Genomic DNA, 288,358 nt, shown 5'->3' with positions numbered 1-288,358 from the left:
TGGGGGATTTACGGAAGCACGGCCTTCGGTAGCAGCAAGCCAGGTAGATCTTCTGTAATGATTCTAACGGAAGCCAAGGTTGAGAATCACTGCTGCAAATGGCTGAGAAGGAGGGGCTGGAGGTTAGCTATAGATACCTATCTGAAGAAGGCGTAATGGAATTGGGCTGAAAGGCAAGAGTTGGTGCTCTCTGAGTTACCAGTTTCCTTTGGAGGGAATCAAGTTTGCTCCTGAAAGCCTTAAGGAGACATTTAAAGTTATCAGGAGGGCTCATTCCTCTGACAGCTAGAGCTGGGGGACTCCTTTGAGGGTGTCTGGAGTCTGGTTGGGGAGGGAACCAGCAGATGAGGTTAGTGGCTTCCGTGTGGGAGGAGAAACCACAACACACATGTTCTGAGACTTGCTCTGGATAGTCAGCAGGTAGACATTAGGCAACAGCAGGTCTCCCCACACCTGTGTCTAGTAACAGGTGACTCTGGTAGTGCAGCAGAATCACCCTACATGCTTGGGGATTGAATTGTTTTCTCATAAAGTACACTGATTGCTAAGAACTCTTATATGTGACTCGTATAGGGATTACTAGCTTTGCAAACTTTAAAAGTCATCTGAAGATAATTTCATTCTTCCTTAATGATTCAGAAGGAACTGTGGCACCTTACAGTGCCTTAAAGCATCTCTCTCAGCCTGTAAAGAAACCACACTCATTGGGATCACTTAGTGTGCTTGTTAAAAATGTATATTTTGGGGCCCTACTCCAGATGATTGAATTCAAATTCCTGCATCAGAGACAAGGAATTTGGATTTTAAAACAAACTCCCATATTTTAAAATGTAGCCTTAAGTGCACTAGTTGAGAACCACTATGATTCATCCCTGTGAACAATTATAGAAGAACTATTATGAGCTTTTAACTTATAATTTGCACATTTACCTGTAAAATAGGGGGTATAAATTTCAATTATATACTGTCCTAACAAGTGCATTGGTGTCCACCTGAAAATGTATTCATATATTTGTTCCAAAAAGGTACTAACATTGTTTTTCCCAAATGATTTTGTATCTTCACCTTGTTTCCTGGTTTTTTTTTTTTTTTTTTTTTTTTGAGAGTAATTTGTTCTTGTGAAATCTCAAACATCTCTAATAACAGTAATGGATGTCATTCCATCCTCTCTGCATTTTATTTTTCTGCACCTCCATGGTGGGCAACTCATTTTCTGCCAGCTGGTGCTCTCTTGCCAATGCACTTGGCCAAATTGAAATTAAGTGTTACCCATCAGAAAAAAAATATAGCACTATCAGTTGCACTTGTTTATTTTTCTGAGGATTTTTTTTTAATCCTCAGAAATGACTACTAAGTTGGAAATAAACTGGACTTTTCAGATTGTTTTTAAAAAGTCATTTATTTTTAAAATTTCTTTATATTTATTTATTTATTTTTTCGAGACAGAGTCTCGCTCTGTCGCCCAGGCTGGAGTGCAGTGGCACAATCTCAGCTCACTGCAATCTCCACCTCCCAGGTTCAAGCAATTCTCCTGCCCCAGCCTCCTGAGTAGCTGGGATTACAAGTGCCCACCACCATGCTTGGCTAATTTTTGTATTTTTAGTAGAGACAGGGTTTTGTCATGTTGGCCAGGATGGTCTCAAACTCCTGGCTTCAGGTGATCTGCCCACCTCTGCCTCCCAAAGTGCTGGGATTATAGATGTGGGCCACTGCACCTGGCCAAAACCATTTAATTTAGATGTAATCCTTGTGCTATCATAATTTGAGGGAGATCTAGAACAAAACTGGAACAGTGTGGCAAGACCACAGAGGTGAGGGTGAGCTAGAGCGGAAGGTGCCCCATTTCCTCAGGTATAGCTTATAGGTCAGCAGGAGCACCTGCCCAGCTCTAGAGGCCATTCCACCAAACATAGACACGGAGGTTAAGATGCCGGGTTCCAGATGCTTGGCATGCTCTGGCTTGATTCTGCTAAGAACCAAAAACTCAGATATCTAATCCAGAGGGTGGTGTATGGCAGCTGGAGGTTTCAGACAGCAGGCAACACCATGCCATTGGCTAGAGCTGTGCCATGATTCTGGAATACACATACATTCATGACTGTATCCCATCCAAGGCTGGTGATGGCAGGAAATAGGCAGTGAGCTTTGGCACCTGGGGGAATGATGGGGGCTGACAAAGGCATTGGGAACATGGCCAAGCAGGCGATGTTCAGCGCAGGACACAGACCTTGAGGGTGAATGGGGTGAAAGTCACAGGAAATGGGAATTAAGTCCAAAGCCCAAGCAAATGGGCCAAGCAGACATCATGTTCCGGGACTGTGGTGAGTCATAGCATCTACTGTCATACTTTGCTGGACTGGAACTCCTACCAAAAACCCTGGAGATTCATTGCATTCAATGGATGGGTAGACTTCTTGTAAGTAGTATTCATCCATGCTTCAGAGATTTGAAAAGAAAAGAGTATCAACCAATCAAGGCTTCACGATATTTCTTTTTTTTTCTTCTTTTTTAATTCTAAAAAAATATGGGATACACAGTATTTCAAAGCACCACACTGAATTGTGCCTGAACCAACTGCGGCTTCAAGAGAGGGAGATTTGTAATGTGTAAGAGAGCACCTTGGTCTCTTTTGATGTGTATTCTCCATTTCTTTCTCTTCTCCCATCATTTCTCTCTTCCTTTCCTCTTCCTCTTCCTCCATCTTTTCTTCTTCTCCATCATCTCCTCCTCTTTTCTTTCCTTTTCCTTCTCACCTTTCTCTTTCCCTTCTCCTCTGTGTCCTCTCCTCTTTTTCAGTTAAAATTGCTGGGATAACTCTCTAGTCAGATTCCTCTTTTAGGATGCTGTGATTCCCCTCATTACTCACCCCTCTAGGACAATGAACACTCACAGGGAGCGTTTTCTTCTCATGGATATTCCTACTTCTCTTTTTGTTTGTTTGTTTGTTTTTGAGACAGGGTGTATTAGTCCGTTTTCATGCTGCTGATAAAGACATATCTGAGAGTGGGTAATTTATAATGAAAAAGAGGTTTAATGGACTCACGGTTCCACGTAGCTGGGGAGGCCTCACAATCACGGTGAAAGGCGTGTCTTACATGGCAGCAGACAAGAGAGAATGAGAGCCTAGTGAAAGGGGTTTCCCCTTATAAAACCATCAGACTGGCCGGGCACCGTGGCTCATGCCTGTAATCCCAGCACTTTGGGAGGCTGAGGTGGGCGGATCACAATGTCAAGAGAGCAAGACCATCCTGGCCAACATGATGAAACCCTGTCTCAACTAAAATACAAAAATTAGCTGGGTGTGGTGGCAGGCACCTGTAGTCCCAGCTAGTTGGGAGGCTGAGGCAGGAGAATTGCTTGAACCCGGAGGTGGAGGTTGCAGTGAGCTGAGATCGCACCACTGCATTCCAGCCTGGTGACAGAGCAAGACTCCATCCCAAAAAACCATCAGATCTTGTGACACTGATTCACCACCATGAGAATAATATGGGGGAAACTGCCCCCATGATTCAATTATTCCCCACTGGGTCCCTCCCACGAGACATGGGAATTGCGGGAGCTACAATTCAAGACGAGATTTGGTGGACGCACAGCCAAACCATATCACAGGGTCTCACTCTGTCCCCGAGGCTGGAGTGCCATAGTATGATCATAGTTCACTGCAGCCTCAAACTCCTCGGCTCAAGCAATCCTCCCACCTAAGACTTCTGAATAGCTGAAACTACAGCTTTACACCCCACACCCAGCTAATTTTTAAAAATTTTTATTTTTAGTAGGGACAGGGTCTTGCTAGGTTGACCAGGCTGGTCTTGAACTCCTCCTCAAGTGATCTTCCCATCTTGGCCTCTCAAAGTGCTGGGATTACTGGTGTGAACCACCTCACCTGGCCTACTTCCCTTTTACTCTTGTGCCTCCTTCTGGAATGACATTTTCCTTCTCTTGAGGATTATGCTTGAGTCCATTATTTGTGTGTTTACCCAAATGATGAGTGGTGTCATTTTTTTCTTCCTCATTTCCCTAGTCTCTCTCTTTCCCAGCACCTGGCTATTAGACTGACTGATGGTTTCCCCTCTTAGGTCTGGGCCTAACTCAAGAATTATATTCACAACTTCATCCCTAACATCCAATTCACTCTATGGAGAACAAGCCCAGGGTGTTACCCGTGCTGCATTTCACAGAACTCCTTTCTTCTAGTGTTGACCCAATTCACACTGTTGGGATCCTGTATTCGTTCATTTTTCATGGTTTTTTCAATTTCTCTATCTACTGCTTCAAGCTCCCTGAAGATGCTAGTTTATTCTAGAAGCAAAAGATACTTCGTAATTGTCCTGTGTAGTTCTTGCGAGTTTCTTGCTCTAAGGTAGGTGGGATTAAAAAAAGGCTGGATCCGCTGCTCTTCTTAGAGTCCTGGTCACTTGCTAGTCACCTGGAGCTTCTTGACTAATCCCAAGAATGGCCACACTGCTCTGCCTGTGTCTCCAGTATTCCCCAAGGCTCTTGTGCCCATGTCCCACCCTCCTAATATTAATGTTTTTCGTAATCACAGCTGAGCTTGCCATGGTTTCTTTGGACCTTCCTGCCACATTATCTGGTCATGTTTCATTTCTGCTTCCATATATGTAATTTAACTCAGTCCAGGTAAAATGCCCCAGCTATCCAGTTGTGCCTTTCTATGTTGCTGGTGTTTATAGTGGTCCCAATATTTTATAAGTAAAAAGAGCTGATGCTGGGGTGTATAATATTTCAATGAGTAACAGGTTAGCAAATAGGGTTTCTAGATGTCAGAAAGAGGCAGGCCAATGTCCTACTGCAGAATGGCCATCTGTTTGGGCAAGTCATCTCTCAGAAAGGGAACCTTCTAATCTGGCACTTGCCCTTGCCATTGCCTTGGCTAGGTAGTTGCAAATGACCATGCAGTTCTAGCACTGTGCACCTCCAGGGAGCAGTGTCTCTACAGACTTCAGTGGGAATCTCATCTTCTAAAGGTGAGCAGTGCACAACCTGCAAATGTCCTTGGAGATCCTGAGCCTCAATCACCTGGTGATGCCTCTTTCTAACTGTCCATTACACTGTTCAAAAGCTCTGGCACCTCCTGGGAAGCAGAAAGAGATCAGAGTTGGGGGTTTCAGGATGGGGCTTAAGGGCCAGAGCTCTGTTTCTCCACACCCCTTCTCCTGGTTGGGACCCAGGACATTGCTGCTTGTCTTCTGAGGTCCTCTCAAACATGAGGCTGACCTCCCTTTATCTCAGAAGGTAGAGCATGACTGTCTCAAGAGATGGGGTCTGCACCTTCAATGCACCAAGGGTCAGCCCTGCTTACCAGCCTGCTTCTCCCTGTGGGCCCTTAATCACAAAAGACCACATTTCATTCTCCCACTGTACCACGGGCATTCCCATCAGCTTCTTTCTAGAACAGAAACTAAACAACACAAAATTAATCTTCAGCAGGTGTTCTGTCTGCTTAGGTCAAAGAACTGGTGAACTCTGAGTATCACAAAAATTACTGTAATTAAAACAAACAGGTCTTTCAACCTCAGGCTGATGGCTACTAGTCTCTTCCCTTCCCCATCTTCTACCTTCCCTCTACATAGGATATACTCTTGGCTATATATACTCTCTTGGATATATATCTTACATATCTGAAAATTTTTTTTCTTTTTCTTTTTTGATATAGAGTCTCGCTCTGTCATCAGGCTGGAGTGCAGTGGCACAATCTCAACTCACTGCAACCTCTGCCTCCTGGGTTCAAGCAATTCTGCCTCAGCCTCCCGAGTAGCTGGGGCTATAGGTGCACGCCAACATGCCCAGCTAATAGGCATGAGCCACCGTGCCCGGCCCTATAGCTGGCTTTTTTTCACTCAGTGTAATGTATTTGAGATGTATCTATATCATCAAGTATATCACTTATATATATTTTTTCCTGAATAGTAATTCACTGTATTAATATGCCACAATTTTTTATCCTTTTCTTTATTGATAGATACTTGGATAGTCTACATTTGGAGGATACTATGATTAAAGCTGCTATATTCTTTTATAAATCTTTAAATGGACATATGTTTTCATTTCTCTTGAGTAAATACCTAGTAGTGGAATTGTTCTATCATAGAGTAAATGTGTTTCATTTTATAAGAAACTGCCAGTGGGGCGTGGTGGCTCACGTCTGCCAGCACTGTGGGAGGCTGAGGAGGGCGGATCACCTGAGGTCAGGAGTTCAAGAGCAGCCTGGCCAACATGGTGAAATCCCGTCTCTACTGAAAAATACAAAAATTAGCCGGGCATGGTGGTGGGTGCCTGTAGTCTCAGTTACTCAGGAGGCTGAGGCAGGAGAATCGCTTAAACCTGGGAGGCAGAGGTTGCAATGAGCAAGATGGCGCCATTGCACTCCAGCCTGGGCGACAGAGTGAGACTCCATTTCAAAAAAAAAAAAAAAAAAAAAAGAGAGAAAAAGAAAAAGAAACTGCCAGACTTTTTCAAAGTGGTTTTCCATTTTCTACTCCCACCAAAATTGTACGGGAGTTCAAGATGCATCGCATCACTGCCAGTTGGTGCTGTCAGTTTTTCCAGTTAGAGTCATTATAGTGGGTATAACATGTATATCATTATAATTTTTAAAAATCAACTTTATTAAGGTATAGTTAACAGAAATAAAATTTACCTATTTATATTTTAATGAGTTTTGACAAATTTAAACACCTATAGAGCCACTACCACAATCAAGATCTAGAAAATTTTCATCACCCAAAAACTCCCCTTATGCTCTTTCCAGTCGATCCCCCAGTCCTGTTTCCAGGAAAAGGCTAATCTGATTTATATCATTACATCACAGATTTGCCTTTTTAGAGTTTCATATTAATAGCATCATATAGCACGTATTGTCTTGTGTCTGGCTTCTTTAACTCATAAATATTGTTGTGTGTATCATTCATTCCTTTTCACTGGTAAATAGTACTACATTGTAGAGATATATTACATTTTTTATTCGTTCACCAGTTGATGCAAATTTGGATCGCTCCCCCCCCCTTTTTTTGCCTATTATGAATGAATCTGCTGTGAACATTTGTGTACAACTCTGTGTGTACATATGTTTTCATTTCTCTTGGGAAAATACCTAAGAGTAGAATTGCTGGCTTGTGTGTAAATTGTGCATTTACTTTTACAAGAAACTACCAGGCTGGGCTCATGCCTGTAATCCCAGCATTTTGGGAGGCCGAGATGGGTGGATCATCTGAGGTCAGGAGTTCGAGACCAGCCTGGTCAACATGGCAAAACCCCATCTCTACTAAAAATACAAAAATTAGCTGGGTTTGGTGGCGGGCATCTGTAATCCCAGCTACTTGGGAGGCTGAGGCACGAGAGTTGTTTGAACCCAGGAGGCAGAGCTTGCAGTGAGCTGAGATGGCACCATTGCACTCCAGCTTGGGCCACAGGAGTGAAGCTCTGTCCAAAAAAAAAAAAAAAAAAAAAGCAAAATACCAAACAAACAAAACAAAAAAACCCCAAAACAACAAAAAAAGAAACTACCAAGCTGTTTTCCACAGTATTTGACCCTTTTACATTTCTACCACTGATACATAGCAATTCCACTTGTATCACATCCTTGCAAACACTTGGAATTGTCAGACTTTTGGTTTTAATCATTCTAATTTTGTGTAACGGGAGCTCACTATGATTTAATGATGTTGAGCATCTTTCATGTGCATATTCATCTTTATACTTTGTCTTTTGTTAAGTGCCTGTTAAAATCTTTTGTCCTTTAAAAAAATGAGTTTTTTTATTGAGCTGTTAGAGTATATTCTGAACATAAAATTAAAAAAAAATTATAAATATCTCTCAGTTTGTGGCTTGTCTTTACGCTTTCTTAATAGTTCCCTTCAAAGAATAAGACATTCAATTTGAAAAAATCTGATTCAATCAGTTTTTTCCTTTTAAAGTATGTAAGTTCTTATGAGAAGGGGTTTCCCCGTGTTGGTCAGGCTGGTCACAAACTCCTGACCTCAACTGATCCGCCTGCGTCGGTCTCCCAAAGTGCCGGAATTACAGGCGTGAACCACTGCGCGCGGCCTGAATTTTTGTTTCACAATAATTTGTATTCATTCCTTTATTTATTTTCCAACCCACTTATTCCAGCTCAGGGTCGTAGGTGGCTGGAGTCTATCCCGGCAGCTCAGGGTGGACAGACAGGATAGCATTCCATCGCAGGGTGCACTCACACACTCCCACCCACCCTCCTACACTCACTGTCACTCACTTGGACTGGGACAATCTAGGCACAGCAGTGAACCCGAGTGCACTTCTCTGGGATGTGGGAGAAAACCAGCGTTTCCAGAGAAAACCCACACAGACAGGGGAAGAATGTGCAAACTCCACATAGGCAGTGGCCTTGGCCAGGAATGAGGTTTTTTTTTTTTTTTTTTTTTTTTTTTTCTCATCAATGTTATAACAAAGTGATGTTGAATGAAACAACATTATCTGAGGACTTGCTGTGTGGATTTCTTGTGTCCTGTGTAAAATCTTTGCCAACTACCAGATCATGTTTTCTTCTAAAAGATTTATAGTTTTAGTTTTTGTGTTTAGCGCTATGTTCCAGCTCAGGTTTTGTACATGAGGTAAAGCATCGGTCAAGATTCTTTTATTTTTCTCATACGGCTGTTTAGATGTTCCAGCACAATTGGTTTCAAAGACTATTTCTCCTGCATTGAATTATCTTGAGACACCTGTAGAAAATCAATTGACTATATGTGTGTAGGTCTATTTCTGTTCTCTTAGTCTGTCCATTGGTCTTTATGTCTATTCTTTGTTTTTTTTTTTTTTTAAGTCAGGGTCTTGCTCTGTTGCCCAGGCTGGAGTACAGTGGTACGATCTCAGCTCACTGCAACCTCTGCCTCCTGGGTTCAAGCAATTCTTGTGCCTCAGCTACCTGAGTAGCTGGGACAACAGGCATGTGCCACCATGCCTGGCTAATTTTTGTATTTTTATTAGAGACAGGGTTTTGCCATGTTGGCCAGGTTGGTCTCGAACTCCTGACCTCAAGTGATCCACCCTCCTTGGCCTCCCAAAGTGCTGGGATTACAGGCGTGAGCCACCGTGCCCAGCCTCTGTGTCTATCCTTATGCTCATAGCACATTGTCTTGATTACCGAAGCTTATGGCAATATATAAAGTCAGGTATTGTAAACCTTCAAATTTTATTCTTGTTTTTCAAAATAGTTTTGGCTAGTCTAGTCTTTTCCATTTCCACATAAACTTTGGAATCAACTTGTCAATTTTTACAAAAAAGTCTGCTGACATTTTTATTGGATTTGCATTACATCATGTAGATTATCTTGGGGATAATTTACATCGTAGCAATATTTAGTTTTAAAGTTTATGATATGACATAACCCTCCAATTATTAGGTCCTTAATTTATCTCAGCAATGTTTTAAGATTTTCATTTTGTAGGTTTTATACATATTTTGTACTATTTATCTTCAAGTATTTCATGGTTTTTGAAGTGTACAATTTAGTGGCATTAAATATATTCACAATGTTGTGTAACCATCACCACTATCTATACCTCAAACTTTTATCTATGAATTTGCTATTCTAGATTCCTATTCCAAGTGGAGTAATACAGTATTTGTCCTTTTATGTTTGGCTTAATTCAGTAAGCAGAGTTTTCGAGGTCCAATCCGTCCATGTTATAGCATATATTAAAATTTTGTCTTTTTATAGTTAAATATATGCCACTGTATAAAACATACTGTAATGAATACTGTATTTTGTTTATCCATTCATCTGTTGATGGATACTTAACACTGTTTCCACCTTTTGTCTATTGTGATTAATGCTGCTGTGAACATTGCTGTGTAAATATCTGTTCAGGCCAGATGCAGTGGCTAATGCCTGTAATCCCAGCACTTTGGGAGGCTAAGGCAGGAGGATCACTTGAGGTTAGGAGTTCGAGACCAGCCTGGCCTACACAATGAAACCCCATCTCTACTAAAAATACAAAAAGTAGCCGGGCATGATTGCAGGCACCTGTAATCCCAGTTACTCAGGAAGCTGATGTGGGAGAATCACTTGAAGCAGGGAGATGGAGGTTGTAGTGAGCCAAGATTGCACCACTGCACTCCAGCCTGGGCAACAGAACAAGACTTCATCTCAAAAAGAATCCTATATGTATATCATTTCTATCTCTATCTGTATCTCATCTATCTATATATCTATATCTATATATCTGTTCAGGTCTCTGCTTTCAATTCTTTGGATATATACCTAGGAGTAGAATTCCTGGGTCATATGATAGTTTCATGTTTAACCTTTTGAGAAACTGCCCAGCTGTTTTCCACAGTGGCTGCACCATTTTTCAGTCCTACCAGAAACATGTGAGGTTTCCAATATTATCTACACCTTCACCAACACTTACTATTTTCTGTTTTTTTCTTAAAATTTAAAAATTATAGCCACTCTAGTAGCTGTGAAATGTTATCTCATTGAGGTTTTGATTTGCATTTCTCTAATGCCCAATGATGTTGAGTATCAGTTCATGTGCTTATTGGTCATTTGCATATCTTCTTTGGAGAAATGTCTATATGAGTCCTTTGCCCATTTTTGAATTGGGTTATTGTGATTTTTGTTGAGTTGTTTATATAGTCTGGAAATTAATACTATATCTGATAAAACATTTCCTCCCATTCAGTAGATTGTCTTTTTTGCTTTCTTGATAGTATCTTTTGATGCACAAAACTTTTTAACTTAAGTGAAGTCCAGTTTATCTATTTTTTCTTTTGTTGCCTGTGCTTTTGGTGTCATATCTAAGAATCTACTGCGAAATTCAAGGTCATGATGATTTACTCTGTGTTTTCTTCTAAGAGTCTTATAGTTTTAACTCTTAACTTTAGGTCTGTGATTCATTCTGGATTGTTTTTTATGTGTGGTGTCAAGTAAGAATCCAATTTCCTTATTTTGCATATGGATATCTAGTTTTCCCAACACCCCTTGTTCAAAAGACTGTCCTACCCCATTAAATGGTTTGGATGTCCTTGTTGAACATCAATGAACATATATGTGAGGGCTTATTTCTGGGCTGTTTTGTTCTGTTGGTCCATATGTCTGTCCTTATGCCACTGTTATGTAGTTTTAATTACTGTAGCTTTGTAATAATTTTTGAACAGAATGTGTGAGCTTTCCAACTCTATCTTCTTTTTTAGGATTGTTTTGGCTATTTGAGACTTCTTGTAAATTGACTCTTTTAAATCATTAAACCAACCTTGCATTCATGAAATAAATGTTATTTACTCATAACATATTCTTGTAATATATTGCTGGCCTTGTTTTCTTGGATTTTTTTTTTGCATATTTTATTGATGATTTTGCATCTAAGTTAATGAGGGATAAGCTGTAGTTTCCTAGTGTTATGAAATCTTTGTCAGATTTTGGTATATGGTGATACTATCCTTATTGAATGATTAGGATATATCTGCTTCTCTTCTATTGCCTAGAAAAGCCTATGAAAGATTGGCATTATTTCTTCTGTAAATGTTTAACATAATTCACCAAGGAAGCTATGCAAGCCTGAAGTTTTCTTTGTAATTTTAAAATTTTGAATTCAATTTCTTTTATATATAGTGCTATACAGATACTCTATTTCCATTTGAAAGAGTTTTGATAATTTTTGTCTTTTAAGAAATTTGTTCCATTTTTCTAAGTTGAATTTATTGTTATTATCCTTTCTATACTTTTAATTTTTGTATGTGATTTATCAACTTTATTGAGCTTATAAAAGAGAATCAGTTTTGCTTTTATTGATTTTTTTCTGTATTATTCTTCTGTTTCTATTTCATTGATTTCTGCTTTTTTATATTCTATTCCTTATACTTATTTTGGGTTGAATTTGTTCTTCTTTTTCTAGCTTTTTAAGATGGAAGCTTAGACCATTGATCATACTACTTTTTTTGCCTTCTAAATTAGCATTTAAAGTTTCAAAACTCCCTTGGAGCACTGCTTTAGATGCATCCCACAAGTTTTGTGTCTTGTGATTTCATTTTCATTTAGTTTATTTACTGTGCATTTGAAATTTAGAAGGTATCTTCCTGTTACTAATTTTCATTTTCTTTTCTGTCATGGTTAGAAGATGTATTCAGTATGGTTTTAATCTTTAAAATTTGTCGAGACTTATATTATAGCCCACATATGTTCTATCTTGGTGAATGCTTCAGGTGCACTTAAACAAAAATGTATGTTCTTTTGTGGTTGGGTGAAATGTTGTATAAAGGTAGATTGATGAAATTGCTTCATAGTGTTGTTCAAGTCTTTTATTTCCTCACTAATTTTTCCATGAAGTTGCTCTATTAATGACTGAAGAAGAAATAATCAACTCTTTTTCTCTAATTGTGGATTTCTTCTTTCAATCTTTTTTTTTTTTTTTGCTTCATTTATTTTGAAACATCTCTTTAGTGTAAACACATTTAAGTTTTTTTTTTACAACTGATTGATAAATAGTTCTCTTTATTTAATATGAATTTTCTCTTTTTCCTTCTAGTAATAGTCCTTGTTCTGAAATCTACCATTATTTTACTGTAGCCATTCCAAGTTTCTTTTGTTTCATGTTTGTATGATATCTCCTTTATCCTTATGTGGAGGAGTATATTAATTTTCGAATGTTAAACTTCTTTATGTTCCTGGGATAAACCCTACTTGGTCATGAGGTATTATCCTTTTCTTATATTTCTGTCTTCTATTTGCTAGTGTCTAAAAAATCCTGGTCTGTAATTTTATTTTCTTGGAATGTATGTTGGATATTAGCCTATGGTTTTCTTTGCTTTCAATGACGTTTTTTTAGGTTTTAGTATCAGTGCTATGCTGGTTTCACCAAATGTATTGTGAAGTGTTCCCTCTGGCTGGAAAAGATATTAAAACTAGTATTAATTGCTTGAGTTTACCAAATTATCTGGGCCTAGAGTTTTCTTTGTAGAAATAATTTTCATCACAATTTCAATTTCAGTGATACCAGGCCATTCTTTCTATATCTTCTTGTGTCTGTTTTGGCGAGTCATATTTTTCAAGGAATTTGTCCATTTTATATAACTTGTCAAATTTGTTGTCATTTAGCCATTAATAATATTTTCTTATTATCACTTTATTATCTCTGAAATCTTATAGTGTCCTCTCTTTTTTCATTGCTGGTAGTAACTTGTGTTTTTTTTCTGATTTTCTTAATCAATCTTGATAGAGATTTATTAATCTTATTGATGTTTCAAATAGCCAAATTTTGGCTTCCTTTTTTTCATTTCATTAATTTCTGCTCTTTATTATTTCCGGATTTATACTTGTTGTATTCGTCTGTTCTCATGCTGCTAATAAAGACATACCTGAGACTGACTGGTTTATAAGGAAAAAGAGGTTCAATAGATTCACAGTTCCACATGTTTAGGGAGGCCTCACAATCATGGTGGAAGGCAAAGGAGGAGCAAAGTCACGTCTCACATGGTGGCAGGCAAATGAGTGTGTGCAAGCAAACTGAACTTTATAAAACCATTAAATCTCATGAGACTTATTTAGTTTGAGAACAGCATAGGAAAGACCCACCCTGATGATTCAGTTACCTCCCATCAGGTCCCTACCACACATCGGGATTATGGGAGCTACAATTCAAGATGAGATTTGGATGGGAACACAGCCAAACCATATCACTTGTTTTGCATTTAATTTGCTCTTCTAGCTTCTGAGGATGGAAACATAGCTCATTAATTTTAACTTTTCTTGTTTTCTAATATAAGTATTTAAATTTCCCAGGAATCAGTGCTTTAGCTATATCTCACAAGTTTTTATATGTTGTATTTTCATTATCATTTAGTTAAAAGTTTTTAAAACTTATTTCATTATCTTATTTGGTCATTGAGACTATGCTGTTTAATTTCCAACACTTAGGAATTTTCTAGATATCTCATTGTTATTTATTCCTAATTTTAATTTCATTGTGGTCATAGAACATGTTCTGTATTTCAATCTTTTGAAACTATTGACACTTATTTTATGGCCCAGTAAGTGTTGTACCTTAACATTCCACATGCACTTGACAAATATATATATATACATCAAGTGGTTATAAGGTATACGCTTCTATAAATGTCAGTTAAGTCCAATTGGTTGATAGTGCTGTTCAAATCTAAATCCTTACTAACCTTTTGTCTGCTGCTTCTGTCTGTTACTAAGAGATTGGTATTAAAATCTCCAACTATGGGCCGGGTGCGGTGGCTCAAGCCTGTAATCCCAGCACTTTGGGAGGCCGAGACGGGCGGATGACGAGGTTAGGAAATCGATACCATCCTGGCTAACACGGTGAAACCCCGTCTCTACTAAAAAATACAAAAAACTAGCCGGGCGTGGTGGCGGCGCCTGTAGTCCCAGCTACTCCCGAGGCTGAGGCAGGAGAATGGCGTAAACCCCGGAGGCGGAGCTTGCAGTGAGCTGAGATCCGGCCACTGCACTCCAGCCCAGGTGACAGAGCAAGACTCCATCTCAAAAAAAAAAAAAAAACAGCAAAAAACAAAACTCCAACTATGATTATAGATTTGTCTGTTTCTTCCTTTGGTTCTGTTAGATGTAGCTTATTTTAATTTTAAGATCTGATATAGATACATACATATTTAGGATTGTTTGTGGTCTTGATGAACAGAACCTTTCATCATTACGAAATGACCTCCCTATCCCTGACAATATTCCTTGTCTTAAAGCCTACTTTATTTTGTAACAATATAGCCTCATCATCTTTTGCTTTCTGGGTACATGTTCCTTTTTCTCTATCTTTTTACTTTTAATTTGCTGTATAGTGACCTCACGGAGGGCAGGATTAACTTCGCCCCTCAAAATAGGTTTGGATGTCAAGACTGATGCTGCCATTCATAACAAGAGGGCATGAAAAAATTTATTACTCGCATAATGGGACTTTTTCAGGAGAGCAGGGTAGGTACAAGGGGGTCAAGAATGGCTTGAGCCAAGAGGGTGAATGGGACAAGCGAATTTGGTTTATGTTGTGGCTGGGGATGGGCCAGTGTAGAAGACTTGTGTGGTTTGAACTTTCAGTATCAAGGGGACAGAGGAAAGCCTGTGGGCTTTCTTACTGGTTTGCCTGTATGTGGGACAAAAGGGGCAAGGGTGGGGCTTGTAAGCTGTCGGGCAGTTAAACATCAAGAATGCAGTCAAGGCTGAGTGTGGTGGCTCACACCTGTAACCCCAGCACTTTGAGAGGCTGAGATTGGCAGATAAGTTGAGCCAAGGATTTTGAGACCAGTCTGGGCAACATGGCGAAACTCCATCTCTAGAAAAAAATACAAAAATTAGCCAGGCATGGTGGTGTGCGCCTGTAGTCCCAGCTACTCAGGAGGCTGAGGTGGGAGGATTGATTGAGCCCAGGAGGTCGAGGCTGCAGTGAGACGTATGTGACCATGCCACTGCACTCTAGCCTGGGTGAGAGAGTGAGACCATGTCTCCAAACACACACACACACACGGAGTAAAGACAGTTTATTGCAGGATCTAAGCGTTATATTTAAAACTTGTCTCTTGTAAAGAGTTTATAGTTGAGTTTTGATTTAAAAAAAATTTGTCTGGCAATCTCTGCCTTTTAATTACATTGTTTGTTTACAGTTAATAGAATTATTGATATGGTTGGATTGAAGTTTACCAACTTGCTATTTCTTTTTTTTTTTTTTTTCAATCTATTATTGCTTCTTTTATTCTTCCCTTTCTGTCTGCTTTAGGTGAATCAAATTTTGTTTAGCATTCCATTTTACTTACTTGAATAGGTTTTGTTGTATTTCTTTGTATTTTTTTTAGTGTTTACTCTGAGGATTAAACCATGCATCATTATTTATTGCAGTCTACTTAGAGCTACTATAATTCTCTTTAAAACTCTGTGGGCTTGCTATGAATTTACTAGGGATCACACTGTTATACGAAAGTGATAATCCCAAATTTCCTCAAGATAAGATCCCCCTCCTCTCTTTTGTAGAGAGGGATCTTGCTATATTTCCCAGGCTAGTTTCAAACTCCTGGCTTCGAGTGATCTTCTTACCTTGGCCCCGCAAGGTGCTGGGATTATAGTTGTGAGCCGCTGTGCTGAGCCAAGATAAGCCCTTCTCTATCATGAGATTTTTGGAAGGTCAAAAATGCTACATTGAGGGTCAAAACCCTTACAATTCTTAGAACCTCTGTTGTCAGAGAAGAGGCTGTCTGTGACATGCTAAAATCCTTAAAGAGCTTTTGGTCCAACTGAACAGTTCTTGGAGGTGCCTGTTAAAATCTTTCTGAGGTCTAAACAGACCTCAGAAATGGCCGTATAATCCCACAGTAGATTTGGTCTTTGCTCTGAGGGCATTTTTAGATTTGAGAAATTTGGAAAGATTGGGAATAAGAAACAGATATTTTTAACCCAAGAATTTCCAGCTACTTGATATTTTCTATAAACTTTTAAATGGAATAATTTATTTTTTGGCTCATGTTTCTTCTTTTCCACTTTGCTATCGGGAGCTAGAGAATCCAGGCAGTACCTTCAAAACTCGTATCTGGAATTCTTAGATAAATCAGCCAGATCACTAGGTACAATTTATAATTTTACACATTATCACAGACAACATTTTGCAAAATATTCTACCAATATGTAACAAAGCTTCCTTTCTTCAATTTTCAATAATATTTCCTTCACTTTTCCTTAAGCTCATACTGACAATTCCTCAAGTAATTTGGCTTGTGCTAACAGTTGTTTTAAGGCCTTTCACACCTTCATTGTTAACACTTTTTTTGAGACAGGGTCTCGCTGTGTTGCCCAGTCTAGAGTGCAGTGGCATGTCCATAGCTCACGGCAACCTCCAACCCCTGGGCTCAAGCAATCTTCCAACCTTAACCTCCCAAGCACCTAGGACTACAAGCATGCACCACCACACCCAGTTAATTTTTTTGTTTTAATTTTTTATAGACATGGTGTCTCACTGTTTTGCCTGGGCTGGTCTCAAACTCTTGGCCTCAAGCGATCTTCCCAACTTGGCCTCCCAAAGTAGTGGGATTAACACTCTTTAAAAGGTTATTCCAACTTCTCTACCCACTTCCTGGTTTCAAAGTCATTCCCACATGTTTTAGGTTTTTTGTTGTTGTTGTTGTTGTTTTTGCTTTTGTTGTCACAAAGAACCCCACTCTCTGTTCCAGCCTGTATGGTTGCATACATAACAAATTAACCCAACATTTAGTAGCCTAAGCAACCATTCATTATGCTCCTAAATTCTGTGGGTCAGGAACTTGGACAGAACACAGTAGAGATAGCTTGTTCTTGCTTTTGGTATTAGGGACTCAGCTGAAAGACTTCAAACCTGGGGCCTGGAAACATCCAAAAGATTGTTCATTCAAATGTCTTGCAGTACATGCTGGCTTTTGGCTAAAATGTTAACTGAGGCTGTTAGCTGGAGTCTTTACATGTGTGCTCTCCAAGTGGCCTGGCTTTCTTTACAGCATGGTTTCAAGGGCTTAAGAATAAGCATCCTGAAGAGACAGCAAGAGAGAACCAGGTGAAATTTCTATTGCACTTTATGATCTAGCTTTGACTGGTTTGCAGCAAGTCTTTTTGCCACATTTTACTCATTGAGGAAATCATAAAGGGCAAATCACAAGGATTTCATCATAATTGGACTCCAACTTTTGAAGGAAGTACAATCTGTTATACCTATCCTTTTTGCTATTGTTGTTGAGTATTTTACATCTACATATATTATAAACCTCACACAGTACTATGCTATTATTTTTGCTTTAAAGAGTCAATTATCAGAAGTCTAGCTAGAGCAACCAGACAAGAGGAAGAAATAAAGAGCATCCAAATTGGAAAGGAAGAAGTCAAATTATCCTTGTTTGCAGATGATATAACCTTATATTTGGAAAAACCTAAAGACTCCAACAAAATACTATTGGAACTGATAAACAAATGCAGTAAAGAATACAACATCAACATATAAAAATCAGTAGCATTTCTGTGTGCCAACAGCAAACAATTTGAAAAAAAAATCAGACTCTTACTAGGTGTTTGGGGATCTAAATTAGGATCTTCTTTTTTGGAGAAGACCATTTAAAAATCCTTTTGATGGCAATGAAACAGAAGGTACTAGACACTGGAGACTTGCCTTTTATTCCTGTTGTATACTGTGCCAGATACGAGCTACATTTCTTCTGGTTCTTTGTTTGTGAGTAGTAGTCTACCCTCATTCAAATAGTTTCTGAGCCCTACAACAGGTAGGAAACATTGATTTTGTGATTGGGAAAGCGGGTGAAGGGTTTTATCCCAAATCTTGACCTTTATATGTATGACAGGTGACTGTTCTGAGATCAGGAGAGAGCTTGAAATTTTTTTTCATTTCACTTATGGCAAAAATTAAGGGCCTATTTATTAACCTAATTATGATCTCCTTTAATCTTATTTGAAATGCTGATAAAAACTTTTCTTCCAATCTCTCATATATAACTATATGTATATACCCAGTAATGTTTTATTCATTCTATCACACTTCCTTCCTTCTTTCCTTCCTTCCTTCCTTTCTTCCTTCTTTTCCTTCTTTCTTTTTTCTCTTTTCTTTTCTGTTTCCTTCCTTCCTTCCCTCCCTCTCTCCTTCCTTCCTTCGTTCCCTCCTTCTTTCCCTCCTTCTTTCCTTCTCTCCTTCCTTCCTTCTTTTCCTTTCTCTCTTTCTCTTTCTTTCCTTTCTCTTTCTCTCTTTCTGCTTTCTTGCCTTCCTTCCTTCCTTCTGTCTCTTTCTTTCTCTCTCTTTCTCTTTCTTTTCTTTCTCTTTTTCTCTCTCTCTCTCTTTCTTTCCTTCTATCTATCTATCTATCTATCTATCTATCTATCTATCTATCTGGAAAGGGCCCAAGGCCATCTTGGCTTTCTGGTTTAAGAATGAGCGTAATAACTTAGTGACTGATTGCCTTATCTTCCTTCCTTCTCCCCCAAGAATTTGGGTTTCAAGATCTCAGTCCAAATGCCCCGGAGAACATGGACCTGGCTTTCTTATTATTTCCCACTTCGCATCACATCACCATAAATATATTTCTGCATCACTGTTAACAAAGTGAGTTGGTTTCTTGAAAACAATTATGCTCCTTTAAATAAAGAATGTGAAACAATAAATAGAGATATGGTGAACAAAAGACAACATTCAAAGTCTTATATCAATTTTGTTTGATTCTCATGAGAAGAAAAGATGCTTCTGTTTTGGAGTTGAGGTTGGGGGAAGATCATACTCTACATGGAGGTAATTTTCCTGAGGGCCTCCCCAATTCCAGGTTATCAAAATCCTTTCTTAAACATTATTTGAAGTGACCATATAGAATATCTATAGATGCACTAGAATTTACTTAATTCATCCATTAATAATGAACATTTAAGTAGTTTGCTTTTGTTTGCTTATTTTGGATTTATATATATTGCTTAGATGAACACCCTCTGCCAAGGGAGTCAGGAAAATGTAGTTTCCAACATTCTAATCTCTGGTCTACAGGAGGCACAGTGGGAGGTGGGAGACCATGCTGGGCAGTTAAACCTCAGTGTTTCCACCCCTGTACATCTCCTTTGCCTGATTATCTGTTCTAGGCATGGAAGGCTTTGATCCTTTGATTATGGTCATTCTACCTTTGTCGTAATTGTTGTAAATATATTTCCCAGTTTGCAACTCGCCTTTTAGAGTTTTGAAAAGTCAAATGATGAATTTTTTTTTCGCCATTTGACAAAATGAAATTGGGATTTCTTTTTACTTGCTTTTATGCTTAGAAAGTTCTTCCTCATTCAGAAATAAGATATTCTCTGTCTGTCTCTTTCCATATATATATATGTCTATCTCTCTCTGTCTCTCTTTAGTTTTTAGAGGATTTTTAGGTTCATAGCAAAATTAAGTGGAGGGTACAGACGTTTTTCATATACTCCTCTACCCCCACATGGGTACAGCCTCCCCTACTGTCAATATCTCCCACCAGAGTAATACATTTGTTATAATGAATGAACAATTAATTGACACATCATTGTTACCCAAAGTCCATAGCTTACATTAGGGTTCACTCTTGGTGTTGTACATTCTATAGATTGAGGAAAATGTATAATGACTTACATTCACCATTATAGCAGCATACAGAGTAATTTCAGTGCCCTTAAATTCCTCTGTGCTCTACCTGTTCATCCCTCCCTTCCCTGTAACCCCTGGCAACTGCTAATCTTTTTACTGTCTCCTTAATTTTGCCTTTTTCAGAACGTCATATAGTTGGGATCATACAGCGTGTAGCCTTTTCACATTGGCTTCTGCTGCTTAGTGATATGCATTTAAGTTTCCTCCATGTTTTTCCATTTACCTACTGAAGGACATCTTGGTTGCTTATAGGATCTGCAATTACAAATAAACATACATGTGTGAGGTTTTATGTGAACATATGGTTTCAAGTAATTTTGGTAAAAGTCAAGGTGCGCAATTGCTGGATCATATGGTAAGAGTATGTCTAGTTTTTTAAGAAACTGCCAAACTGTTTTCCAAAGTGGCTGTAGCATTTTGCATTCTCACTAGCAATAGATGAGAGTTCTGGTTGCTCTACATCCTTGTCAGCATTTGGTGGTGTCAGTGTTTGGGATTTTGGTCATTGTAGTGGTGTAGGTGTAGGTGTGTAGTGGTGACTCACTATTGTTTTAATTTGCATTTTCTAATGACACATGTAAAAGGAAAATAAATCTTGGGGCCCCCAAATCGCTTAGCTCAAGGGAAAAGTCAAGCTGGGAACTGCTTAGAGCAAACCTGCCTCCCATTCTATTCAGTCATCCCTCTGCTCACTGAGATAAATGCATTTCTGATTGCCTCCTTTGGAGAGGCTAATCAGAAACTCAAAAGAATGCAACTGTTTATCTCTTATTTATCTATGACCTGGAAGCCCTCTCCCTGCTTCAAGTTGTCCCATCTTTACTCTGAGTTGTCCTGCTTTTCTGGACCAAACCAGTGTTCATCTTACAAGTGTTGACTGATGTGTCATGTCTCCCCGAAATGTATAAAATCAAACTGTGGAGCAGCAGCAACGCGGAGGAAACGGGAGTGAACAGAGAGCTTAGTGACCATCATGAGCCTCCTCAACAAGCCCAAGGGTGAGATGATCCCAGAGGAGCTGCAGAAGCGAGAGGAGGAGGAATTTAACACGAGTCCACTCTCTGTGCTCACGCAGTCAGTCAAGAACAACACTCAAGTGCTCATCAACTGTCGCAACAATAAGAAACTCCTGGGCCGCGTGAAGGCCTTCGATAGGCACTGCAACATGGTGCTGGAGAACGTGAAGGAGATGTGGACTGAGGTCCCTAAGAGCGGCAAGGGCAAGAAGAAATCCAAGCCAGTCAACAAAGACCGCTACATCTCCAAGATGTTCCTGCGCGGGGACTCGGTCATCGTGGTCCTGCGGAACCCGCTCATCGCCGGCAAGTAGGGGCTGCCTATCCATCAACAGAACTCACTCTCCTGTCCTATGAAGACCGTTGCCTTTGGTGTTGAGAATAATAAAGCTCTGTGTTTTTTTCTAAAAAAAAAAAAAAAAAAAAAAAAAAAAAAATCAAACTGTGCTCTGACCACCTTGGGCACAAGTCGTCAGGACCTCCTGATGTTGTGTCACGGGTATGCATCCTCAACCTTGGCAAAATAGACCTTCAAAGTTAACTGAGACCTGTCTCAGATATTTGGGGTTCACACACATAGTGTTGCACATCTTTGTATATGCTTACTTGCCTCTGTATATCTTCTTTGATGAGGTGTCTGTTCAAGTCATTTGCTCATTTTTAAATCAGGTTATTTATTTTCTTATTTTTGGGTCTTGAGAGTTCTTTGTACATTTTGGGTAAGTCCTTGATCAGATGTGTCTTTTGTAAATATTTCTCTCAGTCTGTGGCTTGTCTTCTCATTCTCTACACATTGTTTTTCATAGAGCAGATGTTTTTAATTTTAATGAAGTCCAGCTTCTCAATTTTTTTCTTTCATAAATGATGCCTTTAGTATTGTATCTAAAAAGTCATTGCCATACTTTTTGGAGTTGAGGTTGGGGGAAGGTCATCTAGGTTTTCTCCTATGTTATTTGCTAGGAGTCTTATAGTTTTGCATTTTACATTTAGGTCTACGATCCACTTTGAGTTATTTTTTGTGAGGGGTGTAAGGTATGTGTCTAGATTAACTTTTTGCATGTGTGTGTGTATGTGTGTCTATTGATGTCTAGTCATTCTAGCCCTGTTTGTTGAAGACACTATCTTTGCTCCGTTACGTTGCCTTTGCTGCTTTGTCAAAAATCAGTTGACTACTATTTATGTGGGTCTATTTCTGAGCTTTCTCTTCTGTTCCTTAGACCTGTTTGTCTGTTTTCTCACCAATACCACACTATCTTGGTTACCATAGCTTTATACTAAGTCTTGAAGTTGGGTAGTGTTTGTCAGTTGTCTGACTTTGTTTTCTCCTTCAATATTGTGTTGGCTGTTCTGGGATTTTTGCCTCTCCATATAAACCTTACAATCAGTTTGTTGATAGCCACAAAATAACTTACTTGGTTTTAGATTGGGAATACATTGAATCTATAGATCAAGTTGGGAAGAACTGATACCTTGACAATATTGAGTCTTCCTATTCATATACATGGAATATCTGGATTTATTTATTTATTTATTGAGACGGAGTCTTCAGCTCACTTTCTTTCTCTCTTTCTTTCTCTTTCCTTCCAAAACATTTAACTCTTTAATCTTTCCAGAATTGATTCTGGTTTATGCTATAAGAGAAAGGGTTATATGAGTTTTTATTTTTGTTAACCAAACAATATCTTAGCAACTTTTATTGAATAACTAAAATCCTTAAAAGATGAACTTTTTTCAAAGAGCAGATTCTGAGTTTCTGGTTCATGGCTCTTGACAACTGGTATTCTCAGGTTAAACAGAGTGTTCAAAGATTAGTTTCAATTTTTCAAAAGACCTATCAGAAAACAGTGCATCCATTAAAAAAGTTTATTCATGATAAAACTCAAAGGAATAGCTACCTTTTTTTGCTTTTGATTAGAATTCGATCCACGCAATTCCATGTAATCAAATATTTATTGAACACCTGCTATGTAACATGTTCTATGCAAAATCCTGGATTCTTCATGGCAGTAACATTGGTTAGCTCTTGAAAAATAGAGAATAAGCAACAATTGAAGTTTTATGAGTAACTTCTTTCAAGACACAAGGTCTATGGAGGAAAAGTAATAAAATGAGAGAACATTATGAGGTTTCTTGAAATCATGGACTATTGAAGCAGTGTAGGGTCAATGAAGCAGTCTCCTTGTCTGAGGTGTTAACTGAGCTCTTTGTCTCATGACCAAGAAAATTAAGGAGCATGGACACCAAGAGTGAGGTTGGAGTGAAATTTTAATAAACAAAAAAGGAAAGATCTCTGCAGTGGACAGGGGGCCTGAGAGGGTTGTCAGCTATGAGGCTGAGTCTGGGATTTTTATGGACTGGAAGGGAAGGAGTGTGCTGACTGGTCTGCAGGCCATCTTGGAGAAAGCACCACTCAGAAAGAGGTATGATAGTGTGAAGAACCAAATGGAGGCAGAGGTGAAGTCTTGGCCCAGGACCTTGGCCCAGGACCAATCGGGCTGAAGTGATGATTCACCCTATGTAAATGAAAACTTAGCCCCAGACAGTTACAAAAAGGTAGGCATATGTAAAATAGGTGAAAAGTAAGAGAACAGTAGGTGAAAAGTAAGAGACTAAGATGTGCCGAGGAGAGAGAAATGTGTCCAAAAAGGGATGGAATTTGTTCATCTGGGTTCACAGAGTAAGCATTTCCATTCAAGGATGGATGTGGGCTCTTTCTTTCTTTTTTTTTGAGATGGAGTTTTGCTCTTGTTGCCCCGGCTAGAGTGCAATGGCACGATGTTGACTCACTGTAACTTCCACCTCCCAGGTTTAAGCCATTCTCCTGCCTCAGCCCCCTGAGTAGCTAGGATTACAGGCACCTACCACCACACCTAGCTAATTTTTGTATTTTTAGTAAAGATGGGGTTCCACCATGTTGGTCAGGCTGGTCTTGAACTCCTGACCTCAGGTGATCCACCCGCCTCAGCCTCCCAAAGTGCTGGGATTGCAGGTGTGAGCCACTGTACCTGGCCAGCGGGCCCTTTCTTATCTGGGGCCTGCAGTTTGATTGTCAGGTTCTTCTTTGTTGAAGGAATTTTGTCAAGGACCCACCTTAGTTGCCTGCCTGACTGGTTTCTTACTTTCTTCTCTCTCATTATGTCTATTTATTTTTGCGCACTCAGCACCTAACTCAGTGCCTGGCACCTGGCAAGCATTCCAGTGATTTAAGGAATAAAATTGAATTGAAAAGAAATTCTGCATGATGAAAAGGCTATGACCCTCAGCATTACCTACACCCTTTCTCCAGTGATAGAGTTTTTAAGCTTTTTGGGGGAGACAGTGAACCAAAATGTTGTATATTTGAGCATATTTTTCTAGAGAGAAGATCCATATTTTGTATCAGACTCTCAGAAGATTCTCAAACCTGCACTCTTCCTAATGAAGAAACACTGCCTTTACTCAAATGTACTCCTGTGAATAGGATTTTGCAAAAAAAAAAACCCCGCATTTTATTCACTGAATTACTCCTGAAGACATAGATTCAGGAAGGCAAGAGGGTATATTTTTCAGAGAAATATCACCTGGTTCTTTTCAGAAGTTCACAAAAGTGCTTACTCCCTTCCCAAGTGCTTCAGAGGTTATTGGTGTGAAAAGTACCCCAGATGGAGAATCTGTGCTAATAAAATTCACCACATTGATTAACCAGCCAGAAGTATCGCCTATTCCCCAGTGTTCTGAATGTTCACACTGTAATTCACAGTACACTGTATTCGCTGCCATCGTAGTCTAGAAACGTCTGGAAACTTCTCTCTGAGGTGACATACCTCTGTGAAAACAGTCCCTGGCAGTGCCACAACCACTGCAGGGGATACATGAGCCTCTGGAAAGATCCGACTAGGACCATGTCAGCACTGGCTTGAGAAAATGAAACACATCCCAGCATCCCAGCCCCCACGCTCGGGTGGGACAGCCGCCATCCTGGGTGGGCTGTCTTAGGGTGGTCCGGTTTGCACGAGCTGCTCTGGGTGCCGTAGCCTCCTGGTCACGCTGCCATCTGTGCACATGCACACCCGGAGCTGCTTGGCAACTGCTGTACTAGGAACAATGGGCACTTCTTGCAAAAAAACACATAAAAACTCAGGAGTTAGAGCTCATAACTGAAGTTTTAAGGACAGCAAGTCCAAACGGTCTAGGTTATGCAGCTACATCTTCAAAGTTATGAAAAGAAATACTAGAATGGGCTTTCCTATGAAAATCAGTTTTTACCGCAAAAGCACCTCCTGGAAAAACAGAGACTGAGCAGGCCATCTTGCGTTCAGGGTCGGGCTGGGCTCTGCGGCGCGACCGAGGATGTGGAAATGGCCACTAGATGGCGCCCCAATCCAGGCAAATTATCTCCAATCTTGGCAAAGGGACAGATTTTGGTATTAATGCCAATATCCCGGAGGCAAATTAACACAAGGCCTATTGATTCTTCACCTAGATATTTCAGTTTCTACAAGAATAATTCCCGTCTCTCTGACACCCTCTACTTAGCTTTTCCCCCCCTTCAAACGGGCAGCGAAAAAGAAACACCTACATTCCCTCATTTATTTCACGTTTAACTGTGTTCCTAAAAAGATGTGTATAAAGTCATTTAAATTAATTACAGCACATTTAGGGAAATTATTTTTACATTATTTTAAAAATTATTGGCAGTGATTCCTAGCATGTTAGCTGTGGAGTAGAAACAGCCCTGAGTTAGGGTTCAGAAAAGCTGTTTGGGGACTTGGTTCTTCCCATACTCTGACATTAGCCAGGTCTTGGGAAGGTTCAGGGAAGGTGGTCTCCGTTTCTTCACTGAAGTTAATAGTAACAGTACCTCAATAGCTTTAAAAAAAAAATCATGCAAACAAAGAACTGTCATTAGCTCGTGACATAGGCTGAAATAATGACTAGTGAAACAAGATGTGGAATTTATGATTTAAAATTCCAGGAAAAAAAGGAGATGGAAGAAAAATTAGCAAAGTTTTGAAGATGAGTAAAGGTTTATTATCTTATGGAGACTACTTTTGTGTATGTTTAAAAGAGTCTGTAATAAAAAGTTAAATACTTCTACTGTAAGCTTGTTGTTTTAAGTATTAAACAAGTATAAGTTACTGTTCATCTTCTCTGACTTCAGTAGTCTGCAAAATGAGGGGTTTGGACTAAGTGAACTGTACTACCCTTTGGCCGTGTAATTCTTGTGAATTTCTACTCTCAGCCTGTCTTGTAAGGGATGCACCAGCCAATACAGATCCTCCGGGTCAGGCCTCAGCTGTTCTTGGAGAGGGCTCGTTTGACCACCCTGTCTAAACCCTTGTCCCATGACCTCACTGTTGATCTTGTATTTATTTTATCATAATGTTTATCACTATCAGCGTTATGGACCGAACTGTGTCATGCACTTTCCCCCTCCAACCTCACGTCATATGTTGAAGCCCTAACCCTCAATGTGACTTGCATTGGAAGTAGGGTTTTTTTTTTTTTTTTTTTTTTTTTTTTTTTTTTTTTTAGGTGGAGTCTTGCTCTGCTGTCTGGGCTGGTGGAGTACAGTGGCGCCATCTCAGCTCACTGCAACCTCTGCCTCCCAGGTTCAAGCAATTCTCCTGCCTCAGCCTCCAGAGTAGCTGTGATTACAGGTGTGCACCACCATGCCTGGCTACTTTTTGTATTTTTAGTAGAGATGGGGTTTCATTGCATTGGCCAGGCTGGGAACTCCTGACCTCAAGTGATCTGCCTGCCTCAGCCTCCCAAAGTGCTGGGATTACAGGCATGAGCTACCATGCCTGTCCAGAAATAGCGTCTTTAAGGAAGTAATTAAGGGTACATGAGATTGTAATGGTATGGCCCTAATCTTGTAAGACCAGCACTGTTCTAAAAAGAGGGAGAAATACCAGGGATACACACACAGAGGGAGGACCATGGGAGGACACAGCAAGAAGGTGACCATCTGCTAGCCAAGGAAAGATGCCTTGAAAGAAGCCAACCCTGCTGACATCTTGGTCTTGGACTTCAGCCTCCAGACTGTGAGAAAATAAATTTGTGTGGTTGAAGCTGCGTAGTCTGTGGTATGTTGTTCTGGTGGCCCTAGCAGACTAATATAACCAGAAATTATCTTCCTTGTTTATTTCTTTTAAATCCATCTCCCCAACCAGAATGTAGAGGCTGTGTGTCAATGCCTGGCACATGGTAGAGTGCCAATGCACATATGCTAAATGCATACATGAATGACCTTTCGAATGCATTACAAGCACTCATTCTACACGTATTTATTTTGCAAAGAAAAGTCCTTTTGCCAGTTCGAATGATCCTCCTTGAACAGTGAATTTTATAAATGCTAAGTAGAGAGTCTTAGGTCAGAAGGCATATATGCGGGAGGGGACAGTGCCACTACAGACAGTCCCCAACCATCCTACTTATCGGCCTCTCCTCACGAGAGGCACCTTGAGTCATTTAAACAGCTCAGCTCTGCTTTAGAAACCAGGATAGGCCGGGCGCGGAGGCTCACGCCTGTAATCCCAGCACTTTGGGAGGCCGAGACGGGCGGATCACGAGGTCAGGAGATCGAGACCATCCTGGCTAACACGGTGAAACCCCGTCTCTACTAAAAAGAAGTACAAAAAACTAGCCAGGCGAGGTGACAGGCGCCTGTAGTCCCAGCTACTCGGGAGGCTGAGGCGGGAGAACGGCGTAAACCCGGGAGGCGGAGCTTGCAGTGAGCCGAGATCCGGCCACTGCACTCCAGCCTGGGCGACAGAGCGAGACTCCGTCTCAAAAAAAAAAAAAAAAAAAAAAAGAAACCAGGATATTCTTCTCAGGGGACGATGCCAGGCTGCAAATACACACTCTAGCAAGGCTGAGCTCTGTCCTGTTTGTTATAACCTACTAGATACTTTCATCAAGAATTTACATTATCTGAAGCTAAAAGTGAAACCATTCAAAACCAGGACAATGCTGTTCACAGTGCTGTCAGGGTGTTAGAGGAGAGTTCCCTAGGACCCCAGAATGGCGTCCTCTGGAAACAAAACAAAACAAAACAAAAACATTAATTACAGTTGCCATTTTCAGAATTAAAAACCAAAACAAAACTGCTTACCATCACATTTTGTTTATGTTTTCTTCTACATCTCGGTTTTTATTTTTATTTCGGGGGTTTCGCCATGTTGGCTAGGTTGATCTCGAACTCCTGACCTCAGGTGATCCACCTGCCTTGGCTTCCCAAATTGCTGGGATTACAGGTGTGAGTCACCGCGCCTGGCCTATTTTATATATTTTTTGAGATAAGATTTTGCTCCATCGCCTAGGCTGGAGTGCAATGACATGATCTCAGCTCACTGCAACCTCTGCCTCCTAGGCTCAAGCAATTCTCCTGCCTCAGCCTCCCAAGTAGCTGGGACTACAGGTGCACAGCACTGCACCCAGCGAATTTTCTTTTTGTAGAGATGGGGTTTCAACATGTTGGCCAGGCTGAATTCAGGTGATCCGCCCACCTTGGCCTCCCAAAGTGCTGGGATTACAGACATGAGCCATCATGCCTGGTCTATTTTTATTTTTTTGAAAATAGGATCTCACTGTGTTTCCCAGGCTAGTCTTGAACTCCTGATCTCAAGCCATCCTCCCGCCTCAGCCTCCTGAGTAGCTGGGATTACAAGAGTGAACCACCATGTCCAGTTATCTTGTTTTTTTTTTAAATAAAGTTTTTGTGTTGGATTAACCCAAGATTTACAGAAAAGCTACAATGACAGCAGAGAGTTCCCACGTACCCTTTGCCCATTTTCACTAATGTTATCATCTTACGTGGCCATGATACCTTTGCCAAAACTAAGAAACCAACATTGATGCATTACCATTAACTGAACTTCAGACTTTGGACTTCACCAGTTTTTCCATTTGTGTCCTCTTTCTGTTCCATGATCCAGTCCAGGAGACCATCTTGCATTTATTCATTACGTCTCCTTGGTCTCCGTTGGGATGTGACAGCTTCTCAATCTTTCCTTGTTTTTCTTGACCTTGATGTTCTTGAGGCGTACTGGTCAGGCGTTTTGTAGAATGTTCCTGTATCTGCGTTGTTGGAGGCTTTTGTCATTATTCACCTGGGGTTATGAGATTTTGGAAAGGATACTGCTGAGGTGAAGCACCGTTCTCAGAGTATATCGGGGGTGTGTGATGGCCACACGACATCACAGGTGATGCTAATAGGATCATTTGATTAAAGTCACATTTGCGAGCTTCTCTCCCATCATGTTACTCTTTCCTCCTTTTCTTCAGAAGTTAGTCACTAATTCCAGCCCATCCTCAAAATCATGGAGAGTTAAGCTCTACTTCCTAGAGGTGGTGGCATCCACGTGTGTTATTTGGAATTCTTCTGTAAGGAGAATTTTTTCTTTCTTATGTACTTCTTTATTGAATCATTTATTTATATCAGTACAAGCTTATGTAAAAAAGAACTATTTTAAACCATTGGCACGATCCTATCCACATGTAAACAGATGCCGATTTACTAAGTGGTTAAGAACTAAGCATTAGCTGAAATGCTTCTTAAGGTGAGAGCAGGACCAGTCTGGCTGTCCCAGTGGGTTCTAGGCCTCAGCAGGGCCGTCCTCTGCACTCTGCTCCTGGGGTCTTGGGGCTGAGCTCTCAGTGGCCCCCTTTGCTACACATCCTGGCCCAGCTGATCTTATATCCTGTGATGTGATTTAATGCTACCCTGCCCTCACTGGGGGTCCCCAATCTGCCCTCCTTTCTGATTCTCTTAAGTTAAATTTTGTAGGGGGTTAATTTTAGATTTATGGAAAAGTTGCAAAGAAAGTAGTGAGTTCCATTGTATTCCTCCCGTGATGCCAGTGTCTCCCATTGCTGTCATCTTACATTATTCTGCATATTTGTGAAAACTAAGAAGCAAGAGATACAGACACCCAAAGGATGGGCCCTACGTGAGTACCCCAACAAGTTTCATGTTCAGACAGGAGCTGGTCCCAAGAGACACCCATAACACGGGGCTAATGATTGTGCCCCAGATACTCTTTAGGTTTAAGGAAGTGCTTCCTACTGTAATACTTTTTTCAATGAGGAAAAACTGATTTTAAGAATTTAGATGCTTCAAAACATCGACCCTCTTAATAGATATCTGCATTCTTGGATAACATTTATCTTTAATCCAGGACAGATTTCCATTCTCTAAGATCCTGACACTGCTTCCTTTTCTAATTTTTAATATTTTAATGAATATATTATATATATATATATATACACACACACACACACACATATTTTTTGGATGGAGTCTCACTGTGTCATCCAGGCTGGAGTGCAGTGGCGTGATCTCAGCTCACTGCAAGCTCCGATTCCCGGGTTCATACCATTCTCCTGCCTCAACCTCCTGAGTAACTGGGACTACAGGCACTTACCACCACGCCCAGCTAATTTTTTGTATTTTTAGTAGAGATGAGGTTTTGCCGTGTTGGCCAGGATGGTCTGGATCTCCTGACCTTGTGATCCACCTGCCTTGGCCTCCTAAAGTCTGGGATTACAGTTGTGAGCCACTGCACATGGCCACAAATATGTTCCTTTAAGTTGTTGTTGCCCTTTTTGGCTTTATAGTCTATAATCATACAGTTATTAGCTTTCATTTTTCAGAATACAGTGATTAAAAATATTTTATTTCCCAAATTCAGTACTACTAACATTTATTAATTACTGTATCTGCTGTACCCGCCACATTAGGTCAAACATTATAGGGGCTTAAAAAAAGGCATAGACCCATGTACAAGCAAGTTAAAACCAAATAGGAGGGATGTTTCAAGAATGATAAACTGACCCTGCCACTTTTCAGTAAAGTCCTTTAGTGACTTCCAATTACTGTCAAGATTAAAATAACGTCCTTAGCATGCTTTCCAAAGTCCTTCAAGCTCTGAGTTTTCTTATTGTGGTTTCGTCTTTCTTCTTTCTTCTTTCTTCTTTCTTCTTTCGTCTTTCTTCTTTCTTCTTTCTTCTTTCTTCTTTCTTCTTCTTCTTCTTCTTCTTCTCTTCTTCTTCTTCTCCTCCTCCTCCCCTCCTCCTCCTCCTCCCCTCCTCCTCCTCCCCCCCTCCTCCTCCTCCCCTCCTCCTCCTCCCCCCCTCCTCCTCCTCCCCCCTCCTCCTCCTCCCCCCTCCTCCTCCTCCCCCCCTCCTCCTCCTCCCCCCCCCTCCTCCTCCCCCCCTCTCCTCCTCCTCCTCCTTCGTTTTTTCTTCGTTTTTTCTTTTTGGAGGCAGAGTCTCACTCTGTCACCCAGCCTGGAGTGCAGTGGCATGATCTCAGCTCACTGCAACCTCTGCCTCCTCTGAGTTCAAGCAATTCTCCTGCCTCAGCCTCCCGAGTAGCTGGGATTACAGGTGTGCGCCACCACGACTGGATATTTTTTTGTATTTTTAATAGAGACGGGGTTTCACCGTGTTGGCCAGGCTGGTCTCGAACTCCTGACCTCAGGTGATCCACCCACTTCGGCCTCCCAAAGTGCTAGGATTATAGGTGTTAGCCACTGAGTCCAGCCTGGTCCCTCTCATCTATTGTGTACCAGCCGTGGAGAACCTTCTTCAGACCCTTGAACGACGACCCGCCTTATCACGTGTCATCTGGGTCTCAGGGTAGTGACGCTTCTTCAGGGAGCTGCTCCTGGACCTGGGCCAGGTTAGACCCCTCCTGCACATCCTCTCAGAGCTTCCTGGAGTTCTCCTTTGCTAACTCTCAACCCATTTTTATGGTGCCCGGCATTGAGTGCCTACACTCCCTGGGTGTCTCCAAGCTCCCTCCTCCTGGCAGGGGCTCCATGCCTTGTTCTCTGTGGCGTCTCTGGTGCCCAGTGGGGACCCTGGGCCAGTGTGTGCCTTCAAGAAATATTGTGGACTGACTGACCGAATGAATGAGTGAGTGAATGAATGGGTAAATAGACCGAGGGATAGGTGGATAAGGAGTATAAACGAAGTGGTTCTTGGAGGTTTCAAAAGAGAAGGAAGGGCATTTAGTTGGAGAGAATGGGAAAATCCCAGGTGGAGTTGGTGTCTGCACTGTCTGGAGGGAAGAAAAGGCTGAGTTGAGCATCCAAGATACTGCTGATGAGAATCAGCACGAGTGTGAGTGCGGAAGCAGGGGGAGGAGGGACGGTTTCAGGCAACAGTGAGGAACCATTGAGGCTGAAGTCCAGGAAAGATGTGAAGGAGAAGAGGAAAACCAGACCACATTACGCCAAGGGAGCCTGGTTTACAGGACCGATGGGAGATGAACGTAATAACCAGTTAATAACTATGTTAATTTAAAAAATAATTTAAAATTTTTTAATAGAGATGAGGTCTCACTATGTTGCCCAGGGTGGTCTCAAGCTCCTGAGCTCAAGTGATCCTCCCACCTCAGCCTCCCAAGGTGCTGGAATTACAGGCGTGAGCCACCAGACTCGGCCCAATTAATAGCTATTTTAAAATGGAACACAACGCCTCATGAAACAGTGAGCTTCCCATCAGCACAGACATGTAAGCAAAGACTTGATGACAAGCTGTCCAAAAATATTGTGATGGGCATTGCTACATTGGATCAGAGTTTCAACAAGATAAGAATCCTAAAGTCTCCTTCCAACTTCAGGTTCCCAGACTCCGCAATCCCATTCTGTTCTGTGGGTCGACAGGAGGAGCTGCAGGTCACTGAGCACGAGGGGAAGGTGATGAAACTCAGCTGCAGGGAGGCACCAGTGCGGTGGCTTTGGGAAGGAAGGTGCTAGGCTCCATATTTGGGGCCGGGGATGGAGGTCAGACCGGAGGTATGAGCAGGGCACCATCTTCCTAGGGAGAAGAGGGTGGAACCTGTGGATTCCATGGAGAGGGGAAGAGGGTTGAGGGTGGGAAGAGGAGGTGCTTCCCTGAAGACACCTGCGGAGGAAAGAGAGGAGCAGGCTGGGAGAACGGAGGCATGTTCGGGGGGGCGCAGAGAACCGTGGCCACACGGGCAGCAGGGAGAGCTGCTCACCAAGGGATGTCATCCCCAGGGGTCAGGTCCTGGGGAACAGGCAGGTGGGTTGCAATGAGACGACGTGCCTTTCTGAAAGCAGTCTCAGGAGAGCTATAGGTGAGAGGCCAGATTGAAGGCAATAAGGAAGGGAGGGGGCAGGGAGGGTGATTCATTTCTAGAAGCCGAATGGGAAAGAGCAGAAGCTGGAAGAAGCACAGGAAAGGAAAGAGGAAGTCTGCTCCTGTGTAGATACGCAGTGAAGCAGGTGGAATCAGGCGAGGGGAGGCACAGGAGGCGGGGCAGAGAGTTAACAGCTCGCGACGTCCCAGAGGAGGGGAAGTGCTGGATGAGGGTTGGTTTTGGCAAAGGGGATACTGGCATCTTGGCCACCTCTGCAAGGCTAGAAGAGGATGCAGGAATTGGAGGGTAAAGATTCGGGGACTGGAGGGAAGAGGGAGGAAGGCAAGACTCATCTATCTCAATGAAATAGAAGAGGAAATTATTCCTAAGGGTGAGGCCAGTTGCCTCTGGAGGAGGGGACAGGGTCTGGAAGAGTTTAATAGTCAGCAAGAAGTGAATGAAAGAACTACCGAGCATCACTGAGAGCTTGGCTGAAGTGAGCATGGCCTGGGAGTGGACGCGGCAGCAGGGTTTTGTGGCATTTCCTTGACAGTGAGAGGCAGCCAGGGAAGGAGATGAAATAAGTCTCCGGAGGCTTTCCCTGGGTTGGGAGTCATCAAAAAGGAAGGGTGAGGTAGAGACATGAGTGAGTTCAGGAGACAAGTGAGTTCAGGAGGGATTGGAATCTGCAAGGAGGAAGACAGTACACTCACAGGGTGGAAAGCAGGAAAGGGCATGGCCGTGGAGTGGCACCTGCAGCACCGAGTCTGGGGCGATGCAGCCACACAGGCCAGCGCTCTCCATCCCAGCCTGGGGACTCCCCAGCACGCTCAGCAGTGGATGGACACTAGGACTTGGGTGGTGACAGGGAAGATGGTAGATGCCAAGAGGATGGTCTGCAGGGTACAGGTAAGGCACATTTTGAGGGGATCTCTGAACTATTTGGGGAAGGTGGTATCTGGGATTCACAGTGAGGTTGAAGTCAGGGATGACAATCTTCTAAGAGTTTAATTGTGACTATTTTTATTGCCTCGCTGGTGTGGCCTGGAGGATATAGAAAACAATGACCTTGCCGAGGAACTGCCATGACAGTTAATATGAGAACATGGGTAAAGCATTCACCCGGTGTCGGACTCATGGTGGATGCTCTGTAGATATCAGTTTTCTTTCTACCATGTGGTCAGCATCACAATAGATCTCATAGAGAAACAAAAGAAAGAATACAGCTGGTGCAGTGGCTCACACCTGTAGTCCCAGCACTTTGGGAAGCCAAGGCAGGAGGATTGCTTGAGGTGGGGTTGGAGACCAGCTTGGGCAAGATAGCAAGACTTGGTCTCTACAAAACATTTTGAAAACAGCTGGGCCTACTAGTGCACATCTGTGGTCTTAGCTGCTTGGGAGGCTGAGGTGGGAGGATCACTTGAGCCCAGGAGTTTGAGGCTGCAGTGAGCTATGATGGCACCACTGCAGCCAGCCAACAGAGTGAAACTCTGTCTCTAAAGAAAAGTAATCAATTGGTTTTTAAAAATAAAGGAACAAGTGGGCTCTGCTTTCATCAGATGCTCACATTCTAGCTGGGAAGAGAAAGCCCATGTGGAACACGCAGGACGATCCCAGGAGGCAGAGAAGGCTGTGCTGTGTCCAGCTCTACATCCGTGAGCAACAGCCCCAGTCAGCGTGGTTATATCACAGTTATATGCCACACCAGGTAACACTAGGACACAGGGGAGGACGAGAGTTCAGCAGAGAGAGGTTGGCGAGGGCACAGTAATTCTCAAGGGCTTCTGGGGTGGTTTGATCTGAGGTGGGCCCTGTAAGAGGAAGGTGGAACTTAGCTAAAGCAAATGATGGTGTGTGTGCACAGCCAGAGGATTGGAACTGGTCAACATGCAGTTTGTTTTGATGCATCAATGTGTATTTAACAGCAATAATCATAATAATACTGAAGACAATGATGATGGGCAGGTACCCAGTGCTTCCCACGTATCAGATACTGTGCTAAGTGCTCTGCGTGTGCAATTGTACCTCCCGGCAATCCTGGGACATGAATCACTGGGGTTCTTTGGTTGCAAGTAACAGAAACCTCACTCAAGTCAGTTGGAAAATAAAGCTTTATTCCGGCTTGCAGGGCAAAGACTTGCTGAAGAGTGGGATCCTCGGGCAGAAAAACCAGGAGGATGAGGAAGGGCGGAAGGAAGACACCAACGCCACCCCCATAGATGGCTCTCCCATTGAATCCTTTATGTGAACATCCATAAGCCTATGAATCTAGGGCCTGTCTATTCCTGGGAACCTCCAGAACTGGCAGGGGCCAGCTGCATTTGGCAAAGGCACGTGCCTCTGGCAGCAGAAAATCACAAGCTCAGTGGCGCTGACCCAGGGCCGGGCTTCCTCCCAGGATGCCCCGTTACCGGCACACGCTCGCAGCCTTGCCAGTTGTCAGTCTCCCCAGGAGAACCAGGCATAAACACAGGCTTTGGCTGAGGGGACCTGCTTTCTGAGCTGAGGTTTGTGGCCTTTGGTTTTTGTGTTTTCCCAGTTTGCATGTCTGTAGTCTTAGCCTGGCCTTCTTCTTTCATTTCCTTTCCACAAGTAAGTACAAGCCTCTCCTGCGTGTCCAGCCACATGCAAAGTGCTGGGAACTGGCAGAGAGGAGCCTCGAGTGGGCAGTGCAGCATCCCTCACCCCTCCCTCTCCGGGCAAGCGATTCCGCTGGGGAGACTTGTCTGTTCTGGTGTCGGCTGGAAGAAAATCAAGATACAAATAATCCAGTTTCTTACTGTACTGTCTTTGGACTCTGGCTGATGGTTCCAGAAGCTCTTATAGCGACTGAACCAGTTTTTTTTTTTTTAATTTAAATTTTATTTTTGGAGTTATGTTCTTGCTCTGTTGCCCAGGCTGGAGTGTAGTGGCATCATCATGATTCACTGCAGCCTCAAACTTGAGCTCCAGCAATCCTCCTGTTTCAGCCTCCTGAGTAGCTGGGACTACAGGTGTGGGCCATTACACCTGGCTAATTTTTAAATTTTTTTGTAGAGACAGGCTCTCACTATGTTGCCTAGGCTGGTCTCAAACTCCTGGCCTCAAGTGATCCTCCTACCCAGGCCTCCCAAAGTGCTGAAAGTACATGCACGAGCCACCAGTCCTGGCCAAACTACTGAAGTTTTTGTTAAGCCACAACCTAGCTACTTTTGAACAGTTGATCTACTACCCTCACTCCAAAGTAGCTCTATTTGTCTTTTGTAGTTTTGCATTGTTGCATTGAGACATTCTCCAGAGCAAAAGGAAAATGGGGGCTGGTGGCAGGAGGCGGGACAGAGCAGGGGGCAGGGTGTCACACAGCAGTGAGGATAGTGGGGGCTGTCGCAGAGCAGGGGGCAGCGTGTCACACAGCAGCAAAGGTGCTGGATGCCGCCCCCATGCCCATCTCTGGTTTCCTGAAGTCCAAGTTCCAGGACTGTTAAGAGTGGCCTCCCTAGACCCCTGCATCACACACCCTGCTTGTCCCTTGGCTCAACAGACAGGCTGGGGCTAATTACCTCTGCCCCACACATGCTGCATGACCTTGAGGGAAGCATTTGACCTCTCTGGGGCTCTTCCTCTCTCTGTAAAATGGGGTTAATAGCATTGACCCATCTCAGAGAGTTAGCACAGGAGGCATCACTAATAAAACTTGTCATAAAAGCCTTTGTTCCCCCAAGGCTCAGCAGTTCGAGAAGGAGCCTGGAGGCTTGAACAGCAGCCCAGGGGAGAGGGGGCTGCTTGGAGAGCAGAGGTTCACTCTGTGAGCCACAGAGCAGGGAATCAAGTCCTCCACCGCCACACAGCCTGCACCAAGCGCTCCTCCCTTAGGGCTGCACAGAGAGGGACAGGGTGGCTCTGGCCTCTGACAGTGGCCGGTGCCAATGACCCACACTTGGTACCTCTGTAGCACTCACAGGGGAGGTGATATGAGCTTCTCACACTTGCTGTCTGTCAAGTCCAAGAGTCTGTCCAACAACATTCAGCTGGAAGTTACGTGCATGAAAGAAAGGCCAAACTTGGCCGGGAGTTTGTTTTTGTACAGAGAACAATGGTCAGAGAATGCTGAGCTCTGCAGTGAGCGACTGAGCTGACCACAGCTCCCTACAGAAGGCTGACCTGCATCAGAATTGTGTGTGTGTGCATGTGTGCGAGTGTGTACATACATATGCATGTGCATGTATGTGTGTAGGTGTTTTGTGTACATGTTGTCTGCATGTGGTTTGTATGTATGTGTGTATGTATGTGTGTGCATGTCTGTGTGTGTGCATGTGTATGCATGTATATCTACATGTGTGTGTGTGCACGGGGATGGCTATAGGGAGCATAAATGTCTGTATACCTTATCTCAGGCCTTCTCAGGGTTGTGTCGAAGTCAGTAAAAGCTCCCACGACTCTTCCCCAGCAAACATTGCTGACTCTGAGATGCGGGCAGTGGGTACAGGGGTGTGTGTGTTGGGATGGTGTGGAGAGAGGTTGTCACTCGTGAGTCAGAGCCCTGCGGTCCCTTCCCTGGAGGGGGAAGGACAAGCCATTCCATGCTCATAAGCCAAAAGTTGCCCATGCTGGTCACCTTTTGATGCTTAAGATTTTAGACATGCCACAAATGTTCCAGAACACATCTTAGTGTTTTATATTTATGAAAACTAGGAAAATCTTTCGAGTTGCATCTTATCAAGATAGTTTTTCAAAATACATATTTCAGAGTAGCCTTTTGAATCTTTTCTCACATTTCCAGCTAATAGACATGTTGTCTTCCTTGCTACTTTTTCTAGTATTATTAATTGAAATTCAGTGGATGAAGCCCAGGACTAAAAGTTGGCGGGCTTCGGAATGCGGTCCCTGAGCCAGACAGCTGTGTTTGAATCTAACAGGGTGCGTGCGTATCTGCATGCCTTATCTCAGCCCTTCGCAGGGTAGTGTCCAAGTCAGTAAAAGCTCCCACGACGCGTGCCCAGCAAACGTTGCTGACTCTGTTTGGCCGTGGGGAGGTTACTTGGCCGTTCTAAGTCTTCATTTTCTCATCTGTAGAATGGGGGTGCCTCATAGGATTGTCATGAGGATTAAATGAGTTGTTGCAGAGCTTCCCAGCCTATGTGCTGATGTGCAGTTTACTGTGAAATATGCACCCCCTCCAAGGGGACAGGGTCTGCTACAAGGCCCCAGCTACCAGTTTTAGGTGGTGAGCAGTGCTGGGAGGGCTGGCTACATAACCTATGGGGCCAAGTGTGAAAAGTAAATGCAGGGTCTCTTGTTAAAAAATCGTTAGGAATTTCAAGTCAGTGACAACAGAGCATTAAATAACTGCAAGGCCCTTCTGAGCACATGGCCCTCTGCGGTCACATCGGTTGCAAGCCCACGAAGCCAGCCCCGCCTGCAGGTACTGAGCGTGACGAGTGACGCAGGCACTGGCTTCGCTGCAATGTGCTGAGGGTAGTCCTGCAGGCTGAAGTCCTGAAATCAATGACAACAGCTGGTGCTGAATGCTCCTCTGCCCCTCCTAGCCAAGGGGCCCAGGGGCCACATGGTGTTTGTGCTCTAGGTGCCCAAGGTACAGGTAGGGGACGCAGGTGTCCTGCAGGTAGCCTGGCAGGGGACACAGGTATCCCTGGTATGCCCAGTTCTAGGTGAGAGTCATAAATTTCTGCCTTGGCTGGGCAATGATGACATACATTTGTAGTCCCAGCTTCTCAGAAGGCTGAGGCAGGCAGTTTGCTTGAGCCCAGGAGCTGGACGCTGTAGCGAGCTATGATTGCTCCACTGTACTCCAGCCTGGGTGACACAGCGAGACCTTGACTGCAAAAACAAAACAAAACAAACAAACAAAACCTCTGCCTTTGCAAATCAGATGCTTGTCTGTCTGTGGTCTTTGTGCCCTTTTAAAATGTCATCTAAGCAAGCTGCAGGGTAACCACCCCGCAAATGCACATACATTCTACAAATTAGAGTTTCATCATGAAGTTTTTCTTTGAGAAAAGTTTGATGGAGTTCTGCTGCTCATAAGCCAAAAATCACCAATGCTGGTCGCCTTTTCATGCTTTATATTTTATAGATGCCACGAATGTGCCAGAACATGTTTTAGTTTGTACCTTATATTTATGAAAACTAGGAAAGTCTTTTGAGTTTCATCTTACCAAGATAGGTTTTTCAAAATATGTATTTCAGAGTAGCTCGTTGAATCTTTTCTTACATTTCCAGCTGATAAATATGTTGCGTGTATAGACCTGTCATTTGTATATGGTTTGTTCGGCCTCACCAAGTCTCATGTGGAAATTTGATCCCCAGTGTTGGAAGTGGAGTCAACGGGGAGGTGTTTGGGTCATGAGGGCAGATCCCTCATGAACTGCTCAATGCCATTCTCATAAGTTCTCATCATTTAGCTCCCACTTATAAGTGAGAACATGTGGTATTTGGTTTTCTGTTCCTGCATTAATTTGCTTAGGATAATGGCCCCCAGCTCCATTCATGTTCCTGCAAGGACATGATCTCATTCTTTTTTATGACTGTTTAGTATTCCATGGTGTATACGTACATATTTCGTTTATCCAATCTACCATTGATAGGCATTTATGTTGATTCCATGTCTTTGCTATTGTGAATAGTGCTATGGCATAGGTCAGGGAATGAGTGAGTTCTCACTCTTCATTGTTGAAAGGAGCCTGGCATCTCCCCCTGACTCTTTGCCTCCTCTCTTGCCATGTGGTCTGCACACACTACCTCCCTTCACTTTCTGCCATGAGTGGAAGCAGCCTGAGGTCCTCACTAGGAGCAGATGCAGGCACTGTGCTTCTTGTACAGCTTGCAGAACTGTGAGCCAAATAAAACTCTTTTCTCTGTAAATCACCCAGCCTTGGGTATTCCTTTATAGCAACGCAAACGAACACAGCCAACATTATTACAAAAATTCCAGTGTTAAGGCCAGGCGCGGTGGCTCACGCCTGTAATCCCAGCACTTTGGGAGGCCGAGGTGGGTGGATCACAAGGTCAGAAGATCGAGATCATCCTGGTTAACACGGTGAAACCCCGTCTCTACTAAAAAATACAAAAAGTCCCCGCTACTCGGGAGGCTGAGACAGGAGAATGGCATGAACCTGGGAGGTGGAGCTTGCAGTGAGGCGAGATCACATCACTGCACTCCAGCCTGGGCAACAGAGTAAGATGCCGTCTCAAAAAAAAAAAAAAAAAAAAAAAAAAAAAAAAAATCCAGTGTTATATTTGTCAGTTAAAGACTTTATGGATTCTTTAGCTATACTTTATTTAGATTATTATTTCAACGTGTACATTTCTGAATGGTTGTAAAAATGGCATAAAACTTGTTACCTATTTGAGTGAACAAAATTTCTCCCCAAAGGTGAACATAAAGAATTCAAGTGATCATCCTTAAAGAACAATTGGGTCAGGGATTGTGCATAGCCAATTCTTTTTTCTTTCTTTTTCTTTTTCTTTTTTTTGAGACAGAGCCTCTGTCTGTCACCTAGACTGGAGTGCAGTGGCACGATCTCAGCTTACTGCAACCTCCGCCTCCCAGGTTCGAGTGATTCTTATGCCTCACCCTCCTGTGTAGCTGGGATTACAGGCACCTGCCACTACGCCTGGCCAATTTTTGTATTTTTAGTAGAGATGAGGTTTCAACATGTTGGCCAGGCTGGTCTCAAACTTCTGACCTCAAGTGATCCACCTACCTTGGCCTCCCAAACTGCTGGGATTACAGGCGTGAGCCACCGTGCCTGGCCGTGCATAGCCATTTCCAGCGTAAAATGTAAAATTAAAAAGATACGGTCAAAGAAGCAAGCTCCAGTTTGAAACATTTGGAAGTTTTATACAACGTCAACATTGAATATCTACCTGTTACTCTGCATTTTATTTTTGTCTTAATTATAAAATGTAAATTGAGTGTAATGGATTGTTTCAGATGGCACACTGGAGGGGAATAGTTTACCCCAGCTTACCCTGGTGTGCTGTATCTCTGGTTTCATTTTCTTTGAGTGCCACAATGTGGAAACGGCTGGGAAGCACAGAACTACAGATGTAACGAGCTTCCTCCTGTATAGCAAGCAGTCCATAATATTAATTATGCCGTTAATGCATTATTGTCATCATTATTATACAGATAGCATGGATAAAGCTCTGAGCGGGTTGTCAGAAATTGTGAGTTGGAGGCATGCTTTTCTCATAAACTACCTAATGACTATAAATGAGTCCGTTTATCTTCTTTATGTCTGCTTAAAATGCAGATAATATTGCCTGCTCATCCTGCCCAACTTGTGATGTTATGAGACTCAAATGAGAAACTCTACATCAAAAATCTCTGAGAAATATGAACTGTTTTGCTGGTTCTGTTATTTCTCTTTTTCAAACTCAGTGCTATCCCATCACAGATGTCTATTTAAATTTAAATTGATGAAAATGAAATAAGACTGAAATTCAGTTTCTCAGTTGTGTGAGCCACATGCCAAATGCTCAAAGCCACATGTAGCTGATGGCTACTATGTTGGACAATGTGGCTTAACTACTCATTGCCCCTTAATGCACAGTGGTCACCCCTATGTTTCTACTTCCTGCCCATCTTGTGAATCAGATAGGAAAGATTTAAGTTCTTATATAGTCTCAACCTACAATAGGTATAAAGTATTAAAGATCCTGACCTCTGTCACAGCACATGTCATGCACAGTCATGCAATCGTCTATTCACAATTGCATAGACATGGAATCAACCTAAATGCCTATCAACTGTAGACTGCATAAAGGAAATGTGGTACATATACACCATGGAATACTAAACAGCCATAAAAAAGGATGAGATCCTATCTTTTGCAGGAACATGGGTGGAGCTGGAGGCCATTATCCTAAGCAAATTAATGGAGGAACAGAAACCCAAACACTGCATGTTCTCACTTATAAGTGGGAGTTACGTGATGAGAACCCATGAACACAAAGAAGAGAACAACAGACACTGGGGTCTACTTGAGAGTGGAGGATTAGGAGGAGGGGGAGGACTGAAAAACTAACTATAGGCTGGACATGGTGGCTTACACTTGTAATCCCAGCACTTTGGGAGGTCGAGGTGGGCAGATCGCTTGAGCTCAGGAGTTTAAGACCCACCTGGCCAACATGGTGAAAACCCATCTCTACAAAAACATACAAAAATTAGCTAGGTATGATGGCATGCACCTGTAGTCCCAGCTCCTTGGGAGGCTGCAGTGGGAGGATCTCTTGAGCCTAGGAGGTGGAGGTTGCAGTGAGCCTAGATCACGCCACTGTACTCCAGCCTGGGTGACAGAGTCAGACCCTGTCTCAAAAAAAAAAAGAAAAGAAAAGAAAAGAAAAACAACAACAACAACAACAAAACCGAAAACAAAAATAACTATGCTTATTACCTGGGTGATGGAGTAATCTGTACAGCAAACTCTCAAGACACACAATTTACCTGTGTAACAAATCAGCACATGTACCTAAAAGTTAAAAAATTCTAATCTCTGCTTCCTGTGGTATGGGAAGATGCCATTGCTAGCAGGATGTGCACCTTGATGGGTTTGTTTTGAATTCCCTGGCACCTCTTACCCAGATACTTGGCATTTTCAGGTGGCAGAAGGGCTGGACAGTTATCAGCAATATTTGTGGAAAAGACAAAGGTACAGCGAGGGTTAAATCCAGGACTGTGGCCTCCTTGCTTGTGATGTTTTAACCATCCTGACTGCCATCTGATCTTTCCCATGACTAAATGTCACCGTCAAACTTTTTATTTAAATAACTCTCAAGGACTCTGATTTTTTTCACACTGGTTAAATACATACCAAATGATGGTAGTTCAAAATGATTACCATCCATCCCCCTACCCACACCTAGAATTGGGCATCTGTTACCCAAACTATGTATGAGAACTACTTTGCTGAAGTTTTGGAACATAATGTGGCTAACCCATCGATTTTTGGAGTCTGCTAGAGTCATGACTGTTGCTACAAGGACCCAGTGGAGAAGAAATATGGGACAAACACTGTGTAGTGCCTTCAACTGTGGGTAAAATATATTTGTGTCACTTCCCTATTTCCTCTAGGACATATCATTGTGGGCCAGGGTGTATTTGCATGACTGTCTTGAGGGGAATCTTTTCCCTGATCCATTCTGGAAGAAAATTGTGTTTCTTTTGGCTGTCAGCTATTAGTCAGTCAAATCTGCTGGGGCAGTTTGAAGAAATGCTGACTTTCCTCATTACCTTTGGAAAAGCCTCAAAATAGAATCATAGACTCCATGAACTCCCAATGACCACATTTTCTTTTACATACAGACAGCAGTTGCAAAGACAGAAGTGACACACTGCAGGTAACTACATAACCGAAAGTTCTCTTGCTGCTTTTTAAAAATCATGGGTTAGCAATATTTGCTACAGACAAAAATTTGACACATAAGCTTTTTTAAAGTTTAGTAATGTTTAGAAATAAAAGCTGACTTGGATAGTATTGTTTAAACATCAAACATACCTTTTGGTATACCTTTTGCCACAGACAAAAATTTGACACATAAGCCTTTTAAAAGCCTGGTCAGGCCGGGCGCGGTGGCTCAAGCCTGTAATCCCAGCACTTTGGGAGGCCGAGACGGGCAGATCACGAGGTCAGGAGATTGAGACCATCCTGGCTAACACGGTGAAACCCCGTCTCTACTAAAAAATACAAAAAACTAGCCGGGCGAGGTGGCGGGCGCCTGTAGTCCCAGCTACTCGGGAGGCTGAGGCAGGAGAATGGCGTGAACCCCAGAGGCGGAGCTTGCAGTGAGCTGAGATCTGGTCACTGCACTCCAGCCTGGGCGACAGAGCAAGACTCCGTCTCAAAAAAAAAAAAAAAAAAAACCTGGTCAGTATGGTGAAACCCCATCTCTACTGAAAATACAAAATTACCTGGGCATGGTGGTGCATGCCTATAATTCCAGCTACTTGGGAGGCTGAGGCAGGAGAATCGCTTGAACCCAGGAGGCCGAGGTTGCAGTGAGCGGAGATCTTGCCACTGCACTCCAGCCTGGGTGGCAAGAGTGAAACTCTGTCTCAAAAAAAAAAAAAAAAAAGCTCAGTAACTTTTAGAAATAAAAACTGGCTTGGATATATGTTTTAGGAAATCATAGATTTAGGAAAACTAGCAATTCTCTTCTTACCTTTCTAACTGACATCTATTACGTTGACAGAAAGCACAAACTTTTTGTTTGTTTGTTTGTTTGTTTTGTTTTTGAGACGGAGTATTGCTCTGTTGCCCAGGCTGGAGTGCAGTGGTGTGATCTCGGCTCACTGAAACCTCTGCCTCCTAGGTTCAAGCGATTCTCCTGGTCTCAACCTCCTGGGTAGCTGGGACTACAGGTGCGCACCACCACGCCGAGCTAATTTTTTGTATTTTTAGTAGAGACAGAATTTCACTGTGTTAGCCAGGATGGTCTTGATCTCCTGAGCTCATGATCCGTCTGCCTCGGCCTCCCAAGCTGCTGGGATTACAGGCGTGAGCCACCACGCCCGGCCCAGAAAGCACAAACATTTTAACATGAATCCCGGATGCCATTATTTCATAATACAATGTGTTGTGACCCATTGTTGGGGTGTAGAATTGCTGGTCTAAAAGACAGTTCAACTCTTTCAGCGTACTTCTGCTAGTTGTTTAGGTTTGACATACCCTTTTAATTTCTTTACGATCCAGTGTTTCATTTGCTAAATGGAAATCATTCTTCCTTCTGTAAGCTTTGTGGCTATTGTGAAGTCAAGATGGGATAATAGATGAAAAAGTGAAGTGCTCTGCCAACATTACAACCCGCAACCCACATACAGCTGAAGTTTGTTCTCAATTTTCTGTGCTTTGCAATATCACCCATTCTTCTTGGTTACTTGATAAATAGGGATCTAAGAAGTGGTTCTTTCTGTCACTGGAATGTGGCTTTGTGTTTTACTTGGAGAAGCTGGAGAGGGTGGAAAGGACAGTAGCTGAGGTGATGCCAGTGCCTTCTCATTCCCACAGTGAAGAGCTCGTGCTGGTTCTCGACTTCATAGAACCCCTGCCCCCAATGCCACCCACTTAATGGTAGAGAGAGTTGAGGAACTTGGTGGGCAGACAAACTCCGCACTTATTGCTGTCTGAGGACTCAGTTCTCCAAGGTAGTAACATGCTGGCAACAGATGTCTTGATAAGAGGGAGTTGTGTGCAATGGCCCATGCCTGTAATCCAAGCACTTTGGGAGGCTGAGGCAGGAGGATCACTTGAGCCCAGGAATTCAAGACCAGCCTGGGCCACATAGTGAGATCTTGTCTTTACTTAAAAAAAAAAAAAATGGCTGGGTGAGGTGGCTCGTGCCTGTAATCCCAGCACTTTGGGAGGCTAAGGCGGGTGGATCACTTGATGTCAGGAGTTCAAGACCAGCCTGGCCAATGTAGTGAAACCTCATCTCTACTAAAAATACAAAAATTAGCCGGGTGTGGTGGCATGGACCTGTAATCCCAGCTACTCAGGAGGCTGAGGCAGGAGACTTGCTTGAACCTGGGAGGTGGAGGTTGCAGTGAGCCGAGATTGCATCACTGCACTCTAGCCTGGGCAACAGTGCAAGACTCCTCCTCAAAAAAATAAGAGAGAGAGAGAGAGAGAGTTGGATGAGTGTGAAGGCCCTGCCCTGCCCTTCCTTCTCTCTCTTTTGCATAAATCTTTGCATTCTTGAGGGTCCCACAGCTCACACAGCACTAAGGAGCATGAGAATATCCCAGAGTGATGCCCCACAGGCTCACTCGGGAGCCTACTCTATCAAACACACCCTGGGCACAGTTACCTATTACTCTGCATTTCAAACCAGACAAATACAATTGAGGACATTGCGCTTCTTCCTCTGGTTTTGATAGAGCCACTCACTGGGGGAACATCCCAATCTGTTCCCCTCCTCACTCTCTACATTAACTTTATTTCCTTGCTGCAATCTTGCTGTACTCATTTCCTGTGGGTGCCGTAAAAAAAAGTACCACGTTGCTGGCTCATACAGCAGAAATGTACTGTCTAGAATGTATTGGCTGGAAGTCTAAGATCGAGGAATCGGCAGGGCTGGTTCCTTCTGAGGTCTGGGGAGAATCTGTTCAGTGCCTCCCGCCTGGCTTCTGGCAGTTGCTGGCAGTCCTTGGTGTTTCTTGGCTTGCAGAAGCACCACTCTGCTCTTGCCCTCATCTTCACATGGCGTTCTCCCTGTGTTTGTGTGCATCTCGGTGTCTACATTTCTTTATTTGTAAGGACATCAGCCATATTGGATTGGGGCCTACCCCAGTGATCTTACTTTAATTACATCTGCAAAGGCCTTATTTTGAAATAAGGCCACATTCTGAGATACTAGGGATTTAGACATTCACCATGTTGTGGAGTGGGGCAGGGGAGTCAAATGCAACCCATAACACTTGTCTTTAACCAAATAATGTTTATTAGGAGCAAGGGTGTGAGAGGGTTAAAAAAAAAAAAGGGAAGAGATGAGGAATAAGGCTGAGGAATATGTGGAAGAGAAGTGGTATAGCCAAAGGAAATTGGAAGAAAGAGATACAAACAGGATAACTACCCAAGGGCAGGGTTAGGGCTCTTTTTTTTTTTTTTCCCCAGATAGGGCCTTGCCCTGTCACCCAGGCTAAAGTCCAGTGGCTCATAGCTCACTGCAGTCTAGAACCCCTGGGCTCAAGAGATCCTCTAGCCCAGGGGTGTGCAATCTTTTAGCTTCCCTGGGCCACATTGGAAGAATTGTCTTGGGCCACACATAACATACACTAACACCAATGATAGCTAATAAGCTAAAAAAAAATTGCAAAAAAGAAAAAAATCATAATGTTTTAAGAAAGTTTACGAATTTGTGTTGGGCTGCATTCAAACCCATCCTGGGCTGCATGTGGCCTATGGGCCACTGGTTACACAAGCTTGCTCTAGCCTTCACCTCTCTAGTAGCTGGGACTACAGGCATGCACCACCGTACCTTGGCTAATTTTAAAGTATTTTTGTAGAGATGTGGTCCGGCTATGTTGCCCAGGCTCATCTTGAACGCCTGACCGCAAGCAATCTTCCTGCCTGGGCCTCCCAAAGTGCTGCTATTATAGGATTATAGGTGTGATATATGATTACAGGTGTCCCTGCCATCCCCCTGACTGGCAGAAATGTTTTTATCTCTTTTTTTTTTTTTTTTTTTGAGATGGAGTTTTGTTCTTGTTGCCCAGGCTAGAATGCAATGGTGCGATCTCAGCTCATTGCAATCTCCGCCTCCCAGATCCAAGTGATTCTCCTGCCTCAGTCTCCCAAGAAGCTGGGATTACAGGCATGTGCCACCATGTCTGGCTAATTTTGTATTTTTAGTAGAAATGGGATTTCATTCACCATGGTCAGGCTAGTCTCGAACTCCTGACCTCAACTGATACACCCACCTTGGCCTCCCAAAGTACTGGGATTAGAAATGTTATTTGAGGGTGGAGGGAGCATAGAATGGAGGGAGATGATGTGTGTCAGTTGTTGCCTTGAGACCAGCCGTAGCAGCAGACCTATCGTTTGACTCATTCCTCTTCTTTCTGTGTTTCCCTTGAAAAGGAGACCATTCCAAATCCCAGAATGGGGGGGATCTTGCTCCATGAGAGAGGTAATCGAACGGCACAAGGAGTGGACTGTAGTGGACACTTTAGTAGGCCCTCCCAATGCTCCTCTGGGACCCGAGCACTCATTGTTCCAGGTGCTGGGTGTGTTGGCTGTTGAAGGTCTGCAGCTGCCTCCCTATGAGGGAACTGACCTCCGTGGAGGGAGGCTGCCTCACCCAGGGTTAAGCTGCCTTCTCTTGGTCAGCTCACATCCTGTGACCGGTTGATGCAGGAGTACAAAGGTCTAGGCTTTTTGCCTTGATTTGGAATTTCATTGCAGAGCCATCCCCATTTCAGTTTTCTTTGGCCCATCACAGTTAACTTCTCCCTGTGCCCAACCTGACTTCTCTCACTCTCTCTTATTTACTGTTGACAAGAGCAGTCCACAGTAAACTTCCTGCATGCCAGTCTCTGGCTCTGAGTTGGTTTCCCAGGGAATCCAGGCATAGTATTATTATTATTATTATTTTGAGACAGAGTCTTGCTCTGTTGTCCAGGCTGGGGTGCAGTAGCATGATCTTGGATCACTGCAACCTCCGCCTCCCAGGGTCATGCAATTCTCCTGCCTCAGCCTCCCAAGTAGCTGGGATTACAGGTGCACGCCACCACACCCAGCTAATTTTTGTATTTTTAGTAGAGACAGGGTTTCACTATATGGGCCAGGATGGTCTCGAACTCCTGACCTCAAGTTATCCACCCACCTCGGCCTCCCAAAATGCTGGGGTTACAGACGTGAGCCACTGCACCTGGCTGAGGCATATTTTTTCTCTATCATTCTTTCGCCCTATCATTTCTCTTTCTTCTCCATTTCCCTATGCATAGGGTGATCATATATCCCGGTTTTCTGGACTGTCCTGTTTTACTCCTGTTAATCTGTTGACCCACCTGGCCAGTAGCCCCTTTCATTCTCAAAAGGGTCCTGATTTTGACTATAAATTATGTGACCATCCTACTAATTCATCTCTTCATCACAGATGTTTTCTTTATACTTACTACATTTTATTAGGTGCTGGGAATACAGAGTTGAATATGAGATTCCAATCCTCTGAGCCCATGCTCGAAATTCCTGTTGAAATTGCCAAAAGAATGTAATTTTTAAAAGCTATTATTGCTGGAAACTAGAGAAAGGTGCCATTCTCAAATCATAAACTTCAAGCAATTTCTCCAAGACATATTATAGTCATGAATGAATGAAGGAGAGGGTCTGCCTAGACAGGTGTTTCCTTTGCTTCATTTCACGCATTTTCTACAGATGAGAAGCTACCCAGGGACCAGTGGGAGTCACTCCACCAGCATGCCCTAACTCAGAGCAGACGGACCTGGAGATGGCATGGGGAGCTGAGTTCTACCTGTGCCTCCCAGCTGTGCACTGGGCACAGGGAGAAGCTCAGGGTGAGGGCCTACCCTGACATGCATAATATTCATCTGTTTGGGGATGTATCCTAAACACGGTATGGGCGTTACAGAGATTGGCCCTAAGGAGGGCAGAGGAACCCTAAATAAAACATCACTGTTCCAGTTAACATTAGGTTGCCCTAAGAAACATAAAGATAAAACTCTCAGACATGGGCTGGGCATGGTGGCTCATGCCTGTAATCCCAGCATTTTGGGACGCTGAGGCAGGTGGATCACCTGAAGTCTAGAGTCCTAGACCAGCCTGGCTAACATGGTGAAACCCCGTCTCTACTAAAAATATAAAAATTAGTCTGGCATGGTGGTGCACACCTGTAGTCCCAGTTACTTGGGAGGCTAAGGCATGAGAATCACTTGAACCTGGGAGGCGGAGGTTGCAGTGAGTAGAGATTGAGCCACTGCACTCCACTCTGGGTGACAGAGTGAGACTCCATCTCAAAACAAACAAACAAACAACAACAACAAAAAAACCCCCAAAACCCTCAGACATGAAGATGCAGCTCCTTGGTACGGCTGCTTGTAGTTGTAGCTGCCTTCCAGTTCTCCATAGGCCATTGGAGCTTAAATCTAGAAAAGTAAAATGCATAATAACCTAAAGCTTCCTTTTCTTTTTTCATTAAAGCCTGGAAGATCTGAATAAAAATCCATCCGGGACTCAATCTCAACTCCCGTTACCTGAAAAACAATAAAAAAATTGCTAAAATATATCATCATCATGTTTTATAGATGAAAACAGTGAAGCATGCAGATGTTAAGTAGCTCACCCCTAATATTCAAATTCACTGCCCTCTGTAGGAAGAGCACTGAATATGCAAAGTCCTTAGATGTAGAAAGAGAATTGGCAGTTTAAAGAAAGAGATCAATTTTACGAACCATTGTAGAACTACTGGAAAATAACACTTTAAACAACTTAAATTGTCTTTTCAATGAGAGCAAAAATACTGGTAATTAACACTTAAAGATTCTAGACAATTCTTGGGAATTTTTACCAAACAGAACTATAATGGAGGCAGTGATACTGTTGTAAAAAATGATAATATCCACATGTCATTTCCAAGAAACTTCTCAAATACTGAGAAATATAATTTTTAAAAGCGCATTATTGCTGGAAACTAGACAGAGGTGCTATTCTCATATAATAAACTTCAAGGAATTTCTCTAAGACGTATTACAGACATGAGTGGATGGAGGGGAGGGTTCATCCATACAGTCTTCAGTTCTATCTAGAAGAAGAGCTGAAGACTATGTAGGCTGTTGTTAAAGCACCCTTTCTGAAAAAATTATCACAAGCTCATGTCAAAGCTTTATTTCAGATTTGCCCTGGGGAAAGAAGGTCCTGAGCCATCCATTGCAGATTTTTTTCTTGGAAGAGGAGTTTGTAGAAAAATACAAGGCAGTGCCAGTTAATATTATCAGACCCTTCTCAAGACTGACAGTTTCGCAGAATATGCTCTTGAGTTCAATAGTCTACCAAAAAATCACACAAGAATGCTAATTATTTCCCAGAAGGAATTATAAATTATATCCCATACATAAAGAAAATTCTGTCCCAGACCATATTTGAGACAATTTTCTTTCCTGCCATGCTGTAAAGCATTTGGTGGTATAATAGTTCAATTATAGCTCATTTAATGGAAAAAACAGAATCTGGACCACTATTTTAGACACTGTTGCAAGTTAATCTCATGTGCATGAAATTAAACATGTGGATGTAAAAGATGAAATTAAAAGTGTAGGATTTTTTTGTGTAATTTTGAGGTGTAGAAAAACTTCTTAAGATTCCAAAGCACAACAGTGGACGGAATTGACCAGATAAAAATAAAGCATTGCTAATCAGCAGAGAACAACACTGACCAAGTTACAGACAAATAACAGATTGAGAGATAATATCTGTAACATCTAAAACTGACAATTAACATCTAAACATATAAAATCCTTCTGCCAATCATCAACATCAACAGCAGCAGAAGCAGCAGCAACAACCATCTCCAAGGCTGAAAATCCAGTGGAAAAATGCTATCAATAAGTGGTTAATTGGAGGGAGTGCAAAATGGTTAAAAAGTGTCTGAAGAGATGCTCAACTTCACCAGCAATCAAAGAAGTGCATATTAAAAGAACAGCAAGATATATCTTTATTCCCATCAGATTTGCCAAAATTAGAAAGTCAGATAATACCAAAGTTTCTGGTGCACTGTTGATAGGAGTATAAATTAGATAAGTCTGGAGGAATAAAAATAAAACAGGACATTTAAGTTGGTTCCAAGTCCATTGGGGGGTGGAGGGCTAGGGGAGGGATAACATTAGGAGAAATACCTAATGTAGGTGACAGGTTGATGGGTGCAGCAAACCACCATGGCACATGTATACCTATGTAACAAAACTGCACATTCTGCACATATAACCCAGAACTTAAAGTATTAAAAATAAATAAATAAAACAGGATGCAAAATGAAAATATTCAACTCTGGCAATGGGAGAAATTGTTTCAGATACAGAAAATTAAAATTACAGCAGAATACAAGGTACAGCTCTAGGTAATGCATTTAAAAATATTAATGATATAGATTGTTTTATATAAGAATAAAAATTATCTAAATATACGGCCGGGCGCGGTGGCTCAAGCCTGTAATCCCAGCACTTTGGGAGGCCGAGGCGGGCGGATCACAAGGTCAGGAGATCGAGACCACAGTGAAACCCCGTCTCTACTAAAAATACAAAAAATTAGCCGGGCGCGGTGGTGGGCGCCTGTAGTCCCAGCTACTCAGGAGGCTGAGGCAGGAGAATGGCGGGAACCCGGGAGGCGGAGCTTGCAGTGAGCCGAGATCGCGCCACTGCACTCCAGCCTGGGCAACAGCATGAGACTCCGTCTCAAAAAAAAAAAAAAAAAAAAAAATTATCTAAATATACTCAGTAAGCGATAGAAAGCCTGAATAAATCATTAACCATCAAATAAATTAGATAATTTATCAAAGGCTCTATGGGAAAGTTCTGTTAATTTTTTTTTTTTTAATAGAGACTGGGGGTGATCTTTCTATGTTGACCAGGCTGGTCTTGAACTCTTGGTCTCAAGCTATCCTCCTATCTCGGCTTCCCAAAGTGCTAGGATTACAGGTGTGAGCCACTGTGCCTGGCCAAGTTCTGTTAATTTAAAGAAAATATAGATCCTATGCTATTTAAACTAAACTTGTATATTAAAAAAATCATAGAAATTATTTTTACAGAGCTTGTATAACCCCGATACCTAAATCTGATGCGCTAGTTCGAGTTTGGCATAAGAAGTAGAAACTCTTCCAAACATCGTAGAAGAAGAGATTTTAAAAAGGGGGTCTGGAGTTTGTAAAATTGTTGGAAGAGTTGGAGAGGCAAGCTTCAAGCAGGGCCTTCGCAAATGATCCACAGAGCACCAAAGAAGTAAATCTCCAGGACAGAAAGGCACAGAAGAGGAGATAAGAATAAATGACGGATGTCAGGTGAGTAAATACACAACACACCTGCAAAGACAGAATTAACATGAGAAAACTGCAGATCAATCATCATTTTTCCCTGGAATATAAATTTCTCAGGGGTGTGGACTTGGTGTTGTTTACCACGGTGTCCCTGGTAAGGTGAGTGTCTGATAAATTTGTAATGAATGCATAAATGGTTAAATGACCATGTTGGGCTTATTATAGAAATTCAAAAATATGTCAATATTAAGTATATTAATATCGTTAATAACAATAATAGAAAGATGAGGAAAAGTCTATAATCACCCTAATAAGTGCTAAGAATATATTTGATACAATTCAACATCTATTTGTAATCAAAGTTCTCAGTAACCTGAGATAAATCTGTACTTTATAATATCAGACACCAATCATCAACTTAACAACACATTATAAAAATATCCACAATATGCAGACACAAAATAAAGTGTATCTCTGATACTTCTACTCTTCGCCATTGTATTAGAGATCCTAGCCAATGAAACTAAACAGGTAAAATAAATCAGGTTTACTTTACTAGAAACAAAAAGACCAAACTATCATTAAGTAGGTGATATAATTGTCTACTTGGAAAGTCTAACTGAATCAATTAAGAAACTAGGACAACTAATAAGAGCTAAGAAAAATGTCTCTGTGTGTAATAAATGAACAAATTCTCCATATTTCAGCAATAATCAGGAACTATAATAGAAAAAAATACTCACAAACTACCTAAGAATAACTCAAACAAAATTTGTGGTGGACCTATATGAATAAACTACAGGGTTTATTTATTATTTTTATTTTTTATGTGAGACATGCTTTCACGATGTTGTCCTGGCTGGTTTTGAACTCCTGGGCTCAAGCAATCCTCTTGCATTTGGCCTCCCAAAGTGCTAGGATTACAGACATCAGCCACCAAGACTAGCCAATACTTCAAGTTTTACTGCAGGACATAAAATAAAATGTATAAACTAAAAAGCATGTGGTTTTTCTAGTTTCTAACTGAGTCATAAATTTCCTGTTCTAATTTAAAAATCTCTCTCTCTCTCTATATATATATATACACACACACATGTGTGTATGTGTGTGTGTATATATATATACACACACATATATATATACATATAGAGAGAGAAATTAAGGATTATTTAATAAATGCTATTGGTACAACTAAGAGTTTAGTGACAGAAGTTTGATTTCCACCTCTTAATGTAAATGGAAATAAATTTCAGATGAACTATAGTTGATAAACAAACATAAAATATTTTGAATAAAAAGGGACTGGGGGTGGTGGCTCATGTCTGTAATCCCAGCACTTTGGGAGGCAAGCGGATCACTTGAGGCCAGGAGTTCAAGACCAGCCTGGCCAACATGGTGAAACCCAGTGTTTCTACTAAAAATAAAAAATTTAACTGGGTGGTGGCGCATGCCTGTAATCCCAGCCATTCAGGAGGCTGAAGCATGAGAATCACTTAAACCTAGGAGGTGGAGGCCGCAGTGAGCCAAGATTGGCAACAGAACAAGAATCTGTCTCAAAAAAAAAAAATAAATAAAAATAAAATAAAAGATTTTGATTTTTCAGTATCTACAGCTAATCTATTTAAATTAGCCTTCTAAAACTTAGTCTTTATTGTTGAAAAGGGAACCAACCAAGACCGTAATGAACAAATCTATTTACTTAGGGCAAAAATTTTAATGAAAATAGAGAAATAAGAAAATATACATCAATATTTAATTTATCTTGGAATGGGGAAGGATTACCTGTGAACAACACAAAAGGAACACATTATGCTTTAAAATTTTTTATTTTTAATTATGGGTACATAACAGGTGCTAAATTTATTTTTACACACAAAAGATATTATAAAGAAAAACATGGGTGGAGTTGACTACATACAAGTTAAAGACCTACTGCAGGACATAAAATGGGCTTGTCTAAGGCAGGCACGGTGACTCATGCCTGTAATTCCAGTACTTTGGGAGGCTGAGGCGAGCGGATCACTTGAGGTCAGGAGTTCGAGACCAGCCTGGCCAACATGGTGAAACCTCATCTCTACTAAAAAAAAATGCAAAAATTAGCCAGGCATGGTGGCACACGACTATAATCCCAGCTACTCAGGAGGCTGAGGCAGGAGAATCGCTTGAACCCCGGAGGTGGAGGTTGCAGTGAGCTGAGATGGCACCACTGCACTCCAGTCTGGGTGACAGAGCAAGATTCTGTCAAAAAAAAAAAAAAAAAAAAATTGGGGGGTGGGGAGCTTGTCTGTTTGCCTAATCCAACTGCCATTCTCAATCCACCCTGAAGTGCCTCACAAAGGAGGCACTTGCTTTCCCAGATAAACGTCTGACTATGGATGGCCACATGACTCAGTTATGGCAAAGGAGGCATAAGGACTGCTTCTGGAAAAGCTTCTACTTTGCAATCCACTGGGACAAACCTGCTGGTGGCTCTGTTCCTCTTGCTTCCTGCCTTGAATGTGCCCCACTATTGCTGCTGTATCCTCCGCTAGGAGGCAGTGACGGTGAGATTGAAATTCAACATGCAAAGCAAATGAACCAGGTTTGTTTGTGGCAACCTAACTTGGGGCCATCTACCTCCAGGCTTCTTGGTATGTGAGACAATTAAATGATTTTATTGCTTAAATTGCTGTTAGTCGCTTATTTTGGTACTTGCGGACGAAAACATTGTAACTAAAGTACATCTATATTTCTGCCACCAAAAAATTATAAATAAAATTACCAACAAGCAAAGATGGAAAAAAATATTTTCAACATACATGATAAATTAAAATTCAACGTCCTTAATAAAATAATGTTTAACTCCCCAAAGATGGGCCGGGCGCGGTGGCTCAAGCCTGTAATCCCAGCACTTTGGGAGGCCGAGACGGGCGGATCACGAGGTCACAAGATCAAGACCATCCTAGCTAACATGGTGAAACCCCGTCTCTACTAAAAAAATACAAAAAACTAGCCGGGCGAGGTGGCGGGCGCCTGTAGTCCCAGCTACTCCGCAGGCTGAGGCAGGAGAATGGCGTGAACCCGGGAGGCGGAGCTTGCAGTGAGCTGAGATCCGGCCACTGCACTCCAGCCTGGGTGCCAGAGCGAGACTCCGTCTCAAAAACAAACAAACAAACAAACAAACAAACAAAAAAACTCCCCAAAGATGTACACTGGCCAAAAAGTGTACGAAAAACAATTTCCCCTTACTGGAAATTCACTAAATATAAACAAAATACAAATACCAAAGGACATTTCCAATCTATCAAACTGGGAAATTTTTAAAATAAGACTATAACTTCAAAGATTCAGGAAGGTTGAGGGGTGAAGGCAGAAGGGGTAACCTCAGGTATCGCTGGCAAAAGTGTACATTTAGTCTTTCAAGAGGCCAAATTGTCAACCTGTATCAAGGTGTAAAAACATGCAAAGTGTTTGATTTTGCAATTTTACTTCTAGGACTTTATCTGAAGGAAAGAATCATAGTTATTGAAAAACTAAGCTACAAGGATGTTCATCATAGTGTTGTTTATAACAGTGAAGAATTAGGAGCAACTTAAATGTCGAATCCAATAGACTGGTCAAACAATTTGTGGTATGGATAGTGAAATACTATGCAAATATTAAATGTTACTGTAGAAAAATATTTAATGGCATAGGGAAATATGCTATATTAAGTGAGCCAACAGGTTACAAATCACCATATAGTCTATGCTCCCGTTTAGAGAACTGTATATAGAAATCTGTTTAAAAGAAAGGCTGGGAGAAAACCCATCCAAATATTAGCAATAGTTGTTTATGTTGATGCCATTGGAGTCGGTTATGAATTTCTTTTGTTTTTATTTGTATATATTTTTCTGCAATAAACATGCATTGCCTTTGCATAAAAGATGGTGCAAGTTTTAAAGGGGGTTCTAGTTCTGCGGAATGGAAAAGTTTGGAACCCACCCCTTAACACCATCCCCCCTCTGCCGCGCACCGCAGCCTCCAGTCAGCCACCTCCTCGCTGACAGTGTCTCGGTTCTTCCGCCCGTCAGCTTTCCTCCCTCCCAGCTTCGTTTAATGCGGGCTCAGGAAAGCGCCGCTCAGGGAGCTCGGCTCTCGGGAGACAGAGACCGGTAGTGTCAGGCGAGCCGTGTCTCTTCCTAAGGAGGGCGCAGGGCGGGGAGGGGCTCCCCGAGCTCTCTGTGAACTACTCATCGACGGGGGTTTGTCGTAGAAACAGAAGACCCATTCCAGAGCTCCTCGCGATCTTCTTCAATTATCTAGTGAGTTCCGCGATCCATCCCAGCATGCGGCCGCGCAGCGAACCGCACTTGTGTTCGGGGTGCACCCTACCCAGTGCCACGCGCAGCGCGGAGCCCCCAGGGCAGCCTCCTACGAATGAAGTCGCATTCCCTCCCTGGATAAGACCCTGCTCGGTGACCTACGGTGCCTTCTGACGCCTGTGTGCACCAAACAGCTTCCAAAGCAAAAAAAAAAAAAAAAAAAAAAAAAAAAAAAAAGCTGAGCACCCACTGTGCGATCCAGTCCCTGTGGCAGGCAAAGGAGCTGCAAAGACAAGCGAGTCAGAATCCCTGCCTCAGAAGCGCATAGGTCGTGGGAGAGGAAACTCATCCCCATAGGAGACTCAGGACCCAGTGAATTCCATAAGCAGATGTGATCATCCTCATCTTACACCTGCAGATGCTGAAGGAAAGCAAGCGTTTATTGAACACTTACTGCGTGCCAGATACTTTCGCCTAAGCTGTCTTATCCGTAAGGCAAGCAAAGCTCTGGGGAATAAATATCCCCATTTTACCAGTAAGGGAGCTGAAATTCAGAGGAATAACATTCCCATTTAACTGGCTAGGAAACTGAGGTTCAGAGGAGTAAGATCAAATGCCAGAGACCTTATCAGTAAATACCAGCCTCTAACCTGGGTCTGCGGAAAAGTGGACCTCACGGGTTGTGAGGGTTTCTGGGCGTTTAGTCCAGCGACCCCTACGCAGCGAGGCCAGCATTGCCCTATAAGCGTTGCTCTAAGCACTTCCCGCGCGGAGGGACTGTCTGAACCCGGTGACCCGTCTGCTCTCCTTTCGGAGAAAAGAGTAAGTGCAAGTTGTGTTGCCCCTTCGAGGGCGGTACGGAGCTGCCTGGCCAGGAGAGTGATCTCTGTTTTTCCCAGCTGGCTCTGAGGGTTTCCGCGGGTGCCATGTCTCGTGCGCCCTGGACCCACTCGCCCAGAGATGATTGCCCGGCTCCCGGCAGGTGAGGGGGTGGGGATGGAGGGTTCCGTGAGTCAGAAATGGAATTTCTAGGCCTTGGGCTGTGTTTGGGGAGATCCCATGATTAGAAGTCCAGTTTGCACCCTCAAAGACGTCTTGAAACCCGTGCACTCTATGCAAATGACTTTCCTGGATTTTCTCTCTTGCCACCTGAGTGAGGTGTGCCAGTGTGGGTGGAGGTGATCGTGGTGGTGTGCGAGTACGTGTGTGTTGGAGGAGGAGGTTGCCTAGTGCTAAATGGAATGAAATTCTAGATGGTGCCGTATTTGCAGCTGGCTCCCGCCCCCAAAGTCTCCCCCCTCCTCAGATTCAGGAGGCGGGAGTCGCGGAGACTAGTATATTATGGAGAAGAAAGTTGGATCTGAAAGCCAAGGATGTGTTTGTGGGGGCTTGGAGGAAAAGGCAGCCGCGTTGGCGGGGACGGCAGTGAGTGGGAGCCTTTTGTCACCCCTCCCTTATCTGAGGAGGGCCCCTGGCACGCGGGGCGCTGCGTGTGTGCGGGCCGGGTGAGCGCTTGTGCATGTGGGTACGTCAGTGTACGTGTGAAATGTGGCGGCGCCGGCCGCAGCAGAGTGTGCGCTTGGTAAAAATATGAATAATCAACACATCGCTCACACCTCCGCGGCGAGTCGAGCCGGGAAGGAGCTGGGAGGTCCCTCGGGCTTTCCCCTGCCGGCTGGCGGGCACCGCCAGGAAAAGGGGTGCATTTCAGAGTAGCTCTTCGGTTATCACTGAGCTAAGAAACCGGGGGCGGGGGGGGGGGGAAGAAAACCAGTCACATTTAACTTTTTCTTTCTGAAGGCCTTCTGTTGCACCCTATTGTTATTAGAAATGGAAGATGGGGAGGATCCTTGTTCCCCATTCAGCAGTTGGGATGCCACTTGTCATCTCCCACCCTCATTTTGCTCATCTGTAACATGTTAGGGGCAAACAAATCAATAACTTCCACTTGAAGTGTTGCTGTGAAGTTTAAGGTCGTTCAGAAAGGGCTTGGGCAAGTCCTGCCTCTGATCGTTAGTACCTTCCTCTCGGTCTTCGCGTTCACGGAGACCAGCGTGATCAGGCCTTTTAATGCGGGTCAACTTGCCCCCATCACTGCACCTTAAGTAGTGATGACAGATGCCACCGCCTTCGTGCACAGTTCCTTGAAAGGGGCTGCAACCGGCCGATTTACCCCAGCACGGCCCCCAGCAGGGGTTTCACGTGAAAATCACCCCTCCCACCTGGGAAATCGGGTCCCCAGATTCCCATGGAAGCTATCAATCACTTCTCTCTCCAGACAGCCTGCACCGCAGCACACACACCTCCCAGGCCTCTATTTACGCGTGGACACCAGCGCTCCCCAAGCTGCCGCTGCGAGAATTTGTTCTCTTGACCTTTCCGCTTTGCTTCCTCGCTCCTTCTGCACGCGGAATAAGGGGATGGGAAAGAGGGATATTTCCGAAGGAGAATACTAGGGGGAGGAGGAGCAGAGGAGAGGAAGAGGAGGAGGAAGACTTTCTGGAGTTGCCAAGTGTTAGGGTAGAGTTGAATCTGGTTCCTCCAGTCTATTTTGGGTAAACTCACTGCAGTGCCCCGGCTGGCCTCGATACAACGATACAACCGACATCAAGTGTCTCTAAAACGTTCCTCCACGACTCAGTACGACTCAGTACGACTCAGCATTTCTGCAGCTGTTCCCGCCCGAATCTCCTTCACTATGTGAAAACAAAAGAAGCGAATCCACTTCTTACGCAAATTGTCCTATAAGGGAGCTGTTTGGTATTGACGGCGGAGTCCCCCTGAGATATTTGTCGTGCATTTATGAATAGTTTCTTTTCTCCCACCCTCTCTAGGGAATTCACATTTATAGAACATACAAATCTAGTTACCGGAAGAAAATGCCAAAGTTGCAATTTGGTGTGAGAGTTAATGAAGTTAGATATTTTTTAAAAAATCATTTCATAAAGAATTGTGAGTTAAATGTTCGGCAGGTCTCTGATATGTCAAGTAAAGCTATTTCTTTGTAGTCGGACAAAGAGTAAAGGTTCCAGTTTAAAAAATAAAAAACCCAAAATTGTAAAATTCACGTTCGAAGAGAGGCCACGGGGACAGCCACTTTTTCCATTTATAAAACCCAGACTGGCTCTCCCTGTGAATCGAATTCCCCCGGCTACTGGTCTGGCTCTGTGCTTCGGCGCAGGGGGTGTGTGTCTGGAAGTGGGGGTGAAGGTCGTATTTAGGGGTGTGTTCTGACATCTCTGAATTCACCCCTGCGTCCCGCCAGACAGGAACACAGCCAGGAGAGCAGTTGCTAAGTAAAATTTCCGAACCTCTGATCGGGAGGAGAGACTTGGCGCCCAGATGACTGGACAGGATGAGACTGGGCAAAGGGGTTTAAAACCAATTACGAGGAAATCGAACATATCACACTGGGTTACAGACAGGTTGAAACAGGAACATGAAAAGAAAAAACGGGGGTGGGGGTCATTTGGGAAGGGTAAATGAAGAAGAGGACAGGGTAAAAGACACCCCCAGTTTTGTATAAATAGATTGTGAATAATTTTAATCATAGTGTTCTTTTTGGATTTTTCTTGACCAGGGCTAGAGGCAGAACCGAGCTCTTTGGTCGGAGCCTGAGAAGCGCGTGGGCTCCGCAGCCCCGCGGGACTGCGCTTCCCGGGGCCGCAGCTGCGCCTGCCGGGCCCCCGCGCGGCTCGGGGCGGGTTTTGTGTTGCACGATCGAAAAGGAGGTTTGTTTGCCTGTAGCTGGGGGCGAGAGAGATGGGAGCGACCCTCCAGGCGCAGCCGCCGCTGCTCACTTCCCGAACCAACGCATGTTTCGCGCGAGTGACGGGCTCTGCGCCGATTCCTCCCCAAAACCTACACAGACACAATTAAGCCCAACTGGACTGGCCAAAATGCTACCACGCTGGGCCCAAGGCAATCCTTGTCCCCTCACGCTGGCGCAGGAACTCCAGCCTCGCCAACAATGAACTTCAACTCCTTCAGAGAGCCACACAGGGAGCCATCCCTGGAGCTCCCATCAACATTGTCGCGGGGGGCGCCCTGAGCGCAGCCGGCGAGTAGTGGGGAGGTCCCACTCTGTCAAAGTTCGGGACCACGGCTCCCCCAGATTGCCTCCCAGGGGAGGAGCACCGTGGCCCCTGAATGTCTGGGAGGAGCGGTTGGCTGGGAGGAGGGGCGACCGCCAAGCGCGGCCCGTCTGTTTTGGAGCGGGCAGCAGGGAGCTGGGAGAAAGGAACAATTCATTCGCTTCCTGAGGGGGCATAATTTGGGTGGCAGCTGTTACCGCCGAGAAAAGCTGGCGCCCTCGACCCTGACTTTGCCCTTTAACCCCAGCCAACCTGAGCCTGAGGGGTAAACTGTTGGGGCTCGGCCCAGTCCCACTGCTGACCAGAGGCCTCTCTGGGTGCCCTGCGCACCTTTCCGGGGCAACGTGAAGGTGCAGACCATCCAAGGCCCCTTGAAAAAAAAAAATCACCGGGCTCACTGGCGTGTCTTGAAGGGCTCACGGCTGTTCCACACTCTCTGCCAAGGAACTCAAGGCTTTGACCCCGCTGGGCGCAGACCCCAGACGAAGGAGGCGGGGAGTTGCTTGAGGTTCGAAGAGATTTATAAAGAGAGACGGTGGAAGACTCCGGGTGGTCAGTTTTTGCTGGGACCGAAATTCTCCTTAAAACCTGCATGTAACAGAGAATTGCCGAGTTGAAACAGGGCAGTGAATCTCATCCCTACAAATTTTCCTCCCCGCCCCTTTCTTCCTTTGGACACTCCTGTCTTACTTGGCTTTTTACGAGCCACCCGATCCATTTCCCAATAGCCCTGTATGGCTCTCCCGCCCCTTCTAGTCCAACAGGGAGGACAGAGCCAGAGCTCTGAGGTCCAGGTACCATAGTCAACACAACCCAGAGGCGGGGGTTTTATCTTCTCTACCTTCCCCCAAATCAATGACCCCAGCCCCTGGATCCCGGGGCCTATGCGGAGACGGTCCGTGCACCCGCCCCCCAAACTCCCTAACCCCCTATCGGGTTTCAAGCGAATCTCCGCAGTTCGGACCAGCGCTTCCTAGTCTCAAACCCGGAGGTGGAGGCGCGCACCAGTCCCTTTCTCAAGAGAGCCGAGTTTTCTTGAAGTGCAAGCTTCCAGTCAGCCCAGGCAAACCAGTTGCATGGTGCTGTGTCCTCTAGCGGCAAACTCTAGCAGTTCATTTGCGAGCGCTCACCTACACCTAAGGGATCTGGTCTCTCAAATCTGAGACCTAAGAGGGGAGAAAGTGCCCTGAACGTAGCCCAGGCGCTCGCAAATGCCCTCCCCGTAATGAGGCCGGGAGACTCGGGCGCAATCGCTCGAACTACGAACAGCTGATTGTCTCCTCCACAGCAGATGGTCTTTGAGCACAGATTTGCATTCATTGTCTTCAAATCTGTTTTCGCGCTGGTGTTCTAGATTTCAGCAGCAGATCTATGCACAGATCAGAATACAAAAGGAGAAGCAAGAAAATGACACCCAGCCAGGAGGATGTTTAATAGGCACCTCGAGCAGCCCCGCGCAGCTAAAAAGCCGTCTAGGGTTTCAGCTGTTCGGTGAGGCTGCTGCCACCGCCTCCCGGCCACCAGCCCGCGGCCAGCACCGTAGCGACCGCGCGCGGTGGGCGAAGTTTCCGCGAGTCCCCCGTCCCTCCTCACCCACTCCCGGTAGCTTCGGGAACGGAGAGATGGGGAGGGAACTGGAGGACCCGCAGGACTACGCCCGGCCGCTTGCGCACTCAGCCCGCCTCGATCTGTCAGCAACCTCTCCTCCACACGGGTGCGACTGCTGCTCGCGCCCGATCGCCCGCGGGTGTTTTCCCCCGCATTGTATTTGAGCAGCACTTGCGCCTCGCTTGTCCACCCCGCTCCACCTCCCGCCTTCATTCATATGTTCTCCACTCTCAGCAACGTGCAAGCCGCACACAACATCTGATATCACCATGGAACTCCAGGAGACCTGCGGGAGCCGTTCAGGGAGCTGGGTGTTCTGGGGGACGTTTGCACAAAACATAAGCATATGTGGCCACGCTCAAAAGCTTGCACACAGATCCGAACCCCGGGAACGAACGTGTCTCCTGGCAGGCTACAAAAACCTACATATAGAGGCAAGATTCAGGGAGGCTTCCCTCAGCCAGGCCGAACCCCTGCGTCCCCAGCCCGCACAGCCCCGCTACCCTAAGTCAGTGCAGGGTGTGGGGGACCCCCAATCCTGCGCACGCACACGGGGTTCGTGCAAGGACGCGACGCCCGCAGCTTTCTGTCCCCTTTCACCTCCCGGAGTCCCGGCAACGCAGAGCGTGGCGCGCGCCGCCTGAGGACGTCGGCCCGGCTTGCCCGGCGCCGGCCAATCCCGCTCGTCCATGCAAATGAGGCTCCTTATCGGGCCCCGGCTCCGCCTCCAGCGGCCAGGGCCGTAGTAACCCATTCATGGGGCCCGCGCGCGGCTGCAGCCGGGCTCCGTGGCGCTCGCAGCCACCGCCTCCTCTCGGCTCCGGGTCTTCCCCTTCCTTTTACAACTGATCCTGTTGGGGATTTTTTTTTTTTTTTTTTCCAAATTGGAACGGTGGGGAGGAGCAAGGAGGGGGGATCTGGAGGAAGGGCAGAGATTAGGCAGCCATCAATTTCTTCCAGTTTCTCCCAGAACAGGTGATGCTTCTAAATTGTGATCACTTTCAGGAGGCAGCGCTGCAGCTGGAAGGATGCGAGCGACCTAGGGTGGAGGGGCTGAGGTGGCAGATCTGAACTTACGGAGGATAAGAACCCGAACTTTGGCTACATCAGTCCGCACCTCTCCAGTGAAGCAAAGGACGGGTTATCTTTTTTTTTTTTTTTTTTTTTTCCCCCTAAGACTCAAACTTGGGCACTTGATCCCTTTTCTTGGATTGCTTTGGAGGAGACGATTTGCTGGCAACGTTGGGAACAGTCAGGACTGTGTTGCTGTAACTCTTACTTTTAAAGCGACAGTAGAGGATCAGACTTTTTAAATGTTTGGGATTCAAGATACTTTAGGAAGAGGACCAGCTCTGAAAGAGAAATCGCTGGGCGCCGAGATGGATTCGGTCAGGTCCTGGGTCCGGAATGTCGGAGTGGTGGACGCTAATGTCGCAGCGCAGAGGTAACCACACGGCCGCGCAATTATTATGCTCTCAGTCTCTCGCTCTTACGGTCTGTCTCTCCCTGTGCACCCCCACCCCTGCTCCCCGTGCCTTTCTCTCTCCCTGTCTCCCCATCTGTCGCCCAGGCCCTGCGCTCTGGGGCTCGCCCTCGGGCAAGCAGATCGCTGCAGTCAGGGGAACGCTCACCCGGCAGCCAGCACTCGAGTTTCCGAACTGCCTGGGTCGTAGGCGTTTCTCTCCTACTCCTTTACCGCAGTCCACTCTTTGCAAGGAAAAATAACAAAGTAGTACCCAACATCTCCCAGTTCAACCGCTAGTCTTGCAAGCGGAGCCGGCCTGGCCCCGAGCAGACCGTGAATACCGGAGCTGGCAGTGGCGGCGCGGGAGAAAAGCTGGCTTCCTGGCCGCTCCCGGCTTCGCCACGCCGCCTGCAAGCGCCTGCCTCCCGCATCTTGCTGGGCGATTCCTGGAGGCCGGCGGCCAGAGGGTGGCGGCGGGGAGAGGAGCGGGAGAAGCCGGAGCGGGAGAAGCCGGAGCGGCTGCCGGGGAAGGCGAGGCGGCCGGGAGCTCTGGGAGGGGGGACAGGCTGGAGGGTCCCGGCTCAAAGATAAAACAGTGAGCCAGACGAACGGAGCTGGGGAGCTGGAGAAAAGAAGAGATTTAAAAGAAGAGAAAAGACGGAGTCACAGTAGAAAGAGTTGCGGAAGAAGAAAGAGGCGAGAAAAGGCGATCGGCAGCCAGACAGGCTCAGGGATCGCCAGCCTCTGGTTTTGCGGATCCCTGAAGGTGACTTTGTGTCTAGGCGTCTGCGTGCTGGGATAGTAAATACCATGTCCGGGGTGCCACCCTACGAAGACATTACGGTCCCATTCTCTCATTACCACTACTGAGTTGGAATTTGTGGCCTCCAGGTCCTTGTCTGCGAGAAGGCAGCCCTTCTACCCCAAAGAGCCCATGAACTTCTTCCAGGACCCTCGCTTCCCCGGCTGCCCTCCTGGCCACCCACCTTTAAGTGCCAACATCACACGGAGAAATGAGCCCTTTCCCAAACTGGCCAGGTGTCCCGGGTAGAGCGAACCGGCCTCCATCCTTGGAGGAGAGGAAGCAGAAGTCTCATCGCTCCGGGACTTGGGCCGGCGGCCGCTCCCTCCCTCCCGTGGCCCGAGGCGCGCGGATTTCCCTCTGGCAGACCGCACAGCGCGGCGGTGGCCGCAGCTTTGCGCGGCGGTGGCCGCAGCTTTCCGCAGCGCTCCGGGACTGGCCCGCCCGCGAGCTGAGGGAAATAAGGCAGCACCGCAGAGTCCGCTGCGCCGCGCATTTCCTTGGGCTGACTCCTTAAAGAAGCCTCCCTCGCTTTCCTTCCTTCCCGGCATCGAAAAGTTTGCTGAAGCTGAAACAGGCAGAGTGGGGGAGATCTTAGCTAAAACATCACCCCTTTCAAAAGAGTGAATGAAGGCGCTTGCGCACCGGCGTTCAACGCTGGGAGACCCCAGCGCCGTAGGGCAGCTCCCGCAATCTGTGTGCTCGCCTGAGCCCCAAGTCTTCGGTGAAATGGGATCTGATGGCCAAGTCGGCTGTGACTGCGACCGGTTGGCTGGAAAGTGTGTGCACACACTTGACACACTCGAGGGCGCCTTCCGGGCCCCCCAACTTGGGTTTCACAGTCACTGGGTTCGACTGGCGCCGCCGGAAAACGCAGCTTGAGTGGGGATCGCGTTGGCCCCAGGAAAGGAGGTTCTCGCCCTTTAACGGTTTGGTTTTTCCCCACCTAGCACCTCTGGGAGCGAGGGTCCCCTATGTTGGTCATCTCATTTGCGGTGGCCAGCGATCCCCGGGGCTGGTCACGAGGATTCCGCCCTGTCTCTGTCCCAGGCACAACTTTTCGGAAGAGCGAGGCAAGCAGCCCAAGGACCCAGACTTGGACTCTGTGTTGCTCTCCCTCCTGCCCCTTGGGGTTCTTACCCACTACTTTTCCCAGTTAGCATTTGGGCGTTGTGGGCAGTGGGTCCAGGACGGGTAACTCGAATTAATACGAAATAAAAGGGTCGCTTCTTCCAAAGCAAAGGAAGCACTTATTCCCCTAACCCTGGGCCCCAGCTCTGCATCCTTATATACCCAGCAGTACCACCTGAGGGAATGGATGGAGACAGCCCCACGGTATAGGACGCGAGCCACCTCCTTAGGGGACCACTCTGGGCCTCTGTCGGCAGCCCGGGTCTTTCAGTTTCCACTAAAGACGGGATGGTGAGTGGCCCAGCGGTGGGATGCCGGACCACTGGGTGGTGTCAGAGACCCCAGGCACCAACCCTGCCACCCAACCCCCGTGGCCACGGTGACTCCTTTAAGGAGTCTCCTCTTCCTTATCCGAATTGGAAAAAAGGCCCGAAGGGTTCAGAACTCTGGACCTGGTAAGTGGACGCCTTACCCCTCTGCATGTTGTGGGCGGTTAGTAACATTGCCTTTTTGTCCTTCCCCGTGTCTTGTGTCCCCCGTTTGTCTCCCTGTGCAGCGGGGTCGCCCTGTCCCGGGCCCACTTTGAGAAGCAGCCTCCCTCCAACTTGAGGAAATCCAACTTCTTTCACTTCGTCCTGGCGCTCTATGACAGGCAGGGCCAGCCGGTGGAGATCGAGCGGACTGCTTTCGTGGACTTTGTGGAGAATGACAAAGTAAGCGGAACGTACCCCCCAAACCCCGCGGTCTAATAACTCCCTCTTTGCGAAGCACTAAAGATTCCATCTGTCACTCTCGCGACACTTTTTCACTCGCATCATCAGGGATGATAAATCGAGGCTTCTCACCCCCAGCCTCTAAATCAGTCGATTTCCCGAACCTCCTCCCATCCCCACTCCCCCCACCCGGTGCTGGAGGAGCGCTCCCGGCTCTGCGCACCGAGCCCGGCGCCCTTAGTAGCGCCTGGCTGTGGACTGAGGGAGGAGCAAACGCCCTTCGAACTAGTTAAAAAGTACACCCAAGGGCGCCGCTCCCCTTCTCTGGGTTAATTTGAATTATTTTGCACCTGCGAGAGCCAGGTGGGCTGAGTTGCAGTACTAAGCGGAAACCGGGAGCCCAGCCTTGGCCCGCATTCCGGCTGTGCCTTCTCTCCGTTTCTGTTCTCCAAGGCAGCGCCTCCTCCAAACTCAAGCCTGGAACTGGGGCTGGATTCGATCTCAAATGAAGGACAGTTCGCTGAAACTCATGTGTGACCAAAGGAAAATCCCTTGCCCTTTCCGGGTCTCCGTGTCCCCAGCTGTACAATGTGAGCTTTAGAGCAGGCCTTCCCAAAGTCCCTCCTGAACCTGGAACTCAGTCCCTGAGCTCGTGGCCCTGCGGGCGCAGTCCTTGCGGGATAGGCCCGAATGCTGCCTTTCCAAATGACAGGTCCCTTCCCTTTTCTGCCAAAGGAAGCCCTGGGGCTTCCTAAGGACAGACAGAGCCTGAAGGGTTGGGTGGTGCCTGTTTACAGGCAGCTTTGGCGAGTTGTCCTGTTGTCGCAGGCTCAAGGGTCACACTTCTGAGGACATCTTTAAGGGAGACATAGGGCTGGAAAGGGTCAAGTGGCTTCGAGTCTTGGCAAGTTTCCAAGGGCGGCCAAAGACAGGCAGATGCTCGTGCCCTTTGACCTAGGGCTGAATAGGGGTTGTTCGAAGCTGCCTTTTGATGGGGAGAAGGGATGTGGGGTGGGGATTCACTGTCTCCTCTTTCCCTTATTTTGGGGGACTGGAAGGCAAGGGAATCGAACGCTGCCTGTCTTTTCAGGAACAAGGCAACGAGAAGACCAACAATGGCACTCACTACAAGTTACAGCTCCTCTACAGCAACGGTGAGCTCCTCTACAGCAACGGTGAGCCGGCGCCTAGCAGCCGGCTTCTGGGCCGCACGCGTTGATCTTGCCATGATCACTCTCAGGAATCGCATGGAGCCCAGGGCGGCGGGAGGCTTGCCTGGGACAGGGGATTGGGAGGTCACCGTCTCCAGGGCGGCTCAGCCTGGAGAGGCTGCTTGGGCCTCAGACTCATAGCAGAGACGGGTTTGGGGTGTCCGGAAGGGGCTCCACGACCCTTGACTGGTGCCTGTCCTGTCCTCGCAGGTGTCCGCACGGAACAGGACCTCTATGTCAGGCTCATCGACTCGGTCACCAAGCAGGTGAGCCCAAGGCCTCTTGGCTTCTCTTCACCTGTCTCTGACCCGTCCCCCCAATCCCCCCAGTTTGTTTCTGACCTGCCCCTCCTCCACTATTTCCTGGGTCAGACTCCACAGCCCCCCTCCACGTCCCCCTCCCAGCACCTTGTCCACTCGGGAAATTTTTTTTTTTTCTGTCTCACCAAGTGACCTGTTCAGTCTGACTCAGGGAAACCCTGGGGGCAGTAAGAGGCGAAGAAAAAGGATGGAAAGGAAACAAGTATTGGGAGATTCAGTTCCCCCAAACATTCCATTTTGCTAAGAATGATGTTCTCACTGGGGCAAACTTCTGTATGCTTTCAGTCGAGTCCAAACTCGGCAACCGCTCAGGTTGTGCCGCGGGCGGGAATTCCTAATGCAGTGGAAGGCAGTGGGAGGGAAAGCGATGTTGTGCTTGTTCTGAAGTCCCTTCTTTCCTTGCCCCCAACCCCTTTCCACATCTTCCTTTCCTGCTACTACCTCCTTCACAGCCCATCGCGTACGAGGGACAGAATAAGAATCCGGAAATGTGCCGAGTTCTCCTGACGCACGAAGTGATGTGTAGGTAAGAGCCGCCTTTTCCCAGGCCTTCCTGGAGAGCCCGCAGGTGCTCCAGCCCGGCCTTGGTGCGCCGCGTTCCCGGGACCAACTTTCAGGAGTGAGGGCTCCCAGCTGAGAGGCCTCGCGGGCAGACGGGCGCAGAGTGTAGATCCACGGAAACCCTTTCATGCAAGTGTCTTGAAGCATAGCCGTTAGGACTCAGAACGACTCGGGACTCCACCTCTCTGATGTCGCAGGAGTTTCCTTCGGCCACGTGGAAGGTCTCCACTGTGCCCTGGTCAGTGGTAGTGGTGGAAGCGGGCTGGGCAACCCCGGGCCCGGTTTGGGATCAGCTGGAGTTCCCGCCCGGCCTCTAGTGGTAGATTTCCAGGAGGGTCACTTGTGGAGTTAATGAGTCAAAGCCCTGGAACGACTCCTCGTCTGGGCGAGGGACCACCAGAGGGTCCAGCGGCTCATTTCTGGGGTGCTTCCTGGCACCCTGGCACCTGCGGTGATGCGGGGGCGTTTCTTCCTCCGGGGAGGTTGCTCTCTTCGGAGTTCACGTGTTAGGGGAGTTTCTCAGGTCAGAAGGAACTACCGGGAAGAAAAATCTGTCCAGTTCCCACCAGTGCCTTAGGAGGGGCAGGGAGAGGACCCGCTGAGAGGTCTGGAGTGTGGAGCAACAGCTGGATTCTGATGTTCACGTCGTGAAAGATTCAGTCTACTGGCCTTCCTGCACCTTTCCCATCTTCCTTTCAGAGACCAATCCATTCCACCTTGAGTCCTGTGCATTACTCCCTTTTCTTTTCTGACTGCCTGGAAGAAAATTTAAAAAATCAGAAGAATTGCATCCACCCTTATTATTTCAACAAATGTTTATTGAGTGCCTAGTATGTACCCGGTATCGGCTGGGTGCTGGGGATCCCACCGCAAACAAGATATAAATAGGAAACTCTGGAAAGAGTGTGGCTATTTTATTCTGAAAATTTAAATGTCTATTCCATACATGCTTTTCTTCCTCCAAAAATCTCTGCTTGGAGGGAAAGCCTCAATTCTTCCTTACTTGGCTATTGCTTTAGTGAATGTCTCCCAACTCCAGACTTAATAGTTTTGGGTAATTGCAGGTTATCTGATTTAGTGTGTACTGTTTTATGGGCAGCTCCCTGAAGCCCTGTCTCCCTCCCCAACCTAGTCAGGAAGAAACCATAACAATCAGACATGTTTGTTTTGGTTTTGACCAAGTATTAAAAAAACAAGCTTTCCAAATGCCAGTGGCTTCAGCTGAAAGCAATGGAGGCTTCCTTGCTGAAGTAGCTGGGGGAAGACATTGGGAGGAGTAAGAAGATAGATACTCTACTATCTCAGGGACCTTTGATAGATTTGTTCAGAAAGAAAACACAGTTCTGAGATGTACTTTATATAATACCTAGATTTAAATAGAACGCTTTGATTAGGTTGGTTAGTTGAAGGGAGGTTTTTCTTTTTATGCCTTTGGAGAGATTACTTTCTGAAAAGGAAAGAAAACAAAACCAAAAACTGATCCATTGTCTAATGAATTATACCTATCATTTTAAATAACACATGCATGCCCCATCCAGCTGTAGTTAAGACTGACATTTTTATTTTTAAGCCCAATCAAATCCTCCTCATTTTATGCTGTTTAAGTAGCAGCATCAATTTTTAAAGCCTCTAGTTTAGTCTGCATTAGTAACACAATATAAAAATTTAATGTACTGTAACTTCTCTGCGTTGGAGACCTGGGAAGATGCTCTGCTGTTTTCTTCCCAAACTAGAATTTAAAATAAATATTAATTATGTGTAAATAAATGATCCATGAATGGATACTGTCTGCAGCATATGCGTGTGTGTGTACACGTGTGCAGACGAGATGGGTGATGGCAAATATTAGATGCATCCAAAAGGGAAGTTCTCATTCCATCTGTCAGTTAGAGCTGGTTGATACTTCAGGAAGGGTGAAAAGTTCCTTCTCTTACATTTTAAGAGCCAGTTGTAGCAGTCAATGATTGAGAGATGAATCAGGTGCCCTGTTTCTTGAGGGTTACTGCATATACTTAGTTTCATTTGCATAGTGTTATTTGGCATACCTGGGCACTTCCCCGGATGGTTTTATGTTCCGTAATCTTTAGTAAAAGGCTCATAAATCGGTGTTTAGCTTTGAATGGGGAACAAAGCAGAGACAAAATAAATCTCTTTAGGAATAACTTTTTCTCCCTTCCCCAATGGTCTCTGCTCCTCTCTTCCCTGCTTTGGTTCATTTTACCAATTATTAGCAAGGAGAAATCTAGTTGTTATGGCACTGCCTGCCACCCCCGAGCCCTCAATGCTCAGAGGGTTAAAAGATATTATAATTTGAACAGAAGTCGTCTCAAGGCCTACAGCTGGCTAATAACAGAGTTGTATTGAGCTCGAGCAAACCCCACAGCTGTGACTTTTCGCCACAAGGCGCAGGCTAGACAGGGCCCTAATCAGATGGGCCAGCCGGGCAGTGGGGCCAGTGTCTTTATTGGCCAGATGGTGTGAATTTAGACACTTTTGTTATGCAATCGCAGGGAGGAGTTGGGGAGAAGAAAACAAAACAAAAGCCACCATGCTGTGCGCTTATTTGAGTTTGAAATTAGAGACAGATTTTTGAAAGTTGAAGGTTGAATTTTAAAAACTATTTTGGAGGGGATAAGAGACACACTCACTTGCCGTGAGCTGGAGTTTGGCTGAGTGGACACCCTCCGTCCAACGCTGGGGCTTTTTCCCCTTCCTCAGCCATCTTTTCTCTTTCCCTTTCTGAAAAATGCAGGTATGATTCAGGATTGTGATAAGAGTTCTCATGTTTCCCCACCTCCCACTTCTAACTTGTTTTATTTTTTTCTCTCTCCTTCAAAGACTCCGGGTGGAGATGGGGAGAATAAATTGAGTGTTTCAAGTAAAACGTTTTCCAAATAAGTACTAGAATAAAATAAACCAAACCACGCCAGAGAGAAACAGTGGAACAGCTTCCATTTTCATTCATTAAGAAAAAAGAGCAGCTCTGAGTCTCTCTGGGGTTGTTATGAACACAATCTTAACCTATTGCCAAGCTCAGTTTCCTCTTCTCTTTGTTTTATTATTTTTTATCTTAGAGTCAGTTTTAGAAAACACTTATTGAGAACGTCAGACTTGCTTGTTGGAGAATAATCCTAGCCTTTTAACTAAAGTAGATGAACCTAAAGTTGGTCACTCAGGCTTTGTCTACACAGCAAAGGGAAGGCAGAATTAAATTTATCTGAGTAATTCAGGGACCTGGTTTGTTAGCTGTTCCACCCTGTTTGGGGAGTGTAGGTTCACAAACATCTCAGGTTCTCCACTTCCCATTGCTTGTGCTAATATTGCTGGCGGGAGGACTGAACGCCGTTAAAAACAAAGAATGACTAGAACATATTAATGAGAACTTTTCTCTAAAAAAAAAATATAATAATTTGCTTTGGCCAACTCACAGACCTAGAAAAATGTTAAGATGCGCTCAAATGGGGCTAACTCAACCAAGTTCTATTATTAATTGAACTTTACTATTATAGTTCAATGGCCAAGTGAGTGTCTTCTATGTATGTTTTGTGCTGAATATCAACATTAGAGATGATATTTAAATATGTTGCTGTTGGAAAATGGAGGATTGGATCCTAAAGTTTATCTGCATTTTTCTTTGAATATCATTTCCTCCCAAGTTCATTCTCTACGTTATACTACACTGGCACCAGGCTTACATTTTTATCTGTTTTTCTTTTCCTCCAGAGGAAATCCCCACGGAAGGCAGCTGAATTGAGCTGAACAATTTTGCAAACTTACTCAGCCCCCTCAGAATCATTCCTACCCAAACTAAACAGATTGGCACATTCTGACAGTGTGTGCTCTTGTAATTAAATTGTACCCGGCATTGCACACATATTTGGGGTTAGGTTGACATGCTGGTGATGTCAAAGGGGAGAGTCTTGCTTGAAGGTCTGTAGGTAGCTAGCATGTATGGGTCTTTTGAAACTGTGTTGCTAAGAAAAATGGTTTGCCTTAACTGCAAAGGTATTATGTTGACATAAGCAATATTCTAGAAACAGGAAAGGTGGGAGAAATGGGTGGAGGCATAGGGATTTGGAAAGAGAGACAAGGGCTTTAGGAGGTGGGAGAGCAGCTGGCCTGCATTTTTATTGGTGTTAATCTTGGGATGGATTGAAATTTTAAAAGTTAAGACCTAATATAATTTCAAAGGCCAAATATTATTTCAGAAAGTCCCAGTGGCAAACTCTAGTATTTAAGAAAGTTGAGACCATTTTTCTTTTCCTTCCTACTAATTTGATTAAATTTCTTAAAACCTCATTGTGCCCATTTGCTGCAAATGTTTAAGCATCTCTCAAGTATATTTCACTTCTGAGGATGGTAGACTTATTCACTGGCGAATCCACACCCATGAAAGAGATGGGTTTAAAAAGTTTTAAGATATTTATGTTTAGTTCTTGGAGAACCAGAGAGGGCAAATGAGCTGCAGAGAGCCACAGAGCTAGGACTGGGGCTGGGCATGGTGGCATACGCCTATAATCCTAGCACTTTGGGGGGCCGAGGTGAGCAGATAGCTTGATCCCAGGAGCTCAAGACCAGCCTGGGCAACACAGCAAGACCCTGTCCCTACCAAAATAAAAAATCAAAAATTAGCCGAGTGTGGTGGTGTGCACCTGTGGTCTCAGCTACATATGGGAGTCTGAGAAAGGAGGATCATTTAAGCCTGGGAGGTTGAGACTGCAGTGAGTCATGATTATGTCACTGCATTCCAGCCAGAGTAACAAAGGGAAACCCTGTTAAAAAAAAAAAAAAAAATCTAAGACTGGGTTGGTGTTAGGCCTTTGGGTTCCTGCTGTCACATGACTTCCCTTTTTTCCTTATGTTATCACCACTTTCAAAGGGTGCTCATGGAATCCCCTGGCGTCATGAACTTAAACCTAGAAGAGACTCTAGAGAGAATCAAATCCAACACTTTCACTTTATTCATAAGAAAGAAAAAGCCCAGAGGGGTTAAAGACATATGACTAAATTTGTGAAGCTGGTTGGTGACAGCTTGGATATCAGAACACTGATTCTGAGTTCAGCAGTCTTCCTAAGGTATCGTGTCAAACTTAGGCTACAGAAAAACTACCATGGAAAGGGCAATGCTCACATATAGTTTGGTTATTGTTAGCGTGCTTACTTCTTAGGCCTATGCTCCAACCAGTATGGATGATAAGGATTTTTTTAAAAAGCCATGTCAAGGCTACATCCTTAGCCAACTATAGTTGATAGTGGACCATGTGCCTGAGATGAGCTGAGAGGTATTCAGAAGTCTGTACCTCTGATAAGCAGCAGATGGGCTACCTGGTTGTAAGGAAGTGAATTCCCAGTGCTTCTTACCAGCAAGCTTTCTTTGCCCTTCTCACATTGGTCTAGGTATTTTCGAATAGATAGATACCTTTGGATTGCAGTGGTTTGCTCCCCTCTCAGGTCCTAGGAGGTACTTTCTGTTTGTTGTCATTGCCCCAGGGGATCTTCTTTATCTCCCTCTCAGCTAATCCTATCAGCATTTATTGAGGTCTTTCTACCAGGTACTCAGCACAAAGGGGGACATCTTGGGAAGTGGAGTTTTCAGAACTGGGACTTACAAACAGTGGGATACCATTTCTGTTTCCGACTTGGTGAAAATTATTGGAGCTATCATCCTACAGCTCCTTGCCTCATTTTCCTCCTATTTTAAAATGTATACCATAGTTCTGGTCTTCCTCTTTAATCTTTGAAAAATGATGGAAATAAGTGAATGAATAAATGTTTATAAAGTATACCAAGATCTCTGGAGAAAGAAGTTATGTAAATAAGGTTTACAGTAATCCAGGCAGCTATTTACAGTCTATTTTATATATTTTCCTTCTTCTCCTTTCTTCAAATATTTATTGAGCCACAAAGACCTAAAATAATCATAAAATCATTGAATAGCAATCTGGAAGTGACCTTATTGACCTTTAAATCCAACCTTCTGTGGTTCTGATTACAAATATGGGTCATAGGAAAGTTGAGAATTAGCTTCTAAGTCATAGAGTGAGAATTTGAGTATATTTTGGCTTCGGGTTCAGTGTTTTTAATTTTTTATCTTATAAAACATGGTCACAAATCCTGCCCTCAAGCAGCTTATAGTTGGGAAGCTACCTTAGATTCATTTTGTTTTTCCTTCAACTTTTACTTTAAGTTCAGGGGCCCATGTGCAGGATGTACAGGTTTGTTACATAGGTAAACGTGTGCCATGGTGGTTTGCTGCACAGATCAACCCATCACCCAGGTATTAAGCCCAGCATCCATTAGCTATTCTTCCTGAGGCTCTCCCTCCTGGCACCACCCCTCTGACAGGCCCCAGTGTGTGTTGCTTCCCCCCAAGACAGATTTATCTTTGTGAATGTTCTTGTGGCCAGGTGCTACAGCTTATGCCAGTAATCCCTGCACTTTGGGAGGCCGAGGTGGGCAGATCACCTGAGGACAGGAGTTCGAGACCAGCCTGACCAACATGCTAAAAACCCATCTCTACTAAAAATAAAAAAAGTTAGCCAGGCGCGGTGGTGCACACCTGTAGTCCCAGTTAGTCAGGAGGCTGAGGCAGGAGAATCACTTGAACCCAGGAGGCGGAGGTTGCAGGGAGTCAAGACAGAGCCATCAAGCCACTGCACTCCAGCCTGGTGACAGAGCCAGACACTGTCTGGAAAACAACAACAACAACAACAACAAAAATCCAGAATGTTCTTGTCATGTGCTCATTGCATTTTCTTGATTTAATAAATTTTCATTCTTTTGGTTCCTTCCCAATCTACAGTCGATGCTGCGAAAAGAAAAGCTGTGGAAACCGAAATGAGACTCCGTCGGACCCGGTCATAATTGACAGGTAGGGGGAAAAAGTGATTTTTCAATCATTTGCGGTTCCTTTTCTTCATGAACCGTTTGAGTACTGATCCACGGAGCTTTGCTGTCAGGTTGGTTTCATGTTATTTCAAGACACTAAACTCGTCCAACAAGGGCCTCCTCATGCTGGCCTTTCTTGCAAGAAGCTAGAATCTTCCTTTGGAACACGTTTCTGTAAATCTGTGGCGGAGTCTTTTCCAGGTGCACCAGCTTCAGCCTCAGAAGTAGTATGTGTGGTGCAGGATATAAGCAATGGCGCCTCTCCTCTCGGGCAGCGTATGGTCTCAATCAGTTTTCTAGAAGAGGCAGTGTGCCCCAAGTTAAGTGGCACCCGCTTCATTATTCTCCATGATTGCTGTTTGGCTGGAAGATTATCAATTTAGATTATGGTTTAGGGGATATGATAAGCTCTCTGTTGCGTTGAGGGAGATTCCTTTCTACTACGGAGGATTGCATTCTGGGTTCTATGTTATATTCAGAATGGGAAAGATTCTTTGGGACAAGACACTAATTCACTGAAATGTGATTTAGGCATCCTCAGCTGTCTGTTTTTGTGATTGGAAACAGAACTTACAAACCAACGAAGAAATACCAAATTAACTTCCAGCAATCATGTAATTTTTAAGAAACCTCATATTCCCACCCCTAATTTTTTTCTCTTTCGTTAAAAAACGGAATAATTCCCTATTGCTTCTTTCTTTGGGTTTTCACATTTCTAGCCAGGTCCTGAAATGGATTGGAGAGACCACAGTCTCCAAAGTTGTTATTCCAATATTCCAACGAATTCTCAGTTGGGAGAATGGAACCTCTGGCATTCTTCCCAGAAAGCCTGCTTGCTTTCTTAGTGGAAAGTATAGCATAGCCTAGGAACTGAGGAGGCTGGAACTCTGATCTTGTCCTAGCTTCTGACCTTGGACAAAGCACTCAGCATCTCTGTTCTTCAATAATGTAATGATGGGTTAGGGAGTGCTGTCACTGCTGTAGGCTTCAAGAGGCTACTGAAATATCAATGGCAGTTTTGCAGTGTTCTCTGACATGCTTGAAGAGGATGATAGGCAGATATAAAATGTTTGTTGGATATGTATAGTGTCTTTGCCATTTTAGAAGTTTCCAATGAGCTGCATTTTAGGGAGCTATTGGGGTCGCTCTGGTCTTTTTGAAAGTACAGAGAGGCTTAAATATAGAGAGTCGCAAGGACTATTTGGAGTCAGTCATCTTCCTCATCTTATAGATGAAAAGTCTGAACCCTGAGTGGTGGCATGACTTGCCCGTGGTTGCGCAGCTGGTTGGGCAGAACTGGCATTAGAACACAGCTGTCCTTACTTCCAGGCTGGGTGCCATGGCTCATGCCTGTAATCCCAGCACTTTGGGAGACCGAGGTGGGCAGATCACTTGAGGTTGGAGGCTTGCGACAAGCCTGGTCAACACAATGGAACCCTGTCTTTACTAAAAATACAAAAATTAGCCAGGCATGGTGGCACATGCCTGTAATCCCAGTTATTTGGGAGGCTGAGGCAGGAGAATCGCTTGGACCCAGGAGGCAGAGATTGCAGTGAGCCAAGATCATACCACTGCACTCCAGGCTGGGTGACAGAGAGAGACAGTGAGACTCTGTCTCAAAAAAAAAAAAAAAAAAAAAAAAAAAAAAGAACACAGCTAAGCTGTCTTTACTTCCAGACTGTGCTCTCTCCATGGCCACAACCTCGTTCTCCCAGCAGTTTTTCTGTCCTGATGAGTTGGATCTGTTCATTTCTGTTTCCCAGGGATTCTCTGGGAGACTGGAGGCATATGAGAGCAGCCTAGACCCTGTCCTTTCCGGCCTGTCGACTGAGCTCACTAATCTTCATCTAGTCTTTTCTGCTATCTTTAGCTTCTCTTTTAAGAAAGTACTCTAATCTCATGACTGTTACATCCTTTTTCACAATAAACACCCTATAAACCAGCTTTAGAAATGTTTGCAAACCTGTAAATACTCATCTGAACCTTGCTTCTCGTAAGTACACACCTTAATGGCTCTGCACTAAGCAGGAGCTCCTACTTTAAAGAACTACATCTAACTGCATTCACCGATAAAGTTGAATATGCTCATGTTTTCTTCCTATGTAACACACACACCACATGAACAAAAGAAAGTATCTTTGCATCAATAGAAAGAAAAGATTTTCGTATTAGGCGCCTTCATAGTTTGTGCTAGCGTGCTTTAAATTCTTCTGAGAAAGTAGAAATTGTATCTTGGCTGCAGATTACGAGTTTTATGTGACTGTGGCCTTTATTTTTACTATCCTATGCACAACAAAATAGCCCAGTGATGTCTCCGCATCACTCGATATATGCGTTACTTCCTAAATGTTGCATGTCTACACATGGAAACATACATACCAAAGGGTACTATAAATTGTCCAGTATCAGGTTTTAAGGAAGCCCACTTTACTACAAACAGATGCATTTGTTTAGCTTGCTTATGGTAGGGCTTTTGTTTGAAGATAACTGTTCTCTCACTGAAACCTTGTCTTATCGCTCCTGAATGTCTTTTGGGTTTACCTTAGCCTTCTTGCCTTCATTTTCAGAAGTAAAATGGCATGAAGCAACCTGAGCACCATAGTGGGATCCCATCTTTACAGAAACTAAAAAGGTTAGCTAGGTGTGGTAGTGCACACCTGTGGCCCTAGCTACTCGGGAGGCTGAGGTAGGAGGATCACTGAGGCCCAGGAGGTGGAGGCTGCAGAGAACTGTGATCATGCCACTGCACTCCAGCCTGGATGACAGAGCGAGACCTGTCTCAATAAATAAATAAATAAATAAATTAAAAAAAAGAGGTAAATGGCATGAAGTCAGGTTTCCATTTGTTGAAGGTGGGAATGGTGCTCATAGTATCCACTGGTTTGGATCAGCCTTGCATCTGGTCTCTGCGTCCATCTGCCAACTCAGTGAGTTCCCTCACAAGCCCCAAATGGGTGCAAAGTAGTCTATTTTGGATTTCCTCTGTGTAAATATAGAATTCTGTTCTTTGCCCTTGTTCCTATAATGCCAACTAATTATCTCCTCCCCCTTCTCACCTAACCTCACCAGATGCAGTTAATTTACACTGTCTGTCTTTGCATTTTCTCACACAACAGGCACGCTCCACTCTGGCTCAGAAGAAGTCTGTTTATTCCCTTGAAATGTGCATGTTCCGGGGAGAGGGAGAGGATGGTTCCCCAACTTTTCACCACCAAGGACCCCTTAAGCTTCCTCCTTGGTGAACACAGGGTTTTGCAGGACTTTGCCTTCCAAACTACTATGGACAAGTAATAATGCAGCTATAATTCCATTTTTATTAGTCAAAAACATATAACAAAATGGGAAGGAAAAACATCTCCTCTCAGAAATGCCCTTGATACCGTCAGTGGCCAATTAAGGGTTTTTGATTGGGGTGAGATAACTAGTGTAACCACACTGACTTGGGAGGCTTCCAGCTCAAACACAAAACAACTTGACTTTCTGGTGAGGCCATGTGACCATATTCCGGCAGATCTTCTGTTTCCAATAGGCTGTTTGAAATATGAAAAATCACTTTGACTACTTTGTGGCCCTTTAATTGAAAACCATTGGAGTTTACAATAGGAGATCCCCCATTAAGGACTTAGTTCTCCATTTCTCAAGACTTAGCCCCAGACTTGGAGTTTTTTCCCCAATACTAAATTTATTTCCTGCCTTAATCTCTCTCTAGAAACATCAATTTATTTTCTATTTTCAGTTTTTTTTTTTCAGTATGCTTGTGAGAATTCTTGGGCAACTATGCCCCTCTCCAAAAGGCCGGGCCAAAACACAGTGCAGCAGGACTTGCTGCTGAATCAAGGGTCTCCTGATTAATTTTTAGTGTAGAAATAAATCCCCAAAACAGAACAGAACAAAACAGAAACAATAATGAAACATCATCCTTACTGTGGCCTTCAGCTGAGCTCTTGTCTGTAAAGGCCTGTGTGGTAAATAAAAATAAAAGGCTTAAATGGATTTACATTTGTGTTTTGGAGGGAAGCTCTAATTCATACTTGGTTGTTATGGACTGTGTTCTCTTCAGACTCTCTTCTCTATCTGGAAGGTTCTCTGATGATCCGGTGAGCCTCTGGGGGGCTCAGGATAATCTGGTGATCTGTGAGAAGAGGGCTTTAGGGATACTCTGACTAATGTGGGAGAAGGAAGATGAGTCCCTATTGTTCCTGTCCTTGTCAACCCCATAAAAAGTCAGATGGATAGAGAGGGCAAGAATTTATTTTGAATCTTTGTAGGCTACCCATGTGTGTACTGGTAGGATATTTTCTAGTAAATAAATAAAAAGGAGGTCCAACCTATTTCTCACACACTAAATATCCCAGTCTTTTGTCCCTGGACATTGGTCTCATATATTTCTGAGCTCTGTTCCCAGGAGGACCATTTTAAGCGTTGATGTGTTTTTGTTTATTTTCTTTCTTGAGAAATCAACCAAACAACAGAATGACCTTCATTCAAAAGGTTTACTCAAAAAGATCTGAATAAACTGAGGGTTAGCTGCCCATGAAGGGATTTCCTGACACCATTTTCTTTTTCTTTTGAATTAATTATGGTAAAATACATATAAAATTTACCATCAGTCATTTTAAGTGTATAGTTCAGTGGCATTAAATACATTCACATTGTTGTGCAACTATCATCACCATTCATTTATATAATTCTTTTCATCTTGCAACACTGAAACTCTGTACCCACTGAGCAATTCCCCACTACCCCTCTGCTAATCCGCCCAAAAGCACATGGAAACCACCATTGTATTTAATGTCTCTGTGAAGTTGACTACTCTAGACACCTCATGTAAATGGAACCAGGTAGTGTTTATCTTTTGGTTTCTGGCTTATTTCACTTAGCATCACCTCAAGGGCTCTCCATGTTGTAGCATGTGTCAGAATATCCTTCCTTTTAAAGGCTGAATGATAGTCCATTGTATGGATGAACCACATTTTGTCTATTCATCTGGCAATGGGTTGCTTTGACCTTTTGGCTACTGGAAATAATGTTGCTGTGGACATGAGTATCTGTTTGAGTCTCTGCTTTCAATTCTTTGGAGAATATATGCAGAAGTGGAATTGCTGGACTATGGTAATTACATTTTCATTTTCAAAAAGAACTTCCATATTGTTTTCTACAGCAGCTGTACTATTTTACGTTGCCACCGGTGTAAAATACCACTGCTATTTTACATTGCTGCCAATGTAAAATAGTACAGCTGCTGTAGAAAACAATATGGAAGTTCCTTATTGTTCTTCCATATTGTGCATAAGCACAAGCAAGGCTTCCAAATTCTCCACATCCTTACCAATACTTGCTTTTTAAAAAATTAAAAAAAAAAATTTTTGAGAGTAGTCATCCTGACGGGTATGACTCTTGTTTTTAATGATGTTTTCCTCTTCCACCATCTTGGTGTGGGCATTGTCATCTGCTGGTCTCATCTTTGCTCCAGGCTTGTCACTGGCCCTTCTCCTGCTGTCTAACACAGTCTCTTCCTGCCTCTCTCTGCTTCACGGAGTACCTTGTTCTACTGAAGCATACGCTTGGATCTACTTTCCCCTGGGGCGTACTTGTTCTTCCTCTCTCTCAAATGAAGTGCGATTTGTGGGATGGAAACTTTTAGAGAATCACTGCAGAGATGGAATTTTGGTAGTAGTTGGAGGTGAGCTGCAGGTGAGATTTATATCTACAAGGTGACCTACGTCTGCAAGGTGACCATTACCTCCCTTTCCTCCGAAATGGGCAAACCAGATATATCAGTAGTGTTATCTCCTGAGTGAAGACTTCTGGCTCTGAGAAGGATAGATAAAACCAATAATAACATTGATCTAACAGTTAATTGGCACTTATTTTATGTTGGGCATTGTGCTATGACATTTGTGCTAGTAAAATAATCTGAATTCTCAAGGTTGATGAAAGTCTCTCCTTTGAAGGAAAGATCAGCCTTAAGGAGTTATGTCACTCAGCCAAGGTCACATAGTCAGTTTGCCTGTGAAAGTGGAATTTATTCAATAGGTAGAAATTACAGAGAGAAAGATTTTGGTATAATAGGAAGAAAAACTGCAGAGTTAAGAGCAATGAAGATGGTAGGGCCTGGTGGGTGTGATCTGGAAGAACTGATAGGAACACTGGAGGGAGAATCTGTTATTGTAGAAGGAGTGGGCCCTGTTGGCCCCTGAAGTAGCATTTAACTTGAGATTGTGTGAGTCACATTCAATGATGTGACAGATTTGACAGAATGTCAGTTCTCGGCGTGACTGAGGAGTGGGTAGTGCAGTGCAGCAAAAAGGGCCTTGGATTAGGACCAGGAGACCTGTGTTGGGCCCCAGAACATTCACTAGTTAGCTGTCTAATGTTACAGAGGTCAAGAGTTGCCACTCTGTGCCTCAGTTTCCCTATTTGTAAAATGAAGTGCCTTGGGTTCATGGGCGACTAATATATTACCTTCCAGTTCTACTTTCTCTGATTCTTGCTGAAGCCTCAAGTTTGGGGGTCAGGTGCGCTAATTCATCCCTGCTCCTCAGTAATTTACTGGAGTTATTAATGTATATGTCTTCTCTGTCCAGACTCTTCATCTCCAGTACGGGAGAACCCAGTACTGTGAAGAGCCCACAGAAACCTGGCCCCAGGCTATTAAAAAAATTTTTTTTTGAGACAGGGTTTTGCTCTGTTGCCCAGGCTGGAATGCAGTGGTGCAATCATAGCTCACTTCAATCTCAAACTCCTGGGCTTATGTAATCCTCCCGCCTCATCCTCCCAAGTAGCTGGGACTACAGATGTGCCACGATGCCTGGCTATCTTTTAAATTTTATTTTTTTTTATGGAGATAGGGTCTTACTCTGTGCCCAATCTGGTCTCAGGAATTCCTGGCCTCAAATGATCCTACTACCTCAGCCTTCCAAAGTGTTGGGATTACTGGTGTGGGCCACTGCACGCAATGTATTTTTTTTTTTTTAAGTGAAAATTTCATTCTCTCAGGGAGGGTTTAGATTTTCTCAATAAAAACCACAGATTATTTATCCAATATGAATGCATCATTCTTCCATGATCTCATTCCGTTGTTTCCTAGCAAAACCATCGTTAGTTTCTTGGCCATTTCAGGGAATTACAGGTAAGGTAAAGGACTCTGTAGCTGGGAAAGAGTGTCCCTATGGATTGAAGCTCTTCACTGGAGGACACTGCAGCCAAGTGGTAAAAAAGAAACAAAATTTTGTTCGAGAAAATGACTCTCCTCCTCATGATTGCAGAGGTGGTGCTGCAAAGTTCACTCAAGTAATTGGGTTAGTGTTTAAGAATTACACTTATTCTGCTTGCCTGGCCAGCATCCTGATACTGGAGCTTTAGGATTTGATGCAAACTAGCTTAGTCGTGTATAAATGGGCTCGTTGCCTCATTTATTCACTTGCTAAGTCCTTGTGTTGTTCAGTCATCAGGCAAAAAATATTTGTGAATGGCAGTGAGAGATCAGGGAATACAAGAGGCATGGTTCCCGCTCTTACGGAGCATACAGCATAATAAGCACCCAAATAAATACATGGAGCATACAGCGTAAATAAGCACCCAATAAATACACATTCACAAAATACAAAAAGTGCTCCGAAGACCAGGTCAATGGAAGGTAGTTGGGTCCCAACATTCTTTCTCTGTGAATCCCCCTGTCCAGAACACAGATCTTGAATTTTTCCTCTTTTCTCCCATTGTATACACTATCTCCACCTGGAATACCCACCCCAAGCACTCTGCCAATATAAATCCTATCCCTTTTTCAAGACCTAGTTCAGATTCTACTTCTTCAAAGATATTAATTCTTGTAGTGAAAATCTTTTTCCTTGACCTTTATCACAAATACTTACTCTTGTTCAGGGGTATGGGCATTATTTATTTATTTTACCTATTTTGTGCTTGCTTTACATTTCCAATTGTATTATAAGTCTTAGATATCAGACATCACATGCCATTTAAATCTTGACACCAATATTTATTAGCTTTGTGATGGTGTTAATAATACCTCTCTCCTTGAGGAGTTGTGCTACATACATTAATGTAAGGTGCCCACATAGTGCATGATACAACAGATGCTTTAAAAAAAAGTCAGTGCAATTATCCTGTATCTCACGTGGCATCTTTGCAGTGGCTTGGATGCTACAGACACTCCATAGATATTAATTCACAGATTAATCTCTGACTGCCAAGCATTGAAGAGTTTGGGTGATTGAGTCTACTGCCAGTTCATATAGGACCATTCCTGTGACTTCCTGCATTCTACAACCTCTTAGTGGTCTTATGTCCAGTGGCAGATAGGTATATAACAGGCCCAAGAACAGGTATCTAGGGTTGTGAAGCAGAGTGAAATTCTTACTTACATTTAGTAAATATTTATTAAAGGCCTATTGTGTCATGGACCTTGCAGGAGGTCTTAGGGATAATAAGATTGAGTAAACAGAAACCTTTCCCATTAAGAGCTTGGGGTTTATATGGAAAAACAAAGGAGGTGCAGATATGAATATGATGCTATGCAAAATGCAAAAAGTACCATAAAAGAGATAAAAGGATAAGCACTCTGGAAGATCTGAAGTGCGGAGATAATTTCCATCGTGGCAGAGATAGGTGGGGTGATGGCTATACCTTAAATATTTACAAATTGGGGCAGAATGGCCTTCTACGAAGAAAGTGTGTTGGAAAAGACACCTGGAAAGGAAAGAATTTCCTAAACCTGCACATAGTTTTAGAGGTACATGGGTACATGTGAAGGGAGATAGTAAGAGAATTTGGAGAGAGTATTTGGGCCCAGATTTTGGAGGACTTTATATGCCCATATAAAAGTATTTTGACATTACTTTGTTGGTGATGGAAGATGCAGAAGGATTTTGAGTTGTGCCATTTCATGATCAGGCTGGTATTTTGGAGACAGAGAACTCTGAAGATGGATTGGAAAATGGAGAATGAAGTAGGGGAACCTGCTAGAAAGTTTTTTCCCTGCCAGATACTCTGGTATCAGTCACTGGAGGGAAAAGGTCCTTTTTCTCACCTCTTTACACCCTGCTTCCCACCCCCCCGCGTACACTCACCACTCCAAAGCTTTTGCTGATGTTGCCACTTGTCCCCATGAGTACGCGTCTTCTTTGTTCACTGGGAAGCTCAGATTCGTTGCAGGGAACTGCTGTTATACCATCTGGCAATCTGTGAATTTTTTAGTAGCCTGGATGTTTGTGAGAAAGCAGAAACTCAGGCCAGAATCCAAACCATTTATAAGTAATTCTTTAGAAAAGAGGCAGAAAGATGAAAACCAACTCACCATGACTGGCATTCTCTCATTCAAAGCGCTTGCCCAAGACCTCTGGATCAATTCCCAGTGAAAATCCGAGGACCAATTGGATGTACATCATTATTAGAACAGATGATGCCATGCTTCAACTTCCAGCTTCTTCCTTATAAAATTGTGTGTTGTGATTAAATAGCAGATTTGCTAGGAAGTGGATGAGTCAAGGAGCAGAAGAACAGTACTCTAAAATTGTGCTATGCTGGAAATAAGAAGTAGGTATTTCTTTTTAGAAAAGGCATCTCTTTGCAAACTTATCCAGTTGGCTTTAGGAGGAACAAAGGTCCTGGAGCCTGGGAAAGATTAAGATAAGACTATATATTTACCCAAAGAGGACTTCCCAAAACTGCTGGTTATTATCTTTCTTCTTCTATTGGAGTGAACAGGGCTGGATAAGTTCTTTGGGTCTATTTTTGACCCAGCTAAGAGACTGGCATGTCAAATGGTTGGGAAATGAGACCTGTATACCAAGGAGAGAAGGAAGTTATCCACAGATGATTCACAGATTTAGGATTCTACCCACTAGGGATTGACTAGATGATTTGTTTGCAAATTAGAATCTTGTCAGAATTGTTCTTTGTTGCTGTCTTCTACACATTGACCTAGAGTTGCAATCGGAGGGGACATTTGATCAGAAAGAGAAGTAGCTGAGTGATGAGAGGCTCCAAGCTTGTCAGCCAACCTAGACCAAAGCTTATAAGGAGTCAGCATTTCACCATTCTGGACTGGGTCACTGATGAAATCGTTGTCCTCCAAGAAGTTTTGTTCTAAACTCAAAATTTCCACTGACGGCAAACTTTCCTGGTCCTCTCGAGACCACCAAGGAGCAGGACCTGGTGAGAAATGCAGCCGCTGCCCCCTTTTAACAAGAGCCTTTGAGAGGGAAATAAGGGGAGAAATTCCTAACTCCACTGATGTGATGACAGAAATGGAGGAATTTGCAGAGATGGAACCAACACTTTGGGACTAGTATCTTAAAAAGCCGCTAAGTAGCCAGGACTTTTAAAACAGAGAACTCTCAAGATGGCAATGAGATGAGGGCTGGGGCTATTTGTCTCTGAATGCTGCTACTTCTATGTAGCCCCTCCAAAAAAGCCCCACAGTGGGTCTCTATGGAGATAAATGGTGAGCTGTTTTGGTGCTTTATGCACAATTGTACAGGACGATCTTCTAATTAATTGAAAGCGATGTGCACAATTCATTTTAGCTAGAGACTGGAAATGCCATCCCACATTACATAGTAGAAAACCCAATTGAAGATCAACAATTTCAGGATCTGTGTAGCTGGTCAAAGACTCAGCTAGGATAAGAGACAAGGTCTCCAGCTCCCAGAACAAAACTGGGGTGGTCTCTGCAAGGAAAGGGACAAGAGAAACAGCGGGTTTCACATAGAATAGATTGTGGCTGAATTACAAGGCTTCTAACTGGACTGAAGGCTTGGAGGATTTACTGAAGGTTTGAGGATTCATTACCTTTCAAGCACATGGCTTGGGGCAAACTGATGGCATTTCACTTTACTACAATCAGTGATTTTGTGTGGATCCCATTTCTTACATGCAAAAAGTATTTTCTCACTTCAGAAGATACACACAGGAAATAGATTTCTTACATGTGAGCTGAGGACTCAAAGTGGCTGTTGTTCTCATAGTAGATAATAACCACAGTAAAATTTGACTTCAGCACTGGTTTGCTTACTCCTCTGTCATTCATTCATTCATTCATTCATTCATTCATTTCTTCCCTTTCATTGAATCTAGAGTTGCCATATTTAGCAAGTAAAAACTAGGATGATATTTAAATATAAATATCAGATAAACATGAATGATTTTTTGGTATGTATATCCAAGTTAAATTTGCATTTCAGATAAACAATGAATCATTTTTCAGCATAAGTCTGTCCCATGTAATATTTGGGATATACTAATACAAAAAATAATTCGTTGTTTATTTGAAATTTAAAATGAACTGAGCATCTTGTATTTTATCTGGCAGACCTATCTGAATCCTAGTTTCTTATGTGAGGAGTTGGAAAGTAATGGTCCTTTCTCAATGTGTGGAAGGGGAGAGGTGTTGTGTGGCCATAACTGACCTCGGCCAATCAGCATATGCTATGGTTCCTTTATTTTAGTGATTTTTAAATCTTTATCTGGGGCTCATAACCTTTGCCTTCTGATCTATGCAGAAGCTGATTCACACATAGGAGATTCATTTAAAAGGCAGACAGGTGAGCAGAAAGCATTATTGGGATCCATCAGCATTTCCCTCTCTTTGTCAGTTTCTCCTCACAGACTCACTCCTCATGTTCAGTCTCTTCCCTCCTTTTTTGTCACCTCTCAATGCCTTGGTCTCATGGCCTGTCTAGACCCTGCTTTATGGACTTGTCACCTCCCCTGGATTGCTTTTGCTTAGTGTCCACTGTCCAGCCCCTGTGCACTTTAATTCTGACTTCCCTAAAAGCCTTTGTTTAGCATTCCCCAAGTCTCCTTCTCCAGCGCTTTAAACATGTGGGATTGTTTAGGCTCGAGTGATAAATTGCACAGAGTTAAAGGTGAAGGAGAAGCTCCACTCTCCCTTCTTGGTTGTGGCTGACGCTTGAACAAGAGCCAGACTTTACTTCGATTTAACGCTAACAGTCTGCTTGATGCTTGCCCAAGCAAATATAGAGTGGCTAATGCATTTTATCCTCCAGCTGGCAAGGCACAGGATGAAGAGTAACCACCCTTTAGACCTGTTTCTGGATAATGTAGTGAACTGAAGAAAAAAAAATCTGACTTTGAAAATATGATGTCATGTAGATTCAACCTATGTAGAAAAGGATGGCACAGTTAACCCTACCTCTGCTTCCTTTACTTGCCTTTAATCCACCACCCTTGTCTCCATCCCCTTTTTTTTCTTTTGTTTACCTTTCCTCTTCCTGCCTTCAGTTTTTGGGCCTCCCTTGCTTTCTATCCATTGCCTTGCATTTCTAGTGGTGTCTGACCTTGATTCCTACTCAGGCAATCAGAAACATTTACCTTAGTGACTTGCACCCCAATGCCTTTCTCCTAAAGACCTCCCTTTCTTCTTTCCACTCCCTGATGAAGAATAAAATGCTAGTTTCACTGTAGGTGTCCCGTTTATAACTCTGGGCTGGCGGTTTTCACTTCAAGTGGCGTCCATTGAGCTTGTAAATTGTATTGGATCAGTGAACCCATAATGAGACCTCCAAACCCAAACACTGAAAGTCTGCTGGGATTTTATTGTTCATAAAGCTTCTTCCCTGGGGAGGGATAGAGTCATTAGGTGTGCACTGTGTTTAATATTTGGTCATGACAGGAAGCAGTAATTTTCTATTTTTATGGTAGCTTCTGAGTTTTTAAAGCAATTGTCTAATTCCCATCACTGAGACGAGAAGCAAATTAGACAGTGAGGAAAGCCTGAGTGACGGTGGTTTGGGTTGGGGCACATCTTTCTTATCTTTCTCCATCCTGTGCCTGACCTGCTCCACCCCGATGGCCGGCACCTGCCTACACATGGGCCCACCTTATCTTTCGAGCCCCCTGAACTCTTCCTGTCAGGTAGAAACATTCCTTCTCTGCAGAGAAGGTGGAGCTGTGCCTCCCCACTTCTTAACCCCTGGGAAAGTAGGCAGTTTTGAACGTGATGTCCATTCTGAAGATTTTCAACTTAATCCAGCTTAAAGGTAGCTCCAAGTTGCAGTGTAAGGTCTCCCTGCCTCTTGGGGTGGGAGATGGCTTTGGCTTAGAAACTTCTGAAACAGAGACAGATCAGTTGCTCTCAGAAACCAAGCACCCAGAGACGAGGAGAGAAAGAGCTGTTGGTGAGTTTGCGTGGTCACCATCAGTTGACCAGGCTGACCCTGATGCCAGAACAAGAGGTGGGAATTTCTGAAGGCATGGGCTCAGCTGCTGTCTACCCACATCTGTACAGGGCCATAACCAGCAGATGACCCTATAGGTCCTAGGGCCAATGATCTATTGGATTCTGGCTGCTGGCCTACCCTGACTGTGGGATTTGTAGTGCCATGGAACCAAGATTCTATGATGTAATTCCAAGGACAAGGAGGAAGAAGCAGAAGCCCAGTTGCTTGGATTGAGATCTATTCTGTCTGTAGAATATCTTGGTCTCTTCAGAGCGTTTTTCCTAGTAGAAAACTAACATTGAGGCTTCAGAGACCTGCTTCTTTGGGACGCCACAGCCAACCTTTTTTTTTTTTTTTTTTTTTTTTGAGTTTTACAGGCTCAGTGGGAACCAGCTGAGCAAAATTATCATGCTGGATCTGGCCCTTAAAGCTGTGGAACTAACTCTTAGCTGTTAATCAAATGGGATGACCCTGAGAAATACTTCCTAAAAGCTTCTTGGCATTTGATGCCTAAACTTGTTGCACATTAGAGAATTCCAGGGAAAGTTAAGAAACCTTGGCCTGAAGGCAGAAAGCCTGACCCAGGGAGTAAATGAAAGCCTCTCCTTTCCAAACTGAAAATCATGCATACTTATCCTCTGAAGTATGTTGTCTGCAAAGTGAGAGGATGCCTAATACCTTCCCAGTGTTTGGAGGTTCTTTGCCTTTTTTTTTTTTTTAATTGCCATGGATCCCATTGATGGTCCAGTGACTCCTATGGACCCATAATACTAATGTGGCTTGTCTACATTTAAAATGGAAGGAAACGGTAAATGTTGGTTGGGGGTCAGTGAAGATAAGATGTAATGTTTAACCAAGTACATGGACCTCTTCACACTCCAAATGCCTGGGAAGTGCTACCAACCATACATCAGCACACGGTGCTCTTTTCCTTCCTATTCCATTCCCAGCCCTTCGTTTCTCTCTCACTTCTTTACAGTCTCTCTACTCCCTTCCACTTACAGGCTTTTCTCTCCTTCCTTTCCTCTCATTTTATGTCTGTCTTTTTTTCTGTCTCTCCTCCCTCTGGCTCCCATCTTCCCCTCCCTAAGTTATCCAGAGCTTCTAGGGGAGCCAACTGACAGCGTGTTTGTCAGTAACTTAGCCTTGGCTGTTCTGTGGCTCTCAATGGGCCATTTGTTTGCTCCCGCGAAGGGGGGTTTAAAAAAAAAAAAAAAAAAAACTTTTCCAACCTATGAGGTCTGTTGTCTCCCTAGGGATCCTTGTTTGAATCTTTGCTGTAAGATTTTCTTTTTTCCTTCTACGAAGTACCAAAGAAATAATTGCCTTATCGTTAACAAACAGAACCTGGCTCTTATCACCCCATACCCCAGAGCCTTGGTGCGAAAGTTGGGCCGTGCCAAGTGCATGCATTAACGTGATACGCGAAACCCCCTTTCAAAGCCAGTCCTTGGAGGATGCTCATTGAGGGCGTTTTTGTCGAGAGGTGGCACAGTGAAACCACTTATAGCTCTAGGTGCCAAAAGAGATTGGCTGGCGTTTACACCCCTGTTACAACAAAAAAGAGTGTATTTTTCTGGGAGGAACATTTTCGGATTGTTCTAATTGTCACTGGCAGTGAGCAATACTTGGAACTTGAGTCTTGCAGTGGCCTTGCTGGAGTTTCCAAGCATCCTTTGGCACAGGAGATTTTTTGGTTGTAAGGGTATGCTGTGTCTGGTAAAAGCAAGCAGATTATAAAAAGGATGAGGCCTCGCTGCCCACGTGGCCGTGTGAGAGGACAGAACATGCCCTGGAACTCAGACCCAACTGTCAGCACGGTTCTGCATTTGTTTTGGGATCCCAGAGATGTCCTATGAGAGCTCATTTGCATCTAGGAACAGCCCCTTTGCTCTGACTTGTTCATAGTCTATTTTATCAAAAACAGGGATGTTCCTCTGGAAACGTTAGATTGTGGCATCTCACTTAAATCAATGGTATCATTTTCAGGCAAACCGACTGTCAGGCTGCTTTCTTTCTCTTGCCATCTAGTCACAGAGCAACACAACTCCTGGGGTCTTTTGGGTGTTTAGACAGGGTGGGCACACGAGGGACCTGGAACATCTTCACTTTCAGGTCAACATGAATTGTGATCCTTTAAAAAAAGTTTTCCCTATTGGGTCTCTTTTATTAAAATAAATAAGCGAACTGCATGGCAAAACACACGTGTAAAAGATGTACAATGTTGTATAGGCATTAGATACTGACAATGAGTCTGGAAAGATCCTAGGGGAAGGTTATGTTTGGGGTGGCGGGAGAAATCCTTCTCTTCAGCATTTCCCAGCATTCCTTCTAGACATCTGGTTCTCTCATTTTCTGACTTCTGCCTTTTAAAAAATATAACTCCACTATTGTCATTATTTTTTATTATTTTTAACCATTTAACTAAACGTGCTGAATAGTGATTCCACATGACATCTTGTCTAAAACTCATTTGACCTTCAAAAGTGATGACCTTAACCAATTTTTACTGGCAAGTGTCTTGACTTTATTACTCAGGAGACAGTTTATTTTTGTTCCTTAAAGAGAGAGTGAGCAAGAGAAAGTGAGCTTTTCTTGAGATCAAAAGGAGGGAAAGAGTGAGGAGGTTCTACCCACCCATCTCTCTACTGGAGCAACATTTTTCTCTTTCCCATCCTGTTTTATTATTATTCTCAGTGTCCTTATAAAAGCATAAATAAACAAGGTGAAATCTCACCCATGCCTCCTGTAGCCACATTTCCCTCTTAAAGCATTCAGGCCCTCCTCTGCACTTTGAAATTGGATTGCTGAGTTGGAGTATTGTCTAATGTAACCATTGTATTATTTTCTTTGGCCCAATAAGTAGAGGCCAAATTGGTTAGATTTTGAAAAACGAATGAATGTGCAAATGAATGAATGCAACTGGGTTGAGTAGTTCTGCAATCCAATTTTAGTAGACATAGGTGTGAGTTAGAGGAATTAACTTTGCTGATATCTGCCTCCTGCTGGTCTATATCACTAAAAGCAAATATGATGAGGCACAGTGGTGTGCAATTGGTAGACTCTGGGTAAAGAGGCCCCAAGTGGAATGAGCACAATGAATGAATCGCTGTTCTATGCTCAGATGGGGTGGAGTGAGAAAAATCAGTAGAATAGAGTAAGACTGTGTTACCCCCTTCTCCCTGTACTAAAGAGCTGGTTTAGGTTTCTGGCATCATAAATCTCAAAGACCTGTGAACTATTGGGAGACAAGAACACTTAAGCTTTAACATCCTACCTGGGAATGAAATAATTTTAACCTTTCTAGGTTATTTGAGGTGATGTGTTGGGAAAAACATTAGGGTCTTGATCTGGAGCATTTTTTTTTTTTTTTGAGTGGGGCTTCTTTAGGTGGCAGCGGGGGTGAGGGCATTGTGATGTTGGGGAGGGACCACATCAGGTCAGGGCTAAGGAGCTGCTGCAGCTATCTGCTTAAAGCTGCTGCCCTCAGGGTCTCTTCTCTCTTGGGAATGTAGGCTTCATTGGCCTAGGCTTTGCCACGTGTCAGGAAATGCAGTGATGGTTGGACAAAGGATTGACCAAGTCACCAGGAGTTTGTGCAGAAGCAGCCTTCATTATAGACCAGGCTAAAAAAGAAATCTCCTTCACATATGTAGATTAAAGTCTGGATTGCTAGAGCATTAATAAATACCATTTATACCATTTGCAACAAGAGTGACTGGCTTATAGCTTGGAGCCTCAGCTTTAATCTCCATGTCGCCCTATCCCAATGTTCTTACTCTCATATCCTCCCAAGATATTGAAGGCAAACAAGGCTGTTGATTCAGTTAATCAATCAACTACTTGGTCAACCCACAAATGCATAGCGAGCACCTAGTTGCACTCAGCACTGTGGTAGTAATGTGGGGGTGGTGAGAGGATGTGAAAACTGCCGGTTAAAGATGAAAGGGCATGCCCTTGTGGCAGGGAAGAGGTGAGGATTTATGCATTCTTGATTCTATCCAGGTTTATTTGTGTGCCTATGAACTCTTAAGACACATTGCATGTCTCTGGGGCTCAAACTTAGCAGTCAGTTCTGGAAGTCATGTTGATAATGTTGCTGGATTGTTTTTTCTTCTGTGGTCACTATTATTTTCTTGGCTTACCCATCACAAAACAGAGGTCACAGCACCATGACCTTTTCCTGGTGGAATGGACTGCTTTAGAAGTCACATGGCCAAGTTTGTATCGGGGGTCCACATTTGTTTCCTCCACTCTTTTAATCAGAATGCTCATTTAATTCTATTCCAGCACCTGTTCAGCAATTAACACCCTACGATTTGCATCTTACCCTGACATTTGCTATCTTTCCAATTAGTTTTTATATCAGTATAATTAGGTAGGGTTATTACAGTGCATCAAGCAGGGTCATGGTTATTCCCAAGCCTTTAAGCGCTTTCCCAGATTTGTTTAGGGAAGCCACTAAGGGCAAATGGTTGATTAGGATCACTGTTTTTCTTCTTCATTCAGATGAGGAGAAAACTGTTTCCCCATGTGGCTCATGAAAGATCAGGGAAATATGTCAACCTATAAGAATTAGTATTATGTAGTTCATGACTTTTGGGCGAATTTACAGAGGATTATAAATAAGGTGTACAAGGTGAATGTACTGCAGGCGTTTTCTATGCTGGGGCCATGACAAGGTCCTCTCATTGCTTGCTTTGGGCGATCAGTGGCAAGGACAAAGAGAAAATGTTAAGGGAAATCGAAACCCTCAAAGTCAACTTTTCAGTATTCTTGTGTTTCTGAGAGAAAGAAATGCTTTCTAATAGTGCAAAGGAAGAAAGGAAAGGCAAATTCACATTCAGCCAGTATTTGTATTTAAACTTAACTTTGATTTTGTAATTTTTACCCACCTAGGGAGTACCTGAAGAAACAAAACCAAAAAGTCTCCACAAAAATAATACTAATAAGTATAAAGTCAGAGGGCAGAAGCTTTGCGAGATCCATTGGTATATCTCCTTATCATATCTCGGAACTTGGAACAATGCCTATATTTATAATATAAGCAGGAGGGAATTGTTACCTGTTATTAAATGGAGTGTCCAGAAGTGAATCTTTGATAAGTTAAGATTTAAAATATATGCCATTCATGAATATTATATATTATAATGTGTATCTATTATTTCTCCACATATGCCTTATCAAATTTATAGAGTTTTCTCATGTAGGTATAGGTTATTCATAAAAGTAGAAGTCAAATTTCATTTCACCTAATACGAAAGTCCTGGAATTTTGAGAGTTGATAATTGTTGGAAGCAGACGAGGGCTTTGAACTCTTTTGGAAAAGCTTAGGTTTTGGTGGGCCCAGTATTGTCTGTAGTGGTGTGTGACTTTCCATGGTTTGAAGGAAAGCGCTTGATGGTTTGGGAAGGTGTTATAGCAATATCCGGATGCTGCCTCTGATACAGTTGTTGGAGAAACAATGCCATGATTGATGGGGGATGTAATAATGCCAGATTCCTCGGGGAGAGAATTTTACACTGTCTGATTTCATATCGACAAGGTTTTCTTTTACCTGTGATACAAGATTGCATGGAGTCATCTTGTTGTGTCTTGCCTTGATTTTTTTTTTTTAATAGTGGGTGAAAATGTGATTTTAGGGTAGTGTGAATCAGAAAGCCAGGGAATCCACATTTTTATAACTGGAGTACCTCGATTTGCTATTTGAGGGTGCCTGAAATGAAAAATTCCAAGTACAGAATTGGGATGCTCTGAATGTTTCTGCCTTAATTAAGGAGAGGAGAGAGAGGTGCAGGATGGAGGGAAAAGACAGATGATTAGAACCGCCTGATATAGCAGAAGCGCTTCCACACTGCCTTGATATTCCTTCTTCAATGCACTCCACTTAGAGCAGGCACCCAGCAAATACTATTTAAAGGAATGAGAGAGCCACTGGGAAGACCACAGGAACTCGTGAGGGCAGGGTCAGTGGGAGAAGCAGCAGGAAACAGTGTGGCAAGGTGTGATCTGGTCTCTTGAAGAAATATGGGAAGAAATAGAGCTGTTTTGCCCCTGGCTGTGATGGAAGTGACAAAAACTAATGGGGAAGTCATTGTCATCAGTTAATTCACATCTATTAACTGGGACTATATATTTCAGTGTGAAGTTTGGGGTCAGATGTCCTTTGTATCTTAATGTCCCTTTAGTGAGACACTCCTCCCAAAACCAGCACTTCTTAACCCCCTTCCTGACTTAATTTTCCTCCTAACACTCTTCGTCAACTAGAATGCCATATATTTGACTCATTTACTTGTTAATTGTCTATATTTCCAACTCCCCCCACCAACTCCCACTACTCTGCTACAGGCAGGCAGGGATTTTTGTCTTTGTTTATCCTTGGCATCTAGAATAATGCCTAACACCGAGTAGGTATCGATGAGTATTTGTTTAATGAATGGATAACAGACGGCCTGCACCGTGGAAGACTTTGTTTGATGCTTCACAGAAAAGGTCAGCGGTACGGGGCCACTGAGTGTACATGGCACATGCTGTGAGCGAGGAGACAGGGACAGCATTTTCTTCATCTGTGTGCCTCGCTAGGATCACCTGTTTGAAATCTGGCAAACACCGCAAATACGGAAAATGTCTCAGAGGCAGAGCATGCATACATGCATAAAATGGTAACTCTGTCCATTAGCGGAAAAGCTAAGAACCTTATCTGCCCATCTCTGCTCACACTTCATCTTTGTCTTCATAGATTTCGTCTTGGAATGCAAATGCTTAATGCTCTTGTTATAAATGCAAGGGCCTGTTTGATATAGGAGATACTCACTGTAAGAAGAAGGCAAGAATAAGAATGAGAGAAATAAACTTAGTATGCGTCAGGAATTACTGAAATGATTTTTAATTTAGGGTTAAGGCATATTTCTCCAGCTATTTCAAGTTAGTTATTTTTGATTGCATTTTTCCTTGTGTAATATTCCTATAAATCCCTGTTTTCATATAAAGTACACTTATTTCGATGTTCCCTATACTAGTAAGTATAATATGAACCTTAATATGCATATTTATATACACTAAGCAAAGGCAACCTTCCACAGAAAATCTCTCTCCTATGTTTTACCTGTGGCTTTCTCTCCCCCAACCCACCTTTGGACTTTAAGGACAAAAATAAAATCTCATTCCTTTAACCAAAATCTGTGACACAAGAACTCTAGGGAAATGATATGCTTGCAAAGAAGTGAAAAAATAAACAGGGCATGAATTTTTCTTTGCTGTCTTAGAATAGGAACGAATGGATTGGCTTCCTAAGGTGATGAAGTTTCTCTCCCCGCTTCAGTTTTCTCAGACTTCGGGGTCTTTCAAGGCCCTCTTTGTTAAGTTACTGCAGTGAGGTGGGAAAAGGTTAACCCACTCAGGAGGAGGCATTCCAGGAGGGGACGCTTGCCCGGGCATCCATTTATGATTGATGTCACCATGCTCCTGGCTGTGCATGTGTCCCAGAAATATGATAATGTGATGCTTTTTAAAAAAAAAAAAAAAAGTCCAAATAGATGCTATTCTCCCTTAAGACTGCTGACAGTTGGAGAATCATACCAGGGAGGGGTACCACAGAGCAGTAGCAGTGAATGAGGACTTGATTCTGCAAAGACACATTTCCAGGTCTTGCTCAGGGTCCTTTTAGTCAATGGTACCATCCCATGTTTACTTATGTGTCAGTTTACTAAAGACCTCCTGGGAAGCAGATCCGCATGTTAGCTGATGTCTCTGGCTTTGAGATTGTGGCATGGTCCTGGTTACAGCATCAGACCGAAGGAATACCTGGTCATTAGTATTTATTATTGGCAAACTTGAAAAGTTGAGGCAGGGAGAAAAAAAAAAAGAAAGCCACCTGAAGAGAAATGTTTATTGAGAATCCAATAGGTGAGGAGAGCATTTAAAGCTATTTAAAATGAAATTTAAAACCAGGGAACTAGAGGCATGTTCCCCACACAGAAAATATGAAAGGAAAATGATTCTTGTCTTCCTCGTCCTTCTCCTTCTCTTCCTTGGTCGCTGCTATCGCTTTCTTTTACTAGAACAAGTTAGTTGTTTCATAAACACAACCGAAAAATAAGTAATTGTATCGTGTATGAGTGAGAGCAAGATTAGCAACATAATCAATATAAACAATATTTCCAACTGTATGCAATTTCCTTGGGAACAACCCCAAGTTACCGGGATGCAATTTCAATTGCTTTGATAAATGTGGTTTGCCTTTATCCATAAAATGCTAAGCTGATCAACTGCTGAGCTGTTGCTTAGAGTCCAAAGCAGTGGAGTTATTAACTTTTGCTGCAAATATGAAGGTAAGACTACCTTAGAGATATGGGTGTATGTGTGTGTGTGTGCTGGTGCATGTATAGGCACACACACATACGCACGCATATAAAACAAAAGTTTAAGCACTTACTTTAAATAATAATGTTTATGGACATTTTTTAGGGCAGGCAGGTAAATAGCTACACATCGGTGCCCATGTTTGTCAATATCTTTTAAATATCCATTCATGGAACGCTCCGTGATGAAGGACAGAAAGAGCCGCTCTTTGGGTCTGATGTATCTGCAGGCATCAGGGAATGTTCCCCTCAGCACGGTGCCCTCGTATCGAGGGAAGGCATTCCAAGATGTCATAAATAAATAAATAACATTTGCCGTTGTTTATAAATCAATTAATTTGTAAGTTGAAAGGTCATGCAAAATATTTAGAGCTTTCCGAGGCAGCTCTCAAGCTGCAGCACGGCGGCCCAGCAGCAGCTGTCACGATTGTGTTCCTCTCGGTGCTCAGCTGCGCGTCGCTGGGTATTTTCTGCCGGGAACGGGTGACCGCTTGATTAGCCGCTACTGGGTTTTGTTCAACGGAGAGCTCTGCATGGTTGCATTTTAACACCTTCTCCACTAAGCAGGAGGCCAGCACAGGGTGCTAAATTCCTGTCTGTGGCTGTCTGTGAAATAAATCTGTGTGTTGTGCCGTTCCAAGCTGTCAGCAGTGGTTCGCCCTGATGGGCCCCTGAAAGGAGTTTCCTTTCGGTCTGTGGAGCAGTGAGCAGCCACTAGGGAGCTGTCTTTAGCTCAGATTTCAGAGTTAGCTCATTAGACCAATAACAGCAGACACTCTCTTAAACATATTCACAAAGTTATATTATGAGAAGGGGGAAAAAATGCCACGGCCAGACAATGCTAATATTGGGTTTCCCCTTCCCTTTTGTACCAGCCCAGATAGGAGACAGGAGGACTCCATGACCTCAGGCTCCTTTTCTTTCTGTTCCCCCCGACTTTCCGTTCTGATGTGTGGCCTATCTCCGTGACAAGTTTATTTATAAAAGCAAAGTTTCTTCCCTTCCTGGGTAGGCAGTATCTCTCATCCATTTTCTCCATTCCTTCTTAATAGGAGTTCGAGCCAATGGTATCTGAAGTGGAGGGCGTCCAGTGAAATGATTATTCCATGTCCTGGCTTCTCTCCTTGTTCTTTAAATGCATGTTTTTCCTCTTGGCTTAGGATGTCAGCAGTCTCTTCAGATATTTATGTGAGATTCATGAAATGAAGCCAGTCACTGAATTTCTAACTGGGGTGTTTCCCTGCAAAACAGTTTTGCCTTCTACCCTCTATTTAACTTGTTCAGCTCTTCTACTTTAAACATTCCAGAATTTCTCTGCCCAGCTGTTATTGGCATGCGATCACTATAATGTAGTAGATACCACACAGATGCCGTATGCCAAGAATCTCGGATACTTTTAATTTGCGGGCAGTATTTCTTAGAGAATCATAGCTGGAAGAAGCAAAATAGAGTCACTACCCAAGTTGCCCATGTTTTGCAGTGTTTGCATTTCAGTAAAGGCTATCTACCTTTTGCATAATTATTCAAAATAATTTTAAAAATCAAATTCTTTTTGGCTGATGAGTACTAAGCACATGCTTGCTTTCTTATTCTTGCAGTTATTTGTCATTATGATGTGTGATCTGATTTGTGTCTGGTAATGCTAGTTTTACGGTTACACATAGATCTGCCTTAAGAATTCCCTGGTGCTCACTTGGATAGAACATGCTGAATATGTTTATACTTGGCTTTAGCACAAAGGTGATTCTCTTCTTTCTGGGAAAAAAAAAAAAGGAAAACTCAGGCAAAGTATGTTCAGCCATTGTGAAGTAATTCAAGGAAAAGGAAAGAAAGAGCAAAATAACTTTTTTCCTCTTTTATGACAAACTCAAACACCCACTCCGTGGTGGTTATTTTCTTTTTTTCTTTCTTTTCTTTCTTTTTTTTTTTTTGCTTTTACTCATGGATAACTTAAAAATGGCTCAACTTGAGATTTTCCATGTGTCCACGAAAGCTCCTGGGACTTCTGAGGATATGTAGGCAGGAAACACTTCAGAATATATAAGCAATCAAAATTTTGTTTTCAGTTTGTGAGCACGCTGTATAAAACATCACAAACTTTTTGGCTTAACAACTTTTCCTACAATTTTACACACACATAGTGTGTGTTGTTGTTTTTATTTCTGCTTTATTTTTGTTTTTTTTGAGAGGTTGATAAACAGGGGTAAGAGTAGTTGGGTTATTCTAGGCATGGACAGTTAACTATGTATTTCTATGCAGAGTAACTTTTTTCCTCCTTTCTGTTTAGTTTCTAAGGAAACAAAGGTCTGGGATATAAAAAAGCAAACATGATAAAATGCTGCTAATTTAATATTGGCAGTTAAATTTCAGGCAAAAGGAAAAAAATCAAATGGGAAGCCTTAATTCTCCTAACTGCACTTAGCACTTTGCAATAGAGAATTTTTCTCTGTTAATTACAGTGATCTCAGTGAGTACTTTGTTGGTTAATGTAGTAGGTTGATGGGCTGAATACCTGTCTTGGAGTCCTTGGGTTCCAACACTGTGTGTCTCTGTGGCACCACCAGGCTGACGTTTTGCTCTTAAACAGTCACTTAAACATTTATTTAATGGGCGCGGAACATGACCTTCCCAGGTCCTTCCCAGCTGAGGCTTCTCACGGTGATCAAGGCAGGACGTGTTTTGTAGTATTGTTGGTCAAATGCAGAATAGAACAAATGTGAAGGGAACCGCAGGAAAAGAAGGAGAAAATATGGGAATGCAGGTATGATGCAGATTATGATTTTTCCATAGACTTCTTGAAGACTGGCCTTGTACTTACAGCCGAGGAGAGGTTGTGTGCTGTAAATACTGCTTGGGAAAAATAGACCCATACCCGTGTATCACTGAAGTCCATCTTGTATGCAATTGGTAAAAACTAATATTGACCTGGAAGATCTCCCAGGCCCTGCCGGTCATGATGATTGCATTGGAATTGGGGACAGTGTCTCCCAAGTGGATTCAAATATTAGCCTCTGTGAACAGCCCAAATGTAGGACATTTAAAACTATTTCACTTGGAAACTATGCAGTGATGTCTTCTTTTTTTCCGGGAAAAATGCTGAGATAAAATTATTATTATTTTTTTTAGGGAAACCTGCTGTACTTTTCAAGTTATATTAGGCTAGTTTGTATCTGTAATTGGGAGCTGCTTTCTCTGTAGTGTGTGTGTGTGTATGTGTGTGTGCACACATGTGCAAAAAGTGCAAGTGTATGGGAAAGCGATGGTTCTTTAGGGGTCAAAATCTGTGTCTGATCCGGGAATCCAGGATGATTGCAATATTGCAGCCTGGCTCCCACTCTGTGGTTTGAAGGCTTGGTGTGAGCCTAGGAGCTTCTTGCAGGGGTAATGAGTGTTATTGTCTTTTAGACTTCTCCATATTCTCAGTGAAACCCTTCCCCAGCAGCCTTGACTCGTGCTTTTGTTTTCTAAATGAGACTGTTTTAGTTTCCATCCATTTCTTTAGCTGTTTGTTTGTTTTACAAATGGACCGTGGATTAGATGATTTAAAAAAAAAAAAACTCAAATGAAATAGAGGAGAACAAGCAGTAAATGACAGTATTGGCAGGAAAACATGATGAAGCAAATTGCATCTCTAGTTTCCCAATGGGACTCGATACCAAAGTGATTCACGTTTCGTGAATGAAGAATGTCAGAGGCCACAGGGGGTGTTCAGGGGCTCCCTCAAGGCTGTGGAGTGAGTCAGTGCCCAAGGCAGGACACACGGCCTGGCGTCCTGTCCACTCACCAAGAGGCCAGGCTCTCTCCCTGTTAATCCAATAATTTAAAACATCAGGGTTGGAAATGATCAGATCGCAGAAAAAAACTTCACGGAAGCAACGTGGCTCCAAAGAGCCAGGAGAAGCAACAGTTCTCTTTAAGTCACACTTCATCTCTCAGTGAGAATATTTCTTAAGGATTGTGTGTATTACCTCCATCAATTTATTTGCTTCTGTGGCTGTCTAGAAGGGTCTGCTCCTTCAGTAACCGAACAACTTATTTATCCCTTCTGTTGAGGTAGACTATGCTGTCATCTGACAAAAGTTGAAAATGTAAATATGGCCAGAGGAGTGTTTTTGATAGTAGCTATATTGGATTATTGATCAAAAAGTATGAACCAAGTGGGTCCTGCTGTGTTCAGATTACTCAGTCCCACGGACTTTAAAGGGAAAAGAAATTACTGTGGTTCTGAAGATTCACAACACAGAAGTTAAAATCCTATTTCCAGTCTCTTAAAAAGGAGGGATGGGGACTTGGCAGTGTGTCTTGTCTCACTATAGCCAGCATCAGCCTAGCTAGTGGGCTTCTGATTTTTGCTTTGAAAAAATCCCTGCTGGGCACTGGCAAGGAGACAGTGTGATGGAAATGTAATTAACTGAACAACATAGTTTTCTCATCAGGAAGAATATAGAAGGTTGTTTATTTAAATATAGACTCATAAGGAATAATACAACAGAAAATTGCAACCCCACATCCATGAAGATGTTCATTCCATTGCTTATTATCTAGAATAGCAAAGACCTGAGCAACCTAACTGCTTCATAAGAGAAGAATGACTAAGCAAATGATGGCACAGAGATTTGATGCACTGTTTTACAGAGTCATTGAAAAGAATTATAGAGGCTGTCTAGCAATGTGGAAAAATAAATGTTTGGTGAAAAACTAGAACACATGTTGATCTCTATTGTAGATACGACTCTGTGCAATGTGCCTACATACGTGCCTGCAGGAAGCAAAGAAAATCAGAGTCAGTGGTGAGGGTGGTTTGATGATGGCCCTGGATCTGTTTGTTACTTTCTGTTTTTATTTTCTATCCCTAATGTAATTATAAGCAATATTTCAAAGAAAGATCACCTGGATCAGCTTTTTGAGGACCTGCCTTAGAGTATGTTTTAACTTTTTATTCCCACTCTGCATTTGTCTCTGTCCAAGGATGTTTGGCTCCTTGTGAAAATGAATGTTTGTTCTGCGGGGAGGGAGCAGAGTGCCAATGGAGACATGCTACATGGATGCTTCAAAGCATGCGTCTTTCTTTCTATCATCTTAAATTTTTTTTTTTTTTTTTTTTTTTTTTTGAGACTCGGTCTTGCTGTGTTGCCCACGCTGGAGTGCAGTGGTGCAATCTTGCTGCAAAGCATGAGTCTTTCTTTCTATCATCTTAATTTTTTTTTTTTTTTTTTTTTTTTTTTTTTTTTTTTTGAGACTCGGTCTTGCTCTGTTGCTCACGCTGGAGTGCAGTGGTGCAATCTTGGCTCACTGCAGCCCCCTACCTCCCAGGCTCAAGTGATCCTCCTACCTCAGCTTCCCATACAGCTGGGAGTACATGCACACACCACCATGCCCAGCTTATTTTTAACATTTTGTAGAGATGGAGTCTCACTGTGTTGCCCAGGCTGGTCTTGAACTCCAGGGCTCAAGTGAGCCTCCTGCCTTAGCTCCCAAAATGCTGGAATTACAGATGTGAGTCAAGGTCCCCGACCTGTGGACATCAAGATAGAAAATACCTCTCTCTCTCTCTCTCTCTCTCTCTCTCTATATATATATATATATATATATATATATATATATATCTGATCTATATCTCATATACAGCTATATCATATATATATAGCTCTCACATATAGCTATATCCTGGATATAGATGTAGATATAGATATATCCCAGCTCTTCTTTAATATCTAAGTAACTTCTTAGCAGTGTTCCGTAGGTTTTCCCATGACTGGTAGGAAGCACAATAGACAAGAGAAAATCCTGTACTTTAATTGGATTTTTTTGCCATTGAACTTGTGTTTCTGGGCAAGTGGTTCTTCCCTTTGTGCCTCAATGATCCTCTTTCTATTTCTTGTCCACCTCAAAGGAAGACTAGCCACCATGGGACTGTTGTATATGGATCCCATTGTTCTAGATAAATGAAATTAAAGATAATTCTGTTGTATTCTTTAGGAATAGACTCTATTTTATGGAATGAGGTGGGGCTCAGTTTGAGCTATGGCACCCATCTGTCAGCCCTGGTTACGAAGTTACTACTTGGAAGTTGAAGGGTTTAGGTGCCTTTTAGGGGACTGTTATATTTTTTTAAATGATGTGATTAATTTTGGTCATGGAATTGATTTTATAGACAGCATTATAAAAGGGACCACTTTGATTTTAGCCTTGTGTGTTTTTTTTTTTTTTTTTTTGAGACAGTCTTGCTGTGTCACCCAGGCTGGAGTGCAGTGGGGCGATCTTAGCTCACTGCAACCTCTGCCTGCCTGGTTCCAGCAATTCACGTGCTTCAGCCTCTCAAGAAACGGGGACTACAGGCGTACGCCACCACGCCCAGCTAATTTTTGTATTTTTAGTAGAGACGGGGTTTTACCATATTGGCCAGGCTGGTCTTGAACTCCTGACCTCATGTAATCCACCTGCCTTGGCCTCCCAAAATGTTGGAATTACAGGCATGAACTGCTGTGCCAGACTTATTTTAGCCCTATCTTAATAGTCAAAGTAAATTATACTTCCAGTACAAGTTGGAAGTTGGGCATCAATGTAAACCATGATACATTGTACTCTGCTCATCTTTCTTGCAACAATTTTACCAAATGTAGCCGGTTTAGAGACAGATCATTCACTGGGCTTGAAATTATGGTACAAAAAAGTCAGGAAACAACAGGTGCTGGAGAGGATGTGGAGAAATAGGAACACTTTTACACTGTTGGTGGGACTGTAAACTAGTTCAACCGTTATGGAAAACAGTACGGCGATTCCTGAAGGATCTAGAAACTAGATGTACCATATGACCCGGCCATCCCATTACTGGGTATATACCCAAAGGGTTATAAATCATGCTGCTATAAAGATACATGCACACGTATGTTTATTGCGGCACTATTCACAATAGCAAAGACTTGGAATCAACCCAAATGTCCATCAGTGACAGACTGGATTAAGAAAATGTGGCACATATACACCATGGAATACTATGCAGCCATAAAAAAGGATGAGTTTGTGTCCTTTGTAGGGACATGGATGCAGCTGGAAACCATCATTCTTAGCAAACTATCACAAGAACAGAAAACCAAACACCGCATGTTCTCACTCATAGGTGGGAACTGAACAATGAGATCACTTGGACTCGGGAAGGGGAACATCACATACCGGGGCCTATCATGGGGAGGGGGGAGGGGGGAGGGATTGCATTGGGAGTTATACCTGATGTAAATGACGAGTTGATGGGTGCTGACGAGTTGATGGGTGCAGCACATCAACATGGCACAAGTATACATATGTAACAAACCTGCACATTGTGCACATGTACCCTAGAACCTAAAGTATAATAATAAATAAATAAATAAATAAATGAAAAAAAAAAAAAAGAAAGGCCATTGTTTAAAAGATTTATAATATTGGAACCAATGGTAACAAACTCCACATATAGATCTTATTTTGAGTAGTTTTAATCCTTTTTTTTTTTTTTTTTCATGTCAGTCTTGTCCTAAGGTCTTTGGACATGGGGAATATACAAATTCAATAATCAAACGACACCTAGAAGTTAAAGTCCTCCACAGAGTGGAAGGAAAACGCCTCTCCTAATGAGACAGAAAACAAAGATGAGAGAGTTTCAGAGACAAAGAGCTTTGCTACAAACTACCCCTGGTCCCCCAGGAGCCCAAACTCTTGCTGGCAGGAGAGAGCACTTTGGTTAATCCCTAATTGTCCTCCTGGTGCTTTGCCAGAGAGGTGATTTTTCAGGAGAAGGCTATAACGGTTCAGCTCAGAGAATGTATGAATTTGGTGGGGTGGGTCGGGTCAGTAACGATTGCCCTCTGGGTTCTCAGCAATCCTAGCCATCGCCTCTTCCCCGTGGATGAATGATGGCCCAATGTTCTAAGCATAATGACCTCGCAGCTCCTCAGTCAGTTTTCCTGAACACCTTCCAGGTGGAGATTACCTCTTAGGGCGTCAGATTTCAACCTGAGCTTGCCTCAGGCCAGGGAGAGGAGCCCGCCACCCCACCAGTGCTCCCATAGGAACCACAGTGCAAGCTCCATTCTCCTGAAGCGGGATCTGATTCCAGAAGTTCCAGTGCAGGAATCTACTTCCCTGCTGCCTTACCCACGTAAAAGTCATTGTAAACAACTTTCATCTCCTTCTTTTGGGGACAGGGTTGGGAGTAACAAGAAAAGTTGAAGCTGTAAGAAACATTTTGCAAACTGTTTCTCACAGAAAATAATCTAGTAGCAGTGATGGAACACGGATGGGGAAGACACAGCAGCTCTCAGGGCATTCAGCTCCTTTCTAAAAGGGCCTAGAAGTTTTGGCCACTTTTTTTGCAAGTTTTCCCAGAGGCCCAGGGCCCAATACATACTTAGGTATCCATGGAACCCTCCCAGTCCGATGTTACCCAAAGCTCCCAGAGACTCCCAGGGTGGAAGCGGAGGAGCAACTCTGGATTACCTCTCGGAGGACAAGTGACCCATTCTGCTGTCCACATGACCAGTCAGGAACTTCCTGTGTTCCCTGGGATCCTTGTCTGCAAAATGAGGCTGAGGACAGGGATGAGACCTTTCCCAGATGAAAGCTGTCTGGGAGCTGTCCAGGCCACGTGCCTGCCTGCCTGCCTGCCTATCCCGTTGGCTTCAAGATCAAATCTGCAACCACAAGCAGCCACATACAGACTTTAGAAGAGGTTCCACACCCAGGGGGAGAGACGCAGCCGGGAAGAATCGGGCCATTACTACCCTCATTATTTATTTCTCACCCAGCACTCCAAAGCCTGCAAGGAAAAGAAGGCTAATTCCCTCCGCATTTCCATCCTGCAATATTTACTCCAAGCCTGAGCCTCTGCCTGTTAATGTTCTCTCTGAGGAACTCTACTTGCTTTGAGGGAAGGGCCGTAGGGAAATAGAACACAAAGGGAAAAGGAGGCAGAGAAGTGCTCAGCCCCGGGCCCTCGCCGAAGAATTGGCGCTGTCATAATTTACACACCTTGTCTAATGCACAGCACATGTCTGGGCTACAAAAGGCGTTGGGTAGGCTCAGCGCTGGCTGCCTTGCAGTGAGCCTGCTGGGAATGTGTCAGCAATACTCTTAACGATGACAAAGTAGTTCATCAATAATTTTTTTGCCTTACACCCTTATCTAAGAATGGAGCAACAAAATAAAATTCGTCTCCCATCCAGCCCTCCCCTCTGCGTGGTCCTACCCATCCCTCACCCCACCAGCAGATTTCGTGTTGCCTTAGGCAACATGGCCACAAGCTCAGTCCCAGAAGTGGGATCCTGGCCCTGGGCTGGCACCTTTGATTCCACTTTCAGGCAAGCAAGGGGCCTGGGATCCTCATGTTCCTTTGCCTGAACTCTCTGTTCCCTTTGTCTGTGCTAAAGTCAGGTGGTACTGAGGCCTTTCTGGCTATTGTGCCTCAGAAAAGGAAGCTCTCTTAGTTTTCATCACGATCCTAGTGAGTTTAGTGCATTTCAGTTCATTTTTATGTGTCATCCCCATTTTGGGGTTCCTATGTGAGCGGGATTGTTAGGATCCAGAGGCTGTGTGGGAGTGGGCATGGGGGAGGAAACTTAGGTAGAGCAGTTCTTTTTAAAAATGCAGGACTGGGTGTGGTGGCTCACACTTGTAATCCTAGTAGTTTGGGAGGCCGAGGTGGGCAGATCACTTGAGGTCAGGAGTTCCAGACCAGCCTGGCCAACACGGTGAAACCCTGTCTCTACTAAAAATACAAAAATTAGCTGGGCGTGATGGCATGTCCCTGTAATCCCAGATACTCGGGAGGCTGAGGCAGGAGAATCGCTTGAACCTGGAGGTGGAGGTTGCAGTGAGCCAAGATCACACCACTGCACTCTAGCCTATGGGACAAGAGCAGAACTCCATCTCAAAAAAAAAAAAAAAAAAAAAAGCAAATAAACTTATTTTCCTTTATATGTATGCCATGTTTAATGGAGAGATTATTTAGAATTATAGATATTGTAAAAGAAAAGAAAGCACATCTGCTAAGACTAACTGAATAATATTTGGCAAATATGTAGATATCTGTTCAGCTAGATATTGATAGATGTCTTCATAGGTGTCTTCCAAGTATCCATTTAGTTAAATCTCTTTCCATCAACCTCTTTTTCTTCCTCTGTCTCATCCTTCCTCCTCCTTCACCTCTCTTAACTTTTTTCAAAGGTGGGAGCTGGTCTTATAAGACACAGACCATATGTCCCTTCCTTTCCCATTCCAGTGCTGGATAAATGTCTTGGCAGGATGATGCCCTTTGAGGGCCCAGTGAGCTGTTGCCAAGCACAGTGCCTGGCACTTAGCATGCACTTGGTGCTCATTGGGTTACATTTTAGCACATCTTTTTAGGTACCCCAAAGGCCATAAGATTGCTTCCCATGCTAGGAGTCATTTGCTAAAGACTGCATTATATCTCAAGCTTTTGTTAACAGTTATGGCCCCTTGTTGAGGTAGGTTTGATTTTTGCGCCGACCTCTACTTTCTAATTTCAGTTCCTTGCTCACTTCCTGCAGTATGACCATTGGCAGTCTATCCATAATACAAGGATTTTCCTTTATTTATTGGGTTAGCTCCTCGGCTGGCATTTTTACGGTTATGTTGTGCCTGTTGATTGTTGTTGGCTAAAGAACAAACGCCTGGCTAATGTCCACAGGGAAGAACAATTTGCAAATTTATTTTATCCTTTTGTTGATATTTCAGTTCCAAAGGCTCAAGGTTAGTTTGCTTAACTAATGCGTTATCCCTTGATCCCAGGTGTTTCCATATGACAGTGTTGTCTAGGCTTGGCTCCCTTGTGTGACATTCAGGACTTGCGAGGATGCACACATCCTTATGAAATACTAACAATTCCATTTCTTAGGGGTTACAGAACCAACATATAGCCAGCTGATTAAAGCAACAAATGAATAGTGAGTTTATTTATGCGTCAACAGGGGCTAGTTACTGAATTTGTCTTATTTTTCTCATACAATATGGCCTCAGTACTGGTGATCATGGCTGTTGCTGGTGGTTTCAGGGCTGTAAGTGCAGAGACAACAGGGACCATGTCTTCCCCATCTTCCCCAAGACTCACCACTGGACCCAAAATATGTTTGAGCTTCATAAAGGCCACTTAGTGATATTGATGATGATGGTGTAGCTAGCATTTGCATCGCTTTGTAATTGAGCAAGCCAAACTGTGGTGCCCAGTAACAAATATACACATCACTCTGTATCTCCCCTTGACAACACAAAGCCAAACAGAAGGTTGGGCCTCTCCCAATTCCCCTGTGTGAGGAGGATTTGGGAGTAAGGACTCAAATGCCAGATTCTCATTTGACTGTGACTTAGGAAGTTCTAGGACTCCGGAAATACCCTGGGACAATAAAATTGTGATTTCTACAATTTTCATGGCCCACTGTTACGAGTTTCTAGCTGCTCAGGAGTTTTCTGCCGGGGTAGTCAGGTCCCGTGTTTTTGAGTTGCTGGTGCTACTGCCTTGAGTTCTGAGGTCCCGTGGACTGTGGCAAGATCCATTTCAGAGACTTTTGATGTCTTGGTCCAAGTGGAGAAGGGTTTTGAGCCACACAGCTGGTACTAGAGAAATTTAGTGGGAGGTGAGCAGCAAAGAAAACGATGAGGAAATAGAGAACTGCTGAAACATGATGGTAGAAAAACTAACAGAGAAGAGCTGAGTGGACAGACCGAACACGATGATAGAAAGAGAGAATGGAGGGGAGGAACTTTCACAGGAGAGGGTGTGTGTGGATATGGCGGAAGGTTTGGGACGATGGGAGGCAAAGGCAAAAAAAAAAAAAAAAAAGACCGAAAGACAAGATCCAGAGTAAAAATGTGAAAGAAAGCAGAAGACATGTAGGGAAATAGGGAAATGCAGGAGGAAATTAAAAACCCAGATGTAGAGAGACCAAGACTGCAGAGGGAAGAAAAGAAAAGGAATGGAAAATGAGTACAGGAAAAAAAAAATCGCAAGTTCTCTTTGAGGGAGGTAAATAGGGCATTCGTCAGATGAGAGTTTTCATGAGACATGCTGCATTAACAAATGACTCCAGAAAGAGAGGGCTGGAAAATTCAAATACATCTTTATCTGATGAGTTTTTAAAAATAATATTTATTTATATTTTCATTGGCCCCCAACTCCACAGAATGCGAACCAAATCATCATGAATGTGTGTCTTGAGGAGAAGAAAATAGACAAAAATGATGGTGGCAATAGATTGTTTTTCATTTTCCATTTCAGAGACAATTTAATAACAATTTGGCTCTGATGGTTTTATTTATTTTGCTTTCTCTTCTCAAGGGCCTATTGGGTACATGTCTGTTTTTCTCTAAGCTTGTTTATAACTAAGAGGGAACCTAATCTTTTACTTCAGTAACATCAACCTAATTTTCTCTAGGATCCTGAGTTTCTCTCTTTCTTCTCCAGCCCTTCTACAAGAAATTGGCCACATGTCAGTCTTTTCCTTTTCTTGAAAAGTTTTTTCTTTCCCTACTAGTTACTCAGTGGCGCTGGCAAGTGGGACCCGGTATTTGTTTATTCAAAGAGAGACGGTGGTGACGAGTGTATTTCCTGTATTGTGAAATCTGAACTCATCTGTGCTCTTGTAACAAGATATCAATCTTTTGTGTAATGCCAGGTAGTGTGCTTAATTGCCCTCTTGTAATGTGTTATCCCTGAGATGATAATTTGAGTTATTTCTTTGTTAACCTTTACACAGCCAATAACAAATTAAACATCATTATCTGAGTTTAAAATAGGCTGTAAATCTCTAAGCCCTGGTAATACTCAGACACTTACAACCGGGGAGTCATAAAATGACATTAAATGACACTCTGAAACACAACCCAGAAAGTACTACAAATAAATGGGAAGAAAGTAGAACGTCACCACCGGAGTTTACATGGAAGGATCCATCTGAATCACCATGTGGAGATAATTCAAATGACAGCAGTTTCGCCCTAACAAAACCGCCCAAAATGCACTTTCTTCATCTTTCTTCCTACGGCTGGTGTCCCTTTCAGAGTCGGACATTCCTTCTTCTTCTATGGCTTGAAATAGCACGAGAAAGATTGAGTTTGCTTCTCCTGTGCCATCAGTTTCTCTCTTCTCCTGACACTGATATCCTTGTCTGTTTCCTTCACACCTATTGCTTGAACCACCCATCTGGTCACTTCTCTTGTTTTCCCTCCCACTGCCTGACATTGTAAGTCATCTCTCCTTCACGACACTGTGAGCTTGCGAGTAGAATTATGTCTTGCTCTTGTTTTGTAGAGTAAGTGTGCCACGACCCAGGGATGGTGATAGCAGCTAGGAGGGATGGGGAAGAAGGTCTAAGAAGACCTAAAAACACAATTTCATTAATGTTATTCACATCTTCTCCAACTTTATTTTTTAGTCTATTTTGTTTGCCAAAGAGCAAGAGGGATAAAAGTCTCTAGTTATAATTATTTTTCTGCCAATTTATCCTTGGAATTCTATGTATTTTGATGTATATTTTTATTTATGATTACTGTGTATTACTATTAATGTTAGCTCTTTTTATTATAAAATGAGTGTTTTTACCCAGTTTCATGCAGAGGAAACTGCTATTTGAACCAATATTGCTGTTCTTTTTCTCAGATTTGTTTGAAAACTGGTTCTATGGGATTGCAGCATAGTCTAACTGAGCCTTGTATATCCACTAATGGCCAGAGAGAGAAACTGCCTTCTCAAGATAGCATTGAAACTATAGTTAACAGTAGAACAGGTCTAGAACTCTAGCTTCCAGTCCCCTTTTTGAATGTTCTTTCTGTTATACTCCATGTCAAATGGAGATGGTTAGAATGGGTCTGTTTGATTAATTATTATTATTATTATTTTTTTGAGAGAGGATCTGGCTCTGTTGCCCAGAGCCAGAGTGCAGTGGTACAATATTGGCTCACTGCAGTCTCAACCACCTGGGCTCAAGTGATCCTCTCACTTCAGCCTCCTGAGTATCTGGGACTACAGGTGCACACCATCATGCTTGGTTAATTTTTATATTTTTTATAGAGATGGGGTCTCGCTGTGTTGCCCAGGCTTGTCTCAAATTCTTGAGCTCAAACCATCTGTCTGCCTTAGCCTTTCAAAGTGCTAGGATTACAAGTGTGAGCCACAGTGCCTGGCCTCATTTTTTTTCTTAAATATTGCATGAACAATGGTGATAATCTGAGAGAACGTGTCTTTGGGACTTACCAACCTCAGTGGAATGAAACCATAGCATGAAATAGAGTGGATTTTAGCACAGAGTGGTTGGGAGGGAGTGGGTCGCACCATACCATACCACCTGTGAGTTCTGCTCCAGCTGTGCGGTCTCCAGGATTTCGTGGTGACCCATCTCCATGACCTCCTATGCTTTTTGTTTTTTTTCTGTTTGCTTGCAACACAAAATCTTTGCTCAAAGGCTGCCTAATAAAACTTGCAGTTTTATGAAAATTATTGCAACATCTTGAAAGTTTTATTCTGAAATTTAGTATTTTCATAAAAATAGTGGATTTAGTCAACATTTTTATACTTATTAGCACATGATTATATGTAGCATTCTTCACAATTTAAAAACATCTCCCCCTTTAACTATAAATTCTGAATGTTTTTTATTCCTAATGAGGTACTTGCCTTTGTGTTCTCTTTTTATCTCACTCTCTTACCCTCCTTCCTCTTATCCTTGGCAGAAGTTTTTCCAGTTTTTATTTAAATTATTTAATTTTATTGTCAATTCTGCTTAATTATGGTCTACTTTCATCTTTGTTAATTTCATTATTCTGCTTTCTGTGGGTTTATTTCATTTTTAAGTTTCTTTGATTGAATTCTTAGTTTATTTTTTAGTTTTTCTTTTCTTTTCTTTTTTTAAAAAACAAAATACTTTGGGCTATGCATTTTCCTCTGTGTGCAGTTTTGGCAATGATTTTTCATGAGTTTCAGTAATTATTTTTCTGGTTGTCATTTTTTTGTAAGTACTCAATTTGCAGTTCTGATTTTTAAGTGATTGATTTGTTAATTTGTTAAAATTTAAGAGATTACCTTAAATTATTCAGTTTGGTTAGAAAAAGTGATTTGAACAATTTTTGCCTTTTGGGATGCTGGAAAAGAATTTCATTAATGTTTTTCACATCTTCTTCAAACTTCCTCATTTTTTTTTTCTTTTTGTTTTGTTTTTTTTTGAGACAGGGTCTCACTCTGTTGCTCAGGCTTAGAGTGCAGTGGCATGATCTTGGCTCACTGCAACCTTTACCTCCTGGGCTCAAGCCATCCTCCCAGTGCAGCCTTCCCAGTAGCTGGGATGATAGGTGTGGCACCACGCCAGACCAATTTTTTTACTTTTTTGTAGAGATGGTGTTTTGCCATGTTGCCCAGGCTGGTCTCAAACTCCTCAGCTCAAATGATCTGCCAGCCTCAGGCTTTGGCTTCCCAAAGTATTGGGATCACAGGCATGATCCATTGTACCTGGCCCTACCTTGTTTATTTTTTAGTCTATTTTATTTGCCAAAGAGCAAGAACGATACGTTAAAATCTCTAGCTATAATTATTTTTCTGCCAATTTTTCTTTGGAATTCTAATACTTTAAAATTTATATTTTTGATGTATTTATATGATTACTATGTATTATTAATATAAATGTTAGCTCTTTTTATTATTATAAAATTAGCTTTTTTACCCAGTTCATGCATTTTTTTACTTTTAACTTTACTTTGCCTACTATTAGTTTTGTGACCTCTGCCTAATTTTGGTGTTTTTCTCATAATCCCTTATACATCTTTTTGCTTATAATTTTTTATTTGGGTGTTTTTTTAAAAACTGTTTATTGAGGTGTAGTTTACATACCATAAAATCCATCCATTTTCGGCGTGCACTTCAGTGATTTTTCATAAATTCATGGAGTTATGGACATCTGAGTGTTCTTTTAAATAGCATACATATTTTCAATCTAACATGAATATTTTATCCAATTCCCTTTTAATGGGAGAGCTTAACTTATTTACATTTATTGTTATAGCAGATATTTTTGGTCATGGATCTGTCATCTTGTTCCATTTTTTTATTGTTTTTAATTTCTTTTATCTGTTGTATTTTTGTATAAAGATGTTTGCTTTAAATCTTTCAAAATACGTTGGAATGTATGTATCTTCTTTTTTTTTTTTTTTCGAGGCAGAGTTTCGCTCTTGTTGCCCAGGCTCAAGTGCAGTGGCACGATCTCAGCTCACTGCAACCTCCGCCTCCCAGATTCAAGTGATTCTCCTGGCTCAGCCTCCCGAGTAGCTGGGATTACAGGCATGCACCACCATGCCCGGCTAATTTTTGTATTTTTAGTAGAGATGGGGTTTCTCCATGTTGATCAGGCTGGTCTTGAACTCCTGACCTCAGGTAATCCGCCCACCTCAACCTCCCAAAGTGCTGGGATTACAGGCATGAGCCACCACGCCCGGTGTATATATCTTCTTTAAAAAAATTTTTTTTTCAAGGAATTGAAATTTTATTCCAGGTATTTATTTATTTAACTTTTTTTTCCTTCTAACTTTTAAGTTCAGAGGGTACATGTGCACATTCATTAGATGGGTAAATTGCATATTCCTGGGGTTTGGTGTATAAATTATTCTGTCATCTAGGTAGTGAACATAGTATGCATAGGTAGTTTTTTTTCCCTACCCTCCACCCTCAAGTAGTTCCAGTGTCTGTTGTTCCCTTCTTTGTGTCCATGTGTACTCAATGTTTAGCTCCCACTTATAAGTGAGAACATGCAGTATTTGGTTTTCTGCTCCTGTGCTAATTCACTTAGAATAATGGCCTCCAGCTGTATCCACATTGTTGCAAAAGACATGATTTTGTTCTTTTTTCATGGCTGCATAGTATTCCATGGTGTGTAGGTACCACATTTTCCTTATCCAGTTCACCATTTTGGGGCATCTAAATAGTTGGTTTGATGTCTTTACTATTGTGAATAGTGTTGCGATGAACATACATGTCCATGTGTCTTTATGGTAGAACAGAATGTATATCTTCTTTAATATTATTATTAAATTTTCTTCAAAAAGTTTTTTTAGCCTATATTTCTATTAGCATCAGTCATAAGTGGAAGCCCTATTTCTGTTTGACACAATAGTTTTATAAAATTTTGCCTTACATCATTCCTTTACTTTTCTTTGTTCTGTTGCCATTTCTTAGTCTTTTTAAATAATAAATTTAGCTACTATATCCAGACTAATATAATTGTATCAATTTTTCATATATCTTCCATTTTGATCATTATTTTTAATATTTAAGTTTTATAGTCATATTGATTATTAGGCTTACCTCTATTTTGATTGGTTTTAGTGTTCCTCACTAGTCCCCTTTATATTATGATATCTGCATTTTAAGTTTTTAATTTTGCTTTATTTTTCTGGTGTTGGATTGCATTTTTAATAATCTTGTCAAGAAGGGTATATACGTCCTATGTTTTCTGACACTTTGAATACCTTAGAGTCTTTCTCTGAGGTCTTCCTTTACAAAATAGTGGCTATCAAACTCTTAGGCCATACCATTTTCTAACTATTTAGACATTGCTCAGTATATTCTAGCATTTAATGTTGAGATAGGAAAGTTTGGGTACACCTATATTTTCATCGATTATTCCTGGAACATCATAAGCTTCCCCGACCCCCCCAAAATACATAATGGACATATAAAATTTGCATACATTTCTTCAGCTCAGAAAAATGTTCCTGTATTACATTTTTTAATGCTTCTTCTATTATATTCCTTTGTCTCTCACCTCTGTGTTCTAGGGAGAATCTCAAGCTTGCACTCCACACAGTGGTTGCAGTTTCCCCCCGGTTGCTGCGTGAAGAATGGACTGGAAAGTAGCTTGAGACAGAGTGTAGCAGAAATGCAACTGGGAGAGCAGTTACGGTGGCTCTTACACAGACATAAAAAGGAAATGAGCATGGCTCAGACCAGGAGGGTGGCAGTATAGATGGAAAGAAGTGAATGAAATTGAGATGCATTTTAGAAGTAATTTTCAGTGTTGCTATAAACATGTTTCCTTTATGTTGCCTCTCTAGGTCTTGTAGTAAGAGGCAGGGGAGACTGCATAGGGGCTGTTAGCAGAAGGTCATTTTTAACTGGAAGTCTGCTAACTGATGTGACAAATTTATAGGGAAGAGGAATCCTAATAGCTGAGCATTTGCAAAGTGCTTAAAAATTTATACAGTGATGTCTCATTTGCACCTCTTATTCAAAGGTGGTTGACAGTGCAGACAGAGCTAAGAAAACTAAGGTTCTGGGCAGTTCATTGACTTGCTTGAGGCCACTAGTTAGTAGAAAAATAATGACCTCATCTTCTGTTCTTCAGGGGAGTAGATTTTCCACTTTCCCAGTGTATTGAGAGCCTTTGGTGTCCACAGGGACTTTGGAATTATTATGTCATTGAAGGAGGTGGAGGCAGAGAAAGGTGGTGGATCAACTCAGCACACAAAGCTGGGCCCCTTTCCCCCACACATTGACCAGCACAGCTCCGCTTTTGCCTGTGATGTTTTTTAAATTTCCAAATATGATTTTTTTTGAGACAAGGTCTCATTCTTGTCGCCTAGGCCGGAGTGCAGTGGGGCGATAGCTCACTGCAACCTCTGCCCCGTGGGCTCAAGCCATCCTCCCACCTCAGCCTCCTGAGTAGCTGGGACCACAGGCATGTGCCACCAAGCCCTGCTAATTTCTGTATTTTTTTGTAGCGATGAGGTCTCACCATGTTGCCCAGGCTGGTCTTGAACTCCTGAACTCAAGCAATTTGCCTCCCTTGGCCTCCAAAAGTGCTAGGACTACTGGCATGAGCAGCCGTGCCTGGCCTTAAGTATGAAATTTTTGATTTAAAGAAATTCTGTTGCCTTTGGGTTTGATGGGTCTATGGCTTTAATACAAAAAGCACTTGAATGCTCTCCACTCTCTTAATCTAGATTCTGACCAAGCACACCACCAAATGGAAGTGGCATGACAACCATGAGACGCGTTGTGCAGTTCCTAGTTCAGCTCCACTGAGCTGGTGTTTGGAAAAGACTTTCTCCACTCCTGGCTTGCATCTGTCCTTGGCCTATACACTGCCTTTTGCTTTTTTTTTTTTTTTTTTTTTTTTTGAGACAGAGTCTCACTCTGTTGCCCAGGTTGGAGTGCAATGGCGCGATCTTGGCTCATTGTAACCTCTGCCTCCCGGATTCAAGCAATTTTCCTGCTTCAGTTTCAGCTGGGATTACAGGCACCAGCCACCATGCCCAGCTAATTTTCTGTATTTTTAGTAGAGACAGGGTTTCACCTGTCAGGCCGAGGTAGGAGAATCGCTTGAAATCAGAAGGTGGAGGTCGCAGTGAGCCTAAATTGCACCATTGCACTCTAGCCTGAGTGACAGAGTATGACTCTGTCAAAAAAAAAAAAAAAAAAGATTAATCATATTGATACCTGCATCCGCAGTTGTTCCTTTTTCATTGCCAAGTGGTATTCTGTTGAATGACTCTGCCACAGTTTGCTTAGCTAGTCTATTGCTGCTCAGTGTCTGTCATCATGAATTAAGTGGCTGTGAACTCTCCCTTTTGTTTTTGCTGCCCCTTATTTATTTTTTTTGAGACACAGTCTCACTTTGTTGCTCAGATTGGAGTGCAGTTGTGCGATCTCGGCTCACTGCAACCTCGGCCTCCTGGGTTCAAGCGATTCTCCTTCCTCAGCTTCCCAAGTAGCTGAGATTACAGGCGCCCACCAACCATGCATGGCTAATTTTTCTATTTTTAGTAGAGATGGGGTTTCACCATGTTGCCAGGCTGGTCTGGAACTCCTGACCTCAAGTGATCTGCCTGCCTCGGCCTCCCGAAGTGCTGAGGTTACAGGCATGAGCCACTGCACCTGGCAGTCCTCTATTTTCTGCCCCTGTTTCCAGACCCCTCCCCTCTTTGTTTCCAGAATACCTTCAGAATGCACGAGTAAAATGGAGGTGATAATTTCCAACTCACAGGATTGCAGTGGGAAGAAAGTGAGACCATCTATAAAAGTCTTCCAGTTCAGTTCCTGGCACACAATGGGCCTTCAATAGGTGGTGGTTCTGATTAGACAGAATAGACACAAAGGCTTCTCTCTGCGAGGCTTATTGTGATTGGATTTCTGCGATATATTCTTGCTCCCTGGCTTTTGCCAAGTGAACCCCCACCTATGTGCTTTCATTTATTCCCCTAAAATCTCACCCTTTCCTCATGAATTAAATAAGGATAAAAATATAAACTTTCCCAGTATTATTGGAAGAGAATGCTGAGGAAAAATGATGGCAGAAGAGTTTGCAAAAGAAATAGCATTTTTTTTTTTTTTTTAATTCACACTACTTGAGTTTTGCAAGAAATTGCTTCGAGATCCTTGGATGAGAAAACTGTATTCAAAAGCCAAGAGCTACAGTTTGAGGGATATCCTTTTCCCAGACCCATTAGCTGCCATTCAGCTAGGACTTAGCAGTTTCCACTGGAGCATAAAGAAGTTTATTTTACCATTTTAATTTGGTGCTGCTTTATTTACCCTGTTTGTGCTAACCCAAATTTGGCATCCACTCTGTACTCCAAGTGCTAATTTAAGTGACATATTTCCGTTCTGCCTGGGAAGAATACACAGAAGAGCTGAAAGACGTGTGTTTATAATTATAAGGTACCATGTTGGCTCAAACAACATCGCATAGCATATGGGAACTATGTGGGCTAGTTAGCAAAAGTTTATGCTGAAGCCTGATGCTGTTTGGCTGAGTTTTGTAAACTCAGAGTTGTTAAGTTGTATCTAAGAAGACATGGGCTGAGTCAATTTAATATTTCCAGGCTGGTCCGTTGTGGTGGTAAGGACGGCCCCTTTTCTTGGCTTGAAAGCTCAGAGGACTTGGATTCTGTGCTATAGCTAGTAGATTTTGTTGGGATAAGAGAGGCAGGCTGTTTTCTTACAGCACAGTCTTAGAATCTGAACATGAGTGCTTGGCCCCAAGCTGGCTAAATCTGGCTTTTAATTTTTCTTCCCAGATTGACATTGAAGAGGGTTCTTAGAGTATACTGAACATTGCTCATTTTAAGCTTTCTGTTTAAAACAACATTACATATGATCTTGTAAAGTTTTGACTTAACAGACCTTTCTTATTATTATATAATATAACAATCCACATATAAAAGGGTATTTTCAACTCAGAGGAAGGATGTGCTGATATAGAAATGGGTCTATTGATTGTGTGTGTGTGTGTGTGTGTGTATAACCCATAGCTCTGTATTATATACATGCAGGTGTATAAGGACATTTATTTATGTAACATGATTGGCTGTGTAAAGCTGGAGTTTCAGTAAGATGTCATTGTACACCTACTGTGTGCAGGTAAATTAGATCTTGCTTCCTGATCTCAGGTTTCCTTTTCTACCACAACCTTCAAGGCTGGGAAGAGGAGATGACAGGAGAGAGCCACTAGGGACGGAATCCCCAAGCCAATCCTAATGCAGCTTTAGGCTCTAGAAGTTGACCCCTAGGCCAAGTGAACTGGTAGAGAGGAAAGCCATTAGCTCTCAGTGGAAGGCTTCCTGGTGAGGCTGCCTTGCTGCTGCTGTTGCTTCTGATGTTTACTCACTGGTGAGTTTAGGAGCAAGGCCACCCATGGCTCTCTTAGCCAGAAAGCCAAATCCACTTAGCTTACAGAACGGGAACCTCGTGTGCCCATCTTCCCGTTATTTACATGGAATACACAACGTCTTTCTATTGCAGGCATACTGGAAAGAGACAGGCTCAGAAATTTAAACTACTTGTAAATGTGGGAGAGTTGTCTGCAAGCCATTTGCATTGTCATGTATCTGAATCATGTTGATTCCCAAGCGCCTCCGGCATATGAGGCCAAATGGTAAAATGTCTATAGTCGCTGAAACCGCCTGTTTAAGTGGATATTTATTTAAAGAATCAGAGCTTCCTATGCCAAATAACATGCTTTATAAATCATGTCTTTTTTCATCTTTAGAGTGGATTAGATGAGGTCTTGCCCTTTTACAAGTTTGCTACAACACAGATCTTTATAACCCAGATTTGAATGTATTGCAAGCCAAAAGCTTGCCTTGATGTCACATGGGAGATGGTGAAAGCTGCTGTGATGTGGCATTGGCCCATCCTATGAGTTTGTTATCTGTCAACACCCAGCAGAGAAGGGCCTCTTCCTACTACTTCACCACCCATTCCTAATGAGTCACATTTAATTCATCCTTTTCCGTTTCTAAAGCATTCTCACATGCATTTATGCCTGTAATAACCTTCTAGGGAAGCTACCATTAGCCTTATTTTATGGAACACTGAGGCCCAAAGAGGCTAAGACGTTTGTGCGAAGCCAAATATTTTGTCAGCAAGTGACAGAGCCTAGGTTGCCTGACTCTAAGTCCAATGTGCTTTTCTCTACACCACAATCATCCCTTGTATTTGGATATCATATAACTAATTTAGTATAATAGGATGATACAATGTTACTAGTTTCGTTTTCATGTATTAGTCTTGTTTTGCAGAACCAACGTGGTTTTTTGGAAAGAGCTGTGGATTTGGAGTCTAAAGAACTGAGTAGGAGTTCTTGCTCTTCCACTATTTAGTTATGCGACTTGGGGCAAATCAATTCTGAGCCTCGGTTTTCCTCATCTGCAAAATGGGGCTAGTAGCAAATGTCTTGTGAATGCTGCAGGATGGTATCTGATAAAGCATTCGTAAAATAGAAAATATTATGCAAAATGTAAAATGTTGCTCTTATAATTATCTCTCCAACTAGATTCTAGATTCCTGGCTGAATTAGATCACACTGCTTTTCTATTTCTATACTTAGCATAATGGCAGCTACATGGAAGTTATTCAATAAATATGAGCAGATGATTTATTCATTAATCGAAGCTGAGATCATGCCTCCTAGTTGCCTTGTTTCTCATACCCAGCGCATAACGTGGTAACACCCCAGAGATAAGTTTTGGCAGATTAAAATATGTTCCTTAATACATGTATCAACATTCATATTTGTGTACATGGACTTATAAAACTAATTTAAACATGTGCATGTGTGACCACCTAGAATATTTCTGCATGTTCATGGGGAATTCTCCATTAGTAAGGGCCCACTAATGGCTGGACCATAGGGAATAATGGAGCCTTGGGAAGATCAAAGCTTGTCTGCTAGTCTCTGGTCATCGTGGCTCTGTGGGCAGCTCTTTGATGAGCCCAGGGCTCTCAGAACTGTGTTAAGAGCCCCAGGGTGGGAGTGTGTGCTCTCCCCTCTTTATTTCCCTTCTATCTACACTCCCCAACCTGCTATCCAGTGAGTGGCCAAATGGATCCATGGACAAGAAGTGCTAGGCTGGGAGGGACCAGCAATCCTGAGGGATTAGGTCTTTTGAAAAACCGCTGGACACCACTAAGCTGTCCTTGGAATGTACCTATGTTATGAAAAAATTCAGTGAATTATGAGAGTCTCTATAAAAAACCTAGCAAATTAGTAGATCTCCTCAAGGCATGACAATGAAGATGATTATGAGTTTTGTATATTACTGTAGTATATACCTGTGTGGTTGTGTGTCTGCAGACATACAGCTACTACCTGGATCCCACATGAATTCTTGAAGCCCCTGAGGGCAGGGGCTTCTAGGGAACACATTGAAAGCCTTTTGGAGGGCATTGGAATGGGGGTGGGTTCTTACGCAGTTTGTGTTAGAGCAGAGTAGCACGATACAGAAGCATTCAACCTGGAAGTTAGGAGACCTGGGTTCTGGTTTGATTGTATTATTCTTGTTAAAACTTAACCTTTGCGTGCCTCAGTTTCCTCAGCTGAAAAGCCAAGGCAGTAATCTTCACTCATGACTGTTGAAAGGCATGGATATGATACCATTCACAGACGTGCTTAGAAATCTGTAAAGTGTTGAGCACATACAAGGTGATATGATGGTTGTGTTTTGAAGGCGTAAATGACTTGGAGAGCCAGCCATAGAGTGAGGAAGAGAAGGACTCTTGAGACTGCTTGGGGTCATCTCCCATACTACTTACAACTGTGTGACCTTGAGCAAACTACTGAGCCTCTCTCTGTGCTTCAGTTTCCTCATCTGCAAAATGGGGGGAAATAATAGTACCAACCAGTGTTTGAGCACACAGTTAAGGTCTCAATATATAATATTTATATCATATGATACACCAATAATAACAACTTAAAAAAACTGACTTTCAAATAAAACATATTATAAATGTTATTATTGGTGTATCATATGATATAAAACAACATAAAATGTTTAATTTTATTTAATATAAAAACATTTCTATCTGTGATGTTCATATACGTATCATATTATCCATATCATATATAACTAAGATTATTATCCAATAAATATGACTCTTTGGTAAGTCAGATTCTAACATCGTTGCTTTCTCTGTCCTTACCCTCACCTCTGCTTCTTTAGCCTTATCTTCCTCTTCTACTTTTATGAGAAAAATGCAAATTATCATTTTTGTTTTTTTAATTCCAGGGTAAAATCTAGACCAGTGGTTTTGGGATTGTGCTCAGCAGAGCCTCATGGGTTACAGAAAAGTGTCACAGAGCTGGTGGGGGTGGTGTGATGGCCAGGTAGAGGCCTGGGCTCCCCATTTTGCCTTTGGCAGAGCCTTTGTCCACATTGGGCTTCTTTACATGATTTTATTTAACAAGAGAGTTCAGTTGCTTAAAAAACTTGGAATCTGCTGGCTTACGATCAACTCTATTCTTACCAATTCAGCTTTTATCTTAGGAACCGTCTCCACCCAAGTCTATTACAACTGACAGAGTATTGTTAGTGATATTGTTGAACCACAGAGTATTGTGCCATCCCCCTAAAAAGTCAGTTTTTTAAAAAGTTGTTATTGTTGGTGTATCATATGAGGAAAGTAGAATAATCCAATTGAAAAAGATTTATAAAATAAAGGTTGACATAAAAATGAACTCTCAAATGAACAGTAAGCAGCCCACTGAATTTAACCAAGATTTTCACACAGCCAAACATCAAGTAAGGTGTATATATTGAGAAACTGGTGAGTTTGGTGCCATGGTGGACATGACAGAACTGCCCCTGTCTTTGCGAGTTTATAATCTAGGGAGGGTGACAGTTTGGGGGCACTTAACAGCAATTCAAAAGACATGTGATTTCACCTTCAACAATGCTTCTGTAAATACTACAGCCCAGTGAGAGAGAAGTTAGAGTAGACCGCGTTAGTAGTAGAAGAAAGCTTCATGAAGCAGCTGGGAGTTGAATATGGGTAGAATTAAAGTAGGTGAGGGGCATTTTAGGTGAGGGCTATTGCATGAACAAAGGCAAGGAAGGTAGACCCAGCCTGATAAATATAAGCATCCAACAAGAGACTCGATAGAGTCAGAGACAACTGTTATCTGAAACATAAGCTTCAAGAAGGCAAGAACCATGGCATATGCCCAGCATATAGTAGTTGCTCAACAAATATGAGTTGTAGAAATGAATGCATATCTAAGGCTATGTCACATGTAATCATTAAGCTCATGAAACCTTCCCAACACCTCGTGTACTTTTTTTTGTCTTTTTTTTTTTTTTTTTTTTGAGACAGGGTTTCACTCTGTCACCCAGGCTGGAGTGCAGTGGTGTGATCATGGCTTACTGCAGCCTCAGCTTTCTAGGATCAGGTGATCCTCTCACATCAGCCTCCCCAGTAGCTGGGACTACAGGTGCATGCTACCATGCCCAGCTAATTTTTGTATTTTTTGTAGAGATGGGTGTCTCCCTGTGTTGTCAAGGCTGGTCTCAAACTCCTGGGCTCAAGTGATCGGCCTGCCTCAGCCTCCAAAAGTGCTGTGATTACAGGCATAAGCGACCGTGTCTGGCCTCACTTACTTGTTTAAATAGCAAGATTCTCACACTTCTTGTCTGCCTCAATTTCTCCTCTCCTGGCTGAGCCATGAATAATCTTTCAGTGAATGTCAGGGATATGAGAATGACCTTTACTATATATCTGGTCCAACACTTTGTTTTGCGGAGGAGGAAACTGAAACCCAGAGAGGTTAAGTGACTTACCCAAGGCCACACAGCCATTTAGTGGCAGCACTATAGTGGTTTTTTTTTTTTTTTTTTTTTTCTGTTCAGAAGTCTGACTTCTCAAGTATGTGCCTGGCATTGTCATTAGGGCCAGGTTGACTCTGGAAACCTCTCTACTTCCCCAGAACGTTGGTTCTACATTGCTGTCTGGAGGCCTCCCACCTGGGTTTACTGATGGGGAAATTTTATGTGGATATCATATGCAAGTAAACCTGTGGCACTGTATATTTTATATATAGCTACTGGGTATTTCAGAGACGGCTGCAGCTAAATTCCCAGCCAATTCTAAAGGGGACTCTTACACTTGGTGTTGGCAGAGAAGTGAGGAGAGGCTTACATGCATGGAACCCTGGAGGGCTTTGAGACCTTGTTGGAGGCTTGAGTTATCCTGGTTAATTTCCAATTTGGTAAGGTTCTTCCTGGTTGCAGCCCATGCCTTGCTCAGTTCTGTTTTACCACTTTTCAAATATACAGTAATCTCGTCTCCCTTAAGAGCAGAGTTTACGGTCCCTAAGATCTTCTGGAGACAGAAGAAAGATACCTTTTCCTTTGCTTATTGTAGAGCCATGATTTTTTTTTTTTTTTTTCCAGAAGCTAAGTTTTTAAAGAAGTTTCTCAGTTTCAGGAGGTGGGTGGATAAAAATCTTTGAGAACACCCAGGAAGGGTAGCTGCGGATCTGAGCTGTGCAGATCTCACTCTATAAAAATCTCAAGGCCTCCATTGGAAGGAAAAACCTTAGGCTGTTCCCAAAATGTAGATATCAAAGAACACTGGGCAAATTTCATTACCTGGAAGCTGGGGGTTTCTGGGGTGCAATCAGGCAAATGGGTCTTATGGATTTTTTTCAAGCTCTGTGCCTTGTAAATGTTGGAAAACCTGGATTTTGGGGTATGTTTACATATGCTTTTAATTATATAGTTAATGTAACTGTGTGCTAATCTGACATTCTCATTAAGTCAGCCAATATTGTTTCAGTAAAACATGGTTCACAGCGCTCTGTGAAATGCCTGAGTTGTTACAATCTTCCTAAATTTGGGAGACCCAGGCCCTTCTCGGTTTCACATTCCAGAAATAATTTATTTAGATTCTAGCTTACACACAAGTACACATGGAATCACACAAAGGTACACACATTTTGGTTTACTCTTTCCTCTCTTTGACCTTGGTACCCACAACCATGTGCTGTTACAGGAGAAAGCCCCGCATGTGGCAGGGTGGCCAGTGTTGAGGGAATGCCGCTATCCACTACTAAAGAAATGCTTAGTTGTAATTTTTTGGGAAGCAGAAATTGAACAGTTATTTTGGGGTATCTTTTAAATAGCACCCCACTGACATGGAAGGATAAAGTTCGCAAAGCAAAGCTTTTGATTTTTAAATCGACATTGATACCAAGCAGGGAAGTCCTTTGTTATGTCTTCAGCACTCGGGTGTCAGCTGATCCATATGCACCGGTGGGCACACCCAGCGAGTTTTCATAATTCATAAGCAGAGAGGCCCCTGATGAGCAGCGGCTATACACAGCTAGAGCCCGGGGTTGTGCGGAGGAAGCTGGGGCCGGCTGGGGTAAATGCTGGGGATTGGAACTAGGGAGTCCTGGCTTTCCCTGTCATTCCAGCTTCCCCGGTAGTGTTAGGAACCCACAACCTAGTACCAAATTAGTTCCCGGTAGACGGCTGGGGATGAGGGCAGGAGAGTGAATGACACTTTCTCATTGGAGGCAGTGCTGAGCCTGGAGTCGGAGAACTTGTGTTTAAGGTTTTCTTTTAAATTATAAAATGAAATAACAAAACAAAAAAGTCTGGAGCATAGAAGAAGAAAAAGTCGCTGTAACTTTCAGCCCTTTAGCATCATTATTTTCGCTTTTGTGTGTCCCCTTCTGTCTTTTTCACAGGCGCATTTTAACATGTTTGAGTCCGCACGATTTTGTGGTGTTATTTTAACTTTCACACTGAATGATGCACATTTTCCATGCTCTCATAGACTCTTCATCTTTTTAAAATGGGAAATACTATTCCATTGGGTGGGTAGATATGACATAATGTACATGACCATTTCTACACCGTTTTTGATATATGGGAGTTCCGTCTTTGGCTTGTAAAAATGCTGTGATTTGAATGTGCTCGTGCATGCGGAGAGGATGCGTTTGTGATTCCTGGTTCCACTGGAGGTTGGCTAAGTGATTTGTAGAAAGCCATTGGACCACTTTGAATCTTATTTTTTACCAGATAATTGAGATTATTATACCTATTTTATCAACAAATATAAGTCTTATCCATATAAATTTATAAATTTAACATAATTTATAAAAATATGTTGATATATAATTATACATTTGTATATACTATGTTTACATATGTTATAAAATAACAGAGCACAAATTTTTGCATAGGCCACTCTTGTATGTTTCTGTTTAATTACATGGTGGGTTCTATAATCTGAAAACCAAAATAATTTAAATCACCCTGAACTTTAAAAAAAGAATATAACACTTTCCCCCACCACCTCCCAGAGGTAGAGCAGAGAGAAGGTGCTGGGAAAATCGGGCAGCACTGCTGTGTTACCATTCTTAAAAGCTTAGGGGCCACAGAGTAGCTTCAATGGTCTTGGAAGGTGGTATAAACGCAGATCAATGAAATCGGCATACAGTTCTCCAACCTCCTTTTAGATAGAAATTTCCTTCAGTGTCCTGCCCATGGAGTCTTACATTAAAACTCTTCCCCTGGGAATGATCTGATTTTCACCTTTCACTCCCCATGACCACTTTTTGGTGGAGGTTCAAGGGGCAAGGAGTGAGGAGGAGGGTGAAGGGATGAGGGGGCGGGGCCACAGTTCTCTGGCTGGGGCCTGTGCTGTGGACTCCAGCTGACATAGTGTTCAGGCTCAGTCCCACCCAGCCAGCGTTCTGGGAACTGGGAGAATCAGCAGTTCAGTGTGGGTGTTCTAGGCAGTTTTCTCACCACTTCCCATTTAGCAAATGTCTGAAGGAATAGCTCACAGAATTGGCAGTGGAGTTCAGAACATTGGAGTATGGGAAAGAAGAACTTCAACTGTTTTTGAAGCGTAAATGGGAACTGAAGCCCAGGTGTCTTAAAGCAGAGAACTAAAAATGCCCATCCTAATCCAAACTCTAATTGGGTCAACTTTATATATATTATGAGGGACTTAAATCACAGGAAACTTCTCTCCGTGACAAATGCAGTGAGGTACCTTTTGTAAAGTTTAGTTCATGAGCTATGTTAGACTCTACCAGACAGCCTTTGGTTCACATAAAATTTTATCCTATTATCCAGTCATGAAAAACTTAATTTGCATTTAACTGTCAGATTATTTGGAAAATTTACATCTAGATCTTTCCATTTAAGGAAAGGAGAACTGAGCGTCTATTCCATATACTGTTTTGCTGGATGAATAACTGCACAGATTTTTTTTTTTTTTTTTTTTTTTTTTTTTTTAAGATGGAGTCTCACTCTGTCACCCAGGCTGGAGTGTAGTGGTGCCATCTCAGCTCACTGCAACCTCTGCCTCCCAGGTTCAAGTGATTCTCCTGCCTCAGCCTCCCTAGTAGCTGGGATTACAGGCACCTGCTACCACTTCTGGCCCATTTTTGTATTTTTGGTAGAGACGGGGTTTTGCCACTTTGGACCAGGCTGATCTCAAACTCCTGACCTCAGGTGATCCACCTCGGTTTCCCAAAGTGCTGGGATTATAGGCATGAACCACCACATTGGGCCTTGCACAGGTTTTTACACTGGAAAATGCAGATGCATGTTGTCTGACTGCATTGGTTCACGCATTTCCCTCCCACTTCTATTGCCCTATCCATTTCATTTTGGAACCCAGATGCTCCATTTTGCCTTGCAACAATTGACACGAATCACAGAGCATCAACTTCATACTCTTGATACAGTGCTAGATGAGGGAAGATGGGATGGGGGCAGGAATCTGGCCAAGTGGCTAACTTCTAGCCACTCCTGCTGGCTAGAAGTTAGAAGCAAGGAGATGAAAAAAATGCACGTGCAAAGAGAGTGATGCAAGACAGCAGAGCATTGAGACCTCACTGCGTGGTTGGCACAAAGTGGTGGCAGCCAAAGCAGGGACCATCAGGGAGGGTGAGAAAGGAGGCTTCTGGGGCACAGCAGGGAGGAGCAAGGCTTAGAGAGGAACAAACAAGAGATGTTCTTCAAGTTTCAGGAGCTGGGAACCAAAACTGTGTGGTAGTTGAAGTTCTCTGCTCATGGACTTTCTACCACTGAGCTGGTTACACCTTCCCCAGGACAGGTCGCAGTTACTCCAGGGGTGAGGGGGCCACCCCCCACCACAGTGCTGGGGTTGCAGTTTTCTCATGGGTTCCCAATGACACCCCTCCCCAACTGCTTTCCTCCAAGGCATTTAGCATCTTTTTTTTTTTTTTTTTTTTTTTTTTTTTTTTTTTTGTGGTGGTGGCCTCCCAGTGTCATTAGGCAAGTCAAAGGTCATCGGTCTAGAAATTGACACACTTGACCCATTTCCTTTCTGCGCTGGACCTGGAGTCTGGAGCAGCTCCCCCTGGGACCATGTGAAGGGCTTGAAGCCGAGTCTTCAGTGCTTTCTTCCCATGAGGTGTATAATTCGATATTTATTGCCTCTCTCCCCAACAAGGTCTATGATGCCACTGGGATCCATTCGGTAAAGAATGCTGATCCCCTTTATGAATTTTTGATGGTGGAGGAGGAGCATTGGAGGCCACTGGGGAACCTTGTGAAATGGAAATGTTTTTTCTTTTTGATCTTTCTTTTCTTTCCTTCCTTCTTTCCAGCACGCTTACCGTTGTTGCAATGTCTGGACTTCTCTGAATGTCAGTGTGTACTCTCTTTAAAAGAAGGAAGAATCATAGTTCTTTAAAGCAGCAGCCTCAACACCTCCTTACACATTTAACTGTGTTTACAACAACAGTGGAAACTTTATTCAGGAAGAGAGATGTTCAGGTCAAGAAACAAAAATTCAAAATAAAACAGAGCAACAAATAAGGTCCACTCTGGAATGGGAGAGGATAGAGGATGCCCCTCCCACCCCCGCTGTTCCGTTTTTTGGTGGTCTGAGGGGGTAGCACTCAAGGGACTGAGAGAGTCAGGATCTGTATTTCATTGCTGAGAATTTGACAGCTACAGTGCAAAGCAATACAGTCCTGCTTTTTATTAGCCTGTGTGAGTCCAGCACAGAATGAAGCTTTTTTTTTTTTTTTCATTTTTCAGAGGTAGAAGTTTTTGCCAAACTATGAGATGATTTAACCACAATTTCCTTCCTGAATTTTTTTCTAAAAGGGGGGAAGGGATAGTTGGGTGGGTGTTATTGTTTAATACGATTTAAACAGGGTCTCTATTTTGTGGCCGGAACAGCCTTTCATGCCCTTTATCTGTACTGGGATTTCAGCTGGGTTTTTATTTTGGTGACATATGGCCCATCGTATAATAAAAAGAGACGAACCATTCAGATTTAATTTGAGCGGCTAAGGACGTCAGAAGGGCTGCAAGGGGAGGCTGTACCTGAGCTTTCATTTGTTTAAAAAAAAAAAATGTGCAGAGAAGTTGAGAAGGTGACTTTTGGAATTAGTTTGGTTTGGAGGCATTAAGTCCCAGATCAAGAGAGAAGGTCAATTTGTAAGTTTGGGAGATATGCCAGCCCTGCTCGCTCTTTTATTGGAGAATTGCCTGTGGGGCCTTTCAGAGTATCTGCCCTTCAGGGGTCCTGTGTTCCACCTGCTTCCCCCTTAAACAGGGAAATGGGCTTTTAAAAATATTACGCAGCACGCCACAGCCATCTCCTGATCCAAATGCCGTGTGGCATGACACAATGTGACTCGAGGGCCGGGGGCAGGGCGAGGGTTTGCAGCTGCCACGCGGAGCCCGTCCGGTGCAGGGACCATTTCTTAGCCCAGCGTGCAGTTCCCTCGGAGGCCACGGCCCACCTGGCCTCCACATACCCTGGCAGCCTGCCCAAATCATTTTCTCTCCTTTCAAACCCAAACACTGTCGTGGAGGAAATGCTTTTTGCATCTGCGGGACACACAGCAACTTGTGATGGTTTTGTGCGCTTTGGGTGTGACAGTGACAGAGTCAGCAAAAAGATTCGTGCAGTCACACAGGAATCTCACCATCGTTTTCTATGTGGATCCTTCACACGGGTATGTTTTCAGATGAGCTACGGTATTCGGCGAACCCTCCGTGTCACAATATAAGGGTGCTGCGTGGTTTGAGCAGCCCGTTTTCCAGCCTGAAGCCACTGCAAGCTTCAGAATGAACCCTACCCCTCCTCCCCGGCCCGCCAATGTCAGACCCGTTATTTACCTTCCATGTCTTAATGCGCATCTTTGGCATCGTCTTTTACAACCTTTCATTACTGCATGGATTGTGTCCACTGTGCACTGAAGGGCCCCTTTGTGTTGCTTCCGATTAACTGCAACGACAGCGTTTGATACCACTGCATTTGATACGGCACACGGAGGAAGGCGCCTTGGTTATGTTTCCTTGGGCAAAGCACATGCCATGGCGGGGTTGAGTGTGGGGGTCCCATTTCCTGGGTGCGCTCAGACTCTGAACCTGCAGCCACAGGGCTAAGCGCACCTTTCCTCTTTCATTCATGTGGGGCTCAGGAGGGCTGCACCTTGTTTTCTTTAGTTCCCAGAGACAGCTTGGTTTCGACCATTGCTGCGATGCCCCTCATCGCCATCATGGGATAACCAGGATGACCATCTCGGCCGCTCTTCTAGCCAGCTGCCAATAGCATTCCTGGTTTATTTGGAGCAACTTGGAGATCCCTGCTAACAGCCATCTTGATGTGAAACAGCACTATAATTGCTTGGGGAGAAAGGCAGGCATTTAGCAGTCGTAAAAGAAAATCTGCCCACCACCAAACCAAATGCCGCTGCTCTCCTTCCATGTGGTGGCCACCTTACTCCCCACCGGAGGCCCCTGGAGGGGGGCCTGGGGCTTCCCTGGCTTTTTAATCCTCTCCATTTTGAATCTGGGGTTTGCCTTGATTCTTTCTTGTTCCTTTGGGGTTAGACCAAGCACATGGGGAGGGGGCTGCAGTATTCAATGCATGCTTTCTGGGGCTTCCAGTGTGACGAGGGTTCGGTGACAGGAGCTTCTGACGGCCTCTGGGGCTGCCCAGCAGCCTGTGACCACAGTTGATCAGCTGGGGGTTTATGGTGCTCTCTCCCTCTTCAAAGTGACAACGGGATAGGGCCAAGAAAAAAAAATTACAGTAAAGCTCAAATCAAACCAAAAGTCAGGCTAGAGGGGAACATAATGAAATAATAATGATCCCTAACTTTTTCCGCTTCTATGGGCATCACAGAGGTTGCCTTCTTCCCTCAGGTACTCATGTTGTCTTAGTCTCTGTCTACAGTCCCCAACTCACCTTATATTTCTGTAGCTAGGAAAATGTGTCTTTGACACGTGTCACAGAAGAAACTGTCAGCCAATAGTATTTGTACATCTGCACTTCAGGCAAGGAAGTCAAAGCTGACTTGGAATGAACCCTGTTCATGCCAGGGGTCAGATCAGAGAGGACCACCGCTTCCTCGCCCGGGAACAAAGGCATAACTAGCTTGTTTGAAGAAGGTGCTTTCTTCGTGCTCCTGACCTCCTTTCTTTCTCTTCTTCCTCCTCCTCTTGCTCTTCTACTTACCTTCTTCTGTCGTGGTCAGAACACAGCTGGGGGCAAGAGAGAAAATTCAGGGTTTTGTGGCTTGGCAAATCAATGATCACTCCTCATGCATTTATCAAGCACCCCTCTTCATGTGGGGTGCTGTGTAGAAAATGTGCAAAATCACAGGCCTTACCCGCTTTAACTGGGGGAAGGAAGCTCGTGTTTGATAGAGGAATTGGGTTCAGCCGGGCTGAAGTGTCTACTGCTCTGTCCAGGATTAAATGAGATAAACTATGGGGAAGTACCTGATCCACTGGGGGCATGCGATGTGCACGTATTAAGGGGATAGCTCTGAGACCCCGCCCTGCCCTTCGCTGCACCCCCGAGCCACCTCTCCCTTGCACAGAGGTGCCTGATAGTCAGAGATTCATGCCAGGGAATGAGGGCAGGCTCTGGGTTTGGAAATGCCTCTGCTGTATTCCCTAATCAGATCTCAGTCAGATAACAGCTCAGACCTGGGAACATGAGATTTTAATGTGAAATGAATAAGTACCCTGAGACTGAAGCTTGTCACTGCTGCACATCTGGAATCACTTACAGCTGGGTAAATTCACTGGGAGCTGCAACTCAAGAGAACATGGAGTTTAAAAGGAGGTGCACAGCGCGTTCCTTTTAATGTCTAAACAGTCTGATGTTGACAAGCCTTTCACATTAACCCCAAAGTGGCAAAGTTTAAACCCTTTATTATCCGATTCTGTTTGGCAAATCATTTAGAGGCTTAAGAGTCCGTGTTTACCGGGAAAAGGCCAATCTTTATTTTTGTCTTCTTCCAACACAAGCAACCCTAATGTGTACACATTTATGTTTACTTAGAAGGTTTAAAAGACCTTCAGCATTAAGTGAGAATCAGGCTAGAGAAAAAAGTTATTTTTATTTATTTATTTACTTTTAAGAAAGCCCCTCATCTCTTTAGAACACAAAAGGCATGAGCACTGCAAACTCTGGAAACTATATCAGATTAACAAATAAGTAAAGAAGAAATACAGGAAATGGTTTCCAAATATTATTAGTCCTCAGTCGAAATAGATTGTATCTGGCAGCTCACCGCAACTCTGTGTCATTTTCCTAAGGATTTGCCCAGAATGTTATGAGTGACTCTAAAGATGGTGAATGGTAGTTTGGGTTCTATTGGGGACTACAAAATATTATGGAAGTTAGAAAGCTTAACAGTCGAACAGTGCTTAATAACCATCTCTTGGACCTGTTTCCAAATTGGCAAAATTATATAGATCTGCATTACAGCATGTGGAAGAACATGGAAAAAGACTGCAAGTGGTTTCAAGACCTAGATTCAATAATAATTTCATAATTTTAACCACATCATGAAAAGCAATGAAGACGTTTTAATTTATCTTCATAAAAAGGATGATGCAAGAGAGTTGAATTTTTAATTTTCATTGGAGGAGGGTTTTCATAGTAATTGAATTTATTATTATTTCATTTTAAAGAAGACCCCAAACTAAGAACTTGGGTAAATCTGACTCTACAGAAGGGATCTCTGTGAACGTTTCTGGCATTGGTTTGAATCCTATCGAAGAAGTTCATGAAGATTAAGATTGCAGCATAGTTTTGACCACAGCTGTTCATCCTTTAGATGTAGTTTTTAACTTTTCTTTGGCAGCTGCTCAAGTTCAAATCTGAAATCACCAGTTATCAACTTTGCTGAAACAGAATTTTCAGATTCTGGGATAATTTTCTGCATATTAACCCTCCTTGGTAATCGTGTGCACTGTGTCAATTTTTACCACTCGGGATACTGTAGAGTTACTGTAGAAATGAAAATAACACTTTTTAGAATGTTGCTTGGGAACATAAATACTCATTTAACATAATCCTGCAGGTCTGGGTTAGGCAAGCAAAAGATGAAAGACTCTTAGAATCTTGTTTATACAAAAATATTTCCTATAGCACAGTTTTTAAAACTGAAAATGAAGTCAGGCTCTGTACATTTCAAATATTTCATTTAATAAAGCCAGTGCATATGATCGCATATTAAGAACCTGCAAAGCATATTATTCAACTTATAAAGGCTTAGATGTGTACTTAACCCTATCGCACTATTTAACCTGGAAAAATGTGCATCTGAATTTTATCCTAGAGAAGTGATAAGAAAGGAATCTGATACTGCTTTCAGTGTCTGTCTACATTACATTATGTGCCTGTGGTGTGTTTTACTGAGCCCGTTGATTCTGTACAAACTAAACTTCATCGAGAATGAAACCTCCAAGGCCTTTCAGCTTTGCATGATGTAAACTGCTGTAAAATTTGAAACATGTATCGTTTCTTTCATTTTCCCCTGTAGTCCCTGCTCCCCGGGCTGAGCAGAGGATGTGATTTTCAGCGCAGTAGTTCCTGTGTTAACAGGAGCTTCTGAGGCCAGGATGTGAAGTTTCATTTTATTTTTTCTGACTTGGGTGTATGGTGTTTTAGGAGTGGGATTTCGAGCCGAGGCTGCAACGGCTTTAACTTTGTGGTCTCTGATTAATCTCTTTGCTTTGTGTTTCTGGTAGAAACACCACCACCACCGAAGGTAACGCTTATTTGAGAAATTGATGTCAGCTTAGTAACAAGAGGGGCGGGGCAGCCGGTAGCTTGATTGTTCTGGATGAGCTATCAGGGATCTGCTGGGAATACTGGTGTTTTGACCCTGATGGCCCTCAAAGTGCTGAGTGTGGAAAATGGGAAGTCTCCTCGGATCTCAAAATGCACAGGATGTCAGAAAAATGCAGTTCTTGGAAAACTGTATTTTTTTGGCTAGAGTAGGATGGGGGGCAGGGGGAGTTTGGCAGGAAGGAAAGCAGGGACTCATAATTATTTTGCTGTCCAAGTTCCAGTGTCTTTATTGTTACTATATTTGTATATCATCAGAAATATTTTTTAAAATACTAACTAAAATACGTTCTAAATCACTTAATTGAAGAGTCAAATTCTAACTCAGTTGTTTGTTTAGTCCACACCACATTAAAAGTTCAAACTAAGCTTTTCCCAGTCAGGTAAAAGGATAGAAGTTTTCACTTTGATCACTGGGATACTTCTCCAGCAATTGTTTCAGCTATAGTCAGTGTAAGGAGATACAGTGTACTTGGATGAAATCTTTCATTTCCTCTTACTTTCTGGGGATGGTCAGGCCTGCAGGATGAAGCCACTGGTTGCTCACATCAGCAGTGGGATGACCGGAAGTCAGTGGGAGATGCTGGCAAGACCACTAGGTGAGGAGTCTTGGGTCCTGGAGCCTGGTCTGGTTTTGTCCACTCCATCTGTGACCTGTGCCACTTCCCCTTGGTGCTTAGTGAGCTCATTCGTAAAATCAGAGTCAGACAACATGATCTCACCTGCCTCTTCCTACTCTAAAATTTGTGTGTTTGGTAAGAACTGTAAAATCTTTTGCATTGTTTCCATTTGGAATTCTCATAGACAGAGATGTGGTACTCAGATCTCACATTTTCTGGAAATGAGCAGAGAGCCCTATAAGTTTTCTAATAGAAATGAAAAGCTTAGGCTGGATGTGGTGGCTCACACCTGTAATCCCAGCACTTCGAGAGGCTGAGGTGGGTGAATTGCTTGCTCCCAGGAGCTTGAGACCAGCCTGGGCAACATAGTGAGACCCTGTCTTTATAAAAAGTACAAAAATTAGCCATTTGTGGTGGCGCATACCTGTTGTCCCAGCTACTAGGGAGGCTGAGGTGGGAAGATCGCTTGAGCCCAGGAGGTGGAGGCTGCCGTGGGCCGTGATCACATCACTGCATTCCACCTGGGCTACAGAGCGTGACCGTGTCTCAAAAAAATAAAAAGAAAAACAGACTAGCTTCAAGGGGGAAAAACAGTCTAACAAAGCAGACAGATTTGAGGATGGAAATATGATTTGAGAGTTGTTATTTTCTTTTAAGTTAACTTTTATTAGCATGTAGTTTGCATTTTTAAAAAGTTAAATTTGTTCCTTCGCTGACTTTGCCCACCTTTGGAAATTCCACCTCCTCCTAAATTTTCAAAGGGAAGTCCAAAATATTGCTTAACTGTGCATTGAAGCCAGTCCAGTGTGGTAGGAAACAGAAGATCTGCCCTGTAAATATGATCCGGAGTAGAACAGGATCAAAGGCACTGAAACGGCTTCAGTAATATTCTGTTTAGGGGACGGAGGCCGGGCAGGGGAAAGAAAGGTAATTAGCTAAAAGGATGGAATCAGCATTTAAAAATCCCCAAATACATATCTTAATGTTAACTTTTTATTTTTATTTTTTGAAATCTGCCCAAGTTCATATTTACCTGAGAGACCAGTTGGCACCTAAGGACAGCCTGGTTCTCTCAGGTAAATAACAAACACTTTGCAGGCCGCCTAATTGTGTTCCATACCCTGGAGACTGCAAGCCTCCCGGGTAAATGCTGTGCTTTGGAAACTCAATGAAAAAGGAACACACAAATGTGCATCCAACTAGAGCCCAGGACAGAGCCTGCAGAGGAAACCAAAGCTCCCACTCTTGGAGTGGGACAAGGTTGGGTGGGAGTTGGGGAGAGAGGGACTTACTTTGAAATGTAAGGCAAGCTCAAACATGATTTATGAAAAAGGTTATTTTCAAAAAATAAAAAAAGCCAAACTACATTGTATTGCATATTGTACCTGCTTGTTTTCATATGAAATATCATCTCCCCTAGTCTTTGAAATACAGCTTGTATTGCCTGTGATTTTACACATTGTGGCCCACTCGGCCCCCATCGTCCCCACGTATACTTTGAGCATGAGGCACAGTGCCTGGGAACATTGGGCCTGGGTCCCGGCTTCCTCATCTTCCTGTGTGACCCTCAGCAAACCACGTTTCCTCTCTGGCCTCCTTTTTGTTGGTCTGCAAAATGAGGCAGGGGTTTCCATAGTCTCTTAAATCCTTTTTTTGCTCCAACAGTCTATGAAATAATCCAGGGATTTTGCGTCAGGCTTAAAAGTCGTTATGTGTCCATTAGAGGTAATCTCACGCTGCCCACCCAGATTCTAAACTTTACTTCCACTGATGACAGAGGCGGTTCATTCAATCCTCCCAAACCACACCATCCCCATCCAAAATATACCACCCCAAAGCCACCCCCAGAGGAAAGTGCTGTTTGCTGGCGGAAGTCAGAGGCAGCTCTTCCCATCTCAGACCCAAGGCGAGGGACGGTGCCTCCCTCAATCCCTGGTCATAGGTGAACCAAGTTTGTAATTTTCGGCTCCCTCGGGTTCTGCAAAGGAGGGGACCTTGTGATCCGTGATTGCTGTCATCAGGGAGAGCCTGTCTGACGTGAGGCCTGGAAAGCCTCTCTCCTGGTCAGCATGCTCCTCTCTCTTGATTTCTGCAGCCTAGCTCTCCCCTTTGCATTCCGGGGAACAGCCACGCAGTCCCCACTCTCTGTTCAGGATCCTTGTCTGTCAGCTGGAGCCAGCTCTGCCACCCCCTTGCAGAGCACTAACCTTTTGATTTAACTTATTTGCCACAGCAGGACTATCACCGAAAGGGGAACAATGCGCCCTGGCCATCTGGCCTTGGCCGCCCGAGGCACCCAGCCTTGCAGCCCAGGGTTCTTGGAGGGGCCACTGTGAGCTGTAGAGATTCCCACCAGCCTCCCTAGACGGGTGCCCTATTTTTGTTTTTTTGCAAATCAACCTTTTAAAATCCAGATGCAGGCTATAGCCAGTGACTCAGAAAACCATAAATAATACAGCAGCCTTAGCTCAAGGAAAAAAAAAAAAACCACACACACACACACACACACACACACACACACACACACAAAGGTGTATCTATCATTATACTTAGCCAGTAACAAGCCAAAGGTAAAGTTTTGTGGTTTTTTTTTTTTCTTCCCCATGACCCTTAAACAAGTGTGACAGGCATTAACCTATCAATATTAGTGAGTGATTTAAAATACCAACCAACATTTGCCTGCAATAATTTCTGTTGTAAACGACTCCTTCTGGGCCCTCCTACCAGTAATTCAGCGCTCATAAATCAGAACCCAGAACGCGGTGCTTGGCTCTTGCCCTGGGCGATTCTCGAGGTCTTTTTTTGGGGGGTGGGGTCTGGAATCCATTCACATTGTAGTGTTTCCCTCTTGTCTCTGCTGCCACCTTCAAACAGGGCATTGAAGAGAACATGGGTCTGCGAAATGAGACTGAACTCTGTTGCCCAGGATGCCTCCGAACTTTATTCTGGTGACAGGAGGTACTGGCTTCTTTTTTCATCACTCTTTCTGGACACACTGCCAAGGAGCTAAGCTGGCTTTTGTTGGAGGGAATTCCATCTAGATTTTTCCACATTAGCCAGGTGTGTTGGAAGGTCCACTCCAAGATGGGAATTTTTGTTGAGGTGAAACTGCTAAGAGTGGAGGTTGCCGGGTGCGGTGGCTCATGCCTGTAATCCCAGCACTTTAGGAGGCTGAGGCAGGAGGATTGCTTGAGCCCAGGAGTTCAAGACCAGCCTGGGCAACATAGTTAGACTCTTTCCTACAGAAAACATAAAAAATATTAGCCAGGCATGGTGGCATGTGCCTGTAGTCTCAGTTACTCAGGAGGCTGAAATGGGAGGGTTGCTTGAGCCCAGGGGTTCAAAGCTGCAGTGAGCTGTGATCATGTCACTGTACTCTGGCCTGGGTGACAGAGCAAGATGCTGTCTCTAAATAAAAAAATAAGTAAATTAAGTGGAGGTTGCAGATACAAGAACAAGAAGAGACGGAGAAGAACAGCAGCAGTGAGTGACCCAGCATGAGGGAAGCAGGCACAGGGAAGTAAGAGGTGATGGAAAGTTCTGGACAAGGCGTAATGCAAGCACCAACCTGGCCAGAACCAGCAGGCCTCATTTCTGCAGGCTGCATCCTTCTGACCCACATTCTGGCTCGCAGAGGCAACTTGGGTACAGTCATGCAACCAAATAACATACCCACTTCAAGGAAGGTAATTTCTTTAGAGTTAAGAGATTTATTAGGGGAGCCTGAAGAGTGGGGAGGGGGTGTCGGGGAGGGACTGAGACCCATCTGGTTTGTTGTGGGTCTTTTTTTATTAGAAGAGAAAAAAAAATCGCTCTGTGGGTTCATATGTCTAAGGAGAGCTCAATTAAAGTTATTTGCTGGAGCTTAAAATATGCCCGCACCTGCTTCAGCGTCAGGCTCTGAGACCGACACATGCTCCCAGAAGGTGGAGCAGATGAAGGCTCCTGTCGAGGCGAATGGAAGAGCAGGGGACAGACTTTCACTCATGCTTTAGTACCAGCCTAGGATGGGGATGCCAGCAAGCAACCCGGAGGCAGCGTCCTGGTTCATCTGGAAACCAGAGCCTGTGGTCAGCCCTGCCTGGCTGCAGTCCTCTGCAACTGCCTCTCTGGGTCAGGAGGATGCTTCTCTTTCTAAGCAGACCGGAAAGAATAGATCCAGCAGAGGGAACGACATAAAGAGACTGTATTACCTTAACCAAGTCACTTGAATCTCTGGGTGGCCCTTTCCTCTTGATACTAGGAAGGTCATAAAATCTGTTCCAGAGCTTCGTGGTGAGGATAAAAACTAATAATGGCTAACATTCACCATGCATCACACACTGTGCTAAGCCTGCCTTACACATCATCCCGTTGACTTTTCACTGCAACCCCAAGAAACAGGTATTGCTGTCAGGCATGGTGGCATGTGCCTGTAGTCTCAGTTACTCAGGAGGCTGAAGTGGGAGGGTCACTTGATCCCAGGAGTTCAAAGCTGCAGTGAGCTGTGATCGTGCCACTGCCCTCCAGCCTGGGTGATAAGGAAACTGGTGCGAGGAGAGATTTTGCCTGGATCCATCTGACCCCAAACCTGACCTTTGAGCCACCCTGCCTCAAAGGAGACTCATGAGTGAGAAAGAAATTCCAAATAATACAACGATAAAGTTACTTGCCCTAAGATGGGCTCTAGTGAAGCAAACATGCTCTCATTGAATATGCTCTTTGCCCTGTTGCCATCTCAGTTTAGAAAGTGTCCTCCCAGGATGGATGCCCAATGGATGTGGGTACTGCACTTTCTGTCTCCCGGAAGGGAGTCCAGACCTGGAAGAATTCGGAAGGGTCAGCGGGCCTTCACCCCTGCTCTCAAAAGCACAGGGGAACTCTGGAGACAAGAGTCTCCATTATCTTCTATTTTCTGAAACAGGTGATTGATCTCAGAGCCTCGCTTTCTAGCTCTCAGGGCTTGATGAATTCTTTTATTCCGGATTCCTAGGCTTTTCACAAGAAATGGAGCCAGTTTTAGACACCAAGGAAGGAATTCACGAATGGGACAGAGAGGAATTTGCTAGCTCTCATTGATGGAGTTTGTCATTACACAGACCTGAACCTAAATCTTTTTAGACAATTCCTCCTTCGGGGTTTCACTTTGAGATGTCTTTTTTTTTTTTTTTTCAGCCCAGAGGTCTTTTATTTTATTTTTTTTTAACACTCATTATGCCATGAATTCATAGGGAATAGGTTCCAGCAGCTCAGGCTCCTTCCCATTGGTTCTCACAAAGTGTGCTTCTCTGGGTGGAGCAGGCTGGCGCTTCAGTTGAACCCAGGTACCTTTCTCTTTGGCTTCTTTCTTTTTCTGATCATTTTCCTTCACGTGTTTCAGGAAGCTATCTCAGCTCTTAGTGTGCTTAATGTGCTCAATATGTACATTAATTCTCTTGGCAGGAATCTTGCCCTTAACTTCTTTGTTTACAACAATGCCAACAGCATGCTGGGTAACGTTGTAGACTCTCCCAGTTTTGCCATGGTAACACTTGTGGGGCATTCCTTTTTGAACGGTACCCATTCCCTTGATGTCTACGATATCACCTTTCTTATAGATTCGCATATACGTGGCCAAAGGAACAACTCCATGTTTTCTAAAAGGCCTAGAAAACATATATCGGGTGCCTCTCCTCTTTCCCTTTGTGTTCGTCATTTTGGCAAATTACTGGAAGATGGCGGTTCCGGCCGAAAGGAAAAGGTGTCTCCAATCTGGGGGAGAGAATCCAGAGATCAATGACCATTAATCTCCATTTGAAGGGGACTTTTTGGTTGTGTGATTCACTGAGATTCTTTTTTTAAAAAATCAAAACCTTTTGATCATTTTAAGTTTTTTAAAAAATTATTTGTGGTAAAATATACTTACCGCCTTAACCATCTTTAAATGTGCAGTTCAGTAGTGCTAAGTACATTATTGTGCAGCCATCACCATCATCCAGCCTCAGAAATTTCATCTTATAAAACTGACACTCTGCTGGGCGTGGTGGCTTGTGCCTGTCATCCCAGCACTCAGGGAGGCCTATCACTTGAGGTCAGGAGTTCAAGACCAGCCTGGCCAACACAGTGAAACTCCGTCTCTACAAAAAAAATACAAAAATTAGGTGTGGTGGTGCATGCCTGTAATCCCAGCTACTGGGGAGGCTGAGGCAAGAGAATCACTTGAACCCAGAGGGGTGGAGGTTGCGGTGAGCTGAGATCATGCCACAGCACTCCAGCCTGGGCGACAGAGTGAGAATCCGTCTCAAACAAGCAAACAACAAACAAACAAAATCACCTCACAATCTACCCATTAAACAGCAACTCCCATTTTCCCCTCCCCCCAGCCACTGGTAACCACCATTCTGCTTTCTGTGTCTATGAATTTGACTGTTCTATGAACCTCATGTACGTGGGATTATACAATATTTGTTTATAACTAGTTTGTTTCACTTAGCGTAATGTCCTCGAGGCTTATCCATGTTGTCGCGTATGTCAGAATTTCCTTCATTTTTAAGGCTGAAGACTATTCCACTATATGGTTATACCGTATTTTTCTATCCTTTCATCTGTTGATGGACACTTTGGGTTGCTTCCCCCACTTGGCAATGGTGAATCACACTGCTTTGAACATTATACAAATGACTCTTCAAACCCTGCTTCCAGTTCTGGGGAGATAGAGACCCACAAATGGAATTGCTAGATCATGATTCACCGAGATTAAGTAGCTGTGAAGTGTCCTGTCCTTCATTATATAGCCTACCCGTGTGCAGAAAAATATACTGACTACAGCCTATACTTCGGGGACATTTAAAAAGTTTTTATGCTGATTCTTTCAGTTAAGCTGCATACTGTAAGTGCATATTGTATGCATGTACAAACTCTTGAGTATATACTGTGTGTATATATGCTGTGTGCACCAGGCACTGTAGTAAGTGCTTTATCTGGCTACTGGAAACCTCATTTCATCTTCTGAATGACACTCCTATTTGGCAGGTTCTATCCTTACCCTTGTTTTACATGTGAGTTTCCTGAGGCTGAGAGATTAAGAAATTTGCCCCAGTTTTAACTGGAGGAACATAAACTCAAACCTAGGCATTCTGACTTCAGAGCTGCAGTCTGAGTTGCTACTCTTTGCTGCATTCATGGAGACAGAGTAAGGAAACTAGTCCTTCAATGCATCCTCACTCTTGCCCCCCAACACATATAGATTTATGATTTTTTGATTTTACAATGGTGTGAAAGTGATATGCATTCAGTAGAAGCTGTACAAATTCCCATACAACCATGCTGTTTTTCACTTTCAGTACAGTATTCAATAAATGACGTGAGCTAGTCAAATTTTATTATAACATAGGCTTTGTGTTAGATGATTTAGCCCAACTATAGGCTAATGTAAATGTTCTGTACACATTCAAGGTAGTTTAGAGTAATAAGCTATGATGCTTAGTAGGTTGGATGTATTAAATGCATTTTTGATTTGTGATATTTTCAATTTATATTGAACTTATTGGGATATAACTCCATTGTATGTTGAGCATCTGTACATGGATCCAATTCTCTACCCAAAAAAGAGCTCCGTTTTTCTTTGTATCTTCTAAAACTTAGCTACAGATTTTGAAGCTCTTGCCTTAGCCTCTGTTCTTAGCAATGGTTTAATAAACATTCATCTTTTCCTTTCCTGCCTCTCCCAATGTCAGTTCCTCTCTAGCAACATGCCGTGTGCACCATTAGTTGGAGGTTTGATTTCCCAAATACATAGACCCATCTGCATTTCATTGCATCATCTCTGATGATGAATTTGTTCATTAGCCTCCTTCTCTCCATTTATTGTAGCGGCATGCATGGCAGCTTTTCTATGGTTACTTCTATGCATTGTTGACATTGGCTCTAGGATTTATATATGTTCAGGGATGGTGTCTGGGCAGGCCCTCTAGTGACAGTCTATAGAAGAGGATCTCTGGCCAACCATGTGACGGGAAGGGCACCACAGCTTGTTGTGGCTGTAGCTTTGTTGCCTTGGTCTGGAGAATTTCTCCTTGCCTTCTCATACACCCCAGCATGCTAGCTATCTGGATTTGGAGAGAAAGGTATGTGGGCTGCCTGGCTTTACTGACTCTCTTACTACCCAAATGGCAAGAAGGTTTGCAACAGGAGAAGGCAGGAAGATCAGGCTCAGTCTTTTCTGAGGAACTCAGAGAGGAGAGGGGCCAAGGCGCTGTCTCATTAGGATTTTGAGAAAGAACTTGGGCTTGTTCATAAAGACCGTTCAGAAACCTCTGTCCTATGCTTTATGTAATAGAATAAAGCTCCCTCAGAGTTAACAGCAAATCTCTCAGGTTGCATTTACCTTCTTGCATCTATGGTTCCCTTTCTTTCTGCCTAAGTAGATATGCTATTGTTTGCAAGGGTGTGGATGAAGGTAGAGTCCAGGAAGTGATTTCCTCTGAGTCCCAGGAGCTTCTAGGAAAAGGCTTGGGATGGTGTGGGAAGAGTAGGGAAGAAAAGCAGTGCCCTGCAATACGTTGCAACCACACCCCTCCTTCCTTCCGGAGCAGGGTTGAGTGACTTATGCCATGTACACCTGTTCTTAAATTGCCAGGTGATGAATCAAAATCTCCAAAAGCCTAGGCAGCCTCATCCCTGACTTGGAAAACCATGGATTGTCTCTAAGCCTTTAAATGCTTTGTCTCTAAAGCCTCAGGCCTTGAGCAAAAGCCCTCTTGCCCTTTGAGAAGGAGCCAGCCTGGCCCGGAGTTGGGTTGAATGGGTACCTCTGGTTGGATGACTGAACGTTACCTGTCCTTTTTTTCCTTCAACTTCTCCCACCTTGCACTGTTGCAACCCATGCCCCAAATGATCAGTTGGGGAGGTGACAGTCCTCCACATTTAGTCATTCCTGGGTGACAGGCTCCTTGTTCATAGAGTGCAGGGGCCAACTGCAATCAGGATAACTGAGGGCAGGACGCGCTTTGCTGATGCTCTAGCAGAGGAAATTGCAGCTTTGCTGCCCTTGGCCAGGTACGGATTGTTGGGGTTCACTCTGCTCTACTTGATCTGCTGTTTGCCATTCTAGTAAATGCCCTCCCCATCTTTCACCCTGGGAGGGCTATGGTGACTGCCTCAAGAGGTGACTCTAGGGGCCCTACAATGAGTTCATGGGTGAGGCATGTCTCCTTCAGCAAGGGACCCTAATGTCCTCTGGTGGCCCTCATAGCAATGGTCCGCCCTTGTGTCTTTAGTTGGAATGGCAGGGATCAGACTACCCACAGTCAGTTTGAGTTTGTGCCATCTCTGGTGTCTGTCATCCCCTGCTGAAAGTTGACAGATCGGATTTCTCCCTGAGTGCATGCTTACGTTTGTTACATTCACTTTTCACTTCATATATTATTTTTGGCAAGTGAGAAAATATAGAGGACTTTCAATCTCCAAAGTCGTTAGCATTTCCATGCACACTGGATTTAGACTCAGCCTTGCCCTCGTTGGTGAGCTAGAGGAGATCAAAAGCACCCCAAATCTGCATATAAGCAAAGCAGTCTAACCAAGATCTGTCAGCGAGCGCTTTTAATGTTGCTTAACAAAATATGTTACACAAAATCTTTATAGACTGAATAGGTACTTTGAGTTCCAACAAAGTAAAGCAAAGTAAACATTGCTCTTATGGGAAATAAAGTTCTATGTGGTTAGGGGCAGGGCTGTGATTAATTCAGTGGCAATGAAAAGTCCATGAAAATATAGTAAGGTTACTAGCTCTGCTTGAGAAACAATTTAATATCTGCTATGTATTAAATATATATGTGTGTATATATGTTTTAATACCAAATGATGGGTGGTGGGAGAAGAACTGGTATTTCTCATCTTTAATTATAAATTAATGTGCTGATGCTCTAGATATCATAGCTCCATCAATTATTGATGTTGACCTCACTACAGAAATCAGTAAGGAAAACAGAGTGATGAAAGGCAGCATTGAAGAGATGAAGACTAAGTTTCTATGACAGTCCCTCTGTGTGTGCACGCATGCGCCTGTGTGCAAACATCTGCATGTGTATGTACATATAGATAACTCAGTTTACCTTTACAACAATTATCTACTGAACTGCAGATTTCTCAGAGCTCTCGAACTGTAGCCTTGTCCAAAGTGCATGCCTTCATAATGTGCATTTTAACGTTAAATGGTTTTTAATATTCTACATATGGTTTCATGGTTTTAACTCTCCTCTCTGGGAATGAACAGGGCTGTGGTATTATGAATAGTGGACCGTGTCCAGGACACCCACTTACTTCCCTACATATCAAACATGTGGCGCTCCCATTAAACATGGAACTGTCTCTAGAGATTACAGTTGTCCTATCTAATCCAGTCCTGTTTTGTTCCCTCGACCCAGATTGAGAAGGATACATTGTTCTCATACATTCTTTTTTTAATTAAATGCAGTGGACATGTCACGTCCATGAAATACTCCAGGTCTGTTTTCACATCTGTGGTCATTTTCTCCTCCTCTCCTTCCATTTGGCTTTTTGGAAAGAAAACCAACCCTAATGTATACTTGGATTAATTGATTGGTTGTGTGCAATTTGCCAGGACAGTTTAGATATGATCTTAATTTTTTGTTTCTAATCCCAACAGAATGTTCTCTGTTGCTGCTCTTTCAGACACTCACCAAAGCTCTCGTCATTCCTGTCCAATGATTGTTTGAGTATGATATTCTTATTCAAATTGGTTCATCCAAATTCACTTCTCCCTCCCCTTGTACTGGGGTATGCAAGAGAACCTTTAGGTGCGAGGTATGCCTGTGTGTGTTTTAAGTTGTAATTGCTGGGATCATTTGCTAATTGATCCTATTGATACAAAGTACAAAACCTTCTATATAGACAGCACTTCATCAGAAGCAAGGAAACCTGATATCCCATAAAATTCTCCATTCAATTATAATTTTAAAATACTGGAGTAAACTCCTAGCAATTCACAAGAGGCTAAACTAGAGCCCCATTAGAAGGGTACTACAAGTAAACATTATTAATTATAAAAAATTGCCTAAATTAGATTTTTTTCACACCTGCTTCTTGCTTAATTAGCTAGCAATCCACATATTCCATTCAATTGAACTCTTACTATTTATTCAAGCATACTTGACATTAACATACTGTTTGATGTTTGATATCCTCAGTTTTAATTTAACCACATGACAACAAATGGTGTTTATGAAATACCAGTGAGCTGGAAAAATATCCTGTGTTATACTCGCACATGGGAGTGAATAGAGAATTTTTCTTTTGGAAGGGCTTGATGGCAGTAAGAAAATGAGACCCTCATTTTGTTTAATTTTTGAATGTTCTCATTCCTGTTCTCTATCACACCCTGTAAGAGGGCTTTGGAAGGTCCTGCAAGGACAGCATTGGGGCTTTGTTGCAAAAATATCCTTGAGAGCATTAATGATGGAAAAAAGTACTGTGCACCTGCTGGCACTTGGGGAGAATTTTACAGAACTGCCCTCATATTAAAAACACCATGGCCATTATTTAGGGATTAAAGAAGAGGGTGGCAGGTACATGAAGATCTTACAGCTAAATAGGGCTGTCTGGTGTCAGGGAGGAGAAAAATGAAATGCAGAGGCCAAAGGCTAGAAAGAAGTTGGCCATTATCATGAGTCATTTTCCCTATGCCTTGGCTAAGCCAAGGTAACCAAGTAATTCCTGGGGTGGACCTGGCACTAAGGACCTCCTCACTGTGTTGCTTTCATACCTGAGAGTCCAAACTGATGCCCTTGAAACTGATATCAACAGGAATGGGATGCACAAGTTCAATACAAACCTGCCAACAAAGGCCTTGGACTTGTTATTCGGAGACTCCTATGTCTAATTGGATTTATTCCTCAAACTTTTCCCCTGCCCCTCCAGAAGAGCACACGAGGGAGTTAGTGGTTGTGATTCCTGTCAGCCACTTTGTAATGCGAGTACCTTGCAATCTGGTGATGAAACTCAACTTGGAAAATTCCCTGGGCCAAGAGACAAAAGAGAAAATTGTCTCCATAATGTATTGATTCTGACTAATGACATAACTTGTTGTAGGGGATTTGGATTGATAGCCACTGGCTTGTCTCCAGTAAGACACCATGTTACATCTGACTCTGATCAAACTGTCTGTAAATCACTTTTAACTTGGGTCCTGTAGATTTTGTGTTCACACCACACATACTGCTTGGGTTCGACATCATTATTCTTCGCTTGGACTGTCTTTGTTTAACAGCCACTTAAAATTTTTGGCTGCTGGTGAATAGAGAAGCTTGTTAGCTGAGGAAAACATGTTGATGTCACACACTTGCAGGATTTTTTTTTTTTTTTTAAATTTTGGTCAGGCTGTGTGGATCCAAGAAAGTGTGTGGTGTTACCTGTAATAGATGGATGGCTTTAGGTTCAGAGGCTAGATTCAGATATCCCTGGATAATAGTTGGAAGTTGGAAGCCATCTCTTGGGACCTGGCATATTTACATTAGGGCTGATACTTCTTGCTTCTGGAGGGGCTTGTTATTCTGGGATGAACTTGTTATCCGAGATAGCCCTTTTTGCAACTGAGGTCCACAAAAAACCAGGTGTGTCAGAGAGCCACCACTACCAACACCCTGCACTCATATTGCTTACAATCTTCAAGGAAATGGATCTTGGATAGGATTTGGAATCAAGATTTCGACTCCTTTTTTGCTTTTTTATTTTACTCTTCATGCACAGAAACACATGACCTCAAAATACGTGTTTGAATGGAGAAGAAAACAAGCAAGACTTGTACGTGGCATTCAGAATGCATGTTTCTTCCCAGCCCCCTCCTTGTTATTTGTGTTTAAATTAGGCTACTCTAATAAATTTATATTCGTTATGCCCAGGTCAGTTGGGCAATGGGTAGAAGGGCGTTCTACAACTGTGGAAAATATGGCTTGGCTTATATATTTTTAAAGGACAGTTTGGAGAAGCTGTAATCTCCAGAAAGAGAATTTTATAAAATTGAGCTTCTAACTTGATAAGAATAATGGCAAATGAATTTTCCACCTGAAGGGGAATTAGATACCTCCATTTGGTTCATTTCCAACTGTGGGTGCCCCTGGTGTATGAGCCCCTTCCAAAAGTTCTCATCATTCATTTCTGTTAAAGAAAAATTCACAGTTTAGGAAAACCAGCATTATGAGGAGTCATCTCCAAGTTGGTGATTATTTGATTTTTTTCTTAAAACCTCATATTAGGGCTGGGCGCCATGGTTCACACCTGTAATCCTAGCATTTTGGGAGGCCAAGGCAGGTGGATCATGAAGTCAAGAGGTCAAGACCAGCCTGGCCAAGATGGTGAAACCCTGTCTCTACTAAAAATACAAAAATTAGCCAGGCATGGTGGTAGGTGCCTGTAGTCCCAGCTACTCAGGAGGCGGAGGCAGAGAATTGCTTGAACTTGGGAGGTTGCAGTGAGCCAAGATCGTGCCACTGCACTCCAGCCTGGGTGACAGAGTAGGACTCCGTCTCAAAACAAAAAACAAAAAACCTCATATTTGAAGTGAGATTGTTTGAAATATCCCATAAATAGCAAATTATAAAATTTATTTTAATTACACCAGGGAAATGGAATTCCTATCTTTTACATTTAAATTTTAAGCCTTCTGTTATAGAAAATTTTAAGACACATGAAAGTAGGGAGAATAATATAAATGATATGTACCATATAATTCTAGCTCGTTTCACACACTTTTTGGTTTTTACTTGTTATTTTCTGCTATTTTTCTTCTTCATGCATATGTGCAATGCAATATAAGGTACAAGACACAGCTCTTCCCCACCATGTGCCATACATATAATGAAAGCAGAGCCTTGGGGTGTGTTTTTATGTTGATCAGTATAGGTACTTATGAATACACACATACTTAACACTTTTATACACATATGGATAAACACATTTTTATATTTATGTGTGTGCATTTATATCAGTAGCGTTATTCTCACCCACAGGTTTAACAGTCTAACACAGGGGAATTGAAAGAGATGAGGAAGATACCTTTAAGTGGACTTATTTAATTACATATTATAATCTGGTTTTCTAAAGAATTTAGCAGTGATTTGTCACGGTGAGAAATAATTCTGACCACCCCAACAGCTCCATCTCTTGAGACTTTTTGATAATGCTCTAGAGATGAAACAGCATCAAAGACCAAGGGCTCTTGAATATGCAAAACAGTGTTGGTGGGCCATTTCATCTTTCATTAATTCATCTAGTGTGAGGTGCATCTACAGGTGCCCCCAGCAAAGCAGGAAATGTACAGTAACTTGAACGTTTTCACTGGGGCCCATATTGATTGTTGATGTAACCAGTGGCACCTCTACAACTTTAATCCCTCATTCAATATCTTGAGGAGATCTGATAGATATTTATTCTGGCTATTTGTTCATGTGTACATAAAGATTGTTTTCCAAAGCAGTGGTTTTGCTCTGCCTCCCATGGTTGGGATGATGGGCAGTACATGTTTTACAAACTTGCTTTTAGGGGCTCTCCAGTTCTGTGAAGACAGCTGGCCCTTAGGGCATAATTGGTGCTTCAGTAGGAATCCCATTTCTTTAGAAATAGACTGCCCATCTGACAATAGACTTTCCTTCACTCAGGCACTCAAGTAAGGTCATGATGTTGAGGACTCTTGCATCTTTGAGCAAGGGTGGAGTCTGCCTATCCTGACTCAGAGACCCCCAAAGCTGGAGTAACAAAGAGTGGGTGTTCATTTTCTCTGTGTGGCCAGTGAAGTTCTCCCTGCTCCTCCCCTCCTTAGATACATGAAGATCACTGCTTTAGGGAAATAGACGCATTCAAAGGTAGCCCCACCAGAACCCAGGAAAGGTGAATAGGCTGGGAATTGGATTATTTGTGTTTATTCTGCTCTAGATTTACCCTTGGATATGCCCCTGAGCTGTTGGTGTCTCATCCATAGAATGGGACCGTACTACCTAATCCTTTAAACACTTGGGATGATTTTCTTTTCTTGCCCCTGGATGACATTTGCTTCTGAGACCTCCCCATTCCTGACTGTATGCCCTTCCATTTCGGATGCCATGTTTTGGACGAGACTCTGGAGATGTAATTCTAGGCAAGGAAACCCAGACGGAAAGGGTAAGGAACAGAACTTGGGGGCAGACACATCAGGACCTGGGGCAAAGATATTTGTGGCAAAATGGCTATAGTGCTGACACAGCTAGCTGCTGAGCTATGGATTTAGGAAAAAGAAAACCCAGATCAAACCCTCCCCCAAACAACAATGAGAATCAGTCCTACTATGGGAAGAAAAACGGCGGTTACCGTTTCACACCACAATTCATTTGCCTATAAAAAGATACCTTAGGCTGGGCCTTGTGGCTCATGCCTGTAATCCCAGCACTTTGGGAGGCTGAGGCGGGTGGATCGCCTGAGGTCAGGAGTTCAAGACCAACCTGACCAACATGGTGAAATCCTGTCTCTACTAAAAATACAAAAATTAGCCAGGCGTGGTGGCAGGCACCTGTAATCCCAGCTACTTGGGAGGCTGAGGCAGGAGAATCGCTTGATCCTGGGAGGCAGAAGTTACAGTGAGCCGAGATCACGCCACTGCACGCCAGCCTGGGCAACACAGAGAGAGTCCATGTCAAAAAAAACTTTAAGCAAGCATTGTCTCTCCTTAGAAGCCAGAAAAGCAACCTTATATTGCTCCTGGCTTTGTAGAACAACCCAACATATTGAAGAAATTCCTGAGCACCAGAAAAATGGAATAGCCATTCCTCCACCTTTACAAAAAGTCCAGCCTCAGCTCATCCTCCCTTCAGGGTCTGTGTCATTGTCCTTTGGCTCAGCCTAACCTGATGAGGTTCCCAAAGCCCTAGTCCTGACAGCAGCCGTTCAGCTTTGACTGAGGCTGATGGTGGCACTTAGAGCCAGGTAAACAAAGCTTCCAGACTCGATTTTATTTTTCCTGTCAAAAAGAAATGGAAAGAGGCTACTTCAGATTCTACTGAAGTCATAATAAAACTAGACCCACTGGGTCACCATATGTGGGGAAAAGTTCTCCTGGGCCTTAGTGTACACACTCAGGGAGGGAAATAAAGAAAGGGAAAGCCGCCGTTCTACTGGCAACTGTCGTTAGGTAGTATAAACAATGGCCCGTCACTGGCATGGAGTGGAGGCTCAGATTCCAATAGCACTCAACAGGGAGCCTTCCTTAAAAAATTAGAAGAAGCTGGGCTGGAGTTGGTCCATGCTGGGAATGGCAGAAGAAGCAAAAACAAGAGTAAATGAATGGAAATTAAGCAGCAGGAAATGGGGATTTGGCACAAAGCTGGAATTTGAAACTGCAGAGAGGTGTCAGTGATAAGGTTGTATAAAGTTTCTGGCCAAAAAAAGAGAGAGAAGGAATGCAGATGTGTTCATTGAATAAAGTGCAGATGGAGAAAGAGGCAGAAAGAAAAAAAAATGCCGGGGAAATCATAATGAGTGGAGGTGCATTTCTGTTTAGCAAAACTTTAAAAATTATTCTCCCTGCATGTCTGGATGAAATTACAGGTTGGTTCAGATTGTTCCAATCTACTGGAGAGATTAAGGCCACGTTTATTTACTTTTACCTTTTCCTGCTCTGGGCAGACTGGGCTGTTTGTGCTGGGAGGCTCTGGGCAGGCAGAATCCAGGTGTGAGTCTCTGTTTGGAGTCTGCTCAGGAACTGCGGCCATCAGTTCCTCTTTAGATAGAAATAACTGGGATGTCTCTGGAGAGCTTGAATCATTGTGCGGGTTTGTTACCTGTCTGGGAGGCTCATGAGAAGACATGCAGCAAAGAGATCTGACCCCTTGCACACATGCGCCCTTTCCCTTGGCTGTGCAAGGAAGTCTGGTCTTTTGTGTCCTGCCTGCCTTCCTCACTCCCATCTGGCAGGGCTCAGTTACACTTCTCTTTGGCTAAAGATAGTCTGTGCATCACAGGGCAATCCTGTGTTTAAACATCATCTTATTTGGTAACTAACAGGCTGAAATTGGCCTCTCCAGTTGTACTTTGGTCATGAAATCATGGCTCACTACAATCTTGAACTCCTGGACTCAAGTGATCCTTTCATCTCACCTCCCGAGTAGCTGGGACTACAGGCGCGTGCCACCACACCCGGCTAATTTTTATTTTTATTTTTATTTTTGTAGAGATAGGGTCGTGTTATGTTGCTTAGGCTGGTCTTGAACTCCTGGGTTCAAGCAATCCTCTTACCTTGGGCTCCCAGCTTGCTGTGATTACAGGCACGAGCACTATACCTAGCTGGTCCCCTCTATTTCTTGTGCAGCCTTGGATGTAGTTAAATAACTCAAGGGACCCATTCCAAGCACGAGTTGTTCCATAGGCAGTGGGGATGGGAGGCAGTGGAAGTGGTGAAGAGGTGGCCTGTGGCGGAGGGGGAAAGGTCTCTAACCCTGAACTAGCAGATGGGATGCTGATCCAAGTCACTCTACCATCCTTAGATGTCAATTTCTTATTTTCCCAATAAGACTAACGCCTACCCAATGTATTTTAGAGCCTTTGTTTGGTGAAACTCTTGTGAAGACATGTGTATGAAAGTACTTTGTAGAATACTCTGTATTATCTTATGCAAAGCATCATCATCTTCGTTATCTGTGGGAAAGCAAGATTTGCTCTTGGAGGAGAAATGGCAGTTTTAGCAAAGAGGTGAGGTGTCTTGAGACTGGAAGGCAGTCTGGACATACAATTTTCAGAGCCTTCCTTCTTTCAAACCGTAAAAGAGGGTGCTTTTGGATGTACGCTTCTGACCCCTCTGTCCCGGGGTTTTAAAAGCAATGTAAGGCACAGCAATACATGTGGCCCTTGCCAAATATTCTCAATCTGTCAGTGTGGATATTGGTAGATGCACAATGGTGGGTAATGCGTCAATCTGGCTTCCTTCCCTAGATGAGCGGTGTTTCCTTGGGGACAAGCACAAATGTCATGTTTTCTATATCAATGCTGTTGATATAATAGTCTGGATTACCTTCAGTTCTGATTGTGTGTCATCTTGGGAGAGGATACTGTTTAAATGTTAGTGTTGAATAATGAAAATTAGGTGAGGAGTGGAGGGTGAATATTAAAATGTCGCCATCACAGTGGCCCCACCTGCCCTGTAAGGCCCTGTCCCTGTCCGTCTACTTTCTCTGCTGATTCTGGGTCAGAAATACAGCATGTTCTCCCTTATAAATGGGAGCTAAATAACTTGTACACATGGACATAGAGTATATAATAATAGTCGTTGGAGATTTGGGAGGGCGGGAGAGGGTGAGGGATGAGAAATTACCTAATGCATACAATGATACAATGTACACTATTGAGATGATGGCTGCACTAAAAACCCAGACTTCCCACTCTACAATATATCCATGTAACAAGAGTACTTGTACACCTTAAATTTATACTTTATTATTATTATAATTATTATTTTTATTATTTTGAGAAGGAGTTTTGCTCTTGTTGCCCAGGTTGGAGTGCAATGGTGCGATCTCAGCTCACTGCAACCTCTGCCTCCCAGGTTCAAGAGATTCTCTAGAGTAGCTGGGATTAGAGGCATGTGCCACCACACCCAGCTAATACTGTATTTTTAGTAGAGACAAGGTTTCTCCATGTTGGTCAGGCTGGTCTCAAACTCCCAACCTCAGGTGATCTGCCCACCTTAGCCTCCCAAGGTGCTGGGATTACAGGCATAAGCCACTGCACCCAGCCAGCATTTTTTTTTTAAAGGGATAATGCTCTCCCTCCCCATCCCTGTGCAGACCTACACACCTGCCCATTTGGTACCACACCTATTAGGGGGGACAAAATGTACATTCATACTCCAATTCCTTTTTTAAAAAAATTAAGATGGGGTCTTGCTCCATTGCCCAGGCTGGTTTTGAACTCTTGTCCTCAAGCTGGGCTTACAGGTGTGAGCCACTGCACCTGACTAATACCTCAATTCTTGGGAGAGCAGCATTTCCTTGGGGACAAGCTATATTCCCAAACACAGAAGGTAGTCTCATCCAAAATATTAACTTATATTCACCAAACACAGAAGGTAGCACTTAAACGTAAGCAAGAATGAGAGTTTCAAGGGGCAAATCTAGGCACAACTGTAGTTAGGGAGAAGTGCCCCTAAACATGTCTTGTGGCTCAAGCTGTTGGGAGCATAAACAGGTGACTCCCCAAGCTCTCTCCTTTTTCCTTCTTTCAAATCCTTTATTTTTTCTCCTTTTAAAAATATCAATAAGCTATATAAAAGTATAGAAAATGTGTTAAAATAACAATCTTTTAAGACTATCTTTAGAAAAATCCATCTTCTTTTTTTTTTTTTATATATGTGCCTGGACACAGGAATATTTACATTTATATACTGGTAAAATCTCTATTAGGTTATTCATTTTTAGGCCCCTCTAAAATGCTTAGAGTCTCACAAAATACATAATGCTACCCACAAAATACCTCTGGAGCTTCTCCCTCTCCTCTAATTCTCAAGGCCCCCGCCTGAATTTAGGGCCTTCCTCTCACCTTGGTGAATAGAATGACTTCCAAGCTGGTTTCTTGCCTCTAGGCCCTTCTTAACACCCGCAGAATTAACTTCCTAGAGCACAAACTTGACCCTCTGCTTAATGCCTGGCAGCAGCTCTCAGCACCTTTGGAGGGAAGCCCTGTCCCCACGGGTCCTGGTCTGTGGGCCCAGCCAGGCTCCAGGAAGTGTGGTGCTAGCGTGGTATGCTCTTGTCGCTGTGATCAGCTCTGGCTTCTTGTGTCTGCTGTAGTCCACGCTGTTCTGGGGATGCGCTCTGTGCCCTCCTCCAACCCTCTCTGATCCTCCCAGCGCCGACGGCCCCGGGGCGCCTTGTTTACAGCAGCTGCACAACCTGGCGCGCTGCGTTTGAGTCCTTGCAGCACAGACCCCGGGTCCCTAGCCAGCCGCAGTCACTGTGGTGAACAAATTAGGCACGGCTCCTACCTTCGCAGAGGCAGCAATCCATTCGGGGAAGGCAGCCGTGGTATAATTAAAAGTGCAATGAGTATCCATGTCCTCCAGCACTGCGGGGTGCCATGGCAGCAAATAACCAGGGGACCCAGACAGGCTTGCGGAGCCATGAGGGCTTTCTGTGCCAAGGGAGGGATGTGGATGAGCGTCCTGAAGGCTCCCTGGGGGAAGGGGCGGGGGCGGTGCTGGAGGTGAGTGGGGGCACTTTCCTTGAGAAGAACCTTGAACTGTCAGTACGATCCAGATAAGCATGTGGGAAATGGTGGTGAAACACGACGTTTCCTCCGCATTGATTCCCTTCACTGAAGGCCCTCAAAATATGTAAATTTTTTTTCTTAGTGCCTCAGAGCTTAAGGCATTTCTGAAAGCCAAGACCCATTGCCCTTGGCTTCTGTCTTTCTCTTTGGACCTGTGTTCTCTGCATCTGGCAGAGATGTACCCAAAGAAGTAGGAATGGGCTTATCTGCCTGCACGCGAAGCTGGGGGCGCTGAGCGGTGCGGCAAGGTGCCCTGTGGCTCTCCAGACTCAGGTGGTGCATTTAGCAGCAGGAAGCCACAAACGGGCAGCCCTCTGGGATGCTGTGGATGCCAGAATGGAAGCTCCAGGAAAGCAGTTTGGGTTCCCACGTAGCCCGATATCACTCTTCCTCCGCCTGAACTATTTTGAGACATTCCTGCCATCCTTCTCTCTCCCACACATACCCTTAATATGACTAGAATATAGCTAGTTCGAGCTAGCATATGTTCTTATAATTATGTTGCTAGCATGATAGATTATTTATTCTACTCACTTTTTTTTTTTTTTCCTGAGTCCCTGTACTGTGTAACCAAGACTAAGGAGCTTATTTAAATAAAGAGATACTAACACACCTTGACAGCAGCCTATAAAAAAAAAAGGAAAGCCCCAACCTTTAACAGGTCTCAAATCTGCATCCCATCTGTTTAATGTGCAACCTAATGTGCTGCTGGGAGGCTCAGTTTCCTGGCAGCCGAAGGGAGAACCAGAGGCTCTGTCAAGCCGCTGATCTCTGACGGTGGAGAGCCTTTGAGTGTCCAGCTCTGTGGGATGTTGCCCTAACTAGGCACTGTCATTCACCTGGAGGAGTGCTCAGTGAGTGGGCTTTGGATCCAATAGCACTGGAGCCAGGAGGAGCCTCCACAGCCCTTGGGGCAGCCTTCTCTTATTGCTGATGGAGAATCTGAAGCCCCAAGCACAGTGTCTTGCCGATGGTGACACAGAGACTCAGTGAAGGGTCAGATCCCGAATCAGCTCCTTGACTGCATTCAGTGTCTTTTCCCTCTGCGGTGTGGGACTGGAAGATCCATGGAAATGGTTTCCACCACCCAGTCTGGGAGGCAAGCAGAAGCCAGGAATCAACCACTCCATCCATTTCCTGTGACTTCTCTGGGGAGGAGTTTATCTCTTTTCTTTCCTGATTGATGTTTAGAAATGAAATGAAATCCAATAAAAGCCTATATTACCACCTTAAGGAAAACCATGTTTCCATTCATTCCTTTAATCATTCATTCAACTAATACTGACTGAGTGTCTGTTGTGTGCCAGACATTGAGGACATGGTGATCAATCCAAGAGAGCTCCTGTCCTCCAGGGCTTTCCAATATGGTGAATGAATAGCTAAGTAAACAAGGTGTTATGGTCCACTCACCATGGTCAAGAAATGCCACAGCGGTGTGTGCAGAGCTGTGAAGCACACATGGTCTTGTGGAGGCACAGAACAGGGGCCCCTACTCCAGGCTGTGTTAGAGCTATGGGTCTTAGGGAAAGCCCCTTTCTTTTGGAGATAAGCTTCTTGATCTCCAAACTGGACCAAATGGTCTCTGTGAAGTTTGTTTGTTTTTCTGTTCTAACATCTTGAATAAGGTGTGATGGGAAAGAAGAGGATGGGAAAGAAGTACAGGAAATATCTCAGGCTTCCATAAGTTTAAAGCCTAATTAGGAAAAGAACCCAATACTTATAGAATAAGTAGGAAAAAAAAAAACCCAAAGCCTCATTCTGTAGTTCAAAGCTATGTTATTTGATATGTACAATAGATACTAAGAAAATTCAGAAAGTGGGGAAAGTAGAATGAGTTGGAGTTGGCAGAAAGAGCCGTGTGGGAGAGATGGACATTCACTTGGGTTTGAAATAGAACATAAAACTTGCATAGATGAAGGGCTGATGGGGGAGGATATCTAGACATGAAGAGTGAGCAGAGGAGATTAGCAAAGCCTGCGAAAAGGAGTGAGCAGGGCAGGTTGGGCATGAGCCAGAAGGTGAAATGATTTGTAATAGCTCCTAACCTAATGACTACCCGGCCACTTTGCAAAATCCCCATGTAGACAGGGTGAGTACGTGTTCCTGTTCACCCTGGACAGTCCTGGTTCACATTTCTGTTGGCCTACTGTAATTATTTTCTTTATAAACTATTTATTATAATTTAAAATTTATTTAAAATAAATAATTTATAAATGAATAAATAATTTATAAATAGATAAAATAATAAAATAATTACATTAGGCCAACAAAAAATAAATAAAAATGTATAAATAAATAATTACAGTAGGCCAACAGGCATGTGAACATACCAGAGTCTTGCTCTGTTACCCAGAGTGGAGTGCAGTGGCCAATTATGGATCACTCTAGCCTCCAACTTGTGAGCTTAAGCGATCCTCTTGCCTCAGTCTCCTGAGTAGTTGGGGCTGCAGTCACAAGCCACCATGCACGGCTAATTAAATAATTTTTTTTTTTGTAGACACAAGGCCTCACTATGTCACCCAGGCTGGCCTGGAACTCCTGGCCTCAAGCAATCCTCCTGCCTTGGCCTCCCATAGGGTTGGGATTAGAGGCGTGAGCCAGTATACCTGGTCCTTTTTGTAATTTTTAACAGAGTCCCCTTTGAACACTTTTCAACATGTTCATATTTAAAAATGATTAATATGATTGAAAATGATTAATGAAATATGAATCAATACATGATTAATGAAAAATGATTTCTGACGAATTCTGAATGTTCATCTTGACCTTGCCTGTTTCTCTTAGAGTACATTCTTGAAGTCACTGCTTTTCCTTTCTGTGCTTTTCCTTACCTGTCTGTAAAATGGGGGGAATGCTTGGTGCTTTCCCTTCTTCCTGGGAACATATGGAGCCAAAAGACATCTTCAACCTCATTCTTTCCTTGCTAAATTTAACAATCTACCCTTAGCTACAGAGAACTAAAAACTCTCTGATCTTTGCCCTAGCTAAGTGTGTGTATTCTCTCCCTTCCCAAGTGAATTTCCAGGTTCTCAGAGAGTCCTCTTTGTCTAAAAGGGTTGGAGCACTGAGTTGGATGACTTGGAAAGTATTTAAAAATTATTTGGACAGAGCCATCATGAAAATACCAGGTGGCCATTGGGAAGTGAGGGGGTGGATTCTATCCAGTGGTGCCACTATTTATCATGTTCAATTGGGTGGGCCAACTAGCATTCTGGAGCAGAGAATAAAGGACTGCACGTTGTGGGACTTGGTTTTGCTCTCCCAGCTGGTAATCTCAGCTGGGACAGGCCTGGGCTCCAGCTCATGTAATCACTCCTCAGGCTCCTGTCCAGCCAGCAGGGAAGATTCTAGTTGCTGGCACTGTCGATCCAACACCTATTTATGAGTACTAAATTTGCAAAAATAATATATGAAAATGAGGTTGTGTGTCATTTCAGCATGTGTTCTATATAATGAAATAAGATGGTGATATCAAATTACTGGCTAATTTAATTGCCTAGAAAAATTAATTTCTAAAAATGCCAAATAATTTTCAAATCAGAAGGATTAGGGAAGCAGCATCTATTTTTGATTTTCATTTGGGGAGAAAGCTATACAGAGATTTTACTTTTTATCCTTTAAAATCTATAAACATTACTTTGTCCTGGGCCGGGGTATCAGCTCATGAAAAAGGAGGAGAAGAAAACCTTTTATCTTCATTTTATTTTGAACTGTACTTATTTTTAAAATTCTGCTTCCTTTTTTTTTTTAAATCAATTTGTGTTAAAACTGTAGAGGATTTGCCTCATTGGTTAACAGCTTTACTGGCCTGTGAATTATGCATTTATGGTACAATTTGAAGTACCAAGGGATGAAAAGATGGTCCAAAGTTTGCCCAAACCCCAAGATCATGGTTCCATGACTGAGGCAGAACAACTGGGAGAAACCTTGGACCCTCGGTCAGTGGTTTAACAGACTTTAACCCATTCCTCCTTGAAGGAGACCCAATCCTTTTGTTTTTAGTCAGGCTCCAGTAAATCTTACCCCTGTGCAACTACACTTAGGTGCATCAGTGGTTGCCTTTGTCACCTCTTTGATGCAACTAGATGAGATTCTCAAGGCAGTAGCCAATGGCGGCCTGGGTATCTGCCTCAGCAGCCAGGAACTTTCAGGAGCCTGGAAGCATTTAGATTCTGAGGACCTCTGCATTGCAGATGCATTCTTTAAGCAAAGATTCCACTTGTGCTTTCCAGCCTTTTACCGGAATTGAGAGACAAGTCCAATTTCATTGTACATTTCCATTACTTTTTTAAAAAGTGTGTAAATCTAATATGAAGTAGGCATCAGGAATGGCAGCCATCTTGTTTTAGGAAAATACGGAATTTGAGAGCCTGCCGCAAGAGCTTAAAAGAAGAGAGGTCTTGGCAAAAGTAATGTAATCTAGCAAACATTCTGTTATTTATCAGTGAGTGATCAAGGGAGGAAACAGCTCAGTGGGGCACCTCGTTTCAGATGCTCTGATTAAGGGGGCCATGGTTTATCGAAGCTGGTCTTTGGATGATGATCATTAATATGGTTCTAGACTGAGACTGACAATCTCTGCCAGTGTTGTCTTCCTCAAGTAGAATCCCAGATCTTGGCCTCGTGCTTGCTGGTACGGTTTTCATTTCTAAAGGTGATGAGGTTAATATTGCTAGAAATAATGATTTAGCCCTTACCTGATTTAAAACATTTCACCAAAACTGTCATCCTGTGTGGTACTGATGAATGCTCGCAGGTCAGCTCGAGGCAAAACTGTGAAGTAGGCCAAGTTTATTTTCGACTTTCCTGACTGCCTCCCCAAGTGGTCACCTTCCATTCTTTTCAGGCCACCTGTCTCTCCTTCTTTTCCCTCACTCCCATGAGTTCCCTCCCTCAACTTTCAATACTATTTTTCTCACGTCCTTACTTTGTGTTTTTTCCTGATAACGAAGGAATTATTTGGAAACCTCATTCATACTAAGGTACTAGTGTCTTCTTATATTGCCCTTCTTAGGGATACTTGCATTTTAAAAGGACCTCATGGAGAGGACCACGTTCAAACGCATGGAAGGGATTTTTGGTGGGCAACTTTTGAGCATTGGTAGAAAGGATGTTTTGTCAGGGCGCACCTCTTGTAAACTTTTTATCTAGCCCAAGTAGTAGTTAATGAATTGTTAATCTTTGAGTGGTTTGGTTTTTTGCAAACCAAAAGAGGACCTATGTTAAATATAACAAAATTTAAAAAAAATGATCAAACTTCCAATGTGATTATGGGGGTCCTCTTAGCAACCATTCGCTGAAAAGGGGAAGACAGCAGGATGTAGTAGTTACAGAACGTGCTGGAGTCAGATTGCCTGGCTCAAATTGTAGCTCCACTTCTTTCTAGCTGTGTAACCTTGGGCAAGTTACCTGACCTCTCTGCACCTCAGTTTTCTCATCTGTAAAATAGAAACAATAATGGTTATGAACCTCATGGGGTGGTTATGAGGATTAAACAAGTTAATGTGTAGATAGTATTTGAGAAGTGCTTGGCATATGGTAGGCATTTAATAAACGGTATTGATGATGATGGTGGTGATGATGCTGACTGCAAACATTTGAACAGTAGAAGAGTATATCTGTGCAAGACCTGTTATTTTTTCAGCCCATGATTTTTGGCATGTATTTGGATTCCTGGATGACTCACACACAGTAACACACAGCCGCCTAGGGGTCTGCAACCATAGTTAGAGTTTGGATTAAAGCCACACCCTTGCTGGCCTCATTTTGCAGAGATAAGGAAAAGCTGAGGCAGCCAGCATCAGTGTAGGATTAGACTTTGGAGCTCCCAGAGTTCCCCAACCTGGGAGTTCTGAGAGATATATTCATCTCTCAGTTAAGGCTCCATTTATTTCCCTTGTGTTCAGGGGCTCAAGGAGGGAACCACTGTTTCCTTTACTTTATGAGTCATGGTTCTGTTCTGTCATTTTGGGAAGGGCCTCAGGCCCCTCAACAGTGTCACCACTGTGCAATTATCTTGAGTGAAGGCACACAGCAAAGTGCATTTCCTTTTTAATGTAGTTATAAATGTCGCGTCACTTGGAGATTTAGAAATCCGATCAGGAATTCCATTTCCTAGTCAAATAGGGTATAATTAGAGTGGGACTCTGGGTCCATCCCTCACCAGGCACTGTAACTGGGGAAGAGGAAGCAAGGAGCGATTCTGCTTCCTTTGGATCCGAGGGGCATCTGGAAAAGGAGAGGCATCATCTAAGCTCAAAGCCATAGAGCTGGTTTGCTTCCCCAGAGCAATGAGGCCTGCTCTCCAGAGAAATAACAAGTTACAGTTTTCATTCATCCACAGAGCCCTTGCGCTGGGGTGGAGGTATGCGGCAGGAAAGACAGTGCACCTTGTCATTTTTGGTTTCTTCACGACAGGCCAAGGAACAACCAAGTCATTTAGAAACTTGTTCCTTAGGATTAGCCCCTGATGAGATCCTATGTCCAATGTACAGGAGGCCTATAGGGTAACTCTATGAAGGAATGAATGAATGAATGCTTGGCCACCCAAGCCTTTTGGAAGAATCTTCTGGCAATGTGCATGGCCTTAGGACACATTTATTATGCATCTTCCATGTATCAAACCCTGATCCAGGGATAAAGTTGTGTGTCATTGTCTTCTGCTCTGCAGCTGGGGAAACAGACAAGGAACCGAAAATGACAAAAGAGAAGGTCAGTGTTTATCAAGGTCTGCACTGAATTTGTAAGAAGGGCTTCTATTTCTGCCTGGGTAAAAAGTAGAATCCTGGGTAATTTTCCAGAGTGGTTGATGCCAGACTGGATGAAGATGAAAAAGGGTTACCTGGGCAGGGAAGAAGGGAACAGCAGCCCAGGGAAAGGAACATATTCTCCTTGTGCATGTGCAAGAAAGAAGGGGAGTGTGTCATGTTGCAACACTTCCAATAGGGTGCACTCAGGGGTATGCAGAACACTGAGGCTGCAGAGGGTGGCAGGGACCAGACCATCAAGGGACTCCTAGGCCAAGCAAAGGTGTATGGATGCTGGTCTGAATGCAGTTGTGTTGGATGTGAGTGGTCAAGAACTGAAAGTCTGTACATGGAGATGTGATCTGATTGAACTTCCCCATGACTAGGGGTACAGCATGGGTGTATTAGTCTGTTCTCACACTGCTAATAAAGATATGCCCAAGACTGAGTAATTTGTAAAGGAAAAAGGTTTAATTGACTCACCATTGCACATGGCCAGGGAGGCCTCACAATCATGGTGGAAGATGAAGGAGGAGCAAAGTCACATCTTACATGGCAGCAGGCAAGAGAGCATGTGTGTGGGAACTCAACTTTACAAAACCATCAGATATTCACTATCATAAGAACAGCATGGGAAAAACCCACCCCCATGACTGGATTACCTCCTACCAGGTCCCTTCCATGACACATGAGGATTATGGGAGCTACAATTCAAGATGAGATTTGGGTGGAGACACAGCTAAACCATATCAGTGGGTCATGGATTTAGCATGGAGGAGACAGCCTGGAGGCAGGACAAACAAGTAGGGGACCATCGTCAGTAATCCAGGCAAGAAAAGCTGTGTGAGGACTAAAGTGAATCCGATCACATTATTGTATTAGGGATGTTTGTTAAATAAGTAGAATTTAGCTGTGCTAGTCACAAAAAAAGTAACCCTGTGAGATGATAGACTAGCTAATCCTCTCTACTACAGTAAAAATTTTACCATCTCTGTGTGTCCCATAGTATGTTGTAAGCCTCAAATGGATGGGATAACATTTATTGAAAAACAAAAAGAAATGATGGAGACCTGAACAAAGACAGTAGCAGCAGGGGTTGAGACTAGGGAAGGAATTCAAAAGAGATTTTGAAGTTGAATCAGTAGGATTTGACTGGATATGAAAAGGAGGCAGAGGGACTTGTCTGGGCTGCTGTCTAGGTTTCTCCTGTGATGCACAGGTGGTCAAAGAGGGTGTTGTCATTCAGTGAGGATAGTTTAGGAGCAGGAGCTGGTTTGGGTAATGGAGATAAGGTGCATGGAGGGAAGAGAAGGATAAACGTGATGCCATCTCTGCAGAGTCCAGAAGAATACATCTTTACCATTAGTGACAATTGCCTCTCACCTGCCATCCCAGATGACTGCTGGGAAAACTGGGAGGTCTGTGGTACTTTTCCATTTTCTTTTCAGTCACTTCACTCTCAGCAAGCATATCTAGGTCTGGGGTAAGACACCATGCTAGGCATTAGAGATACAGTTATGAAGAAGGTACAGGTCTTGCTCCCATGGTGTTTGCATGGTGGTCTCTTTCCCGTGCACACTCCTTGGCCTGCTCATCTGTGTGCACAGTCCCATGCCCCACTCCCAAAGTGATTTTCTTCTTAGTTATTGCCTCATTCCACATACAGTGATTGATGAGAAAGGCATAGAAGATTTGGCTGTTCTAAGTGAGTTTAGAGCTTTAACAGGAGATTCTAGAAGTTGAAGAACTCATTATCAGAAATGATTACTTCTGACAGTGGCATTTCCCCATCACACCAGGCAGTGAGAGAAGTGGCTGTAGTCTGGGATAACTTCCTGTTGCTCTGACAGGCAGACTGCCTAGGTGGTAGCTACTCTGCCACCTTGGAGAGTCCTTCCAGTTCCAACCCCTTGCTCATTCTGAAACCAGACTTCAGCATTCTCTATTAATAGTAAAAGGCTCTCCCACCTTTAGAATGAAAGAAAGACCATTTCAGTAGGTTTAGGAGTCCTGAGTGCTTCTAAACCTCCCCAAATATAAACTCTCTCTCCCCTGATCAATTTAGCCACCCTCCAGCAGCAGTAAAAATTTAACAGAGCTGGAATCAGAACCACCTTCCCTCCAACTCTGCATTTTCTTTTCATAATTTCAGTGACAGACCTATTATTCAGGCGCCTTCAAAGGATTGCATCATCAGAAACAAATTCCACAGGTTCTCATTGTACCCCCGAAACCAAACAGACCAAGCAGAAGAGACCTACAGATAGAGAGGAAGAAAGAAATAGTTGGTTCTATGTGAATGATGCCATTCCTCCCATGTATTGGTACTTGGGACAAGAGACACCCTCAGTATTGAGTGAACCTAGGGAGGCTCTTTTTACTTCCCTAACCAGGTGATACAAGATGCTTCATTCAGGCCAAGAGCCAGAGAAAAAAAATAGAAAAAATGCAGACGAAGGAGGCATCTTTTCCTGGGTTCCCTTAGCCCAGCTACCCACAGAGTTGCAGAGGGAAGAAATGTTAGAAATGTTCTGGTCTGAACTATAGTACTACATAAATATAGAATGGGGGAGATATAGCTTAATAGAAACTCATGTGAAATAAAATACAGGTATTGAGTTCAGCTTGGGAGATATAGCAGAAGAATACTGAAAAACTGGGGGAGCAGCTGGAATCATGCAGGCTATGAAGTCAGGTGACAGGAACCGTAGCTCTGCTCACAAGGCCTGAAGAAGCTTGGAACATAGGAGTCTGGGGAGGGAAGCGGGGGGAGGAGGGGGGCAACAGAACAATCTTTTCACGCTTGAATAATTGTCCCATGGAATAAGAGCAGGCATCAAACCCTTCGGCTTTAAAATCTACTCCATTGCTTTGTTTTACTTTGGAGAAATCTAAAGCCTAGAGGGTTAAACAACTTTGTCAAGAGCAGGCCTGAACACTGGTGTCCTGTCCTACCAGAGGCCACTTATCAGATACCACTGACTCCATACCTGGGTATACAACTGCATGTAATAATTAAATCACCATATGTGTGACTAAATAATAATTAATAATTATAATAATAATTAAATAAATAATAAATAATAAAAATAAATAAAAATAATTTAAACACCATATATACATATATACTTATATATACAATATAATATACACAATATAATTGTTATTACATACATATAATCATATGTATATATAATTATACATAATATAATTTATAGACTAATATTGTAATATAATATTCAATATATAAATCGTATATATTCTATAATATTATATACTATATAATTTTCAAATATGTATTTATTTGAATGCCTACCATGTAGAAAGCCCTGTGCTAGATGCCATAGGGATTTCAAACCATATACATTGACCTCTGCCTGCAAAAACTTCTAGTCTTATCAGGGGAGTGAAGACTGAGGCCCACGAGGGATGAGCTGCCTCCACCAGGCAAGACAATGGCCGTCTAAAGGGAGATGTAGGTAAGAAATGCTCTTACGAGTGCAGAGATGAGGGAGATCACTTTGGTGGAATGCTAGGTTATAAAGAGATGTTTATAAACTTTAGGATATGAGTTCATTCTAGCTTGCTATCATCTACGTCTTTTCCTTCCGTTAGCTCGTAGCTCCTTCCAGAGCTGGAACCCTGCCCTTTGCTTTTTCTCTTATCTCCATAGAGTACCAAATATGAGCCATACACAAGTGCTTAGCATAACTTAAATAGAAAACTATAAGGAGTTGACTTTTTAAAATAGAGATTTCCTCTTTCATAAAGCTCATCTGTTCAGATAAGAGCCCATTTCCGGGGATGGTTGGAGACCAAGAGTCTGGGACACAACTGGGACCCTGTTCTCACCTAGGTTTTCTCCCTCTGGCTGAAAGCTGACAGACATTTGTGAGGCCTCAAGCTATCAGGGCAGTCTTGGGGATTATCGGGTATCTTATTCGGCTCTATGTATTTCCAGCAAAAAATGGGAGGGAGGAAAAGGATGTTCCAAATCAAAATAAGCCCGTCTGATAGTGTTTTGGTGTTTCAGCTGAGAATTATACTGGAAAGAACTATATTTTTCTGGGGTTGTAAAGGCTCCCCAGCTAATCTCCACAGTTGCTGTTTTAAGGGATGAGGAGTTTTACCTCACCCATGAGGAAGGTCCCTGTAACTGAAGCAGTCACCATGTTTTCTGAGGGTGAACCAGGTACAAGATTCTGTGCTAGCAGGGTGATATAGAGAAAAGGACATAGAACTAGGAGGCAGGAACCCTCAGGTTTTAAACATTTATTTTAAAAAAATTTTTTTGGAGAGACAGGGTCTAGCTCTGTTGTCCAGGCTGAGGTGCAGTGGCATGATCATAACGCACTGCAGCCTCAAACTCCTGGGCTCAAGGGATTCTCCTATCTCAGCCTCTGAAGTAGCTGGAACTACAGGTATGCATCAGCATGCCGGGCTAAATTTCTTGTATTTTTTTTTTTTTGTAGAGACAAGGATCTTGCTATGTTGCCCAGGCTGGTCTTGAACTCTTGGCCTCAAGTGATCCTCCCACCTTGGCCTCCCAAAACACTGAGATTATAAGCATGAGCCATCCCGCCTGGCCTTATTTTAAATAAGATGTTTCAACTAGGTGACCTGTGAAGTTTCTTCTAGTTTAACAATTTTGTTCCATAGGAGAAACAAGTATTTATTCACTCAATTCAGACCCTGCAGAGTTGCGACAATGTGCTCAGCCTTGAAGGGAGAAGAGCCCTGGGAACTTCCTCATTAGGGAAAGCTCTAGTTTTCACGGAGAGAAATCCTGAGCTCCAGGAGGTTACCACTGCACTGAGGTAGACCATGCACCACGTACTCATCAGTGACAGGTCCTATAGTTCATTCCATGCAAAAATCTGCAAAGAGGCCCGCGAACAGCAGAAGAGCGTGGAAAATGCTCATTAAGCTCTATGGTGCCCAGGAGGGAGCAGGCCCTAGGTGGGGAGGTGGGCGAGCCCACAGGAGCGAAGGGTGTTCCGGTTTTCACAGCTGCTCTGCACCTTGGCCACCCCAAACTCCTCACTTTACTGTCAAGAAAAGGAGATACGTGCAGGATCTCCAATTTAGGCTGAAGTCTAGTTAGACAAGCCTTTCAGTTTTCGTTGCCAGAATGACTTTGCCATATATGTCACTCTAAAGCCGCCTGAGGAGGGGGCTGGAGTTAGACTCTGCCCCGGTGACCTAAGATAGCAGTTAATCTCCACGGAGCCTCTCCATAAGGGGGATAGGCCCCACGGGGACGTTGCGTCCATTTACTAATGACTGTAAAAGGCTGTGAAAATCCCAAGTACTGGAGGAATGCTGCTCACAGCAAAGGGAGAAGGAAAACAATGTAGTTCCAGGACATTGCAGCCTGAAGACTTTCTCTTTGCTGGGAGGAGCAATGTGGACACTCTAAGTACCCTAAATACACTGACTTGATCACTGTGCATTATATACATCTGACAGAATTGCACATGTACTCCATACATTTGTACCAATAAAAAAAAAACTTAAAGAATACAGGTTGCTGGAGGTAGATTTAAAATGTCTAGTTTTCCAATGGGAAGGCATGCGAGAACCATTACGTGTTCCCAGATGGGGCTTGTGGTTCCCCCTGCGTGTTTCTGGTGCCCTCTATGCTCACCTCTGTCTAGGGACTCAGTACATCATTCTCTTACAATTTTCCTCCAGTGTTTATCTTCACTGGACAGGGAGTTCCCTGAGGACAGGAACCAGGCTTTCTATTTCCAGCCTCTAGCACAGTGCTTCAGGTAATAGATACTCAAGTAAATGTTTGTTGACTGAAGAAGTGATCCACAGCATGGACTAAAATGGATGAGAACCCTGGGCCATCTTAGGAATGGGAATGGTTCCTTTTGAATATCCACACTGCATTTCCACGTGTTTATCAGGGTGTCATAAATAATGATTTGGTGAGAGCAGGAGGTTTTATAAAGCAGGGGAGGAGGAGGAGGAGAAGCACCTGTCGGGGCAGGTGTGGGTCTGGGCCGGGCTCTCTGACGCAGCCAGTGGTCCAGGACCGCTGAGGAACCCTTCTAGTCAGTCTGCGTGTCTTTCACACTCCTCAGTGGCTTAAGACACAGACTAGGGGCTCAGATGGAGGAGGAGTCATGGTTCCCATTGCCCCTTCTTTTCTGGACTCCTTTGCTACTCTGTGGTACTATCATTCCATTCCCCAAAAAGAGTCGGATGGGAAAGATGAGCAGAAAGGAGGGGAAGCACAGCTGGGCACAGTGGCTCACGCCTGTAATCCCAGCACTTTGGGAGGCTGAGGCGGGAGGATGACTTGAGGCCAGGAGTTTGAGACCAGCCTGGGCAACATGGCAAAACCCTGTCTCTACTAAAAATACAAAAATTAGCCGGGTGTGGTGGCAGGCGCCTGTAATCCCAGCTTCTCAGGAGGCTGAGGCAGGAGAATCACTTGAACCCGGGAGGCAGAGGTTGGAGTGAGTCCAACATTGCTCCACTGCACTACAGCCTGGGCAACAGAGCGAGACCCTGTCTCAAAAAAAAAAAAGAAAAAAAAGGTTGGGGAGCAGCAATTGCTTTGGGGTTTGGGGGTGGGGAGGCCCCAGGGACTGCAGAGGAACGGCTACTACTGCTGCCATTAGTTGCCTTCCACTCTCCACACCCATGAGGTGTGATGTCATACTCCATCAACGAACCTTGGAAATAATGCACGAAAATATGTTTTAGACATAGAGTGCCCTATCAATAAAAAGGATCCTTATAATTGTTATTAAATCTTGCCAGAGTGAAATATTTCCTCTAGGATGAAGTTGTTTGGCACATGGGAAAAATAATCCCTGCCGTCAGCCTTGCAAATAGCTAGCAAACATTTACTAGTCTACCGTGTTTTGCGGGGAGAGGGAGGCACTGGTGGCTGGGGGTCTCTCTCCGTATATACATATTCCACATGCCTTCCCTCAAGAGGCACATGGAAAATGTAATGAATGAAATCATTCTTGCATTCACCTGGTTTAAATCATTACTTGCCAGTTCAAGTGGGCGGGTTGCCTATTTTAAGATCTTTGAGGAATCAAGCAGAAATCAAAGTTTTCATTTCAGATGGCCCACTAAAAAGATGACTGCTCCAAGCCTTGGTTTCCCTTCTTTTTTTTCTTTTTGTAAAATGAGGATGGAAAGAAATAATCACAGAGGTTCCTTTCTATCTCTGGTAATTGATGAACCTCTATGGCTAATAATGTTACATATCTCTGGGATGTGGCAGGAAATAACTAAGACTAAGTGCGAACGATTCAGAGATCCTGAAAGAAAAGCGTCAAAGGAACAAGTCTCCTGCATGGGGTCTGCCCTGAGTTACAGCCTTGACTCTTCCACTTGCTAACTGGGGGGATGTAGGCAAGTCATATAAACTCCCTGTCCTTGGTTTTTGCATCAGTAAAATGTGCAGCTAGTAATTCCTACCTCAGAAGACTACTGTGAGGCTCAGAAAAGGTACATGAAAAACTTCTGTGTAAAATATTCTTCAAACATAAGTCATGGCAACCCTGGTTCTGCCACTAGCTTTAGTAGAATGTAGGGGCTGCCCAGATCTTTTCTCCCCTAAGGTCTCTTCCAGTTCTAATAGTCTATTCTTTCATCATGATATTTCCAAGTGTTTTTGTGAAATACCCTATTGGCTTGCTATACGTTTATAATCAAGAAGTGTATAATATATTGGAAGGGGCTTAGATATCATTTGCTCCAGCCTACTAAGTCATGCAAAAATTATCTTTATGGCATCCTTGACAATGGGTTCTTTATCATGATGGAGAAATCATGCCTAACAAGGCAATCTATTTTGATTTTGAGCAGCATCATACTTTCACAGGTTTTTCTCAAATTGAGCCAGATCTGCTCCCTGGTAAATCCTACCTACTGCCCCTCATTTCTGTTCTCTGGAACTGTGAACACTCTAAGCAATCAGTAGTCAGTTTTATCTCAAACTCCTCTATTTGTTAATTATTCTTTCCCTGATTCACAGATATGGAGAAAGAACCAAAGTTAAGTGATTGGTTTCTGGTCATAGAGAGGGACACAGAGTATGACGGGAACTTGGAGCTCTAGGGGTTTGAGGTTGTTTCTTAACCCTCCTCAGCCACACAGAAACAGTTTTTGAACTTCTGCAGAGAAGCCCCTGTTCCATTTTGCCAATAAACCACAATTCGTTGCTTTGTTTTGGAGTCTTCTGTTTAGCCAAATGTTTTCATTACATTAATTGTAAAAGGTTTTTCGGGCTGACCCAGACTGACTCACTATCACACAAGTGCACACACACACACACACACACACACACACACCCCGACATGTAACCAGAGTGCTGTGTCAGGAAACTCTAGGAAAAGCTGTCATATGTTAAGTTTTTTCCATTAAGCTTCAAACAATATCAGGAAAATAGATTATATGTAAACATAGAAGAAATATCTCTAAGTTTTAAAACAATGTTCTCAACTCAAGTAAATCCAGTGATGTAAAAGAAAGGAACTAAGAAAAGAAGATCACAGAGCGGAAAAGTTTGTAGAATTTGAGATTTGTTTGGATAAGACATGGAATATCATCCTTGGTTGCTGATTTTTTAGTTTTTGATTTTTGTCTTGAGCATGAGGTCACCACATAGAAAAATGCACAGTAGTGAAGTTTGTGTAGGACAACGGGGAAAAGAGAGAGGCTGTCCCATTTCCTAACTGTCCATGGAGGGGTTCCCAGGTCTCTGGGAAGCTCAGCTGTAAGAGGAAGAAGAACAACAGTCCTTGACTCCTTGATGTGAAGGGTGAGCTTTGCGCTTTGGAAGATTCTGTGGCATCCTAGAGAGAGAGCTATGTGGGTGACTTAGGAACCCCTGTCCTTCTCCCAATACCAACCATATTGTCCAAGTAATGAAATTGAGGCCCCCAAAATCACAGGGACTTGTGACCCACCATTCAGCAGCGCCAAGACTAGAATTCAGCCCTGGAGTCTTAGTCCAGGGCTCTTTTTACTGCATCCGTGAGCAGAGTATTTGACTTCCTTCTTACTGCCCGGAAGACGGAAACCCTAAAAACAGTGGTCCCTTCCATTCTTCTGAAAGCATGAAGAATTATGCCTTTCATTCAGGCACAAAGAAAATCATATCATGATTTCTGTCAATGATCATAGCTCAAAGTCACAATTGTTTCAGATCTATTTCTCATATTTAGACTTAGTATCTTACATGGTTAAGGTATTTGTCTTCTATATTTGCTGTAAATGAAGGAAGAATTTTAACAGCTGTCCAACTAGAGCAAGAAAAAAAAAAAAGAAAAAAAAACTAGGCTTTTTTTTCAAAGTAAGAGAGGAAAAATAACATTAACACAAAGGAACATTCTTACTAAGAGTAGGTGGAGAAAGGCATCTGAAAAATAATACCTCAAGATGCATTGAAACATTTTAGGGAATTAGGGAATTCTGATCTCTTGAAAAAAAAAGAAAATTAATATTAAAGACAAGCTGTGAGTTTCCATCTGGCCTTGCTGCTTTCCACTAACGCTTCCATGACGGAATTCATCTGTCCATCAACTGTCAAAAATTCTCCTGTCAGTAAATCCCACGATACCCCAGCAAGCCCACCCCGCTCAAAATATTCCATGCCACAAACTATTCCGAATTCTGAATCCTTTTTTTTCAGATCTCTGTACTATAAGACATAAAAGTTGCTGCTTTTTTTCTTCCCTTTTTCTCTTCCTTTCCCCAACATCTCTTTCACCCCCACACTCTCTAGTATGGGGGTAAAGGGAACTTGGGTTGGAAAATTTGGGGAACCCTCAGCTATTGAAGATTATGTTCCCACCAAGTCTCTTCTAAGCTTTTTCACTGGAGTCTGACAACAGACAGCCCACATCTGTTTTAAAACACTGAGTGCTTGTGAAGTGTGAACTCCCCACTGTTTAATGTAACTACATGACTATTTAATGTACACAGTGGTAGAGCCACTCAGAATGCCAAACTGTTGTGACATGCCTGAAGGACGTATATAAACATAATATACTGTGGTTTATTGTGACAAAGAACATCTATGCCACAAATAGGAAGATCTGTTTGCTTACCAGTGTAGTCCAAATGAGGAAGGAAAAACATGTACAGTACCCTCTCCCCTGCCCCATCACCCATGTCAATAGTGAAATTGATACTGGATTGATGAAACAATACATCCAGAATGGGCATTTTATAATGTCCTACTGTAATACTTTTAAGTCCAGGATTTTGAAATGAGTCATTCATTAAATTAATCTGAATATATAACGCAGAGGGAATAGAGGGGAGGTAGAAAGTCACTAGAGGGAGGGCTGCCGAGAGTTTGGCCTCTTCTAGAAACTTTGTTCCCTTGTATGGGTAGAGGGGACATTTTCGGATGGCAGAGACTTGGGGAACATGTTGGTGCTGCTTTTGGCCATGTTGGAGATTGTAACTTTCTGTACTTTGTTACCCATGGACAAACAGCCATGGCTGCTGCTTGTGTTAATAAACTAAGAGAAAAGATATCATGGCTTTGCAAATGCATTTCATTTTTAATATTTCCCCCAAAGGTGGATGCTTATATCTTCTGACATCTCATTAATCAATTGATCAGAATCTGTTCTCTTACATCTCATTGTTACAATTCTAATTAACCTTTGCTGGTTAAATACTTGCCAAAAATCAGCTCCAATTGTCATCCCGTTTCCTCTAACCCAAGCATTTCAGTAAAAGCTTTTCTTTCTATCGGTCTTCAATAGGAATTAAGTGGAGAAGAACTATACTGTGTGTGGTATCTGTTGCTTTTTAAGGGATTTTGAAATTCTAAAATAAAATCTTTAGGCATGAAACACAGATGAAGATGATACTTTTAGTGAGCCTCCAGAGTGTAGACAAGGGTATTCTTATATATACGTTTAGGAAGGTATTAACCTTTTTAAAATTCAAAGTTACCATTTCTCAGAAAATAATTACTTCCATGGAAGACAAAACATCCCAAAACAAAACAACAACAGCAACAAAACCCTCTTGTAAATGATACTGAGAGAGAGAACAGAGATCTAGTTTTAAAATAAAATTCAAACAGCTATTGTTGTTGACATTTAAGTTATACTGTTTTGGTACAGATTAATATTCAACTTCATCCAATATTTCTAGATTGAAAATACCAGTGCAAAGTCCTGGTCATTAGGAAAACTTAACTCCTGCCTCTGATTATTACAATTTGGGGTTCCTGTGGTTTGGATATTGCTATATCCTGTGGCTCACATAATTTCCCTTAATAACTTAGCAGTCACTAAGGGAACAAATCTGAGAAGGCCTTTATAAAAAGCGGTACCCGCGTTCCTGTTTGCCTTAGAACTGCAGCCCACGTCCTGGAGCATTGGGGGTGCTAAAGACTTTTCTTATAATGGAAAATTTAAAAGGACAGTTTAAGGAAAGCTCAGTAGAGGAGCCAAAGATGGAGAAATTCAGCAACACAGCAGTGAGGAGCAAAACCACTTTTGCAGAGCAGGGAGAGTTTTGGTATAAGGTCTTTTGGGATCAGATTGTTGCTTTAAAAATGTGGTGAATGAGCCAGTTTTGCTTCCACATGATTTCACAGCATACTCTTCTCTACTCCTCTGCTGCCTTTAACCACACTGAACACTGCCATTCCTGAGCAACACTTCACATCGGCTCCTAATGCGGAGAAGTTTCTGGTTACACGGCTGCAGTTACTGTCTAACGTTACCACCCTTCCACAGCCGAGCGGACTTGAACAGGCTTTTATTTTAATTTCCTTTCTCCCGCCGGTCACAACTTTGGAAAGCCACGCAAGCCTCGCCACACAAACAGGGTTAGTGGCTCTTTAAGGAATATTTAAATTGCATTTCCTACTGTCAGTTAAATCTCATCAATCATGTTTTTAATTAAAAAGAAGGACATCTACATCCCACTTTCGACTCAAAGTGCATAATGAAATCGTAGATTGGGGCAGGGCTGGAGAGTTTCAGCTTTGCTGGGTGCATTCAGCAGAGATGCGGGGCAGGTCAGGAACACTGGTGCATATGCAAGTGGCAAACAAATAACACTCCTGATAGGGCCGGGTGACATGTGTCAACCCTTGTCATTGAGAAACAAGAAAGGCAATGTGCCCAGACAAAGGGTAGGGTGGAATCTCTACACACTGGCAGAACCTGACCCACGCGTAAGGGCTTTGTGTAGCAGATGCCGTTTCTCATTGTTCTGTGCCTCCCTCCCCAGTACCCCTGACAACAGCCACTGCCGCTGGCATTCCACCCTGACATCTGTTCAGCTTTATTGATGCGGCCCTGGAGGAATTCCCAGTGTAAACAGGGAATTCTCTAAGGGAACCCCATGTTGTAAAGGGATGAGCTGCATAATGCAAAGATTTAACCACTATTTAAAGGTGTGACACTTGATTGAAAGTGACTTGCTTTTTCCCCCTTTCCAATCCCACCTCCCTCTCCACCCTTAACTGTATTTGGCACCAACTGGCTGCAGCAACACCCCCACAGCCCCCTCCATCGCTTTGTTTTCCTGATGCATAACTGTTAGGAAGAATGAAGGATGGGGGGCCTTGGGTACCACCGTCCAAAAAAGCCACTTAAAAAAAATTTCTGGGTTACAGTCAATTGAGTCTAGTTGTTGCGTTGGGATCCTGCCCGCTGCCCACCCACACTCCTGGAGAGAAACAGCTTGCAAGTCGCTTGGTCCTGTGGCTGAAGCTAATGGGGTGGGCTTTGTGCTCCTTGCTAGAAGCAACTGTGGCAGTTTGCAGTCCCTGAGCAAAGTCTGGTGGTACTAGTTCTGGCAGTGCTAGAACGTAGGGGATTTGCCTTTGGGATTTTGTGTTTTTGGCAGTGATGCCGAAGGATATTAAGAAGGATTTTTTTTTTTTTTTTTTTAAAGCAGACCTGATGGGATACGCGATGCATCCGTCATTGCCCCGGCAAACATACATGTGCTCTAAGGCACCTCTGAAGTGTCACACTCTCACTCTACTTCCTGGCCAATGTTCAAGTACAGGGAGTGTCGTGCGAGCTCCAGCCACGTACATTGTGTCACTTCGGTTGAGCATGCAGAGATCGGTGAATAGGGCCCTGTGCAGCAGGACCACCTCTATTAGCAGTGCACTTGACTTGTGATACGACATGGACAGGGTCTATTTTGTGAGGCCGTGGGCTGAATTTGGATTCGTGTGGTTCCAACTCTCTTCCCTTCCAAATGACTGGTGGAGAGACAAAATTTGAAAGCGGCAATGATGTCCTCCCGCACTGTTTCAGAATAAATGAGGTTGTGGGTTACCATCATAAGGGCAAAATAAAATAGAATTATCGGAGGATGAAGTCAAAAGTCATAAAGGGAAATCCATCTTTCTAAAGGCCTGAAGTATTGCTGACCTATGTTTTCAGAGAACAGATATCAAAAGCAAGATTGGGGTGTGTGTGTGTGTGCGCGCGTGCATGCAGATTAAAGTCAACAATAAGCAGCAGCCTGCTCCTTTACCTGGAGTCCTAAGATTTGCTTTTAGCTGGCCATTCTTTTCCCCTCAAAGGGAGGTGCACTTCCATTGTATAAGGCAGTGAAGCTTTAAGAAGCCAGCACATCGCTCAGGAATGCAGCCTTTCCTTCCCATTGCCACAGATTGAATTTTTACTTAAAACAACCAAAACCCTCTAGAGAGATTTTATCTTTAAAATGAATTTATGTATTTTCTTCTGACCCAAACGATGTATGGTCATTTTTTAAAATATGGACAAATAAAATAAAATGAAAATGGCCCATTAACTTACCGCTCAGAAATAATTGGTAATTATTCCAGGTTTGTCTCTTCTCTCTCTGTCTGTATTTAAACAAAAACGTGATTATCTTATGTTTACTGTTTCGCACTTTTTTTTTTTTACTAGACTATCTCTTGGTATTATTAGATGTTATTCTACAACATAATTTAAATAATTATGTAGTATTTCTTAGTATATCATAGTCAATTATCCATTTTGGGACAAATTTGTTTTCCACCATTGTATTTGTTATAAACAATGCTGCAAGGAACATCTTTTGTAGATAAAGCTTTGGGTATATCCATGGCTCTTTTTTTTTTTTTTTTTTTTTTGACAAATTCTTAAAATAGAATTCCAAGGTCAAAGGCTGTATGCATTTTTAAGACTTTTGATCTATATCACCATATAGCCAGAAAGATTGTACTAATTTATACTCCCACCAGCAGTGGATCAGAGTTCCTCAAATGGAAGTCTTCAGGGCATATTCCTGTGTGTCCCCATAAGGTGGAAGTCTGTGTGGTGAAGCTACAGTCCCTTTCCCATAGATGCATGGCAGCATCTCTAATTAATGTGTCCATTCTTAATGCTTTCCCATCTGTATTTCTCTGCATGCAGTGATTGAAAAATACCATCAACAGCTAAGTGCTGATAGATGGTTCAGAGTCCAGCAATGTCCTACTTTCCTTCCTGTCCACTTTAGAGTGAAAAATAAGTTAACTTTGACATTTTTAGCAGTCGCAGATTTAAAACAAACTGGAAATAGAATGCAGGCCCAGTTCTAAAAAGGACACGCGAACGCTCCAGCGTGCCTACAAGACCTGTTGGAAGGGGGAGAAAACAAAGCAACTCACAACGTTTCCAGTGAATGCACTTCCATCAGAACGTGCTATTGATGGGCTGCCCCTTTAAGCACAGTTTGCCTTCACTGAGTTTGAATATACCTTTTGGGATTCAAAATAATTTTGCAACAGTGGATACAGACCTTCTTTATGTGTTATTGGTCTGGGAACAGCAACAGATTAAAAAAAATATTACCAGGTCAAATAACAGCTGTTATTATTAAGTTCAGCTTTTATTATCAATTTTGCCAGTAGATTCCGGCAGTGAAAAAAAAAGTCTGCTTCTGAGCTTTTTACTAATCAGTACTCTCATTTTGCTAATATTCTAACGACTGTCAATTTACTTCAGTGCCGCCATTTGCAGAATTTTCCAATTAGCAGCAAACCTGTTCCACCTTCTCCTGTAATTACTGAGGACTCAGTTCAGATCAGCTGTGGCCAGACAGCATATGATGTAGTTGCCAAAATCTGTGCAATGTTGTTTTTAACCTTTGCATGTGCTGGCACAGTTTTAACATCTCTGTTTATAGGCAGGAGGCTTCTGCCGTAGTGGCATGTGTCAAAATATCAAAATTATTTTTAATAAACACACAACGACTATGAAAACACAAATAGGAGCATATTTGGGTTTTGGATCAATTTAATGTCTGCTCCAGATTCAGTAGCATCCCCCACTCTGCCCTTTTTTTTTTTTTTTTAATCAAGAGACTTTTGATAAGGAACAATTGAGAATTGCTGAATTGTATCAATTTCAACCCATTTCCTTTCCTAGTTAAAAAAAAATATTACAGAGTCTGACAATTTAGAATGGAGGGGTCCTAATGATCATTTATCATAAACCTCTCATTTTTATAAATGAGGAAACTAAGGCTTAGAATGGAGGAAGGACTTACCTAAGGTCACACAGCTACTTACGTGCAGATCTGGGACTAGAACCCAGGTCTTCTGCCTCCAGTCCAAGGTTTGTTCCACTAAAGCATACATATTCCCCCTTCTCCTGGTGGCTTCTAAATATGGCAGAAGACAGAACAGGGAAGCCTCACCCAGATCCCTTGTTTCATAGAATGCCTTGCTAACAAGATCAAAGCCAATGAAACTCTCTGAAAGCTGCCTAAACAGCTGACATTGCAGTAATAACAATAGTGCAGCAATAACTATTATTGCTACATGAAAAAAATATATTTAATAATAAGCTCATTGATTTTTAACAACATATCTGTGTTGCCTAATTGATGGGAAGTTGTATGTTTGTGTAGCCGATGGGCGTTATGAATTAAATATGGCCGTCTTTCCTTGAGGGGTTCATGTCAATGCACGAAAGACGGAAGATCTACATTTCCCCCAAGCAAAATAGTCCCCTTGTACCAAAGCAGGGAAGGCTGAAATGCGAACAAAAATAAAAACCATCCATCACTGTTTATTAAGTGCTGCTACTTGAAGGTAAAAGGGATATTGAACTGTTTTTAAATTGGAAGGAATGTAGCTGGACAAAATATTGATGGTAATATTAGCTAGGTGACAAATTTTATTCTTTTGTCCACATTCATCAAAGGAGCAATTTGGAGTGAATTATTCTCTCCATGCCCATAAACCGATTTTTCTTCCCTTTTTATTTTTTAAGCACACATGTTTATTAAGGAACATGGCATAGGAAGGATGCTATCTTCTGGTTTAAGTCGTCCAAGCCTTGCTGCATGAGTCAAAGGCTCCACAATTGCTTTAGACAGGCCACGCATTGATCTTCAAGGTGCTTATATTATTATTAAATTTTATATGTGCTTAAAGATTGAGGCAGACTGAGTCTGTTCCCACAATTTAAAAGAAAAGGGGTGGGTCAGATTTGATTTCATTTTTAGCTGTGGTTTTCAAGTGGAAGTTCTGAAGCATTTATTTATTTTTCCAAATTTATAGTGTGCCCCTTCAGTCCAGTGTTCACTGGCTGCTATTCAATGAAAACATCCAAGTTTCTATGGCAAAATGGGCTGAGGCAGGGAAATGAAAATTGAAAATGTCGGCTGACAATGGGGAGAATTTCAATAAAAATTTAGTTTGAAGTTTCGTTCGCTTCAACTCTGTTCGACTTCAAGTCATTTTTGTTTTTGTGAGGCCATATAATCTCTGAGATGTTTCATGAAAATCTTACCAGGCAGTCCATCGTACTCAGTGATAGAGGGGGACTGCTGGATTTAAGACTCAATCCAGTCCTCAGTGTTGTTCTATATGCCTACTGTGTGTCCAGAGCTGGCCGAGAGGTTGGCATCCCTAACTTCTTCATTTGGATTTCTGGAATCAAGCCTCTTTCATCCTCAAATGTGCAGGTAGCCAAAATGACAGTCTCTTTACTTCTGACAGATCTCGTCATCCCAACCAAAGTCAGTCACTGAGCATCAGAAAGAAGTTTGTTTGCAAGAACATTTATAAACCTAAAAATCCCTTGGATGAGGCTGCTGTCAGGCTGAGTGGATTTTCTTGGATGTCATTGACTTCCATAGCTATCTCTTTCTCAACTAAATGAGGACACTTTTAAGGAAGCTGGCTGGAGTTAATTAATCAGTCGATCAATCAACAAGATTTTAATGAGTCCCTGCAAGGCACTAAGCAGTGGTGACATTTATGTAGCACTTTATGGTTGCCAACGCACTTTCCCACGTATGGTCTTATAGATAGATATTCTTATAGGTAGATACGAGTGAGGCTTAAAGAGGTTCAGTGACTTCCCTAAAGTCACACAACTATGAAGTAACGAGGTCTACTTCAGATCTTCCAGAACTGTTTTTTGTACACTACTTGAGACAGTGCAGGTGACCATAAGATGACCAGCCAGCTTCTTTAAAAGTGTCCTCATTTAGTTGTGAAGGAGATAGCTAAGTTCCAAATGAGTAGTACGGTCAAGAAGTATACCTGATCCTGGATGAGCCTTGGAGATGTAACCTGAATAAAACCGGAAGTCCATGTGTCCCTGCCACAACATGATGTCACGCCCAAACATTTCAGCAGCTGAAAGTAATTGAAAGCGGTTCTAGTTTTTCTCTGTATTTTTCATAGAACATTGAAGTAATTATAGAAAATTCACTTCATAGGATATTGCCTCATTATTTTGTTCTCCATTCGGCTCTAGCATTAGCCACCGTAAAGTCTATAACCCTCGTTCTCCATTGTTCTTCCCCAGTTCTCACCCTTACTTTTTCGCTTCTGTTTTTTCCCGTCTCTCGTGTGTAAACCTTAGCCCTTTCTACCACAATTCCACCATTTTCCCACTGATATCCTGATCTGAGCCAGGCCTGCGAGCTCAGTGGTGGGGAAGTGGGTGTGTGGAGAATAAGACTGTGAAGACTCAATCAGGATCAACATTGCCTTCCTCGTGTGTGTTTAGACGTCCCAAGGAGGGAGTCATTGTGGACCAAAGGACCCTGACTTACAAGGCAGATGGCATTTGTGTGTGCTCTGAGAGAGGAATAGAACTTAGAAGACTTTTTAAAGCACACATGCTTATTAAGGAAGATTTCAAAAGTGGAGAAGAAAAAAAAAAAAACTACCCAATAGGAAGAAATGAAGGCACATAGTGAAAAAATCTTGAAATAGAGAAGCTCCTTGCCTTAAAAACAGAAAAAGCCCACAATAAAAAGCCTCGTCGAGTGTCTGCTCTCAATAAACATCGTACTAAGTGCTGTAAGTCACCATAGACCCTGATAAAATATTTTCGGAACGGAAAAATTTGCGCTGATTACTTCTCTCTCTAACAGGAGTTGGATTAGGACAGTGTGTTTTTTTGTTTTTTTGTTTTTGTGTTTTTTTTTTTGAGACGGAGTCTCACTCTGTCGCCCAGGCTAGAGTGCAGTGTCCGGATCTCAGCTCACTGCAAGCTCCGCCTCCCAGGTTCACGCCATTCTCCTGCCTCAGTCTCCCGAGTAGCTGGGACTACAGGCGCCCGCCACCTCGCCCGGCTAGTTTTTTGTATTTTTTTTAGTAGAGACGGGGTTTCACCGTGTTAGCCAGGATGGTCTCAATCTCCTGACCTTGTGATCCACCCGTCTCGGCCTCCCAAAGTGCTGGGATTACAGGCTTGAGCCACCACGCCCGGCCAGGACAGTGTGTTTTAAACAGCAAAATGCAGAGCCAGGATGCCCTGTTCACATCCCATCTCCACCATCTGGTAGCTGCGTGACCTTGTGCAAGTTCCTTAATTTGGGTTTCCTCGTCTGTGTAAAATAGGGACATTGATGTGATAATATCTCACAGGACGGTCGCGAATATTTAAATGAATCAACATGAGCAGATGGCTGCTCAACACTCAAGAAGCATTAGTTGTATTCTTCACTTTTATTAGTTGTAATATTACTTTCCATTGAAATCTGTCTGCGTAGTTCTTTTTGAACTGATTATAATAATATAATACAACTCCTGGCTATTGAGTGTGGAGATAGAGGCACCTCACTATGTCAGCAGTTAATACATGAGATTTTGTTTAATCCTTGAAAGCATTCTGCATGGTAGGGCCCTCCTGCATAGCAAGGAGGGACTCTTTCCTAGTCTGTTTGTAGTTTGGCCAAACCTGGTCCACTTCCTGGTGGAAAGGGATGTCCTCTAGTTCCTTTCTCCTCTCCATCTCCCTGTTTTTTTTTTTTTTCCATTTAAAAATCATTTTATTATTAATATCATTATCCCATGTAGCCTAGTGCCTGTCATGTATAAGGAATGTCGGTAAATACTCCATTTGAAGCTTCTTTGTGCACATTTCCATTGTTAAATAAACTCTGAATTCACATAAAAAGCTGAACTTAATAACTCATATTTCCTTCTCTTGTAACAGGCACGTATTGGTAAAATATAAATATTCTTGGGCTCAGGCTTTGTTCTAAGGTCAGTAATTGATCACATGGTACAGCTCTTGACAATAAAACCAAGAAAGTGTCAGCCGGTGTCCTGGCATGAGCTAGTGCTGAGGTGGGAAGCAGAAAATACACGTTTGGTTTCTGGGCCAAGGTGGGGCAGGAATGGTGGTGGGGAGAAGAGGACAGGGAATGAGTCAGATGGGCTCAGACGAAAGATCTGCATGGGTTCTCTTGCTGTCTCTTGTAGCTAACCCAGATAAGTCTTAAGTTTATGAAGACCAGGTTTCTAAGAGGTTCTGCTCTTCCTGCAGTATGTGGAAATCTAGCATGTGCACCTTAGATGCTAACGGTCTAAAGAGAGTGGGTACATGTCTCAGGAATCCACACTAGCTGTACTTTTAATTTTTTCAGTATGAATTTCGGAAGGAAAAAAATTGCGCTGATTACTTCTCTCTCTAACAGGAGTTGGATTAGGACAGTATGTTTTAAACAGCAAAATGCAGAGCCAGGATGCCCTGTTCCTGAAGAAAACTAAGAAAAACCTAAAGAAAAACTTTTACTCTTGCAAGATTTTAATTTATTCCTTTTCTCTTTTAATTAGGGGAAACCCATTTCTAACAGATTCTGGAACTTTTGGCTACCTTTGTGTGGAGGATAGGATAGGAGACAAGCCTTGTTCCTTATTTGATGGACTTTTTTTTTTTAATATATGTATTTCTATTTTCATCAAGTGGAGTAAATACATTCTGGGCTTTTCCTGAGGCAATGTAGGCCAGCTTTTATTCATGACAGGGCTTTCTTAGTAGAGTTATGTAATCCTTGTAGAAGAGTAGAGGATTTCTCAGAGAAGATTTTTTAAAAAATGCAATACTTGACACACTCTAATTATTTCTGCACTATAATAACAATATCATATAAACACACACTGTTTAGGACTTCAGTTCCAGTTGAGTACATTTTAGCCTGATATGTACAAATAAGAGGCCATAGCCAAGCCAATCACAGGACTCTTCTGCTATCCTCTCCCTTGTTCCCTGCCGCCTTCTAACACTCAGAGAAAAAGTCCTATGAGGTTTAATGTGCACCAGGAACTCCAGCAGGAGTTGCCTACCCTACCAGAAAGGACCACATTATTTGGTGGTTTTAGCTTCTTTTGTGTTTTCAAGTTTCTATAGTGACAGAAGTTCTCTCTAGAGAGGACATTTCCTGTTGGTCCTTGTATGAGCCAGGATTCTCCAGAGAGAAAGGACCAATAGGAAATGTATATACATCATATATATGATATATAGTATACATGATGTATATATAATATATAATATACATATGATAGGTATATAATATATAATATACATATGATAGGTATATATTTATACATATATAAATATATATGATATCTAGATATATATAATACACAATATCTAGATATATATGAGATAAGGAATTGGCTTATTGTGAGGTGGGGTGGGGTGGGAGCTGGCAAGTCTGAAATTCATAAGACAGGCCAGCAGGCTAGAAACCCTGGCAGAAGTCAATGCTCCAGTTTTGAGGCAGAATTTTTTTTTTTTCCCCAGGAAACCTCAGTTTTTGCTCTTGAGGCCTTCAACTGATTGGATGAGACCCACCCACATTATCAAGGGTAATCCCTCTACTTAGAGTCAACCAATTTGTAGATGTACCTTCAGTGTAACACCTAGATTAGTGTTGGACTAAGTAACTGGGTGCTAGAACCCAGCCATGTTGACAAGAACTAACGATCACAATCCTGAAACTCTCTTTCATCTACGGAATCCTTGGACTTCTGAATCTTCTTGCTGGCCCAGAAAAGATCATGTGGACTTCCTCCTTCATTCCAGGGGGATAATCTGATCTGTTGGAGGTCCTTTGCTGAGACCTTCAGGGCAGTTTGGTCATTTAAATTGCCTCAAAGGTGATGAATAGAACTCTCGAATGTACTTTCAAAGTCTTGCTGAGAAATAAATCAACTCCTGTTTGTGTTGAATGGTAGTAAAATCTCTTAGGAAAGAGCCCGGGAATGTGGAGAGGACTCATGCTTCTGGGAGTTTTTATGCCTGGACTTTGACAAAGTGGAACATATGGAGGAATCAATGAGTGTCATAGAGATGGGATCAATATGCAGACTTTCTGACTAAATGGACACCCTCAATACGGCACACTCTGAGTCAGAGAAGGTGAAGCATAGAGACAAAGATACATCCACATTGTGAAAGTGTAAAACCCATGTCCAGCTCACAGAGGCAAGAGTCTTCACCTTTCTGAGCCATTTCCTAAGAGACTGGATCATCATCTCATCTAAGCAATAGTTTATTATTTCTTAGCCAACTTGGGAAGATTATTAGAAAGGTGGGGGTGAGGGAAGACACATCCCAGGCCCGACACAATGTCTCCAAAATACCCTCTTTTCCCAGTGAAAGTCGGGGAGCCAGCCTGCCTTGGATTCAGGGCCAGAGAATACACAGAAACCCTCGACTTCTCATCCAGGCCACCATATGGCGAGAGCAATGAGATCCCCCTCCCATGTTGTATTGTGGTCCACCGGTACCTGGGGACACAGAGCCCTCACGTGGTGGTCTTGCTTCATGGTAGAAGGACTTATAGTTCTCTAGTTCTCTTAAGCCCTTTGAGCTGACCACGTGTTTGAGGCAAGACTGTTTAGAACACCTATTGGGATTGGGGGACTGAGGGATAGCAAAGAAATAGACAAAGGGAACATATCAAGGAATTGGCTGGTACCTGCACATATCAGTTGCACTTCAGCAAGATTTATAACCAGAATCTGTGAATTTCCAAACCCAAATATAGTGATAGTCACATTTGACCTTTAAAAAGCATTCCCCACAGGGGCTATAAGGGTTCTGCAAAAAAATCTTCCTTTCTATCATGAAAACGAAAAGCTGCACGCTTTCTCCTTTGCCCCAGATCGACTGTGAAGGGATTTGAGGCCCCACAGCCCATCGTGACTCACAGGCAGCTGCTCTGACCTGAAGTTTGCACAGACCTCCAAAGAAGACCGTCCAGAGGCTCGGCTGCCCAGTGATTAGGCCCCAAAGAGTGATTCTGTGTTCCTGGCAATTGATGCACACACATGCGCAGGCACACACACATGCGCAGGCACACATGCATGCAAGCACTGCACAAAAGCAGGTGAAGTGCATTCACGAGGCTTGGCTGAAGTGATGTGATGGTGGGTTGGGGGGTGACAGTATACACTCAGGAATTAGAGAAACGAAGGCTGACAAATGATAACTTCCTCGGAGCCCCCTCTGCAAGGTTTCAGGTGCTCTGTTGACATTTTGCCGTATGTCTGCATGATACACTCACTGTAAGGCACCTCAGGTTCTTGGTGGAACCCAAGATTCTTGACCATTGCCCCATTTTTGTCCTCACAAGTCACACTGATGACTCCTCTCAGCTCCTTCTGTGCACCCCAGGTTTTCTGAAGTTCTCAGGACTATTTAGGGATAAAATATATCACAAATATAACTCTTCAAAATTGCAGGAGTTACAAGGGAAAAGATATGTCAGAATTTCCAAAAAAAGGAGAAGAATATTCTCAGGACTGAGGTGAAAATACCACCAGGCCCCTGAGTGTAGTGCCCCGCTCAGTTGTGTAATCCCAACAATAGGAAAATGACTAGGGTCACAGAGCTGCTGGGGGCTGTGAGAACAGGCCTGGCTTTTGAAACCCCTGTCTCCCCAGGGCCAAAGTAGGTGTTTCCAAAGCACCCAAAAACAGGTCTGGGAAAAGGCTCAGTCCTCTGTTAAAGAGTGAATTCCTTATTTTCTGTGCATCTGGTGTGTTTTCGGGCACCAGTGGGTACAATTGTAGCTATATAGGCACTTCCAGGGGCAACTTGCTGCTCTGATATTCAGCATGGGTGTTAAAGGTGCAGAAATAGCTGGACTTGCAATGTCTTGTGCCAAATCATGTATTTGCAAGAATCAAAATTCAGGTTTAGACGTCTGATTATCAAACCACAGAACTTAAGGATTAGTCATGCTAATGAAAGCCATTTGGCCCTGTTTTCTCTGCGAACAAAGCTATCTGTGTTGGTTCATTTAATCTAGCTTATATCTGGCAATTATTGATATTAAATTGATTTAGTGTTTCCAAAGATGTTTTAGACACCCAACACAAAACTCCCAGTTTATTTTACAGCTGAATACAGAACATGAATTCCTTCCTGATGTAATCAGCTTTTCGTTTAACCCCTAAAGTGTAAGCATTGATCCCTCCTTAACTTGGTGGCTTAATTACCAACCATCGCGCCCTCCTTCCGTGTAATTTATTTTCTGGAAATAAACAGAACCCTGTGGGTGGAGGGTCACTTGCCTAAGCTCTGGGGAGGATCACTTTTACTGAGTAGGAAGACAATTGCTAAGTGTGTCGTGGTTACTTACCAGAGGCTGAATCTACGGTAGGAACATTAACGATATCTGCTATTTCGCAAGAAAGTTCTAAAAGGTGTTCTAAGTTGTTTCCCAAAGCACCTAGGTAATTCTCCCATCATCTCTCAGAGGCATTACCCAATTTTACAGGGAAGATATGTGAGGGAACTTGTACGAGGGATGACAGTAGGCAAGTGAGACACAGAGAGGTGAAAATATTGTCAGTAATATAAACTGTAATTGAACATGAGTGCCTGCCTCTTAAGTTTTATCCTCTAGGTCACACTGCCTCCTACATTACATAATCGGTATTAACATAACCATGGGAGATTAATTTTATAGATCACATGAAAAGCAGATGACATTTATCTTCACTTTTCAATGCATCATCTCATTAGGAGAAGCATAAACATTCAGCCCAGGTTAAAAGAGTTAAGAACAAAATTAATCCGCTAACTGCTTTATTATTAAAAAAAAAAATCAAAATCAGTCAGCCTTTATCTACCAAAAAAGGCTTTGTTATTATTGTATTGGGTTAGAAAATTCTCCTAACAGAATAATAAGCTTCCAAATGAGGACAAATTGTGAAAAACCATGAGCTGGCCTTCACTAGGCCTGTTGGTTGAATTATATCAAACTTGAATAAAAAAGTGCTCCTGTGCCCACGACTTTGGTTAACAAAGCAGGGAGATGGGAACAGCTTTTGATCAGTTTAGAACTTGTATTGCAAAACGAAGAACACAAAATAAAACTTGAAGCAGGCTTATCACTAAGAGTGATGAAATCTGCTTTTTACATAGATATATACGTGTGTGTATGTTTACAAATAGAATCGTTGCCTGGTTGTGTGTTCAGCATGATTTTGATGTGATCATCCTGGCAAGCTGAGAGATGGTAAAGAAAACAAAACAACCTGATTTTTCAGGTTCTGTCTTAATTCAAGGCACGGTCTATCAGGAGGAATGGTGGAATTGTAGCTTCAATTTGGGTTGAATGAGAAGCTCATAAATTCTGACTCATGTATGAAACTAGATGATTTCCCTGTCATGGTGTTGGGCCACAGGCCTCTCTGGGCCATTTCTGGGAGTGCTTATCCTGCCTATAGGCTTGCCAGGGAGAGCCTGATGTCAGATCCCTGCACAGACTGGCCTTTCTCCCAGCGCCGCTGGAGTGACTCCACTGTGCGCCTTCCCGAGGGACCTGTGGCTGTCTCTTTCCCATGCTTCCGGACCGCGTCCTGCTGCTCACTTGAGTCCTGGCAACTCCCTGAGAAAGCAGAACAGGCTCTGTGGCCTCTGAGTAAAGGGCTGAGATGTTTTACTTCCAGGTCAGCTGCTGATTCTCCAAGGGATGCATTTTTTTTTTTCCCTTTAGTAGTTGTATTCCATTATTCACTGTGTAGGGAGAAACCACAAACCCAACTCTAAACTCCAGCGTCAGGAAGAATCATGTCAGTAAAATGGTCTCTGGCTTTTGCAGATTATTGGATACTGAGCATGTCAATTGGGCCTTTCCCCACCACTAATGTGAAAACATTTGTCATTTATTTAATTCTCTGCCTCATTCCAAAAAGAGCTTGAGAAAGTTCATTTGGTTTATCAGCACTCCTTTCAAAGGCAGTAGAAGATGAGAGAGCCAATGACACTGAAAGTTCCAACTTTTGGGGACTAGATGCAACTTTTATATTTTTTGTGTTACTCTGCCTTTTATGATATACATGGATGTGAGTGTGTTGACTTAATAATGATATCTGTTCTGGCAGAGGAAATGGGTGGCTGAACTATTTTAAAGTTTAGGATCTATGTAGATATCTAAAAGCCCCACATTCTTTTCCTCAAGAAAGGTTTTCTTATTTGACTCATCCTTATTATGTGATCTTAAGTGAACGTACTGTGTAGAAACACATTTCTACCACACCAGGCTTTGAGAACCAATCTCATTTGATGAAGGGTAGGAATAAGTACCTAAAATAAATGCTAATTTTTAGAAATTATCCAGATTTATAAAACATGGTGTAACATAAAACCAGGTTTTTGTGTTTTGTTTTTAAAGAAAAAAAGCAAAAAACAGCCTCATCAATTTGGAAGTTATTTGGAAGCTAAAGTTTGGGCTGGGCTCAGTCAAGCACTTTTGAAACTTCAATATAAATTCAGGTTCTGGTTTTCAGCGAAGTGGGGCTGATATTTGGGAGTCCCATGAATCTGCCCCATTTACATTGAGCCTTTCTTTGAACCTGAGTGAGAAATCCTCGTGACTCCAAATGGGATGGGAGATTTCATGCCTAGCCTCCATTTTTGAAATAAGATGGCTCAGTTTCACCTTGTTCTAAGAATCCAGCATATTTCTGAGCAACAGTGTAATATGGCATGGAAGGAAAGATGAGAAATTCCAGGTACACAGAAGCAGTGCCCAGGGGCTGCGCCTGTTCTCACTGGGCGCATCCTGGGGTCTGGCGTAGGTTCTGGTTCTCCCATGAGACTTTTCGTTTGAGCAGCAATTTTTTAAAGAGAAAATGAAAGAAGAGATTCTGGACATCTACTTAGGAGCAAAGTGAAAACTAATTAGGTAATGTCCTCTGCAAGATGACCAGAATCAGCACAAAATGCAATGGTATTACAGAGAATAAAGAAATGTGAAACAGATAGCATTCTCTTGTGGTATATTTAAAAAAAAAAAGATTACATTTTTGGTACTAAGATGTGGAAACCTCCAAAAAGTTGATAATTCCCATAGAGTTAATAGAGGCTTTAGGATCAATAAAGTTCGAATCACAAAGAGAACAAATAACTGATTACTGATTCCTGGAACGTTGTATAGATATAGGGGTTGGATAGAGCTTAGACCGATGTGATCATTGTCTACTCTATTGACTATACTCTGCAATATTATTAGCCTTATCTGAATGCCTTTTGTATCAAATTCTTGACCTGATTTTTGTCCCAGTTTCTCTTTTATATCATCTAGGTTTAGTTCTTCTTTAAGGAAAAAAAAAAGTTAAAAAAGTTCTAATGAAAGCCGGCTGACTCTACTATGAGTAATATAAGAAAATCTGTTTTGCTTAGGGAACGACAGAATATTGAAATACCTGGTTTTATATTTTTATGTGGGTTTGGCAAATGTGGTCTGAAAGTGGCTAATATGATACCTGACCCAGTGTTAGTAGCCAATGATAATTCCATATGTACCAACTGCTACCTGTTAGCCTACAGGTGCTTTCTTTTTTCCTTTTTTTGGCACAAAGGTGTATGCACTGTGAATGTGGATCTTCATGGCTGAAGTGGCAGCAAGCCGCCATAGTTTTCAGATAAAATTGAGCCTAGCTGTAATTACTGTCTTAGTTTCTCTATTTCAGTCATCCCTTTTTCCCAACTTACTGCCCCCCCCGCCCTGCCGACCAACTTTTAGGTAGCACATAAAAAGCACAATACATCACTCAGAATTTGCAAACTGGGGAGAGAGCAAAGATAGGCGAGAAAGAAGGAGGCAGAGAGACTGAATCACAAGAATAAACTAGAAGTGAGGTGAATGGAGGAAAATCCTCCTGACAAAATAAAAATTAGGGAAATTTTCCAGAATGTGTATATTAGGTGAAAAAAAAAATCCATTAGCTAAAGTGCAGCTTTGTTAACTAACTGCTTTATACCTTATTGCTTAAATGCCACCAAATTTCTCTTTCTCCCTCACAGCTGATTAGGAATTACTCAAAAGCTGACTAACTCTGCATGGGTCACAATCGCTTTCTCTCCACCTGCTCTCCCTGGTACATAGTTTGAAATTGGGTAGGCAAAGCTGAAGAAAATAGCCAAACGAAACACAACCCCAAACACAAAACCTCTTGTCTGTCAGTAGGTGGGACTTGCTTGAAGGACCTGCCTAGCTCTTTCTGACTCAATTCTGCTCCAGTCTCAGGCCAGTGCTTTATGGAGGAAGTGGCGAAAGTCACCATTTCGCCCTGTGAGTTTAACCATTAAGCACTTTCTTGCTTTATGAAAACAGACGCGCACGTGTTCCTGACTACAGGGAAACCAGGCCTCCTATTATAACCACTCAAAACGGGATATGAGGAATCTGAAAGAAAAGCACAATAGTTTCAAATGACTTTCTTGAAAGGTGAGGGCATTATTAAAGATTTCCATGACCCTTTGTGTATTCTTTTGAGAGAAAATAATTTTGGCCTCTTATTAGTCTTATTATTCCAGCTGTTGTCATGTTCCTTCCGAGAAACTACTAGAAACACAGAAAGCTCTTTTTCGTTGAGGCTTTAAAAAAATTCCTGAACCATTTAATCTCTTTAGATGGGTACTGATGCAAAAGCTATGGTTTGGCTTACAAAAACTCTCCGAAAGTGTTACGTTTCCAAACTACCCAAGTAATAACATTGCTTAACTCTGAAAACCTGTGACAGCCTTTTCCAGGTGCTTTCAAAATATTTTTTGCACTTGAGTTAGTTGTTGCAATAGATAGCCCCAGGAGGTAGCTGTCCTGGGTTCTCCTTCCAGATAAGGAGAAGAGAAGGCAGCTCACACAAACGTCTTTCGGGGAAGAAGCAGAAACAGTGCCCTTGGCATCTGCTCCCAGCTTTGGCCAACAGCCTCCGAGGTGCTGGTGTACTTTTCAACTTTCTTAACTCCCAAGCTAGCTTATCTTGTAGCTTTGTTTATTTTTAAAAAATTCTTTTTTTTTTTTTTTTGGCTGCCTGGTATTGAGAAGGTGTGTTTAGTATGGTAATGAGCCTGGGAAAATGGTTTCCATTCTCCAGAAGTTTCTATTTATAGACTCACTATAAAAAACTGAATTAATAGAAGGCTAGGCACATTTCAAGTGGCTTCATCTTTTTGACTTAACAATCTTTTGGCCACTGATAGCACAGTGATTTAGCTGAGTGGAAGGGCTAGGGAGCTCTCTCTTTGCCCTAAAATTATATTTCTCCTCTCTTTGAAGGTTGACTGACTTCTCCTTGCCAGAACATGCATTTCCCACTTTCTTCCTGGAGTCTTCCTCAACTTGCATGACCACTAAGCTTCCCTTGCCCTTCCAGATTTCCATCCTGCTCTGAATTTTCTAACGAGTCACCTACCCAAGCCTTGGGCTCTCCTGATCCTGGTTTATTTTTGGGAGTCAAAATGAAGCTTGATGCTTGGTTGGAAAACTCTATAGTTTTCACAGTGCACAGATGCATACTTTTCTTTGAGACTCCACTCTCCAGCATTAAAGAGAGACCCTTCATTGTAATAATTACCGAATGGATACAGTCCTAATGGAACTTAATTGTTTCCACTAGATGGATCTCGGGTGTTTTTGGCAGCCAAAATGAAAATGATTCCAAATACCATCAAAGGAGCTTATAAGCACCCAGCATGCACAGAGTGTTTTGATATACAGTGTAGTGTTAATATCATTATCTCTCCTAATACAACATACGGTTACTTTAATCCTTTCCCGCCTCTGTGATCTTGGAAGATCCAACGGATAGAAGGCAAAGAATAAAACATTATATACAAGGAGACAAAGGGAGAATTAGTCCCCATCCTCTGGATATGACTTTTTTTTGATTGTTTGAATGTTGGCTTCAAATATGTACCTTTATCAGTACTGACTTCTGTATCTTCCACGCTAGTTTGAGTTTGTATGTGACATCAAACATACCTTTTCACACATGTTCTTTCCAGATTTTTTTTAACACTTACTTAGCAGTTTATAGAAGGAAGTGAATGATCTCCTCAAGCTGCTTACAAATTAAAAAAAAATCTGTGCTTATTAATTATGCAGGATTAGTCTAATTATAATTCAGCAAATTAATTAGCGACAGAAGGTGTTCTGAAACATTGGAGTACATTTGCATGTTAAATGGAGAGGCTAGTCTGTAATATATGTAAATTTATGCATGGCTTCATAGTTTAATTTAAAAATTTGCAGCTGCATATGGTATGGGAGCAGGTGAAAAGTCAGTTTTAGTTTAATGATGCTAACAAACATTGGATGGTGTCCTGTCTTAGCAAGAGAATGCACTCATATCTGCTAATCTATGAATCTGTCATAAGAATATAACGTTACATAGAGGCACAATCTCAAGGTCATTGGAGAGTGAACCCATAGGTGCAATAGGTATAAAGGTGAAAACTGCAGAGAGAAAATGATGCCAGGAGAAGCCCACACTCTGAACTTTGTCCGCCACTTTCTCCAACATTGCATGTTGCGTCATTCCGCCTTAGTTCAGGGAAAGTAATGCTCCAGCCTGAGTAAATAGGGGTATCTTTTTGTCTCGCTGGTATCTGTTCTGGCAGGTGTGAAATAGTTGTCCAACCTTGATTCCCTTTCCAAATCTCCACATTTGCACTCCATTTCAATTTCCTGGAGTCGTGGGAAAGTTATTACCGAGTTATGAATTAATGGTAGGGTAGAGAGTTTTACACATTGGCCTCAACCATCTGGCAAAACAGTAAAACCAGCGGACCAGGCAGCAGCAAAGGGCTCTGGGTGTAATTGGTGTTCACTGCTCAGCCTAGCATAGATGAGCTCTGCCGGGAGGGCAGAGAATGGGAGGGGGAGGGGAAGGATGGGGAAGGCAGGATGGGGAAGGGGTGCTGAGAAAATGGGACGGTGAGGACCCATTAAGCTGATGGCTGACTAATAACTTCATTTCTCTCCTTCACCCGAGAGTCATGGTACTGGAAAGGGAAATAGATTTGTATTCTGATTCTGAAGTCTCACGGAAAGATTTTTTTTCTCAGTCCGTAGTATGATTCAGTTTTGCTGAGTTCTTTTTTCTTCTCTGGATGAGAAGACAGAGGAAAGGATAAGGGCAAAGAAGAGGACATGGGTTGTTTCTTTTTTAAAAAAGGAAAAGATGGAAACTTGTGCATTGCAAAGAGCCCTCCAAAGACATTTTATGAGAACAATTAGAATTACAAACATGCTCTTAGTGTGTGTTTCATTCCAATTCAAGCCCAAAGAGTTCGATTATTATTTTCATTAATGGTGTCAGATTTTTATCTGAGTACAAAAACAAGGACTTTTCCTTAGAGATTTTTTTCCCTGTGAGCCTCATGGTGTCGAGGAATAGAAATCAGGAGAATGAAGATGCGTCTGAATATAGAAGGGGGAGGAAAAACCAAAACCACAAACACACAAAAACCTCCCAACATCTAACCCCAGGTTCTCAGAAACTGTAGTGTGTTACCAATCAGAAATAAGTGGAGAATCAAAGTGGCCCCTTGTTTTTGCACTTCAGCGGCCTTTTACAGTCAACTGCTTGCCATTTGGGATATGGGAGACGTTCCCTTCAGAGGAAATCGTGAAATTCCTTTGAAATGAAGTCTATCGGTATGGAGTCAGGGAGTCAGATTTACATAGTGGGGGAAGTAGCTCCTTCCTGATATCTAAATGAATGCAGCAGATTCTACTCGGGAGGCAGTGTGTTCAGTAATGAAGGAGCTCTTGCCAAACTGAAACGCTACTTCCAGGGACTTGAGCACGGAATAGAAAGTGACTCGATGGGACCTGTTGCCAGTCAGAAGCCAGCATATTGTGTGGGTAGCTCTGAATTCTTCTGCTGGCCAGAGTTTACTGAAAGCAGGAATGAGGACTCCCATCCACCACTTTTTGTGTTTTTGTGGTTCTTTTTTCCCCTACTATCTGTGAGAGCGGATTAATTACATGTGTGTGTGTTTTTTTTCTTTTACTATCTGTTTCTTAAAAATTAAGGGAAGTTCTTCCAGTGGAGTACATATTAATATTGGAGAGATAAGCAGGGTAGAGAGGACCAGATTTAAATTTGTGGCAACTCCTTCTGGAATAATTTTGTTTGGAAAATTGTCTGTTTTAAAATGTGGTGGGGGAGAAAGGGGCAATACATGGGAAGGGATCATAAGGATGTGTAGAAAAAGATGAAGAAGCAGACTTACTTTGTACCAGGCATTTACCCAAACACTTTGCATGAATAACTAGTCCTCCCTATTGGCCTTGAAAGGTGTTTTTTGTTGTTTTGTTTTGTTTTGTTTTGTTTTGAGATAAGAGTCTCACTCTGTAGCCCAGGCTGGAGTGCAGTGGCACCATTTTGGCTTACTACAAGCTCCGCCTCCCAGGTTCAAGTGATTCTCGTGTCTCAGCCTCCCAAATCACTAGGATTACAAGTGGTGTGCACTACCACACCTGGCTCATTTTTGTATATTTAGTAGAGACTGGGTTTTACCATGTTGGCTAGGCTGGTCTCAAGCTCCTGATCTCAGGTGATCAGCCTGCCTTGGCCCCCAAAGTGCTAGGATTACAGATGTGAGCCACTGCCCCTGGCCATAAGGTCTTTAATTGTTACTGAAAGTCCCTAATTTTTACAGTAAAAATTAAATCATCATCATCACCATTGTAGAAGCCATGAAATCACATGGGCTTTGTATGGACACCCCAATTAGTTGCCGCATATAAGACTGAAATTATCTGCTACCAAAGGCATGTTGGTCTATTTAAAAATCTCCATCATGGAGATCCTGCTCTGTCCCTTGGGTAAGTGCTTCCAAAATTTAGCCTTGGTGACTTGATTCCCAAAAAATGTTTTCCAAGTTTTAATTCAACTTCTTTTGTTCCACGTTCGATTTTCAGCTTTTCCTCTCCCATTGTCTTGATAGACAAATGGCCTGAATCTTCCTCATGCGCTTCAATAATCTTTTTTTTTTTTTTTTTCCTGAAAAGGCTAAAGCTATTTGGGTTATGCCATCTTTGGACAATTTGGGTTCTTGAGAATTTTTGTTTTCTGAATATCTGATAGATTTACTTATCTTTTCCTTTGTGTCTTCCAAAATAGTCACAGAACTTCTAGAGAGTGCACTCCCCAATAGGAATGGTAGATATTTTTATTCGTTTGCTTATTTTGTTTAGCAACATGAAGGGCTGCACTCTCATTCCAGCGGAAAGGGAAGAAAATGACAGGATTCCCCCGTGTGGATCAGTAAGGCAGTTGTCCCGTGAAACAGTGTCATGTGGCAACATGTTCAGCCTTTTTTTTTCCCCCCAAAGCTTGGCCAAGCTTTCACCAGACCAGCATTTTGCTAAGAGTCAGACAGACTGACTTCCACTCTTATTTTTTCTGCTTACTAACTGTTTTGCCTTGGGTAAGTCATTTAACCTTTCTGAATCTTGTTTATCTCCACTGTAAGGTGGGGATGAATTTTCCTACTCCCAAAGTTGAGAAGATTACATGAAATCATGCCTGGCAAATAATATAAGTTCAATGAATATAGGCTATTATTAATTATAATTATTATTTCATCATAGTCTTTTAGGCAAGAGGAATTTGAGAAGTTGAGTGTAGTTGGAAATAAGAAAATTTATTGCTTAAAACGTTTCTGTAAAGTTAAATTTTTCAGATCTGAAATGGCCTTTTATTGAAATAATCTGGGTGAACAAGCATTAATGGTAATAAGTCCCTGCCTTAGGAATGTCTGTGGAGATTAAAGATTCTATACCTCTTCTGTTCATGTGTTTATTTTTACAGTTTTGGGGTTGTTTAACTAAATGGATTCGATAGAACATCAGCTTACAAAAATGAGTTTAAACTTCATTTCGTTTAAGCCTAAAGAAGCCAGTAAGTCAAAACTATTAAGTCATCTTTCCTTTCCATGAATCTTCTTGGGCTTTTGTGCCAGCCACCGGCCATCTTGCCAAGCAGATCTCAAATACTAAGCCAAGTGTTCTCAGATGCGTCATCACCAAGTTACTGTAGGGTGTAACAAGAGCCCACTGGGAGCTTGACCTCCTGGAGTCTTTTCATTCTTGTGGACTTTAGTCAGAGTCTTCACAAGATCTTTAAAGCTTCAGGGCCCTTTGTAGCCTGGGCTGACACCTCAATAACCAATAGATGTATCCAACGTACTTATCTCCAGGCCAAGGCTGGGTCCCACTGCTAACCTTCACCTTCCCTAGGGCTGCCTGGGTGTAGACTCTGCTGGGGGATCTTGAAGGAGGAAAGGATGTTCTCTGTTGTTGGAAGGATCAAAGAAGATATTACAGTGAAGATCTAGATTACAACTAGAACATCATTGTTGAGATTTTCTCTAGTCTCAGATGGAAAGCAATCACTTGCGAGTTTTCCTACCATACAAAGCTGAGTGAGCTACTATGAGGGCTGTTCTTAGAGTGAGAAAATGAACTCATGGGTGTGGATACCCAGTAGGCTTCTCAGTCTGGTGTGAGAGCTTGGATTGCCTAATCCCCCAAAGGATGTAAACTTGTGGAGAGGATCCTAGAAGAAGAGAGGCAACTGCCCATTCCTTTCAAATGTGATTCTATGACCCAGCTATCCCTATATTGCATAGTTCTCAGAAATGGTATGAGAGTGTTTTAAGGGAAATGGGCTGTCTCCTTTTCAGAAACATGCACAAACAGTGAAACTCAATTGTATTTTAACTTATTGGGTTGAAAACAAGGAGGTTTAACAGCTAATCCAGACAGAAAGTGTCTTCTGCAAAATAAATGAACACACATGGTTAAGTCCCTATGTGGTTTGTGAGGCCATATCAACTGTATGTTTGACTCAGTCCTTAGTGACCTAGCCTGCTTATGTGACCATCATGGCAGAGAAAGAGAACTAGATACAGCATCCCCTCTCTTGGTCTTTGGAGAGTCCGGGGTGTTCTCATCTCTGTGGTGTATAAAATGTGGCCATATCATAGCAGAAGTTGTTTCCAGGGTAGGCAGAATTAGATTCTTTTTTAAGGGAGTAATGAACTAAGTTTTCAAAGTGAAAGGCATTTTGCATATTATTTTGTATACAGTGAAACTCTGTATAATGGTAGCTGTTGACTACTAAGTTCACATTCCTTCGATGTGAATTACCTTTTTTTTTTTTTTTTTTTTTTTTTTTTTTTTTTTTCCTGATAGGGTCTCACTTTGTCACCAGGCTGGAGTGCAGTGGCATGATCTTGGCTCACTGCACCCTCCACCTCCTGGGTTCAAGCGATTCTCCTGCCTCAGCTTCCTGAGTAGCTGGGACTACACGTGCCCGCCACCATGCCCAACTGATTTTTGTATTTTTAGTAGAGACGGGGCTTCACCACATTGGTCAGGATGGTCTGGATCTCTTGACCTCGTGATACCCCCACCTCAGCCTCCCAAAGTGCTGGAATTACAGGAGTGAGCCACCGCGCCTGGCCTTATGGACTTTTTTAATATTAAAATTTTTAAGGAGGGACTAGATCTTGTATTCCAATTTGGAGGTAAATTGAATGACTTCTTCCATAAATCCCAGAGAAATATTGTGCTGGGTTTTGTGATAGACCATTGGTAAGAATTCCAAGTCTGTCAAGAATATTAAGTAGTTACCTTTCCTGTGATTTCGAGCCTCCTGTCCCCACCACGGAACCTTAACTCTGCACAGTATTTGTGCATCTACTTTGAGATGGGTGGGATGACAGAAGACGTGTGGAAGCCACCTACACACTTTTACTGTATTCCTGAATAGTACAGGATATTCCAGTATTTTAGAGATTGGAGAGGAGGGTATTCAGTAATAGATTCAGGGGTCTTCAGACTCATTTCAGAATCTGGGGAAACATATTTGAATAGTTTGGTTGGGGGATCCTTGGGGCCAAGGACTTTGTTTGCCACTGTGCCTGAACTTTCTGGCATACAGAGCACAATACATATTGATCAAATGAGTAAGTAAATAAATGCAGCAGAAATTTTCAACATTAAGCATTTAGTTCCATGTTTCCATATGTCTATCTTTGACCTACCGATTTCGACTTGGGACACCGCAGTCTCTTCAAGAAGCCAGGATATTTCACTTTTTTTTTTTCTCCTGATTTATTCTTCCTGTTACGTGTGTGTGTGTGTGTGTGTGTGCCATTTTTAGACCATTTTGAAGTATTTGTTTTTAACAGGTTTATTGAGATATAACTTACATATTACAAAGGGCACCCATTCAAAGGGTGTAACGCGATGGTTTCTAGTGCATTCACCGAGCTGTGCAGCCATCTTCACAGTGTCATTGGTGCAGGAAACATGCAACACCACATGGAACTTGTTGCCACAAAGATCCAGGCTTCAGTCCTTGTGTTCACCACTTACAAGCTTGTCATCTTTGGCAGGTTTCTTAAATTCTTGAGGCCTTCATTTTTCCCAGCTGTAGGATGATCCGTCACTCATGGGGTTGTTGTGAGAATGAAATACGGTATTGTGTATTGGGCAGAGAGTGGCTACTCAGCAGACTGTGTTTCCCTCCACTCTGCGACCCCTGTATCCTTCAGCTGCTGGATCGTGCAGGATGGCTAGAGGGGACGTAGGTGGCTCTGATCTGTGATATTCCTGAAGCACCCTCCCTGCCTCAGAAGCAGAAAGAGTCCTAAAGGGACAGTGCAACTCACCCAACAATCTGCCCATCAGCCTCAGGGCACCGCCCACTCTGGACAAGGCGTCACCCTGGATGTCTATTTGCAACCTGTCAGCTGTCCCCACTTACTTATTTTTCACAGTTTTATCTCGGTGGGTTTGATCTACCTCTCAGAAACCCTCACTCCCACCTCTGCCATACCCACTCAGATTTCAATAAGTCGTGGTCTCTTGTTTTCAGTGGTTTCTTTCCCCACTCTAACCCTTTTTGGAAGGTTCTCAACTCTGTACATTTTTCTTTGCAGTCATAAAATATTACGGTTAGAAAGAACCCTAGAGATCCCGTTCAACTCCTTTGTTAAGAGAGAACGAATGTGAGGTAACTTGGTCCCGGGATCAGTTCGTAGCCACAGGCCAAGGCTAACCCTTGGGGTATTTCCAACGATGTGTGGAGTAAAGGAATGCTCTGGTCCATTCTCCTGCCCCACTGACCTAGGGACCAGATTGCTATCTGAAGGTTTGAGATGATGTGTTGACTCCTCTTTCGATCCTCTTCGTCCCTAACACAAGGATAAACCTGTGGTTGTTAGCGTTCGCTCTTAAGGAATGGATCAGAAGCTTTGTCGTGTGCAGCATGCTCCGTAGTTATGATATTTACGTCGTCAACATTGTTTGGAGAAAGTGGAAATAGACTTCATCCTGATGAGAATTTGCACATTTGGTCTGAATCTCATAATTTATTTGGGTTTCCCGTTTCTTAGTGGAGAGCACTGACATTTTCCAGGCAGCTCTGGCTTCGGAGGGATCTAGACCCAGGGGATTTGGAGAGAATTTGTTCCCTGTAAGTTACCCCGTGGCTAAATGGATGGTATGATTAGTGAAGGTTTTGTATCAAGACGCTGAGCATGGTGGATGGAGAGGGTGGAGGGCAGAGAACCAGAAGACACCAGTTAAAGGAAGAGAAAAAAAAAATGGAGATGCCAGTAAGCCCCAGAATTTCTTTTAATTAATATCTAGATCCATATATTTAAAAATCCAGGCCCTAATTTCTGGTGCAAGCCATTTAGAAGTAGCAATACCTTCTTTTAGAAGATATTATATAATGCAAGAGAACTTTCTGCCTCTTTCTGTCTTCTCTCACTCACCTCCCTCGTCCTCCTTCCACTTAACCTCCCCTTCTCCTTCGTGAACCCAGTGCTAAGTCCTTAGAGTGCACGGGGCCGTGTAGGTTACAAACTCAACCCCCCAGACAAGCAAAAAGTCAAACTAGGTGTTTTCCATCCAAATCACTGTTAAGGGTCCTAATTTAAAATGAATAAAGCCTTTCAGCAGGCTCCACGGTTCCCTAAATCAATTTGATTTTATGTAAACATTTATCTCTTTTGCACTTTTCCACCTACCACACCATTCATATAATAATGCCTTCATGAACATTAATGTTTTCACCAGATACATTTTGGAGCGGGGAGTGGGGGTAGTCTAACACACACAGAACGCATTACAAGGAGCCCAGTTGTGGCAAAACTTTCCAGAAGTCAAGGGCTAAATGAGAAAAAGCACTCCATTTGGGTTTAGTAGGGGAAAAATGTAAATTGTAAATTGCCTCTGGGAGTGGTTGAGGGCCAGTGTGGGGTGCAGTGGGGGCTATTGTTCAGAAACACACACGAGTGGGAAAAGGCAATATTTGCGTGCATTGTGAGTGTCCGTGCCTGGCTCTGAACGAGTGTACAAATGGAGGGGATCTTTACCCTTCAAGAAATAAAATGTTTGAATTCTGATCAATCTTTACTGAGATAAAAGCAGCTCTCCTTTCTAACGCACTCTGGTGACCCGGGCAGAGATGCCACTGCCTTTCAGAAAGCAGCGGCAGGTTGTGAATTTGAGCACTGTGGTCGGACAGCCATGCACAACATTTTCTCTGCCTTATCCTTCCACAGATCTCTTCCATAAAGACCCCAACACCTCTGGGGCACAGGAAGCAAAGCCCAACCTCCCACCCACCCTATAAAAGATTGAAAGAGAGAAGTGAAAAGCAGATGTTATAAAATCAGGAAAAAAATATTTAGCTGTTGCTTCCAAATTCACACTCAACCTTATTCATGGGAGCATGTGGCCAAATATTTCTAGCAAACAGAGTAAAAGAGCCTCAAATACAGAAAATACTCTGAAGAGCCAATTCCCCTTCTCCCCTCCTTTGTCGTTTACTGTTTATCTCCTCATCAGTTTTTTAAAGTGATAAATACATTTAATTGGAGAGTTATCTAATTCTTTTGTGTGATTGTTAAACAAAAAATAAAAATCAGAACGTTGCAATGAGAACACTTCACCAACCATTGCTTTAGAATAGAATTTTTGGAAGCAGTGTTGATTTCTACTTATTTTTGTTTGTAAATCCTGAGGAAAATGTATATCTTTTCCTTTAAAGTTCTAATTCAAGGCATGGATGTGAGAGTTCTGAAGGGACTTTGGGACTGCGGTAAAATTTCGTTGTCATAGTAACAGAAAGGGAAATAGGCCTAGCTCACCTGGGACTTGAACACTGCAAAAGCTGGATTTTTTTTTTTTTTTTTTAAGGAAAAGGACTCTGCAAGTGAAATAAATGAAAAACTTACTGTATTTTGAAACAAATTTTCAAACATTAACTAGGTGAATTGCTGGAAAGGCCACTTCTGCCACTTTTCTTGGTTAACGTAGTTGCCGGATGAAAGATGCCCAATTTTCAAATTGTACAGATACGCCATTTAAGAGAGAATATTGGCTTCAAGAAATATGTCTGACAAATGCTAACCTCAGACCATGATTCTGTGCTTTCGTGTTTCTCTGAATAATCTATACATGATCTGAGAGGGACATTCACACTTCTTATTAATCATAAAAACTCTGGCAGATACCTGCACCGATGGACTTTCTCTTTGGAGGATAACATACCATTTTCTGATTTTGTAAACATTGGGTTGAATATATCAGGCCATCTTCACGTATGAGCACGAAGGTGTCTGGGGCCAGTGGAGAGCCACACAGACGAGACTCTCGCCCTGGGATTCTGGGGTCAGGTCCTGCCATTTTTAACTCTGGAGCAAGACTTTCTGTACAGCAGGGGTCACTGCTGCATTTGAAGCCTTTTAAAAATTTTTTTCCAAAATGAGTGCTCTAGAAACTCCGGGGGCCAGTGTACAAACCAAAGCCCACTTTGTGAGCTGCTTAACAATCCCCCACAGTGATGGGGAAGCGGGTGCTGCGCTTCAGATTGAAAACATCCAAATTTGCAAATTGCAGAGGGTCAGCAATGTTCCTTCACAGGCAGGGCAGGTTGAAATTCCCCAGATCTGAAATATAATCGCTTTCAAATCAAATCTAATGGAATGCAGCTATATTCTCCCTTAAAAAATGTTTACTGAAAAATGTAACACATTGCTTTCTCTTCACAGATTCTTTTTAAAATTTTTCCTCAAGTGCAATCAGAATTGTTTGAAAACAGCAGGAAACCCAAGGGACATGAGACGGTTTCAGGTAAGGGGCCCTGCAGATCTTTCCTGTTAAATAAGTCATCCTGTTTTCTCTCTCCTTCTCACTCTTTTTATTTTCTTTTTCTTTAAAAATTATTATTCACTGCTACTGCTAACAATACAAAAGATAATGGTAAACGATGACCCTCAGCCACTAGCGCCGAGAGTTTCTTCATCTTGTAGTGTTTAAGCTTTCTGCCCCCATTGCCAAAGCCCTACGGGGAGAGGCACCAACCCCGTGCTGGAGACTTGATTTTCAGCCCTCGGGCTGCCCACTGCACACACAGCTGCCCACAGCAGGAACCGTGTTCTTGATATTCAGCCACCTTGGGATTTTTCAAAGCAGCTTCTCTGTATTTTCTGCAAGCAACAGCCCCTGTCTTCCCTTTTCCACCGATTAACTATTCAGTGGTCTCTCTCTGAGCCTTCTGGAAGGCAGCAGCCCAAGCAGCGTGGTCACTTTAAGATCGCAGCGTGACAACAAGACCCACGGGACGGTGACCCAGCTGCCTAGCAGTTAAATCTGCCACCGGTTTCATCACCCTTGCCACTGATGTACTGAAGAGACGAGCTAATAAAAACAGAGCGAGGCAAAGTGTATCAGGCTGGAGACGAAAGCAAGAGCAGCTCCTCTCGGCCCCCTTCCTTGAGCCTTGAAGGACCCGTATTTAATTCACCAAATGGCTTTCCTGCCACTCACACCCCGTGCTAGATATGTGGCACCTCCTCCTCCATAGAAAAATTAAAAACAGGTTAAACGATAGTATACGAGCTTGAGACTTCAAAAAAGAAATCCTCGCAGCAATGAGAGAGATGGGGAACCTTAGCCTCATGTTTCGGGTGAGGCACGTGAGTTTCCGGAAGGTTGAATAACTTGCCCCTAATCACAGTAAGTAGGTGGGAAAGTCCGGAGCCAGGAGCTGGCGGGGGTTTGTTTGATCAAACTCTTTCCAGCACACTATGGGCGTGCGACACGTTGCAGCTGCTAGGTTTATGCTTTGCTGTTGTCTTCTTGAAATTCTGAATTTTATATATATATATATAATATACAAAATATATACATATGATATATGTATATATTATATATACTCAAAATATATGTATATATTTTATATATAAATATATATTATATAACATATAATATATACATTATATATATTTATATATAATATATACATATATAACATATATATTTTGAGACAGGGTCTCACTCTGTCACCCAGGCTGGAGAGCAGTGGTATGGTCTTGGCTCACTGCAAACTCCGCCTCCTGGGCTCAAGGGATTCTCATGCCTCATGCTCCTGAGTAGCTAGGACTACAGGTGTGCACCATCATGCCCTGCTAATTTTTGTACTTTTTGGTAGAGATGGGGTTTTGCCATGTTGCCCAGGTTGGTCTTGAACTCCTGACCTCTCAAAGTGCTGGGGTTACAGGTGTGAGCTACCGCATCCGATCCTGAATAAATTTTGAACAAGGAATGTGACATTCATTTTTTATTGAACCCTACATATGATGTAGCTGGTCCTGCTGGAGAGTTTCTGTGGTTAGGCCACAATCAGACAGATGTTTAGGAGCAGAGCCATTCAAGAGTTAACAGGGAAGATGGCCAAACACAAGGCTACTGAGAGTTACTTTGAAAAACATTCTGGTATTATTATTTTTTAACCCCATCATGGCTATCAATCTTGCTGTGACAGGAGCATTTTTCGTTACAACACTTAACACTACTAGCAGTCTTCCTTTAAAAAGTTGGAGACTTCTTCTCTCTTGGGTAGGCTCTTTCCCTGCCTTTTTTTTTTTTTTTTTTTTGAGATGGAATCTCACTCTGTCACCCAGCCTGGAGTGCAGTGGTGTGATCTTGGCTCACTGCAACCTCCGCCTGCTGGGTTCAAGCAATTCTCCTGCCTCACCCTCCTGAGTAGCTGGGACTACAGGCACATGACACCTTGCCCAGCTAATTTTTGTATGTTTAGTAGAGACAAGGTTTTGCCGCATTGGTCAGGCTGGTCTCAAACTCCAGACCTCAAGTGATCCACCCACCTCAGCCTTCTAAAGTGCTGGGATTATATGTGTGAGTCATCGCTCCTGGCCCTACTTTCTTGTATGAAGACAAACAGAAATAAAATCAGCCTTCTTGGGGGATCAAACAGGAGCCTCGTGCATGGTGGAAGTTCACTATGCTCAGTATTCCAAATAAAAATGTAAATAATTGCAGTCCAAAGAAGAGTGAAATTTAAAAGAATTCCAAAGTGCCTCCCTGACCAAAGCTTAGCTTCATTTCTGGAAGATACAGAGGCAGAGAAAAGAGTTTGACAGTTTGGATATTTGTTCCATCCTATTTTCTACCAGCACTTTCAAAGAGTTTTAAATTTGAGAATGTGAGGATACTCATATAAATGTGAAGAGGCTTCTATTGTAGGAGAATGTCTGCTCATTTTCTTTCTCCCAAAGTTTAGAAATATATTTAGAAAGCAAATGCATGCTAATATTTCCTCTGCTTCCTTAGTTGTTTATTTAAGTGGGGTTTTCATGGTGCCTGAGTTTTTCACTGGCATAGAATAAATATTGTTGATCTCCAAATGATATAGAATTGTCATCCTATGTGAAAGTGTTTGACTTTTGCAAAAACAAGGGCAAAAAGAATTGTTTAGACTTTATGGATTCTGTGATTCTCTTATTTCTAGGATAGAGCTAAAGTCAACTGGTAATTTGTTTTCATTTTTTATTGAGATAAAATTAATATAACATACAATTTGCCATTTTAACCATTTAAAAGTGTAGAGTCCAGTGGTTTTTAGTACATTCACAGTGTTGTGCAACCAGCACCGCTGTCTAATTCCAGAATATTTCTATCACCCCAAGAAGAAAACTCATGTCTCCCAGTTCCTGTTTCTCCCCATTTGCTGACAACCACCAATCCACCTTCTGTCTCTATGGGTTTGTCTATTCTGGAAATTTAATATAAATAGAATCATACAATATGTGGCTTTTTGTGTCTGTTTTTTTTTCTCTTAGCATAATGTTTTCAAAGTTCATCTATGTGATAGCATGTATCAATATTTCATTCCTTTTCACAGCTGAATATTCCATTGTATGGATGTATCACATTTTAAAATTCATTAGTCAGTTAGTGGACATTTGGATTGTCTCTATTTTTTGGCTATTACAGACAATGACACTGTTAATATTTGTGTACAGTTTTGCTGTGTGAACATATGTTTTTAATTCTCTTGGGTACACAACTAAGAACAGAATTTCTGGGTCATATGGTAACTGTTTCTTTAAGTTTTCAAGGAACTGCCAAACTGTTTTCCATAGTGGTTGCACCATTTTACACTTCCACTAGTAATGTGTGAAGGTATCAATTCCTCGCCAACACTTGTGATTTTCTGTTTTAAAAAAATTCTAGTCATCCTATGGGTGTGAAGAGGTATCTCATTGTGGTTTTGATTTGCATTTCCTTAATGGTTAGTGATTTTGAGCACCTTTTCATGTGCTTATTGCTCATTTGTATGTATTCTTTGGAGAAATATCTATTTAAATCTTTTGCCCATTTTTTAGTTGTATTATTTGTCATTTTATTGTTGAGCTGTCAGAGTTCTTTATATATTCAGGGTACTGGCTCCTTCTCAGACATGTATTTGAAAATATTTTCTCCTGTCCCATGAGTTATCATTCACTTTCTTGATAGTAGTGTACTTTGGTGCACAAAAGAATTGGCAATTTTTATAATGTACTTAGATTCTACTAAGAATATAACCTTCAATGAAAGCTCTCTAATATAGAGAAGGTAATTATTAAGAAAGGATTAGCAATATGCTATCATAGTCAAGTAAGAAACTTAGTTCAGGTTCCAAATATGAAACAAAACCAGAGAGAGTGCATACTCATGGTGGTGGAACAGTCATCTGAATGGATGATGACTTTCAGAAATTCCTAGAATATGTATCTCACTCAGAAGGACAAAGATGGTCATTTAAAGCCATATACACATTCCTTCAATTCTCTACTTTTATGATATGGTCAAACATAAATTTAATATGAAGGATTCTTTCTTGAGGATTTGATCTGAATGGAATAGAAATATGAAACATTTCTAATCACATCCTAAACTCAATAAAACTCCCTCCTCCTTCCCTTATCCCCCAAACACTGGTGGAACCTGCATTCTTTTTACAAAAATCATCCAATCAGCCCAAAATTGTTACATCAAGATTATTTTCAAGCTTGAACCAATCCTCTCTTTAATTCCATTCAAGTCCTAAGTATTATAGGACATAAAAAATACTTAGTGAAACACAAAGAGTTTTGACCCTTTTAACCCTTTTTTACCTTTTTATGGGGGGGAGGGCCAGACCCCTTTAAGAATCTGGTAAAAGCTATAGTCTGTATCTCATCAAAATATTACATTTAAAGTTTTAATTAAAATTTCAGGGGTCTCCAGACCACTTGAAACATCTCAAGCTTCCATGGACCTCTAATCTAAAGAGATGTCATTCATTTAAAATCCAATAGGCATCCTTCATGTGAGGTAACCTTTAACAGTGGGGATCTGTCCACTTAGGACTTTTCCTGGTGATCTCTCATCCACTCTCTTGACTTCAAATGCCCTCTGTTCCTGGATGATTTCTGTATCCATATTCTCAGACTTCACCAGAGCTGCAGGCATATAACGCTAGCTGCCTCCTGGGCATCTTCCCTGGATGACTAGCGAGCACGTGTTCAAAACAGAACTCAGTGCTTGTTCCCTGATTCATTCCCTCCTCTTTCATTGTCAAAGTGCCGCTTCCTCCTCCTAAGTATCTACTAAATCCACCTCTTTCCTGAAAAGCTGCCATAGCCCGTCTTTATTCCTCCCCTGTCTAACCTGTCCTCAGCATGAATGCCAGAGTTACCTCTTAAAATATGTCATGATGCTGGGGAAAGTGGCTCATGCTTGTAATCCCAGCTGTTAGGAATGGAGAGGCAGGAAGATAGCTTGAGCCCAGGAGTTTGAGACCTGCTTGAGGAATGTAGTGAGACCCCGTTCTTCACAAAACAAAACAAAACAAAACAAAACAGACAAAATGTCATGAGGATGCCCCATTTACCCTGATGTGATTACTATACATTGTATGCCTGGATCAGAATATCTCATGAACCCCATAAATATATACACCTGCTAAGTATCCATAAAAATTAAATATATACACCTACTAAAATGCGTCATGGATATTGACTGTCCATGGACACAAAGCTTGGATTTAAAAAGGCATGGCTGAGAAGGCTGCTCAGCCTCTGCCTACCTGGAAAACCTGCCATGCCTGTCCCAGAAGTTCTCATCTGCCCACTGCTCACCACATACCCATCTCTGATTTCTGTTCCATCTGGGAAGCTTTCCATATGTTCACCCCTCTGCCTGGGAACCCTTCACCCCTCTCCAACTTGTGACTCCTTTTCATGCTTTAAGGCTACAGCTGAATGTCACCGCCTTAGTGGTACATTTTCTGACTCTTCCAAGTGGAGTTGTTGGTTCCTGGGTCCGTGCCGACGCACCCTTCCCTTCAGGCCCCTACCCTGGCAGTTATCACATCATCTTGCAGTTGTTGTTTGTCTCTCCAATAGACTGTGTGCTGCTTGAGGGCAATCGGTATGTTTTATTTATTTTTGTAGGTATCGCCAATGTCTAGCACAATGGCAGGCATTCTGTAGGGCTCAATAGATTACTATTAAATACATTTTTAAGAGCACAAAAGAGAAAAGGAAAAAAGAGAAAAGAAACAAGATTTCCAGGGCTCTCCAAGTATCTAAATCCATGGGTCATGCATGCGGAAAATCACTTCTGCCCTCCTTGAAATGGAACAATTAGGTGAAACACCCAGATTAACAGCTCAATGAAGGAAAGGAAAAGAAATGTATGTCTAGTTTAAGCTGACAGGCCTGTTACGACATAATGAATCCCATTCTTTATTTCTTTCTGCTTGTGTGGGCGGAGAGCAGGCAGTCTTAAAATCCAAAAGAAAATCAAGCTAGGAAGAGAAAGTCAGGCACACGGTCATTTCCCACATTCAAATCCTAAAAATCACTAGGATTTGACAATAATTTAGAGCTTTTTGTTGCTAATTCACTGTCATAGATGGACTGGCTGGGTCTGTTCCAAGTCATAGTGAAAACATAGAGGTACGCATTCATTTATTCATGGACGCAGCCAATATTACCAATGAAATTCTGTGTGCCAGGCACTATCCTAGGTGCTGGAGATACAGCAGAGAACAAATCATAAAATTCCTGCCCTCGAAGGGCTTGCGTCCTAGTGGAAGGATATAAAAAATAAATGAGTGGTTTGCATAGCTCAAGTCTGCTTCTCTGTGATGTTCAGGTGACTTTCCTGGAAGCAGCGGGCTTCTGCACAGTGCCAGCTGTGTTCTTGGTGCTTGTTGGAACTCAGCGGCTTGGTCAAGTGTAGATGTTTGTGGAGCTAAATGATACCCACCATTATAGTGACAGCAGGTGCTGAGGCTCTTCTGAACAGTTTTCTGAGCCTTCCACCGCATCACCTATTATAGGACACAAATGTCATCAGATCTACTTGAGATTGGGAGGCTTAGAGGCCTGAATGCCCAGTTTCTACCCTCTGCTTCAGAAGGACTTCATTTTAAAAAGACATGATCACTGGATTGTTCTCCATCCTAAGGGCGGCACCAGCTTGTACATTAGGTCATTGTGGACTTAGTAGCATTCTGGAATTGATAACCTTGACACATATCCAACCTTAAAATCATTAATTTTTTTTTTTTTTTTTGAGAGCAGATGTCACTTTTTTGCTCAAGCTGGAGTACAGTGGTGCAATCTTGGCTCACTGCAACCTCTGCCTCTCCAGCTCAAGCCATCTCCCCACCTCAGCCCCTTAAGTAGCTAGGACTACAGGTGTGTGCCATCAGGCCTGGCTAATTTTTGTATTTTTTTATGGAGACAGGGTTTTGCCACATTGCCCAGGCTGGTCTTGAACTCCTGCGATCAAGTTATTCACCCATCTTGGCCTCTCAAAATGCTGAGATTACAAATGTGAGCCACCACACCCAGCCTAAATTGTTTTATTGATACATACTGTTTGTAATCTTTATGGGGTACATGTGATATTTTGTTACATGCATTGAATGTGTAATAATCAAGTCAGGGTAGTTAGGGTGTCCATAGTCATTATCCATCATCATGAGAATTGATCATTTCTCTGTGTTGGGAATATTGCAAGTTCTCTCTTTTAGCTAGTTTGATATGTACAATACATTGTTGTTAACTGTAGTTACCCCACTCTATCAAATATTAGAACTTACATCTTCTAACCGTTTGTACCCATTAACCAACCTCTCTTCATCCTGCCAAATCATTTTTAATGAACTTCACTCTAACTGAGAGCTTACTTGTAATTAAGATAAAGGTGCTTGCTTCCATTTGCTGAACTTCCCTGAGAGACCCTTGGGTGTCTCAAATTTACCCCCTAAATTACTCCCTTTTTAGATTAGGTCCACCAGAATAATAGTTTTTAATTTACAGAGTCATGCTAGGGAGAGGACTGAGATATATGTGCAGGTCGTGCCATCCTTGGCCTCAAGAGATATGTCAGTAGATATGGAAGGACAGACATATTTCTTTTTCTTTCTTTTTTTACAGACAGGGTCTCACTCTGTCACTGAGGCTGGAGTGCGGTGGTGCAATATTGGCTCACTGCAGCCTTGGTCTTTTGGGCACAAGTGCTCCTCCTGCTTCAGTCTCCCAAGTAGCTGGGATTACAGGTGCATGCAACCATACCCAGCGAATTTTTGTGTTTTTTGTTGAGACAGGGTTTTGCTATGTTGCCCAGGCTGGCCTCGAACCCCTGGGCTCAAGTGATTCACCCACCTTGGCTTCCCAAATTGTTGGGATTACAGGTGTGAGCCACCACACCTGACCAGACAGACACATTTCTAATGAAAGAAAAATCATTCCAGGAGTCAGGCTGGGGAAGGCTTCAGTGCTGAGTTGGTTCTGGGTTGCACACAATCCCAGGATGGGCCTGCTGGAAGGGCATCTTGATGGGGATTTGAAGGGTTCGAGGGAAGGGGTTGGAGCTCTGTGAAAACACACCTGGCACATCTTCTGGGCCTGTGAGAAAGCAAGAAGAAGCACACGGTGGGGCAGAGAAGGGAACCAAGGGCAGAAAGATCTGCCGGATGGGAATGGAGAAAGGAAGTGAGGTCCCGTTGGGATTGACTGGCATCCACAGGGTGGTTGGATCATGTGAGAGGCCTCATGCCTGTTGCTGCAACATGCTGGATGCAACGACTGCAGAAGAACGATGGGGGAAATGAATGGCTCTGACAAAGACACCTCGTACACACAGCTGGGCACGAGCCATTAGTCGGGTTTACTAAACGACGCGAGAGCAAAGGGCACGGCTACTCATGTCTTGGAAAAGAGCCAAGCTCCATCCAGCAACCCCTTATGATTTTTAAACCCCCAGCTCTTATATAAAACTTTTTAATGGCACCACCATCTATTTTCCTTAAATAAAAAATGTTGAATGTTTCTCTCACACCCGTTGGAGAGGGAAACGAGAGTTTAAATTAACTCCAAATGGTAAAAATTTAATACAGCTCCAGCTGCCTGCAGGTTTCTTCAGTTCACATCTTTCAGTGTGAGAGCTGCTCCAGCTGCTCTGTGATCTCATCTACCATTTGAAATCTGCAGTGCTACTGAGCAGCAGTTTTAAAGCACATAATGGAAATCACTTGACTTATGGCCTCTCTGATCAGCAGGTGAGTCTATTATCTGATGATAAAACAAACCAGATAGTCTGAGTTAAGAAATCATAATTATCTATTTGGAGTCAGAAAAAAACAAAACAAAACAAAACAAAACAAAAAAAAACCTTGGAGGGTCGGAGGATCTTTCTCTCAGTCCAATGCTGTAAGCTTGGGGAAGGCTCTCTGGAATGACTTCAAGCTTTTCTCTGATGTTAGAACCTTCTGCCGCCTCCACCCCTAAATTTTGATGCCTTGAATGGGAACAAGAATCAGGGTGACAGAAATCTTGACTGACTCACCCAGGAAATGAGTTTTGAGTTCTTTGTAAAAGGGCAAGGTGAGAAATGAAAAGCAGTAGTTGCCTGGGGAACTTTTGGGAGAGGATATGTCAGACTTCAGTGAGCTGGAAACACAGTCTAAATGCTCAAATATTTTAAGGGACTCTAATTTGGACACAACCTGCCCCTGAACCCATTCCAGGGCTATCGAATGCAGAGCTTCCTGGAAAGCAAAGTGTTCTTAGTCCTGCAATAAGAGTGCATAGTTCCTCAGCTGCTTCCAGGGCCTGTGTGCTCCTGATTTTTGATAGGCCACAGGTGATTCAGGCTGTCCCTGGGGCTAGAGCTTCGTAGGCAAGAATGCCCAAGCCAAACAAAGAACTGCATCAACTATGTTATGGCTCCCCTGTGGCTCTCAAAACTTTCGCTAGTAAAATATTGCCCTTGACCATAACCATCCCACTTGGCACAAATTTTAGATGGGAAAAGCAATGGGTTAAATGGAATAAAATGAGGTAGGGAGGGAGTAGCAAGTATCTGTGACCGTTAAAATGAAGGGACATTCAGTATTGCAAAGCAAATGAATGATCTTCACACTCCTCACTGACATGAAAAGGTGATTTTTTTTTTTAATTGCCACTGGAATTCTCAACTGGGTTTTAAAAAGCAAGCTCTAAAAGGTGTTTACTCTAAAGCCAAATTGGCCAAAATACACCAGCAGAGAGCTCTTGGGCATACTACTTCCTTTATGCCAATTAGAATTTTTTTAGGTGCCAGAATAATCATCTTAGTAACCTCGAGTTGTGTAACTCCCCCAATTCTTCAAGGCCTGTTCTTAAATCTCACTTTCTTGATGAAAATGGCTGTGATCGCCTTCAATTCACGCTGATTCTTCCCACCATTGGGCCCCTACAGTACACAGTGGCAACACAGCTCAATCCTCAATGACAGATTACCATGCAATAATATTTTCTGATTATGTCTAGTGTTTGCTATGCTTTGTCCACTGCAGGGTGAGCTCCTTGAGGCTGTGACAATATTTTCTATAAGCTTCCATTGCATGTAGCAGAGCACCTAGGGGTCCCAAAAAGTACCCAATGACTGACAGAAACACAGTGCTGGTTGGTTCCTTAAGAAAGTATCTTCTCTAGTTAAAATGAAAAAAATAAAATCGAACTATCATTCAACCCAGCAATCCCATTGCTGGATGTATACTCAAAGGAAAGGAAATTGTTTTACCCAAAAGACACACACATTTGTATGTTCATTGCTACATTATTCACAACAACAAAGACATGGAATCAACCTAGATGCTCATCAATGGTGGATCAGATAAAGAAAATGTGGTATGTAGACACCATGGAATACTACACAGCCACAAAAAAGAATGAAATCATGTCCTTTGCAGCAACATGGACACAGCTGGAGGCCGTGATCCTGAACAAATTAACATAGGAACAGAAAACCAAATACTGTGTGTTCTCACTTGTAAGAGGATGTCCCTTGGGTACCAATGGACATAAAGATGGGAGTAATAGACACTAGGGATTACCAGCAGGGAGAGAAAGGGATGGAGAGGACTGAAAAACTGCCTATTAGGGATTATTCTCACTAACTGGATGACAGGATCATTTGTATCTCAAACCACAGTGTCACACAACATATTCATGTAATAAACCTGCACAGGTACTCCCTGAATCTAAAATAAAAGTTGAAAATACACACGCACACACACACAAAGTAAAATAGTTAAATTATTTTAAAAACTGAGTACATTGACCAGTGTTTAATTTATATTCTTGCCATCAAGTGTATCAGTTTAAACTTGACAGAATTAAAAATATGTATGTTTTTTAAAAAAGGAAAAGAACACATCTTCTCAGGAGTAATACCATTGATGCCCAGTCCACTTTCTGCTGGAGTAGTCCAGAACCTCTCACATCTGTCTCTATGGCAGTCAACTCTGTGTTCTCCTGTCTGGGACTTGATCCTTCACTGAACAGAAAATTTAGCCTTTGGGAATATGAAACAACAACCATTGCTGAGAATTCTGGGAATTCCTTTTAAAGAAAATGACAAAATCCATGCTTGTGGGGTAGGTGTTTAAAGGTAATTTTGGAGACTCTGGAGTCCCGTAACAAAGAAGAATCTGGGCCTTAAATCTGGCTTGAAAATATGTGTGCCAAGAATAAAGTGGTAGGGCGGAACAAACTGCAGTAGCCCATTTGTTTGTTGTTAGCCTGGATTGAATTAATGGAGGCTTAGACAAAACTGTGTCATTAGATTCACCTTGTCCACGATGAGAATTTGGGATTGTGTAAAAACCCGATGTGTATTTCTCCTTGCAATATGGACTTGCAGCTTGGTTGCCCGCCATAGCCAGAAGTCTGTCTTGATTTTCTCTGTCCCTTTAATGGTTTCTGTGTCCCTTTCCTCCTTCCACAGGTGGAAAATAAAATCCCACATAACAGTTATGCTTTGGGAAAGCTGAAATAACATATATGGCAACTGAACAGTTATAAGGGAAAAGCACATCATGAATTTAATTCCATTTCCAGATGTAAAATGTCATAAAGAATTTTTTTTCCATTCTTGGCAAAATAACAGGAATTTTCGAGACCATTTTATTTAGCTGAGTGTATGCACATTCATAAGTAGGGTATCAGAGTCTTCAACGTGGAGTGTGCTATAAATGCGATGTGTTATAGCTTTACTGAGATTAAACTACCAAAGGCCCCACATTCAGCTAGGAGGTGCATGACCCTCATTGAAAGGGTGGGGAACTGTGTCTGACTAATGGTAGAACTTGGTGTGTTTTCAAAGCAAGGACTCTGGCCCATATGGGGAGGTTTCTAACCAGTGTAATTATTCTCTAGTGACTGCAGACATTGGAATTGTCGTCTGTTTCAAAGAGCAGATCATTTGGTCATTCCACACATTTTTCATTTTGACTTCTCTTTTTCTTTTAGCCTCTTTGTATGAGACTTAGGGTCTTTGTAGAAACACCTGGGTAGGAGCTGAAAAAGCCTAGCTGGGAGTAGGGCCCAACTGGCCATTCCTCAGACTTATGTAATTCAACTAAATCATAAAGTTAGAGCTTTGAGAAGGATAAGTACTTAAAACACACACACACACACAAGCGCGTGCGCGCGCGCGCTTTCTGTTGCAAAAAGCCAAGGACATTTTAGAGAAAGGCTTAAAAATAACCCAAGGGTGGGAATAAGTCAGTTTGGTAAAAGTCTCCATGGCACATGCTATCATTCTGATAACTAAAGAAATAACTCCTCTATTGGAAAATTAGCTGTTCAGGCAGATTAACGGATGTGTCCACCTGAAGGGTGACTCCCACTGTGGCCTTTTATGAGCAGGAAAGGGCTCCTTTACAACTCAGCTCCTGCTTTGTATAAATTATTGGAGTGAGGGACATGGGAGAACTTTTGGGTAATGAGAAGAAAAATAGAATTTGAGAAAGCCGATCAGTTTTCTTGAGTACTGGTAGAAGACTGCTAACGTATTTGTAGATTCCATTCTTAAAACTTTCTTGTATTTTTCAAGGGAAGATACAGACTTTTTATTCATGTTTCTATTTCTGTATAACCAACTAACACTGCCATATAATTAAATGATTTAAAATGGAACCTACCACCGTCACTCTCCAATTGGTCTGTTTATTGAGTTGGTGTTACTAAAAATGAGAGATCACATCAAAACAAAATAGGGAATGGCAGAAAGCGAAAACCACTTTTATTTAGAAAAAAATGCAAGCAATTTCAATTGATCCTGATTTCTCTCTCTTGGAACCTTGGGTTGAAGGTACTTTGTCCTAAATAAATTGGTTGTTGCTTTTGCGTTGAAATGTATCAGTTGAGGAGAGCTATCATTTACCGTGACTTAGTTTTCAGATCTGCAGGCTTTGAGCTGTAATACAGATATATCAACTCTAAGAAATAAATGAAAACTGTCACCAGTGTCAGCAGCAGAAACTGGGGGTCCATCCCACGCAAATTATGGACATCTGTATTCCTAATTGGCATTCTTTAGGGCCATGCCAGCAGAATGGCAGTGCCAATAGAGTCTGACAGCCTTAGAAAAGACGCGTTATCAGGTCTAGGTGACAGGAGACGATGAGGCATAGAAGTTCCTTTGTATGGAATACTCTCCGTATGTTTGCTAATATAATGCTGGTGATTTTCAGTTTCAGGCACCTCCAAATGGCACCTTTTATCCATACACATTTGCTTCTTTTAAATCAGATCAGTTGATCTTAGGTGAATAAGTGGTATTGATGGTTATATGATCAGAAGACCCTTGGCAGAGATGCATACAAATAGTTAACAAGGTAATGGTAAGAAATGTTGACCTTGATTTGTTTAGCTAAGATGTAAAGATTTTTGAAGGTCAAAGGTGTCCTTGTGTAGTGTTTTGGAGTCTAACTGTGCCTGACCCTCTAACATTAAGCTGCTGTGGCCTGCAGTTTTGAAGAGTGAAGCAAACCAGGGGGAAAACGAGAAGGGGGAGAGAACAGGAAATGGAGTGAGGTGTTTCAGGAAGTTGTCAGGGGTTGACTGATTGATTCCAGATGGGAAGGGTCAGCCTTCGTGACCCAGGAAATACTCACTAGGGGAAAGAAGTTGGCTTGTGGAAGGGGAAGGCCTGGGAGTAAGATGATGTTGGAATGCGCATTCCACTTCCTTTGGTCCTAAAACATTCAGAAATCTTAACTTCTCAAAACAGACGAATATCAGCGTTGTCATTGTTCATCAGTAAACAGTGAAGGAATTTAAATTTGAAGTTTTGACTGTACCAAATATATCTTCACCTGTATAATGTAGTTCATTCTTCCAGAAGTAAAGCAAATGTATGTAAAAGTCAGTATTTAAGTGCATGTCTCTATGTATAGAAACAACCACCAAACAGGTCTGGTTTCCTGTTGCGGAGTTTATGAATTAAATCCATCGCATTTTGCAAATTCAGTTGAATTGGCAGGCTCTTCCAGCTACCTCACCATCTAAGATATTTGGAATATTAAAACCTGGAACTTGCCTCACATCTATATGTACAGATGCACACGCACATACATTTGGACATAATTTAAAATCTTGTAATAAATTTTGCAGACACTGACATAATTCAGGTTAATTCCCTAGCTGTCATGAGAGGCCAGCGTGAGCCAGCAAGAGATTAAAATTTATTTCTATTGTTAATAGAAAATAATGAAGTGCATCTGAACCATCAGGGTATGTCATTCGGGAAATGTTCACTTTGGAACTAAGTCTCACTCCACCCAAATGGACAATGATGAAATCAGCTGGCTCGTGAAAGCCCCAAATTTGTGGCAGGAACGCATAGGGAGTATTAATGGATGGTATGACAAGGAGCTTGTGGAGTGAATTAAAGCAACCTCAGAGAGAAGGCTGTTTACCTCCACGCAATCCTCAGAGAGGGCCCAGGTTCCCCTTAGTGTGCCTAGGAAAGCTCATTAAGACTTAATGCCCACGGCTGGGCACGGTGGCTCATGCCTGTAATCCCAGCACTTTGGGAGGCTGAGGCGGGAGGATCACTTGAGGTCAGGAGTTCTAGACCAGCCTGCCCAACATGGCGAAACCCACAAAATACAAAAATTAGCCTAGTGTGGTGGTGGGTGCCTGTAATCTCAGCCACTCAGGAGGCTGAGGCAGGAGAATCGCTTGAACATGGGAGGCAGAGGTTGTGGTGAGCTGAGATCAGGCCATTGCACTGCACTTCAGCCTGGGTGATAGAGCAAGACTCTGTCTCAAAAAAAAAAAAAAAAAAAAAGAGGGAAAAGAAAAAAAGGAAGAATTAAAGCCCAAAGCACCCTCTCCTTGTTTTCTCTCTTTTTTTTTTTTTTTCCAGAGATGACAGTTATATCTTTGTAAATGCATTCACACACACAATTTGTAAGAGTGGTTTGATTCTTCTTTCTTCTCTCTCTTCTCCTATTATTTTCGGATGGTAGGCAATACTATCTTCATGTTCATCTTAACCTCGTGGCCATGAGGCTCTACCTCTCCCTTCGGCTGTGACATGACCTTGTGTTTTGCTGAGATCACTTTGATAAGAACATGAGAACTTGCGGGGAATGATGGATGCCGCCATCTTAATGTTTGCCACTGTGTGGTAGGAACTTTCTGGAAGGAATTTCCCCAGATTGTAACATGTTAACATGGACACAATTGAAAACAGACCCAGCACTAGACAGGATGTACTCCTGAATTGTGAGCAATTATATTGATAATTTTCTGAATGACAACTGAAGTTCCTTTAAGTTTATTCTTTGAATCTCTGGGGCCTGTCACATAGTAGAAGCTCAGTCAATTATCTGTTGGGTTGGATGACTGACACTCACTTATTCATGTAAAATTTTGCATAAGTTACCACCATGTTCAAGGTGTGAGACTATATGAGATGATTTGTGGACTCATGGGTTTTAGGGATTTTCCCAAACCTATTACGCTAAAAATATGTAATAACTTAAAAAGATGTCATTGAAAAACTCTTTAGGGCAAAGAAAAAAATCAGAAAAGTATTGCTTTGCTGGTGATGGAGGTAGGATGGACTGGGAGGGAACACAGGATAACTTTTTGGGGAGATGGAAATAGTCTTACTTCCTGATTTCAGTGTAAATTGGACAGCTAAGATTTGTGCATTTCAATGCATGTAAATTTTACCTACAAAAAAACCCAAACCTGTGATTATTATCATTGTTGAGTAGAGGGTTGGGAGTAGGTGGTGGTAAACAGTAGTCCCCCCGCCCACTTTTGAGGTTTCACTTTCTGTGGTTTCAGTTACCCAAGGTACAGTACAATAAGACATTTGGAGAGAAAAAGAGAGAAACCACCTTTACATACTTTTATTTCAATATCTTTTTACAATTGTTATATTTCAAATATTAGTTATTGTCATTAATGTCTTACTGCGCCTATTTATAAATTATACTTTATCATAGGTATGTATAGGAAAAAGCATATTATAGGGTTTGATATTCTCTGAGGTTTCAGACATCCACTGGGGTCTTAGAGCATAGACCTCTTGGATAAGGGGTCTACTGTAGCTGAGATGAGAATGGCAATATTTTGACAATTCTTGAAGCTGAATGATAAGTACTGGGGATTCATTATGCTATCCTGTTTCTTTTGTTTGCTTGAAATTATTCATAATAAAAGGTTTTTGAAATGCTGCCTCATTCCTTCATATTCAGAGGTAAAGTAGGGCTGGGCACTGTGACTCACTTCTGTAATCCCAGCTCTTTGGGCGGCCGAGGCCGGTGGATCACGTGAGGTCAGGAGTTCAAGACCAGCCTGGCCAATACGGTGAAACCCTGTCTCTACTAAAAATACAAAAAGTAGCTGGGCATGGTTGCAGTCATCTGTAATCCCAGCTACTTGGGAAACTGAGACAGGAGAATTGCTTGAATCCAGGAGGCAGAGGTTGCAGTGAGCTAAGATGGTGCCACTGCACTCCAGCCTGGGCAACAAAGTTAGACTCTATCTCAAAAAAAAAAAAAAAAAAAAGATATGGCAGGATCAAGCCCCCTGCCCTCCATTTAATAAATAAGAAAGGACAAATACATGTAGAATATCAACCGTTTTAATTTGGGAGTAGATAGGAAGAGTCATTTTTAAACACAACTCTTCATTTTGTACCTATTTAGTGCCCTTTCTCAAAAGGTCCATACGTGTGTGAGTATGTATATAACAAGTTATTGTTCTTTTCTCAAAAATAATAATAATAATGGCCAAGCATAACTGATGTGAACTGAGAAGTAGACCCATGTCTAGGGTGGCTCGTGTTCTGGGTCAAGTGATTCAGTGGGAACACCACCCAGGTCTTCTCCCTTCTGCTATGCTTGGTCAGCCTTTGCTGATAGCCACTTCTTTGAGCTTCTCCCCGACCCAGATCTGCAGTACACATGCTGGAACTTGATTCGATATCAATCTTTGTGCTACTTGTTTCCTGTGTTAACTATGATTCTCCAGCCAGAAAATGAACTCTTTGAGGTTAGGGACCATGCCTTGTAACTGTTGGTACCTATTTCCTATCTGCCTCTTTCTAGGACTTCCCCCAGAGGTTAGGCCATGGGATAACCTCTGTGTGTGAGTAATGTCATCTGTCTTATGGTCTGGTCAAGCCCAGCATGGGCAAGGCAGTTAGGACATGAATGCATCCCAGTGTGGCACACACAAAGCACTGTGCTGAAGCCTTTATATGTATTGCAGGTCGAGTATTCCTTATCCAAAATGCTTGGAACTAGAAGTGCTTCTGATTTGGGGTTTTCAAATATTTGCATCCTGTATTTACTGGTTGAGCATCCCTACTCTGGAAAATCCAAAATCCAAAATGCTCCAATGAACATTTCCTTTGAGCATCATGTCAGTGCTCAAAAAGGTTTAGATTTTGGAGAATCTTGGATTTCAGATTCTTGGACTAGGGATGTGTGCCTGTATCTCATTATACCTCATTTGAGCACTGTGAGATACACATTGGTATTTATATCTTACAGATAAGAAAAACTGAGATTAGACAAGATTAAGTAAGTTTTTCATGGTTGCAAGTTAGGCGACAGCAGGCCTGGGATTTGAATTCAGTTCTTCCTGACTCCAAACCCATGTTCTCCCACTGCTCCACACCACCTCTCCCCTCACCCTCATTAGATGCTACACTTCCTGTGTTTTCAACACTGAATTATGGCAACCTTATCTTCTCAGCAAAAGTCGAGGCATCACTGCCACCACTCTCTACTGTGCAGCAACACCACAGACAATCCACCAGCCAGCATCTCAGTGCTGGGCATGATGTCAGGACCCGTCTGAAGTGCAAGAACCCATTCCGGAGCTTGGAGAAGTGACTTTCCAGCTGGTGTGTAGATCTCAGCTTCCACGTGGCACACAACCAGTTTTCTGTGGTGGAGGCTCTACTGGCAGTGGTGGTCCAGGTCTTTTGATAGAGAACCAGGTTTCTGGAAGCAGCAGGCAGATAGCCATTTTCTCCACTTCATTACATGGGTGTGCTTTGAGCAAAGATTCTTGACAATGCATGGATGAAGGGCAGCCACTTTTTCTGTAAAGTTCTGACATAATTACAGAAGGAGAAAACTCTGTTGAGTCCCAAGTTCTGTCCCATCTCCCCTTTGCTATATGGAATTGTGGCAAAAAAGAATTTTGGTGCATTTGCTACTTTATGTGAAACTAATTCCACTGCACCCGCTTTTTCCTTTTTACTTTCAATATGCAGGTTGTGTTGTCAACAACAGTGAACGTGGATGGACACGTCCTAGCTGTTTCTGACAACATGTTTGTTCATAACAACTCCAAACATGGACGGAGAGCAAGAAGACTTGACCCATCAGAAGGTAGGGCTGCCTGCGCTCAGCATAGTAGACACATGAAATTCTCCACGAATTTCCTTGTTCGAACTTCAAATTTATGTCTCGCAGTCAGAGAAGAGAAAGTACACAGGACCATGTGGGATTTTTTCTTAACGAAGTTGTAAACACGGACTCCAGCCTGCTCCACTGTAAGCCCCACACGTCTACCAGCCCGTGCCAAGTCCTCATGCCTCCCACTCTCTTCCATTCTGTTCTGTGTTTTCCTTTTTGCGAGACGGGCATTTCAGGCAAACGTAGACCTATGACATCTTAGTTAAACAGGAACACTGCAGTGCCAGACATGTATGAATAAGTGTCAGATGTGCCCTTAAACAGATTGTAGGCAAAACAAAACAATGTTTGGAAAGAAACTGACGCTAATTGATTTTTGTTTGCTTGGACAAGAAGAAATCACGGTCTGTTCTGGGTAGTTTTCCAAGTGCATTAAAGTAATTAGAAATACTGGTAACTGTTAAACTTCAAGTTGTCCAAAAAATTAAAGTATATCGATGAAGATAACTGACAAATCTAAGTAAATTCCATTTTAGTTATTCCCCTTCCTTCTGCACGCCCCAACTCAGTGGTATAGAAAGACCTTATAAGACAGAATGTATGGTCAAATTAGGCTACTATTCTAGTGTGATGTTTTGTTATATATTACCACCCAACCCCCACCTCCCACGCTAACTCAGCCTGAAAATGTATCTTGTATCATTGTAAACAGGAATTAATGAACTGAAAGAAAATGATTGAATCAGTAAAGAATTTGGAGTGGTGTTAATTCTCCCACAGTGAGCACTGAAAGGGGAGAAGAAAATCCCAGAGTTCAGGACTAGGAACCCATCCAGTTTCTTTTGACTGATTGGATGTGATTGACTGGCTGTTCAAAGGGGGCTCATGTTTTTGGAGTCCTGCCAAAGTTCTCCTCTACCTTTGACCCTGTCAACTTTGGAAATGGAGTGATGGATTGACTTTAGTTATGGCCTGAAAACCATATTGGGTTCCTGTTGGGATATAAAGTCCAGAGGCCTGGAGCATATGGAAGAAGTGGGGAAAATCCTTCCTACAAAGTTAGTAGAGTGATTAGAAATTGTCTCTTGATAGAGCTGAAAAAAGCCTTCAACTATGATAGATTTTGCTTTCTCCTTCTCTCTCTGGCCCATTAACAGGCCTTGTAAATCTTAACATCTTAGGGCAGAGGAGGTGGGGAGAGAAAGGGGATTTACACATTTCCAGTGTGATCAACTTATAAAAATATGGGCAAAAACAACAGGGTTTTTCAAACACCCTTTGCACAATTACCTAAGTGTTTTACTTTTTCATACATAATGGTCAACTCATTAGGCTTTAATGACTCGGTGAAAACCAACAGCCAATTAGGGAATGATGGCAAGTCAACAAATCTCAGCTTGAACTTCTTGGAATGACCAACAGCTTTCAAAAGCAGCCCATCCCCAACACTCTAAGCTTCAACCATATATGGTGTCCAGCCCTTTGAATGCAAGGACTTTTTTGTTTATTTGTGGTTGTCCAATCCTTTGAAGGCAAGGATTCTTTTTCTTATCTGTGGTGGGGGATATCATAAAAATTATACATGAACCTTTTTTGTTTGTTTGCTTTTAGCTCATCAGTTATCGTTAGCATTAGTGTATTTTATATGTGGCCCAAGACAATTATTCTTCTTCCAACGTGGGCCTGGGAAGCCAAAAAGTTGGACACCCATGAAAGAACAAACCTGACTTTTTCTTTCCTGTCTTCTTAGCTACCCCCTGCATCAAAGCCATTAGCCCGAGTGAAGGCTGGACCACAGGAGGAGCCATGGTCATCATCATTGGGGACAACTTCTTTGATGGTCTCCAAGTGGTGTTTGGGACCATGCTTGTATGGAGCGAGGTAGGCAGAGGCATCAGGCTTACTCTGATTTCCTTTCGCCCAAAGATTGTTTTGATCTGGGAAACTAGTCATTCCTAGAGCATCAGCAGCACAAACACCAAGGGTAAAAAAGCATAGAAGTCATAGCAAATCGGGCATGAGTTTCTTAAGAAGATAAGTATCCACTGAAGTATTATTTAAAATGGTGAAAACTTAGAAATCTAGAATTGTAAAGTGATGGAATGTCACTCCACCGTTAAAAAATGTTTTGAAAAACTTCAAATGATACAGGAGAAAGGATATGCTCACACTGTAATACTAAGCAGGAAAAAAAAATAAGGATAACAGTGCCTATGGATGTAAAATCTAGTTATATAGCACACATTTATAGAAGGGTACTGGAAACAAAACAAATGTTGATATTGATCATCTCTATGATGTTAATTTTTTAAAAATATTTTTCTATAATTTCCAAATGTTCTAAATTGGATGTGTTTGACTTTCATCATAATATAAAACATTACAAAAAGATCAGTGACAGTGCTAAGTTGGAGTTGGAACTTTCCAGATCAATATTTGAAGTCATAAGCAGGATAGGAGTTCAGCAGAGGAAAGGATTCCAGGGATGAGGGTGGGGTTGGTAGCAGGAGGTGAGAGGGACTGGGGCTGGGCTTGTAGAAATAAAGGACCTAGATTGGTTGAGTTGAGAGGAAATTCCAAGGTTGTGGGGCAGGGGGTGGGGCGTGGAGAGAGAGAGAGACACACACATAGAGGGACAGACAGAGACACACACACACAGACAGAGACAGGACAGGGATGTGCAGAGTGCATTTGGAGCTAGAAGTACTACAGTTAGAGTAGAGCAGAGAGAAAGAAGCCCCTGGGGAGCAATAGTGGGAGATGCTGTACACCTTATGTCCTTGGTGATGGCTTGTCTAATGGGTATTTTATTTCCCTGCCTATTCATTCCTCAGCTAATAACCCCTCATGCCATCAGAGTACAGACTCCTCCCCGGCACATCCCAGGCGTGGTGGAGGTGACATTATCTTATAAATCTAAACAGTTCTGCAAAGGAGCCCCAGGAAGGTTCATTTACACAGGTAGGTGAGAAAATGATGCCAAGAGAGGCCGGCTTCTGGTTTGCCTTTGTGCTAATTCCCAGTATCTGCACTTTATAATCATCCTGATGTTTCTAGGTCTTTTTACTGGTGTGGAAAGAGTGAGCTGAGTGATAGATGTTGAATGGTGATGTGAAGGTTCACTTCTCAATTAGTATTTTACTTAAGCAACTTCTGCGTGATCTGGGAGATCACAGCAGCTCATTTCAGGAACACACCTCTACAAATTTAACTCTGTTGGAACCATGCTAGAACCATCTTTTATCCACGTGGTCAGATTAAACAATGGACAGTTATTGGCTGTAACTACATTTTCTTGAAAAGATTCAAGAGAGTTGCCCAGTGATGTTGGAGAGCAATTTGAAGTATTTTAAAACTTCAAGAAGGTAAAAATCATATATTAGTCAATATTTGTTGAATTTCTACTTTGTATCAATTGCTTTTTCTAAGAGAAGGGTATGGATGACATGTAAGACATGATCCCTTCCCCATTTGGAAGTTTAGAAACTTTTGAAGGAGACAACGGTATATTGCGAAGAACAGCTGGTGAATTCATAAATTTGAAATGTTTGGTATTTCCAATGAATGGAATATGAGTTTCAGAAAGAGAGAGTCTAGTATGGGCAAGAGTAATGGGGTGAGGTGCCAAGGAAGATATGAAAATTGAAGACCATATTTAAGGACAGGGAGAATTTGGATGGGCAAAGAGAGAAAGGGAGAATGTTCTCACTATGGTAATCACATAGGCAAAGGCCACAGGGTGAGGTGAGCACATTCCTACAGGACCAAAAGCTCGTCTGACAGCTGTGGCAATGCATTTTGTACTTACACTGGAACTTATCCTACATGTGCTGGGCATGTGGAGTCCGTTTTCATGCTGCTGATAAAGACATACCTGAGACTGGGTGATTTGTAAAGAAAAAGAGGTTCAATGGACTCATAGTTCCACATGGCTGGGGAGGCCTCACAATCATGGCAGAAGGCGAAAGGCACATCTTACATGGTGACAGATGAGAGAATGAGAACCAAGTGAAAGGGGAACCCCCCTGTAAAATCATCAGATCTCGTGAGACTTATTCACTACCATGAGAACAGTATGGGGGAAACTGCCCCCATGATTCAACTCTCTCCCACTGGGTACCTCACCCAACACATGGGAATTATGGGAGCTAAAATTCAAGGTGAGATTTCGGGGGAGTCAAACCATATCAGCATGGGAGGGAAACAAAGCATAAAACAGCTTAAAAACCTTATGTAGTACCTAGTGTAGTCAAATTCCTAGAGATGGAAAGTCAAATGGTGGGTACCAAGGGTTAAGGGAGGGGAAATTGCGGATTTGTTTAATGGGTCCAGAGATTCAGTTTTGCAAGACAAAAAGAGTTCTGGATATGGATGGTGATGATGGTTGTACAGCAATGTGAACTACTTAGCCCAATTGAGCTGTACGCTTAAAAATGATTAAGATGGTAAATTCTATGTTATGTGTATTTTACCACATTTTTTTAAAGTTAAAAACAAAAGAAGCCTTGTAAGGGAATTTAGACTTGACTTGCCAGGAAATAAGAAGGCATTGAGGGTTTCTGTGCAAGGAAGAGTAACTCAAAGATATTGTCTTCAAAAAAAGAAATGGTGTTGATATAAAGACTGAGTTAATTGGGGAACAACCAGAGGCAGGAAGATCAATGAGGTATTATACTTTGACAGAGAAAATAAAGAGTATAGAGAAAGAAATACATAAACCAAAAATTATAGCAGGCATATTATAAATTTTTAATAATATTATTTTATAGATAGTATAGTCTCTCATTTGCGCTCTGATTCCTACTCTTGTTAAAATGTCAATGTCTGGCTAGCTACCAATTAGGAGTAGATGGAAAGAGATAATGTTTAGGTCTATTTATTTAAAATTCAGCCTTTGAATTTTCTGTCCTGAGATAAGCACATCTCAGGTGTTATTTTCTGTGGATCTATGGGAGATTCTATTGCAGTCACAATAAAAAAAATTACTGGTCCAGCTCCAAAGGGATGTAGTTCATTCATTCAAACTAGTATTTATGACCTGCCTGCCATGGGCTGGCACAGCTCTAAGCTCTGGGGTATAGAAGGGAGGAAGGTAAAGCCCCCATCTTCATAAAGCTTATATTATAGAGGGGAAGACAGACAAGAAAGAAAATAAGTGACATAATTTCAGATAGTGAGAAGTAAGGGAAGGAGAGTGAGGGAGGGTTGGGCAGGCTGGTTAAGGAGGCCTCTCTGAGGAGGGGACATGGAGCAGAGACCTGAATCCCAGGATGGGGCCAGCTGTGGAAATCCATCCCCCCTTCTCTCCTTCCTCCGTCCTCCTCTCCATCCACATTCCCTCCTCCATTGCAGGAGCTCCCTGGGGCTGGGTTTTCCATTTGGTCCACTGGTATTCACTGGAGAAGTGCCTGGAAGTCCATGAATCTGGGGGAGGGGGTTGTCACAGGTAGAGGGTACAGCAAGATTACAAGTGGGAGGGAGCCTGGTGTTGATGGGGAAGAGCAAGAATGCCCGTGTGGCTGGAGTGGAGTCAGTGGGGAAGAGAGTGATGGGAGATGAGGTTGGAAAGTCAGGCAGGGCAAGGACTTTGGATGGGAAGACATGGAAGGTGTTGAGTAGACGAGCAACCAGCATCTAGACAGGATTTAAAGCCACAGGACCGGATAAGATTACCATGATAGGGTGGAGAAGTCCAAATATGGTGCTTGGGAGCACCAGCATGCAGGATTAAAGATGACAGGAGGAACTTGGGAAGGAGCCTGAGAAAGAGTGGTCAGAGTAGGAGGAAACCAGGAGCGTAGGCTGTCCCTGAAGTCAGTTGGAGAGTGGGTCTTGTTCCAGGACACTTTTTGCATGTAGAGCTTCTGGTATCTCTAGTGTTTCAAAGACACTCGTAGACGTGGGTGATGGAGCTGGCCTATAAGGAGATGGGTAGGTATCATAACAGGCACATTGCAGCCAATCCTCAACTCTCTATTGAAGTAAAGAACAATCTCAATAATAAGTAGGGCCATTGATGTAGACGTTTGGAACCAAGTGTTGTGTACGTGTGTGTGTGCGTGTGTAAAAGAGATCCTCACCCTTGGCCACACTTTAAATGATCAGTGCCTAGGTCAAACCCCAGACCAATTAGATATGAATTTCTGAAGGTAGGACCCAGGTAGAAGTGTCACCCATTTATTTACTCAACAAACACATGCTCTGAACACACAAAATCAATAATATCAGTACACCTCTATCAGCTTACAGTTCTAGAATGGGAGATGACAAAAGGTAAAAAAAAAAAAAAAAAAAAAAAAAAGGGAGATGGCTACTGTTACATTATAATAATTAGATTCAGCCCCTAAAATAAAAACAGGGTTATAGGGGCACTATGCAGGGAGTGACTAGCTTTGGGCAATCAGGGAAGGCTTCCCAGAGGAGGTAATAATAGATGACATTTTTGAAGCAAAGTAGGAATTTGCCAGACAGAATGAGGAGGCTGTGGTCGACAGATCTTGGAAACACAGTACCTAGCAAAAGAGGAGCCCATACACCTGTGAAAATAACAGATGTTATGTTATATGTAAATTCAAATAATTTGAGAGATTAAGGGACTATGAAGATCATCTAGTCAAAGTCCTTCTTTTGCAGAAGAGAAAACTGCTAGTGATTTGCTAGCAATTGCCTGTTGAATTAAAGATGGCGTTAGAACCAAGATTCAGGCCTCTGGCCATCGTGCCTGGTATCTTTCTGATGCTACTTTAGCAAGTCGTATCAGAAAATATCTCTGTTTTTTTCATGTGCTGAGACATGAACAACTTTTGCGTGAAGTGTATATTTATTGAGCAATGCTCGCTGTGCTCAACATTGAGCTCTATGCTGGGGCTATCGGAGAGAAGTCAAACCAGTGTCTCCCACCTTCCTGACATTACAACGCGCTGACGTAAAGGTGAACTGCTCATGCTCTGGAATTCGATACCTGGACTCATAGCGTGGCTTGCCTCCTGAATTGTTCTTGAATCTTGGGGAAGTGACTTAACCTCTTTTTCCCCCGTCTGCAAAATGGGCTACCTACAGAGCTGAGGACTAAAGGATACAGGGCATGGCAACTGTGGTGGGCTGGCAAAGGTTTAACAACGGGCTCTTCAGGAAGAAGGTGATTTTCTTTTTTAAAGCATGGGTTTATACCATTTACTGATTTCCATGGTCAAATACTCTCACCATGGCAGATTGCAAGCTACCACTCAAATAACTCACAACGTTCCTGAAAACTTTACCACCTGCCTTCACAAGCTGGTGCAGCCAGGTCTCTTCATGGAAAGTACCTGGGATAGAGAGTGGATAGAATGGCCCATATCTTATTAGTCAAAAAGTGGTTTACTATTTATATTATTCTTATTATTACTGAAATGGGAAAAGTCCCCTTGTCCCCCTCGCAGGGTGTGTGATGGGGCTGTGGCTCGCTTCTTCAGTGCCCCACTGCTCAAACCTCTAGGGGAGCATGCACACGGGCAGGCTGTGGGGCTCTGACCCCATGGCAGTGTCTGGGGTGAATGTTTACAGCTGAAGCCCCAGTGGAGGTGTGTAACAGGTGTTCTTTTAATTTAGCTTTCCATAGGCAGCTTGTGTTACTCAGCTCAATTAGACCCCTGTCTTATCACAAGGACAGAGGGCTTTCATATTCCAGGGTTCTTGCTTTGGTGTAGCGGAAGAATGGGATCACACCTGGGCTTGGAGAATGAGTGCAAGGTTTTATCGAGGGAAGGAAGCTCTCAGCAGATGGGGGAGCCACAAGGGAGATAGATGGTTTTCGTCTGGCCTCTCGGCAGCCCAGGTTCTCCTCTGACTGCCCCAGCCACATTCTGTGTTGTTCTGCCGGTCGGTGGCCTGCCGGTGCCTGTCGGTGCGTTCCTCTGGATGTCCAGCTGGCCAGGTGTTCCTCCGCTGATGTATGTCTGCCTTCTAAGGTCTTGGGGTATTTATAGGCACAGGATGGGGGCATGGCAGGCCAGGATGGTCTTGGGAAATGCAACATTTGGGCAGGAAAGCAAAAATGCCTGTCCTCACTTAGGTCCATGGGCACAGGCCCAGGGGTGGGGACCTAGCCAGGGACCATGCCTTCCCCTCCCCAGCACTTCCGTTCCCCACTTCCGTATCATTTAAAGGTACCACACCCTTCCTTTGCCAGCACTTCTGTATCATTACCATTAGCCTTATCAGTATGGAGACTGACTTAAACAAGGAATTGCAAACCTGATGAGGACTAAAAGGAGTTGTGTAGGATGCTGGGAACATATGCCAGGGGAATTGAACCTCCTTAAACTGAGTTGATGGGGGGGGATTTAGAATAGACGAGAGGAAACAGTATGTGCAAAGGCCCTGGGGTAGGCAAGAACATTGGATATATTTTGTGAACGGAGCAGAAAGAATAAGTTTAAGAGAGGCTGCATTCAAGCTGCAAGGGAGGGCAGGGGCCAGGTCACATCAAGGCTTGTTTTTTTCAGCTCTTCTTCAAGCGTGGTGGGAAGCTTTGGGAATATTGCCACCATCAGATTTGCCTTTTAAAAGATCATTTTGGCTACAGTGCAGAGGATAGCTTGGAAGCCAGGTTGGACGCAGGGAGGTCACTTGGAGGCCAGTGGGGTGGCCCAGGCCAGAAATGATGGTAGCTTGGAGCAGAGTGCTGGCGGTGGGGACAGGCAGAAGTGGATACAATTTAGGAGGTAGCATTGACACAACTTGATTGATTGGATGGGGTGAAGGTTGGGGAGGGGAGGGAGGGGACGACGCTCAGGTTTCAGAGTTGAAAAATTGGGTGGGTATAGTTTAGAAAGTGATTTTTTTTAAAGGTATAATGTGCTAAGGGAGTTCAGAGGAAGGACAAAATACTTCCAGCTGGTGGAGAGGTGGGAAGATTTAATATTGTAAAGATGTCGATTAATGAATACATTTAACACAGTGCCAATCAAAATACCAACAAAATGTTTGGGGAAACTTTACAAAATTTCACCTGGGAAGGAAAGGTGCTAAAAGAGGATTTTGAAAAATGAGAGGCCCTTGCCCTGCCAGACATTAAAACCTATTTTAAGTTTCAATAATTAAAAGAATATGGGGCTTTGTAGGAACATACAGAAATGTCATGCAACAGAAGAGAACATTTAAAAAATAAACACTTTGCACACATTAAGGGTATAAATACTTAGGTATTAGTAGGTAAGGGAAGCCAGGTCAGGTCAACGCAGAAAAGATGGAATGCTTAACAAATGTGCTGGGCCAACTAGTTAAGCATTAAAAGAGAAAGTTAGATTTTAAATTTCATAGCATATAAACTAAAATGTATTCAAATTAAATATTTTTATTAAAAATGTAGACATTTCAGAATATTACAGATTTAAAGAGTAATTATCATTTTCAGACTTGTGTACATTGAGGCTAAAGACAGGCACCATCAAGCAAAAGATATGATTACATAAAAGGAAAATGTTTGTGTCAATATGCCAGGCATTAAAGGGAAAAGGACAACCTGAGAACATATTTGCTCTATGTGGCCTATTATCTTAATTATAAAAAGATTTTTTCCTTTATTCAGAAAAAAATTTATTTTGTGCCTATAGTTTGTTAACTGCTATGTTATACATTGTGGAAAAAGAGGAGAACGTTAGGTATCTTAGAAATTAAAGAGGAAAAGACAAATACCCAACTAGAAAGCTAGCAATGAACATCAAGAGTTAAATTCAGGAAGGAAGACAAGTAAACAAATAAACCTTTTATAATAAAAAATCCCAACCACATTAATAAATAAATGCAAATTAAGGCAACAAGACCACCTTTTTTTCCCTATCAAGTTGGCAAAGATTTTCTTTTAAACAAATGAAAATAGGTTGACAAAATTCAAAGACAATGGGGACTTTCTAAGATACTACTGCAAGATACTACTGAAGGATACTCTAGACAGGATTTAAAGCCATAGGACCAGATGAGATCGCCATGGAAGAGTAGAGAAGTCCAAATATGGCACCTTGGGAACACCAGCATACAGGATTAAAGATGACAGAAGGAACCTGGGAAGGAGCCTGAAAAGACGTGGTCAGGGTAGGAGGAAACCAGGGCTGTCTCTGAAGTCAGTTGGAGAGTGGGTCTTGTTCCAGGACACTTTCTGCATGTAGCGCTCTGGTATCTCTAGTGTTTCAAAGACACACCTGGACGTGGGTGATAGAGCTCTAAGGAGATGGGTAGGCATCATAACTATCTAAGATACTACTGCAGGAGTGTAAATTTGATAAGAGAACACCTGAAGATGTATGTGCCCTTGACTCAGCAATTCTACTTCTAGAAATGTCTACCTAGGAAATAATTGAGTTTGCTGGAAGACTGTTCATGGGAGTTTATTGTAATGAAAAATTGAAAGTATCCTCAGTGTGAATCTTAAAACCAAACAAGTTGTAGTAGGGAATTTCTGAAATAATCCTGCAACCGAGGAAACACATCTAGACTAATACGGGGAAGTGTACAGTTCTGGCGACTAGGAGGAACAGAGGCGTTGACATGCTGGAGTCAGCTCACACAGGCTCACAAGAACTGGCAAAGTTTCAGCAATTTTGCTGTTAAATTATGTAAGCAAATTGAACATTATGTTAAAAACAAAGGTAATAAATACTCAAGGCTTGTCCTTTCATACTACATTAAAAAAAAAAAAAAAGAAAATATCCTCATTGTACATTAGGGGATTCATTAAACAAATAAGAGAACATCTTCTACACCTTTTTAGAGACATTAAAAATAATGCCATGGATGGATATTTATTTACATGAAAGGCATCTGTGATACGGGTTTTAAAGGAGCTTTAAAATAGTCTGCATGATATGACCCAATGTTTAGATATATGAAAAATGAGTAGTTTTACAAGCAACCCTAGTAGGGTACAGAATTCTGCATGCCGAGGTGTTAACAATGGTGGTTTCTCAGTGTTGTTGTTATTCAAATTTTTTTCATGTTGCTTACTTGTATCTATTTTCTAGAAAAATTAAATAATTAAAAAATTAGAACCAGCCGGGCGTGGTGGCGGGCGCCTGTAGTCCCAGCTACTCGGGAGGCTGAGGCGGGAGAATGGCGTAAACCCGAGAGGCGGAGTTTGCAGTGAGCTGAGATCCGGCCTCTGCACTCCAGCCTGGGCGACAGAGCGAGATTCCGTCTCAAAAAAATAAAATAAAATAAAATAAAAAATTAGAAGAATAAAGTATGGCACAATATAGTGTCACACGTTTAAATACTGAAACAATGAACATTAGTAAACTTGATTTTTCAGGTACAAAGTATTTCTAGCCTGATAGCTGGTGGTACTTCTTCCAGAAACAGCCTTTGAGAAGGAAGGGCCTTCAGGGGCAGTTGGGGTGAGGCGGGGAGGGACTCAGGAGTTTGTTCGTTCACGAATAAAGAAGAAATCAAAACTACAGATGCTATCAGGGATGGCTCAGGAGTCTGGCCACTCTCTCAGAAAACTTCCACCCCGAGGCTACTGAGCGAAGTACCGCCTGGGTTGGCGGAAACAGGAAGCTGATATCATCCATGGAGGGTTCTAGACCCCACAGGAAATGCTTTGGTGGCCTCCCGTCTTTCCCAGTGAACTGGCAGCTACTGACATGAAAAGCCAATTGCGTCTTAATCCACCATCAGTGCTTCCACAGGAACCTGCTGATGGGCTGTTCCACCTCAGAGCTGAGTCTTCACTCTGGTCACCTGGAGAGCCATGGCCTCTTCCCTAGGAGGAGAAGGACAAGGCCCTCCCGTCTTTCCAGCCACCCTGAAGCACTGACCCACGCACCCTGGGCGCCTGGGCCGCTTCACTGCAGGACGGTGCTCCTAGGCTGCCGTAGGCCTAGACGAACCACTCAGCTCCAATGGCAAGGTGGACAAAAAGTCATTCAGGTTCTGGAGGAAAAGGCAAAACTTGAAACCTAGAGGGTTTTAAAATGTGCAGAGTGAGTGCTGTAAGCAGGACAGGATCTGAGAGGAGATGCATTGGACCAGCCGGAAGCGCTGCCTTCAGGGGCTGGCCTTGTGGTCCACTGCTTGTGTCTACTTTCACCCGATCACTGACCTCTCTGAGCCTCATTTCCATTATCTGTAAAGCCCTGGTGCCAATTATGCTGTTACCCAAAGGTGTTTCCCTAATTTGGCCGATCATAAGAATTATGCTTGGCACCATTCCAGACAATACCAAATCATACTCTTCTGACAGTCTGGGAATCTGTATTTTAAACAAAGAAATGAGTTTGAGAAACCTGAGTTCTGCTCCTGAGGCTGTTGGAGAGGCTTTCTGGCCTATAAAGCGCTCCACCCATGGGAGGGTTCTTATAAGACTGGGCCCATTCACCAGGAACACAACGTTAGTGTTTACTCTTATGTAGAACTTTCTAGAGGGAGAGTCCTGCAGGAGACTCCAGAAAACCTTTCCTCCTTCCACCCGTGCCCCACTGCACACACTCTGTGGTCTATAGTCCAACGGTTGACATTTTCTGTATCCAAGGATACACCACCATGACAGAGCCAAGCCCATTATTAGGTGTACCTGGTTAATTAGCCACACCCCCATGGTTGCCACTGCCAACCACAGCACAAACAACCTCAGGGCTCTGAAAAACAACACATTTTCTTTGCACATGTGACTTTGCAGGTCTATTTTCCACTAACCACGGTTTGCTAATGTGCAACTTGCTGCTGCACAATTGAGAGAGCCACATGAGAACAGGGCTCATTAGGGAAAGTCCAGTTGCCTCTTAACTGGTTTGAGACCTGGAGGAAGTATGCCAGGCTAGGCAGAGAGAAGAGGAGAAGAGATCCTCTGTTTTCCTCGCAGACTTTTCCATAGAGAACTGGCAATGCAGAAACATAATCCTAGTAGGGGCACCCAATAGAACCACAGTGACTGGTTGTGCAGAGACCTCTTGGCTGTCTTGACTTCAGGTGGCAGCGAGTATGCAGGGAGAGGATATCAGAGCATGGTATTTGGGGGTGGAAAGGTCATTGTCTCTAACTGTCAAATCTGCACCAACCACAGAATCCAGGGCAAAACACAATGTGTGAGGACATGGGGGTAAACGAGCATAGCTTTTCACTATTGTTCCTGTGGTTCTTTGCAGAACCTGGGCTACACATTAGACAGCTGGTTAAGAAGTCTTTTGTAAGTTCTATCATAAGACAGAATAATAAGCAAAAATGACAGTGGTTCAATAATCACATCTGTCATCTATTAAGTACGTAAGGCAAGGCTCTGTCCTACAGGCTCGAGTATCACCACCTTTGTCTGTGATGACAGTTCAATGAGTATCTCAACTTCATAGTTGAGATCCTGCTACTTAGAGAAATTAAGTCACTTGCCTAATGTCACCAAGCTATGATGAAACCTAGATGTCTTATTCCAAAGTTCTGCTCTTAACACCTAACCTGTACTACTTCTCAATACGGTACAGTTTGTTAGAAAAAATGATACCAAGGCCATCTGTTTGGTCTTGTCTTGTTTTACTTGGCAGATGATGCCTTGGCTCTCGGGCTGTGACTCTGGAGAGGTGCACAGGAAATAGGCTGTGGCTGTTGAGCACGAAGGGGGTCTCAGAAGACGCCTTACCTGGGCCCTGGTTTTCAGATTGCAATATGGGAATATTTTTGCTACTCTCCTGAGAGTGTCTGAGAATCTGTATTTTATTTTATTTTTTATTGTTATATTTTAAGTTTTATTTTACTTTAAGTTCTGGGATACATGTGCAGGATTTGTTACATAGGTATACATGTGCCATGGTGGTTTTCTGCACAGATCGATCCATCACCTAGCTATTAGCTATTATAATGCACCCTGCATGCATTAGCTATTTGTCCTGATGCTGTTCCTCTCCCTGCCCAACCCCACCTGCCAACAGTGCATGCTGTTCCCCTCTCTGTGTCCATGTGTTCTCATTGTTCAGCTCCCACTTATGAGTGAGAACATGCAGTGTTTGGTTTTCTGTTCCTGTGTTAGTTTGCTGAGGATGATGGCTTCCAGCTTCATCCATGTCCCTGCAAATGACATGCTCTCATTCCTTTTTATGGCTGTATAGTATTCCACAGTGTATATATACCACATTTTCGTTATCCAGTCTATCATTGATGGGTATTTGGGTTGGTTCCAAGTCTTTGCTTTTGTGAATAGTGCTTCAACAAACATATGTGTGCATGTTTCTTTATAATAGAATGATTTATATTCCTTTGGGTATATACCTAGTAATGGGATTGCCAAGTCAAATGGCAGTTCTGGTTCTCGATCCTTGAGGATTGAGGACCTGTCTTCCATGGTGGTTGAACTAATTTAGGGAATGTGTATTTTAAAGAAATGAGTTTGTGAGACCTAAGTTCTGCTTATGAGGCTGTTGCAGAGACGTTTTGGCTTATAAGCACTCTGCCCATGGGAACGTTCTTATGAGACTGGGTCCTTTCACCGTAAACACAATAGTAATGCCTGCTCTTAGGTGGAACTTTCTAGAAAACTCAAAAAGCAGGAGTCATGAAGGGGAGGCTCCAGTCAGTATGATGTGCTAGACTCAGAGACTGTGAAGTGCCTTGAATTCTTTAGAAGTCATAGAAATTATTCTCTCTACAAATAACTGAAGTTGCAGGAGGCCAAGAAATATGAACTCCACATTTTTATTAAGCTTGAGAGAACTTGGCGCCGGGGCAGGCTGTTGTATAGAAGAGAGCCGATGACAGAGTGAAGAGGCAGGAATTTGTATTCCAACTTTCAGGAAAAACAACTATTCTTTGTGCCATTTTTCTAACCTAAAAATGGGGATATACTTACCCCATTAGAAAGATAAAATTATATACATATGTAAAGGTATCTATGTATATAAATGTAGAAGCACAAGCACAATTCACTGTTGTAAGCATCTGGTGGGAGGATACATGCAGCTCTGGGAAGCTCTGGGCAGCGTCCTCCCTCATTGTTGTTGCACCAGTGCTGGGCTTCTTTGTGTGTCTTTCAGAAAATGTGGATTCTTCTTGAAAGACCTACCACATCGTGCCTTGAATATCTTGATCTAGATTAGAAATCAGGTTTTTGCAGGAGACAGAGAAGGCCAAGGCAGCCCAAGAACATGGATTTTGCAGGTGAGAGGCAGGGGGTCACAAGGAAGCAGGTATTAAAGGGTGGAAGCCTTTCAATACCTGAAATTCCAGTACTTTGGGAGGCTGAGGCCAGAGGATCACTTGAGGCCAGGAGTTTGAGACAAACCCAGGGAAGATCCCATCTCTAGAAAAAAAAAAAAAAAAAAAAATAGCCAGGCTGGTGGGGTGTGGGGCCTATAGTCCCAGCTCTTGGGAGCCTAAGGTGGGAGAAATGCGTGAGGCCAGGAGATCGAGGCTGCAGTGAGCTATGACTGCATCACTGTACTCCAGCCTGGGCAACAGAGGGAAACCTTGTTTCTTAAATAAATAAATAAATAATTTTTTAAAAAGAACCCAGGAGTTCTTGTAAGAAATAAATAAATAAATAAATAGTAAAAGGTGGACAAAAGGAGCAGAAGAGATTGACCATGCCCCAGCTGGCCCAGGTACATGCAGAGTAGGTGCTTGATAAGAGGTGTGCAGGAGAACTTAGAGGTCTACATAGACGACCTGCTAATTGAAATGCACCAAGAAACCAGAGAATTCATGCTAACTAACCCCCTCTCCCAGAATACTACTTATCTTCTACTTTAGCAAAAAACAATTTTTTTTTCCTGTTCGTTATTTGGGGGAAAGTGTTCAACAGGATTAAGGCAAGAACAGGCAGCAGCTGGGAGGAAAAATGAGAGACCGAGGTTTTTCCACATACCCCCAAATCATACCCCAAACAGCCTCCTCCCGGAGGCTCTGTGCGAATTGTGGTGCCTGCCTTCATAAAGCTGTGCTGCACAGATGTGCAAACTGGATTTCAAATGTTAATAGCTCATCCACTTCGCATTTTTTTTCCCCGTATAGCATTATCCTGGAAAAAAAAATCCCATTGAAGAAATGAATCTGATTTTTAGTTAAAAATACCCAATTCAGACATCAGAAACTGGCCCGAGTACAACTATTCCCTGTTCAAGCTGGAGACAGGTTGAGTCAATAGCCCCCCTGGTAGCCTACACTTTTACTGAAGTTGTCTCCACTCCCACCTCTTGTGAAATTCAGATACATCATTCAGCTGAGTCTGAGGAATGACGTCTCTGTTGTTAGCCCCAGAATAGGGGGCTGTTGTTTCACTAGAGACATCCCAGCCCCTTAATGGACTGGTGCACTCGGCTGTAATATTCTAAATACACATTACAGAGAGCAAGAACGTATTTATAACTGCTCCGTTGTGGCATTTAGATTTACCCTTGAAATTTATCTTTAATTTTTACAGTTGTCTCCTTAACCATGTATATTATTCCCTTCTTCAAATAATCTGTCTTGCTGCTGCAGTTTTTCTGGAAACCAAAGTGTAATTAAATATTAAATTAATATTTCATTTAAAATTAAATATCAGAGGCTTCAGTCTAATCTTTCGCTTGTGCACTGTTGGTTCTCTCCTCGTATTCTTGTTCCTGTGTCCACAAAGGCAGGTACCACCTCTTAATAATGTGTTCCTATATTATCTCTGTTCCTTTTTGTTTTTAAATTGGTGACACTGAACTTTTGCTACATTGAAACAAATGGATGTGGGAAGAGAGTTCAATGTAGCCAAGGTTAAAGACAACTTAATTCAACAACTCTTGACTTCAGCTCTACCCTGCACTCCTCAGAGAAGAAAACTGCTGCTCCAAATCAGTGATAGCCTTAGAATCATAAAATGTAAGAGCTTGAAAGGGGTCTTAGATGCCATTTACCCCAATCGTTTGTCTTCACAGATAAATAAACCAAAGCCTCACCTGGCCAAGTGACCCAATAAAGGTGGCGTCATTTGTTAGTGTCAGGAACTAAGGCAGCTCCCAAGCTAGGATGAGCTTTATCCCATCACATCATCATATGCAATGAAAAACTTAGGAGCATTTAAGTGCAAGTTTAATGTAGCCTTTGCATGAGGAATAGGGCAGAAGGGAGATGATTGGACAAGGAAATTGGAAGAAGGATGAGGGAGAGAGAAGGGAACCCAAATCCTAGCACATGGAAGACAGACTTTATGGGAATGAACATGTGGGAACAAAGTACTATGTAAGGAAAGAGGACAGAGACGTCCTAAAGTGGCATGAGGGCAGGAGCTCGTCTGTGTTTATCTAAATTCCTCCCAAAGCCAGATCATTTCATGCCTTCCTATGCTGTCAACAGAGAGTAACTCTCCTTGGCCAAAGCCACATGGCAGGTATTGTTAAAGCATGTTTTCTCTTCCATTGCCAGTCAATGTCTGTCTTTTGGTCTTGTGTTTATATGGCAGTCACATTATATAGATTTAAGGTTTTTTGTTTTTGGGGTTTTTTTGCTTTGTTTCTTACCGTGCAAAGAAAACCTTTCAGTGGTTTTCCTTATTCTTGAAGAAAGTTGGAATTTAGAGTTAGGACTGTAGGGATTCTCCAGTTCTGTGGGCTGTCACCGTTAGGAGACCATGGGCTCTGTGAACATCTGATGAAATGAAGCTCCCTTTCTGCAGATAATGCACAGATGCAGAAACACATGGCTAGGCTTAGAATTTCTACTTTTATTGGCCTCCTGATGACCATCTGCAGACTCCATGGTAATCCTAGGATCCAAGGGAAGACTCACTGGTGAGTAAAGCTGCAACTGAGGCCAGCGGTGTGATCCGCCAACATCCCTAGAGTGGCAGCCCAGTTGAGAACTCAGATCTTCCCTCACCCATCGTCATCCTCTCTCACATTTTTGCAAAGAAAGGCGACCAGGCCTTGATGTTGCCATCTTTGCGATCAGTACCCTTGCTGGTCAAGAGCATAAATGACCTCCAGCCTGCAGTGTCAAGGCCATAATTGTTAAGGGCTGAACAGGGTTCTAACCAAGGGTCCCCTTCATTTTTGTGAAACAGAAGTAGAAGTATAAGATGGGGTAAGCATTATCTGCTCCCTGTGCCTCCTCTTAAGGAAAGAAAATTAAAACCATGTAGAATTTTATATCTCACTAATCCTTTGGGAAAATTAATATTGAGCACCAGCCAGCCTTTTTTTTTTTTTTTAAAGAGTGGTTCCCAGTAGATATTTTTAGTTAAATACTATTTACTTAAAAAAAAAGAAACCATTCACACATTGCTTCTAGTTTATATCTATTTATTGGGTCCAAGATATATGTAAGTAATCTGATATATTATACCTGCAATCAAAATGAGAAATGGCACATGAGATCCAGGCTCTCAAGAGAAATATTATGAAATCTCAAGGTATTGATGAAAGTTTTTTAAGGCTGATCCAAATGGGATTTAGATTCTGTGGCAGTTGAAATGTGTATTATTAAACTCCTTAAGCAAACCCGAATGACTCCCAGTGGAGGATTAAGACATTCTATGTATAGCAAAGACGAAATTCTCATGTCTGAGTTTTCTCCCTTGAATTCCCTCTTGATTAGCTTCTGTAATATTTAACTTCATGCCATGCCATAATTATTTAATAAAAGGTAAATATAAATTATATTTCAGTGGGGCTATGACCTTTTACCTTAATGTTATATTACCAAAGAAAGACATAGATAAATAGAGCCTATAGATTGAAGCATATTTTTAATTTACTCTGTTTTTGCCTTGCCAGCACTTCTCTGTATCCCTGTCAGCCAAAGGGTTGGCAGAACTTCACAGCATCCCCGCACTCCATGTGGTAGGCGAGGTTGTAAATTTACACTGATGATGGCAGTTAATGGCCTGGTTGGCCCTTGGAGACTGTCTTGGTGCTGGTCTTGGGCACCTCATTAGTTAATTGAGCTTTGCTTGGCTCACACCAGGGCTGAAAAGCCAGAGAACGCCCAGGGAAGTAGCAAGGGGGAGGGAGGAAGTTGGGATTCAAGGTGAAGCTGAACCTAAAAGACGCAAAAGCAACTGGTCAGTTGGGAAAGTCAGTCTGGAACCAAAGAGTTGTCAAACCCGGCCATGTGTTAAAGGCTGAGGTCCCTCTTATGGTTTACTGTTGGCTAAACAGAGCTGGAGTACTTTCAACTTCATGCTTTCTACTTCCAATGTGCACTTGGTTAAATGAAATTCTGTGTGTGTGTATGTGTGAGTGTGATTTTCCCTGTCTGTGTAGACAACTGTGCTTTACTGTCCTCTCTCTCATTTTGATGCACACGAGATGTATCCCATAGCTTGTGCCTATGAAGTCTGGCAGGGACCTGCCAAAAAACAACATAAAAATAGACAATCATGCCTTATCTACTTATTCAGTGTAAAACATGAATTGCCAACCCAGTGTGGTCAAGATACTCTGCCGTGTCTAATTTGGGAGCTGGGGAAGGGAGGGCAGGCAAAAGAAATCAGACATGACCCTGTATCCTGGTGGTCTGCAATCTGGTTGGGAGAACAATGGGTGCAAATGTGTGATAAATTATATTTTTTAAAAAATTCATCTCTGTCCCACCTCTGTGCACTGATTAGAGCCCAGCTCCAGAAAATTCATCTGCGAGCAGTAGGGAGGACCAAGGGATAAGGACGGTGGTGTTGGGGGTCCCTGGCTGGACCCCCACAGTGCTCTTGGGAGAGGCAGGGCACTTGCCAGGGCGGGGGACAGCCACGCAGATGGAAAGGGACACAGACAGAAATGGAGACAGGGAGGGGTTAGATTTTCTGCCTTATGGGGTATCTGTTTAGTTTGCATTCAGCACGTTGTGAGTGTACCCATATCAATAATTTTCCTATTTTCTCTAAGAAAATCTGCACTTTGGCTAGCAAAATGGTGCATATTTCTAAAAAAAAAAAAAAAAAAAAAATAGGCAACAATGAATTTTGAGAATTTCATCATCAAGTCTGTTTGTCCTGCAGCACCGGGCAGCTGTTTGTGTTTGCTGGTCGATACCGCATGGGGTCTCCTTCTGGTCTCAGTGATGAAGTCAGGCAACACAGGCTGGGCTTCATTCATGCTCTTGAATCTGTGGCTCTTGAAGCTGAGGAGGATGCCCAGAGCGGGATGCAAGGATCATCGTCTCTGGTTCTGCAGCAGGAAAAGTTAAGAGCACAGGCTTTGGAGTTAGAGAAGCAAGATACAGATCCCACCTTTACCACTTGGGACTGCATTGAAAATGGGGATAAAACCCACATCATAGGATTGCAATCAGAATCGAATGAGCTGATGTGCCTAAAAGGCTTAGCAGAGTACCCTTAACATAGAAAGGCTTCAGTACATCCCAATGGTGGTAATAATGATTTTCACTATTGCATATTACCACCACTAAAAATCACATTAAAGAAAAAGTCTGCCCAAATTGCTGACATTATAATGCTAAGTGGAAGCAAAACATTTATGGAATGATTCTGCTTAAACATACGACTATTCTTACATGGGTTTCTAGGTAAGATGACCTTGTGAGTGCAAGTGTTTAATCGGTCCCCACTCCCAGAATATATCAGAGATACTTTCAAGAAAACATAAAAATAAAGGAAATCTGGTAATAATGCATGAAGCTAGGCTAAAGTCATTAATATGCCAGAAATTTTGCACTGTTGTGCTGGTATGTGCACACAGGATCGTACTGGTGGACATGTGAACTCCAGCTGGCCTCCTCATTCCCCCTTGGGAAAGGGCAACAGGGCAAGGAAGTGATGGAAGACCCCAACAATCACCCTGAGGCTCTCCTGTCTCCACCTTGAGGAGCGAGAACCAGTAGCATAAGCAGAAAGTTGATCTTGAATGGGAGAGTATACTTAACTATTCTATATCCAGAGCAGCTGCCATTTATGTGTGAAAAAAAAAAAAGATACTCCCTTATTTCAATGGCCCAGACAGCATTTAACTCTTATTCTTATTGATAGCACCTGACTGCAGGAGAATTGAATCAATGAAGAATCAAGATGGGAAAAGTTGTGCTATGGCAGTATTGGTGGTTGGCCGAGAAAGCAGTTAAATATAGAGTGTCTAAAAAATTATTGTTAATATGGTGATGAGACTTAGTGGAAACATGAAAATTAGTTTCTAAAAATATAGATCATAGAAAATCTAAGAATAGTAAATCAGCTTGAAATGATAAACTGCCAACAAAAATGTACAAGTGGAGAGAAAGAGGTGGGAAGATTGAAGGCAAGCAAAACTCCTTATATATGGAGCGACTCAACACCTCAAATAATTAGGAAAAATAAAATATTTTCAGAGAAGTCTAAAGATACTTCTGTAAATTAAAATAGCATGTACAGACCAGGAGCAGTGGCTCACGCCTATAGTCCCAGCAATTTGGGAGGCTAAGGTGGGCAGATTGCTTGAGCTCAGGAGTTCAGGATCAGCCTGGGCAACATGGTGAAAACCCATCTCTACCAAAAATACAAAAATTAGGCATGTGGTGCATGTCTGTAGCCCTAGTTAGTCAGGAGGCTGAGGCAGGAGGATTGCTAGAGCCCAGGAGGTGGAGGTTGCTGTGAGCCATGATCATGCCACTGCACTCCAGCCTGAGTGGCTGGACTTTGTGTCCCTGTCTCAAAAACAACAACAACAACAACAACAACAACAACAACAAAGTGTGTCTATCTCTCAAATCACTAGAAAAGTGTATGTGTGTATATGTGTGTGTGTATATATATAACTATTAGAAATGAGAATGTGGGAAGACAAATTTATAGTAGCAAAAATGGACATGTTAAATAATGTGATCAAAAAGATAGATGAAATAAGACATTAAAGCATTGCCCATGAAATGCAGACAAAACTAATATGTATTAATTCAAAACTCAATAAATTCCAAAAGGCAGAGACTGTGCAGGATACCTTTTTTAATCCAGGGCAGTTGACTACAATAAGCATTTAACAGTTTAGTACTCAATTACCTAGAAATTTTAAGATACTCTTCCTGGAACTAAACGAAGTCAAAATTATAAATGGGACTAATCAGAAAATTACAACAAAATTGTGAAATACAGTAAGTTGTGGCAAAGGTAAGTACCTAATGTTACACAATGAAATAAAATCCAGATAGGTTAAATAATTTAAACGTCTACATATATTTGTATACATTTCAGTGGGCGGAGGGGGAGGGGAACTCTAGATAGGTTAGAAATTTTAAACAAATACAATATAGATTCTATGCTAAAACATTTACAATCTTGATGAAATGGATGATTTTTTTCCAGAAAAAATACAATGATATTGAGAAACAATGAATTCGAGGTTTCTGATTGGCAGTCAGTCATTTGGATGATGGTGCAATTCAGAGAATCTCATGAGCTTGGGTATCTTGGGTGAAAGGAATCTATGGAACATCTGAGTGGAATTTTCTAGCCAACAGCTGGATATTTAAAGCTGCATCTCAGGCCAGGTATCTAGTCTAGAGATCAAGATTTATGACGATTAGCATGTAACTGCATGTGGAAATCATGGGGAACTGATGAAGTTGCCCAGGAGAACGTGCAGCTAAGCTGAAGGCTGCCTGGCAACCATCTTGAGGAGCATCATTTACAAGACAGGCAGAGAAAGAACAGTCCGCAAAGTAGTCTGACATGGCCAAAGAGGTAGGAAGGAAGTTGGGCAGTGTGAGTTCAGGAAGCCAGTGGGTGGGAGGTTTCTAGAAGTAGAGAATATGAGTGATGTCAAATGTTAACTCGAGGTTAAGATAAGAATGGAAAAGTTCCTGTTGGTTTGGCTAAAATGCTATTGGTGACCTTAGTAATGAGCAATGTTACTATGGTTCTTTCAAGTGTTTAGCAAAGAGCTGCTATCCATGCTATGTAAGATTTATAGAGCATAGGATAAAATATAGAAAACTTCTCAATATAGTTTTCAAAACCGGTATAAAATAAAAATCATAAGTTGGACAGAGCCATACACACAATCCTAGTTATTAATATGGACAATAACTGACACCTGCTTGCTCACCAAGTGCCAGGCACTGTTCTTATTAACTTAATTGATTTAATCCTTGTGCCAGTTGTGTTAAGGAAATATTAATCTGGTATTAATGGCTGAATCTGGTATTAATGGTTATATCTGAATTTAGATATATACCAAGAAAATGATACATTACATCCATGAATTAATGTTTAATTTTGAAATATTAGAAAATATAAAATATAGGCCAGGCATGGTAGCTCATGTCTGTAATCCTAGCACTTTGGGAGGCCATGATGGGTGGATCACTTGAGGTCAGGGGTTCGTGACAAGCCTGGCCAATATGGTGAAACCCCATCTCTACTAAAAATACAAAAATTAGCCAGGCATGGTGCTGCGTGCCTGTAATCCTAGCTACTAGAAAGGCTGAGACAGAAGAATAGCTTGAACCTGGGAGGCGGAGGTTGCAGTGAGCTGAGATCATGCCATTGCACTCCAGCCTGGGCAACAGAGCAAGATTTCATCTCAGAAAAATAAAAATTCTATATCTGTATGTCTTATATATATATTATATATGTCATATATATTATATGTCATATATTATATATGTCTTATATATTTTATATATATATCTCTTATATATATATAAACTTGGCCAAAGGAGAAAATTCATGTGATTGTGATTTTCTAAAACTCCAAGAAGTCCTGATAACCCTTATTGAACCATGATAAATAATATCTATCTCAAATAGCCAACACCGCATTTGCTAGTAAAATATGTCACTCCCATTCAGGGAAAAACAAGAATATCCAACTTTATCCTCATTTTGGGGCATTGTTTGGGAAGTTTTAGCCAACACAAGAACAGGATTAAGAGAACTAAATGGGATTAATACATCTATCAAAAGGAGACAAAATGATCACTGTAAGTAGATGATATGAATGTACAGGCCTAAGAGAAGCAATAGAAAAAAAAGTGATATCTGTCAGAGGTTTGGGCTACAAAACAACAGTTACCTTTGGTTAAGATCTTTTATAGGCCAGGCGCAGTGGCTCACGTCTGTAATCCCAGCACTTTGGGAGGCCAAGGCGGACTATTGCTTGAGCCCAGGAGTTCGAGACCAGCCTGGGCAACAGGGTGAAAACCTGTCTCAAAAGAAAAAAAAAAAGATATTTTATATGCCAAGCACCACGCTGGGGACATTATAGAAATGGTTTTGATTTTGACAGCCAACCCATAATATGGATTTTAACCTGCTCACATACATTGTGGAGCTGGAATTCAGATGCTAGATCTACTCAACTCTAAAGCTGATTGTCTTCATCTCTATGCCATGGACTTCCTGCACAAATGTATAAAACATAAAAGTGTTTCTAGACTCTAATAAAACTCTTGGACAGTATGATTAATGAACAGCCATATTCACAGTAAAAACAAAATGGAATACATAGCAAAAAAATTAAAATGGTAAAGAAAAAACTTAGCACCTACACGATGAGCAGTACACAGTTTACTGAGGGATCTAAAGAAGGTGGAGTGTTGCTATTGCAAAGCCATCTGTTTTCTCTCTAGCTGTAGGTTTAATGCAACTGAAATTGTTTTGGAAATTTCCCTAAGGTTAATCTGGAAAGAATAAATGGATAAGAATAATTGAGAAGGCCAGGTGTGGTGGCTCACATCTGCAATCCCAGCATTTTCTGAGGCTGAGGCGGGCGCATCACGAGGTCAGGAGTTCAGGACCAGCCTGATCAACATGGTGAAACCCTGCCTCTACTAAAAATGCAAAAAAAAAAAAAAAAAAAAAAAAAATTAGCTGGGCATGGTGGCACATGCCTGTAATCCCAGCTCTTCAAGAGGCTGAGGCAGGAGAATCGCTTGAACTCAGCAGGCAGAGGTTGCTGTGAGCCGAGATTGCACCATTGCACTCCAGCCTGGGTGACAGAGTGAGACTCTGTCTCAAAACAAACAAACAAAACAGAATAGTTGAGAAAATGTAGTTTTTAAAGACTGTGTATTTGTGGAAGGACACTTACACTATCAAATATTAAATATGTATTACAACCACAATAGTGTGATTTTTTACCCAGAATAGATCAATAAAACAGAATATATGTATAGAAACCGTTCAATAAATTGTGAAATAGTTAAGTTGTGGCAAAGGTAAATTCTTAACATTACATGACAAAGTAAAATCCAGATAAGTTAAACAATTTAAGCATTCATATATGTATACATATGTGTGTACATATACATTTGTGTGTGTGTGTGCGCGTTTGTGTGTACCTACCAGTTCTTGGAGTAGAGGTGGTCTTTCTATACATAAAATACTTAAGGACAAATTGGGATGTGATATTGCAACATGATGCCACAGTATGAAAAATCTCAACATATAAAGTATTTTTACAAGTGAAAGAAGAGTGCAGAAAGTATTAACATGCAGTTTATAAAAGAAGAAATTAACATCAGCAAATATATGAAAAAATTCTTCAGCCTCACTGGTGAGTAAAAAAATGTAAGTTAAAATGAGCACACGCATTGCTGGAGGGAGAATAAACTCATGCACTCTTCTGAGGAGTGATTTGACTGAATGTCTGAAAGGCCTGAAATATAAATCATAATTTTTGGTCCAGTAATTCTAATTCTTGGAATTTTCCAATTGAAATAATGAAAGTTATGCACAAAGGATAATTATTGCTCTGATATTTATAATAGTGAGAAATTAGGATCACATTAATTGCCCAATATTAGGAAGCCATTTAAATAAATTATAGAGCATGTCATAGAAAAATATGCAGGAATTTAAAATAATGTTATAAAAGAATAGTTAATCGTCCCGGGGAAAGTTTACGATATATTGTTAAGTGGATGAAAAGTAGGTTATGTAAGCAAAAAATGTTAATCCAGCTCATCTCTTAAGTGGGTTTACGGTAATTTTTTACTTCTATATTTAATGTTTTAATAGTTTTTTTTAAAAAAAGGCATTGTTTTCATAGAATAATAGCAACATATATATAAAATATATATGAAAAAACAAGATTAAAGAGGAAATACACATTACTGTGTTTATTGATGATAACAGCAATGCAGGTGATTATTATGTTATTCTTTGTATCTTTTTCTTTAATCATGCATTAATTTTAAAACCATGACATTTAAACAAGAAACTTTTTAAAAATAAATGAAAGGGAAGAAGAAGGAGAAAGAATAAAAGCAGCACGTGAAAACTCTAGAGTAGTGGAAATGCTAAAGTATGCCATTCATTAATTCATTCACTCGTTTTATAATTACTGACACTAAGTGCCTACTGTGTGCCAGGCCCTGTCTTAATGGGAACATAGTGGTGAAATAAAATTTGCAGTATTCATGGGGTGGGGTGGGGTGGCGTGGAGTGGCTGACATTTACCAGATGTGGGTGTAATTAAATAGAATTGAAAACTGTGGAAGCATATTATGCATAAAACAGGTTTTATGAGAATAAGCTCATAGAAGGTTTATATATGTATAAATGTAAATAAGAGACTGGTTAAGAAAAATATTTAGAAGAATATTTAGAAGATATTTAGAAGAATAGTCAATACAGTCCTACTTAGGAAAGAGACAAAGGAAAGAAAGGAAAATAATATAAAAGTAGTTTATTATCTTCATAAGAAATTGAGATATGGTTGCTTGTGCCATTTTTAATTTTATAGGGAGCAGAGAAGTTTACGTACACTTAAAGCAGAAATGATAATTGTAATCTGAAATTTTGAAATGTTATTCTAATAGAAAAATATAAAAGTACTATAAATTCCAAATTTACATGTGAATTAACCAATGTTGATAGCAAAAACCCTGATTACATCCATTATGCATCCAGAACCTTCTTATTACCTGTGGAAGAATTAATTAGAAGGTTTGCTTCATGGCCAGGATACAAACTCAGAGAGAGGATTTTTTCTCTTTCAGCATTAAATGAACCCACCATAGACTATGGCTTCCAGAGACTGCAGAAGGTCATCCCTAGGCACCCTGGAGATCCTGAGAGATTAGCTAAGGTAATGTGCTTTGGAAATGGACATGTGAAGCCATTTGTGTAGAATTTCAGCAAACTTAGACAAATGCAGGCATTTACATCCCATTAAAATTAATTAGGCCTTGAAATTTAGCTAAGCTTTAGATACAAGATGCACATAAAATATCTGCTAACTCTGAAATATATTACGGTCGTATTTATCTCTGAGGAAATATGAAATCTGAACATTTGGGCCGATAAAATAGATACACAACAGGAGTATTCAGTTTTAAAAACATTGCCAACTTTCTGAAAATAAATATCTGCATAATTGGTTAAAAATATAAGCTTTGGCAGCCGGGCACGGTGGCTCACGCCTGTAATCCCAGCACTTTGGGAGGCTGAGGCGGGCGGATCACGAGGTCAGGATATCGAGACCATCCTGGCTAACACGGTGAAACCCCATCTCTACTAAAAATACAAAAAAACTAGCCGGGCGTGGTGGCGGGTGCCTGTAGTTCCAGCTACTCGGGAGGCTGAGGCAGAAGAACGGCGTGAACCCGGGAGGCGGAGCTTGCAGTGAGCCGAGATGGCGCCACTGCACTCCAGCCTGGGCGACAGAGTGAGACTCCACCTCATTTAAAAAAAAAAAAAAAAAAAAAGTATTAGCTTCCACTCCTTTGTATTTAAATGTTTCTATTTACCCATAATTTCAGGGACCCATTAATCCCCAATCAGTATTAATCATTGAGGGCCTACTATGTACGTAGGTATCTAATGAGGAGAAAATTGCTTCTGTATAAAATTACTATGAAATACATCACCTTCAAGTGAACTTCCTTATGAAAATTACTTTATGAATTTGGCCCATGTTGTTGGCTTTATTTAAAAAGTACATCAATTTATTAGTTGTCATTTAGCTGATGAGAAACTATTAAATTTTCACATTTATATTTGCACTTTAAACATACAAATTATAAAATGCCGTGTTCTCTTTTCCATACTGTGAATAAAATTTAAGCACCACAGTTGCTTCTACATCACACCTTTATTTTCCTCCTGGAAAAATCCCTAGCCCCACCATTAAATTAGATGATATCTGGAAAGTAGGTTAATAGCAATTTAAAAGGCTGTAAAAAACAGGAGGTGGAAAAGGCAAAATGAGAGGAAAGGGATTTGTGATTACTAATTCTCTCTGGTTAAAATGTACAGGGGGAAATATTATTGAAAGAATTCATCTTTATTAGAATAAAATTTTGCAGAAGGCATTGCCAAGATCATTTCAGTACTCTGGACAACTCCTTGGCAACGAGCTAAACTCAAATCCATCAATCATTTTAAGAATATTTGGTTAATTAGAGACCCAGATTTTTAAAACAGAATGGGCTGAAAGTAGCATTTAGTAGAACTTCCACGACGTTATTAATTTTAATCAACTTCACTCTCAATTGGGTTGGTTTTTGTTTTGGTAACACAATCATTTATAGAGCCATTTTATAGAGGCAAATTTCAGATAGATAGGTATTTATAGAGAGATTTATATGTATAATTGTATTTTACTTGTCAAACCAAATATAGGACCTCTTGACTAATTACTTACATTTTGGGAGGGATGTGTGGATTTCTCATTTTTGCCTATAATTTTCTTTTGTTTGCCATTTTGGATTTTGTCTTTGACAATACCCCACCCTCACTTGTTTTCCAGGAAATGCTGTTGAAAAGAGCTGCAGATCTAGTGGAAGCTCTTTATGGCACACCACACAATAACCAGGTGAGATACTCACATCCTACCTTTTCGTGAGTTTTGCACTTTATGCTGGATAGAATGCTCACATTAACCTGCCGTTTTGTAGGACATCATTTTGAAGCGAGCCGCAGACATTGCTGAAGCCCTCTACAGCGTCCCCAGGAATCCCAGCCAGCTTCCAGCCCTCTCCAGCTCCCCAGCACACAGTGGCATGATGGGAATCAACTCCTATGGCAGCCAGCTTGGGGTCAGCATCTCAGAGTCGACACAAGGAAATAATCAAGGTACCACCTTTCTTATAGTCAAAATCCAAATATGTCTAATTTTAAAAGTTCTACTGGAGTAGATGGAGGTAGAGGTTGAGTCATAATGGTCCAACAGAGTGTGTCCACAGATAGGCAATACAATCATAGATTGCGTTATTTCAAGATTATAGATGGTACATTATTAGAGTTTGAGCTTCTTAGGTACCAGGTAGAATGTCTGGAAATATTTAAGGAGAAGATTGAGTATTACTACCGGGTGTAGTGGCTCACATCTGTAATCCCTGCACTTTGGGAGGCTGAGGCAGGTAGATTGCTCGAGCCCTGGAGTTTGAGACCAGCCTGGGCAACATAATGAAAACCCATCTCTATAAAAAATAGTCAGGTGTGCTGGGCAGATGTAGTCCCAGCTATGTGGGAGGATCACGTGAGCCTGGGAAGTCGAGGCTGCAGTGAGTAGTGGGGTGAGCTGGCACACTGCACATGAGCCGAGGCTGCATGTGAGTACATGTGCAGTGTGACAGTGCACTCCAGCCTGGGCAACAGAGCGAGACCCTGTCTCAAAAAAAAAAAAAAAAAAAGGGATTGAGTATTATCAATTTGGAAAGGTTTGGGCTTATAGAAAATAGGTTTACAGGTATTAATTGAAAAGAAATTTATGCTTCTGTTATTGTGATGATCAGATTGAATACTGGAAAGAAGCTGATTATTGCCATTATCATTTATGATACCCAAATTTCTCTTCCTGGTAGCCAAGAGTGAATGGCTTGGTTTTATTTGGTAACTTCTATTTTGTATGATCTCCTATATATAACAACAAACAAATATAAAGACAACTGTGCTTTTACATGTAAAGCAGACCATGCAAAGATCTTTGCATTGAGATTGATTATTAAAGTGCTAAGTCGGAATCTGTCACAAATCATTTTTAAAAGGAGTAAACGTTCCTAATGAGGTCCTTAACATTGGGAGAGTTTTTTTTTTTCTAATTTTATTTATTGGAAGAGAATTCCTCATTTTTTTGCCCAGGGTGAGTTCTTACAAAAGAGTAGGTGAGCCGGGCGTGGTGGCTCACACTTCTAATCCCAGCAGTTTAGGAGGCTGAGATGGGCAGATTGCTTGAGCTCAGGAGTTTGAGACTAGCCTGGGCAGCATGGTGAAACCCTGTGTCTACAAAAAATACAAAAATTAGGCAGGTGTGGTAGTGCTCACCTGTAGTCCCTGCTATTTGGGAGGCTGAGGTGGGAGGATAGATTGAGTCCAGGAAGTTGAAGCTGTGGTGAGCCATGACTGCCACTGCACTCCACCCAGGGCAACAGAGTGAGAGCCTGTCTCAAAAAAAAAAAAAAAAAAAAAAAAGACAGGGCATATTATTACTTTTGTTTTTGTAGACATGAGGCCCATAGACCAAATGTCAAATTGTTTTTCATTTGGTAACAAATTTGGATTGTTTCCTAAGTAGTTTGAGAGACAGTAATCCAAAGTGGTTTATTCCAGGACACATGAGACGTTTCTGAGCTGTGGTTTCTCACTCCTTCCCCTGTTCCAGGCATAGGCTGGGTCCCCCACACTCACTGCTGATGCCCCAAAGTCCTAGGTCAAAGAATAGCACATTTTAGGGGAACTCATCAACACTTTTTGAATGAAATTGACCCCCACTTGCACCTAGGGCATGGCAACAACTTTGAACTAACATTTCTAAAACTGTGTTCCATACAATACAAGTGGCCCCAGACAGGTTAAGATACCTTTCCCCTCCAGGCCTCACCAAAAGATGCTATGGCATGTTAAATTTGGTAAACACTTAAGCTAGCAAAGTTAAACCAGTTTGTTTATTCTCTAGGCCTTCTGTATATGAATCATCAAGAAATGGCTACAGTGCATAACATCTACCCAGCCTAACTTGACCACAGAATGCTTTTCTCAGTGACACCAATCATATCTCATTGGACTCCAGTGTCATACGAAGTATTATTTTGGGAGAGGGAACTCCACACTGCCATTAGCCATTTGCTCCTTGGTGTGAGCTGGAGGTGCTGAGTGCAGGTTTGAATGAAGGGGAGTAGCAAGGGCATGGCCTTGCATAGATGGGGAAGAGAGAGGAAGGTATAAAAGGCTGAAGATGGGCTGGGCACACTGGCTCACACCTGTAATCCCAGCACTTTGGGAGGCCAAGGCAGGTGGATCATGAGGTCAGGAGTTCAAGAGCAGCTTGGCCAACATGGTGAAACCCTGTCTCTACTAAAAATACAAAAATTAGCTGGGCGCGATGGGAGGTTGCCTGTAATCCCAGCTACTCAGGAGGCTGAGGCAGGAGAATCACTTGAATCTGGGCAGTAGAGGTTGCAGTGAGCTGAGATCGCACTACTGTACTCCAGTCTGGGTGACAGAGTAAGACTCTATCTCAAAAACAAACAAACAAAAAAAACCCCAAACCAACCAAACAAAAACTGAAGATGGACTGCACACTTCCCACAACTGCCCAGGGCACCTGGTGGCATTCTATAGCCTGGGGCCAACGCAGACCTGTGCTAGCCACATGTGGCCTGACCGTGCACGCCTGTTGATTTACCTGGAATTTTTCTTTGTTGCCAAGGGTACATCCGCAACACAAGCAGCATCTCTCCACGGGGATACTCTTCCAGCTCCACGCCTCAACAGTCTAATTACAGTACCTCCAGCAACAGTATGAATGGTTACAGCAACGTCCCCATGGCCAACCTGGGTGTTCCAGGATCACCAGGATTTCTAAATGGCTCACCCACCGGCTCTCCTTATGGAAGTAAGTGACCTCTCTATACCTCCGGCTCTCCATGCTTTTTGGTCTCTGGGTTTTACTATTCAGCCTTTTGGGAGAAAGTTGCATTTGTAAATCTTCCTAAGTCGTCGGGGAGCAGCCTAGTTTCCTGATTAAGCGTCCTTCCTGTCTTTGGTTCTTTTCCCTTAGCTGGACTTTGGCTCACGTGGTTACTCAAGGCCTTTTGGGGAAAGAAAAGGATTGAAACAATTCCCTTTTTATAGAGAAAGAGCATGTGTGGCCTGTGTTAAGTGGGAGCAAGGAATTAAGATTCCATTTCTGTTAACAATATGTGTACTCTTAGGCACTTTCAGATGTAATATTTAATCCCCATAAGAACTTCCTGATAAGAACTTTTATCTTCATGTTATAGACAAGGAAGTTGGCTTTGCTGCAGTTTTCTGACTTAATCAAGATCACATAGCTAGAATAGAGCAGGGTAATAATTTAGGCATAGTCCTGATGACTTTGAGTTATTTTGTATATCGCACCATGCTTCTTTTTGACTTTGCAACCTGGTTTTCCCCTCCCTTCAGTACCTCCAGAGAGGTGGAAGTTGACTGCGTGCAATCATGTGATATATTGAGACAGAACTTCTTCGTCTTAATCTGTGGTCTAGCAGCAAAGTCCCTGCTCTGGGAAGTTGTGAAAACCCCATTTGGGTTGCTTTGGGAGGTATGCCGGGAAGTTACACAATGGTCCCAGGAGCCTGAGGGAGTGCACTTTTCAAACCTACCTAGGGAATACTTTAGGCCAGGGGACAAGATGACATGGAGAGGCTGAAGTGATTGAGTAGAGTGTTCTTGAAATGCTGGGTCTTGTTGCAATTCTCTGCACCTTGCCCTCTTTTTACCCCATGTGGTTCCCTTGTGCCAAGAGCAAGGACATGTCAAGGGCAGCACATAGCCACGTCACATTGACATGTCACAGAAACTGCCTTTCACAGTCTTTGGACTTTTGGTTCCCTGGGGAGACACACCTATGAGCTATTTCTGGATTATCAGTTCGATGCATACACTCTACACTACACGGCAAGACAAAGACATAGTACCAAGCAGCTAACGGTAGTAGAGGTCAGTTCTCCTAGTATGATGAAAATCTTGTTACTGCAAAGACACGAGTTCTATGTTGTGTCTTGTCAGGTGGCCCAAGTTCATTAGATAACAGTTAGTCTGGAGAAATAAATGATTGCTTGATTTGTTTCTACCTTATCTTGGTCCAAAAAGTGTTTGGGGGAATTATTGCAGTCAAATAGGTAGTATGAAAGTATAAAACAGGCTCTAACAAGAAACCGAGCTAAAATAAACAAATATGGTTCAGCAAATTAGAAAATGCCAGGGCCAGCATGAATACCATTTGGTCTGTTTACTTCGTTCTGAGTTTACAAGAGGCTAAAGCAAAGAGAGAAACACTATTTGTTGTAAGATTTTATGTCCACACGTTATTTTTTAAAGTAGCTCAGAAGAAAGGTGGCAATTTCTGTTCCTGAGATGTTGGAGAGGTCTCTCCCTTGCTTTCTCCTGGAGAAGGTGTCTGGTGTGGTAAAGAGATCACATCTTTAACAACCCCTACAAATAATGCAGTGGCAAGCGATCCATTGTGTAAACAATGTTATAACAGTGACAATAATAAGATGAATTAACAATTACATTCCGCTTTACCGCTTAAAAAGCATGTTGACATCTAGAGTCCAGTCAGAGCCTTACAACAACCTTGTGACATGGATACTATCATTTTTATCATTATCCCTTGTAAGAGATGAAGAATTATTAAATGACTTGAAAGTTCATAGTAAGTAGTAAAGAGGGGACTAGAATATATCATCACACTCAGAATACCACATTTTAAAATTAATAATGTAAGAATTATTTAATGTATTTATAGTGTAATATTAGGTTAAACCATATGAAATTCCCTCTATTTGACCATTTTTGATTTATAGAAGTGGCAATTTCACATCATTCAGTCATAATTTATGTAGGTATGAATAAGGTTGACTCATACTTGTTTTTGTACATAAAAAATGATCAGTTTTATAATACAGTATGTAGTGTGGTAGTGAAGAGGATGGAGAAGAAAGAGAAAAAAAAAGAGGAATGAAAATGCACAGTTAGGTGTTAATTGCTTAATATTTTTTCCTAAATAATTCATTTGGTAGAGAGAAACCCTTCCCACTCCCACCAGAACGATTTCCTTCTGTTCTTTCATGATCACCCAAACCCACTGCCACCAGAAAACTAGTAACACCCCAAATCTTCAAAGTACCCATTAAAATGAGATGGTAGACACAGATCAGGGAAAAGAGGAAGGCAACGTGCCCAGCTGGGAGAGAGAAGGAGAGACTGGAGAAGACCTCCTCCCTGCACCTATTGAATCTGGTGTGATGGTTTGCACCTTCACTTTTGGAGGGAGGGTCTGAATGAGTTGCAGGCTAGGAATGAAATTCCAAACAGTGCATTCATTACAATCAAATTCCCCTACTCCACAAAGACTGACTACCCAGTGGAGTTCATTACAATAGCACCTGACCTGTATTTCTAGCCCGCCAAGTCTTTACTTCTCTGGGAAATACAAAAAAAAGAAAAGCCCCGGGGAAAACATTTTGTCAATTCAGTTGCTTGTGTCTGAAAACACAATTCTATGATTTTTTAAAAATGCATCTGATGTGGCTGGGCCATGCCATGGAGCAAATATTTGCCAGAGACTCTAAGATAGAAATAGAGCCAAGCTTCTTGGTCACATTTAACTTGCATGACAGCCAATGCAGAGTATCAGAAACCTGCATCTTTACTGTTTTTGCTCTCACACTACTTCAAAAATGGCCAAACAGATGTTTTTTCAATTTTACATACAAACTTCACTTCCTGGCAGTAGCAGTGTGCCAAGTTCCAGCTCAGTGCAAGTTTTTATGGCTGAATTCTAAACCCCTGACAAAAGGGGGTTATAATGAAATGCTGACAGACCCCTTAGCTCCAAAAAATGCAATGGCTCAATGCAAAGGAGGATATGTGCCCGGTGAGTTCCAGCTGAGACTATGCAAGCCAATCAATCCTTTTACAAAGAAAAGTGGTTTTTCCTTAACTCCCCATGTTCACAGAGATTTCTGGGCCAGACGTACTTGTCTTTACTTTGGCCCCTATCCATAGAGAGATAGATGTCCAGAGAAATTCTCAATTGGAAGTACATGCAATCAACTTTCCTAAAATGGTTCTCTCTGCAGTCCCAAAAGATTGTCTATTTAACAAGCCTGTAACACCCATAGGGACCACTTCTTCCAAAGCAGAATAGCCACCAAGCCTATGCAGAGTTTGGGACAGAATCCATACAGGCAGGAATCCAACCTGTCCTCATAGATTCCTACATTATGTTCAGAGCCTTAGACCATGCTCCGGGGTTCAATTGTTTTATAGTTTCAAAAACAAATATTAAGACATTCTCTATTGTAAAATATTAAATGATTACTACAGAAAATGTAGAACGTATAAAAATAGTTTTTAAAAGAACGCATACTCCCACCATAAGAACAACCTCTTTGAATTCTGATATATTTCTACTTCTTCAGAAAAGAAAAACAAAAGCCTATTAAAATAATAGTATTCTCATTACAGACAACTTGAAAAGCACGTATAGGTAAAAAGGAAGAAAGAAAAATGGCACATTCTGTGTCTACGCGGAGGGAACCATTGTTAATTTTTAAAGGATAGTCTTCCAGTCATGGATAGATACATTTTGAAAATTGCAGTGTCTGCTCTGATGCACAACTAATGAGATTCTGCCATAAGATCAATGAAAGAGAGGGTGGAAGGAAAGCAGTAAAATTACCAAAGTCACAGATATGAAGCTGGGCGCCATAAAATCCTTCAGTGATGCAGACCCAGATCGTAAGAATAGGGAACAGAGATATGAGGAGTGGTGTTTGCTTTTAAAAGTTGACTACAATCATCAGGTGTTTCCCAGGAATGTGAGGATTTATTCATCTCTTGCTTTTTTTTTTTTTTTTAATAGGTGGGGTTGTTATTAGAGTAACAGACAACTTTGTTTATAGGCAGTACAGCCTTAAATGAAAGAGAAAAGTTAAAATTATTTGTAAATGCTAATATGTCTATTGCTAAGGATTGTATTATTTATTTCTTCCCAAAGAAATCGAGATTTTCCCTTTTTAAAATGTAATAACCTTTACTGGTTTCTCCTACCATGTATTAAAAGTAACACAAGTTTGTTGTAGAAAATTTTGACGATATGGACAAGTGAAAGCACTACATTTAAGGATATTCATAATCCCATCAGCCAGAGATACCATTGCTAAAATTTTGGGTGTATATCACGTCCTTCTAGACTGTTGCTGCTATTTGCATTTCTAAAAATTAAAGGGGGCTTAATATGTGTTATGCAATTTGTTTTTTTCATCTGAAGGGGTGTATATTTCCATGGGATTAAATATTCTACAGCACTAGTTTTAATATTGGCATAGCATTCTATTGTATACTAAATACAATGTACCCTACTGCAGGACACTTAAGTTATTTTCCAATTTTTCATTATTATAAAAATGCCCTTGGACCTATTATTTTTGGCACAGTCATGACTATCTCCTTGGGATTAATTTCTAGAGATTAAATTAGTGGGTCAAAGGATGTGCACATTTTAAAATACTTTGATATATATTGCCAAAGACCCTCCAGAGAGGTTAATTCTTCTCTCAGAAAAGAAAGAATATTATATGTTTCCCCGCCCTGTTAATTTTTTCTTTTTCTATTTAGTAAGTGGAAAATAAGATCTTGTTACCGTTTTAATTAGCATTTTATTACGAATCAGTTTGATTGTTTCTATATGAGTCTCTCTTGGTCATTTTTATTCCTGATTTTCTTTTTTTGTGTCCCTTGCTTATTTTTCTCTTGGGGCGTTTTTCTTTTTCCAATTAGGAAAACTTATGAGCTATTGAGGATATAAGCATATCTAAATAAGTATTGCAAATATTTTTCTTAATCCGTCATTTGCCTTTTTGTGTTTGTTGCAGAAGTTTTTCATTATGCGGCAAATCTATCTTGTAAACTTCTAACCATCCTAATAGCTTCACTAGCACTGTTACAATTTTGCTTTTAAAAATAACTCTTTAATCTACTTAGATTTATTTTGGTGTTCAACAGGAGAAAGTACTCTAAACTTAGTGTTCAAATGGTTAGTGTATTTTTCTATGCATTTATTTTCCTACTAATATGAAATGTCACCTTTATTAATTCCCGTCTATACCCAGGTCTGTTTCTGAACTCTGTTTTGCTGTAAAGATTTGTCTGCCTATTTCTGTGCTAGTACAATGCTGATTTCACTGATGAAGATAAGTGCCTCTTACTACTTAAAAAAAATTTTTAAACAAAACTTCCTGTCTTTTACAGCGTTATTGTTTTTTGAAACAGATAAACATAGTAATTGTGTTTGCTGAAATGCACAAATTAAAATTCCTTTCAGTATTTTTATTATAGTTGCACTGAATTTTAAATTCATTTGAATGCATTTTGGCATTTTTACAAAATTGTAAGAACTATTTAAAACGGACATGTGCTTACTCAACTCTGCAACAATTCCTCCACGTCACTTAGTAAAGCTTGAGGTGTTTCCGCTGCCACTGCAAGGGAACCATTTTTGATCTAATGGGCTCTACTTTCCATTGAAATCTGTTATTAGAAAATAATTATCTGTACTAGTGAGTCACTTGCTGAATATAAATGGAATGGGGTATGTGTGAATGCCTAATTCACATTATACAAACCTCTTCAATGATGATGTCTGAGAGGAGGTTCTGCTGCTGTAGACACCATTTGGGGGACCGTGGTAGAATACGGGCCCCCTAAGTCCCAGCTTTTCTTTGGCCCCTAATTCTGTACCTTAGAGAAAATGAAAAGTTGGGGATTTTTTGCTTGTGGACTTTTTTGTCTTTTGTTTTTCTATTTCACTAATGCCAAACCCAAGGCTAGAAGAGATTTTGCTCAGAACCACGAATAAGACCCACTCCTCATGCTTAACCCTGTGTCCTATCTTCTTATGTGAATTAATTAACCCAACAGTGTTTTTATTCATTTACATATTCAAGTATTACATGAGATTCTTCCAGAACTTTGTTCTCCTTTCCAATTTTTTTTTCTTTTAATTCATATTTGAGGAAAGACAGATGTACTCAGATGCATAGCTCCTTAAATCAAGACTACTTTAAGGATAAGAAGTTTTTAGGGAAAGCTCTCCTTTTGAAGTCTTTGGATTTCAGTTCAGCGATAAAAGACATCATATGGGACTTGTGCTATTTAAGTGTTTATACAGGCAATTGGGTGGACTCGGCCCAAAATATATTTTTATAGGGAGGGAGGGGAAATGAGGGTGGAGTCGTCCATGGACATCAGAACATTTGACCTTCAATTCACCTTGTACTTAGTTGTTCAGTCATAAGTCTCGCCCATGTCCTCACTTTCAAATTTACTTTGAAGGACAATTGGTACATTGAAAACACAAAGCAAGAAATAGCACTGCTGGGCTTGGTCATTAGGCTCCAACAATACTTTTATCAAGTCATGTGACTTGGACAGTTCAGAATCTGGGAATTATACTAACACAAGTGCCTAAAACTATCAGGTGCTATATTTAAGAGTTTTGCCCTTGTGTGCTCTAGTTTACCCCTTTCTTAAGTTGAACATAGAAGGTAAAATTATCATCTTGCATGATGTAACTTGGTGGAGTATCTGACATGAAGAGGTGGGGTACTTCATCGTGTAAATTGCTTTTATTTTTCTTAGAAATTACAACACTTGGCTTTAGTCTTCCCTTAAGTCATTTTAATGTTAATACCACTAATAATGGTGTTTTTTCCTAAACATTATGTCAGGGGAGGCCAACTTGCAGCTATATTTCCCAAGAGCACTGAAAGTACGGGAGAGGGAGACAATTTTCTGAATGTTAATAAACTTTTACATTTAATGAGCACGTGGCCCATAGAGATGGCACTCTCAGAGAAGATGTTAACTCTACAGACCAAACCTCTGGAGCCTTAGGAGTTACCGGGGAAGCACATAGCTCCCAAATAGGACTTTTTTTGTAGGGTGTAAAAGTGATTTCCATTGCTGGGTAGATTTGATGATTTTTCAGGCATGTTTGGCCTCAGTCTTCTCTCTTGCCAAGCTGCTGCTTGTGAATGAAGACCTGTTCCAACATCACTTCCTGAAGCTGCCTTCCCGACTCTCCCAAGCATTGGGTACCTTCCTCTAATAGCATCATTACCATATTAGTTGTTTTATGTGTCTGTTCCTCCCACTGGACAGGGTGGCAATGTTGTCACATTCAACTTTTTTTTTTTTTTTCAATCCCTGCAATCTGGAACAATGCCAGGAAACTAACAATTTCTCAATAAAGGTGTGCCAAATATGTGAACTGAAGGAAGATCTTAATTTCTAAACGAGGATTGTGCATTTGCTTTCCAGTCATGTCATCAAGTCCCACCGTCGGGTCTTCCAGCACATCCTCCATCCTCCCATTTTCCTCTTCAGTTTTTCCTGCTGTCAAACAGAAGAGTGCCTTTGCCCCTGTCATCAGGCCCCAAGGCTCCCCTTCACCTGCCTGCTCCAGCGGCAATGGAAATGGATTCAGAGGTAAGCGAGGGTTCTATTTTGGGGTTATACATGACACAATGTACCACAGGGTTGGCAAAGTAAGAGCAAACAGGACATCGTTGTATAGCTCAAGCTGTTTACCTGCAAAGAGATGCTTTGCTGTTCTCATCATGGGATATAAATGGCTTATACAGTCAGGCAAGCGCTCCATCTAAAAGCAAGATGGAGCCAAGCATGGTGGCTCATGCCTGTAATCCCAGCACTTTGGGAGGCTAAAGCAGGCGGATCACTTGGAGGTCAGGAGTTTGAGACCAGCCTGGCCAACATGGTAAAACCCTGTGTCTACTTAAAATACAAAAATTAGCTGGGTGTGGTTGTGGGTGCCTGTAATCCTAGCTACTTGAGAGGCTGAGGCAGGAGAATCACTTGAACCGGGGAGGTGGAGGTTGCAGTGAGCCGAGATCACGCCATTGCACTCCAGCCTGGGCAACAAGAGCAAAACTCACTCCATCTCAAAAAATAATAAAAGTTTTTTAAAAAGCAAGATCGGGGAAAACAGACATCAGCAAACTCTGCAGGCAATGGAATTAACCATGGTAGAGCCATACATACAATTGAGGAGTGTCTGGACTTCCCAGCCCTATGCTGTCCACAGGGCCATTCTGCTACCTCTCAGAAAATGCCCAGTCACCCCATGGGATACCACGTGGTGCTTTCTGCTTACCTAATCCGCTTGCCATCACGGCCTCTTGGCACACATGGACAGGAGCCAGCAGGAGCAACCAACAAGTTCCGAGAATTCTGGTTACATGCAAGTCAAATTGATAGCAGGTGCCTGATTAGGCGGTTGTGGAGAATAGAAAGAAAAGACATACCGTTTCTAAGAACAAAAATTATCCATCCATCAAACCCATTTTTGAGCAATGTTCTAAAATATAATATGGCATGATATAACACAAATGTGATGAATATATGAAAATCAAATCATCTCATCATGGATTGGGGGCAGCCGACAGCAAAAGAACAAATTGGAAACTGCTGAGGACTGGGGCTCACCGGCAACCCACATTATTTTTAGGCTGCTCCTCTCGTGTCTTGGCAAGAAAATATTTACAACAAGTAGGGTTGGGTAAAACGAAAAAGGGAAGAGGTTTCATTAACCCCTCATGGATCAAAGGCTGTGAGGTCAGCAGTGCTTTATGGGGAACTTTGGATGGGCTGCATTGTCCTTGGGATGGCATCTGCCTGGTGGTTTGATGATAGAGTGGAGTGTGGGCTCTTAATTCTTTTGGGACACCTGTGAGAGGTCATTCTCTTGTGGCTGAGCAGAGCTCTGGGAGGTACGTTAGGTTCCTGAGCCATCCAAACACTGGAAATGGTGGTGTCTTCTGGAAGGCAAGTGACTCGACCGAGAAACTGTCAAAACTAGAATGGAAAACCCAGCACTCAGAAACATTGTTGAAAATTATTTTACTTCTAACTAGATGAAACAGCTGGGTCTATATGCCACCCAATGTGTGGGTAGCTGGAAACATCTGGAAATTTCATGGATTTTTTTGGCAGGGATTTTCACCCAGATGTCTAATTCATAGAGAAATAGGCTGAGCCTGTATCTAAGTGTCTCCACCTGCCCCGTCTTTCATCAAAGACCAGTGGTTTCCATCCCATCCTTAGGGGATGTGCCCAGAGTTTCTCCATGATGCCTTCATCTCCAGACAGGGAAATGAAGATGATAGCTGAATATTCACTGTACTTTCCTTCCTCTTCCCCGTGACCTCTTCAGTGTTGATGTTTCTTTTTAAGTTCTCTGGTTTTATTCATTGACCTTAACCCGAGTAGAGGCCCAGCAAGTCTTACTGGCAAAATGCAGATTGAGACAGACTGCATTTTGGGGTGCAGGCTTTCCTCAGCATTGGACGGGAGGAAGACAGGATGGATGCGGCCCTTTCCTCATTCCTGGCCACTTAACACATAGGTTCAGTTTTACTTAAAGGAAAAAAGGATACTTGACTTCCACCTGTCACCCTTTCCCCACCTCCTCTCTCAATGTGGAGCTGGTTGTCTCAGATCTTCTGTTTTACCCGGCTCTCAGCCTACGGTGTTGGCCAGGACAAGTTTCTTACAGACTCCAGGGCCTGTCATTCCCACCCCACCTCTTGCTGCATGCCCACGTCTCCTGTGGTGTTACTGAAGTCAGGTTTGAGTCAGCCCAAAGAGCTGGAAGGAAACCTTGCTTGGTCTTAGTGAGGTTCCCTCTGAGGGCAGCTGCAGCAGAAACAGAAGACCCTCTCCAGGGTCCCCAGCCACACAAACTTCTGGTCACCACCCCTCAGGGTGCTCGGGCTGAGCGGCACGTTCCTGATAGGTTTATAGGAGCAGTGAATTGGTGAGTTGCATGTAGGCACAGGCTCTAGGCTCTAGCTTCATTTCTAGAGTCATTGCAAAGTTCCAAACCTCATTTGAATCCTTCAGTTCCCTCCACATTCCTCTGGTGATTTGAACCTTTAAAAGAAGAAGGGGCCAGGTGTGGTGGCACACACCTATAGTCCCAGGTACTTGGGAGGCTGAGGCAGGAGGATTGCTTGAGCCCAGACTGTGCAACATAGTGAGACCCCATCTCCAAAAGATTTTTTTTAAAAAGTTTTTATAGGTTTTTTTTAAAAAAAGAAATTAATTTTGGGGGTACAGATGGTTTTTGATTACATGGATAAATTCTTTAGTGGTGATTTGAAATTTCGGTGTACCAGTTACCTTAGCAGTATACACCGTAGCCCATATGTAGTCTTTTTAAAATTTTGGAGTAGGCTGGGGAGGAGAAAAATAGAAGCACCTGTCGATTTAGGGCAGTAGCCTAAAAAGGAATTGCAAAAAAAACTATGAAAATATCAAGTGAGGTATGGAGAAATAACAGAATCCTGAGGACAACCTCAAAGAGGATTAGCCACGGGAAGAGCGCCGGCCACAATCTCACCAGTCGTGTGTTGAGTTCTAGTTCAGCTCTTTCCAGGCTGTGTCAATCTGTGCATGCCCTTATCCTCTCAGAGCCTCAGTTTCCCAGTCTGTTAAATAGAAAATCGACAGCTATCCCCAAAGGTTGTTGCGGACTAATTTGTGTAAAGAACTAGGCAAGGTAACAGATATTTCCTACAGCCTGGCTGAGAGGAGGCGAGTGTTCACAAAGGATGCCCTCAGAGACCTTACCTTCTGCTCTTCCTCATTTTAGACCAGGTACGTGGAAGCTCAGTGTCCAGCATTGTGAAGTTCCCTTGAGTAGAGAGAGGGAGGAAATGAAGCTGACATTTAATGCACAGTCACTGAACAACAACAACAAAAATCCTGGGATCTCAGAGGCCTGCTGGGCAGGGAGCTCCATCTCTTTAGAGATACAGTGGGAGGGTGACAATGTGGGCTGAGTGCCTGGGTGATCGCAGGCTGGGGAGGAGCCCTTCTCTAGACTTCATTGCCTGCAAAGGCATGTGCCGCCCTCACTCTCTGAGGCTTGCTAACTATCCTGAGCACTACAGGCAAGGTGCCGAACTGAGTGCTTTAAGAGAATTATGTCTAAGTCATGCCATTATCACCATTCTTAGTTAAGCAGTTTACCCAAGGCCACACAGGAAGAGTCTGATGACTTGAACCCAGACATGTGGACTCCAGAGCTTGTGCTCTGGCAGCCCACTGTGTCTCCAGGGACAATGAGAGTGAAATTCTTATCTTTACCCTATACCCATACCTACTTTCCACCTGGTTCAAAGGGAGATAATTGCTTTCTGTCTGTTGGCTATGGTTTCTACAAGCAAAAAGTCAGAGTCCCCACCTAGCAGACATCAAGCCTACCCAGTCTGGATGTCGGACTAGGAGGAAGGGATATATCTCAAATCTGTTCTTCTCTGTCATTCAGAGCATCTTGTTCTTTGAGCACCTCTGCTGTTCCATGAGCCCCTTTGGTATCTCTCTGAGCACGCAGAAAAGGAAGGGGCTGAGGATTTTTCTTTTTGAGACAGGGTCTCACTCTGTCACACAGGTTGTAGCACAGTGGTGCCATCATGGCTCACTGCAGGCTTGACCTCCTGGGCTCAATAAGAGATTCTCTTACCTCAGCTTCCTGAGTAGCTGAGACTATAGGCATGTACTACCATGCCTGGCTAAGTTTTGTATTTTTTGCAGAGATGGGTTTTCGTCATGTTGCTCAGACTGGTCTTGAACTCCTGGGCTCAAGTGATCCTCCCACCTCAGCCTCCTAAAGAGCTGGGATTACAGGTATCAGCCACCGTGCCGAGTCAGGAGTTTTAAATATAATAGACAAATTGAAGTTCAGAATGTGACTCAGAATTCCATGCCAGAGAGCTCCACATACAGCATGGTTCCACCTACCTCATTTATCAGCTGCTTCCAGTTGATGAGTATAGATTGTCGAGATAATATTACACACTATGTGTCTGATTCCTTTTCCAGCTCCCTCCAGGAAAAAAAAAAAAAAAAAAAAAAAAACCCTCCTACACTCTGGGATAATTACTAGGGTTGCTATATCTCTAAGTCATCAGGGAGTGTCCAGAATTGAACCGCCTTTATTGAAAAGTTACATTGATTCAATATATAGTAATACAGGCAAAAATAATTAAGGCTTTGCTAGCTGTGTAAGACCTTAATCCAGATCTCACAAACATTCAATAAAGGCTGTATGGGCAGGGAAATAGACGGCTGACAATTTTGCCCGAGAGGACTAGCTGATGTGGAAAAAAGGGGCAGAGAAAGAGATGGAAGCATTGAGAAAAGCAGAGAGAATTTCAGCCATTTGCTTGGAAGCTTAGTAAGCAACACTCAGCAAAATGCTTCTATTATATTGACTAATTCCTTAGATGCAATGTAGATAGTAAAATGCAAAGGATCAAATTCTAGATATGATTTTAAAGGTTCTGATGCAAGGAAACTACTCTGCCATTTTCCAAGAATGTGAAAATCCCATGGGCTTATCCTCTGAAAGCCAAGGCTGGCGGAATACATTTTGCTGTGGGATTTTTCCACATTGTGCTGGTGCTGCTTTATTTGCCACATCTAGGGAAACCCTGGGAAGTGATTCCACCCAGAGAGGCATTGTCTGAATCCTCTTGGCCCAATGGAGGGAGAAAGAATTGGATTACTCCATTTATATAGGGTGATGAAGAGTAGGAACTGGGGGCTGAGCATGGTGGCTCATGCCTGTAATCCCAACATTTTGGGAGGCTGAGGTGGGTGAATCACCTGAGGCCAGGAGTTCAAGACCAACCTGGCCAACATGGCAAAACCCCATTCTCTACTAAAAATACAAAAATTCGCCAGGCGTGGTGGCTTGCACCTATAGTCCCAGCTACTCAGGAGGCGGAGGCTGAGGCAGGAGAATCACTTGAACCCGGGAGGTTTCAGTGAGCTGAGATGGCCCCGCTGCACTCCAGCCTGGGTGACAGAACAAGATTTCACCTCAGAAAAGAAGAGTGGGAATTAAGGAACTAAATGAAGTCTTCTATTCCAGTAATCAGCATTCATTTGCAATGAGCATCAGACATGAGCAGTGAGCACCAAAGGAAGATGAGCTAATTTAAAAAAAAAAAAATGCACTCACCAAAGAAGTGAAGGGTAGATAAAAAGCTTGATTTGTAATCAACGATGCCCTGGTAAATCAACAGGCTCAGCACCTGGAAGTTCCTTTCCTGTTCCACCTAAGTGATTTGGAGGAATATAATCTGGAAGTTATTTTAGTCGAATAAAAAAATATATCATGCATATATTACAGTTTAGTTTACATGTTTACATCTGTTGTCTCATTTATACAACCCATTAATATAAAACAAAACCAGGCAAAACTTCATCAAGGTTTCCTTGTACTTCAGTGATTCCATAAGGCTTCAGTGCCTTTAATGGGCTGTCTGCTAGGAGAACGGTCCTCATATCATCTGAGGGCACTGTGTCCTTGAATGGCATCAGACTCTATCATTCCCATCCCCTGCCCCTCACTCTGTGTCATAGCCTTGAACATAAAAAGTCCCCAAGTCTCATTCCTGTGCCACTCTTTCCTTGCAGCCATGACCGGACTTGTTGTACCCCCGATGTAAAGAAGAACTGCTTTCTTATAGCACAAAACTACTTACTCTGATGGACCAATAATGAAGAAAGCGCTATGAGCTCTTACGGGGGTGTAGTGGTGCCCCCACATGAACACGATGGACACCCTTGGGTCTGCAAGGAGCCGGCATCTTACTTGGTCCCACGTCCTCCTATAGCTCTGACGGTGGCTACACAAACTGACCCTCTTGGGGACAAGGACAAAAGGTGTCATTGACGTAGTCAGTGCTAAGAGCAGAAATGCAATTCTTTGTTACGAACATTATGAAAACCACCTTCCTATGTTTGTAAAATATTTAAGAAAAAATTGGCAAACAATTAATGCTTAATATTTTGGATACTATTTGTTTTTCTTTGTAGGAAAAAAAAAGTTGAAAGTTTCTATTTTCTATGAAGCCTTTCAGATACCAATTTAGTTTATGCAGAAAAAAATTGAACGAAACAGGGTACCAGCATGGAAGACTTTCTTAAAACGCAACCTGAATCGAATGACGAAATGTTGTATGTGTGTTTGCTTATAGCTTAATCTCTAAAAAAAAAAATGAACAAAAAAAGGGAAAAATTTTAAAATGTTTTACAATTATTTAAATAAATAAACGTGTAACTTATTGTAAGTAGAGGTAGAAATTAAGACCTTTTTTTTGGAAGAGAGAGGGATTTCTCTTCCTGATGTAAAATGAAAATGATGCAAACATGTAGTAACAAGTTTTAAAGGTGTGTGATTATTACTGCAGTTACTTACTAGACTCTTATCCCTTGTCCTGCACCCCCTCCTTTTCCATCATTTTATTGACCCAAGGGCAAGAACATGTAGAATCCCACAGAACAACCTAATGCAGAAACAGAGACTCTAGCACATGCACACACAAATACTCCAACCCATCAATTCATTCCCAGTTCTGTCTGATTTCTAAATAGTCCACACTCTGTGAATATTTTTAAAAAATTCATATTATTAGTTTTCAACATTCTCTCCTGAGCAATCCAGAGAATTCCTATCTTTCAGTGTGTCTCAGGCTTTCAGCATCCCAAGGAAAGAAGCGTCTCACCTTCTAGCAGAGCCAAAACCACAGACTTTCTTAACCAAGGGACCCTTTGGGAATTCCTCACCAGAACCCCACCACTCCCTCCTCTTTGGGTGCCTGGTTCAGTACAGAGGTACACAGCCCCATAGAACTTCAGAAACAGGGTTTGGAGAAGATAACTGTGTTTGATGGACTGTTTAGAGTCAGTCTTAGAACATCCAAGTCCTTTTCTAAATTTCCTCTTTTACGGCATGAAAGTCTCTTGAAAAACAGCTATCCCACTCAACACTGTTTCTAGTCAAGAATGACATGGGATGTGCGAGAGGGATATTAAAAGCCCTAATTCCCTCTTCTGATGTTCAAAGAAAGGCAAGACCAGATTCTTGGGACATCCAGAGATTAGGAACGTCGGTGTTCTATGCAGCACAGTTACCCAGCCCTTTGATGGGCTCTTCATAGCTCTTAGAAAGGAAGAACCTTGCCTTAGCTGCTAACAGTGGTTGATTCTTGAAAGCCTATGTGATCCTAGAGACACATCCAGGCATATTTGGATTGCCAATAAGGATGTCACTTGTTTCCACACTGGGGTTCTCCTTATTGACTCCTGAGCACCACAGTAGTCTATACACAGACTTAGTTTGGGGATCTTAGTTGGGACTTCAGCGTTAGAAATAAATGCAGCACTCATGGAAAAACATCATGAGTGCATCTGAGCCAATTTTAGATTACTTCATTAATTCTGCATACCTTCTCTTTGACCCATTGAGGCAGGCCCACACCTATCCAGCCCCAACTGTCTTATTTGCCTTTAACCCATTCTGGAATTACCCAATATGACTTATACTATTTCTATGCACATGAGAATTCAAGGTTTTAGAAACCTGGCATGCTTATAAGTACTGCTGACAGTCCCTCATAGTCAGGGCTTAATGCGCCAAAATACACGGAAACATAAGAGAAAAAGTCCCCCAGTGAGAAACCTGATTGATGGAAGGGGAAGAATGTGTGGAATACGAACGTTACCTTCCAAAAGTGAAGGCAGAGCAAAATTAAGCATGTTTAGCCCTGGATTTGAGCCAATCCAACATAAGGAAATTTTTTTTTTTTAAGTAGCATTGCTTTTAGAACCTGTGAATTTTCCTCTTGCATGAAGATGAGTGCAGTACTGTCTTCAAAATGATTGTAGAATTTGTTGGTAGCTTTACACCGAAAGATGCGTGTAACTAAATACCAGACATCCTTGACCATTCAGCTAGAACTCTGGCAGCAACAGAGCTATTTAATTGTACAAATGTGTGTAAGGATTATTTTTAGTGTACTAATAAATTAAAAACAAAGCTACCCTGTCCTTGTTAGTCATTGCTATTCAATCATTCCAGTCCCAAGTTATTTTTGTGCCACTTGGAATACGAGTATTTCTATTGGTAACTAGAAACTCTATCCTATGTTTGTAAGAGGAGCTGTGTAAGATTTTTTTCATTTAAAGGGACAATTTACTTCATTATTTATCTCATTCTTTTGTTATAGCATTGTAATTCTTCTCAGTTTTTCTTTGCACATTTCAATATGCATGGTTTAAAAACCATTAACTTCTCTACCTTTTGTACAGTAAGGTTTCATTTTCAAACTGTATAGTTTCATTTTATTGTTTTGCTTTGTCAGTTATATACAGTATAAAGTTGCTATGCACAGAGCTTTTTGTAAAGACAGCTTTTTTGTTTACTGTTTTTAATGGTCTTACTTAAAGAATATCTTGTTTGTAAAATGAATATGTCTACTTCAGTTTTAAACTTTAAATTATCCTAACAAAAAAATAAAATTTTTGTACTGTAAAAATGAGTGGACCTTTGCTTTTTCTTTTTTTGGAGTAGTAGTTTGGAATTTGTTCTTAATGTTGGCAATTTTCTCATAACTGCTGGTCCCTGAGTTCTATTTGAGGAACTCTTACTATAGATTTTGTTTAAATGGAATGTGTACTAAGTTATTCCCTTAAAGGAGAGCATATGACTTTTGTTCATTTTTCTGTGTATATTGATATATCCATCTGTTCAAATTCATTCATAAAAATAACCTCAAAACTGAAAGGATCCTGTTTGCTCTGTTGGATTTTGGCTATATAGAATTCCTGAGGCAGGTGGGCAGTCTCCTCTGATTTGAAATTGCTTGTTGAACAAATGTTAAAACTTGAGCTGTCAGACACTTGGTGAAGAATCACAGGCTAGAACACAAAGACTTGACGTCTCTTCTTAAATCATAGGAAAGGAGGGAGATGTATACTCATGGAAGAAAATAATACATAGACGATAGCTCACTCAAGAAGATAGGGCGCAGAGGCTTGGAGAAGACACCCAGACAGAGGGTTGGAGCTGTCAGAGAGGGTTCCTTCGTGGGAGGCAGGGCTGGACCAGGGCTCCAAAGACCAGCAGGAGTTTTGCAGTAGAGGAGGTTAGTAGCGAGCCCTCCAGATGGGAAGGACAACACAAAGGCATGCGAAGGGAAATTCACAAAGCAACTTAGGAGAACTGGATCCTACGTGTGATTTTTCAACCAGAGTATTCACAAGTGTACTTAAAATTGGATTAGTTCATTTCTCTCTAGGAGGGTACAGATATCTTCAAACCACACGCATTGCCCTCCTCACAGAAGTGGATGAAATGCTGCTTCGAAACACTGAAAAAGTCACTGCGTTTTTGACTTTCTCAATGAAAACTAGCTCTCTGCCTAGTTGGACGTTCTTCCCTTCGATCTCTGCATGGCTGTTGCCTTCTCATCCTTCAGGCCTCAGTTTAAATATCACCTACCGAGGGAGGCCTCCAGTGACCACCTGCGATGCAGATTCCCCTTCTTATTCTCCATAATTAAACTCTGTTTGTGCCCTTGTCGCACTTTGCATTCATTTGTTTGTTTCCTGCTGGCTGCTCCCTCCACTTTAGACAGAAAGCTCATAAGGACAGGGACCGCATCAGTCTCAACTCCATATGTGACCGAGGTTCTCAACACATGCTTGTTGGATGAGTGAACGAGCGGACTCAGTTCGGACTCCCAGAGGCAGCCCTGCCTTGTCATGTGGGAGAGGCCGCTGATTTGTTACAAACAACAGAAAATGGCATCATTGGCAGAATCCACTCCTTAGGGACTCTCTTGTCAGTCAACTAATCAAAAGAATTATGAAGTGTGTCTATAATGTAATGTGGCTAGATGTTTAACAGAGAAAACTCAAAATGGGAAGGAAATGAGGAGGAAGCAACCTCTGGCTGGTCGCCTGTTGCAGAGGTTGTTCAGCCCTGGAACTTACCCCATGTGGATTCTCTTACTCGGATGTGATTCTAGAACCAGAATCTGGATCTTTTAGGGAAATGTACATTCCATTCCTGTTCCAGGTAGGACAATGTTAACCACACACTTGAATCTCAAAGAGTCTTTGGTGCATTTACCAAATGGCAAGAAGTCCAGAGTGGCTGTTGGGCACTGAATGTGAGAGTGTTAAAATTTGAAACTTTAAGAATTAGGTGGGGACTATGTCCTAAAAGACTTTGTTCACAATGCCAAAGACTTTAGACTTCATACATTGATCTATACTGCAGGTAACGGAACTAAAAGAAACTTACGGAGTGACATGATCAACTTTAGGCTTTACATAAATCATAATAACTACAATATGGGTGATGGATTGGAGATTGGAGATATTAGAGGCAAGGAGACCAATTAGGCAAGGACCAAAGACAGTTGATGAGCACCAGTGTGCTGGGCCATGGTTTATGACTGGTGTCCTTTCTAATTGCTCAGCACCTGTGTGGCAACGGTTGTGAAATGATTTAAAATTGCTCCTGCAATTAAGATACTATTGCGATAGTCTAAACACAAATGACTCATACCTGAACTAAGGCATGACAATAGAGATGGAAAGCAGAGGAAAGATTTGAGAGAGAACGTTTTACAGTTTGACAAGAGTTACCAACTAATGAAACGCTGGAATGAAGAGAATGGGGTGACTAGAATAAATCCCAGTTTGCCAGTTAGACAATCAGATTTTGCGGTATCACTAACTGAAGTAGGGAGTACAGAGGGGGAATATCTTGGGAAAGGTGGAAAGAAATGATTTTAAATTGGGGCACACCTGGCACACATCTTCCTCTTCCTTCTTGGTTCGCTGAAGTTTGTTTTCTAGCAGTTCAATCAAGAAGGACTTAGGAGAATTATGCTCCTTGGTTCATGCACACCAAAAAGAGATTATTTCTATTTGAATGGCTATTTGGTTAAGTATTAAATCTAAAATTGGGGGGTTTATACTTTGAGGATTCACAGGAGTTTTTGTTTATTTGCTGTGTTGCTGTGGCGATGTCTAAAGCCATGCTTTTCTTCACCTCTTATTTTCCTTATTTAAGCAAGGCAATCCTATAATTTTTTTGTGTAAGTCATGACACTTTTGAGAGTGAGGGAGAACACAATACATAATTATGGCTAGAAAACAGATGCAAATTGAGACTAACTCAAGGTCTCTCTATTTACAAGTGACTTGATCTTTTTGTCTGCCAGCCCCAGAGGCTTTCTATGGGAAGCCAGTCCCTTTACCAGGATACAGCTGGATGTTGATTGTCCTGTGTCGTTTTTTTTTCCCAGTGTTCCCTTTCAATGTGTAGATTCAAGTCGTCTTTTATTACTGGAAACATTTCTTTAATTATGATGTTAAAATATATTCTCTGTTCCTTCATTCTGGTCCTTCTGGTCTTCCTTTCTGGTCTTTCTGAAGACACAAGTGAGGCTCTCTAGTGTCCATTGTTTCTGTCCGTCACATCCTCTCTAAATGCACACCGTTTGCTTGCCTTTCTCACTCTTGTCTGCCTTTGTATTCCAATTTCTCAGTGGCTTTTATTTTTTCTTTCACTATTTTCACGAGTTGTTCCAGGTTATATTTCATCGTTTTCATTGTGTTGCCCAGTTTCATGGAACTACTGCATCTCTGCATTGAGCTACTGTTTCACAGAAATATTATTTTTTAAAATTATTAAGGCAATGAGCTTGATCAGAATTACCACCAGCTCCATGAGAACCTTTTTCTTTCTGGTGAGTGTCCATCAACTATCCATTGTTTTCCTTTCCTTTTTCCTTCCCCACTCCTTCATAGTGTATGCATATATATCATATTATGATACCTTTTTGATAGTATTTATCTTTGATTGAAGTGAACTTTTCCTGGACCAGCTATTTGCCAGAAATTTGGGAGGGGAGGGTCAGGGCTATGTATTAGGATAACAAAAATTCTTATTTCAGAATTCTTATGTGTATACATGCGTGTGTGTGTGTGTGAGAGAGAGAGAGAGAGAGAGAGAGAAAGAGAGAGAGAGAGGGAGAAAGAGAGAGAGAGAGGGAGAGAGAGAGAGAGCACCTTTTTTTTTTTTTTTTTTTTGAGAAGGAGTCTTATTCTGTCACCAAGGCTGGAGTGCAGTGGTATGATCACGGTCCACTGCAACCTCTCCCTCCTGGGTTCAAGTGATTCTCATGCCTCAGTCTCCCAGGTAGCTGAGATTACAGGCATGCATCACCACATCTGGTTAATTTTTGTATTTTTTAATAGGGTCAGGGTTCGCCATGTTGGCCAGGCTGGTCTCGAACTCCTGGCCTCAAGTGATCCTCCTCGGCCTCCCAGAGTGCTAAGATTATAGGTGTGAGCCACCGCACCTGCCGGACCACTCTTCCTTGCCAACTGGCCACTTCTTACATCTATGGCTTGTTTGGGTGATTTCCTCATTCAGTTCTGCCTACTGAGCTTCATCTTTCTGCTAGATGAGGCCCAGAGATATGTCTGCAGTCAGACTACATGCTCATCCCAGTGGCTACAAACAAGAGGCTGCTGGTTTGGGCCTTCGAGATAGTCCTACTGTTTCCCCTCAGCTTTGTCTGACATTGCAGCTGAAGCAGGCTTTCTCAGTCTCTCCACATTCCTGTTTGATTTTCACAGCCATTGCCACCCCTTTCTCATACATTGTGATTTGGGGTAACCTGTTTTCCCAGTTTCATCAAAAAATAAATTCATGCCTCTCTTTCTCATCTCTCTATTTTCTTTTGAGTGATTCTGAGAGGGAAGTGGTGGAAAGGTCGTAGAATGGCACTTTAGCCTGGATGTCAGCATCATGGTAATTCAAGAAAAAGGGAGAACTACAAAGCACCGTGAACTTCATTCTACCACCGCGTATCAGCTTACCTCTGACCTCGCAGACTACCCTTGATAACCAGCTCTGTGGCCCAGCTCAGTGACACTTTTCACTTTCTCCATTGGATCCTGCCAAATACAGATAATACAACACAGGCAATTTCCTAAATAACAAATAAAAGTGATCATCCAGCTGAAGTTTATTATGCTGAATAATACACAGAAAGGAATTCATTGCCTGACTCTTGGAAATCTGTTGAAGGGCACACAAACTGTCACACCATTGGGAGTATTGAAGGAGGTGGTTTTTTATTTATTTCCCTAAAACTGAGCCCACCTTTTACAGCAAAACCTTATTTTCAATTCATTTTATGAATCAGAGATCTGGATTCAAATTCAAGTTCTAGAATCCTTAACTATGCAATCGTGAATAAATCACCGCATTCTTCTCAAGTACAAAACAAGGACAAGGACAACTACACAGGCATATATGTATACGTAGATACATGCATATGTGTGTATACATATAACTACATTCATACATAAAATAGTTATTAGGATTAAATTTTTAAAAATATGTATTTTAGAGAATGTAAGCTCAATGAAGGTTGAATTCATTTATCTGGCTATTTCCTTCACTACTATATTCCTAGCACCTAGCATAGTATAATACTTGACAAAAGCAGGCACTCCATAAAAAAAATTAACAATTTATTGAATATGTAAAATACTTACATGTGACAGAGATTCAGTAAATCCAGCAACAAGAGCATCTTCAACATGGGCTTTTGGAAACACAGACTTGGATTTGAATCCCAGCTTTCCCACTTGCCGGTACCAGCAAGGGAAGGGAACAAGCAGTGACACAGCATTCTCTGGTTCATCATCTTTGAAAGAGCAGGATGTCAACACCTGGTCCTGCCTTGGGGGTCAGTTAACATCTTCCTCTCAACAGCCCCGCTTGCTTATCTAATGGGTACTAAAAAGGAAAGCAGTCAAGATACGGTTTCACTGTAGTTCATTTGTGGACAAAAGAGTGACTAGCAATAGGACCATTATTTGGCCACAGATATTCTTTGATCCAACAGTAAAAATTAGGTTAGAACAATGGGCCCCATACCCAGGAAATAGCTCCCAAGCACTCAGAGTGCTTGGAAGTGAGTGGTACAGCCAGGAGAAACCACAGTCCCAGGTCTTTGTAAGCAATAGAAAAAAAAGAGTAAAGATGTGTCCTAACCACCAGTCCATTTTCTTCTATTAAAAGTTAACAAGAATTTTTTATCAGAGACTAGAACATCTGGTGTGTCATGGCTATGACTTTTGAGAACAAAGCAAACATTGTTTTCAATCCCAGATTTTCACAAGTCCAAGAGTTTGAACCCATGAAAAATTGCTCTTAAAACAAGAATGAGACCAAAATGACTTTTAATACAAAATCCAAATATCACCACTTCTGAACTGAGCAAGAGCAGAATAGTTGCATAGCACTCTAAGTGTCCCAAAGATTAGGGTTACATAAATTTGAAATATTATGGTCATTAAATATAAATAATAATACTTGTTGATAATAATGATAATGACTAATACAGTGGAAATGCTAAACTTCCACTCTTTGCACTGTGGAGTAGCAGAATGAGTGTGAGCATTGGAAACCAACAGACATGAGTTCAAATCCTATCTCCATCCCTCACTATAATTACTTTACAAGCTGCAATTTCACCATCTGTAAAAATGGTGATAAGAAGACCTTTATGCCAAGAGTCTTTGCCTGCCAAGATTGTTGTGATGTTTAAATACAATAATGAATGTCATAGTGGCAGACACAGTAAGTGTTCAGCTCTATATGTTTGTTTCTTTCCCCTTAGCCTGGGATAAAAAATTAACATGTGTTTATCTGGAAAGCCACCCATCGCTCTTTCCTTACAACTCCTCCCTAGCAGCACAGAAAAGAGGATTATTAATTAGCCAGTGTTTGTGAAACACTTAGAAGATGAAAGTGCTGAGTGCAGAACAGCACCATTTACATCACAATACATGGGTTGGCTGCTCCTTCAAGTGGATCCACTTACAATGTAAGGCAGGCCTAATGGATGTGTTCCTGTCATTCAAAAATCAATGTGGGAGTCTCTGGAAAAGGCATGTGTCTGCCTGCTGTGCTATAGCCAGTCCAATGCAGTAGGCAGACAATCTTGAAGAGGCAATAGATGGATAATGCTCTAACACAGTGATCCTTAACTTTTATGGCACCAGGGACCAGTTTTGTGGAAGGCAATTTTTCCACGGACCAGAAGAGGGGGATGGTTTTGGATGATTGAAGTGCATTACACTTATTGTGCACTTTATTTCTATTATTACATTGTATTAATAATATGTGATGAAATAATTATAAAACTCACCATAATATAGAATCAGTGGAAGCCCTGAGCTTGTTTCCCTGCAACTAGATGGTCCCATCTGGGGGTGATGGAGACAGACACAGATCATCAGGCATTAGATTCTCATAAGGAACACCCAACAGAGATCCCTCACATATGCAGTTCCAATAGGGTTTGTGCTCCTATGAGAATCTAATACTGTCGCTGACCTGACAGGATACGGAGCTCAGGCAGTAATGCAAGAGATGGGAGTGGCTGTAGATACAGATGAAGCTTTACTCGCTCACCTGCCGCTCACCTCCAGCTGTGTGGCCCTGTTCCTAACAGGCCATGGATTGGTACCAGCCCATGGCCTAGGGATTGGGGACCCCTGCTCTAATAGCCATGGTAATGAGAAACCAGAAAGGAGGTCAAAATTGTATCTAATTGAAACCTACAAATAGCCCTAAATTCCCTTTAGCAACAACAAGGGTATCTGGTGGATTTTGTTTTCACATTGTCTCCTTTCCCTGGCAGATCTTAGGAGAAGAAAATCAATTCTACATAAATGGCAAAAGCAATGTTCCCCAAGCTGGGGCTGACAGACCCCTAGGAAAAAAGCATTATGTCCTAGTGGAGGAGCTGGAAGTTGTAGATCTCCAACACCGATTTCCAGTATTTGGTTCTCCACTGCTCCTGATCACATGGGAAGATTACACTTTCCCCTGTTGTTTCAGCAAAACATCATCCATCACTGTAAATTAATGTTGTTAATATTGAACTTATTGATTTTGTGGTTTTCATGGTTTTTACTTTGTGAATTATTTTTATTAAAACAAACATATATAAAAGCATTTGAATGGAATCTTAAATTTTAGCTTTGTGCAAATTTTAATACAATTCCAAATAATTTACAAATAATTTAAGAAACACCACAGCCTTTTAAAGTTTAAAAATTTTTTTTCTTAATCCTAAATTCTTAATTTGGAAATATATTACTCAGATTTGAGGATCACTGAACTATGAGAATGAGAAAAGGGAGGAAAAGTCTTAGTAATCGACAAATTGGGTCATCATTCCTTGAATACTCAAGACTTGGCTGCATGTTGATTCCTGTGTTCTGTCTTCTGCACCAATAGAAGAAACCTCCATGTATTATTCCAGTATTTTACTTTTACCTCTGAATTATGTTCATATCCACAAATCCCAGCCAAGGGCCTATTGAATAATTGTCCCCACATGTAACATTTTCCTGGTGATGTTTTCCTTTCCTTGATCCTATGAAATATAGAAATGTGTTTCTAATTATTAGCAGAACCACCTGGTAACTGCACCATATCATCTCAATAATATGACTCATTTAGTATACAGTTTGGTAGAACTCAGTCATGTTTGACGCCATCCAAGAAAAATTAGTTAGGACAATAACCTCACATAACACAGGCTCACCTGTAACCAAGGTGATCATATTTTGTTAGCCAATAGTAAGAAATTATGACTTGACAAGTATAAATATATCTGAAATTGGAGTTGTCCTGGAAAAATCCAGGACATACAGATTTCTATGGCATAAGGCGCAAAAATCACCTATGAAGTGATGCTGTGGTGTCTTCGTTTTCTTAAGAACTTAAAGCAACTGGTTCTTCTATCCATTGTCCTTACACCTGTACGTGTGGGCGGAGGCCCAAGAATCTATCACTTCCTTGAATTCACTGAGTGTGAAGGAGGTGAGCAAAGAAATTAACCAGCTCTTCTGGGAAACTTACCTCTACCTTTGCAGGGAAACTGAATAGAAATCTCTTCCTGCATAATAAGGATTTTACAAAACTGACCCCTTCTTTAGACTTGGCAGGGTTGGCATGCTGATGAGGGAAGAGGTTGTCCAGATGCCTAAGAAAATGCTTATATGTCAGGCTAAATTTTTCTTCTATGTTGAATCATGGCCCAAGGACCCCCAAATTTGTAAGCCTGTGCTAATTTGCATCGATAGCTTCCATACTCTTTCTTAATTCTTTGTTTTTATTCTTACTGTTTTAAGTATGAATGTCAGAGAGTGGAAGAAGAGATCAAATGAAGAGAGGGCATGGCATAGATTTGATCTTCCAATAGAGAATAGAAGAAAGGTTTCTTAGTATAGCAGTCCATTCTGGCATGGAACTGAGTACCATGGAAAGTTCAGTTAAGGAATTTTGAGAGACCTTGGGCACAGGAAGGAGCAGTCAAAGAGAAATCAGAAGTAGCACCAAAATTCTAACCTGTAGGACATATTTTGATATTGGGAGTGGACGGGGGCTATAGGTTCATTAGAACACAGGAGATGAGATTGATGGCATCCACCCACAGGAAATGATAGCAGAAAGTGGAACCGCACCTTGAGGTTCATCAGAGTGGCAGAGGAGAAGGCGCCTGTGGCACAGGCAGCAGCTGGAGGAGGTGTGAGGGAGCTAAGAAGATGCAATAAAAAGATGAGGGATAGGCCTGGGAAGGATGATTTCCCCAACATGTTCCACCCTGGTTTCCAAAAACCAGTGACTCCAACAATGGTAACAAAGAAAATGACATAAACTACATGAGTACTAAGAGCCAAGCCAGGTTGGCACACAAAACCAACATAGAATACACAATTTAATAGTTGTAGTCTACTTATGAAAGTTGTGCCACCACCATCCCTACCTAATTTGAGAACAGCTCCATCACCCCAAGGTCTTAAATGCCTTTTCCCTTGGATCTATCTTTCCATATTTCTTTAAGAAGTGCCCTTTTTTGGTGTCCTGTCTCAAGCATGGGTGGAAATGCCAGGTGAGCCTGCCTGTTGTGCCAACCTCCATGCAGTAGAGACCTTCACAAGGTATCCTTTCCCCCAGCAAGGCTTAGTCACGTGCACATAATGCTGTATGGGGCTCTTTTAAGCTCATAGGGTAGCTTATGTCTGAAGCAGGCAGCTGGGCTGCAATGGAAGGACTTAGAATCAGAAGGGCTACTTTCAAATCTCAGTTGAACTCTTGATTGTGTCAGCTCTTGACCTCTCTGAGACTCCATTCCTTGTTCTGCAAAAATGGGCCAACTTCTCCTTATCTTGTGAGGGTAAGAATGAAATGAGGTGACTCCTATGAACACAAGTAACACAGAGAAGGGATCAACACACATGAGTAGAATTCAATGTTCTTGAACGTAAATGAAGAAATCAAACTTTTTAAAAAAGGGATTGTTTTTCAATTCTCCCACACAGATAAGTAATAAATCATCAGTAGGCAATTATGGAGAAGTCTTCCCAAAATGAGATTAGGGTGGGGGCAGGGCCAAGATGGCCGACCAGAAGCAACAACGTTCGGAGGCTCCCATTGAAAAAAAAAACATAGTAAGTGTGTGAATCCTTTACCAGCAACCAAGGTATCCATGTTCTCTCCTCAAAATTGACTAGAGGGCTGGTGTCACCCACGGAGAGAAGGAAGAACAGTGTGCTGCAGCGGCACACCTCAGAACCACACAGGGAAGGGGAACCTCCTCCCCGCAGCCAAAGGAGGTGGTGAGTAAGCCTGCTACCCGTGCTACCCAGCCACGGAAACTATGCTTTTGCCATGGACCTGTGCAACCCATGGATCGGAAGATCCCATTTGTGAACCCACACCACCAGGGCCTAGCGTCCTAACTACAGAATGCTTACAGCCTCTCAGCTGGAATCTGCTTAAGCCTAACTGAACTCCCCGGGTGAAGGGCGACCAACATCAGCTATGGCTGCCTGCTGTCTAAGCCGGTTGAGCTCCTTGGGGGAGAGGCAGCAGCCAGCACTGGGACTCACAACTGCCTAACATGCTAAGCTCCCTGGGCAGAGGAAGGGGCAGCACTCATTTCTATAGCTCCAGGCTATACTTTTCCCCTGTTGGAGCCAGGGAGACTGGACAGCTTGGCCCCAAGACTTGTCCTCACAGCCCAACACAACGGCTGTGGCAGTCTGTGGCCAGAGTGCCTCTTCAGAACTAACCCTGACCCATCTTTCCTCATTGGGTGGGGCTTCCCTGCGGGATTTCCAGTAACTCCAGCCAGAGGATCAGGGACACAATTCAGATCTCCCTGGGCATGAGCCCCCTAGCGGGAGGGGTGGCCATAGTCTCTGCGGACTAGCAGACCTAACCTCTCCTCCTGGTACTTCTGAGGAATCCAGGCAGCCCAGATGAGCGGGTTTACCCCCAGTGAAACACACCCTCTCCACCAAGAAATGAAGAACAAAGTGCTTCGTTAAAGGTGTCCTGCTCCCCGTGCTACCCAACTGGATGAGACCCTCCAACAGGGGTTGTCAAACACCCTATATAGGAGCAATCCTACCGGCATCAGGTTGGTGCTCCTTGAGGTCAGAGGTCCCAGAAGAAAGAGCAAGCACCCATCTTTGCTGTTCTCCAGCTCCGTAAGTGACATCTCCAGGCTTGGGAAAGAATTGGATGAATAGGGCCTGAAGTGAACCCCCAGCAAACTGCAGCAGCCTTACAGAAGAGGGACCTGACTACTGAAAGAAAAAGAAACTAACAGAAAGCAACAACAACAGCATCAACCACAACAAAAAGGCCCCCACAAAAACCACATCCAAGGGTCAGCAGTCTCAAAGACCAAAACAAGACAAACTCACAAAGAGGAGAAAGAATCAACGAAAAACTGCTGAAAACTCAAAATGCCAGAGTGCCTCTTTTCCTCCAAATGATTGCAGTGTCTCTCCATCTAGCATTCAGAACTGGACAGAGGATCAGATGGAAGAATTGATGGAAGTAGGCTTCAGAAGATGGGTAATAACTACAATGAGCTAAAGAAGCAAGTTCTAACACAATGCAAAGAAGTTAAGAACCTTGATAAAAGGCTAGAGGAAATTGCTAACTGAAATAACAGTTTAGAAAGAAACATAAACTACCTGATGGAACTGAAAAACACAGCACAAGAACTTTGTGAAGTATACACAAGTATCAACAGCCTAATTGACCAAGCAGAAGAAAGGATATCAGAGTTTGAAGACCACCTTACTGAAGTAAAACATACAGACAAGCACAGAGAAAAAAGAATGTAAAGGAATGAACAAAGCCTCCAAGAAATATGGGACTTCACAAAAAAGACTGAACCTATGATTGATTGGAGTACCAGAAGGAGATAGAGAGAATGGAAACAAGCTGGAAAACACACTGCAGGATATTATCCAGGAGAACTTCCCCAACCTAGCAAGACAGGCTCAACATGCAAATTCAGGAAATACAGAGAACACCATTAAGATACTCCACGAGAAGATCAACCCCAAGACATGTAATCTTCATGTTCTCCAAGGTTGAAATCTTCATTTCAACCTTGAAATGACCTAAGAGGAAAACCTCTTAAGGGCAGCCAGAGAGAAAAGCCAGGTCACCTACAAAGGGAAGTCCATCAGACTAACAGCAGACCTCTCAGCAGAAACTCTACAAGCCAGAAGATATTGAGGGCCAATATTCAACATTCTTAAAGAAAAGAACTTTCAAGCCAGAATTTCAAATCCAGCCAAACTAGGCTTCATAAGCAAAGGAGAAACAAAATCCTTTCCAGACAAGCAAATGCTGAGAGATTTCATTACCAGGCCTGCCCTGCAAGAGCTCCTAAAGGAAGCACTAGATATGGAAAGGAAAAACTGGTACCAGTCACTGCAAAAACACACAAAAATATAAAGACCAATGACATTATGAAGAAACTGCATCAATTAGTGTGCAAAATAATCAAATAGTATCATGAAGACAGGATCAAATTCACACATAACAATACTAACCTTAAATGTAGATGGGCTAAATGCCCCAATTAAAAGACAGAGACCAGCAAATTGGATAAGGAGTCAAGACCCATTGGTGTGCTGTATTTAGGAGACCCATATTATGTGCAAAGACACACAGAAGCTCAAACTAAAGGAATGAAAGAAAATTTACCAAGTAAATGGCAAGCAAAAAAAGCAGGACTTGCAATCCTAGTCTCTGACAAAACAGACTTTAAACCAGAAAAGAAGGGCATTACATAATGGTAAAAGGAACAATTCAACCAGAAGAACTAACTATTATAAATATGTATGCACCCAATACAGGAGCACCCAGATTCATAAAAAAAGTTCTTAGAGACCTACAAAGAGACACAGACTCCCATACAATAATAGTGGGAGACTTTAAAACCTCACTGTCAGTATTAGACAAATCAATGAGACAGAAAATTAACAAGGATATTCAGGACTTGAACTCAGCTCTGGACCAAGCTGACCTAATAGACATCTACAGAACTCTCTACCCCAAATGAACAGAATATACATTCTTCTCAGTGCCACCTGGCACTTATTCTAAAATCAATCATATAATTGGAAGTAAAACACTCAGCAAATGAAAAACTACTGAAATCGTAACAGTCTCTTAGACCACAGTGTAATCAAATTAGAACTCATGATTAAGAAACTCACTCAAAAGAACACAATTTCATGGAAATTTAACAACCTGCTCCTGAGTGACTCTTTGGTTAAGAATGAAATTAAGGCAGAAATCGGCAAGTTCTTTGAAACCAATGAGAACAAAGAGACAACGTACCAGAATCTCTGGGACATAGCTAAAGCAGTGTTAAGAGGGAAATTTATAGTACTAAATGCCCACATCAGAAAGCTAGAAAGATCTCAAATCAACACCCTAACATCACAATCAAAAGAGCTAGAGAGGCAAGAGCAAATTAATCCAAAAGCTAAAAGACAAGAAATAACCAAGATCAGAGAAAAATTGAAGGAGACAGAGACATAAAAAAACCCTCCAAAAATTGGCAAATCCAGGAGCTTAAAAAATTAGCAAAATAGGTAGACTGCTAGCTAGACTAGTAAGAGAGAGAAGAATCAAATAGACAGGACACAATAAAAAATAATAAGGGGGATATCACCACTGACCCTACAGAAATACAAACTACCATCAGAGAATACTATAAACACCTCTACATAAATAAAGTAGAAAATCTACAAGAAATGAATAAATTTCTGGAGGCATACACCCTACCAAGACTAAACCAGGAAGAAGTTGACTCCCTGAAAAGAGCAATAACAAGTTCTGAAATTGACACAGTAATGAATAGCCTACCAACCAAAAAAAGCCCAGGACCAGACAGAATCACAGCTGAATTCTACCAGAAATACAAAGAGGGGTTGGTACCATTCCTTCTGAAACTATTCCAAAAAATTGAAAAGGAGGGATTGCTTCCTAATTCATTTTATGAAGCCAGAATCATCCTGATACCAAAACTGGGAAGAGACACAACAAAAAAAGAAAACTTCAGGCCAATATCTCTGATGAACATCAATGCAAAAATCCTCAATAAAATACTGGCAAACCGAATCCAGCAGCAAATCAAAAAACTTATCCACTATGATCAATTTGGCTTCATCCCTGGGATGCAAGGCTGGTTCAACATATACAAATCAATAAATGTAGTCCATCACATAAACAGAACCAAAGACAAAAACTACATGATTATCTCAATAGAAGCAGAAAAGGCCTTTGACAAAATTCAACTTCCCTTCATGTTAAAAAATTCTCAATAAACTAGGTATTGATGGAACATATCTCAAAATAACAAGAGCTATTTATGACAAAACCACAGCAAATATCATATTGAATGGGCAAAAGCTGGAAGCATTCCCTTTGAAAACCAGTACAAGACAAAGATGCCCTCTCCCACCACTCCTATTCAACATAGTATTGGAAGTTCTGGCCAGGGCAATCAGGCAAGAGAAAGAAATAAAGGGTATTCAAATAGGAAGAGAGGAAGTCACATTGTCTCTGATTGCAAATGACTTGATTTAATATTTAGAAAACCCCATCATCTCAACCCCAAAACTCCTTAAACTGGTAAGCAATTTCAGCAAAGTCTCAGGATACAAAATCAATGTGCAAAAATCACAAGCATTCCTTTACATCAACAATAGGCAAGCAGAAAGCCAAATCATGAATGAACTCCCATTCACAATTGTTACAAAGAGAATAAAATACCTAGGAATAAAATTTACAAGGGATGTGAAGGACCTCTTCAAGGAGAACTACAAACCACTGCTCAAGGAAATAACAGAGGACACAAACAAGTGGAAAAACATTCCATCCTCATGGATAGGAAGAATCAATATCATGAAAATGGCCATACTGCCCAAAGTGATTTATAGATTCAATGCTATTCCCATCAAACTACCATTGACATTCTTCACAGAATTAGAAAAAATTATTTTAAATTTCAAATGTAATCAAAGAAGGCCCTGTGTAGCCAAGACAATCCTAAGCAAAAAGAAAAAAGCTGGAGGCACCATGCTACCTGACTTGAAACTATACTACAAGGCTACAGTAACCAAAACAGCATGATACTGGCACTAAAACAGACACATAGGCCAATGGAGCAGAACAGAGACCTCGATATAACACCACACATCTACAACATCTGTTCTTTGACAAACCTAACAAAAACAAGCAATGGGGAAAGGATTTCCTATTCAGTAAATGGTGCTGGGAAAACTGGCTAGCCATATGTAGAAAACTGAAACTGGACCTCTTTCCTTACACCTTATACAAAAATTAACTCAAGATGGATTAAAGACTTAAATATAAACCCAAAGCCATAAAAACCCTAGAAGAAAACATAAGCAATACCATTCAGGACATAGGCATGGGCAAAAACTTCATGACAAAAACACCAAAAGCAATGGCAACTAAAGCCAAAATTGACAATGGGATCTAATCAAACTAAAGAGCTTCTGCACTGCAAAAGGAACTAGCATCACAGTGAACAGGCAACCTACAGAATGGGAGAAAATTTTTGCAATCTACCCATTTGACAAAGGTCTAATATCCAGAATTTACAAAGGACTTAAACATATTTACAAGAAATAAACAACCCCATCAAAAAGTTGTCAAAGAATATGAATACTTCTCAAAAGAAGATATTTATGTAGTCAACAAACATATGAAAAAAGCTCAACATCACTGATCATCAGAGAAATGCAAATCAAAACCACAATCATATACCATCTCATGCCGGTAAGAATGGCGATTAAAAAGTCAGAAATCAATAGATGATGGTGATGCTGTGGAGAAATAGGAATGCTTTTACACTGGTGGTGTGAATGTAAATTAGTTCAACCATTGTGGAAGACAGTATGGTGATTCCTCAAGGACGTAGAACCAGAAATACCATTTGACCCAGCAATCCAATTACTGGGTATATACCCAAAGGATTATAAATCATTCTACTATAAAGACACATGCACATGTATGTTTACTGCAGCATTATTTACAATAGCAAAGACATGGAACCAACACAAATGTCTATCAGTGACTGACGGGATAAAGAAAATGTGGTACATATATACCATGGAATACTATGCAGCCATAATGAGATCATGTCCTTTGCAGGGACATGGATGAAGCTGGAAACCATCATCCACAGTAAACTAACACAAGAACAGAAAACCAAACACCACATGTTCTCACTCATAAGTGGTAGTTGAACATTGAGACGACATGAACACAGAGAGGGGAACATCACACACCAGGGCCTGTTGCAGTGGTGGAGGTCAGGGGTGGGAACTTAGAGGTTGGGTCAATAGGTGCAGCAAACCACCATGGCACATATATACCGATGTAACAAACCTGCACGTTCTGCTCATGTATCACATTTTGTTAGAGGAAATAAAGAAAAAAATAAAACGAGATTAGAAGAACTGAAGAAATAGACTAGAGGTGTCTAGTACTCTTGCACTGATGACCTTAATGGTAAAAAAGAAACACAGAAAGATAGATCCAAAGGAAAAAGTGTTTAAGGCCTCGGCATCATGGGACTGTTGTAAAATTAAATTGGGATGATGGTGGCACAACTTGAAATAAAAAGATTACCCTCAGTAATGTGGGTGGGCCTCACCCAATCAATTAAAGGTCTTCAGAGCAAAATCTGAGGTCTCCAAGAAAATAAATTCTATCTCAAGACTGTAACATCACCTCCTGCCTGCGTTTTCAGCCTGCTGGCCTGCCCTACAAATTTCAGACCCCACAATTTTGTGAGCTAATTCCTTTACAAAATTGAATATTTTCTTCCCTTTCTACACACACACACACACACACACACACACACACACAAAAATTCGTTGTTTCTCTGGAGAGTCTTTATGAATATATATACTTAAAACAAGTGAATTTTATTGTATGTAAATTACATATCAATAATTTTTAAAACACTAGATACCATATGATTCTATTTATATAAAATTCTAGAAACTGCAAACTGATCTATAGTGGGATTGGGGAAACTTTTGAGGGTGAAGAACATATTCCTGATCTTGATTGCGGTGATGGTATCATGGGTGTTTACACGGCCCAGACTTACCAAAGTGTGCACTTTATTATCAATTCTACCTTATTAAGTGTTATCTTTAAGAGACACAGAAAGACAAAGCCAAAGAGGAAACTGTCTGAGGCTCAGTACAGATGTGGCTTATGTTGCCTCCATGGTTCCTCTTCCTCCTGCTCCTGCCCTGGTGTCCTTAGGCTGCCCAAAGATCGGGGGATGGAAAGGAACACCCTGCCCCCAGTGGATGCAGGCCCACCCTCAAGGACTCTGGGGGCATCCTGTTCCTCCTCTACTTCAGGTGAAGATGCCAGCAAGAAACTGCTCTCTGGACACATAGTGAGCCCATACATCACTGGAGATAAAGTAGGAAAACAGTGAAAATCCAGTCTTCTATCAGCAGAAAGAATGCTGATAGAGACAGTGTTGTGGTATCCTTGCTTGCAAGCACTCAGGAATCAATTTATCTTGGAACCAATGTTTTGTCCTAAAAGAGTGGGACACAGAGCATCTGTCCTCTCCCTATAGCACAAGCACAGCTGGTCAGAGAACACAAGTTTCCAGAGTCAACCAAAGTGTAAAACTATAGGGTCAAGAGTCAACAGAAAGAACTGTTTCCCTCTGAGAGATGAGTAAGGAGAAAGAATTTCTTAGCACAGGGGTGTCAACCATGCTTCTCTAAGAACTCAGGCAGGAAGCTTCTGCTCACACGGAACCTTGAGCAAGTCCATCCATCAGCAAAGGCTTAGGAAAAGCACCCAGGTATGTCCCAGGATAGACAAGGAGGACAACATACACACATAGTGGAGAACAGGTGAATGTACAAAAAAGCTATGGTCCAGGTGAGCATGAAGACCAGCTTGTTATGTGCACTTGCTGAGAGCCGTGGGGAAGAGAAAGCGTGATGTCATGTCAGGGCCACCATAAGGATTTATTCATGGCCATGGACCAGGAGTCTGCTCCACTGAGTGGCTTCAGCCATTCTTAGCTATACTTTTCTCGTCTACATGATGTTTGGGAGTATAAGACCACTCAAGATGTTTCTATAGCTACCACAGAATTATTTCAGACAAGGTTCTGGTGCCCAGAGTTAGCCAAGAAGAGAGGCTGGCCAGGTTCCCAGGGCCAACCTGGCACTCTCTGGGCAGGTCATGGTTTGTACCCTGATTCCTCCATCAGAGCTGGCAGCAATGTGAATGGCACTGCAGGAATTTACAAACCCAGGGATTACTGGAGCTTCCAGGTTACCTGGAGATGATGGGTTTTTTTGAAGCTAAAACTACGGAAATTTATTTTCTCACGGTTCTGGTGCCTGGAAGTCCAAGATCAAAGTGTCAGTAGAGTTAGTTTCTTCTGAGGCCTCTCTCCTTGACTTGCAGACAGCCACCCCTTCACTCTGTCCTCACCTGGCCTTCCCTCTTGCATCTCAGGCCTACCTGGGGATGATTTAAGCTCCTGGCTACAGAGGAAGGTGTTGAGTTTGTGTGTGTAAAACAGATAGTGCCAGATGTAGGAAACAGAGAACCCTGGGACAGTGGGGTTGAGAGGTGACAGAAACACAAAATTCACCTTAAAAAAAAAAAGCTGAGGCCGGGCGCGGTGGCTCAAGCCTGTAATCCCAGCACTTTGGGAGGCCGAGGCGGGCGGATCACGAGGTCAGGAGATCGAGACCATCCTGGCTGACACGGTGAAACCCCGTCTCTACTAAAAAATACAAAAAACTAGCCGGGCGAGGTGGCGGGCGCCTGTAGTCCCAGCTACTGGGGAGGCTGAGGCAGGAGAATTGCGTGAACCCGGGAGGCGGAGCCTGCAGTGAGCTGAGATCCGGCCACTGCACTCCAGCCTGGGCGGCAGAGCAAGACTCTGTCTCAAAAAAAAAAAAAAAAAGCTGAGATTCACATTCAAGTGACTTAGTTCATGGGCCTTTTGACCATGGAACAATGACTTGGTTTTTCTGAGCTCATTCTATCATCTATAAAATGGGCCTAAGGAACTAGCTCACGGCATTGCTGTAAGACTGAAATGAGATAATAATGTCACAGTGCCTGTGAACATGCTTTATTTTTTAATTTGTACAAATGTATGGGGTACAAGTGCAATTGTGTTGCATGCATAGATTTCGTAGTGATCAAGACAGGGCTTTGAGGGTATCTATCATCAGAATAATGTACATTGTACCCACTAATCAATTTCTCATCATTCCCCCCCCTCCACCCCCTCCCCCTTTCTTGTTTCCATTATCTTATTATACCACTCTCTACAGCCATATGAATGCACTTCATAAGCGGCAAGGCCAGCACACAAGTGCACAGATGAGTGGACGGCTTGACATTGCTTGGAGAGCCTCACTATGCATGCAAGAGGCAGGTTTATCAACACACAGCTACAAGATGACCCCTCCCAGGGAACAGGCATGAGCCAGGGGCTGTGGGAGCTGGAAGGACAGACTCAGCCCTGCCTAGGAAGGGCTAGAAATTAACAGATGCAGCACTGTGTACACTACTGCTGTTTATGAAAACCATGGGCTAGTGCATTTTAATTCATAAAAAGACAATAGGATTCAGATATTTTTAATTTTCTATTTAAAAAAAAGAAATCAGTAAGTGCAAGGAGCCTCCCACACTTAGCCTCTAATGCTCCTACCAAGCCCATAATTGGCTGTTGCTATCCATGTTTTACCAGCAACTGAGGCTAAGACAGGTTAGGGACGCAGGCAAAAGTCCCAGAGCCAGGTGGTGACAGGCCAGAATCTAGCCCTGCCACCAATACTCTTGTTTCCTACTGTAATTTAAAAATACTATAAGCAAGACGTTATAGTTTTTGAATTTAAACATCTTTTAAAATAAGATTATTGTTTTTCCGTGCTAGATTCAAGCTGAGCTTTGGAAATGAAGAAAAAATTGAGAGAACTTGGAAAGGTTTGGGAAGGACATGGCCAAAATGAGCAACAGCTCTGGGGAGAAAAAAACCAACTTCTCCTGCTGGGGGAAAAAATGGAAGAAATTATTCATTAGGTGGCACGTTCCAATGAGGCCAGGGGCTGCATCGTCCATCCTCCCTCAGTGGCCTCCTCCTCTTCCTTTCTGCTCCCCAGCAGGGAACACAGTGTATTCTGCTCGGTCCGTTGCTCATTTTGGTCTGAAAAGGAAAAAGCCAAGGGAGTGGAACCAATGACAACCTCCGAGAATCCTGCATGAGGAATCAGAAGAAAGTGGAGATGAAAAGAGGTTTCACGCTCCACGATAGCAGAACAAGAAGAAAAATTCTAGAATGCACTTGAAAAACAGCTGTCTTTTTCTGAGACGGGTGTGAGACACTTGAACACGCTACCAAAAATGTGAAGCCTCTTTCTTTGGAGACCTCAGAAAGAAGGCTCAGGCGCCAACATTTTGAAAGGGTGGATTGCGCACCTATAGTCCCGGGGACGACATCTCAGTGTAACTGTCTGAAAAGCCAATGACGCCCGTGACTTTGCCGATGTCAAAAGGCTAATTCCAACATCACTCCACGAGCTAAAACGGCTTCTCCATCCACGGCAAGTTTTGCGAGCACCCCGAGGATTCCAGCGACGTGGTTAAGC

The 288,358-nt window shown here is 42.4% G+C and overlaps 1 protein-coding gene and 2 pseudogenes across 1 annotated transcript; 2 read left to right on the top strand and 1 right to left on the bottom strand.

Annotated features, from left to right (window-relative positions):
- The first annotated feature begins 21,057 nt into the window (after positions 1-21,057).
- On the top strand, positions 21,058-21,601 carry LOC102120294 (small nuclear ribonucleoprotein Sm D2 pseudogene; annotated as a pseudogene).
- Positions 21,602-63,445: 41,844 nt separating this feature from the next.
- Positions 63,446-267,771, top strand: EBF2 (EBF transcription factor 2). The gene is made up of 16 exons (XM_005562876.5): positions 63,446-64,153; positions 66,664-66,820; positions 67,911-67,974; positions 68,242-68,297; positions 68,804-68,877; positions 75,715-75,783; positions 201,002-201,083; positions 219,372-219,489; positions 221,267-221,397; positions 222,351-222,477; positions 246,367-246,455; positions 248,118-248,183; positions 248,266-248,443; positions 251,019-251,204; positions 258,683-258,850; positions 264,869-267,771. The coding sequence occupies exons 1-16, from the start codon at positions 64,023-64,025 to the stop codon at positions 264,898-264,900; spliced, it is 1,728 nt and encodes a 575-aa protein (XP_005562933.1). The 5' UTR covers positions 63,446-64,022; the 3' UTR covers positions 264,901-267,771.
- On the bottom strand, positions 139,550-140,099 carry LOC107130584 (large ribosomal subunit protein eL21-like; annotated as a pseudogene).
- Positions 267,772-288,358: the final 20,587 nt, after the last annotated feature.

This window comes from Macaca fascicularis, chromosome 8 (genome assembly GCF_037993035.2).
Source record: "Macaca fascicularis isolate 582-1 chromosome 8, T2T-MFA8v1.1".
Classification (NCBI taxonomy): domain Eukaryota; kingdom Metazoa; phylum Chordata; class Mammalia; order Primates; family Cercopithecidae; genus Macaca; species Macaca fascicularis.
Note: the sequence above shows the minus strand (reverse complement) of the source record. Positions and strands in the feature narration are given on the sequence as shown.

What these genes read in the sequence shown, in the direction of transcription:
- EBF2 (XM_005562876.5), top strand. Translation starts at nt 64,023, where the DNA reads ATGTTTGGGATTCAAGATACTTTAGGAAGAGGACCAGCTCTGAAAGAG. An exon ending in GACCCGGTCATAATTGACAG is followed by an intron (nt 75,784 to 201,001) that starts GTAGGGGGAAAA and finishes TTCTCTTCACAG; the next exon opens with ATTCTTTTTAAAATTTTTCC. An exon ending in ATCCTGAGAGATTAGCTAAG is followed by an intron (nt 246,456 to 248,117) that starts GTAATGTGCTTT and finishes CTTGTTTTCCAG; the next exon opens with GAAATGCTGTTGAAAAGAGC.